The sequence below is a fragment of the Agelaius tricolor genome, unplaced genomic scaffold (genome assembly GCF_023055355.1).
Source record: "Agelaius tricolor isolate 1412-34295 unplaced genomic scaffold, bAgeTri1.0.p SCAF_3, whole genome shotgun sequence".
Classification (NCBI taxonomy): domain Eukaryota; kingdom Metazoa; phylum Chordata; class Aves; order Passeriformes; family Icteridae; genus Agelaius; species Agelaius tricolor.
In genome coordinates, this window is record NW_027269263.1 from 38548780 (window position 1) to 38837137 (window position 288358).

At 36.2% G+C, this 288358-nt stretch overlaps 1 protein-coding gene and 1 long non-coding RNA gene across 15 annotated transcripts; one reads left to right on the top strand and one right to left on the bottom strand.

Moving 5' to 3' along the window:
* Positions 1-34500: 34500 nt before the first annotated feature.
* SLC16A7 (solute carrier family 16 member 7) lies at positions 34501-114722 on the bottom strand. Of its 4 annotated transcripts, XM_071423535.1 has the most exons (6): positions 98013-98052; positions 92968-93213; positions 67991-68233; positions 46701-46844; positions 44344-45156; positions 34501-41973 (listed from the first exon to the last, which is right to left on the bottom strand). In XM_071423535.1, the coding sequence occupies exons 3-6, from the start codon at positions 68202-68204 to the stop codon at positions 41702-41704; spliced, it is 1443 nt and encodes a 480-aa protein (XP_071279636.1). In that variant the 5' UTR covers positions 68205-68233; positions 92968-93213; positions 98013-98052; the 3' UTR covers positions 34501-41701. The 4 variants fall into 4 exon arrangements, with proteins under 4 accessions (XP_071279636.1, XP_071279634.1, XP_071279635.1 ...); XM_071423533.1 differs by lacking the exons at positions 92968-93213; positions 98013-98052 and adding an exon at positions 114582-114722; XM_071423534.1 differs by lacking the exon at positions 92968-93213 and having other exon boundaries at positions 98013-98080.
* On the top strand, positions 114005-178277 carry LOC139588332 (uncharacterized). Of its 11 annotated transcripts, none has more exons than XR_011678635.1 (6): positions 114005-114567; positions 116226-116330; positions 118950-119167; positions 120464-158452; positions 163114-165146; positions 177723-178277. It is a non-coding gene; the product is annotated as an uncharacterized lncRNA (long non-coding RNA). The 11 variants fall into 11 exon arrangements; XR_011678634.1 differs by having other exon boundaries at positions 114515-114646; XR_011678628.1 differs by lacking the exon at positions 114005-114567 and having other exon boundaries at positions 114925-116330; positions 163114-163184; positions 163510-165146.
* Positions 178278-288358: the final 110081 nt, after the last annotated feature.

The window sequence follows — 288358 nt, forward strand, 5'->3', positions numbered from 1 at the left end:
ATGAAAAGACTTCACATTTGATATCATCCTGAAAACCTTCTCAGAACTTAAGAATTAAATTCATAAGGCAGATCATGAAAAAGAATTAGATGCATTTAAGAATCTTCATGGTATTAAAGAATGATGGGAAAGCTTCCATCAGACCTATGCTAATATTACAAAGTGGCATGCTACCTGTTTCTTTAAGTCTGCCTTGTAAAATTACTCTTCTCCTGAAATCACTATAGTTTAAGATCCATTTTGCCCATACTCACATGAGTAGGATTTTTGCCATCTGTAGGAACAAGAACAAAGTTGAATGTTAGCATGATCTAGGTCCCTCAGCAATGCCCATGTGCAAGATTTTGATATGCAAATACAGCTTCCTTCAGAGAAAATAGGTCCTTAATTTTTAATATATATTTAAATCCCATAAATCAAAGATTACCTTCATGCAGTATTTATGGGGAAAAACACCCAGCTGATGAATACACCATAACCTGAAGTTACAAAGTCAAGACCAGACTTCTGGTAGATCTGTTTTTAGTAAGACAGCTTACAGGACTTATTGAAGGGAAAAGTGCATTGTTTTCCAGTTCTGTCATACTAAGTGCCGGTCTAGGTGGTCTAATTGTTGTTTCCAGGGAAAAATCTATGAATGTGTTAATGTTATTGTGATTTGTGACTAATGTAGGCATGTGCTTAAGTGGTTTTCTGTACCAGGTTGTAAGTTTTAAAATTATTTTTGTTGCAAGTAGAAAGTTCCAGAGAGAAGGGAACACTATTTTGTGGATCAAAAAAAAAAAATCCTTACCAACAATGCATTTAGTTTTAGTTGTAGATAGTAAACCTTTGTAGGTAATAAACATCACTTTTAGAATTTATTCTAAAGACTGTTAATTATGGATTCAGTAGTGAGATGAAAATAATGAAAATATTTTTACTCAGATTACATAAAAATAAGTCTACAAACCTGGAAATTCTGCAGAGCAGCAAATTATACAACTGGAAATATGTCAGTAACTATACAGTGAATAAAAGAAAGGACCTGAAAGTGAAAATATCTTGCTTTTATTTGAATTTTATGGGTTTAAAAAAAAGTCATTAATCATTTTCTCTTGCAAATAGGAGCTGAGCTTCCTCCCCTGTAATTTATACCAAATTGTCCTCTGACATTTCATTTTGCTGTTATAAATTGTTTCAACTTTGAATAAAACATTTTTTATGCTTTGTGTATTGTAAATTAATTGCTTCTGTCAGATTAATAGCTCTTCTTGGGAATACAGGAAATTATGGTACACTTGACAGTGGTGTTTCAGTGCTCCCATGAAAACTGAAGGAAACTGATGCAAAAGAAAAACCCAAAACAATACAAGCCCTACTCCTCCCAGAACAAATGAAATAATAAGCAGAGCTTATTTCATCTCAGAAAGCTCCTGCAAGCATTGTCATATCAGATATTGGAGAGTACAGTACATTCACCCTTCAAGGAAAGGCATTTTAAAATTCATTTCAGTCATTGCTTGTAATTGAGTTTAACAGCTGAAAATCCTTCAGTTGACCTCCTGTCTATCTTTGTTTCTTCTTCTAATACAGTTACGCAGAGAGAAAAATGTCAACCCAAACAATGTGGAATGATAACAGTAAATATATATATATATATATAAACATATATATATATAAACATATATACCTGTATTTGTTGTATATGTACAAAAATTTCCATGTTGTATTGTTTTCATATACATATATAGGTACAACAAAGTTTATATTGTTAAATATAAATAAAAATTATATTTATATATATTTAAATAGATCAACCATATGCCTACACAGAGAATATTAAAACTGTCAAAGTCATCTGGTTTTGGAATGTTAAAACTGATGCAGGCAAATAATAGTAATTGCCTAAATTGTTTGGGTTTTTTCCATACACAAAGAAAATTTCAGAGCCACATGGTACAAAAAGTTCACATATGGAAACTAATTAAAATTCTGTCAAAACAAACCTATCATCTGGACTGAAGTGAGTGTGCAAGAAAATGGAACAACTCTGCTATAAAATTTGGCACAGTAAGTTGCTTTTATTTGAAAATACCTTGAAAGAATTTAGAAGTTGAAATATGCTTTTGAAAACACTCTTTTAAAGCTGGTATTCTTCTTACTCCCTACTATTCTTTCCACACTTTGAAGTTTCTAGCTATAAAATACTACAGCCTCATTAGAATAGTAACCTAACATCACAGGTTCATCTGGTTTAGACAAAAACTTATATTACCTTGTTCTACAGAAGAAAGATATGCAAGGAAGTAGAATATGGACAGCACAAACCAGATGAAAATGTCAATAGCAATTCTGTATTTGCTGTCCTTTACGGGAGAGCCTCCCAGAGGGTCCATCCCACTGCCCCATTAAACCTTTGGGAAAAGTACCAGGAATTATCAAATTGCCTAAATGGTTGGCAGCTCTACCTGTCTAAGTTTTTCTTAATTTATTTTGGTACAGTCCTTAATAGTATTGGTTTTGCACATACCAAATAATTTCATTTCAGCTGTGTCCCTGTCCTATCAGTATTTCTTCTTGAGATATGACCTGTGTATTTGACTAAGATAATAGCTAAACTATACACTTCTGAGGGAGGCACTTACAACTACACCACCTTTCAAAAATAAAACATGAGGAAAAAGCAGTTTTAATACTTTTTACAAATATATATTCTGAGACAGCGTGCAAATTACATTTCTGCTTATCTTTTTGCCTCCTTTCTTTCCCACCTAGAAGAAAGCCTAACTCTTAGTCATAAGGACAGACCAAATAAAGTTTGACTTCTCTCTACTGATGTTTTAATAATCTCTGATTACCTCAGATCTGTCCTACTGGACAAAAAAAGATTATCACCTAGGTTTTCTCTCTCTTCTACTCCAGTATTTCATCTAGCTCCATTTCTTATAAAACTACCCCCTCTCTAAATTATCTCCACCATAAAAGAATTTAATAACCTGAAATTTTTCTTTCACCAGTATTTCTCTCAGGGCCCTGACCAGACTCACCTGGAGCCTCCACCCACACCAGTCATGCCCGGAACTCTATTTAAACTCAGCTTGGGGCATACCAGAAATGTTGGAGGCTTCAGCTCAGCTATAACCTGGTTATAGACCTACTGATCCTGACCTACAAACTGCTTTCCTAGCTCTGCCTTGTCAAAACTTATCTGTTAGAAAATTGCTGTATCTCATCTTAGCCTTGTCCTGACTTGACCTCTGTGGCATTGAATTACTAGAGTTTAATTTGATTTATTATGACACATATATTTGTTTACAGACTGAAAATTATACCTTGCATTTGTAATCATCATTCTTAGTGCCCAAATGTTCCCAACATGCTCTATCTCCAAATTCCAAAACTGTACTAGTATTATAATTGTTTTATATGAGTAGGCCTGGAATAACCTAATTTCTGCAGTTCAAGGCAAACCTACTTCAGGGCTCAGCATGGCTTGCTATTTACATCAACAATGCTCTTTTCACTTCATTTTTATTGTTTCAATAGTGGTGGTCTCCAACACTTCACAGACAAAGCTTGGAGCTGCTTATCTAAAAAGTGCTTATGAGATGTATCTCTGGATAAACCAGAAAATCTGTTATCATACATATTTTGAATGGAAGCAGCTGCAGTATTATAATTTTGATTTTCATTAAATTTCAAAGATACCTCCTAGAACTGAGCCAGAAAGAGACAGAAAAGACTCAGAGGAAAACATACTCAAAATAAAAATATAAAACAATATAATGTGTAATAAACCAGTACTCAAGCGTCTAGAAACTGATTTTCTGATTAATATTATGATTTTTTATTAGCTTCCAATACTTTTTAAAAATTAGAACATTAAATGTAATATTCCATACCTCAATAATTTTCCATTTATAATCAGACTGCATTATGAACTATATGTTTCAATTTAAAAGAGAAAACTTTTTATGGTGTATTCTTAGGTAATTTGAAAGTTGTTTTGTCACAATTTGAGAAAATAATGGACATGTTAGGGTAGAATAAAAAATCTCTAGGTACATTTATTTTACTTGCAAGATGGAGAAGTAGAAGACAAACCTGTGAGAAGAACCAAGAATGCAGTCTCTCCTGGATTATGTAGGAGAGAATGACGTAGTAGGGCTAACTTCTAGTCCAGTCGAGGTCCAATTTATTCTTATGTAACTTTTGCAGGTTTATGTTTCTTTCATGTCAATAATGAGCACAGAATGGAAAGTTTTGGTTACTAATCTTTTTTAATTGTGCATTCTATGTGGGCAACTTCTGCATCATGGTTTATTTTCTGACTGAGTAGCAGAGTTAGGAATTTGGCTTCAGTTCCTGTAGAATAGTTGTACATACACTGTTTATGATTAAGTACTTTGGACATGGTTTAGGATAGAAGAAAATATATTTTCTTAAATAGTACTGACTTACGAATGGTGGCTGGAAATCAAATCAATAAGTGCATGTTTAGATTATTTCATATGCGAATTCTGAATGGTGGGTTTGTGTTTCCAACTGGTTTCTCTCTTCACATTTAGTTACTATTAAAAACATGGTGATATTTCATTTTTCTTCCTTGGTTGCAGGACTTTTGGACTCCCCATTAATGTTTTAAGTTCTTTTTGTGCTTAAAGACAAAACTTGTTTTTTGTGGTTAATATATAAAGCCTGACTATGCCTAGGAACTCTGGTCTAGAACAAACAAGATTAGTTGATCTGTACAGCCTACACTGAGTTTGAATATAGTCCACTGAGAAAACTGTGCATCCTGCTACCTTGTAAGATTTCTCGGATCCAGACTTTGTTCAGCAGTCGCACTGAAGCAGGACCAAAATAAATCATTGAACAGTCTCTAAGCCAACAGATATCATTAGACTTGGAGTTACAAGCTTAGACAGATGTCCTGAGACTGCAGTATGCATCCATCTGTAGTCAGTGAGAAAGAAGAAGAAAAATTTCACTTGTACCTCTACAGTGAATACAGATTGAATCCAAAAAGCCATGGCACTTCTGTCCACCTCTTTTGAGGAGCTCTGACATGCTTTATGCAGGGAACCTAGACTGTGTTTGCATATTTACAAGTGATATATGGATATTAATCCAGGAAGGCTATTTAGAAATCTACATCTCACAGACAGCAGTCATTCAGTACCACCCTCATATTCAGAAAGTGTGAAGAGGAAGGAGAGAAAGAAGACTTTATCCTTTCATTACTTTGTGGCTACAGAATATCAGCTGAAAGGTTTCAACAGCTGTCAGAGTTTTTCCTCCCTGAAAATTCTTACAAGAAATAAAAGCTCAAGTAACATTGGATTTCCAGTTCTACCAGTAATGGGAGCACTGGAAGACCTGCCAAGTCAGTATTTCCATGGCATTTTTATTTGGTTGCAGAACAAAGAAACTCAGAGTATAGGTACGCATATGAGATTAAATGTAGATTTTGTCCTTCAAATTACAATTTCAATGCCTTTCAATTTCACCCAATCAGCATTCCTTATTTTCAGAGCCTTTCATTATAACCTTCTTGTGACAGTTTCCTGACACCTCTTGCTGTCATCCACATTCAATCAAGATTCAAAGAGAGTGCTTGTAATTTATATTTTAATTTGATTCTTCTGAAAAATAACTCTGATTCTGTCTCTCTGAAGGGACTAGCACGTTAGGCGAAACACAAACAAGCAAACAAACAATAATTGGAACAACTAGTGAATTTGAATTTCTATCACTTTTATTTTGTTCTATTTGATTTTTTGCCCTCATTTACAGAGTCAGACAACATATCCATAAAATTTTACTCTCTACTCCTCATCAAAGTTATTGCTCCATTCATATGTTAAAAAAGCTTCAGAAAGCTTTCATATCTTTATAGCACACTGGATAAATTAACTAACACATTACAGTGAATATATTTATAATGAACTCTTCTTGTCTTGTTGCTATGAGTGTATCTGTCCAATAATTATGTTCTGCTCTCACTGGATTAATTACAAAATCACAGAATCACTAGGTTGGAAGAGACATTCAAGATTGCCAAGTACAAACCAGCCCTAACACCTCAACTAAACCATGGTACTGAGTGCCACATCCAGTTTAAATACATCCAGGGATGGTGACTCCACCACCTCCCAGGGCAGGCCATTCCAGTACCTTATCACCCTTTCTGTAAAAAGCTTCTTCCTAATATCCAACCTATATTTCCCTTGACACAGCTTGAGACTGTGTCCTCTGGTTCTGTCAGTTGCTGTCTGGTGAAAGAGACCAACCCCAGCTGACCACAGCCACCTTTCAGGGAGTTGTAGAGAGTGATAAGGTCACCCCTGAGTCTCCTTTTCTCCAGGCTGAACACCCCCAGCTCCCTCAATCGCTCCTCACAGGGTTTGTGTTCCCAGCCCCTCTCCAGCCTCGTTGCCTCCTCTGGACGCGCTCAAGCTCTCAACGTCCTTCCCAAACTGAGGGGCCAGAACTGGGCACAGCACTCGAGGTGTGGCCTCACCAGTGCTGAGTACAGGGGAAGGATGACCTCCCTGCTCCTGCTGGCCACACTATTCCTGATCCAGGCCAGGATGCCACTGGCCTTCTTGGCCACCAGGGCACACTGCTGGCTCATGTCCAGTTGGCTGTCACCAGTACCCCCAGGTCCCTTTCTGCCCGGGCACTGTCCAGCCACACCATCCCAGCCTGTAACACTGCACCCCACCCTTTTTGTGAATGGATGTCACACTGGCCAGCTTCCAGTCATCTGGAACCTCACCAGTGAACCAAGACTGTTGGTAAATGATGGAGAGTTAAAAGTAATTTAACTTTGATTTCCATAGCATTCATTCCAGTAAAGAGCATTTCTTTAATGTCTGTGGAAAATAAATATTAAAAATCTTGGAACTTGTCTAAATGATTAATTTATAATATCAAGGAATATTCCTAAGAGATTTTGGATTGCTCACCATAAAGTTTTTAATATTAAGAACTGAGGTTGATCCTGGACATACCTTGATGCTATAGTGGGCAAGGAGACTGAGCTGGAAAGAAGTCATTATATTGCATCTTGTGGCCATATTTTTCAGCTTTCATTGCACAGCAACAATTTTATATAAACTTGAAAAGAAAGAAGGTGTTCCTACAAATGTCTCTGGTAAATGTGCTGAATATTTAGAGAAAACAGACAACAGTTACATAGGTTTTTGGACTAATATAGTTGTACAGGAATGGCATGACAACCATTCCTAGTATTGAACACTGAATTTCTTTACAGATGTATGTTTTAGGGTTTTTTTCCCTTCTAGTAAACTTTTTTCAAATAAAATGAAATAAATTATATTGGGTTATAGGTTATTGGAACTTCTTTCTGAAATGTCCTAGGCTAGTTTTTTTTTATTTTGATAGTGTTAAACTAGAATTTTCTTCTGTGATCTCATGTGAGAGAACATAGACTGTGTTGATTGAAACAGAAATAGGCCTTATTTATCATGTTTATTTTATTGCTGCTTAATTGAAGGATGGAACATATAACACAGAAAGCATTAAATAAAATTTCTGATACAACCTTTTAGAATTGACACTCCAAGTTTACAGAACTACCTTTAAGAAGGAAGAAACTGGATAAGGAATGAAATTATTTCAGTGGTTTTTAGACTGACTCATCAGTATGAATTCTTACTGTTGCTGCAAATCATTCTGTTCTGGAGAGTTTAGGTCAATGGTTTGTCATTTCCCCATAAGGGCAGTAGTAGCAAACCTTTACATCTCATTTTACCAGTTTACCAGAGTGCAATTCACTTTTATTTCAAATTGCCTTGCTGCCTCTATTTATAACATTAACAATTCTCAAGTAGACCAGACAGGACTGTAGAAATTAAATGTAGCTCTGAAAACACTCAGGTGTTAGTTTTTTAATTTCATTTGTTTTCTCTGTGTCTGAGAGAGTAGACATTTGAATATATCATGGCCTTGCAATAAAAGAGGAACAATTTCTGAAGAGAAGTTTTAAGCAGAGCTGATGATCAGCTGAGGCAGCTGTCAGTTCTTGGAATGGGGAATAGAGAGAAGTTCTGAGCAACTGCTGAGATAAATAGAAAACAAAAAATGTTCACATATGTTAGAGTCAAGAAGAAAAGAGAAACATACTTTAAAAATAACAGTAGAAGAAAATAAACCTACTGATTTACCCAAATTCATTCATGACAGTCTAATTTCCCAAAATAACAATTCCTGATTCTTATATTGCTACTCAGGATTACAGTGGTGTCTATATACCATCCACTACGAAGATATTTCTAAACTCTGCTGTAATGAAGGGTCAAGACCTTTCAGTGAAAATGTTTGCAGACCTGACTCATTGCAATTTCATACAAATATTTACATATTTGTATGTATTTAGTAATTTATACAAGAATTCCCATATAGTGCTATAACAGATTTTGTGTGCCAATCCATTCCTCTCACGAGAAAAATCATGTTCTAGCTCAGTTTTTAAACTGATACAGAACTTGAAAATAGATTAGGTATGGAGATCTGCTCAGAAATCTCAGCAAGCAGACACATTATCTGCCTAAACAATGCCATCTGACATTCAAAATAAACCGATTTATCCTGAATATTCTTCCCCTAATCTTAATTTCCTTTTATTGTATGATAAATGTTTACACTAATATGCCCATACAACATGCCCATATATGCATGTCCAATGGGTTTTTTGGTTCCCAAGGACTTTGGTGTGAAGAAACCCTTGGATGACAGTTTGTGTTATTTTTATCACATTCATTCTGAACTGTCTGTCAGGCTTGGTTTGGATGACATCACCTATTTTGTCCTGTAAGCTTCAGGGCCAAAAAATTAAAAGAAACCTGAGAAAACTTTGACACTAAAGTCTAAGAATGAGGTGATTAGTATGTAGTAGCAGTGGGAAATCAGATCTCCCTGTGAGCTGCTGTTCAGGATCTTCACAAGTGTAACACTTAATTTAAATCCAGCCTTTAGTCTTGAAGCTTCAATACATTTTTTTAACTCTCTGATGCTACTGAATTGACTTAATGACAGTTTCATAATTTGCTCACTATTGTGAGTTTGCTCTCAAAATGATTAAGTAAGCAGTTACATGCAGTATTTTCTAAATTTGTCTTATTTTAAGAAAGAACCAGAATGCGTGTTACAGAACAGTTAGATTTCTTGATTCTTTCATTACTAAGAAAAGTTCTGCCTCAGATGTTGTATCACAAGGGCTTGAACTTATACTTACCACTTTTGAATCATAGGATCACACCTATTTTTGCAAAAACAGAGAGGAAAAAATAAAATAATTTTAAATAACACAGTTCTATTCCTTCTCTCTCCAGTAAAGAAAAATAGTAGCAAAAGATAAAAAAATAGAGGAAAAATTCCTAAGCAAAATCCTGTAGTATAAGTAAATGCATAAGTAAAAGTATGGTAGTTTAAGGAGCTGATGAGTGAAAATTGGTTAATTTTTCTTCATTTTAATCAAAATACACATGGTATGTTCTGATACAAATGCTTTGAGCTATTCTTGCAGCCTGACATATCCCAGCTTCCCCTGTACACCTTTTTTGCCAGTGTAACTCTTTTTTTTTTGCCTTGCGGTTTGCTGGTATTTGGGGGAAAATTGTGAGTTTGCTCTATAATATGAAAATATTGTTCTTCCAGTCCTAAGCAGGCAAAGACATGATCTAGTTTTTCTCTCTTATCTGAGGGCTCTAAGCAAGTACAACTCTGGAAAGTGTTAAGAGATTAAATTGTACTCTAGATCTGCAGTGAATGATAAATGACTGGTGAAATATGCTCATTTTAGTTCTTACACATAATTAAGCATTAATACCATCAAGGAAAGAGAATGTAAATAGATGTATATGCATTTCTGCACCTTACATGTATTCTCAAGGAACTCTTTTTAGATTACTGAGAAAAAGCAAGGTTCTACTAATGCTGTTATGTCAAGATTTGAAACAAAACCTAAAACTTTGGTTTTTTTCTCCTCTGACTCATGGAACCCTGGAACTGATAAATTCCAGCTGGGGAATATATTAGCATATGTAGTGCCTGCCAAAATTATTTCTGGGGCTTCATAATAAACCAGTCTTTTAAAATAAGTTCTTCATGTTTCATATTGAATGGTTTTACAAAAAGGGAAGATACACAGGAAAGTGGTACAATAATTAAAAAATGCTTGGGTTTTTTTAACCCTGACACATTTTTATCATCAATCTGTGTCATCATCTCTAAAATTAAGAAGCAAGATTAACTAATTAATATCATATATACAGGTAAGACAAAAGACAGTGCACAAAATTTTCAAGAGAAATTCCTTCCTCTCAATGCTACTAAATATTCAGTTTTTTAGGTACAGTAATAAAGCGGAAACAAAATATGTAGTAAATGGAAAAGTCAATTTGTTAATTTGAGACAAATTTGGTGCTTGATTTTAAAATGCAGAAGAAATTATGATACAGAGTTTTCATTGAAACTAATAACATTGCTCTCTTCCTAGAGATTTCATAATCTCTTCAAAGTTTAATAAACAGAATTGATGAAAGAGCTTCAGAAAAGCTCATCTTCTTTTAAAATTTCTAGATAACAAAAAATCATTGAAAAGTTGGAGTTTCCCCATGTTTGGTGGCTGAAACATTGGTATCTTTTATATTACTGACATCAGAAGTTAATCTGTAAGTTAGGAGGTTGCTGTAACAATATCTCCAGCCCACAGATATATTTTGGAGTTTTCCACATACTTATTCTGAACTATTGCCATAAATTATAAAATTCCAGTCAATCTGTATTTAAGAGATTGTACATTTGAATTTTTTTTTAAATTTTACAAAATGTCCTATAATAATCTCCTCTAAAAGTTTGTATGTGCAGCTTTTAAGAACTATAGACTAATAAAAGAAAAATCTTATGCTAAAAAAAAAATTGAAACTTTGTAGATCTTATTTGTTTTGCAGTATTCCCAAGTTTATGCCTGTTCAGTACTATTTTTAGCACACACAGGCAGAATAAGATGTAACAGCCATGAATTATTTAAAAGTCATACCTTGACAAGTGATGACAATTGAGCATGACAATTTTGGAGATTCTTATTTGTTAAGATTTCACCATAATCACTTCTCAGATTGCTTCCAAAATTCCTGTTGAATAATAGTTCGAAGTAGCTCAGCAAAAGTACTTTATTCTTTTAAACTGGAAAATTCCTCCCCAAACCATCTGGGCTGGCAGGTGTTCATCACCAGATCTAGGTTGCTAGAGACAAGATTTGCTTATACTAATTAGTCACGTAGCACAAAACTCCAATTTTGCTCATTTGAAACAACTTATGTCTGCAAGGGCATATTACCAGTAGCTGTAAAGCTCAAGGTGTAAGACCCAAGTTAATAATGTCAGAAATAGAGAAGACAGGGACTACTCATACATGTAAAGCCTTCCAGGTTTGCCCCTAGGTCTCTGACTCATGGAGAGCAGCTTATTATGAATGATGTGTTCGTGTTTGCCTCTGTGACACAGATGAAGTCACAAGGCCAGCTCAGTCATTCTGTTTAACTAAGAGAAATTAGGAGAGGATCTCCAAGTTGGAGCCATTGCCGTGTTGAATTTTTCTCCAGAGAACCTTCCTAAGGCTTTCAGTCTTGGGAGAGGAGAAGATGGGAAATACTATGCAGTTCTAATACTCAAGTTATGATTTTTTTATTATTTGTATTATAATGAAGCCCAGAAGATTAAGGTAAAGTTAATATAGAATTCAGTAGCCAACATTATAAACAGCAGTAGACTTGTAACAGAATTTTCCCTACTAGAGCTAAAATAACCAAAGGATAAAATTGAGACAATCCAAAATCAGCATAATTTGAGACAAATTCAGGCAGTATACTCTCCAACCCTGGCAGCATTCTAAGTAAAAGATGATTCCAATTTTGAATCAAAAACTACCCCACACACTTGCTCACAAATCTCCATATAACCATCTAGCCACTTAGTGACTGTAAACCACATCAAAATTCAAAGACACATTGGAGGAGGTACACAAGCACTGATTATCTTTCCACCCAGCTGAAGACCCTGAAAAAGGATTGAGCTCATTCTAAAGAACATTTGTCCAGGATTTCAGAGTCATGGTAATTTCATTCAAGTCTGTGACCACCAGAGGAGGCAGCATAATGAATAATGTAATTCAATGGTCCCAAAAACAACTCCTTATGCCTGTGTCCAGGTGTGCATACACCTATTTTTCTTTAATACAATAAGTGTAAAGGTTTCTAAGAGACTAGAATATAGCCCTATATATAGAGACTCTCTAACAGACTATATCCTCAAGCCACTGGTATATAGTTCAACACATTCTTCCTTATCAGATTTTTTCTTCCCCATAAATCTTACGGGGCTTGCAGAAGTGCCTTTGACAGGGAAAGGCAGATTGTCACAGTCTTACCCTTAACTGGCCAATACTGTAAGTATTGAGGAATTGAGTGCCCATTGAGTTGATTGAGTCCCCATTACCCTTACCTAATACCATTTTCTCTGGGTATTTTCAAACACTCAAAACAAAGTTATTTTTCTCTTTAATGCTTGTATGCATGTACTGACACCCAGCTTCCTAATGAGCAGCCTTTTTTCAACTGCCAAGGCATCAGAGATCGCCTCAGACACGTCCTTTGCCTACCCTTTTTCATTGTCTTGTTGTAGATGCTCCATGCTAAGCCTGCAAGAGTGCTGAATCCCTCTTTGAGGGTCCTGCTGGAGGACTGAGCCTCGTGTTGCTGAAATTAGGTCAGATTCAGTAGCAGCATCTGTATCTCCTAAGGTCATATATTCCAGGTATGTAATTAGTTCAAACAGCATAACAAAATACTTGTTTTGAAGTTAAAGTATTTTTTTTTCTCTTTCATTCATGTCATGTTGATTTTTTGTGTACTCAACACAACTTGCTTAGACCGACTCCAAGAAGGTGACTCCAGGGAGTTGTAGCTTCCCCAATGATTAATACTTGATTATATCTGTTCCAGAAAAAGCATGCATCTGGTTTAATTAGTATATAGGGGCTCAGATTATATTTTCCTTTCTCTTGATGGCACACAGCCACCTTGACAATAAAGCAATTAAAAAAATTACTGTATTTAATGTGACAGACCAGCTTATGATGAGCACAAAAATCTATTATATTTTTAATTCATAATGCTAGTAAGCAACAGACAGATTTCCACAGGACCAGGGATTTTTAGTGTGTAGTTTATGCAGCTTTTATGTTTTGTCCCCTGATTTGACTGCAGTTTGGTATTCATTCAAGATCCTACTGGGGACCATCTCCAACTCTGTCTAAATTGGCAAGTCATAAGGAAACAGAAGTGGATCCTCAAGAATGAATCACATGATGCTAAAGACTTGAAATCCATATGTGTTTTGGAGGTTGAGATAGGGCTGTTAGAAATGTTATATTTTATTTCACGAAATTCTAATATTTGACTGAGGGTGTAATTTTGAATGTCAGTACATTCATCAATTTTCATTGCCTCAAAATACTAAAAGGCTCAAAACTCCAGTTAATAATGACCAGTGAAACTACTGGAATTCTTGCAGAGCCTCTCTATTTCAGGTTGAAAAGAAATGGTTCCTCTTGTCTCCCAACCTTTTAAGTTTCCATAATAAAAAACTGTTGAAAATAATTTAAAAATAATCCCTACAGCAAAACTGTTGTGGCAAGAGATGCAGCCATGTAAAGTGTCCCACTCCATTGTTGAATGGCATAATTTTCCTGGTATTATTAAATTCTTATTCATTCATGCAGCTAACAAACTGAGAAACTGCTGATTCAAGGGAAATTTGATTATTTTATAGGCATCCTTCTTCAGCCAATTAAGGAGAAGCAAAATCTGGTGATGTCTTGATGTGGGGGACACAAAATCAGGCATTTAATTTTCTGGTAGCACAAAATTATAAATTGAGAAGGAAAAAAATATAAAAAATAAACCAAGTTTATCCTGACATTTTTTGCTGAACCAAGTACTCAATGTTTTTCTTTACAAGGTTAGTGAAATGTGAAAAACTGAATGGATATTGTGAGAAGTACATAAATTATTAGCTTCTTATTTTAACTTACCTGCAGTTGTAAGATTGATAGTTATCCCACTGGCATTGCAGCATACGCTTTTTGTTCTTTATTTTTGTTCACAGGAAAAAAAATTATCTGCACAGCACAGTACAAACACTGGTTTTGTCCCTCTATACCCGCCTCGGGTGGTCTAAAATGCATGAGTTACAACAGGACAAGGAAGTTAGTTTTCCAAGCCACTGAACAATCAATTAAAATGAGTAAGGAGGAGGAATATGAGTATCCTTTGCACACAAAGGTCTTTTGCTGGAGAGCATTTGCTCATCAAACAAAGAGTTCACCATGTAGTTGGATAATAAGATGATTTGAAAGACTGGACATGGCTCAACACGAATTCTGTATAACTGCACTCGTGCTGACACAAGGTAATGAGCTTCCTGACTAATCCAACCAAAGAGCTGATGCAAAGGAGAAATAGCACAAAGAGTTCTTTTCTCAGGAAGGGCAAAACTAGGAAGAAAAGAAGAAAAGGGGACATAGAAACAAGATAACACTATTTCTGATTTGTGCAATTATATGAAGGCTGTTGAATACTTTATCACACTGTCCTCCTGTGTTCTCATTAGCATCTTGTCTTCTAAGTGCAGGTCACTTAATTCCCAAATAATAATTTTAAAAACAATATTTGTAACTTTTAAACAAAGTTTTCATGTTAGAATGACCATCCTTACAATTTATTTTCAGAGATGTAAGTACCCATCACTGTAGGCACAAAAGGGCAAAGAAATACTGCCTTTTCTAATGTCCTCTTAGATGTCTTCAGGCAAACACCTTTTCTCTCTGTTAAATCAAAGCTAGATGTAGCCATGAGGCTGAGATGCTCTGTATGTCCAGAAATAACCTGTCCAGACAGCTGTCAGAAAAGGAACTAGAAAGAAAACCTTTTTTTTCCTTCTTCAGTAATGAATATATAACCTGGGGCTTATCTTTACTATCACTAATATAGGCCAAGACGGCATGTGTATGAAAATACACATACATAACCACCCAAGGCAGGAGGAAAGAGCAGGTGCTGAAATAGTTACAACCACAAGAAGGTTGACGAAGGTGGTGTGGTGGGTGTCACAAAGCTTCTGCTGGGCATAGAACACTGGTTTTGCATAACTAAAAAACTAATGGAATGAGAAGGGGAGACTGGAAAAAAAGAGTTCTGACCTAAAAGAAGGAAAGAGAGAGGAGAAGAAGAAAGGAAGAGAGGGAGAGGTAGAGAAAACTCTGCAAAATAACTAGAACATGAGCCTGAAAAATAAGCTAACAAAAAACATACCTTGGAATTTCAGATAATTTTATCAGAGAAAAATAATTTCATGGTAAATTAATGGAGAAGGTCATAAAAATAAATTGCTTTTTATTTATAGCCTTAATAGTACCTGGATACAATATGCTAAGCTCCTCAGCCACCAATTTATTGTGGCAATATTTTTATTTAGCATGATTTATTTCATGTTTGTCAAATGTTAAGGATGGGAATTCTTCTAATAACTCTCTCTAAAATATTATTTAGCTTTGGAATTGTAAGCACTCAAAATTTAAGAAAAGAGGACAGTTGTTTTCAGGTGTTTAAATCTGTGAGATCAACTCAGAGGTGGTTTTCTCCCCCTTGGTGTTAAATGGAAAAAATTGCCCTTATTTTTTCTAGATATTTAACCTTAATTTTCCTATGAAATTCCAGAAGCTTTTGAGGAGGCAAGTAAAAAATTAACATGAAAATATTAATACATTTTAATTACATTATATTATTACATTATAATTACATTTTAATATTTGTCATGGTGTTAAAATGTGAGGGAATCCACAAACAAACAAGGAAACCAAAACCTCAAACAACAAGATGATAAATGCAACAGAACTTGTTTTATTTTTACTAACACAATTTGCAGGACAGCTCTCTCAGTAGTTGTACTAGCTCTGTCCCTGGATAAGATTTTTAAAGGAGAAACCAACTTCAGTACAGTATATTTCATGAACAGGACGTGTCATTCATAGCGTCAGAAAATTCTTTTGTGTAGCAGATGTTCTCTAGATGCAAAGTCTCCAGAGAGATTCATTAGCAATTGAATTCATTAATAAATGAATTCCAGCTTTCATCTGCTTTAGTTCATGGATAGATATCAGTATTGCAACTTCCTGTGGAAATGAACAAGGAAACTTTGGCACCCTTTCATCTTTTCTATTTCTGTTTCCTCTTTCTATTTACACCTGGAACTGCTTAGAAAAAAATTACCCTAACCACAGACACTTAGATATATAATTGGCTAAGCTGGATGGAATGCTATTTTTTATATTCAGATTCAGCAAGCCTCGTACAAAGTTAGAAAAATCATATATGATTTTATCACCTTGTACTACAGAAATGTTTTTAATAAATAGAAAAAATAACCTCACTTATTCTGCAAACATGTACAACTTTTTTACAAAAAAACATTATCAAAATGTAAAAAAGAAACTCAAATGTAAATCTCAGGTATGCTTTCATAAATTATTTTCAGGACCAATGTTAGACATAAGCATAACCATCCAAGGTTATAGCTCTATGGACTTACAAAACATTTGATCTACATGCAAGAGAACTCCATAGCAAAATGTGTTCATTTCCCCCCACTCTTAAGTATAGTGTATTAAATTAAAAAAAAAAAACCACTAAATCTGTGGAAGAAAGATCTCTTAAAATATATAATTTTAGTTCTTTTTTTTATTTTTTAATACTTAACAGTTGGTTACACAATTACATATAAATGCAATTTGATCGAAATCAAAATGTTTTCTTGTGAAAGCCAGATTAATGTTTACAGAGGAAATTTTCTAATTTACCAGCAAATCTTCACAACAGATAGTAGACTTTCCTTGTATGCATACAAGTATTTCCAGTCTCTCCTAGAGAGTCACCTTCTCTCATTTTAAAAGTCATCAGAAGTGTCATCCCAAAGGCAGGTGAAGATTGAACGGGTTTCTTGACAGCAAGCATGTAGAGCACATTGCTTTGCATTAAAAAAAATCATAAATGCTCCCTATTACCCCAAATACAATTTTCTTCTTCAACTCCTAGGAGGTTTTGAAGATGATTCCATTCCTATAAATTTCAGAGATATGTCAAACTATAATTTTCCATAAATTAACTTTTTTTATTCAAGTTCAATACAGTGACTTTCAGAAACCTTTATCTTGGCATGATCTGTATCTCTTAAAATTCTGCAACAATTAATCAAGCTGCATTTAATCACATTTAACCACAAAAGTGCTTGTTCTTAATGAAATGAAGTTGCTGGAAAAAGAAAGTTGTACTATTTTACTATTATGACTTCTAATGTCAGCGGTTTTAAAATGGAATTAAAATTAAATTTCAACAAGTTTGACAATGCACATTGGCACACAGTGCAAGCATTGCTGCAGATTACCACATAATTCTGTTTTAGGAACTGGCATGTGATTCCTCTTTGGGACACACAGTAAAAGGCTAGCATTCACAAATATCTTCTCAGAATCTTTTGATATGGCTGTGGGAAATGATTAAGTTAAAAACACTTATCTCTCTCATTTTCCTTTGTAAACAAAGACAGCATGTAAACAAAGGCTTTCAGAGATTTAGTGAGATGTGTTGACTAATAGCATCATTAGTCCCTCACATTCCACATGCCTGGACTTGAAGAATATATTTATGATTATAAACATGCAGTCTCTTAGAGTAAAAATAAGTAAAGTTTACTCAACAGGGTAACTCAGTAGAGTTAGAGCACCATTGAATCACTGAGCAGTTGGCAAATTGACTCAAGAAAGTTTGACTTTCATAACTCTCTGTGACAATGGGAATTTCTGTGGGATTTTTTCCCATCACAGATTTTGTGACTATATTATCACACCCAAATCTGTACTGAGAAGTATGTTCATCTAATTCTAATTCATTCCAGTTCTGAAGGGTCCCATTAGGTAACATGACAAAAGATGACCCCCCCACACAAGAGAAACTTTACAGTTTGTGATGTTTAATTAAACTAATGAAGAAATGCAGGATGAATTTCATATAAACATTTAGCAATAAAGAAAAAAACCTTTTTTATGTTATTCATTGTAATTTTTGATATACAAACACTAGTAACGTAATACTGACCACAATTTTCTGCATTATTGAAAACCATACTTACTAACATAAAAATTTCATAATTTGTTTTGCATTGCTTTCAGCTTTAAAAGAAGCTTTAAGAAGGTGAATTGGAATTCTTGCATCCAATACCAGGTCATTATCTTAAAATAAACAAACAAACAAACAAAAAGAAAAAAGAAAGGATTATCCTGACTATTGTTTCTACTGGACATGTACATAATATTACTCATCATAGAAAAAGAGAAAAAATATTAATTAGGTGACTTACAAATGTCCAAAGTTACCACTGAAATTAAACTGCATACAGCAGCTGCTTACATGACAAGGTTTTTGGCAGATGCTTCTTGATATGGGAGTTCTGATGCATGCACCTGGACATGTGAAATTTACTTTTGCCAAAGCATCAGTGAATTCTAAAGACTGTAGTAATAACCCAAAGGTCACTTGAGTTTTACACTGATGCCTTTTCCTCATGTCTAATGATACTAACAGGAATCAGGCATTCATGAATAGAAGGCACAGGTCCTTGATACTATGCAGTCTACACACCATAGTGATTAGGCTCTCACAGAATTACCTATATATTTATTTCTTTACCCAGAAGGGTAATTCTTTACCTTGAAGGGAAAGTTCTAAAATTATATTTCTGTAATTTCTGTATTTCTTATAGAAAAAGGTTTAGTAGGCTGGATAGCCTCCTCAGAAAATAGTATGAAAAACTGCAGTTTAATTGTTAGACTACTGACTGTCTTCAATGTTACTAAGCACAAGTCCTCAAGTCCTTCTTCAGTTTGCTTTATGCTGCTATTGAATGAACCAACAACAGCAACAGCAACAACAACAGCAACAATAACAACATTACAGGCTGACCAAAATCTAAGAGTCCCTTTGGCAGACAAGGTTTAATAGAAAACCATAGAAATTTTTTCTCATCTATTGCCTAGGACAAGGATTCATCATCTCAGCAATTACACAGGAGAGAGCTAAAACATTCTTAGCCACTAGATAGTCTTTCTGCTGTAAGTTAAGGAACCTTAGTATGCAGAACTTTGAATCCTGGTTTCCCTTGGAATGCTGAACCAGGGTATCACTCTCATTAACAACCATTTAAGTAATATGAAAAGTACAAGCAAACCCCAAACTTCTTGTACCATTTCCATAAAACAAAAAAAACCCCAAAACAAAACAAAAACAAAAAGCAACAACAACAACAACAAAAAACAAAACAAAACAAAAAAAACAAAGAAGAAAACATCAACACTAAGGGAACTCCCAAAACCAAAACCCCAAAAAACCACAACAATAACCAAAAACCCCAAAAACCAAAGAAGAAAACATCGAAACTAAGGAAACTCCCAGAAACAAAACCCAAAGAAACCCACAGAAAACCCCAACAATAACAACAAAAAACACAAAAATCCAAAAACACAACAGATACATTCTAAGTAGCAGTACTCAGAATTTCAGGCTCCGGTTTCTAAGCAGTAGCTTTAACACTTGACATACAGTAGAGTAGCGCACAGTAACCTGATGAGTAGCTCAGAGTCTGATCTTCTGGAAAGGAAGAAGATTTTAAAGGCACAGTAACTGCCTGTTTAGCACCTAAGCAGTTAATTGGATCTTGTCTAAGAAGATATTTGCAGGATGATCTTCTAACATGTAACCATCACTGCTTTCGTGTAAGGGACAAAAACAGCAGAACAAAAAATTGGTACTACCTTAACTGATAGGTTGCTCAAGTTACTATCTTTTACTATTTTAAGAAAATTATTTTTCTTTTGTATTTCATTCAACACCAAGTGGAGATTATTTTATGCTTTGACTCAAAGAAAAAGTGTTATTTAATAACTGCCAGCACTAATTCCTGGATCATGCATATTTTCCTTGATAGTCTCCAGACTGAATGCCTTCACCTTTCCATTCGTCCACACATTAGTTACAAGATCTGACAGGATGGCAGTACACTGTCATATGGCTGCAGGGCACATAAATTAATATTTAACACCTACAAAAGAATTTATTTTGCATTGTAACAGTAAATTTTACAAATGCAAGTGAGATGATTCTGCAGACACTCCATAGTACAAAATGTGATAGAACTTGCCAATAATATCTCAAAGTGGAAAAACAGTCCTGAGGCCAGGGCAAGAGCTCCTGCCTCTGACTGGGACATTGAGATCTGCCCATCACAGCATTTCTGTGCTATTTCTGGGTCAAAAATTGGGTCTTTTAGCACCCCATGAGGTTAACATAAGCAGGGTCTGCAGAAGCACTCAAAGAATGGTAGCACAAAACCTCCATTTTTCTTCCATCCTCCAGACTGAGGGGAGTACAATTCCAGGTGATTCTGTAAAGGTTTAAGACTCTGTAAAGTTTTAGAACTCCCTTTTCTCCCAGATTTGAGATCTCATTATCATTCCACAAATCAATTTGGCTAACAAGTACAGATATATCTGTGCCTTACCCTTTACACACAGTCTTCTTAGATTAGTTAAAAGAAGAAATACAGTTTGTACATGTAATATTCTTTTCCTGTCTTCAAAGTAATTTTCTCAATCCCAGCAAACACAACTAGTGAGACTCCATTTCTCAAAGTAAATAAAGATTTTATGTTTTAGAGTGTACATGGATCCCTGCTGGGACAGAAAAGAGTGCTCCTAGAAACACTAACATTCTTTTTTGCCTCTATTTTATATTAGCTCATTCCTTGAATTGTCAGATAAGAACAGTTATTCACACATTTTTAGCTAGAACTTTTTTTTAAATAAACTTTTCAATTCTGGCATATACATACTTTAACTGTATGCCGTGATGTATTCTTCAAGTGTTTTATGTTCTTACTAACACTGAAAAGCAAAAGTATTCAGATTCCATTAAATATGTATATGTCATTAAATTGATCAAGAGTTTCAGTGTCTCATTAGAATAAACAATAATAATTAAGAAGAGAGAAAAGAACAGTTAAAAACTCCATAAAAGAAGTAAAAAGGAAAACAATCTTTGAATATAATTATAGACTTAAGGCTGAGCAAATAGGTGAGAAAAGATAAAGCATAAAGCAACAGCTGTTTTTGTATAACTGTAGTTCACTAAAATTAAAGCAATAACCTGATCTCTTTTTTAATAATTAGCTGAAAAAAAGGCATTTTGTACTAAAAGTATTTTTGTGTAGGAGATGTTGCTTAGAATTTTTTTGAGAACAACATGCAAGATAAAGTTCCATTATTCATACTAATCATAAACAAAGGTCATCTCTCAGTGGGTTATTTGGAAATACTTGTTTCTTTTTAAATAAATGGTATAGTTCATTCACATGTTATTCTGTAATAATTTCACATTTAATTCTTTCTGATTATTACAAAGAGAAAGGAAATTTTACTTTGTAAGCACATATTCCCTCAAGACATAAAAGGACTAATTTATTACTTATACTTTTTGTTTTGAATTGGATAAATTATGAGGGGTGATGCAAAGACCAGTGATGGAAAGCACTTTTCAACCGTTAATGTAGAGATTTGAGTTCAGTAAATGGATGCAGTTACCCTTGTTCTATTTTCTCTAACCCCTCAACCCTTGCCCACACTGCAGTTATATGTGCCAGTTTCAAGTGAGAAAAAAGAATTAGGAACAAGTGAAAACAAAAGGGTTTTTATTCTCTTTGAATTTGTAAAGGTGGCTGAAGTGAATTCTGTGATTTGTCTTTTATGATGCCCCATTCAAAAAAGAAAAGAAGAAAACATAAGCAACAAATAACCACAATACCTCCATACCCATAAAACATCACTTAATGCTGAGAAAATAATTTCAGTGGGACAGAGGTTCTAGAAAGAATTTTGCAGTGGAAGATGCATAAGAATAAACTGAGAAAAAAAAAATAGTGACTAGAAAAAAACCTTGCAACTAAATAATTAAAGATCTTGAGTCTGATTTAAAGATGTGTATATGAGTGAATTCCTGTATTGTTTTAGATTTGATTATTCTCTTATACTTGGTTCAGCAGAATATGACTCTTAACAATGACCAGGAGGAAACAACAATTACCATTACTTCTCTTTCACTTCTGAGATTCTGCAGTAAAAACCAGCACATACTTGTAGACTTTTAAAATGGAGTTCAAAAATACAGAAAAAAGAAGTGACAGGAAAACATGACTGGGAGATGAGGAAGAATCTTTGCAAACTGGAAAATATTGAAAAAGCCACACAGATTCTGGCCATTTCTTTAGTCTCAGAGACTAGATAGGGTGGCAAGCCATTTTGGTTTTCTTTCTGTTCCTCATCAAGGCTGACCCAATCTCACACTTCCTAATTACATCTCTTTTATCAGAAAACAAAAGTGCATCTTTGAAGTGAGACTCCAGGAGCCAATTAGGCAGATTAGTTTCAAAACACACAGGATGCAGCAGCTCTTATTTATTGACTCTTGAATAGTTGTGCTAATGGTTTTGTCTCTAAATCATCAATGTATTAGTCCACTTGCAGGTACTTTAGTTTATAAAAGTTATAGGAACTGGATTAGCTACCCCAGCCCAGCTGGAATATGTGGGCCGACTGTTGGGCTGTATCATCTGTTGCTCAGTTTAAAAAAAGAGGACAAAGTCAGTGAAGTGGAGTGTCAGCTCAAAGTCCAGGTGTAAATGTTCCTAACTGTGATTGCTTTAATTGGCTTTATCAACAGACATTTTCTCTGTAAACAATGTATTGTTTATCTAAGATAGAGCCAGCAACACTGCTAGAAAAGGTACATATTTTTCTCCTACTACATGGAAGTGATGAATGAATTCTAGCTTGATTTATTTCTTTCAAAGCTTTTTATTTCTGTATTTTGAATTTCCATATAATGTTATTTGTAAAAAGATAAGGAATCTACAGCCATCCCTTTCCCTGGTAGTTATGGACAATAGTAAGCTTGCTAACAAGCTTAATATTTCAGTTTAATCTTTAAACAGGAATAAATAAGTATATAATCATATCATACCATATCAGATCATATAATACATCAAATACCATATTTTCCTCTTGGCCTGATGAATATTAGTATTGAATCTAGTTAAGGTTAAGAAAAAACTAAGAACTGAAGCATGATGATCTTCAATAAATACAGAGGAATGTGAAAGTTACTACATCATTTCCATTGTTGCTAACACTATAGGGAAAAATACTACTTGACCAAATTTCTGTTATCACGTGCTGGTGATCACTGTACTATGAAATCCATTAGAGAGTTCAGGAAGACTGTTCTTTGCAAACCATCATCAGGGTCATGGTTCTGTGAAATATAAATTTATGAACGTCAGCCTCACCCAGCCCTACCCCAGGGCTAAACTGAGTTTGTAATACTCAATTCTACTGCTTGATAAATAAATAGGTCTTAACAGACTTTTTATTTTGATAACTTTGTTGATTTTTTTTTGTTGAGGACTCACAAAACCAATTTTTTTTATTTTTAATGAAATCTGAAAAGTCGGAAGAAAACTTAAATTTTGCAGAAAGAAAATTAGATAGGGTGATGGAAAGGGATAAGGACAGGGACATGGAGAGGCATAGGGACAGGGACAGGGACAGATGTTCCAGAGTCACAGTGTTCAGGAGGAGACAGACATCTTAAAAGTAAGTTACTTAGGGCTCTGAGGACAGCAGAAATCCTCTTCTAGAATCTATGACAACAAATAGAAAATTGACTTGATGTGTTAAATGGTTGAGATATCAAATACTAGCAGTATACTAATGGAGAGATATTTCCAAATAGTGTAAAACTAGTTCAGTTCCAGAATACACCCATATGCATCCATTAGGTTGATTGTTAATAGGGTTACAATGTCAGATCTATCATGTAGCCAATGCATTTCCAGTGAAAATGTTCAGTTTAGTTACAGAGCTCATGGGGATTAGAAGCTCCATTTATTTTGTTGGAATGCTTTCCACTATGACTTCAAACTTCATAAAACCTGTGCTGTAAACTTTCCTCTTCTTCTTGCTAGCTGGGTGTAATTATTATGTGGGAGAAAAAAATTTAAAAATAAATACATTTTACTTATGTTGTGCAGAATTGTAGTAATAGTGTTGATTTACATCAGCAAAGATCTGAGTTTTCAAATGCCATTACTTAATCAAGCTATGAATAAAGTTTTACTTGGATCTATTTTTACTTAAAATATGTGTTGATGTTTTCTGTATATATTCAATCACTTTCACAGTTTAGCATGTGACATATCAAATCCTCTCATTTTTTCCCAAATTATTTATGACAAATTGACAGCTCTTAGCACCAGGCTTGTAGTGCTTTATATGATGCATGACTTAAACAGTGAGCTCCTCAAATGGTCAAATATCAGTTGATATAGCTCTTTTATACAGCAGGAAATCTTATTCAATTCTGAGAGGGTGATCTTAACTATTACTTGCATTCTGTCAGCAATATTTTTTCTCCTCATAGTGTTGCATACAAGTACCTATGTTGAGTACAAATATCTTCCAGAAATAAGCCAAGGAACTTCATGGAAACTGCTTTGCCTCTGGAGTGGAAAGAAACTCTTACTAACTGAGAGTCACGACTATGACATTTTCCATAATGCTGTGGGAAAAACCATCATGATTTTTGGTTTAAAATTATTAAAATTATTAAAAACCATTACTTCCTTTGCACAGGTATTTACTGCTATACAATGGGCAGCACCCCAGAAGACCAGGTTAACAGAGAGGGTCAGAAAGTTGTACGTAGCCACAAAATTGAAAATTCTCATATCCTTACATAAAGAGTTGCTTCAGCACATTAACCTGGTCTTTGATAAGCCTTTTTTTTTTAATGCATACAATTGGCTGTACTTTAGTACACCTCTTGAAACTACTTTAAAAGATGTAGAGAGTCCCAACTGGACTTCTTACAAGAAGACTTGCATCACTCTTTAAAGATTTAAAACTAAATTTCTATACTCCTGAATTCAATTCTAAGCTGCAGTTTTGAAGTTTGAGAAGGCCAAAGGTGCCTTTCATTTCTTTTGTGAAAGTATGGATTTCATAAACAGAGCAGCAAGTATGCTTTTTGACTTTACACAACTTTGATTGCCAGAACATTTCAGGGCCATTTCTTTAATCTTCTGAGAAGATTCTCTTGATGACTCAGATTATAAAGATAGATCTCATATACTGATCTGTGCAAGCAGATGAAGTTTCTGACACTTTCATATATAATCTTCCTAACAGAAGAACTTAAGTAGATGAAATATAAAATAGACAGTTAATTATGAATATAGAAAAACTGCCTGAATTAAATGAGGATTGCTCCCTATGAGCAGAAAAGCTTTAGAAGTTGAAATATGAAACTTTTTTAATTATTAATATTTTAAATTGAAGGGAATCAAATTGAAATTCAGTTGAAAGTTACCTGGAGAGCTCCACAGAAATTGTATATTTAGTATAGCAGATTCTTATGAAACTTTGTGCATACATGCTAGGGAAAATTAAAGTGAAGAGATAAAAAGCTGTATTCAGAATGGAGACTTTAAATTATTTGATTGGGATGAGAATTTTTTGTGTTAGTGATGAGTGAACTTGACTGACTCTTTTTACCCTATTTTCTTTAAATGTAAAGAGATCAGGAAAATAACTCTGTAAAGTATTTGCTTTCTGAAGCAAATTAATTATTTTTTATGTTTGTGTTTATGATATATATATTTATACATACGTAATATTCCTGGGGATTAATTTAAAAATTGAAATTCTCTGCAGTCACGGTCAATTTCCAGAACTGCTACCTGCATAAGACCTGATAAATTTCAATGGTAAGATTCACCCAAAGAAATATATGCTGGTAGTTTCAAAGCTAGTCCTGACATCTTCAGCTGAGAGCCATCAATTCATTTAAATCAAGTTGCAATCAAGCAAAAAAAACTGTTGAACAACTCTGACACTTCCAGACATCTATAAAGACTCTTGGTTTTCATATGTATTCAGAAATTCAGTAAATCCAATGCTTTAGATGAACATCACAATAGGCATGTTCATTCTTGTTCTGTATTAAATCTTAACTGTAGAAGGCCACAAGCTGTATTCTTAAAGGTCTATTTGTTTCAACTCTTCTATAATGTAATTGAAATCATATTGTAAATAAAAAGTGGCATTCAGAATTGCACTACAGCAATGCATATATTCTGCATTTAACCTGTAAGTCTCTGTCATGTACTGCAACTGAAGGCAGGAGGCTAATTGTGATCTCCATTAGTTCATAAAATGTTTCAGAAACACTATTGTTAACTGAATCAGAGACCGTGACACTTTACACTTCGTAAATCAGACATTAACTAAGAGACAGACCTGATCATGTCCTCTGTGGATTGCACTCATTGTTTCCTTACTTCCTTCTTCCTTTTATTTGTGCTTTTGAAATCAAGGCTTTGGAGAACAACAGACTTGCTAATCTTGAGAGGACACTGTCATTTTCATTGTAGAGTTCCACCCGGCAGCTCATTTATGATTGTCCACAGCCACAGGCGCGTTGGAAAAGCTGAAGCAACCACAGCATGTGGCTCTAGAAGACCTCCCCACTTTCTCTGCTCACCTAACAGTCTTACTAACAAAGCTAGTTTTGAGTGCTGCTCATCAGTCCAAACTCCTCACACACATACACCCTGTTCAGAGCTGCTTTCAGGAAGATGCAAATAGCAAAAATAAATTATGGCTTTGAGAGCTATTTGCTCACTGATGTGGATACCCGGGCTTAAGGATAGCAGAACAGAGATGGTGTGGATGATACTTAAGCAGAGATAATCTGTTTCTCTATTTTAGGTAATCTATTTCTCTATCTTAAAGCAAGTGGCTACTGCGACATAAATATTTCACTGCGTGACTACAACATAATATGTAACAACCTGTCATGCAGAGGCAAAACCATATTGCAGTAAGAATACTAGTCAGCAGTAATTACATCTATTTTCAGTTGGAAACCATTTTGAGAGACACAAGAGTGCATTTAGAAAGTCCCTGTGAAAGAAAAATGTGAGAGAAGAACTAGCCAGGTAAAGACCAGCTTCTACATTCCACTTACCTGCTTTTAGCTTAGATATTATTCACATATTAATGGGAAAGCAGAGATTTTCCCCTTTGTTGCATCTTGTCTCGAGACTAGGAACTATGAAAAAGTAATATAGTAATAAACCCCATTAAAAAAAAAGAAAATGTGCATGAATAGAGAAATAGAGAAATGTCTTTAAATTTGTCTGGTTTTTTACAGAACCATGAAGATCTTTTCAGGCCAGAGGTGTTAGAAAGTTAGTAGCTGTGTTGTACATTTTCTTCAGGGATGTAGCAATTTCATGCTGAGAACTTATTGCCTGCAATTCTGTAACAGGGGAAGTGGTTCTTCAGCTGCTAAAAAGTGACATGGAAAACAGTATGTGTTCTCAGAACATAAAAATATTAGTGATCACTGATATTATCCCTTGAATTCATAGGTTTCACATTTCTTTACTGAGCCACGACTTCTTGTATACTTATAAAGGTAGGAAAATAGGCCTGGAAAGGAAATTTCCTGTAATAATTCATAGTACACACATGAAACAAAATTAAATTATCTTGCATTTTAAATTGTTTTTATTTATACTGGGATTCTATTCAAAAGTACAATTCTCTAAAGGTATAAGCTATCCTGTAAAGTACATATATAAAAGTCTTTTCAGGAGTGGAAGAGAGATCTATGGAGGTGTTCTTCTACGAATTTGTTACAGCTGAAACTTGTTTCTTGTTCCTTTCACCCAGCCTAAGGTAATTCCAGCATGTGACTACTAAGAATTTTCCCAGTCACTTGTGTTGGTCAAAAAATTTTTGACCAAGAATGTATTTTTCCATAAGGTGACCAAACACTTAGCAGAGAAACCCTCCTAGGTACAGGCACCCTTATGTGCAAGAATGTATTCGCAAAGACCTTTGATTGATTCATGTGAGCTTTTTCATGCTTTTGGTAAAATATATCAGAAACAGAATTCCCCAAATTAAAAACCTTACTTTTTCCCTGTCTATTTTGTTCATCCACACTTAAGCTTACAAATGCAAAATAAAGAACCATACAAACTATTTAGCCTGAAAGGTTTGTGATCATCCCTGGCAGGGTTTGGGGCAGAGTGAGGAAGAGTCTGGACTGTGTATAAAACAGATACTTCTTGATATAACCCAGTGAGACAAGCCCCTGACCTGAGCACCTTGCAGCACTGAAGCAAGGCATCGCTCAGCAGTGTATTGTGGATGCTTAGCTGTGTTCTGGAGAAAGTGCAAAAAGTGTGAGGCCAGCAATTTCCACTTCAGGCTCTACAGTCAGCTCTCTTGTCAGCACTCCGGGGAAGGTGAGGGAAAGGTTGGCCTGGATGCCTAGCAGTGACTGTTGCTTCAATAAACAGAAAACACATTGCTGAGTCTGAGGACACAGGTGTGGGAAAAAGTTATTAACAGATACTCAAACAGGGGTTCTAAATGGCTTCAGGGTGATTCATGCTTGTTGTTGATGCCCTTCACCAACTGAAGTACTTAAAACAGTTCTCTGGTTGTAAACTCCTGTTAGTGTCACTCTTAAGGACAATGAAGTATGTCACACCTTCAATACCTAGGACTACTGCTAGCAGTGCACTTGCAACCCTTTGCCAGATGCACTGAATCTCCAGGCTGCTGCTGCTGCTGCTGCTACAAAGACAGAACTTAAAAATGAGATTTTAATATGATTCCCTTGATTAATTTTAAGAGAAAAATCTTGCTTTAATAAACCTGAGTGGATTCCAGAATTAAGACCATTTAATGACACTGTTACTTGTGGGAATAACATTGCCAGAAAGATTAAGTCCCTTCGAAAATAATTGCTACTTTGAGGCAATTTCTCATTTTCAGTAACCTTTTGTATCCAGATGAAACTTTTATGCCTCTGGGTTTGTGGGTGGGAAGAAAAATACCTAGTTCTGTGAAGCAGTCATTTTCAATTAGCAGTGTGGCCTGGCAGCCAGGAGGGCCGACCGTGTCCTGGAGTACATCAGGCAGAGCACGGCCAGCTGAGCAAGTCCCGCCTTGCTCTGCACTGGGTGGCCTCACCTTGAATATTGTGGGCAGTTTTGGGTGCTAAGGATACAAAGCTATTGGAGAGTGCCCAAAGAAGGGCAACAAAGATGGTGAAGTGTCTGGGCAGGAAGCCTTGAGTAGAGGCTGAGGTCACTTGGTCTGTTCAGCCTGGAGAAGAGGAGACTGAGGGCAGAGCTCATTGCTGTCCACAACTTCCTCATGAGGGGAAGAGGAGGTGCAGGCACTGATCTCTTCTCTGTGGTGACCAGTGACAGGACCTAGGGAAATGGCCTGAAGTTGTCAGGGTATATTTGGGTTGGGTATTAAAAAAAGATTTTTTACCCAAAGGGTGTCTGGGCACTGGAACAGGCTCCCCAGGGAAATGGTCAAGGCACCAAGCCTGAAAAATCATTTGGACAACACTCTCAGGCACCTGGTATGGGATGTCTTCTCCAGGGCTGGAACTCAATGAGTTGAACTTGATGATCCTTGTGGGTCCCTTCATGAAATTGTACCTCAAACAAATGCAATAAATAAATAAATCCAATGTTAAAGTAAAAAAAAAAAAAAAAAAAAAATCACAAAAAACCCAAAAACTCTATGGATTTTATTAATATCCAACAACAAGGCCTTTTATTATTTCCAGAGGACATCAGCTGAGTGAAAAGAAATAGATTATCAATGCCAATCTATTTTTTTTTCCAATCTTTTAAAAGCTGTGGGTATTGTGACTTTTCAAAGCAATGAATTTGCTGTGAAACACTCAGGGAATTGGGAATCCCCAGGGGATTTTTGCTGTGCAAAAGAAATTTTTTTTGTACTAGCAATTATTTTCATTGGTGTTCCTTCACTTTGCATAAAATATTTGATGTTGGAAGACATATAGTCCAGATAGTAGAGTGTCACTATGCAAACTGAAATGAAGGATGGCTCATTTCTGTGGCAGGAAAAAATATGAGTAGGAGAGAAACTCAGTCCTGAATCCCCAGCAGCTTTAGAAGAGGGAATCATGAGGTCATTCATGTCAGGCAGAACTGAATCTGTCTCTCAATAGGTCTGATGAATAATGTGATCATTGCTAAACTCTGTTGTTTCATAAATTGAATCCAATTTTCCTTTTATGTCTATTTAGAAGGTTCAAAATGAAATTGAAAATCTTTGTTTTGTAATTAAGGCAAATAAGCACTTTTTCCGTGAGGGGAAAAAAACCTCTTCATTTCATCCTCAATCATTTTCCCCCAATTATTCAGTTCAATGATTGAACTGAAAAACTATGGTGCCTAACTGCTATTCATTTATCATTCAGGCCAAACTGGAATTGCTGTTATTAATCAAAGTATATTATGATGGTTGACAAAATGAATCACTGTTCCTCCAAAGTAAACTCTTTGTAAGTGAAAACTGATACATGTATGATATATCAAAATATGTTGCCATTTCTTTTGGTACCTAGCTACAGCTTTAGGGTTCTACAGGACCATTTCTGAAAATATTTATTTTGTGGAAAATACAAGCACAAACAAGTTAGTCATATCGGAACTAGATTATCTAAGATAAACGTTTTCTTTTAGTATTCAGTTAAAACTATTTCAAAAGTAAGCTTTGAGAGTTTTATTATGTTTTCATAACACATTTTCCTAAATATTTCACATTAATTTTGTGCTGAAAATTTAATGCCACATAAAAGTTTAATTAAATGCTTGTGCAGTTTGTAGGTCTTCATGAACTTTCATGAGGATGATAAAACAGAAACAGATTGTGCTGATGAACTTCTGCTTGTCTTAAATTAAGAAAGAAGTAAAGCAGCATTAGTAAATTTTCCATTTCAATTTCATAAACATTAGTGTTCAAATAGACTGTGCACATTTCCAGCTTATGAAAAAAGATTGGAAGGGAAAATAGGAACAGCAGTAAGAATTGACTTCAACTCTATATAGTTGATATACAAGGCATGAAAATTACTCTTCTGTCACAGATTTTATATATATATAAACATATATTGCTTGATTAACTATGTTTACACAATTTCCAGGGGTAAAAAATTATAATTAAGTTCTGAAAAAAAGAAACACATAAAAGAAAGAAAATGCATAGGTGTTTTTTTAATGAAACAAAATAAATCCCTGTATAGATATTACTCTTAAAAGCACTCAAATTAAAATTGACAATTTCCAGGCAATAAAATCTAATTTGATCTTAAATTGAAATAATATTTGTAGGATTTTAGGATGATAACTGCAAATGCTGAGCAGTATGTCCTCCAGGCATGCACTTTGATTAATTTTTTTCTTTTTGGAGACTTCACAATTTCCAAGAAATTTCTCAGAGGTCCTTTTTATCATATAAGGTACAAACTGTTGGAAAAGAAGTTTATTTTTGTGTTTTGTTGTTTTGGGTTTTTTGTTTGTTTGGATTTTTGTTGCTGTTGTTGTTGTTTGGGTTTTTTTCCTTACTGCTGTTGTTGGGAGATTTTACAACTGAGGCCGTTTGTGTATGGGTGTTCACTCCTCCTGTCACATCCCCAAAAACTCTCCTCCTCTCCCTGAGCAGCAGGGTCAGTGTGTACAAACCTGGCCTCAGCAGATGAGCCCGTGGGCTGTGGCCTCCCCCACCAAGAACCCAGGCAGAGATGATTTTCAGCACAGCTGCTGAGTTTGGCGTCCCTTGTGAATTCATTCTTCTCCCTCAGCATTCTTTACTTCTCCTTAGATCTGAGATATTTGGACAAAAGTGCCACCTTTATCTTATCTCAAGTTTCCATCAGAGTCCAAATTCCTGTCTGGAGCCATATTTAGGGAGGGGTGGCCTTCACTGGACAGTAGTCCCTACAGTGGACAAAGGTACTTTGATGATCTTAACAATGTTTAAAACATTAATCATTGATTCAGTCTCTAACATTTGCATGATCAGTATCAGTGACAAAGATAGGAGAAGAAAATATGAAAGAAGGGAAGTAACTTAATTACCTTCCAGACCCATTTACTCTAAATTCTGACTAAATCCCAGAAAAAAAAAAATCAACCGAGTATTAGTTTTGACAAATTACTTTAAATTCTCATATATTAATGTGAAATATTGATTTGAGATAATTTTCAAATAATAAATTAAATCTGTGATTATAAAATTTTAAACTGAATTCAAGACAGTACAGTCCCAGATGTTTTCAGATCCATCCAACTGATAAAAAAGTGGGTAAAATGTCCTAAAAATATAAATCTGACTCTGTGTTTCTGGATTTTGTCCAGGTGTATCATCTTTCTTTTATATCTTGTGAGAAAAAAAAGCAAAACTTTTTTTTTTAGGTCAAGAGTTCCTTTGTACAGAAAAAAACCAGCAAGACTGAGGCCTTATGCTAGTCAAAAAAAGAACAGAATCCTATTCTCACATATGAGATTTGAGGTGAGAACATCATTGTGTTATACAATAGGATGCCCTAAGAAGCTTCTATGACAAAATCAGGCTTTCAGCCAATGGATATATTTTAACTAAGACAGACTTACAGTTTGATGTCACCAGGCATGGGTAATTAGAAGTCACCTAATGAAACAGAACTACTTATTCAACCAATGGATCACAATCACCAATTATGTGACTCTTGTTAATACACTATATATATCACTTAATTTTCTTTGACTTATGATTCAGACATTATATTTAAAAAACAATGCTGGTACCTCTGATCTCTATCTGTAATGTAAGAAGATGAAGCAAGACATAATGTGCTATGGCAAATGCAGATGCTTGCCATCTTCTAGTCACCTGTGTCCTCTTCAGATTCCCAAGACTGTTGAAAGACAGTTGCTAGAAGTCTTGCAATGACATCAGACAGCACTTTGAGTATTCTCAGATTAATCCCATCAGGTCCCATAGACTTTTAGGAAGCCAGCTGGCATAGCAGATCCCACACAAATTCAGGGTTGACTGCAAGTTATAGATTAGGAACTTCAATGAATGAAAATGTTTTTAAGTCCTGATCAGAGGAATAAAACTGTGGAAGCTATTACTGTTGAGTTGCAATGGCAGTGCAATCTATTTACTCAACTTGGAATAACTAGCAGAGTTAAAAGGGCTCATTACTAGAATAAAATAACATTTGTCGGAAAACAGTAACAGCTTATATTGGAAATGGACTACAGTTTGAGGTCTCCATTTATCTTGCCACTACACTATAAAAATACAAAACCTCAGTTATAGGAATGATTGTTCTGATATCAGTATCTATTTCTCAGCAATGTATTTTAGTTATGCATTTAGATTCAGTGAGGCAACATATCCTTAGGCATGAAAGTGATATCAGCTGTGTCTTTGAGCAGGGTTAAATATCATATCTTGTTCATTGTTTCAAAAGGACAATTTTACTACTAGAATTTTTTAACTTTTTTTTTGTTCTTTTACTTGGTCAATGCCTGAAAATGGATTTTTATGATTATTAAAACAGATGTGCAACTATTACAAGGGTCCATAATCTAAACAAAATCTAAACATATTTCGGTAGCTGAATCAAAACTTCGGTATCATGAAGATTATATGTATAATTCTTTAAAAACAGATTTTACAGTTATTAGAAATATAACAACCATTTGCTTTGTTAAAGTTATTTCCTTCTTATTTGATAGTTCATTTTTTATATCTTTGCTTTCTAGTAGCCTTCTGTGCATCGATCTAAAAGATGTGTACATAATATGCAAAGATGCATCTTAATACTGTCTCTAACACCTCTCATAATACCTTAATTGTAATTATCCAATCACATTCTGTAAATAAAAATTTTAGTGGGGCAAGCAATTGTAGACTGAAGTCAATTTACAAAAACATAGGAACAGATAAAATTCAGAGGATACAAAGTAGGACTTATCTACAGTATTTCAAGACGTGGATAAATCTCTGTAGCAAAACAAGTATTGGTGATTAAGGAATAACATTCCATGTACATGGAATATAGGAATACCTCCAAGTCCAAGTAATGGGGAAAAGAAACCCTGGTGTCCAGATGGCATTTGAATTATGTATGAAAATAAATCCTAATGATGGTGAAATTAGGAATAGCAAGGGGTTGGTACAATGTTCTGTTACTAGTAGTAGCTTTTCTCCACAGGAAATCTTGAAGTTCTGTTTCTGTACGCAACAAGAAGTGATTTTGAGATCTTTGCTGCAACTGAATAGTGAATCAATCTAAATATCTATGAATATTTGCACACTGAAGGTGCAAATAATATACTATTAAGAAGACTAAGAAAATAGAATTTACATCCTTTCAGAAAAAATTTACATGGAAATTTTATTTTAATTTTTCTTTTTTTCTCCCAATTGCTTATTATACACAATTTTCATTGTAATTTCCCATAAATATATATGGACAAACTTGACATATTACACAGTAGTACAGGCCTGGAATAGAAGTTAATGAACAAAAATGCATTTAAATACAATTTAATGCAATGCATAAGCACTTTACAGGGTTAATATACATTATGAACAATGAATTTTGTCAGGTCAAAAAAAGGATTTGGCATCTAGAAAGTTATAATTCACTCATATCTCTTTGGAACATAAATAGCACCTCTAGCTAATAAATGATTGTCAAAAAAAAAAAAATCTAGCCAATATATTCAAGTAAAAACCATACAGTATTGCAAAATACAGAAAGGAAGAAACAACTTTATTAGTCAACAACAATGGTTACTGCATGTTTAATTATTGCATAGCAATACCAGGTTCTGTTGATAAACTGCAGATACGGTGAACTTTCCAAGTAGGCTGTAAGTGGAAAATGCAGCTGTAACACTCTTTGAGGAAGGGAATTTATGTAAATGACTTATGTACCACTCTGAAAAATCTCCCAGTAATTTTAAGGTAAAACTTTTTTAAAGAGTGAGAGCCAAATGTAGACTTTTCATGGGCTTGCCTACTTGCAGACAAATTAAAACCACCAAAACCTGTTAAAGGTATGATATGTTTTCAGTGTTTTTAATGACTAATGTTCTGGAGAATTTCACATATTAATCTAAGAGAAATATTGTTTGCAGAGGCTTGAGTATTCTCACTTTCCATACTTGTTACAAAAAATATCATGTCGACCACTATTTTGTATGAAGTGGTCATACATATCACATTAGCTGAAAACTCAGTGTATTGGTTGCAGTCTGTTCAGAGATCATTTAGTTAATATTTCCACAGCAATGATACCCCACCAACAAGTTCACCAACAATGTAGGTTTTGCCATCTACCTCAATGAACATCATCAGTGATCTTAGGCTGCTTTGAACTGAGTCATAGTTGGAAACCAGTGTTACATAATACTGCAGCTTTTTTAATTAATTTCTACTATAAATAATTTTAGCAGAAACTGAAAGATAGCATATGCTCTTACAAAAAAGCTTCAAATTTTTCTGCCATTTGTGGAAGTTTTTTATTTGCTTACAATTATGTTTCATTTATCAGGCACAATATGCAACTTACTCTAAAATATTATATATATTTTATATATACATAAATATATATAATATATATAAATTAGAGTTTTATATATAGGGGAATACATATATACACATACCACATCTGCATATATATTCCCTTATATATGTCCATATATACATTCACAGACGACATAAACCATTTTCTCTGGAAATAAGAAAAATGAAGGTTATAAACTGCTCAAAGAAGGCTTGAAAGGAAATAAATAATTTCCTTTGGGGTTAACAGACTTGTTTGGATATTTATTCAAATATATCCTCTGTATTTTATAATCTACATTCAGAGTGTATGGTGGGATTTTTTTTAAATTTATTTACATAGGCTATTAAAATAATACATGTTGTGCGTTAATTTAGGGACTGATTCATTAGGAATATTATGCAGGCATAGAAAATTTGCCAGCTGTAACAAATCCTGTGTTTACTGTGTTATATCTGATGGTCCTGAGATTTGGAATGGAGAAAATAAGGCTGAAATCTCCACTGAAGCCACATCACCTCCAATGTCTGGTAAAGCTCTTTGATTGGTATTTTCATTTTGGCTTTAGTGGACTATCTACTAGGTCCTAGAAGGCAAGAATAGTTTGAAGAATATCTTTGAAGGAACAATCATATCTGGTTTTCTAAAGAGCACATGAAGAATAATCATCATTCCTTGACCCCAATCTAATATTTTGTGACTACTTCCTTCAACTGCCCCATAAAAGGAAAAGCAAGCTAAAATTTGCTATTATTTCTAAACCAGAAACACATTTTATTTTTCATGGATGCAAAATGTCCTGTAATAATTTTATAAACTGTTTGGATATATTAACTTTGTTAATTTCCCTAACTCAGAAATTGCAAGAAAACAAAAAAGAATAATGGGCCAGCATCTCACAGAAAAATCATTAGACTTTCGATAGCTAAATGACACACTGAGTTTTTAAACCAGATCAGTGATGCAAAAACTTCACAGGTAAGGGTTAAGATTAAAGATATGTTAAGTGATACAAAGATGTGGACACAGATATGCCCTGCCTTGAAAACAGAAATGTAAGCAGCTTTAAATATTTGGGAGACTTTCTAATAGTCTGTACAGGTTTTACCATTATGCATTTTGTTAACTCTTCTTCCAGGGTTGTGCAAGTCTCCAAACTTCAACTGAGAGGTAGACGATGAGAAAAATTTGAACTGCAAAACTACAACATGCAAATTATGTTGAAATCACACAGCAATGCTTATGCAAATTCTCATCAAAAATGTGATAGTACATGCAAGCACTTTCATTATATATATATTTGCACAAATATCAGAAGTGCACCCACCCTCAAAAAATTCCAAACAGCCTTATTAAAACTGGTAAGCCATCTCTGAAAATAATTATTTTAAAATTCCCTTTATATTCCTCCCTGTGAGTAGAAAAATAGTAATCTATAGAGAAACTAACAAAAATGGCCTGATTCGATTTTGTTATAGGCAAAATTGTCGGTGTCATTTACAGCATGTTCATCTATAAAAGTGGTGACTGGCTTTGTTTAGTGAAATCCTGATAGCAGTCCAAAATCTGGCTGCATATAGTATCTTTAACTTATGTATCCCAGTAATATCTCTCCACTAATATTCACAACCAGACATGAAAGAAGGAAATGAAAAATGTTGCATTTGGCAACATAGAAAATGTGTCATTTCAGGAAAACAAACAAGAAATATTTAAGTATAAGTCACTGCATCCCCAGTCCAAATTTTTTGTTACATCAAAACAAAGTATGGGGTGGTGGAGGTGGGGAATGTTTAAAAGGAATGAGAATTCTCTGGGAGGAACAATCATGTACACATTGCCAAATGATTTTAAGCACAGTGGATGCTGATATGTAACATGACTATTAAAATTCATGTGAATTTTGCATTGATATGAATCAATGTCAGTGAAATTGGCTGCCATTCCCTTCAGCAGTAAGTAAAGCTGTACCTCCTCTCAATAAGGACAGTGTCACTTAAAAAAATCTATTTGAAGATGAAGTAAGATTTTCCCTAGCTCTGTCAAAGCAGTTCACAAAACACACTCCTGAAATAAAAGCATTGTCGTCTTTCATACAAAAAGATGCTTTTCTGAACTTCATGGAAATACAGAATTAACAACAATTGCAACCACAGTTCAATGGGGAGAGATGGGAGGGGTGAAATTTTGATACGTTCCTGAAATAGTACTGAGAATTATTAGTGAAGAGTCTTTCTCTGGAGTTGAAAAGGGCAATACAGGAGAATTCTCCAGCTAATAGAGTATATGATATAAAGAAACCCAAAAGAGAGAGAAGTATCTGGATGTGTATTTTAAAACAACTTAAAATTTAACCCTGATATGAAATTGGGGAAAATATTATTGATGCTATCCACCTTCCTACTACTTTTAAAATTTTCACATTATTTTTTCTAGAAGAGAAAAAGGGCAATCAGGCTTAGAAATACTGTAGCAGAGAAACTAAAAGAATGAAGTATACATGAGTATAAATGAAAACAAGACCAGTTACGGATTTGCTTGCACTGAGACTATAGATTCTTAGAGCGCATAAGAGACACGTGCTAGAAAGTTGGAGTAAATTTCTTCATCACTGATCAGGGGAATGTCTTAGTCCTGACCCTTCAGTGGTTCAAACTGAGGGTGAGGTAATTAAGAGAAACCAGAGCAATTCAGAGAAATTATGTATATACCCAGGTCTAATCTCAAAAGCAGAAATGTAGCAATGAAATGGTTTACAGTACAAATTACAGGTCAGTGCAAGTAGGAGTGATATTCAGGAGTTTGAAGGCAAGTTATACTCATTTCGCTGCTTGATGTTCAGAATAAAGTTGATTCAAGGCAATTTATTATTATCATTACTTTTAGAAATAAGAGCTACCTATACTAGGCAATTGCCCCTTTAGGACCTGTTATTTGGAAGACACAGGTTTTTAATTTGAGACAGTTTTTGCATAGACACAGTTCCAATTTTCTTCACTCATTTCTGGGTTTTAACTTCTTTAATATTCAGTAATATCAAGAGTATGCTGATGGGTTTTATTTCGTTGCCATTATTAAGAGAAAGAGTAATGAAAGAGGTGTAAGGAAATGTTTAACCTGGCTCTTCCTGCTTTATATCACTCTAGTTGCCTGCCACATCATTTTGCCTTATGGGATTAAAAACTGCACATTGGTGAGTGGTGGTAAAGCAGCTCTTGCACCACTATTAACTTTTAACATAATGGACCAGAGATGAAAAAGTAGCATCTCTGTAGAGTGTTTACAGAAATTTTTATTTCCTCTGAGATAGTGAGATAATTTTTGCTACTAGTGGTCAGATGTGTCTATGGCTCAAGGAACTTTGTTTTTCCCTTATTTCCTATGCCATGTTGTTTTGTATTCTGAGATCCTGCATAGAACAGGCAAGTTGCCTGCATATTTCCTGAGAGACTTTTTTTATCATCATTTTTCTGAATCCTTTATTTACTCAACAGCACCTTTTAACAGCCTTCAGTCAAAAGTTGACTCTTCTTGTATTCTACCTTTATTCTTAATCATGCTCCTTTATTGCAAATAGATAACAATAAGCACCTATAATTTTACCTCGGACATTTTGGTTCAGTTCCTGTATTAATCTCTTTTCAAATAATCTCTGCATTTCTATCAGTGGCTATTGAGAGCAGAGTGATATTCTTGATGACCACTCTTCAGCTAAAATTTCAGTTCATCTTTCATAATCCAGTATTTATAACTGATAATCCTCACTGTATGAAAGCTTAGTATTTGAAACTCATCCTTTCTGGCTATGGGCACACAAGGCCTTCACAGCTCCTGGAATTCACTCAGTATGTTTGTACAGCCATAAAGAGAGCAATGCTTCATGTCATGGGCTGCTGCAAGGCTAAGGTTTGGGTGGAGGTGCAATGTGTTTACTTCCTCTCTGAAGCTGGGGCTGGGGAGAGGAACTGTAATTTTACTGGGACTGAATCATTCCTCTTTACAAAGTACACAGCTTGAGTCTGAACATGCAACCCATATTTATCCCAAAACTCTGAAATGCACATATTTTGATTCTGATGCTCCTAAAAATTTATAGGGTTTGTTGGAGAAGTTTGGTTTTCCTGAATATAACTAGGCAAAAAGTAGGTATTAAATTCTGTACCATGATGAGAGTAGATTCATATTTCTCCCCAAAACAGTGATGAGAAAACTTAAAAAATCAGCATTATTGTGGAACTTTATAAAATGATAAACCAGTAAAACAGAAACAAGCACTATCCACATTTTTAGAAGAAAAATTAAAATATTTTTGAACATAATAATATTAAGAAATTACTTTCTTAAAAGCCCTCCCATATCTACTAGATTTTACTGTTGAGTTTTTAATTTTGTTATTGGCACTTCAAAGTGTGTTTATCACAGTTAGCTCTCTGTCCAATATATTTCCAACTTTTTGAGATTTAGAAGAGGACTAAAATGAAGAATTTTCTTTTCCTGGAATTGAGTGTAGGTGTATCCTGCATAAACAGTGCATAAATGTTTTATGAATCAGACCCTTAATTTTCACAATTTTTGAGGCATTCATAAGCATCCCTTCAAAATGAATAGCACCTTTCCTTACCTAGAAATAGAACAGAAATAATTTCACATATTATCTTCAGAAGCTTGCACTTTTAACTTTCAAAGCACTACTAAATGATTTGTGTAAAGTAAAATTGTAGGTTTATGCCTTGTTTTGTCTAAAGGAAGAGGAACAATTGTGTACATTTTAATTTATATGATGGTCTGCATGAAATTGTAGACACAAGACTAAACATCCTGCATAAAACTGGTGTGTCAATACAAAGCTTCCAGACTGGCATTGTCAAGGTGCCTTGCAGCATTTTTGCTCAAAGCAGCACTACAAAAAAAAGAAGTAGCTTTTCACTAAATTCCTGGGAAAGAGAAGTGGGAACTGGGAAGCTACCCATCTGCAAAGATCAGAAGTTAGATCTTAAATCTCCTCTCAAGACACCATCAAACAACTAACAACTTGTCAATAAAGCCAAGCATCGACTTTGAAGTCATTGTCATGAAACTCATTAAGGCCACAAAAGCCAAGGGTTAGTATCCTTTTAACATCAGCAGATTATGAATCTAGTCCCTTTAGGAAAATGGCTTCACAGTCTGATCCAGATCCTTCAGCTACAGAGGAATACATAGGCAAACAAAGTGATTGCCACTCTTGTTAGAAATGTAAAACTTGGGTTTATATCTTTTATGTACAGGCAGATTTTAGCTAGTTTGAATTAGCAAGGTGTGAACATACTTTGAATTCAAATGTATATGTTGAAGTACTATGTAATCAGCTATCACTGGAGGAAACTACTTCTGGAATATATTATAAATCAGCTTTTTATTGCATTTTAGAGGTGTGATCACCAATTATTTGTCTCCTACACTTAACTTTTATATCCATAATTGCTTATGCAGCCATATTTTTTATCTAGTGGGTGTACAAAAGAGAAGAATGTTTCAGTGTGCTACAGTCAGGTATTATGTCTCTTTTGAAACAAATCTTTGACTTTATGTTCTCTTTAATATTAATGGCAAGTAGAATTTGGACAGGTTATTTCAAAAGACTTTAACCACATCATAAAGATGAATGCAAGTATCTTCCCAAATAAGAGTAGGAGATACTCTTGCACTAGATAGACTTCTGAAACAAAACTGTTTGTCATTGGAAGGCTTTATAGCATGGTTTATCTGACTCTTGATTGTCCAGAGTCAAAATTCAATGGATTCATTTGCATTGAGTCACTACCTCTGTAATTGTAATTTTATATCTCTGAAACAAATACACTGTAGATAGTAATTTAGCTTTGAGTCTTGCCATAGGGCAAAAATCTGTTCCCATCCAATATTGTGACTGATCATTATTACCACAAAACCTGGCCTGTGTCCTGAAGACATATTCCTAATGGAAGTCATAAATGTTGCCTTCCTAGCTATATTTCAGATTAAATATTGGTTTCTCTTTCTGATGGATCTTCAGGAGCTTTATCAGCTCTGCTGGAAGCATCTTCATTCTCATTGTTTGTTAATGGTTCTGCTTCCTTTGGGTCAGCGTTCTTCTGTGCTTTCTGCTTCTCATCTTCTAACTTCTTTTCTTTTGCCAACAGCCTGTAGTTGATGGCATTGCCAATGAACAACCAGATACTGGCCACAGTCACAATCACTCCGCAGACAAAATACATGTACTTATATTCCCCAGTAACATCTACTAACCAACCTGAAATACAAAGATAAGAAGAGAGAAAAAGTGTATTTAGACTAGGATACTAAATAAAATGCACATGTTTCCCTTGGTAAAAATATCTATATATTTTTTTGTTTTGAAGTTGGAGCAGAAATGCATTTTCAACACGTTAAAGCTGTCTAACATAGATAGTGGAACTTGCAAAAAAGCCCCGTATTAATCGAGATAGCAACTGAAGACACTGACAATCATAAAATGTTGAAGAACAAAGTAAAGCTTAATGAATAATGACAGTTTTTCAGTTCTTTTATTTTCATTCTTTCATTACCTTATTATTTTATTCACCTCCTAATTGTGTTTTCCTATTGTTTGGAGTGACAGTCTGACACTCACTGAGGCTGCATAAAGACAATAGGATGAAGAGAAATCTGCCTTTTTAGGCTGCTGTCTCTGTGCATCAGCTGCCTGCTTTTCACTTTTACTTTACTCTGGTGAGAGATAGAAAGGCTTCTCCCTCCAGCCATCACACTCAACTGCTGAGTTTTAAACTCTGAGCCCTATACCTAAAACTTACATTCAGACCTCTGAGATTAAATTTCTTTATGACAAGGAGAGAAAAATATAACAGTTCTTCCAATTTATGAGAAATTTCTTCTAAATTTTCCCAATTCCCAAATTAACATCTCTATGTATCCAAGTATTTAGCTCTGAACTTTCCTACACTATAATTGAAACTCACAGGGTAAGCTGCACACTTCAATTTAGTATGCATTTAGATGCTTTTACTGGGCTAAAAGCATAATGCCAGCCTATTCACCTGATACATGTTTACAGGCCATGAAATTATTCCAGACTTTTTTTTTCACAAACCTAGTATTAGGACAAATTCAAATAGCACTGCAAGTGTACAACTCACTTATTAGTGTAAATAGTGCAATCTGTTGATTTTTATCAATGAGTAGTCTCATAAAAAATATTTAAAAACAAAATTCTGAATTAGCAATGCTTCAGCATACTATTTTAAAACATATGAACTAGTCAAAACTGGAGCTTAGCTTTTCCATATGTTCACCCCCTTTGTTGCCTCTGTTTAACAAGTTAGATCAATTATTCATGGTGTTATAGCACAAAAAAAATGCTTTCCAAAACTCCTGAAAAGTTTTTATACTGAAAAACAAATACCTGTGTAAGCTACTTCTCCATAAATATTGGATTTTATATCTTTTGAGTTGATACTGATTTCAGAACCTCACTGAAAAGGCTGGACTCCAGTGGTTAGAGGCTCAGACTCCCCACTAGGTGGCACAGAAAGAGTCTGTGTGAGGATATATTTTGCTCTACCTTAGCCAAAGTGGATTTGTATGTTAAATGATGAGAAAAATATGGAATGCTTTTAGACATATTAAAAATTTACTTGTATAAATATTAGTTTACTGAAGTGAGTGTAACTGTTTTGGCATATTCAGAATTGCACACAACAATGCTATTTTCATAGAAATACTGACAGTAATCTGAAGTATTTTGGTATATATAAATGCTTTTAGGCACACAATCTTGCTGACTTCTGAGGCAGTGCTAATGTGGGTACAGTGCTAATGTTCCTTAGGCTGGCAATCTCACTATCTTTATATTCGCATATTGTTGGGCTTATACTGCAACACACACACCAAGATACACACCAATGCTTCTCAATAAAATTAGAGCATCTATTTTTTAATCTCTTATATCATCAGAAATCTCAATAATATAAAGCTTACTATCAGCATTACTGAATACTGAGAAAATAGATAGCAAACAGAAAATACTTTCTGAAAATACTTTCTGAAAATACTGTTCATTTTTGCTGCTAGAAGCCCAAGTCTCATGAATAAAGTCCAGGTGATGCACCTAGGCTCCCTTTAAGCTCCCCTTACACCTGAAAAGAGAAGTTGGTGACGCTAACATCTTTCAGTCAGTTCACCCTCTGCATTGCCTTGCCCCATCTATTGGCTATAGAAACAGGCTAAAGGACTGGCTGTGAGCAGAGCTGGGGTGTGAAGTGATGCCAGGCTGCAATGCTCCACAGCACCCTGATGGAATCCCACCATGTGTGCACCCTGCCAAAAACGCTGAGCAGGCCTGTGTTTCTTCTGACACTTTCCTGTTAGTTTTTTCCTCTCTGGAAATGCCCATTCTCTCTGTTTAGATAAATTAAAGGTGTTTAAGCAAGTGTAAGTAAGCACTCTTGAGGCTGCCCCTAGGTTGGAGAAAAGTAACTGATGCAGTTATTTTTTACTATCAGGCTGTTACAGTACATTTCTAGTAAAAGGAAAACATTAAGAACAATGTTTATATTAATTCAACGTTACATTGCAAGATTATGCCGTAATGTCTGAAAAAAAATGGAAAGAAATAGATTCTTACCTCCTAGAGGAGGGCCTATGAGCACAGGGCAACATTCCACAATGGTGACCAGTCCCACCGCACTGGAAAATCTGGCAGCTCCAACAAGGTCCATCAAGGTCTCAAAAAGAACGCTGCTAACCATTCCAAATGCAAACCCAAAAAACACAGCATATATCACCAAGCCAGTGTAATTTTTTGCCAGAGGGCACAAGATATGACAGACTCCGTTGTACAAGACAGCAAAACTAAAAAAGTACTGAATCTTTGGCCGGATAAACCTGGAGTTTGCCACAAGTCCCATGGAAGGCCTAGCAAACATGTCTACAAAGGCTAAGATAGACAGCAAAAAAGCAGCAGAATATTCATCAATTCCCTTGTGCTTGGCATAAGGAGCCAAGAATACTATTGGAGCAAAGAAACCAATAAACATAATGACATTTCCTGACAAATATATCAGAAACCCTCTGTGTTTAAAAAGGGACAGATCTAGATACTTATTCATAGTTTGCCAACAAGACTTCTTGTTGTTTTTGTGCAAGGCAGAATCTCCTGTGCCTTTTTCAACATCTTTTTTCACAGGAGGGACTTTTTTTGGTCCAACAGGTCTCATAAGTGACCCAGCCACACAGCAGTTCAAAAGAAGTCCTCCCAGAATAAGAAAGCTTCCTTTCCAGCCAAAAGCATTAAAGAGGAATTGATTGAGAGGTGCCAATGTGCTCAGAAACACTGGACTTCCAGCCATTGCCAATCCATTAGCGATGGGACGCTTCTTATAGAAATACTTGCCAATCATGGTCAAGGCAGGCTGTAAGTTGAATGCTAAACCCAGACCTAAACAACACATAAAAGACAGTATTATTGCAGGTCATGCAGTGAAAATCACATCTCAGCTCTTTCAAGTAATTTTTAAAACGACCAGTATCCAACTCAGTGATTCTCAATATTGAAACCAACTAGCATCAGAAAATGAAATTCAGCCTCACTGATGTCTATGAGTGCTCATACCAAGACTGTGTCATGGTGGCATTTGGTCATCTTCCCCTGCAGTGCTGCATTGAAAGCCAAAACTCCTTTTTGTGTTTCAGCAATGATAGAAACAGGGGAATCACATACAGAAGAATGATGGTATCCGTGCCTTGACTCACCATTTTTTTATTTGCTAAACTATAATACAATTCTCTCCTGGCTCATTTAACAAAACTTATTAAATGTCACCTCAACTACAATGAATGTAGGGTTTATTTAAATGCATAAATCTCCTAATTTCCTATTTCCAACTCTAATTAATATACAACTTGTCTGCAAAACTGGAGGATAAAATAGCAAATTATTTTCCAGCACATTCAGCTCTCCTTCCCCAGGTCACTATTAAGGAGTTTTAAAGGACACATGTGGGAGCAGACCACCCACCCAGAGCAGTCGACTGTATAAACTGAACCCAAAGCTGATCCTCTAGGCCTTCTCTATGTATTAAGACATCTAAGCCATAAACTCTAATATGCCTCTGCTTGATGGTACAGGAGAGAAACTCTCTTCCTTCATAGGCCCATTCCCAGACTCTGACATTACTCTTTCAGTAGGCACCATGTTTAGGATGTCAAAAATAAGACTTTTAAGGATTAATCACTGAACAAAAACAGACTCCTTTAGTCTCAACATAAAGGAAGATGAGCCTGAATATACAGGTATTATCTCATTCATTTATTACCTGCAATATTTCACCTCTCCTTTCTTATTCTGAGAAGGGAAAAACCCCACAACGTTTAATAAGGAGATTCTTTAATTTACTGGCGTTACAATGAGTTTAAGTCATTACTTTAGGCGATATCTAGGCCTGTGATAGATGATTATGAATAATTTTATTTGGTGACTGACCCTGGGGGATTTTAAACAGAAAAATATTGAACTGAAAGTTGTTAGACTTTTCGGTGAGATTATGTGTTTGTAAAAAACCTACAGAAATCTGGTACAAGTTTTCACAATTCTACTAGAATTTGGCTAGCCTCTGCCATCCTGTTTGCAGTGCAACATGACTGAAAGCTAAAACAACAAATGTGAAATTGTACACAAATGACTGTAATAAGTGCTGTCATGAGCCAATCAATTTTTATACCACAATTATATGCAATGTGGAAAAGTACATACATACAGCATTTATTGAATAAATTCATCAGTTGTTTCTGGATTGTCCTAAGAAATAATTTAATATCATGCCAGTTAATTTAAAGGATTAGATGGCTGAAATTAACTGATTTTACTACCTTCTTGGATTGCATCTGTACACAGAGAATTCTTGATCAGTGAGGCTCATTTGTAGAACAATATTAGAAATAATTTGTTATAACATAAAATAACCTTTTAAACAGGACTCTTACCTCCAACCACACCAATACATATATACAACTCAAGGACACTATTGCAGAAAGAGGATGCAATCATTCCAAAAGAACAGAGGATACCCCCAGCTATCATCACAGGCCGGCTACCATACTTATTCACCAAAATGCTGCTTATGGGACCTGTTGGTAGAAAGAAAATGCAATTTCAGGTAACAGGTAACTCTATCTTTGTATTTACAACATATTGGAATGCTTTCCTCTTCTATCCCAGAAAATGTTAAACTGTTTCTGTACCAATATGTCTTACAAACACTCTGTGAATTTGCAGACACAAGACTGGATGTGGATATACTGCCTCCATGACAATATAAATATTGATTAGTTATGGAGATGGATAAAAAGATTAAAGACATCAGACAAGCAAGAGGGATTGTTACAGTTCACGAACAATCAATACCAAGATCGGTCAATGAAAGTTTTGAAAGTGCAAGGACTGAAGTATTTCAAGTATGAAACAGGTATCAAAACTCCACAGAGCAGGAGGATTCCCCAGGCAAGCAGACTAAAATTACTTAAAACTGCAGCATCTCCTGCACCCCTACTTAGAACCACACACAAGCTTAAAAATATTGTCAAATCAGAACATAAATCTCTGGCCCCTGAGGCTTGCTTTCCCTTGCCTTATCAAGAGAGGAGTGCTAATGCACAGTAAGATAACTATAGACTGTCTGGGAAAATCTAAAATGTAGTTTAGCATAAAAACCTATAAAATTTAAAAATATTGCTCTAGGTCCATTTTTCAGTTTCAACTGCAATTCACTTTATGGTATAATTACATCCATACTAACCAAACAGCTAGAGTGCAATTTAGCATGACATACATTATATGTTTTTGAACAACCATGGCTAGAATAGATGGTGTGCTACATATCAAGACTAAGAGGTTGTCAAAGCTCTTTAGGTAAACCTGCATAGCATCTGGTTGCACTATATTTGGTCCAAACCATTACAAACAGTCTTGCTTTTGCAATAACAGAAGTTATACAACACAAAATTTTTAAAAAATAAAGAAAGCACCCAAAAAACCCAACATCATAGAATGCAATGCATTTCAAACTCAAGACAGAGCAGGTACCTAGTACAAAATGGAATGCCTTGATTTGCATCTGAGTTCACTGCAAGTTATTCACTATACTGGAAACAATTTAAAGTCTCTGTTTTTATGAAAATCTAAAGGAAAAAATGCCAGAAACTTCATGAAGTGAAAAGCCAAATCAAATGAAATTTAAAAGTGTGCTTTCATAGGCAAAGTTATATTTTAGACTCCAATCTTTGAATTACCTTAAATGCATTAGAGAATTATTATTGATAGGCTGAAAATGTTAATTACTATTTGCATATACACAACAGAAGTCTTAAAAATATGCCAAATGATCAATTTTTACCTTACTTCCTTATGGAAATAAGCTTCTACAATAGAGTTGCCCTGTGCCTGCCTGTCTTTTCTAATAGCTCATTAATACAGAGATCAACTTGAAGTTAACTTGACTGGAAAGCAAAGATTTAAGTGATGTTTAGATCTTAGTTTGTGTATTTATTAAATAGCTTGAGTTCCAGGGAGTCTTAAGCATAACTATTTATTGAAGCCAGCAAACATCCACAGCATGGAATGGACAACCAAATAGACAACAGCCCAGGGACTTATTAAAAGACTAGAACACTTATGAAGCGCTAAAAGATTTAACTGAGAGCTTATATGACGACATAACTACCATTTCTTTATTTCCATTTGAAGGGAGCCACTAAGCAGAACTGTGACAAGCAAGGCTTTCCCCTTTGAGACCATATGAAGAAAGCAGTGAAACATGGAAGAACATGATTTTAGAGTTATGTTTGGAAAATTAATGGTTGGGCTTCTGTCTGAGTTAGAAAGCAAGCCCTTTTGAAATATGTAAACAATAGAATTTCTCTAAATAAAAAAAAAAGACCCTTTCAACTGGAAATCTCTTTTTAACTCAAAGCAAAAAGTTTCATCCCAGTATCAAATAATAGGTATAAGTTTGAAAATAAATAAATCTAAGGCAAGTAAAAAAAAAATCTAGTTGTTTTTATTGCTAAACACAGTAACAGTATTCATTTAAGACATATGAAAACAATTATTTTTAATTAAAAAAAAAAAAAAATTCCCAGTCCTTCTTCCTGTGATGACATGGAAGTATTTACAAAATTGAAAATGAAAAATTTGTTTAGTATTTGCTAACAGACAGTTCCTTACCAGGAACAGGAAAACTGCATCTCTGCTGATCTTCACTGTAGCAGTTAGGCTGGGACTTTAAGTTACAGCTTTCCAGATCAAAGCACGTAATGTTAGCTTCACCTACAAGACCTAATAGCTGAGCTCAAATATGGATGTATTAATTCAGATAGGTTGTCTGAGCCTGATTCCATACTTTCAAATGAGAAAAATTTGGAATGTATCATGAATTTAAAAACCCTTTAAATATAATACTCCCTTTGAGCTGTTTTCTTTCAGTTAATAATGTGTACTTACCACCACAGCTCCCTTAATTTGAGGTTTTCTTTATGTATATTCCAGTATTTTAATTTAAAATTTGTGCATGTGGGAAATATTAATTTTTGTACAAGCCAAAAAGTTAGTTTAAGCTCCCTAAATTGTCTAGGACACTCTTCCAATGTGATAAGTAGGTTAAACATTTCATTCTGACATCTGTGCTTACACTTTGTTATGAAATCTCATAAAATAATGCATTTTCATCCCTTAATATAGATGTTTCTACATAAATTCCAGCTGTTTTCCTGGCATCATATGTTTTATAGCCTTGTACAAATTTCATGTCACATCTACCGTCTTTTACAATTATTTAAGTAATACTCACATGCCAGCATTCCTTGTATATTCTTTCTTTTTAGACAAAGGAAGATTAAGCTGTTTAATTACTATTACACTGCCAAAACCTTGCTATACATTAATATATGTGAATGCACTAAAGGACTGCTGGATCTCTGAATCTACTTTCCCAAAGCCTGAAGTAACTGCACAACAGATGTTAAGTCAGGAGACCCACAAGAATATTTACCCTGGTCTCTCCCTTAACACCCACAAACCATCAGTCACAAAAGATTATATACTCCCTAAAGCAAATTTAAGACCATTATCATAATATGCTAACACTCTCACAGCTGTACTTTTCTTTTATATCTTTTTGTTTCAAGCAAAGGACCAGGCTGTGAGACAGCAACTGGAACCAGCACCACTGAAAAACAGTTTCAGGAAGGGCTGTGCTTTATAAGACAAGAAAAAATAGCTGCTTTTCACATTCTTTGTCATTATGCCAAGGGAAAAGTGGCAAAAGTCATTTCAGTTGTGTGAGCAGAGATGGGATCATGCATTTTGGAGCTGTTAATGATGTTTCATACAAAATCTCTAATACTGTGACACCTATGCTCTGTTTCACTGGCTCAAAAGAGCATTTACTTGCATTTGTGCACAGAGAAGTTGTGGATGCTAAGAGCACATTTAGATTAGATGTTATGAAGAAAATCTTCCCTGTGAGGCTGGTGAGGTCCTGGAAGGGGTTGCCTAGAGAATCTGTGGCTGCCCCACCCCTAAGTGTTCTAGGCCAGCTTGGATGTGGCTCTGAACAATCTGATCTACTGGCAGGTGTCCTGTCCATGGCAGGGGGCTTGGAGCTAAATCATACCATCAGTCATAGGTTGGCCTGGGTTGGAAGGGACTTTAAAGGCCATCTAGTTTCAAACCCTTTAAGGTCATTTGCAAAAAATGTCCCTCATTCCTTCTTGGAGGGTCCCTTCAGGTAGTAGAAGGCCACAATTAGGTTACCCCACAGCCCTCTCTTTTCCAGGCTGAACAATCCCAATTCTCTCAATCCTTCCTCACCGGAGAGATGCTCCATCCCTCTAATCATCTTGGTAGCCTCCTCTGGACTTGATCTAACAGGTGATTCTTCTTTCTGTGCTGGGGGTCTCACAGAGGGATGCAGCACTGCAGCTTGCAGAATATAGGGGCAGTACAGAGCAGAGCAGAGAGGAATCCCCTCCCTTGCCCTGCTGCCCACACTGCTTGGGATGCAGCCCAGGCCACGTTTGGCTCTCTGTGCTGGGAGTGCCCATGGCTGGGTCACGTCCAGCCTCTCCTCCCCCAGCATCCTGAGCCCCTCTCAGCAGGGCTGCTCTCCATCTGCCCATCCCCAGCCTGTGCTGATACCAGAATCACCTCTCTGCTCTCCACGTGCCTTAGCAGAGCTCCTAGGAGGAGCTGTTCCATTAGTTCTAGTTTGAGTTCTCACTGCTGTAATGCAGTGATATAATTAGAGCGCACTCTGTAATTTCTCTCGCATACTGCCAGTGCATTCATGCTTTCTATTTTGCTACCTCCATTAATTTTAGAATGGAACTAGAGATAAACTTTCCGGATAAAAAGGTAATTTTTTTAAACATATATTGACAATGTCATTACAGTGTTCACAGTGTCATCAACCCAAAGGCAACATGAAATGACTCAGTCTGAACAATATGACATTTATTTAAATGAAGTGAATTTCTGAAAGTTGAAAATAAATGTAGTAATATTTCAAATTGCACTAATGCTACATTGTAGATTGCATCCTGTCAAGTGGTTTAAACACATTTTCAGCCATCTGCTCTGCAGAGTCAATGCAGCTGTCTTTCCAGTCAAGGTTTATCTTTTATTTCTGTTTCCTACAAGGCTGGAAAAGCCCAAGGAGCCCCAAGAATTGATATTAGTATAAACTATTTGCTAAGATCAGTCCAAAATTTTCTCTTTTTTTTTTTTTTTTTTAATATGAAGTCCACCAATGAAAACTCATTCAATCACAAAGGCTTTAAGCAAGTTCTTAGTACTGCTAACGAAATCCTATCTCTGGTACTCAGAGGAAAAGCAACTCAAAATGCTTAAAACCTGTTAATTATCTTGGAAAATACTTTCAAAGTATGCTGTTTTTCTCAAGTAGGTCTAAGACCAAATATTATGCATTCTGTGACAGTTTAATCTCTCATTCAAAAGCCTTTTGCTAAATTATTTAGTATTCTTGGACAGGCTTTGACAGAAGAAAAATAAAAATATTAAAAAGTCATACAACTATTTTTGCATTATTTTTTATATTTGTATTCTTTATCATGTTTCTGGGAACGGTAACCTGCATTTCTGACATATCCCATGCGTTTGTGTAACAGTAATGAAGTAAATTAGTTCAAGAATCCTTGGAAAGTTTTCTCTGTAGTTCTCTGTGCATTTGGCAGCATTTTTTTTTTCCCTTTCATATAACATTTACAACTGGCTGCACTGATTCCATAAACCTAGATAACACAGTGACCTTGACAGAAAGCAATGAGAAAATATGCTCTTGCAGTAAATACCACCAAATAGAAATGTGTAACAATGAGTTAGGGCTGTTAGACTGTAAGATAGGAGAGCTCAGCAGCTAAAAGCTCAGCCTGCCAGGGAGGATGCAGTCAGCTGCTGAACCATCCATCACACTTGGCTCTCCACTTCCCCTGCTCTTAACTACATTCCCTCAGTGTCATTTCTCTGAACGCTCACATTCTCACTGGGGTCCTGAAGGAGCCTTGTAGTCCATCAAGCTTTTATCTTTTGATCCCTAATGAGCATTAATTTGACCTTCATCTATTCCTTGGAGGTTTATAAGGAATGCAGTAATTGTGTGTGTGGTAACACACAGGAGCCTGACTGATGGAAGAGTGCTCAACTCTGGCTTCTCCCTCACGGTTCCTCCTCCCAAAAGGCTACCCCTGCAAGTTTTGAAGTGAAGTGTTGAAGTCAGAAACACATATGTCTGACTCCAAATATAAGCTGCCTTTTCCTGAAATGTTCAGGAAAAACAAAATAAGTGATCAGTGGTGCTAGTACTTGCTCTGAATGTATTGCTTTTATGGAGGCATCACTTGATCTGCTTTGGTATTTGTGCTTTTCTAGTGATACATCAGACATGAATCAAGGGCTTTACATATTTTGATTAAAGCTCTTGTTTGGCTTTCAGGTTTTTTTCTTGTTTGTTAGGGAGCAAATGTGTATGGAGTTATGGACCATGTAATTTAGAAAATGTCTTCAAGTTAGCAAATTGCTTTATATCTATGAATTTTAAGAAGCTGGAAAAATGCCCAGTTTTTAATCAAGGAGTAGCCATGCTGATTATTATTTACATGGATACGTATCAATGCTTTATATTAATTATGTTTTGCATGCTCTGCTGCAGAATTTTTTTCATGAAAGGCTAAAACACTTGATCACAATGCAGAAGACTTTAAGATAAATTATGACATTTCTTTTTAAATGAGCAATACGAAACTTCATCATATTTATTAGGAAATTAGTGTAATTCTAAGAGCTACTGAACACTCACCAGATTTCAGAAACATATATGGTCACTGACTAAAAAGGCTCTGGCCCAAAATTAACTGCCAAATTTCATGTTGACACCTTGATCGTGAAAAGAAATAAGATGCAGAAAAATATTTCAGCATTCTTTAAAAGCTTCCTTATATTTGGTTTCCTGTTACCTTCAGTATCACTGAGTAGAGTGAAGCCCATGCATAGATATTTTCAAAAACTAGTCTTTCAACTTAGAAAAAGGTGATAAACAATAAAGAAGAAAGGAGGGAACAAGGTAACGATGAGATGGAACACAAGCACCTATAAGAGAGTTGTATTTAAACAGAGACCCTGTAGCACCAAGCACATTATTTTTCCAAAAACAGCCTGCATCCCTCTGTAAAGGGAAATAGCATCAGTGCATGATATGTGCATTGCAAGTAATCTTCTCAGAAAAATGTTCATTTCTTCACAGAAAACCAAAGCAACCAGCTTGTAAATTGAGAATGTAGTGTATCAACATGAACATTAGAAAATTCTGTGGCAAATAATGAGGTACTGGGAAAAATTAATGAAAGTTTTCTGCAGAAGACAATGAATTTTAAAGCTAAGTATTTAACAGCAATTAAGTCCTCAGGATATCATAGGCTTGCATGAATCTAAATTTAAAACAGCTTTTCTGACTCAAAAACTGTGTTGGGGATTTCATTTAAATAATATTACTGTTAAATGTACAGTGAACCTGTGCCATTAAAAGCTACTTGTTCTTCAAATGAAAAACCAAACAAGGACTTATTCACTATTCTATTATATCCCCTGGAAATACAGTAAAGATAATAATACTAATATATAAATATTAGTAAATATAACTATCTACAGCAGTATACACTGTACAAGATAATAATAAATTAAATTTCCATTTCTTTCAGGGATTCATTTGAAATTTCATGAGACAGAACTCAAATGTTCTCATGAAAATGTGTAGTGGGTTTTTTTTTAAGAGGTATCATCTTTGGAGTATTATCCTTCTGTCTCTGTACTTGGTTGAAATGACAGGCTAAGTTCAACTTGGTAATACCTGTGTTTGAGCATGTGAACTGAAAGTATCCCATTTCTGAATATTTAAAATAAATCCTAATAGGTTTAATTTGAGGGCACAAAGGGAAATTAGTACTACTCAGAAACTAGAGGTTTATTTATAGTGAAGCAGAATTTCTATCTAATAGTTTTTCTGTCTCAAAAATAATCTTATCAAAAAAACTGCTATGCCCAGATATGGAGACTACATACTCACACAAACACAAAACAAAAAAACCCCAGTGCTTTCTCTCATGTGATTGATGGACTCAATGATAAAAACTGATTGTTTTTTCCAGAGATAATAGAAGGTATTTATCCCATTTATAAGTATTTTTCACCTGAAACATTCTGAACTCACTCTTCACTTTCAAAGAACTCAAAAATTTCTAATTGAAGACTCAGTGTTTAGTACTTTTTGCCTTTCCAAAGCAGATTACATTTTTTAGCTATCAAACTTGTCTTTACAGCTTACTAACTGTGAACCAGATTGCCAAACAAGTTCTGTATATTCGGCTGTTCCAAAGGGGGAGGGTGATTTTCTGGAGATATAAATCTAAAACAAAAAGACAGAGGTTACACTATACCACTGTAAAAATTAGAATTATAGCAAATTGGAAAAAAGAGGTATATAGTTAATCTAAGAGATAACTGTTGGGAACTAAAAAAGAGCCAAGCCCCCACCCCCTAAAAAAAAAAAAAAAGCAAAAAAACAAACAAAAAAAACAAACTGAAAAGTTCATGCAAATATTTACTTTATTTCTTCATACAGATTTTTCATAAACCATGTTGTTGGGTAGTTACAAAGGCTTTCCTTTTTTTCTTTCTTTCTTCCTTCCTCCTTGAGGAATGGCTGCCTTTTCTAAAAATCTGTGAGTATGCACATGTGAACACAATAATTGTACATGTACATTACTCACCACCTTCTATTTATTATTCCCTATTATCATTCATTATTTTTATAACCCCTAAAAAATCCCTGGCTACTTTTCCTGGAAGCAGAATAATACTTTGTCAATTCTGCCCAGCAGAATTTTAGAGAGCAAAAAGTCATAACAATTACAATAGCCCAGGCTATTGAGTAGTTCTTGGGAATGTATTCTCTCCAACTCAAACCAATAAATTTTTCAGATAATGCATTTACACTGAAAGATCCAGCCAACTTCAGTTAAGATTAATATTGTCATTTGGACTTCTCTGTCTTCTACAAATTGCCCATCATATTAAAGTTCATACAATATCTCATTCTCATCCTGCACCCCATCCTACAGTTTATTTGTTTTCTTCCAAAATAATGTTATAACTAACTCAACTTAGAAATTATTCCTTATATACTGTTGCAGGCAATAATATGTAATTTCAGAGAAAGCACAAGACACTTGCTTCCTCTCAGTTGCTCCTTTATCATATTCCTTTCTGCTCTCAGTTTTGCACCGTATAATTAAACTTCAAATTGAAAATACTGAATTTATTACCTATGATGTGTCTCTGGACCTCTTACTGTGAATTATGGATTATAAGTGGATCATTAAATCTCATCTACATACTTAGAATAGATGTGATGAGAAGTATAAATTTGGATGTATGTATTTATAACTTGGAAGTGTCCACAGAAGTCATCATATTTAGGTCATTGTCAATAACATTGTAAGATTTTTTCCAAATACACTTAAAACATTAGTATCATCAGGCTTAAACTCTATTTTATAGGAAAAAAACCCCAAAACCTAAAGCATTATCATTTTAATTACAATTTTTTAACTAATATCCAGGAAAATGCATATGGCGTCTTTCAGTGCTAACATTTAGAAGCCCAAGTGTGTCAGTTTCCCAAACTCCTTTACAAACCATAAATTAGACCATAAATTAAACCATAATTTCTAAATAATTTGATACAATAATAAAATATTATATTTTGTAATAAAATTCATATTTAATTATACATCTTCCCAGCGTGCTGAGGGAATGGGAACATGGAGGGAAAAGGGAAAAGGGAAGAGTGAGAGGAAGAGAAAGGACAAATGAAACAGAAGGGAGAGGGGAATTTATCTGTGTTTTAAAGATACCACATGAAATGGGAACTAAGCATTCTCATTAGTTTTTGGCACCTATTAAGAGTGTAAGTGGAGACAGTGGTAGTGTATTAATGGGATCATACTAGTTCCCCACTATTTTTCAAAATACATTCAGTTGCCAATTAAAACTGAGACTCTCTGCGAAGCTTCATTTGCTTTGTTTTTTTTCACTGTTTTCAGACAGTGAAAAAATAGCACGTGCTTATATTGAGAAAAATCTGTTAAATTATAGAATTATATATAAAGTAAAAAACACTGACTATTTGTCCTCCTCGTCAAAAGGACTAAAAGCAATATAAACTGTTAAATGCCTAGAAACATGAAGAAAAAAAGATCAAAATTAGTTATTAGCCCAAAGTTATCAAAATATTATTATTAGCCAAAAGTTATCATAATAACAAATAACTCTTGATCAAAAACAGTAACAAGATTTACATGATGTGATGTTTTTAATTTTTTCAATGCATGTTCATTTCAACTATGCTCAAATTAGTAGCCTTTATTAAACCCTAAAAGTGGAAACTTCGAGGACAACTCAGTCAACATATATAAAATTCTGAAATTGTCCCAGCCCAACCACTCTATGAGCCTATGATTTCCAATTTGGTTAAATTTGAGACAACCTATTTTTAACTGCTTTCTAAAAATAATATTAAGTAAAATATTTACTGAATAATCAAAAATTTAAGAGTGGTTTCTAATATCTTATATTCTATTTTCCTTGCATCTCTCTAGCCTTTTATGGACAAATACATGTCTCAGAATAACTCTGTGCAATGAAGTTGATGGAGAAATTAGATACATTTCTTAAATCTTTACATCTGAGTAGATGTCAGTTTATCTTTGCATATTCCCATACCCACCTCACATATGTTTTCTCATCAGAGCTGAATTTGCTATTGAACTGTCACTTTTAGATTTCCATCTGCTTTAGAAAAAGCTTTACTTGGATGTGGTTTCAAATTTTTAAATTGTTCTCTGTGTAGAGTCACATGCCATTTATTTTGTGGACTCAATCAAAATTAGAATAAGTTATGACCAAGTTAGGAGTGAAAGAGTCAGGAAAAAATAGAAGAAAAAGCCTGGGACTTGGACAGTGGAAAAGAAATATATTATAAAGGAGTTGGACAAAGGCTGTTATGGCATTTGCATTTTGGCTGGACTAGAGAGGAAACAACATTCACAACATTCTCTACACAGTCTACATTGTTCTTTCCCTTGCAGCAGCAGAGGATGCACCTCCATAGACAAGATTTTCTGAAAGTGTACGGGTGGGAAAGTCTAGATCAGGTCTGCTTACATGAACAAGGAGTATTTGAGCTCTGCTTCAAAAGGCAACATGAAGGGGCTTGGTGACCTAGTCCCATCCTCCTGCACCTGAAGATAGTATTTGTGTGGCTTTTGAAAAAAGAGGGGTTTTTTACCTTCTGTGAAGAAATAAAACAACCTGCCACTGGCAGAAACCTTATTCTCCATCTAGTAATGTAAAGCAGCTTCCTTCTAATGACTGCGATGCATCATAAATTCAAAATAAATTAGTGCCCATTAAAATACAGGCTTTTCATCATTTGTATTACAGATACTGCTGGAGCATCATGCATTTCTGGAGCCACCTTTCCACTAAAGAATTATGTTGACATTCTTCAGCAAGAACATATTAAAATAATCCAATGAAATATACCTACTTCTGCAAAGATTTACCATGTGTGCCTGTGAGGAGAATATTACTGAGGTTTACTGAGGAAAGTAATATTTTCTTCCTACAAGAGGAACTATGTTTTTTTAGTAAGTTTTAATGCATCTTACTGGAAAGCGATTGGTCAGAACTTTGCCTGATCTAGGCAATGTGTATATCTGAACACCTTGTCAGGTAATTTTTTATAACATCAGGTGAAATAATCTGGAAGAAATTCCATAATACAAATTTGTTCTTGTCTTAACCCCATTTGCCACTTCAGCTCTGGCTCTCTGAGCATAGGGTCAAGTGCTTTGCACTCAGCTTACTGTTTACATTTGAGTAAGTAAATATGAAGAGCTTCTAAATCACAGTGGCAAATGTAACCTTGCACACTCTTTCCACAGGTATAAACTATGGTGCTGTGTAAAAGACAAGAGAATCACTCCCACATATATTATGTGGCATGCTAGTTGATTTTTAAGGAACAATACAGAAAATTCAAAAAGCATTGCATGAACCAACTTTATGCTTTAACATCAATTTTATTCCCAAGCTGAAATAAAAATTTCAAGCCTCAGAATTTTCAGTTAAATTAAAATTCTTCAAAAAATTCACTCTGAAATATTTCTACTGTGTTCTGCCATATAAATAAACAAATTAAAAATATAGCTGTGTGGCATTACCAGGAACTAATTCTTCCTCTTAGCTCAAAATAATTAAAAACATTTTTTCCAAGGTTATTAGGTATCATATTGCATATCATTACCAAACAGTCTTAGGAAACTTGCAACTCTACAGTTTCTTATTTTAGTATAAGCCAAAAGTGGTGTTTATTACTGTATATGCAGTCACTTAACACACACTGAACCTCTCTCTGAGAGGAACTGCCACATCTCATTCTGTGAGGTGTAGTCCCCTGAGTGATTGCTCATGTGAGGGGGCTCGAGCCCCTTAGAATCATCTCCAGTGTTGACTACATTCTTTTCCCATGTGAGAATCAAACAATTTCAGGTCACTACCTGGAAATGTTTTGTTACAGAATCTGTTGTTCCAATGAATAATCCTTACAGTCACAGTCCCTGATTCTTGATTTCTCAGAGAACTTTGCAGCATCAGGGCTCGATGGAATCCAATAAATTAAAATCCAAGTTAGGAGATTCATACTTGAGGTCAAATTGTACTGTGTCCTTAGATTTTTGTTTTCCATTTATGAAGCAGATATCAGCTTACTAACAAACAGGTCAGAAGTTGTATCCAATGATTACTTCAATAAAGTGAATACCACCAGCTTTACTCAAATCTTGTAATTCTTCAAAGCTAGTATTCTATATTTTATTTATATTTTATATGGGGGAAAAGATATTAATCATTTATGAATCATGTCTTTCTAAGGTGAATATAAATAAAAATGAGATTTAATGAATGCCTCTGAAATCATGAAAGTCATTGAAGGTACATTGTCAAGAAATCTTGATGTTGCAAACACACCTAACGATGAACATATTTGCATAAATATATAAACACGTTTAATGTTGACTTATTGACTTTAGGTAGGTGAAAAAAAATAATTTAACTTTGAACTTTATGAGATCACTAAGGTATTTAAAATGAAGCATTTCTCGCAGGATAAGCATCAATGCTCATACTCGGAATGGAGCCCCAGGCAGTTTTACATGTCTCTGATAAGAGAGTAACATCATCAATGAAGGTATTCCTTCTCTCCAGCTTTAAACACTTATGCTCCTTAATCAAATGTTTCATGGTACCCATTCTGGAGTCTTGGTTTCTTATGGATTGTATAGTTCCTCTAAAGACAGTCTTTAAGTTAAATATGGAGAAGTAAAACCTCCTGCACTTTGTTTATTTACTTGCTGCACTGAAAATTACAAATATTCTGACGAGGCAAGTAATAGCAGACTCATTCACTTTATTATGTACACTTAAAGCTCAGCAATGACACAAAAAGGAGATATTAATTTTGCAAGTTGGGTACATGCCAGTAATTCAAATAATTTAGACCAGCACTGCTCTAGAAGCTTTTCTGAGTGAAATTTTACTTCCAAGGACATAAGATTACTCCACCTCCTAGCGAAGGCTAAATAGGACATTTGCTGCCTTCTCTTGTGCCAGTCCAATCTTGAAAGCTTGTGCAGAGTTCTTGGGAAATCCTGCAAATTTGGAAGCAATATATGTGGGACAGAGAAGCTCATCCTTTTAAAAGAACTACAAATTTTACTCAGGCAAGTTCTGTTCCAGGAAGAGCAAAGGATTCCTCCATAGGAGAGCAGTATGAGTACGGTTTGCAGCATGACAAAGTTGGTGCTGCCAGCTGATACTGATAAGAGAAGTGTTTGGGGATCTTGTTACAAAGAGACTGAACTGTATTTAACCTTTAAATCATTCACAGAGCATAAGAAAATGTAACAGATCCACCGATTTCTATCAGCTTATAATCAGCCACAGAAGAATGTAAACCTAGACAATTATTAGACAAGCCAGTTGTGTTTTTTTCTTATCTGCTTATGGAAGAAAGGAAATTACAGGTATGAGGAAAGTCATTGCAAGGTAAGAGAAGATTTACAAGCTCAAAGGTACTGTTAAAATTACCAGGTATTTTAATAGGGCTAAAACGAATGCAACTGAGTCAGTGTCACTGGAACTTGGGAGAATTATAACCCATTCAACATACAAGAAGATTAAAGAAGAAATCAAACGTTAAACACAACAAGCTTAAAACCCCTAACAGTGGGTGTGTATCTCAAATAAGAATGTTTTTAAATTTCCAGGTCTCTAGGTAGCAAAATATAATGTATTAGTGCTGGGCAACAATCATGTAGGGCGTCATCAACTCAGATTTGTGGAGAATTTGAACTTTACCTCTAGATTCTTTTAGCACTCGAAAGCCAAAGAAGTCTTTGTATTTGATGTGTTTTGGACTTTTAGCTTCAGAAGGAATGAATTAGAAGTTCCCATCTTTATTGACTGACAACAGAAGATGTCTAGACAACTGGTCAGATATAGGTGCCTTTGCTGAAGAAGATGAAACACATGAATCCTGTTCATATTATCTCCAGCTACTATTGCAAAACAGCTGTAAGGATACCATTACTTTCTTCAAAGTTTTCTAAAAGTTAAACCTCTTAATGGTACGTGTTTCCAAGTATTACGCATAGAAAACCAAACGGGCACACATTCCCATCATCAGTGAGAAACTGTTAAAAGATGTGTTTGAACTATATGAGTAAATCAACATCTTATTTCACAATAGAGTTCCTGTTTTAATCACATTCTTTCATTTGGATGTCATGTCATAGTAGATATTCCCCCAGACAAAAATCAGGCAGAACTGCAAATACTTAACTGTCTCTTGACAATGAAAAAATACCTGCCAAAATTTGTGGAAAAGAAAGCTAAGATTTTCTTTGGCTTGTATGCACCAACAAAACATGTATTACCTACTAAAGCTGCATTCGTTTGCATTCTTGGAGGTACAGAATTTCAATAGAATATCACTATTAGATTAAAAGTTTTTTGACTCCTAAAAAATGCTTCATATGGTTTATACATTTAAACACATTTACCAGGTGGTCTTTGCAAAAATCTTCAAAATTAGTGAATCAATTTAAAGAGTACCTAATGTAATCATAAAAAAACATTCTAAACCATCACATTTTTTTATTTCTGCTGTTCCTCTGGCATCACCACAAGCCTGTCACAAAGTGTCTGGCACACTCACCTCTGCTAATGACTGCATAACTACATATCTTGAACCACAGTATGTCTCAGCTGTTGCCATTTGATACTGGCTTAGAATACCTTCTAAACATATCAGTACAACTCTGTTTTCCTTGAATATACTCTTCAAAATAAACAAGGGAATAGTTCTTAGACATTCCAAAACAATGGACCAGTAAAATTCTATAATAAGTTCTTTGTAAAGTGCTGGGTTTACTCTTTCATTTGAAGTGCTGGGTGACTACAATGGTATACACAGACTTTTCCTTCCCCACAGTTCTTCTCTGGTATCTGCATAAATGTCTCATGATTTCCAGTTGCGCTAGACCATTGTTCCATTACCTTTGAATTACCCAACACACATCACGAACACAGCCATTGTATGATCCACTGAAAAACTATATGGGAACTAATCCAACATTTGCAGTACTCACAAAATAAGCATTCTTTCCTCAAAGTTTTACAAGCTCAATGAACATATCAAAGGCCACAGTTTGTCCCTTGATACCTTTCTTAAACAAACCCAAAGTTTTAGCTCCTTAGAAAATGATGCATGTTATTTATTATTGTTAGACTTTGACCTATTAATTGAAACTAAGTGGAAATCAAAAAAGCATCATTTTTGCAGATAAAAAAGCTGTCAATATTTATTTACTTATTGAAATCCCTGTCTGTAAAACCAAATTAAGATCAAGACAAAGTCTTACAAAAGGAGAGTTATTAATTAATGTTCATTATGTAATCCACATTGCCTACTTTTATGTAAATGAGACCTGTTTTAGTAAAAGGCTCAAGTTAATTAAATTTAAGTTACCGCAAATATTTCTATAGAATCATGGAATTGTTAAAGTTGGAAAAGACCTCCAAGATCACCAAGTACAATCACTAACCCATCACTGCCATGTTCACCTCTAAAGCATGCCCCAGGTGATCATATGTATCAAACCATGACAAATACCCTATGGCTGGAACATCAAAAGAGGTTCATAGAAACACAGTGGGAACTCTGTATCATGTAATGTCTTTCTGACAATTACTCAAAATTAACACAAACATACAATAAAAGACAAAAAACTCCTTATTTCTTCCAGTGGAAGCATGTCCTTAGCTTTGAGACTGGCTTCCTAAGTGTATCCAGACCCAAGCAAAACCCTTTTTTCATGAAAACTTGACAAAATTGGATCCACAAAAGGCAATGAATATTTAGCAATTAGGTCTTATCTGTTCAGCAAAATGTAACAAGTTGCAGAGTAAAAAACCATCTTGTTCCTGTACATAAGGTGACAAACCTGTGTGAAAAGAAAATTTATAAAACCATCTAAAACAGATATGCTTTTGGGTTTTTTTTCACCTTTCTTCCCTTGACCATTTTAGAGTGTTTTCTAAACATCTAGGAAGACATCTCGGTTTAAAACATACATTCCTTCTGCAGAACGCTACCCTACAATGTCCAGTTTTACTAAAACTCAAAGCCTTGCAAGAAATACAAGACCTGGCTGTACTACCCTTCACAGGCTTTAGCATTCAGGTCTTGTTTTTTTAAGAACTGAACTAATGTATATTTATAATATTTTGTTACCCTTATCTCCATTTGCTAGTAAGAGTCAAAATGCTCTGTTCTTGTGAAACCTCATTACGACTCCTTTTCTTTTATCTGTGAGTCTCAAATTAACTTCACATAGATGCTTTTCATATATCTCAGGCTAAATGTGAAGTATTCCCTTATGCCCATGAGGAACTCAGAAAGTAAGTAAGTTCTGCTTTCAAGGGCACTCTAAATGAGGTTATTAAAATGCAACACTTTGCATATTCTGATGGGGAAAAACACTTGCCCCTGACAACAAAGGAGATAGGTCAATTCAAGAAAGCTTCTCAATCTCCATATTGATGGCCACTGAATTCCTTGTGCCTGTATTTGTAAAACCGAAATTAGAAAATGTTATCAGGAAGGAAGAAAAGTGTAGGAACCCAGGTTCTGCCCAAAAGTAAAAATCCATAACCATCTGTTGTTTGTGTTACATGGATTTCACAACTGTCATCTCCACCATGCACGCCATTTCATCTTCACAGCAATATCACCAAAACACCCACTGAGATAAAATCACAAATATTTTGAACATACCATATGATACGTTATTTTCCAAATTAATAATAGAGAAAGTCAAAATGAGGACTTGTCTATAGGCTACTTTTGTGTTGTCAGATGAAAAATCCTTCAAGGGTTTGCTATTGTTTGGAAACACTTAACTTCAGACTTGAATAACTTATGCAATACTGAAGAGAAAGGAAGATATTAAGTGCTACATTTTTAAAGAATAAGTGTGTTTTGAAAAATTATAATGGCCACTCCATACACTTATATAGCATCTTTATTCCAAAGCAGTCTAAAAATGTATTTTCAAGTATTTACTCAGAAACATTATCCAGAATTTAAATGAAACTTTTATGTTTTCTGAACTTCAGACCAGCAAGACTGCCCCACATTTCACAGCTGGGTATGGCTTGAAGGATTTACCAGCTCAAGCTAATCTTCACAACCCAATGTTACACCCAAAAAGTACTTTTTGAGAAAACAAACAAACAAACAAACAAACAAGCAAACAAAAGAAACAAAACCTGCAAACTGAAACTGTCCTTGGAAAAATGATAGAAAAAGAGTTAAGGACCAGCAAGTGAACAAACTGCTTTTTCCCTGAGGAAATCTAAAACTCAAGGTCAGTTCTGTCTGAAATCACCAGACCTGTCACATGGCTTTCATAGCTGCCACTGTGGCTCCTATCAAACCCACACTGAAAGCAATGAAAACATTTTTACTGGAAACAGATCGAGCTCTGATAAGAAGCTCCTTAATCACCTTTGGCTGATAACGCTGCACAAAGTGAGAGGTAAAGTTTTGAAAAAGAGAAGAATGAACTAAGAGAACTTGAGGTCAAATGTATTTGACCTTTTTCTTTAATTCCTTAATTTCTCTGTGTGTTGGAGCAGACATATTACTCTGTAAGTGTATGGATACATATATATTTTATATACATAGGAATACATACATGCATATGCATTTTATACACATATCTGTTCATACACATGCAGGAACACAGATTGTGCTGTCAGGATAACTCAACTAATTCCATTTTATCCCAGCTTCTGTCCTCCAGTAACAAAAGTCTGGTGGTCCCAATCTCAGTCCCTTGGGTGTAGGAATCCATCACAAAACCATCACCCTTAATTTAATGCAATTGACAGTCTCTGCTCAAGAGAGGCAGAAGAAGGAGTTACCATGGAGACTGAACGACTGCTCTTCTCCAGAGGATGCTTTTATCAAGCATGGCCTGAACAGTAGAGCATGTGCAATACTTGTAACCTTAATCACATCACTGGATCTTGCTTTTTGGGATGCCTTTTTAGTAAACTCTAACAGACATCAAAAGGTTGGGGGGGTGAGGGAAGAAGGAAGAGAGAGCTTAAGAAAACAAACAAGCCAACCCCCAAAACACAACAGAAAATAGTAAGAAACTGCATATTGTGCCAGATTGAGAGAGAAAATTAGTTTCATATTGATTTGATTTATCAGATTTGTCACCTCTGCCTGGTGCTTTCCTAACAGGGTGAATGCTGTGCTTGACCTATTTGCTGGAATTAACCAGGACTGCAGGAGACCATATGGATTGCCAGATGGTCTGCTATAATTTAATGCCATTTATTCTAAGTATGAAGTAAGTGATAAATATAATTAACATTCTTTTAGCTCCTTACTGGAGCTTTTTACTGAGGCATTGAAAGGTAAGTTAATACCTTGTTGCAGAAACACAGATGCCAGCTAATTACTGCAAGAGGCTGCAGCCTCCAAAGCAAAAAGTGTCTGCACAGAGTCTAACTTATTCACTGACCCCACTGTGATGATTAATAGGTTGAATGTTAAGCTGTAATGAGGATGACAGATCGTAGATGTTTTCAGGTTACCTTCATTAGTAGCATGATGAACAGTGTTCATTGCAGGTGCACATATCACACTTCCTAGTAAACAACGCACCTTGTACTTGTGGCCTGAACGTGTATTTCACATTACAGCACATCAAATGTGAAAGAAGAATCAAATCACCTTTAGATACTAAAAACAATGAAGTGATTTCCTTCAGAAATGTTTTTCCGGATTGCTATTTCATATTCTGCCAGTGATTGTCTAAATGGCCCAGTTATTAGGAAGTGGTCCTAGAGAAGCTTTGGCTTCAAAGAGTGTTTATATCAGGCAGGGTCGTCACTCTCAGCAATTTAAAACCAAGAGTCTGTAACAAGATATCTAAACAACTCTGCTTACTGTTCCTGTGCTGATAATCTTTGTAGTAAATGGGGTAGGTGTCAGCAGAATGAATAGCAAACAATTTTGTAGTTTTTAATGTCAATATAGAAGCGCAGTTAGTAACTGGTAATTAGAACAGTCAAAGAAGTACTAGAGAAAAGGCAGAAATACTTAATCTTTTGTATTTAATGGGAAAAGTTGTGCACATTGAACCTCACGGATAAAAATGACCACAGCGAAATGTCCTGGTGACCCTGGGTGAACTTTGACCTGACAGAAATGGCATAAATGAAATGCTACGCAGAGAACACAACATAGCAGCACCTGCACCATAGAGCAAACCTGCTTCACATTGTTAAAGGAGCTCAGGATCAGCAAGTCACAGCGTACAGAAAGCAGAAAAATTATCCAGCTTTTCAACACCTGTTATCTTCCCATACAGATGGGAAGATGGGTTCAACACTTGTTCAGAGGTTTCCACAGTTACACAGGTACAATCCATAGTGCAAGTACTGATGCACCCTTAAGAAAGTGCTCCATTAGAGGGGACTTGAATGTGAGGAGATATACCCTCTTTCACTCCACTCTTGAATGCTTCAAGTTATTTCTTCACCTGGTGAATTTTGGTGAATTCACTTGACTATTGTTGCTGGCTCTATAAAATCCTTTAAATTTCTCCACCGGCTTGTGAGGAACTCAGAATTTTCTATTAGTATACGAATAAAAATAGTATCAAAATATGTCAATAGCATACTTTTGTTGATACAGATACCATTTGTCAAGACATCTTCATAAGGTCTCTGTGACTGACAGAATTTGAAAAAAGATCCATTTTTCCATCCCATCAACTGAGGTGAAAAAGCTAATGCACCAGATGGTAGTCAGACAGGGAATAAGAGGTAGTTGGAGAGAGCAATCCAGATAGCCTGATCCTCTTTGTAGGCATGCTCCTTACTTCCCTGACTACTAAGTAAGGTAGGGCCATTAATGTGTCAGAGTTTAGGGAGAATGAAATAAGAGATAAAAAAACTACCATGCTGGAAATGACACTTTATTAACCCTTCAATAGATCATTTGCTGGACCTGACAACACTGTACTTCACTGTTACACAAACACCACTTCTGAAAAATACTGGAGCAACACTCTTCAGCGATTAAAGAGTTTCAGTATCAGTATGCTATCAGCACAGTGTTTTCAGTCTCTATGTCTGTACATTCACACATATGTACATATACATAAACACACGTTTGTAAATGTATGCATTTAATTGCTTCATCAGTGCAAATAGTCAGATGCTCCACGTGGTTATCTCTTAGCATTAAAAGAAAGGGAAATACCAGATCTGTTGCCTGAATTAACATGATTCACACCTTTGAACTGTCTAAGTGTTTTGCCTAAACAGCAGCTAGCACTCACCAATACTTAAAGGATAAAAAAATTCTGATAAAATGAAGAAACCATGCAGAATTTAACAAGTTAGTCTTTGGAGCTGATAGACACAAAGCCTGTCAAAGCAGATCTGACACTTAGTTCTTAAACATAGCTTTATACTTTAAAATACTTTTACATCTGTCTTGTTCTTTACTTGCTAGCTTGCAAGAAGAAAGGTATCAGAGAATTTATGTTCCCTGTTCAATCCCAAGAATAAGATTGTCTGCCTGTTAGCTGTCATACATATGGCATGTTTGAAACATCACTCTCAGGACAACTAAGGACCAGATGTAAACCCTTGTCTACAGAGGAATACCAGTGCCTCATGAATGAACCCTCGTTGCCATAATAATTTTCTGTGATTAAGCTTCATCATTGGGTATACTGAGAAATCTCACCAAGTCAGTGGAAACTGACCAAATTTACTCCTAGACCCAGAAGAAATTATTTGGGCAATGATTTGTTGGGAAGTTATACTCTTAAAAATTGTGAATTTAGGGAAAGATTGCAAAATATTTTTGTATTCAAATTACTTGAATCTTAGGTAGAGGAACAAAGAAAAGGCCCAAAGGGAAAAAATGCTTTAAGCCCACATGAAAAAAACAACCAAGCAAAGTTATTTACTAATTTCAGGAATGTCTTACCTCCTGCATACATGACAGCAAGCATTATTGATGATATCCAAGCTATCTCACTATATGATGTGTGGAAGATCTCTTGTATTTCTTTGAAGAACACTGTGATGGCTTTGGGGAAGGCATAGGAAAATCCAATGGAGATAAAAGCCCCAAAGACCACAACCCATCCCCAGCCTCCATCAGGAGGTGGGTAATCTGGCGCTCCTGTTGCAGGTGGCATTTTTGGTCTCTGTCTCTTCTCCAATTAGACTGAAAAAAAAAAGGAAAGAAACGGATTGTCAAATTTTTTTCATTTTTTCCATATCAAACTATGTTATTCAATAGTCATCTGCAGGGAACATAAAAACCCTTGGAGAAAAAGATCAATTGCCATCTTTCATGGGACCACAGAACAAGAGTACCTGATTTTAGAAGCAAAAGCTGTTTTGCAAAAAAACTTGTGGCAAGAATATTTCCAATAGCCTAGTCAATATGTTCCAACTGTTAAAAATCACTCATCTCAGTCACTGAAGTTGTATTTGCAATTAGTCACTTATTGCAAAGTGACTTGTTTGTGTGGGTTAATTTATGTAGCTCTACAATCTACACAGTGGAAAAGAAACAATTTGAAAAAAGTTACACCTAAATTATAACTAAATGCTATAAATAAGTGTTAGTGAGATTTATTGGTACCGCAGCAAAATCATCATCAACAACAGAGAGGAACAAATCGCGAACATCTGAAAAGCAGAGATCTAAGCAGAGATTTAAAATTCCCTCTGTATCCATAAAATAAATATGTAATATTAAAATTCCACTTTTTACTCTTAAGATTTTGATATTTTGATGTTGATATAACTTGCAGGAACAAGGTGGAGCTTGATGGTATTAATTTTGCTGTTTCCACATATTAGAAGACATCAGGAAGCTTTCCACAGTGCTTCTATAATTTTGAATTGATCTTAAGAGCTGCCACCAGAATGATAGTTTACAGAGGTTCTAAGAGGTGTAGCCAACACATTCAGGCAGCTCAAATCCACACAAAACTTCTGAGGCCTGAAATAAATTTCATATTGCTAACATCATCCTGATATCTAAAACCTTACTTTTTTACATTCTGCATTAACTTTTTTAGAAAATATGTAGTGGTGAAAATCTGTTTTTTATTTCTGAGATTTTTTCCACTAACAAATCCGGTTATTATTAAACACTGAACTGGAGGTTTTTTTCAACCTACACATACAGTATGAACTGCAAATTCTTCTTTCCTCCCCGTTTCTTTCTTGGGCATTTAGGCAACTTATTACTCTTGATTGGTCTCCTGCCATACTAGTATTGAAAACTGTTGATGATAACAGTGAGTAGGTTGCTGTTATGCTTATGATTACCAGCAAGCCTCTCCATGATTTCTTCTGTGCCACTTACAGCATATTCCAATTTCTCACAGTAAACTGCATTAGCAGTGGGAGTGAGATGATTACTTTAACAAAAATGAAAAAAACCCAACTGTGTCAGCTTATACTTATCTCTTGGGATAGTGCCTGGAGTACTTTTAGGGTAAATGCCATGTAGCACTGCATGCAATATATGCCACAAAACAAGCAAAATATTGTTTTTAGGATTACCTATTACTAGGCTAGCCCTGTGATAGAAACCCAGCGTACTTTTGATTCTCCAGTTCACTGAAGCTGACTGTAGACATCAGCTACAATCTCATATAGCTGGCACACCACTGGGGAAAGCTAAATCAATGACTAAAACATCAGGTTTTTAGGCAAAATTTTAAAAGCCCAGGTAGTTTGGCTTCTGCACCATATAACTGAGATTTCCTGCTGGCAGCAGTAGATATCTCTTGCTCTGTACACAGAGCATATAAATCTATTTATATGCATGTCCAGAAAGAACCTCTGGTATGTACTTTGTTTCTGGTTATCCCAGTCTCAGTTTAATGTTAGTTCACTGAGAAAGCTCAGAGAGGAAAACCTGGGCCTGTCACTAGAACAAGTTGGACAAACAGAAACAATTCTGGTTGCTGAGACTTAACTTTTTGAACACTGTTAAACACTACTTTCTTTCTGTGAATAAAGATCCATTAGAAGGAAGAGTATCTCAGAAAGCCCACTGTAACTTAGAGCACAAATAAAAATGATCAACTGCCTGTTCAAGAGCAGAAAAACTCAAATTTGCCATAAAAAAGCAGAATTCTATTTCTGAGTTGAGTGGAAGTAAAGAACAAGAGTTTGCCATCTATCCCATAAAAACTGTTGTTCTGCTCATCTGAGAAAACTTTTGGTTGTTTAATGAAAAAAGGTTAACTATTGTTTTCTTACACTTCAAAGGCTTGAGCATATTTGTTTTCATATTTAATATTCACATGACAACACTTCTATCGCTATTATGAATTTTTGGGATGGCAAACAACATCAACACATTGCTCTTCATAAAAATGGAAAGGGCTTATCAATTTACTGAGGAAGCACTCCTTTTCCTAAAAATTATACAAAAGCACTTTGAAAAATCACAGCCACCACATTAGCTAAAAGAATGCTGAAGTTTCCTGAATGTCACTAATAGTTTGGAGAGATCCCACTATATCCACCCCTTTAGGATAGAAGAACAGGCTCTGACAGTTCAGTGCTTTCCTCCCTTTAAGAACTTCACAGTAAATTACAGGAGCATTAAGGAGACAAGCAAAGGGGCATTGGCTGCTCCTGTGCCTTAGCCTAGAGGCAAGCTGGTGCAAAGGCCACTGCATGGTCCTGCCTGCCATCCTACAGTGGGCATCATGCTGTCACAAAGAAGAGCCTGGATCATAGTATCTCACACCTCCTGTTTATTCCACAAAGTAGAGCTAAGAATAGCTTCCCTGATATTCCTTTATGATCATCATGGCCAATATTAGCTCCAGTCAATGAAAGGGGAAGAGGAAAAAAATAACAAATACATGTTTGTACCAAGGTGAAAATAAGTGTTCATTTTCTCACAAACATTAAATCCAACATCTCACACATGCTCAGGACCTAAAGTGGTATTCTCCTGTAAAATCTGCATTTAATGTCCTGCTGCAATTCCTGAAACTGAATCCCTCCTAAAGAAGTCTAACCCATTAATATACCCAGCTCTAACCTAAGCCTAACTAGTAATATTTGAGTAATATAGGTAGTATTATGACAAGTGCAAAATCCATCAGCAACCAAAAAAACCCAGGATTTTACATTAGTAGACACAAATGTTGATAAAGGAAGAAGCAAAAGATGGAGGAATGAAGCAGTGATAATCAAAATGCCTTTTCAGAAACTCCTATAGGTTATTATGGGCTGTGAAGAATAAAAAGAAATATGGCAGAAATCCTAAAAACAAGCATGTGTGATGATGTTCACGTGAAGGACACAGTACCAGACCAAAATAAGAAAAAAAAAGAAACAGAACTTGAGTAAATAAAGATCACCACCAGTGTTCTTAGTCAGTCATATGAATTCTGTCATGTGCTTAAAGCTAGCAAGAGAGCATTGCTGGTACCTATGCCTTTATAGGCAAGCAGTGGGCAAGGAACACGGCCTGCCCCCTCCCAGGGAAACAGCAGGGGAATAGTGACTGGAGTGGGTCCTGAGTGAAGCCATCAATCTCACTTCTTGCTGTCAAATACACAGAGATTCCTCAGCCTTTACATGTCCTGAGTCAGATGTGCACAAGGATTTTCTCCTAAGCTCTTTCTAGTTCCCTGTATAAATCCCATCTATGCAAGCACTGAACAAGAATGCAGTTTACTGTGATAGGAGCTGCATGCATCTGCTGCCAAATAGTAGGAGAGAAACAAGAGGACACTTTTATAACATATGATAAGCAACATTTTTATTGCAATTTTCATCACATTTGAACTTAATTAGGAATATGAGAACTAGTGAATAAAAGAGAGAAAGAAGAAAAAGGAAGGAGGAGGAAGGGGAAAAGGATAGATGTGAAAGGAAGGAAAAAAGGGAGAAAGAAAAAAGGAAAAAAGTAGCAAGCAAGCAAGGTCAAACTAAGAGCAAATGCTACAAACAAATAATGTATCTTGATACCATGCATTGTAGACTTCAGTTGCAATCAACCTGTTCAAAGTGCTCATGTGCCTACCAATGCTTCATTAATATTCTGCAGTTGCCAGCTGCCAGAATCAGCTATCAATATAACAGCTTGTCAAAGACCCTTCTGAGAAGGGTTTATATTGTTCTCTTGTTTACTAAGACTCTGATTTTACTGGGAGTTTTAGTTTTGTTTTTCTACAAAGTTAAAGAAACTGTTTGTTTTACTGCTTGCATTTTGTCTGCCTTGTCCTTAATGTGCCCCATCACCACTTTACTCAGCAGCCACATGTCCCAGAGTATAAGAACTGGCATGTGAAAAATCTGTCCCCAGCTGCTGTTAGGATAGTAGAAATACTTTGCATTTGTGTACTGCCCTCCAGTTCCAGACAGTAAGCCAAGAATTGCAAAAAGCTTTGCAAACTTGAGCAAAATCAGTCTTATAACATCCCTGTGAGGTGACTGAGAAATATAATCCACTTTTAGATGTGGGAAACAAATATGATAACAGACTGAGTGACCTAAGAGTGACCTAAGTCTCATGTCCTAAGATCAGTGTCAGAGCTAGCATATAGACTAATGCCCAAATAAGATGTGAGTTATGATTGAGATTTTTAAATATGTGTGCATTTTAGAATCTCATTACGTAGCCAATGCAGATTATTTGCACTGCTTAATGCTAGAGCTAGGAGCTCAGGTGGGGTACAATGTTTGCTTTATAGGTTTGAATAGTCTGTTGCTCCAACTTACCCTTAACACATGTTAATTACACTGCTGTATTTGAAATAAATTACTTAGAAGCATAGAAGCATTACATAGAAGCATTAGAACATAGGGAGTTAAGAATTATACTCTTATCAAAGATCCTTGCTTAAATGCTGTAAGATTTTCCATTTTCATTAACCCCTCTTTAATGAATTCTAAGCAGGATTGCAGAATAGCAGGTAACATCTCATCAAATGGCATTGCCTCACCAACTTCTATGAGTTATTGTCACAATCTTGGGAACAATTTTGAGCCTTTGAAGAAAAATGTATCTTGTTAGTTTTGTGAGAAGGCTTTGCTCCTACTTGCGAGGTTGTTTTTTGGTTTATTTTTCTGAAGAAAGGGAAGATGTGCAAAAACTGTAAGGTAGCAACAAAGTCTGTTCTCTGCTTTTAGTTCTAACTACTCAGATCTGGAGGCAAAGTAGCTCCTAAGGAGCTCTGGTACCTAGCCTTAAAGAACAGGTTAATTATCCTGAAACGGGAAAATAGTCTCCTTTTTGTCTGTGTTCAGAGACTTAAGGGGTATGTGATAAATAAAACCCAGGGAGATGAAAGAAGCACTCATAGTCGGAACTCACAGCCTTTTTTCCACTAGGGCTTAATCTTCAGGACAAATATACCCTGTGTGAGACCAAGACTACTAAATTGTGCCCAGGCTAGACAGCATTTCAGAAAGATGTTGGGTTTTGTAAAGTTTCTCCTACAGGCTTGAATCTAAGGGTCATGTCTGTAAATGCTTTCCAGACTTCTATGTGACAATAAAATAACTCACATATAATATATTACATTAAATTGTACTTACAGGCCTAACATTAGAGTTTGCTACTCTTGCTAAAAGTCTAAGCAAAAATAATCCCAAAATCACCATTGTTACTTAAACCTATTTCACTTCGTTCTTAAAAATATATCTACAGGTATTTTAAGTCTAAATCACTAGCTTATTGAGAAACAAAAAATTTTGCTTTTTCTTGAAGAGCAGATGAAGGAATTAGTTCTAAATATCTGTATCCATGAAATAAATATGTAAATATTTGCAGTTCAGAATCAGTATTGTTGTGTACTTGTCATCCCACTAAATCAGTAACAAAACAAGTGCTTGAAGCAGTGTGGGAACATGAGAGCCCCTCACACATCCAAGGCAAACATGCCTTGAGATGCAAATCATTGTGCCAACTGTCTAGGAGGTTGGCAGAGGCAGGCTCCATGGAGGGAAGCAGAAAAGAGGGGAAAAGCTCATGCTGTAAGATAAAATTAAATGAAAAATCCCCATAACTTTCTTTCTTTTTAGGGTCTAGCATTTCAATGGACTGATTCTTAGGAACAGCATCAACTGGGCTGATGACTGGAGTTACAGCAAAAACTGTTTGCTGAGCTATACTAGGATAATCACAGATCTGAGCTCCCAATGGCTGTGGGAATATTCACAGAATATGCTGAGTTGGAAAGGATGATCAAGTCCAACTCTTAGCTCTGCACGAGACACCCCAAGAGTCACACCATGCACCTGAGATTTTTGTGCAAATACTACTTGAACTCTGTCAGGCTGGTGTTGTGACCACTTCCCTGGGGAGCCTGTTCCAGTGCCCAGCCACTTTCCATGTGAGGAACCATTTTCTAATATTCAACCTAAACTTCCCCTGACACAACTTCAGGCCCTTCCCTCTGTCTGTCACTGATCACCACAGAGAAGACATCAGTGTCTGCCCCTCCTCTTCCTCATGAGGAAGTTGTAGAGCACAAAGGTCCCTCCTCGGTCTCCTCTTCTCCAGGCTGGACAGAGACCAGGTGACCTTGGCCACTCCTCACACATCATCCCCTCAAAGCCCTTCACCATCTTTGTTACCTTCCTCTGGACACTCTCTAATAGCTTAATGTCTCTTTTATATTGTGGTGACCAAAATTGCACACAATAATCAAGCTGAAGCCACACCACTGCAGAGTGTATTTGAAGGTATTATTCAGTTTGACCAAGAAGAATTCCTTTCTTCCTCTTAGAAGACTCAAAATAGGATTACTGACACAGAAGTGAGTCCTGAAAGATACTACCCTATAAAAAGCAAAAACATATAAATTACACTGTTAGTGTAATTAAAATTCCATTTGCTCTACAGCCAAAAGTTATTATTAAGTCAGTAACTGAAGTGAGGTTTTTTACAGTACTGGAACCTACATCTGGGAAAATTATATTCTAAGTATACTGGAGTTATTACATTATTGAAATCAGATTTGGAGCATTGCTGAGTCAGTAGTGAGATGACTAACATAAACTTTCAAAACTAATATTAATGCAGTATTGATAATTAATTTGATTTTTGTTGCTGGGTTTGTTTTTTTAGTTGTTTTTTATTTTAAACTTCGTATTTTGTACTACTACATTCTCCTGGGACTCCATTATCTGCATTCACAGTCACAGTCATGAGTTGGACTTCTATTCATCATCTCTTGTGTTACTACATTTTTCCACTGTTTTTAAGGGAAACCTATATGACTGGCTTACTCTGGATGACTAAACATGTACATAGCTAGAGTTAAGTGAAATGAATTCCAACCAAAGTCATTGCAATTCTGTTCTAATTACTTCAAAAAGACAGTCAATAGAATAGCTAACCTAAAGAGGTTGTCACTCCGCCCAAATTGAAGTGCACTGAAATGAACTGTTGATGGCTAAATTGAAAATGCCAGTGATCCAGTCTGAAGAATTAATCAGATTTAACAATAAGTTGACTGAAGTTGATGAAAAATTCTGCAGACCTGAAAAAAACAAACCACCAAACTAATCAACTTTTCAAAAAAATCCAAACCAAAACTTTCTTCTGCCATTAAATAACTAGTTTTAATAAGCTCAGCTAAACCCTTTATAAGTCAAAGTCTTAGCTCCCTACACTACAAGAGTATTGATAAAGTTATTAATTAATTTCTAACCACTCTTAACTTCTAGCGCTTCTCCCTCATATTTAAGTATGGTGGTTACCAGGCTTGACAACTTACAGATGTTTGATATTTTAACTCTTTTTAGACCAATATTGAACAATATTGGTAACATTAGCCTTTCAACTACGTCAGCACACTCATCTTCTCTAAAACTCACACTGAATAAATGTTTTAAAAATAAGACTTCCCAGAATAACAGAAGTCATGTAAATTTGGAGCTATTTGTTTGATATGCATTTGAAGAATTCTGATGTTTGGAAGGATTGAGTTATAGATTCATGCAATTGTAATATTTTATAAATGGAAGAACTAAGGTTTTAAGTCAGTGTTAATGGAATTATCTGCACAGCTGTTGATCATTGCTTGAAAAATAAATAGCATAATCTTTCTAAAGCGGCAGATTTTCCATTATCAGTAATAATGGATATTCATTTTAATACCATTCTTTCAATACTAAGCTGCAGTAAAAAATATCAATCATGGGAAAAGCTAGCCTATTCTTAGGCTGCACCACTAGTTAACATTTTCAAAATCTAAATTTTTATCTTTTTACGTAAACATGTTATTTGGAAGTGGCAATATTGAATTCATTTATTGCTGAAGATAATGCTCACATTCATCTATGAGCTGAATATTTGGCATTAGGAAGATGCAATAGATTACAATTAAAATTCTGCTGATACTAAATTTTGTAAACTTTATAAAAGATACTCTGGGCTCTTGTGATCAGAATCTAACCCTGGGCTGTCTTCTCTGCTCCAGTATTATGGCCCAGTGTACTTTTTATGTATGTCCTATCACTCGTTTAAATCCCAGCCCAAAAGAATCATCTCTCACATACTGGGAAAATATTTTTCTTCTATCCTCGTGCAACACATGACTCCCATGGGTGGAAATAGTTACTAATGTTTAAGTCTCAGTGAAAACTACTTAGGTTATGTAATAGGAAGTAAACTGATCTGGATTCTGTTCCTGAGAGCATATGACAGGGAATATATAGCAGGCCAAGGCTGGAAACAACTCTGGACTGCAGAAGTTTATACAGGATTCATATTTCATTTATTCCTGCCAATGTGGAAACTGTTACCAGTTTAAGATATTTTTCTCTATTACTAATAAAATCGACAAATTTAGGAATGCTTCTGATGACATAGTCTTTTAGAAATGTGAACTAGGAAAGCTAATGAATTATAAATCCCTTTTTAGCAAAGCTACAGTTATCTTACTGTACTTTATAGAGAAATAAGTAAATAAGGCAAGAAGGAAAAGGGCAGAGTTATCAAAACTTACAATGAGGAAAAGACCTTTTAAAAGAAATTACCTGGGGACCACTGCATGTTGAAAAAAACAGCAAAACCTCTGCAATTCTGGGTATCCAGTATGAAAACCTCCCCAGAGCTTAGGTAATAAGGAAGAAACTGTTTAGTTAATATAGATTTTAAAAGTTGTGTGAGAGTAGAGGAAGTAAGCCATCTATTTGTCTGAAATAAAACTAAAAACATATAGATAATTGAAACTGCAAAATCCAATTGATTCAACTCTGCCTTTAAAAGCTTGATGTGTGAGCTCTTTCTGCCAGCAAGAGTTAAAATGGGAGCCACCGATTCAAAACACATTATAGCCAAAACGTAAATTAATCCAAAAGTCATTCTGGAATTACTAAAACATATTAGGTCATATATTAGGTTAGAAAACAGAAAGAGAGAAAGAGGGAAAGAAGAAACGAGAGAGAGAGAGAGAGGAAGAGAGAAAGAACAGATGAGCGAGAGAGAGAGAGAGAGAGAGAGAGAGAGAGAGAGAAAGAAAGAAAGAAAGAAAGAAAGAAAGAAAGAAAGAAAGAAAGGTTTTTCCCACTTATAGAATTGCGAAGAGATTAAACTTTTTATGCATTTAAAAAAAAAGCAGTTTTAGAACTAAATCAATGTGACTTTGCAAAACAAAGAGGAAGAATTTCAGAATGTCAACATTATTCTCACAGAGACAACCAAACAAAAGTTTTTTTCAAGTCAGAGGCACTAATTTTCATTAATTTTCATCTCATGACCAGTGATAGCCATGGCTCTGAAAAAGCAAAATTTGACAGCAAGTTATGCTCCCCTCTCCAACAGTTTCCAGTTCCTGGCAAACACATAATCACACAGTATCATGTCATTTATACTGACATGGTGCTTATGCTTGGGACCAACCAGGGGCCATACCTGAAGATGCACTTGCCATTTCTTAAGTGCAGAAATCAGATGCTAATAGCACCTTGAGGACTGTGCAGGGGACTTGAACTTCTCTAACCACCTACCATTACAGCTATGTCCAGCCCACTCAACTTTCTGTCTTTCTTATGCTGATATTTATGCTGGTAAGAGATCATAAAAGAAAGTCTATTCCTATTAAATAACCCACAACTTTGAGCAAACAGCTAAACAAATGGGGAGGCATACTTTTATATGGGACAGTGCAGTACTACACAGACACGCTTGCTATCTCTTGATGACTAAATGTGGCTAGTAGGAACAGAAGAGCTGTGTTAGCTCAGAATCCCATTGAGGGAACGTAGCTCTGTTTGAGTATCATGGCATGGTGCTATATAAAATAAGTACACGTATGATATTTATTTGTCCAGTCTGGAACATAATGATAAAAAATTCATTTGAAGTATGCACCAAAACTAACATAATTTAGGCAGTGGCAATGCTCTAACATAAACAAATACAGGGAAAGAGGAATTTGTGATTGTATTTGATTTCCATGGGAAGGAAGAGGATGTTTAATTACAAACTTACTATGTACTTTGTCCAAGTGTTAATGAGATGACCTGCTGGTGTATATACAAAACAACTTTAAAGACCAAGATGGTTTAATCAAATTCTGACACGTACTCCTCCATCCATTGTAAGAAATTGAGCATGGGGAGATCAAAAAACCTCTCTTGATTATTACAGAGGACACTTTTTTCTAACACAGAAAGTACACAACATCCAAAGTGTACAACATAATGCTGTACCTCTTAGAGAACAGTTCTATAATGCGACAGCAAAAACAATCTTCAATCAATTTCCGGCAAACTTTAGAACTTATCAACGGTTTTATGTAAATCTTATTGTTTATACATTATCACTTGTAACTTTTTTACTCTGCCACTTATTAAGTCCTCATAGAATACCCAGAATATATGCATGAAGCCCATGGTTCTGCTCTGGCACAGTGGCACTGAAATGTTTGATGCTTTGTCAATACACTCAAGGAGACGACCAACCAGTGAAGGATTTGTGAGAACTGCTAGACCTTCCTGAAAACCCTCCCATCTCATGCTGACATCAAGAATTTCTGAAAAATCTAGAAACCAAATTTTTCCCATTTTTTTGGTCCTATTTTCATTTTTGAGTCTCTATTTAATCCCAGCACTATGGATTTAAGTTAATACCATCTATTTTCCATTTCATTTATGATGAGGGAAAAAAAGCCTTCTGGAACATAAGCCTTTTTATCAGAACTTACCACCTATCTCAGCCTGGTATGAATGTGCTCCTTTCAAATGTTAAGGCGAGAGGAACTCTTTTTCTTACTAAGGACAATCCATAGGTCACTGCCTGGGTTGCAGACCCAAAAGGTAGACATGAAAACTGAAGCCCTGAAGTACCACAGCCTGTTAGTTATGGGATATGAACATGCTCATGCATTAGCTGTGTTTTAGCTGGCAAATGTCTCATGTCGCTTGACAGAGAATATGGGGTAGCACTGCTTCATTGCCCAAAAGCAACCTGATAAATCCACTACAAGATTCATTTTTGTTGAGTTATGCTAGACTCTTAACTGTGAAACTTTTCCCACATACCAAAGTGTTTTGATCTACATAACCCCTCTTTGCCAAAGCCATTCCTATGTAAACAGACTCACAAGCATCAGCTCTTAAATTTCTGCATCAACACAAGAAAAGCTTTGCACTTCAGATTATTTTTCTGCAAACTGAGATAACATAATACTCCTTATTAGTGAGAATCTAGAACAATAGAATTCAGACCCTCAAAATTTGACTATAATAGCTACATAGAAACTGTAGTAGAATTTACAAAAATATATAGCAAATGAGACAAGAAATATAAAGATCTCTGTGACATTTGCATCCTTGCAATTAGCAAAAGGGCACAAGAAAAATATTCACAGAAGGGACTAGTTAAGTCATATTTACCAGGAAGCTTAATAAATCAAGACTAAACCATATCCAGTGTAGGGCAACAAGCACATCAATCTAAGAAATGAGTCTGTTGTCCCTTTCAGGACAGACATTTAATCAGTTCAGGGGCAAAACACTGAGTTGTATTTTTCCTTGTAAAAAGCAGATACATGTACACATTTGGTTGTTCATGAACTCTGCTGAAGGCCCATGTACTCATAGGAGTTTAGACAAACTTTCTAAATGCAAAATTGTTTGCAACACATGTACAGCACACTCCATACACCTATTCATTTTGTCTTGATAACAAGACAAAGAAGTGGTAGTGGAGTTGTGTAAATCTCAAGGTTTTTCCTTGAAAAGCAATACAATGCTGGGATTCAGAGCCTGAGCATTACAGTCCCCTGAAGGCCACTTCCAGTCTTCAAGGCAGTAATATTCTTCCTTGTGTACAAAACAGCTCTGGAGTTCGTATGTTTTTTCTAAAGCCCTTAAAGACACATATTTGAATTATTTTCACTGAAGTCTTAAACTATTATCTACCTATGCATAGGTATGCATAGACTATGCATACACTTCCTATACGTAACCTTTCACATACAGCCCAACTGACTTCAAAGAGGAGTGAATGGATTTGAACTCCATTCATGTTTTATTTAGCTAGATCCTTTCCCAGTCAATAGCTGCAGATGAAACAGCCACCACCTCCTGGGATGACTGGGTTTAATTACGATTTTGTTCCTCTGCAGATTCTTCTCCAAACACGCTTTTCAATATTTCTCTTACTTCTCAAAATATTACTAGACACACTGTGAGGTGTTCCTGAGGGGAAGTTGTTCTTGTAATCTGATTCAAGCATAAAATCTATTTTCTATTCAATCCTAGCATTATTATTTCAGTTTCATTATATTTTTCAATTTGAACATTAAACATGGAATTTGGGTTTGTCCTTTTTCTTTTCTTCCCTTGAAGCTAAGCATTGTGAGATTCATCACTCAACAAAACGTTTATATAAAAAAAGAAACACTGATTAAAACAAACTCTGCTCTAATTGGCTCCAAATAAATCTGTATGGCTTTTATGTATAGAAGAAGCATGGGTTGTTTCTTTCCTTTTTCCCTAGTATAACTGACTGATTCAAAAATCATGTCTGTAGAATGCCACATGCATTTATTGCACCCTTTACATGATGAAAGAAGCATATGATGGAAAAACATATTTGAGTTGGGGGTTTGTGCGTGTGTATATCAGGAAATGCTACAAAGTATGTAGATGATAGTATCTATGGAATGACATTTCAATGCACAGAGTTTTTTATTTGGCCTTTGTAGGAAAAAAAGTGACTGGCCCCTGCATAATAAAGATGACTGTTGAAGATGCAGCACTGATAAATCTTGAATTTTTAGGAAGAAGGACAGTAATAGAATGTACAGATTGCCAGAGCAAGTATCAGAGAGGAAAAAGATGAAGTAAAGAGTGTTGTTTTCATCTTCAAAATGTGAATAAAGCTATAACTCCTCTGCAAAACAAAACAGGATTTTGAGATGGGAGCACATGAGACGTTATCTGGCTCTGGCTATTTGAGTATTTCAATTGGCTCTGCCCTCTATCTGTTCTGCATCAGACCCAAACCTGCTGTGTAGGGTTAGCTGAAGTCTTGAATACATTTCCAGTTCATATACATTAACAAAGTAGCTATTATTAGTACCCACAAGAGCTGAGAATATTTTAAATGGTACAATAACATAAAGTACTCTTTAATTTCCACCAATCAAAAGAAAAGCATAGCCTTTTTTAGCAGCATCCCTAAATAAGACTTTTTCATATGCCAGTTCATATGTTTTATATGCCAGTTCAGTTTCGTTAAAAGGAAAAAAAAATAGAAATGCAAAGATGATGCACAAATCTGAATGTAAGTGAATAAAATGTTTTCTAATACAGACTTCTTCATTCACATTTCTAGAAAAGACAGAGTGGGGATTCCATCAGTACAATAACAGAGCGGAAAAGCAATAACATGTAATGCAAAAATCTGATTTTGAATGATGGCAAACTTCTAAGTATTTTTGATACTTTTACACCCCACATTTGAACATGTAGGTAAGTGTTGGTTTATGGATGTTTAGGTATCTACCTCCTGCAAAATAAAGCATGAGCACTCACTGAAGTTTAAAAACAAAAAGCTCCCTTGAACTTCATTCGGATTTGACAATTAATTCTGATCTGGAAGGCTGTCCCACACAAACAAAGATAAAACCTTTTTAAAACAGAACAGGTACTCTAATAATTGAATTGTTCTTAGATATAAAATTAATAGATTGAAATTTTGCACTTAGAATATTTATACTCTTATACTGAATTTGTACTATTGGAAAAGCCAAACACAGAGCTACAACACAGTTCTTAAAAAGAATACTTGACCAAAACTGTGACCAGAAGCACTGAAAGGAAACATCAATACAAACCAAACAAACAACAGTCTTGTCATATAAAGTTGAATGCCTTCTGTGATTCAGGAAAAAATACATAATACAAAGCAGTTCCTTTGAGGCACGTAGGACAAAAAACACATGTAAAGCTTAAGCAATACTTTAGTAGATTTAAGGCTAAGATTAAGACTGAGTGATTACTCATTACTTAGTGCTAAGCAGATGTATTTCAGACCAGTGGCAGAATGATCTAATGTAAATTTTTCTTTATGAATGTTCCAGTTCATCCTAATTTCTTAAAATATCAAGAAAAAATATCCAGGAAGAATATACTACATCTTTCTGCATTTTTCATTGCTATGAATTACTTCTAAGTAAGTTTTGGAAAAGCTCATTTTCTGAGCCTTGAGTCACTCATGTTCACCATCTGCAACACTTTTATATCATTCTCTGAAATTCACTGTATTTTGGCTTTTGCATGAAGAACGTGTCCAAAGTTCATTGAAAAATATGTTAATGCAGACACTGTGGAATTAGTTAGTGGCTTGTTTATTTGGTGATTATAATAAAAACATATTTACAAGTTAACACAGTTTGAAAGAAATCTTTACAAACAGTATCTTCCTCTAAAAACCTAAGAGAGAGAAACAGGACAATATCCTCTGTCAATAATGATTATATAATATCAAAAAATCACTCAAAATTGTGAAAATTACTTAGCCATAGTAATGATGTTGACATAGGCTAAAAAAAAGGTTGTACTTAGGCTTCCCTCATAATCACATAAGGAAAAAAATAACTTACCATTACATAGTTCACATTCCCAATAAATGTAAAAGTCTTTATGATTAACCTATGCACACCTACACCTTACTTCAATAATTTTTTTTGTCTGTTAACAGAGCAAAGTGGTGGTTTATTAACTTTAATATATCCTACATACCTGGTCTGATGTGAAATAATGTGCTGTCACCCTGCCATGTGCTGCCAAATAACTACAAAATCATTGGTAATTGCCAATAAAGCATTTGAAATAAAGTGCTTATTTAAGCACAACAAAGATGGCTCTAAGGCATATTTGCATCATGGGACTGACTTAAAATGGCTCCCTAACAATTCCAGATGGAGTCTTTATCCCTATCAATCACAAAGAAAAAATGTACTTTATTAACAAAGCATTATCCAAAACAGAATTATTATCTCCATTCCAGGATATTACACTTCACAGAAGAATGTACAGGTAAATATAATTTAATATAATATTTAGTTGTAGATTTTTGTTTTATCTGGATATCAATGCTGAGGAGCTGAAAGTGAAAAGTATGCAGCCCTTCCGAATTACAATGTTTATTTTATAAATAGCCTAATGTACCCAGCACAGGACACACAGAGCAGAGAGATGTACTAAGTCTTTGAAAGTGTATGTCAGTTCTTTCTTTTTGTAACATATTTCCACTCCAGTATGAGTTGATTGGTTTGTACTAAGTTGATTGACACATTTAATTCCTCCTTTTTTGAAAATTCTTGCTTTTTTATGGATTCCACTGTATTTATTCTTTTATCTTAATGATTAATTTTTCATTATCTGTACTTGTGAGTGTACCAATAATATTAAGTACACACCTGAAAACGTTTAATTATATGCCTGACTTATAAGCACAATCTTCCAATCAAGGCAATTACTTGGGTTTCTGGTGACCTGGACCCATTCTCTCAGACTGCATCAAAATTTTCTTGTATTTTTGGGCAAGACTTTAATCTCTCAATTCCACAAGGAGCTTAATAATGTGCATATATCCATTAGTATTTCAAACAAAACATTTAGGCTCAAGACCTTTGCAAGGTTATTGTTACAGTTGTCTAACTCCTGTAGAGGAAAGACAGTCACTTCAGGAAAACCTAAAGTCTACATATCCACCCCCAGAGTGGCAATTTCTCCTGCTTAGAGTACATTTTGTTAGTACTTGTATTTTTAGCAGCCAAAGAACATGAGAGCATTTTCTTCAAAATAGAACAATTTTATCAAGATCAACTGACAACGTCATCCTGAATAGTCTCAGAATTCAAATTCTCTCCTGAAAGGGAACAAATGTTGTCTAGAATCTTCTTGCATAGAAAGAGAACTTAAACATTAAGAAATGTCCTAATTATTGTCCAAGTTCTAAAAAAAAGGAACTACCTGTGTCACTTAACAAAACCAAGTGTGACACACTATTTAACACATAACCTCTAAAATGTAGAACAGTCCAGACCTAAAAAATTACCTCATGTTGTTTATTTCATATACCCAATGGGAGCAAAACATCCAGCGTAATAAAAGCTGGGGCATTTCTGACCATGCTAGAAGCAGAACTTTAGCCCTATAAGCCAACTAGGAAAAGAAATTTATGAGCCCTCACTATTATACAGCAGTTCTTTGAGGTTCTGGCTACTAGAGTTTATATATATGCTTATTTTTATTATCATATACCAAGCTTACATATGAAACATACTCCTTTCTGTATCAAACTTTATTATAGTGAATTAAACGATGAGATCTGGTCAAACATATCTCCAATGCAAATAGCAAACAAGACCATTCTCTCCAACTATGAAAACCTCACAGTTTAAGCGCTTCTCCCTCTCTGTATGTGTGTGTGTGTGTATATTATTGGTGTTGTTACCTTTGTTCTGGCCATTAATATATTGTCTATCAGCTTCTTCTTTCCTCATTCAGTTTTCAGTGAGAGCCTATGTATTCTATTTAATGAAGGGTCCCAAACACTGTATTATTTTTGCCCTTTGAAGCTGCCTTTTGCACAGATCACTGTCACAACTTACTTAACCTATCTGCATTTTTAAAGCGTTTATCACTGTGGCACTGCCACCAGAGTGTTGTCAACAATTAAAAAACAGCAGGCAGGCTGTCTGCAGGTAGACAGGGGAATCTATGTGTTCAGAATACTGTAAGACCATGAAGTTTCTCTTGAACAATCAAGGGCAACATAAAAAAAATGTTCTGCATAAAACTTTCCAAAATGAGAGTAGTAGAGGAGAATCCCGAATTTCACATTTTTTATAATGTATTTATTTTCCCTTATTAATGAAAAAAACATCAGTGTTTTGTTTATACAAATAACCTACCTCAATGGAGAAAAGGTTATTTCAGAAACTTCTCTCTCTTCCAAAATGAAATGAGATACAAAAGAAAATTAAAATAAAATAAAATCTACAAAAAACATGCAAACTTCCTCCCCTGCAAAAAAAAAATCATTAAACTCCCATTTTTTAATGCAACTTTTTCTTTCCATTTAGTACACTCATTTAAGATTTATAAATGCATATACTTTGCAAGGTGAACAAGTCTGTTTTTAGCTGAAAAAGAGACAAAAAAATCATTAGAGCAAACATTTCAGATGAGAAGTTTCAGTGATATGTGAAAGCATTGCGGACTAAAGCTAATACTCCAGTTTTTTAAAAAATATTCCCCTTTGTCTTCAGTACAAAAATATTCCCCTTTGTCTTGGCGATATCAATGCCAATCATATTTTTAATTGCAAGCAAATGAAGCCTAGTAGTAGTGTTAATTTGTTGACTGTATGCTAGCAACAGTCCCTCTGCTGCTCATCCCACATTATTTTTCCTAGGCAAAGAAATACATATTCTTGATTATTCTGAATACAACAGATTCCATCTTCAGCAGGCCAAGTGGAAATCCAATATTCAAATCATTCTACTGGAAAAATATGACATCTTGATTTTGAAAATCTGGAATAAAAATGTAGCAAGAATCCTTTCTTTTTATATATTGCAAATGAAAGAAGCAATCTGTAAAAAAGTCCACTGTTCATCCTGAAATCTCCTGATTTACTGGAAAAATTGAAATCAATGCTGGCTTTGGTGTTACACATCACTTAGCTGAAACTATACATGCAAAGTCCACATATTGAGCATTAATCAAGTTATTGCCTGTTTGCATCTTGCACCATGAGCAAGTCCTTCCTTAAAAGACACACACAGAGAAAGAGGAGCAGATTAGTATTTTTCTGTGCCAAAGTAGAATTTACTCATTAAAAAAAAAAAAAAATTACCATGAAAAAACAGGAAAGCATTCAGAGAGATTAGCATTGCATACATAACATTTTTTGAAGACTTGGTTTCTTCATCACATTGATCTTATTTAAACAGTCTCCTATTTCTCCAATATTTTAGTATTTGTGTTCACAACTCAAGGATCTCTCAGGAGGCCTCAGCTGAGATTTGGCACCACAGCATAACAAGGTCACCTTTTAGTCTCATGACCAGAGCTTTTGGTTCACCCTCATTGACCCTGCCTGTACTATATTCTGAGTTAAGTCATGCAAGGAGGTGGAAAGGATTATGCAAGAAAATGTGGGCAGGCTCAGCAACATGTATAAGCTTATGCACTTCTTAGAAAAGAAGCACTCAACTCTCCCCTCCCAGCATGGTTTGCATATCTCCGTTTGCATTTCTTCAGTTGCCATTTTCTTTCTGTCCTTTTCTAGTCAAGCCAGATACAAATCCTGTGCTTTCACACAAAATTAAAGGCATCTTTCTTTTCTACTCTATGGCACAGTCACAGGTATTTTAGAGAACTATTTGTGGCTTGCTGGCACCCTGAAGCACTTTTTCCAATAGCCATTCTCACCTCAGCTGACCAGCACAGAACAACATGCCATTTCTGGAGAAGAACTGCCGCGCCAGAAAGCTTTCAACTGTGAAATCATTCAACAGATATAGGAAACAATATAGCCAACTGGGCAAAACTGCTGGGTTTTATTTGAAAAACTTTATAAACACAGAATTTCAAGGATATTTATTAGTTGATACTTTCTTCATCAAGTGGTGAAACACTAGATTTAGGTAATTTTTATTCTCTGTAACAGTTTTCTTACTCTTTAATTTGTTTCCTGGCATCCAGCATATACCTAGTTCCTTCTTTACAGTTATCAGATTTGTTATTTCTTGCTAGAAATACAGATGCATTGGCCTCTCCAAAACAGTGCTGGCCAACAGAGTAGCATGAGCACAGCCACAGCTATAATGAAGAAAGCACAGCAGCAAAGTTGTTTTTTACTTTGAACAATCAGATCCTGAACCAAATTAGGGAGGAATATCAAAAGGAGTTAATAACTAGGGCCAGAGGAGAGCAATATCTACCATAAACCTTTTTTCCTTCCCTTGATTTCAGAAGTCTTAAATATAGGGCAGGGGGACAAAGAGGGTAGCAAACCAACCAAAAAAATTATGTAAAAAAAACTTTTCACATGCTTTTCTTCAGATTCTTTTAATAGCAGTGTCCAACAATTAAACTTATATGAAACCTGGGCTGTGGACTTATTTTTTCGCCAATATGTCTGAGACAAAAGTTATATGAAACATTAATGTTGATGACAAAGTAGTTGAAAATAAAAATTGAATAAAATAGGTAAACAGAAAAAAATCAATATTATTTTAAAACCTGTTGAATGAATTCTCCAGTTTCATTCTCTGTTTGATGCATGTTTGTCTCATCTGTGCATGCAAATGTTAAAAGAAGCTTCTCTAGAAAGAATATCTTACAACTGTTTAGGTTTCAATGAGGACTCTGAAATTATTTTTTAAATCAACTAGTTGTTTAATGAATCCCAATTTCTAGTGTTCAACTCATGTCATGCCAAAGAAAAGACTTATTTTCAGAAACTGTAGAAAACACATACTGCAAACTAACATGGTATAATTAGGATGTAAGGTAATAGAAACATGATTCCATGTATGCAAGACACTGAACAAGTATTTCAAAATTACCTCTTAAATCAGAAATCATTAAGTAGCAATGATGCTCATTTCACTTTCCAATTTCAAAACTGAAATTTTCATTTTAAGCATATATATGAAACTTAATCTTGATAATGCAAATTAAGAATAGGATCAAAGTATTTACTATCCAACACATTGTTTTATATGTAGCAAAACAAATTTAAGCATGTCATGAAGTAATTTAAGCATGGTATGTAGTATTTTTTGAAACATGAGCAAAAAGGAAAATAAAGCACAGTGAGAAACATTGAAAATTATGTTAAAGGTATAAAAGCAAATCATAGCCAGACTTATTTTAGTTCTGTTCCACACAAACCCAGATATAACACTGGGTATAATCCTGCAAAACCCGCTGCAGGTCTTCAAGTACAAAATTGTTCGCTGCTAAGAATAATTAATGATCCATCAAAAATGGTGTGGGAGTAAATTTTATACTAACAGGAAACATGCTGAACCACCCTCAGTTGCCTGAATCCAGACAAATGAACCAAGGTATGCTGTACTACAGCATGGCTTAAGAACAATTTTCCTACTTGCATGGTATGCCTGGGACAAATACAGCCTGAGGTTTCCAACAACAGACATGTTATTGTGGCAACTGCAGAGGGTAATAAAAGAAACCTTGTGAAAACCACATGTGACAAAAGTTGAAAGGAAAGTCACAGTAAATAATTGCTTCCCTGAATGTGGGCTTACTGATATTCTTTTAATTACTTTCATGACTGCTTCTTATTCTCTAGATTACAATAATTCTACAATGAAATTGTTTTTATTAACAGGTATGCACATAATGTTAAATGCTGAAATGAGAAATTTGTAAAGCAAGCTTGAGGCTCGAAGAATGTAGTGACATTTGATTATTATATTATTAGTTCATTATCCTAATCAGTTCATTATCCTAATGGACTTCATCCACACTTACAGGGCATAGGTAAGAAAAAAAGTTGGTTCTCTATTCATAAATATGCTGAGATGATCAAAAACTGAAAAAAGTTATATATGCCTTTGAGATTTCCAAGACAAATTTTATCCTAATAACTGTTTTAACAGGTAAGGTATTTCTGATTTTTAATACAGAGATGTGGAAATTTGATGCAAGAGAAATCAAGGTGAAAATAAATCAATAAAGAACAGGAGACAAAAAAAATAAAATAAGTACAAAAAATTTTTGAGGAAATGTGCTGATGTAACAACAGGTTATTTGCCACAGCTTTGTGGCAATATTAATGTAATGCAAATAACTTTTATAACTTGTAGTGCTTTCAACATTTCTTCCTGACATCTCCTCCCAAAAATACTGTCTATAGAAATCTAGCACTTCTAACGCTGGACATACCTTTTCAGTTCTGAACAGGGAGAATCACGTTTGTACTGCTCATACTGTACAACAAAAGAAAAGATTAACAAGTGGCTAAGTGCCAGTACCTAGGCACTTCTAAATCAGGCTACAGGTTAAGAAAAATTCTCTTTCCAGTTCATTATAGAGTCAAACATACTTCAGAAATAATAATACTCACCATGAAAAAAGAAAGCAGTGCTTTCAAAGCAAGTTCAGACACTGTCCTCATAAGAAATGAGGAAGTATTAGAAGTAAGCCCTCATGTGAAAGAACAGCTCTCTCTTGCCTGGCATTTTGAGATGCCACAATGAGGTATCTCACAAACCAAGATCTGGCTCACTAGTTTAAAATTACCCTCAGATTCATCAGCAATGGTTTTGTGTGATGCCCTATTATATGTGGCCATCAGGATACACACATAAGGATAGTTGTTCATACAGAAAAATATGTTCAACTTCTTAAATGCTATGGGTAGCAGGGAAAGAAGAATGAGGACTTTATATGTAGCTAAAAAACTACATTTCCCATGTAACATAACAAAATTAATGCATACCTACTTTTCTGTGAACTTCAGCCTGAATTGCCCTTCAGCAACGTGCTAGAAATTAGATGTTCCCCAAGAACAGATATCAACTGTTACCTCAGGTTTTAGAAGTGATTTGGTGCCTCATCTGATATAGATGCAATAACTACTGAAGCTGCATTCCTGTCATTGTTCTGTTTCACTGTGGTATGTATAATGCTTGTATTTGGGAAGGACTTGTAATTTCTCTTCAAATCTTCTCTTTCAATCCTACAATACCTGCCAAATATGAGCCTTACAGCATGATTTGATTGCAGGGCTAGCACAGGGCTAGCAGCACATTTTTCCTCCGTTTGCATCAACTGCTTAAATTACAGAAATTTTATTTTAGAACTAATGGTATTCTCCAATATATAAAATGTTTCTGCTTTGTCAGTCTGTTTAATCAGCATTACACAAGAATACTGGGCACTTGAGCCTAAAATTATGTATATCTGCATGCCATTTTCTTTTACTTCTATCACACAACTAATTCAGCTGCACTATGTGGCCAGATGTTAGTGCACACTGTTGATCTACAGCATTCTTGCCAACTTAAAAATTAATATCATGGGATAGTTTTGAACAAATAAAATACTTACCAAGGGACAGAAAACAACCTGTTTTATGTGAAGTTTGCAATGCATCCCACAACACTTTTTTTTTATAGACTGTAATTAATTTCAATATTTTCATACATTACGGAAAGTTTTCCTCATAAGTCAGAGATAAAATATTAAACAAAGATTTCAAGCCATTTAACTTACAGAAGGAGACACCCAAAAGCCCAGACAGCCCAAAATGGTTGTTTTATTATATCCCTATTTTAGTACAGTAATGGTCTACTTGTCACTAGTGATTTAAAGTGTCTGTAATGCCATATTTGGTTAAAATACTCTTTAAAGATTCCCAATTCCATCAGATGGGAATTTCTCTTTTCCGTTTTCTTTATTTCTCTACTCAATATCTTAAAGTACCTCTTTGGTGGGCATGAAAGTGAATGAAACAAAAAATTGCTTCTTCCTCATACTATGCTTATTCTTCTGATTTGCATAAGGTACAATTTTATCCTGAAAAAATAAAATTTTTCAAGTTGACTTTTAGCCTTGAGTGCTTTTAGCAACAGGGAGAAGGATGATGGCTTTCCCTCTTGCAGCTTAAGGATTTCTGTATTGAAATAGCTAAACTTGGCTAATCATGCACCAAAAAAAGCTTTTCTTTTTAATCTTATAGTCCCATCCCTTTGTCCTAATCCAGAAAACACCAATAGGAAGGGATTTTTGGCTGCTTCTCATGGAGCCTTCTTCATGATATACATCACATAATTCATACCAATTACCTCCTCAGTTCTTTTGCCTTTCAACTGCATGTTTCAAGATTCCACCTGACTTTGTGTCTGCCATCACTCCCTTTAATCAAAAGAGCCAATCCTAAGGGGCTCAAAAAGACTTTCTTTCCCAGATCAAATGTCCTAGTTTTGCTTTTCTGCCTCCTTCTCTTGACCTAATGCACTCAGCACACACTGCTTGAGTGGCACACCACCATCTGGCACTCAGCTGAAGTTACAGTGACCTCAGACTGAAGTTATATGAACCTGCCATTTTGAGTTGAGATTAAGTTTCTCTTTTTCTGGTGCCCAAATTCAGATGCTTTCATTCAAGGCCTAGCCAGCAGCAGAGACATGAGTTACCTCCTAAGTTCTAGAAGTGCTGGCTGCAGTGCACAGCCTGCCAGGTGCTTCCCTTCTAACACATGCCCAGGCACCCAGGCTGCACCAGCAGATCTCCACCTCTGCCTTCTCAAGGAAGTGCACGCTGCAAAGCAAACACACAAGCCAAACCCACTATGTTATCTAAGGAGTATCAGGTTCTTTTGCAATATCACATATTGCAATCACATTTCTATCACACTCTTCTTTCACAAATACCTGGTGTTTACCGTCAACCAGGGAAAGCGCTTCAGCTTTAACGAATCTGACAGCAGTGAGGGGGGCTGGAAAAATAAATTAACACTTGATACAGCCACCACAAATAGATACCCAGAATAAAGTGAAATACATGAAAAACCTCCTCATACTCAATCTAAACATGATGTAATGACATCAGTCACATACTCTTGCTGCTCAGTGTCTGTGACATAGTAAAAACACAATGATGTAGAGAAGGATAGTAGGTGACAACTATGTGCTATTTCTCACAATACAAGCAATTTGACCTACTCAAATAAATGATAAGGCAAATTCTTTAATGATGCATGGTTTTAGGCAAAACTATGCAGATTGAATTATATTTCATTATACTTCCCTACATAAACATTGAACCTTGCCCAAAACCTAATGTGGGGTGGGGGGGGGGGAACCAAACAAAAAACTATTACCCTTTCCTTAGAAATCCAACTCCTCAAATAATCCTAACAACCACATCAACATTCCTTTCTCTCAAAACAAACATTAAAAGGGTGTTTTCATGGTATTTTATCCTGCTCCCACAGGTCTACATTTCAGAAGTCACTGCGAATTGCCCTTTTGCAGTCACTGTCAGAGCATTTCCTGATTATATTGCGAAATTAACCATTTTGAAAAAGGGAGAGTAATTATGATTTGCAAATGTGGGAGTAAGTCCTTAGAGACAGTGATGACTCTTGACACAAAGCAATAGTATATTTGATGAAATATAAAACAGTTTGTTAACTACCCAGGACTGTAAATGAATCGCTACCAAGAAAGCGCTGATTACTTCCAACAATATTCCCCAAAACAACAAACCTCAAAAAACAATCTCATTATCAAGTCCTAACAAGGCCTTTATTCTTCTCTCTAGGAAAAGACTCCTCAATGATTCAGTAACACAAACACACACTAAATATTTTTCTGGGTCAAAGCTAGAAAGCCCAACACACCCAAGGACTGAATTTTAGACAGGAAAGTGACTGTGAAGTGCACCTACCCCTTGTGATTCATGTTTGCAGCTCAGCTGCATGATGGCTCAAGAGCATAACTACTGCTGTCAGGCTGATCTCATGAAAAGGAGGGGTATGTACAGGACAGCTGGCCAGCAACAGATGGGAATATGCTGTTCCATCTCACAGGTTGGTAGACTTCCTGTTGCAGCACATGCTGTCCAGAAGGAATTCTAATTCTAATGCAGCACCGGTCTTCCAAAGGAGGCCTGGCTTTAAGCCACAGTCAAGTCCTAGAATTCAAAGAACTTCTTAAATTGTCTATCAACTCCTTAAACAGTTCAGTCATTTATAGTACAGATCTGTTGTTTGTGTTGAGAATTAATTAGTCAGTCCTTTTAAATCTTTTCGTGTGTTTGCTTTAAGGTGAAAGGTTTTATGAGCAGAACTTGATGTAACTGCTGACAGCCTAAAATTTTTTGGCCTTGAAGAAGAAAATTATTTAATTTTCTAATAACATGATAGATGCAAAAAGGTCATCATCAGCTGCAGTCACTACGAGGATTATTGCTTTTGCTCATTCTGCTTTATAGTAACATTAGTTTTGACCACCAATTGACTTCTAAAATAGTTAAGCTGCATGAAAATCAGACTGTTGTTATTGCAATTTACAAGGTAATTAATTTATCTTTCATTCATTCTCTTAACACCAAGAATTTAATTTTTTTTGATGTTCCAAATTAAATATTGCTTAAAAACAAAAAAGTTAAACTCATTTGAAAATTTAGAGAAACAGAAATTAAGAAACCAGTTCATTCTATCCTTCTGAGTGGAAAGAAATTAATAAATTAAACATTCATGCCACTTCTCATTATCAAGGTATCTGGAAACAACTGTAGGGAGCTCATTCCATTATGCAAACTCACCCTGACCCAACTAGTCATTGTGTGTAAATGTAAAGAATTATCATATCATCTCCTAAAAATAGAGCCATTGTTGTGGATAAGGTTATCTATACCATAAAAGACAGTATTCATTTGTAGTGCTACATTCAAACCAGCGGTTAACTTATGAGACACTAATATAAATTAATGGAAAAGCAGGTTAAAGGGGATTACAAAATAGAATTTGGTTGAGAAATATTGCTTTTTTGCATTATCAACTGTGGCACTGTGTACAAAGTGATACAAGTTCACAGGGTACAACAAGACACCTTGATTTCATACTTTGTAGATGATTAGAATTTCTATGCAAACAGTGCCTGTACAATTCTATACGTACACATAAGTGTTCAATAGCATAAGTTTTTCCTTCTCTCTTTTCAAAAGGCTTTCAAGTAAAAATTATAACATATTAACAGTGATGTATAAACTCAACTCTGTAGTAAATGCTTTTTAAGCACACAAATTTCAAATTAGAAAAATGGGTATGGTCTAATATTCATTAAGTACCATTTCTGTATTATGTATTTCCCTTCTTTTAAACTAAAATATCAGTTCACAGAAATACATATACAGTCTGACATTTTGAAATGCCTCCTGACTTCAAAGAATATCTGCCTAAGAACAATCATCAATGCTTTACAGTTTCTTCCTCATTCTCAACAAGTATTTCAGTATTCAAACTAAGGGAGAGATTCTTGTGAATACTTATACACAGCATTTTAGTACTTGAGCATATTCTTACTAGACCCCACAGCAATATATTTCACTGTGCTGAGCTTTAAAGAGGGTTTTGATGAAAAAGAGACATAACTTTGCATAATATGCTCTACAACAAAAAGCACCTGGATACTCTGAGTACTCACACTAATAAAATTAATATTTAGTCTGAATGTTTACAAATATGAAGCTTAAACAAATGCAGCAAGCTAGAATTGAGTTTAACACACTCTCTAAGCCACTAATTTGTCCTCAGCACAAACCAGAACATTGATATAGTTCTACTCAGAAAAATAAGTTGAACTTGCTGAATTAAATACTGCTAGTTTAATGTTTTCTCCTTTTCTGCAACCTCAGAGCCAATCCTTTTCCTTTTTTATGGTCTCTCCACTCTTAAATTTGAGATCTACAGAATACCAACAGTTTATCAACTGTCAAATATTTTTAAATTATTATTAAAATAATTAGAAAATTCTAACCTATTATTCTCTCTAATTTCTTCACACATCAGATATTATTATTTTTTTGCATCCATGAGCTAAAATATTAATGCAAATGACAAATCATGTATCAGAATTAAAAATTTAATGTAAAAGGACAAATATAAGTATACATGCATAATTTCCATAATTTCCATAATTCATATAATTGATGCACGTAGTATATATAGCTTTTCTATCAGCAGACATCATATACACTGACATTTTTGTGATTACTGCAATGCATTAGTTATGATCTACTCTTGCTAAACATATAATATTAATTTGCTGCACTATAATGAAAGAATAAAAATTTAAATGGATATCTGAAGATGGAGCTAGTGGAGTGTTTTGTCAGTTTAAGAATCTTTAGAACCAAACATCACAGATAGCAATTTTATCTGTGGTTGATGACCACTTCCATTTGTCATCTCCTAGAAATTGATTCCATCAGTTTTTGCTGTGAATCACCAGATGGCACTTCTCCCTACTCTTAAGAGTTACCCTCTGAGCATGTAGGAGTTAGATCTGGGACAAACATTTCCAGCTGAATTGAGATGCTGTTTAGATTTTGAGATCCTTACCAGTAAAGAAGCACTTGTCTTGTTTCAATCCCTCTCTTTAACTGAAAATATTCTTTCTCAAATTAGTTGCTGTAGACAAGCTATGTCTACAGAAGTAGAAAAAAAAAAGTAATAAACCCCCCACATACTTTTGTCAACACATATGCACTGCCCTGACCAGGGACATTTTTAAATCAATTCTTTCACATTCTCCACAAGACTATATTTAAAGCTGCACTTCTAGCTTAAATAAAATAATATTGACAAAACAAAATAAAAATGTGCTGAAAACTTTGTCCATTTCTAAGCAGCATTGTAATTTCACAGCTTCTATTCTGGCTATGTTCTTCAAATAATTTCTCTTGTTTCCACATGCATTCCACAGGAAGAAAAAGCATCAGAAAAGTATGCAGTCATGACAAGAACTCTCAGTGAAGTACAACCATGATTCATTATCATCACCTACTAATAGGATATCTCAGTGGAAGCACCATAAAGTAATGTTTAAACATCAGGCAGTGATTGTTTTATGCCTGTAACTACACTGCACACACATCTTTCACTCTCCTTCTTTCCTCTGTTACATGGGTCAAGCACAGTGCTTCCTTGACTCTGGGAGAAGAGACAGGCTGAATTTGGATTTCTTCCCCCCACTCAATTTCTTTCCTCCTTGTAGCTGTTTAACAGGACAGGGAGCTGTAAATAAATTTTGTGTGGAAACCTGCAAAACCCCAGGTTTTTAGGAGGAAAGTTAAAGCAAAAGGAATTTTCTTCATACTGAAACTTCACTAAGGTTGCATGCAGCATCATGAAAAGTCATTTGTTCAAGCACGACTCCTTTACACAAGGACTTGGGGACCTCTCTACTATTACCCTGCAGCAATACCTTTCTTGTTATCTCCTGGTTTTGCTAGCAGTCAAGGCAATATTTTTAGTGTTGGAGAGCTACAGTACATCAGTTATGTATGAGAGTGGAACTTTGAGAATATTCACTGAAATCTCAACCACGGGTAAAAACAAAATATTACTTCTTTTTCGATCTTCCAACTAATTTTTAGAAACATTTTATAATATTTCATGTAGATTTATTGAGAATTATATCATAAGCAAACACAAATGAAAAAATATAAAGCAAGGTATAAAATATCCATTGGAAGTGTCTGAAGACTCCATTGAGGAGTTTTGTCTTTTTTCCTTTTTAGAATTTGACCCACTTAAGTCCAGAGCCTTAGTGTGTGATAAGCCCCTACAATGCTTCTGACATCAGAAGAGTTGTGAAGATGACAGCCAAAACTCAAGCCTCTAAGCCACCAGCCTACCCTGGTGAAATCAAAGACAGCTTTAAACTCAGTTTTGAGCTCAGCAAACAAAGATTTAGACTTTAAGCTTTGATAACAGGGATGACAAAAACAGCCCCAAAAATCACCAGGTTATCTCTATGAAATAAACTCAGCAAATTTTTCTTCAAAATTATGTATAATCAGCCATTCTAAAGCTCATGGACTATTTGCAGAACTGTTTAGGTTGGTGGGAGATTTTAGAGTTGTTATAATAAAAAAAAAACTAATTGCAAATTACTTCTGCACTTGATTCTAAGGAATCTAATAATTTTTAAGCACCTATATATGAAATGAGGCATACAACACTGAGTTCTGACATTGCAAAAGACTGAAACAGAGTTACTTTGTGTCAGTAAAATACACCCCCACACTGTTTGCTTCATAGAAACCCCTCAACGTTTATTATAAAAATCTCTGGTGTTGGAGAAGTACTGTCTGTCTGAGTGCTCAGTGAGGATGAATAACCTTCATTCCAATCCTTGGTTTCATGCAGGGGGATTATGTTATTGCTTCCCTCCCAAATCCTTATGGAAATAAGATGTTTATCATGAAGACTTGTCCTGTAAGTAAAACTGATGTTGCATTGATAAATTAGGAGTTACTTCAAAACACATGGCATTAATTATCCCTATCTGACCTAAGCTGCACTGATGCTTCCCCTTCTTTTAATTTTCTCTTTAGAAACTCATCTTTGAAGTCTTTATTTTCTCAGAAATTTTGGCAACCTATATGAACAAATATGTCCATCAAATCCATAGAGTTTGGTTTTACTGGGAATTGTCAGCATTCAGTTGTTAATCCTTGTTATAAGCTTCCAGGAGTGGACAGAGTATAAGAATATTTTTTCTTTGAAGTGCTTCACACTGTTTTGTCAATACATGTTAGATAATGTTAAAAAGCCAACAGCAAATACTGTGCAACATGTGCTGGTGCACTGACTTGTCTTGCATTTAATTAGTCAATTAGTTTTGCATGGATTACCACAGTAATCTGAAACTACCTATTGCTACTAAATAAAGCTAAAAGGAAATAGAAAAACAGCACATTACCTGGCAGAGAGCTGCTGTCCAAGACAATAATCGGAACTTGAGATACTGACCCTTTGTTCAGTTTGAACATTTAAAGACTCTTTGGAGACCTGATTGGCTGATTATCACACATGATGTTTGGACAGTTTATTTTGTGTGACCAATGGCCAAACCAACAAGCATCTCAAATTACTGAGGTGCAAGAGGTTATGAGGAAGCTCAACAATCAGAACACAATCCCTCAGAAGGATACCTTTGGTTTATTAACATTCCATCACCTGTTTAGGGTTTCATTCACAGCTTCTTTGTCTGACATGAAGGATTTTTCCTTAACAACCTCTGTTCATTTTCAAAATTCTATTTTGGTGTTATATGTAGCCTCTTAAATGAGTGCTAATGTCTGGGGACACCTTAACATAGTTTGTGTTTAATGCTCTAGGAATTCAGCAATATATGGTGAGGCTGGTTGGGAAACTGCCTTTTATGACATACACTAAGATCAACATTAATATTATTTTGTTTAATGAATAAAAAGTGTAATAAAAATGCTCTAAAGATCATCAGTAAAAGCTTAAAAGGAAAATTAGAGGCACTTAATGCAACTATCATGTTGCAAAAATCCAATTTTTTCTCATTTGGACAAAATTGTCCAGCAATTAACAGTAAGTGTACAATTAACTTAGATGTTTTTAGACTGCTCAATTAACAGTGAAAGTATAAAATACTGCATAAGCCTTTATACAGTAATTAGAAACTTTGTATTAATAAGCAGTATTAGCCATGACAATATTTAAAAAGCTGTGTTTTGCTGGAGATAATGCAGAATTTGCTGTAGAGCTCCAAAAATTATTTTCCATTATTTCTTAAATTTTAAAAAAACCTCACTATTTTTGTATAGGAAAAAAATGAAATAATCTGTAGAACTGATGATAGAATAAATATATTACAAGGTAGGTTGTACTTAAGACCAGATCCTACCTTCACTTAAAAACTCTGAGCAAAATGCTTTTCAAAGTTCACATCAAAAGCCCTTTCTTTGCAAATGCAAAAATATTCTTAACTATATTGCTGGAAAATGAGGCAACAAGGTGTGCATGTCCTCACAATTGTTATTTTTTATCAGTCTCACACACCATACTTGCCTTGACCCAAAAAATGATGGAAAGGATGAAACTGCCTGGCCAAAAGAAACAGAAAAACAATGTGATGACTCAGGCTGGAAAAATATTAAAGCTTTTTCTTGTCCTAGATATTCACTAAGCAACAGATATTAAAACCTCAAAGCTCTTAGAAGTGCTTTGTTTGGGAATTTCTGGCTGCCTCTGGGACAGATTTTATGGGCAAACTGCTGTTACTTTCACTACCCACCACTTCAAATGTTCATAGGCAAGAAAGCAATTCTCAGAATAAATTTCTTAATCTATATGAAAATAATGACACTAATGACAATCTGCATTTCTGGGATGTGTGGCAATCTCACGTGAAAAGTGAAACAAGGTCTAGAATTACTTAAAGTTAACCCAATAGGAGACTTGCTTAAAGAAAAAGACCAGCCTAATCATGAGAAAATATTATCATTTAATTGATCTCTGTATTGTCAAAACTTTAATTTGAATCTGAAACAGTTCTTTTGGGAAGAATAAAACATACTGGAGATAACACAGTGGCAGTGATAGGTGAGCCTCTAATGCCAAACTGTGAGGAGGATACTTGCAAGGGTTGTTCATCTCATCACTGAGGACAACAGCAGGAAGGGAATGTGTTTGCTGACACAAGCACACAAGAAGGGGACAACAAAGGAAGTAAACATGGGTTGCTGAACTCTGACAAAGACCCTGCAGTGACAACAATACCACGTTTCCTATAATTGGAGTGAAGTAGGAAAGGAGGCATTGTTACTGCTGGACACCTTCTGTTACATTTTGACAGCTTGTGTTTAGTCCCGGGTGCAGCTTCTCACTTGTGTCAGCAAAGCTGCTCTCCCCCACTGTGCCCACAGGCCCTTCCTTCCACAGGATCCTTGTCCCTCCCCAGGCAGGGGAAGAGAAAATCACCGCTGGCCCCACGATTTCTGCTCCCGTGAGAACCAGCCACAAAGGATGGGTTAACAGCAGGCACCACTGCAGTGTCTCCAGGGATGCTGACCACAAAGGCCACATGAGCAAGCACAGCACAGCACACACTTGGCATCACCCTGGGGGACCACACCTGCCTTTTGTCCATTGACTTCAGACAGCAATAAGGACTCAAGTCTGTGCCAATCCTGCGGTTGAGCTTTTTAAATTCAGGGAACCAAGCACGAGGTAGAAGGTCAGAACTACCACTAAGGTGTACTTCTAAGTGACAGAGCTAATTGGCATGGGCATGCCAGTGGCAGACAGCTGACCTGCAGTCCACTGTCAGCTTGAACTTGACAAAAACAAAAGTTAATACAGTCTTGGACCATTGTCTGTATAAAAACATATCAATATCAAGAGGGCTATTACTCAACTCACCATATGAGACCCTATCCAGCAGTGTATTTTGTGAAGAATAATGCCAGTGGAATTTTACATCTACTACCAATCCAGCTACTCAAGAGCTCCTCTGAGAAGGGTGCCTAGAGCTGGCTCAGTTTTTGCACCTTGCTGCCCCTTCACTCATAGGCACATATTAAATGTAACTATTCCTCCCTGGAAGAGAGCCAGACACCAAAAAGAGAATTACTTTTGGGATCTTCAGGTTAAACCATTAAAATTGAAGTAAACTCATCATAACCATTTAGTCTGGCGGCTGATGTGAACTTCGGCTCAGGTATTCTACACACTAACATCTGCTTTACTACTTCTTTTTAGTGGCACATGAAAAGAAATAACCTTTACTGCATATGGTTGAGTGCTACCATTTATACTACAGCACAATTTTTCCTCCTGTCCCAATCCAAGCCTTCTTCAAAGAATGCCCTAAATTATCAGTGGCAATAAAACCTAAAGCTATAAAGCAGCTTGTTCTAATAATGGATGTTTGGTCATAAATTGTTTTCTTTTGGCGTGAATTTTTACTTTTTTTTTTTTATAACTCCCTGCAAAACCCAAGGTACTGGGTGATAATCTTCTTTTCTCCTACTAGCATATACTCAAGATTTACACATTTTAGAGAAGATTTAAGCTTGTGATACAGATCTGCAAGATATTCTTTGACTTACACATAATTTGATGTTTCTTCATTTAAGGGAGCAATCCATCAGAACAATATTTTGACATTAAGAGTGCTGACATCTGCATGTGATCTGGATATGGAGGTTTCACTTAAAATCAGTGGGCAGAAACAAAGTTCTGGGATAGCTCTCCCTGTCCTGTTTTAGACATGTAAGCTCTAACAAAACAAAATGTGGCCTACAAGTGCCTATATCTCTCCATTATTTAAAGTACATCTGGAAAAGTTTTCAATTATAGATGCATATCCTACTGAAGTCTGTGCTTGGATGAATCCAGCCCTATATATAAAGTTGTAATACAATTTTTTTGTATTGCAGTGGATTGAAAAAAAATGACCCAGTCCCTTCTTCCATTTCAGTATTTCTAAATCATAAGTATGTTGGGGGAGGTAGGACAAGGGTTACCCTGTTGGCTTATTTAGCTCTTACAAAATAAGAAAGTGAAAAATGTATGCTCTAGATTCTAAAAATGTTCTTTCCATCTTCTTTGAAACTGATCCACAGCTTACTAGCACGATGTTGAAATCTGAAATTCTGCAATCTTTTCTGTACTGTTGAGAAAAATATGTCCAGTTTAGCTGAGTATTGCAACTCTGAAAAGCATGTGCTGCAAGACCCAAATTGTGTCTCTGTGTTTGTAAAATGTGCAACTCAGGACTGTTGGTTCACAAATATTTTTGTGGTTGTCATGGCTTCATAGAAGACAATTTATGGAAGGTGCAGACAAACTATCTTGTGCTTTGCATACCACAGACAACTATCTTTTTGAAAGTAAATCTTCAAGTCAAGTCTTATGCAAAAAAGTGTAAGAAAGAGAATCACTGCCATATTAAGCAAAATAATGACAAATTTCATATGTGGAATTTTAAATGACAATTTACTCAATTAAGTCACTGGATAAAACAATTAAAACTTGAAAGAATGTTCAATGTTTTACACAACAACACAGAGGACAGCTTACCTCATGTAAAGGCTGGACTCTTGCCCAGATCCACAGAATTGGAGGGATCATTTTTAGAGCCAATTTGTGACTGCACTGATTAAATTGCTAACAAGACATCAATTTTTATAATGCATACACACTTTGTCTCATATTTTTGTGACATTTTGTGAGATTGTATTTCATAATATCTGAATATGTGGTATTCTACAATTCTATAAAAGTATTAAATACAATTTCTTCCAAATGTGAAATAGAGGCAGCAGAATAGATTTGATTCACAAATTTTGAGGCAACAAAACAGGCTGTCTGTGATGATGTAGATACCAAATATGCATCAGGGACTGCTCAAAAGTTAACAAAAAAACCCTAACTGTTTGCCCAAGATACTGCCAAACCTTTTTGAATAAGTCCAAGAATTCCATAGAAGATCCCTTTGCAGAACAAAAACAAAAGCAATGCTAATTTAAAAACTACTCTCTGTGAATTATTTGAAAAGCATTAAAATGCAGCCTGAACTTTTGTTGGCTTGGATAACTGCAGACACACAAGATCTTGAGTAATTAGACATGCCATAGGGTGTGCCAGTACACAAGTTTGAGTGTGTTAGGTATGAAGGAAATACAAATCTGAAAGGCATGTTGCACATCTCATTGCCCAACGTCCCAGCTTTTTGGTTGCTTCACAGCACCCTTTCAAATGAGCCAGACACACTGATGGGTTAAAAACCACCTGTGCACAAGTCACAAACACAGAGGTTAAAGAGAAATATCAGTGGTTTCCTTCTCACCCACCAGTACATTAATGCTCACTGCAATGGTACTGTAATGAAAACACACTCCCCCACCAGCCCCTTAACCTGCCAGCCCTCTCCACCTGCAGACACTGCCTCAGACTGCTCCACAGATTGCCCACTGCCCTCCCTCCACTCTTCCTCCCTAATCCCCCAGCTTCACCCCGCTGTCTCGCCACTCCTTGCTCTAACCGCTCTAGTAGCTCAAAAACATGCCAGCATACAAAGTCCAAGGTAAGGAAAAACTACTCCACAAATGACTTACAGCTTCTTCATCACAAAATTGGTACTTTAGGTTTCCCCTGGTTCCTTGATTTCCTTTCAGTTGTCCTCACTATCTTGTATTTAAATGTGTCTGTACGAATGCATAGATAATCGTACAAGAAATAAAAGAATACAATACCTTAGAAGTAACTTTTAAGGCTACTCTGTCAGGGCAGAGTTTTGCTGTGATTATTTGAATATTACTTTCTGCCTTAAATAAAGAAATTTAGACTTAGTCACTAACATTCTTACTTTTTTTAAATGCTGCAGTAGCTCATGAAGATCAAATATGTTCAACTCATTAATATATGATGGTAATTTTCCTCTTTTGGTCAGATCACTTAGGTGCTTATACAAATTCCATTTCTTTGTCTTTTATAAATTATTTGTGAGAGAGTGTATTTCTTAGAGTACAAAATCTTTTTTCTATTCAGATCAGATAATGTATGTGAGCCTATTCAGTGGAACTGAGTGTGTACATGAGGCTGAGTATTAGAAACTAAAGGGTGTTTTTCAGAGGGGAGAGGATGCTGTGAGGACATTGCAAAATAAAAGTGAAAAGGATAATGAGCTTGAATGCAATAGTACTATTGGCTTTACTAGCATCATAATTTTTAATGGCATGCATCTTTTGAAAGCCTGTACCTCTTACTTTTAACTTAGCAATCTTTGTCATTGCACAATTATAATGTTGAGCAAAAAATACTTGTTTCTCACCTGCAAGAAAATGCAAGATGTTCTCCAGCTTGAAAGTTTATGATTTATGTACAGATATATAAGTTGCTAAATATGTATTATATTTGTTGGAGGTTCACTCAGATTTTCATCTGGATTTGGACCCTGATTAAGAGAGGCATTTAAAACAAGTAAGCAGTAAGTGTAGTTATATGCTATAGTGGGAAAATTACAGTTGTACTTAGGTATGTATTACTAAAACAGACAAGCATAGTGATTAAAATATTCAGCAATTGAAAAGTAGTTTTGTTTATAGACAAGAAGGAGATACAACTCAAACTGATTAAAGGCTGTAATATAAGGTATTTCTACTTTGCCTTAAAGGTCAGCTATGCTGGCAGAAGTTTTCCCTCCGGCAGGATCAGCTCTTGACTGTAGCATCTACAAAGCTAAAGCAGGTTTATTTAGTAGGTAAAAATCCACGCAAATCCTGACAACTGAGGGTACTCAGAGGACAGAAACATTTTATGCAACTCCCAGCAGGCCTGAACACTGCAACAACAGTGTTTTTGTAACCCTAACCCTAACCTTTCCCTTATAGCTTGCTTTTCTTTTTTGCACTCTGGACTCATCAGTTTCTTCCAAACCACCCCAACTAGGTCTATTTGAGATAAATACAACATTCTTAATTGCCACAGGTGAAAGATGCAGATCACTGTACACTTTCACTGTAGCTCTACAGCAACAGGTTATTTTAGAGGTGGTGTCCTGGTAACCTTAACAGTAACACAAACCACCTCCCAAAGGCCAGCCCAATGTTCACAGCTCCATCTATTTTACTTATGCTGCAACATTTTAGGATTCAAATTAAAGGCAGTGCTTTGACAACCTCCACTTTTAGGCACAGTGTGCATTTTAGGTAGCTCATGCTGCCGTGGCTTTCCTCAAAAGCAGAATATTGCATTGCTGGACTGCCTGAGAATTAAAGCCCAGTAACCTGATAGTTTATATCATTCCCTCCTTCTTTCTCTACCTTCAACACCTTGTGTCTTTTCACTGCTATGAAAAGCCTTCCTACTCCTGCTTAAGGAATCACTGCAACACCCTCTGGATATTATCAGTTCTCTGAGAGATAAAAAAAAATAATTAGAAACCATCTTGAATATGCTTTTCTCTCTTTAGGACAAGAGTCTCTTTTGGTTCCTGTTTGCAGCCCATTTCTACCCTCAGCAGGGCCCAGATAAGCAGCTCTCCCAAATGAAGAAACAAAGAGGGATTCCCTCTGTCAAAATCACAGAAGCAGAATAAAATGCGCCTGGGAGCATGAGTTCAACCAAATATAAAAGGTTCTGTGCTCAGTGGGGTTTGGTTAAATAAATCAGGTCCAAACTTTTAGGAACACAAACACAAATCATTCCCTTCTCAATGGAGTAACAGAAACAAACACACCAAGTTAATGAACGCAGCAGGGATTGACCAAACAGTTCAAACTCCCCTTTGGAACAGTGCAAACAGCTAAGAAGCAAGCAGCCTTAGCCTCTTGGCACAGGAAAACAAAACATGCTCTGCTTTGGTTGGATGACTAAAAAATTCCTTGATTACAGGAGTCCTCTATTCTAAAATGAGGAACTAAATTTACTATTAAATGCTGACTAAAGATTCATCCATTCAGTTCTGACAGCTCACATGCCAAGTCAAAGTATTGGCACTGAAATGTCTCCTCCAAGCATTTGATTCTGTTGTTTTCATAGATGGTCCAAATTCTGCATCTCTTCACACTCCTGTACTGCCAACATCACCCATCAGGTACCCACTACTCCTTCTATGCACCTGGTCACAGAGGTTCCAAAGAGGTCAAAAGGATCATATGGAAAATACATACACATGTATATATGGTACTTATGGCTGCTTACTACAGGCTGTAAATACCATACTGCAACACTAGGACTTCCCAAAACATCAAAGTAATATAATTGCAGCCTTCCAGGGCTTTCTTCATTTCCCCACTTCACCTCCTAGTATGCAACATGTTGCATAGTTCTTCCTGTTTTCACATCACCTTGTGTATTTGTATATATATATATATATATGTAATTTTTACTACTGGAAAACTATCTACTCACTCATGTATATTCAGCTGCCATATTGAGAAGTAAATGCTTCCTTCAGACTACACCAGAATGCAAGATTTTCTGCAAATACAACAGCTATAACTGCTGTTCAAAGTACTTATAGGACAGGGTGTTCAAGATACAGTTATAACTTCTGCTTTCATCCAGTACATGTTCATTAGTAGAGGGAATTGATTAAAAAGTAGGATTTAAGCTTCAGTTATTAAGAGATAACAACCTACTTACCCACGATCCACTAACACAAAAATTAGAGAGCCTAATTTAGGTGGCTAATTTAGGTATCACAAGAGTAGAGTCCTGCATTAAAAAACTGTTGTATTTAGACATCTGGGATAAAACTGGTAAATGGGGGACAAGAAAAAAAATAAGGAAGAAATTTGCAACTACCTTATTAAAGTTAAAAACATATCCTGGATACTTAATAAAACATATAATTATGTGCAATTAAACTATCAATTTAAGTATAATGATTCCAAAGTAAGCTTGGATATGACAACTAGTACAGCTTTGCTAATTTTTCAGGAAATACATACATGAAAAAAAAAATCATGGCCTCATAGCTAAAGTACATTTTCATTGAGAACAATACAATTTAAGTCACTGTTTTACATATACAATATTTCAGCAATTCTGAAGTGTATCCAGAACTGCATGCTCATTACCCAATTAAGCAACAACATTTCATTAACACCTGTCTATGCTATTACACTCAAAAGAAGAATCTATTTTAATTGTGGAAAGGACAGGCTTCTGTATCCTATTATTATACTATTCATCAACAACAAAAACCTTCCTGTGGCCAACAATTAGAATAAAGAAATCATAAAAGCAAAGGGCAATATACTCTCTATTCCTTTCTCAAAAAAAAAAAAAAAAATAAAAATCAGAATACAACTAAAACCTGCTCTGACTGAAAACATGACATGTCATTCCACTTCTGCTAGGCTAAAGATATCTGTCTCTGTGAAACTCCTCAAAACACTATTTCCCCAGGTTAACGTGTTCTCCCATCCACTCTGTTTTCACCTTCTAATGTGTCATTCTTCCAAGGCTACATTTTTTTCTGGAGCCTAATAATGTCACTGGAAAGGAAGAATTAAAAGCCATAAGGATAAAGAATGCAAACATATGTAACTCTACATATAAAAATAGCATGGTAAAACATCAGTACTGGTAACTATGGAGGAGCGTCATCTGTATCCTATGAAAGGTGTCCTACAAGTGACAATTGCCACTGGCAGTTTAAGTTTTAGTGTGGAAAACCCAGTATCCTAGTAGGATGAGAAGAGTAGAACACTCACTTGCTACTGTATCTTGGTTTTCATTCTAATAAATGGGGAGAAGGACAAAGTTCTGACCAAAATAAAAACAGGAATGGCAGAGAAGGTGGACACATTAAAGAACTTATTTGGAAATAGAGACATCATTTTGGTAATCATTATGAGAAATAATTTCCATTGAACCTAATCAGGCAAGTCAAAGCAAGCAATCAAAAAGAGTACATAACGGAGTCTTAAGAATCAGTCAAAGAGTCTCTTCAACCATTACAGGGTGTAAACCATGAATAATTCCTTATAACCCAGTAGAACTGCACCACAGGAAGGGAGCTCCAGCAAGGACCTGGAGTCACAGAAAATGAGGAAATGCCAATCAAGCAACACTGACATATTAATTGACTGAGAGCAATCACCATGGTGCTTTTAGGTGTCATCTAAAAATGCCCTTCCTGGATTTCTCTACTTCATGTGATCTTGGTCTTTATATTCATTAGCTTAAAAATCACTTTAATTATTTTCATGAAGCTAAAACTGAAACAGATCACAGGCCATGCAAGGCACTCATAATGTTCTAGTATTATTTTGTATGAATGAGGAAATGAACTAAATTGAAATAATGCACCCCTATTTTCAGCATGACTACAAAAAAACATTTCTTTTTGAATAACTACATGAGAAAAAAACCCCTACCTTATGCCTCTAGCCAACATAATTGTATCTGCACATGAAAAAGAAAACAGGCTCTCTTTTTTCCTATTCTTCACAAATATAAAGCATACTTCACATTCAGTAAATACAGGCTATTATGGCATATTCTTTTCTACCTATATTCTTTATATATACAACCTAGAGGTCAAAAAATACAAAAGCTTTTTTCATTCCTTGCTAAAATATGTTGTTGTGGTTTCTAATCATGTGCTATTGAGTCCCCTGATTCACCTTTTGTAGTGTTGGTGAGAAGAAGGGAAAGAGGCTGCCTAATGGAAGATAAGGAGTTAGGATCCCTGTGTGATAAAATGAGCAGAGCTCTTACAAATTCCTCAGGGCAGAAAGGAATCCTTTAATTTAGTACTATGTACAAATTATTTTAAAGATGTGCATTCTAAAAAGGGGCTGGTAATAAGAAAATGGGCCCATTGCCACCTTCAGTTTCCAGGAGAGATTTCCTTCCATAGTCTATGCAGCTCTCTCCACCTGCTCTCAGATGCAACCCCCTTGCTCAGCCTCCTTGAATCTTTGTCCTAGGCACACTTTCTTCTGTCTTTGAAACCAGTCTTCAGTTCTATTTTGCAGTATATATCTCAAAAATTTTCATTTCTACCATCAGCAGGAGGCACTGCTGGGAACACAGGGTCCACAATCCAGATTCAGACCCAAAGCCATCCCCAGCAGAGCATGCAAAAGCAATTAAGTTCTAGAAAAGATCTGTTCAGTGGAAAGTATACTCAGCAAAGGCTGAATTATCAAGGAATTTAGCACATAAAATTCCAATTGTTAAGAAATCAGACACTTACATTACCAAGGGGAGTTGATTTGCATCATTAAGTTGTTCTTTTCTTGGCTTCTTTTGTGAACCTGCCCTGAGGGCCATATCAAAAATGCAAACCATAGGAGCTCAATCTAGTAATGACAACTCCTATGGCATTTTAATTCAATAGCACAGGTAACTGCTGAAATATCCCATATTTTTATCCAATTTCTATCTCTCAATAAGATCAGCAAAGAAAATCAGCTATGTCTCTCAGAGATTGTTAAAGCTGGTAGCTTGAATACAGTCTTGTATCACTTCAAAACTTTTCATCTTCACCACCAAGTATTTATATTGTTATTCCAGAGATTTGAAAAGAATACCACATACAACCTAATTTCTAATGTTTAAAAAACCACTTTAATACAAGTAATTACAAAAGCATATGCTGTAAGTAAGCATATGCTCATTTCTCTGTCTGAAATACTAATCAAATACATTGCAGTAGGAACTAGCTATGTTAAAAAAAATCAAATATGCATTTTGTATATATACTTTCACCATTTTTGTCAGCACAAAAAATGGGGATTTCTTTTTGGTTTCTTTCTTCAGATGTTTTTAGTACTTTAAAAGAAATACTTGTTCTCTGCATTTCTTGATTTCAGAACACACAAACTGAGAAGTAAAGCTCCATAGGTGATACTATGAAGTTACAACTCACACATGGATAAATTGAAATTTCATCTTTTTTTTCTCTTTTTTGCTTGTACCATGGACTCCAAGAGTGTTGAAGTGATGAATGGCAAGCAGGAATGTTAAAACCTTAACCTATTTCTATGGGGGGAAAAAATTAATTTCTATCTTTTGGGATGACGTACTGCTGTTTTGTGCCTGATTTTAATAATTTTGATTAAAACTGTGGACCATATGGAAGAGGCAATGTACCTCATTGCATTGTCATTACCACCACTGTAGTGACAGAAATGCTGAAGTTCTTTGATGCCAAGCACATCTTGAACATCATTACAACCCTGTGTGGTACGTGCTATCCCTGGGTGCCAAACTTGGGAATGTTGCCAATGGTTTGCTAATCCTGCATGATGGAAGGGCACTCCACAATGGTCACACCTGAAGATGCAGCAGGAGTCTGCTTGCAGGTATGGGAAGATGAGCTACTCTGAAGGACCAGAACTTTAAAAATATATAAATAAAAAAAAGCTATGAAATACTGCATTCTGAGTCGTCTTCTGTGCAACATGCTTTCTGAACCTTGATTATCACCTACATGAGTCTTCCACTGGAAAACCTTAAAGAAAGATAAAAGTGAAATAACTACCAAGCTTGCAGTCAAAAAAATTGGAAAGTGTTTTTTTGGGGGGATACAAAAATTCATGCTGAAAGACAATAAACACTTTTTAAACAATTTTGCACGTTTGGGCCATTCCAGTCTGCACAGTTTTATCCTTTGACTGTTTTTTGCAGAGTTTGATACGGTCTTTATCTTTCGTAACCATAAGAAAATAATGTCAAATCCACATATTCTCAAATATTCCAACTTCTACAATATTTGGACATCCTGTGGTTTGTTGACAGGTGACTTAAAAATACAAGTTTCCTACAGTATAAAATTCATAGCAAATTTTATATGATTTACACTATTATTCAAAGCACTGTTTTTTTGTTGGGTGGAACTGAAATACAATCAATAGTTAACATTCAATAATCATGAAACCAAGTTGAAAGAAAATGCATCAGCACTAATTAAGGAAAAAAAAAAACAAACCAAAACCAAAAACCTGGCTTAAGTTTGTTCTCTAGTGCTCCCTGCCTTTATGAATTAAAATTAATTCCATTTCTTAAGATCTTAAGTCTTACAACTACAAAGGAAAAGAGTATATTGTGATAAGGCTCAATTCTTTTCCATTAATTTCCTCCTTCACTTTTGGAAACCTTCTAAAGTGGCCTAGTCATGTTCATATCCTTTTGGAAATGCTTATTCGTTTTTATCAGCTCTTCATGGAAACCTCTTCATTTATATCAAGCTCTTCATATAAGTCATAAGACAGAAGAGCACTGTGTCCCAAAAATAAAAAGTACTAGCATGGAACTGGAAGCTTGACCTTGAAAACATATAAATAAAGGAACTACTTAAAGACAACACATGAACCAAAACTAAGATCAACAAAAGGATCTAATGATGATGAATCTGCCTCCTCACCATCACCACCCCCCCCGCCCCCCAAAAAATACTGTAAATTAAAAATCTTAAGATTGCAAAGATAAAAATCAACCGATAAAGACTGTGACTCTTTCTAGTTCATCAGCCACTGTGACCTAGTTAGATAACCCTTTGCTCTTCAATAGGAGTTTAAGAAGATTTTGATTGCTTGATCATAAGACCAAGAAAAATAAAAAGATATTGGATAGACTGTAAAGCCAAATAGAGCTGCACAGTCAGTTTGTCCAACATCTTTAAGCCACGGAATATTATCCTCTTACTCCTGTAGACAAATTCCTTTTGTTTGAATATTGCAAACATTTTTCCAAATGTTCCAAGATGCACAATAAAATTAGAGAAGTTGGCCCAACAGATCACAAATACATGCAAGTCAAGGAATGCAGGTCTGGACTGAGATGTGTATGTGGGACTCTGCCAGTTCCTCGTGTTCATTTGACACATAAAACAGTTGGTCAATGACATCATATTTTCCTATCCAACCTCCTCCTTGGTGCTGTGCAAACATTATGCCATATATATATATTACACAAACAGATACAGAAACTGCTAACCTTCTTATCAATGATTTATAGCTATGACCTAAAAATTCTAATAAAACTAAAGATAATCACATTTTTTGCAATTATACCAACCTTGAAACATAAAATTCATTTTACAACACAGATTATTAACATGGCCCAAGAACCTTCTTCTTGATTCTCACACAAGAAATTTGACAGCCTAAATTCTGGCAAATGGTGTTAAGGGATACAATTTAATTGAGAATTATATTCAGGCACTATCCTTGCTAAAGCAAACTTGTCCTCAAGAAAAATGCAACTCTTCAAAAGCATCATGTGATTCTGCAATAGAAAATAAAATCAGGTAAGTCATAGCCTCTTCTCTTGAAATAAAATGGGTCCAATAATAACCATATTTACTGGAAATAAAGCCACCTCCTCATTGCAAAAAGAGGACAAGATAATTTACTTAAGAAACAAAGATACAAGAGAGGACTTTTTTTTATTAAGAAAAAAGAAAAACACTAAGTGCCAGGGGGGAAAAAAATCAAGAAATAGAAGTATGATGTAGTGAACCACATCCAAGAAAAAAGAGTAATGAAAGAAAAACATTTTAAAAAACAATAGCTCGTGATTCAATAAATAGTTTTTTTCTCTCCCTTAACTTGCCTGCCCATAAATTTAGGCTGCCCAAAGATCTCCTGCCCTGATAAAACTTGGATTCTAGAATAAGAATTCTGCCATAGCAAGAGCTGAGTGAGCTTAAATACATTATACACTACAGAGAAATGACAGATGAAATTAGGTTAAAGAGCTGGAAGGAAGTTTTTTAAATATACTATAACAATGCATTTATTTACAATGGAAATTGCTGAAAAAGCATTCCTTCACTCCTTACTGCAGCTGCAGAGTCACAATATTTAACTACACTCTGGTTTCTTTTTGATATTTCCTTTTGTAATATTTCAAAGTCTCCTCCTTTACACATAAAATACTGTACAGATCAGTGTATCACAACACAATCCAAAGAGTTTTCCTATCTATAAAACATGCGAATTTGGTTTTCCACCATGCATAAAGATGTTCCATGAAGATCACAGTTCATATTAAGGCTATTCTACATCTCCATAATATAAATAAAATCAGGTTTTCTTCGCTATCAGAATTATTAAAAGCCTCAATAAAATAAAAACCATAACCTCCAGTCACCCCTCTGCCTATTCAAAATTATTTGAATTGAATGTTTTGCTTTGAAGCCACTTACATTGTAACCACTGCTGTAAACTAAGCTAGCTGGGCCCTTGAAGACACATGGAGTTACAGTTCTGTAATGAATTGCACAAATAATAACAAACATCTCAAGTATAATCTCTTCTCTGAATGGATTCCATCATGTAGGAGTTCAGCACTTAGGCTCAAGTACACTATTCAAAGTTAGTAGACAATAATGCAAGGAGAGAGGAGAGAGCCGATTTAAAAATAACAAGGGAATCACTTATGCATTATTCCCATATTTACTATTTGTACATAAAAGTATATCTCACTTTTATTGAATTATTTGTCAGTTTCCTCCTTCTTTTAAATATAAGTGTACATCCCTCTGTCTCAATGACTAACTTTTCTGTCATGATTCATGTAGACAGAGCTAAAGCTCTCGAGTTGTTGGCTCAGTTGGTGTGTGATAAAGTTCATGGCCCCATTCCTGCACTGGAAGCCACAAACACCTTTTCATTACTATTTGATCAGTAACTTGAGAACCACAGATGGGAACCACTATGGAAACATGAGCAATTATTATGGAGACCAACAAAATTAGAATGGACATCTTCATGAGGTACCAGCTTTCTTTAGCTTCTCTCTTTTTACCAAAACACCTTTCAACAGCAATTTCAGTAAGAGCCCTTTAATGAAAGCTCAGGCTGGCACTGGAAAATCCAGGTATCAAGGTATCGCAAACATTTTTCTGCTTTGTTTTGTTTTCTTATTGACCTCACTGGAAAAGCAATGGAGAATTTGTGTCAGTTCTGTGACCCTGCAGGACTGAAAGATAATGTGCTTTCACAGAAGTAGAAGGGGACACTAGTCTCTGAAACATGAACAGGGTAAGTTCTCAGACTCTCCTATGACTTACTGCCTTTTAGGGGCCACTTCAACAGCGATGAACCCTCAACAATTGCTCCCTGCCAGGGAGACTCTTCAGACCATTGCCTTCAAGGACTGTGTGCTAGCAAAGGTCAAGTAAAGAGAATTATGGAGGACTATTTTCGTGGCTCTGGTACTACTTACACCAGGACCTCTGTACACAACCATTAACTAAAGCCAACAGCGTTTCGAGATAACAACGCAAGAGTCGCGGAACTCGGAGCAGCCCAGAGCACGGAACAGCAGCTGGCACGGAGCAATAGTGGCTCCATCCAGATCCACCTTTTCCAAGGTCACCTCGCTCAGAGCTCCTTGCAGGCCCGTGTCTGATGACGGCAAGCGCGGCGGCACGGCTCGTGCTCCGCTGCTCTCCGCCCACATTTCCCGGCGGAGTGGCCGGGGCGGGGGCCGCGGACGGCGGCTCCGTTCGGGTGGGCGCGCTGGCAGGCTCGCCGCCCCGCGGGGATGCGCGCAGCGGCGCGGGGGCGGGATCGCGCCTCGCTCCCCCCAGAGCTGCGGCCTCAGCCCGGCCCCGCCGCCCGCCTTCCTCCCTGCCCCGCTGTCAGAGCCGCCCGCCCGCGTGGCAGCGGGGCACGGCGGGGCGTGCGGCGTCTCCCTGCGGTGCCTGCTTTGGTACTGGGGGTACAGCTGCGTCCCACGCGGTGTCCTTCCTTCCGTCCGTCCGTCCATCCATCCATCTATCCATCCATCCATCCATCCATCCATCCATCCATCCATCCATCCATCCCTGAGTGGGCGGCGGCTCCTGTGTGTGTGTGACTGACAGTGAGGCGCGCACAGCGCGGGGGCAGCCGCTCGCACGCAGCCCGCGGGGGCCACGCCGGCGCGCCCCGGCTGCGGCAGCCGCTTCTCCGTCCCCCGGAGCCCTCCCCGGTGGGGACAACCTCAGCGGCCTCGCTGCTCGTCCTCCTCCTCCTCCCTCCTGGCGGGTAGGTTACATTACCTGGTCTCTAGCTCGGACTGGATCTAATCCCGCGGCCGCCGCCGGCTCGTCTCCCGGCCGCGGGGGTGAGTGGGGGAATTAATTTATTTATTTTCCATGAGGTGTCCTCTGCAGCGGAGTAGCGGCGGGAGAGCCCGGGCCGGGCGGCAGGGAGGGAGGCCCGGGTGCTGCTGTCCCGGGGGTGCTGCCGGGGAGCGGCCGAGGCGTTCAGCACCGGCGCGGGGGGGCGGGGGCTGCGGAGGAGACGCCTCCCGGGCTGCCCAACCCGGCTCCGCGGGGCTGGCGGGGGCGCGGCGCCCGGCCCGGGGAGAAGGGGATGGAGACAGCGCCAGCGCGGGAGGTGGGACAGGACGGGATGTACTGGGCTGGGGCGGGCGGGCAGCGCCGGGCCCTGTGGCCCTGGGGCGGCCGTGAGCGCTGCCCGCCCTCCTGCCCGCCCCGCCGCACCCGGAGCCCCTCGCACGGAGCCGCGGGGACGGGAGGGCACCTCGCTTCTGGCAGCGAGAAACGTGTCCATCCCCCCCGTCCCACCCCGATCTCCTCCTCTTCTGCACTGAGGCTGCCAAGTATTTCACATTAAAGGCAGTTTGCGCTCTCTGGTCCACAGAAAGTCTAAAACACGCTGTATCAGTTTCCTCCTGCTCGGGGGAAAATAAAAAGTAAATTAACTGAATTCGTTTTGTGCTCAACGCAGGACCTTCGCCTTCTGAAACGGGAACTGAAATTTGGCTCGTCAGCATCGAGTTGCTGATGAAAATCTTGGTCACCTCAGCATTTGCCGGTTTTTGTCTCCTTAAGAAAAAAAAGTTATGAGAAGTGTTTTGTATGTATGATAAGCATATTTATGAAAGTGACCGCTAAATTATCCAGAAATCCTGTCCTTAAGGCTAAAAACCTGTAAGGAAATAAACATAATCATATAATTGCATAATTAAAACCTTTACCATAATACCTATTCTCGACTAAAGGTTGCACATTAAGTGCAGTACTTAAGTACTTTGACGAGAGTAATTATAGTTGTTGACATTGTGTTGTGAAATGTACAAAAAATGTTAATATCGTATTTAAAAAAACAAACAAAACAACTTGATTTCAAGCACTTTGTGCACTTAGTTAGAGCTTAATGATCAGGATCATATGGGCATGTTAGGAACTGAGACTGCCTGTGCATGGACAGGCAGTCCATGAGCTGTAGTTGGGAGTAATGTAGTTTCCTGAGCTGCCAGTAAAGGAAGGAAAGACTTGAACTTGTGCCGTTTATTTTTGTCTGTTTATTTTCCATTAATAACATTTGAATCTTTTAGCTAGAATCAGCCACAATTAACAAAAAGTTTTGAAAAATAATCTGGAAAAGAGCATATCACCCTTCAAAAAACCAGCATCATGAATGGTAATTACATGAAAGAATCCATCCACGGACAACTGCTGTCTGAAGCACAAATTAATAAAAATCAGGTTTCTTTGTCTACTTTTCTTAATAATTGATTTGCTTTTATGTGACAAGTGTTAGGAACTTTTCTATGTTTTAAACTGTAACCATTAAATCAGAAGACACAGACCTGGAAATCTCAGTAATGTAACATTTAAGCATTCCTTCATTCTTTAGGATGTTACTGTTATTATTTACATATCATCCATTTCCAGGCCAAGTTTTTCAGATTCAGGAGGGAATACTTTGTCACATGTCTGTAAAGCAGCCAGCTCTCTACAGTCTCTGGGCAGATTCTGGCACTGTACTCATAAGGAACAGTAAGTAGTTCACTGGTAGAGAGGGCAAACACTGTTCTTCCTGAAACAAACTGAGCAGCGTGGAGTCAATTTGTGACATTGCATAAGCTAAGTAGTACTTGATTTATGGATCTGAGTCCAGGGGCGTTTTTAGGAGCAAGCACTGCCAGGGCAGTGAGTAGAAGTCACAGTTGTGTTACTTAGGTAGCAACATCAGCCATCTCTTGTGCAAGTGTGTCAAAGGAGCCTGTGCCCAGCCCGCTCACAGTCACTGTCTGTCCTGGCAGCACTACAGGCTTTGGAAGACCAAGGACCCACAAGGGGCCCACTAAGCCTGTTGGAGGGGAGAACAGACACTAAGCCAGGACTCTTGGGCAGGCAAGCAAAGAAAGCTTGGGTACTGATGGCCATGGTCAAACTCTTCCAGGCAGGTCCACAACTACAGGGCAAAAAATGTGGAAATTAGGATGAAATTGGATGTAAAATATTTTGTTAAAAAAGCTTCCAGTGACGAAATCAAAGTTGTATTCTTGGTATTACAGCAGTCTAAAGCTGTCTTCCATATTCAAACACTTTTTATGCCCTGAAGAAAATTGTAGGCCATGTAGGACCTCAGACAGTTCCTGTAAAATGCAAAGCATATCCACAATGCCCTTTACAGTGAAACAGTAAAGCTTACATGCTGTTTTATATAATTTTAGGAAAGTAATATTCAAAGAGAGCTGAAAAATAAATACAGGAAGATAGAAATGGTACCTGGTTTTCATTGCATAATTCCATTTCCTCCACTGATATGCCCAACTAAAATAAATATATATTTATATAGATATAAATATATATTTTTAATTTATAAATTTATGCTAAATATCATACACAATAAATTTACACAGTGTAAAATTTATAATATTACACTTATATGTTGTAAAGTATATCACACAGACAGTATTTGCTGAAGTGCATAGTACATGCTGCATGTTGTATGTAACACAGTGCTACACACCGTGCAAGTTGATGTATTCTGTGCTTGTAAATAAATTTATATTTATATTATACTGCATATATTAACATCTATATAGATATAGCAGATTGTATTATCATATGTTAACCATTACAGCCATAAACATCTTCTGTATATATCTATGTGCCTCATGCAGCTTCTTTCAATACCTCTTTTCAGACCACTCTCTGTAGGAAGGGTGATCTTAATTGACTCAGTGTTGCTGTGTGCTGCATTGCATTTGGTGTTTTCTAGTGCAAGGCAGAGTCAGAACATAAGCTAGCTGCAGGTGTAACAGTGTGGGATTCTGGCCTACAGTTGGCACAAGTTCAGATACAGCATGCTATGTGGCTCCAGCTTGCTTAAAGGCACAAAAATACCATGAGCCTTCAGACTAGAAGTTGATGCATTCATTAATTTTTTACTTGGACTTTGATTGCAGTGATATCATGTTTTTAAGTGAATACACTCCTCTGTGAATGTGTGCAGAGTGAAGGCACTGAAGTGGTTTGGTTCTCAGTTGTAGATTGAAAAACCCTGTTGACATTCTGGATCTTTCCAGTCTTGGTGCACCTTTGCTGTAGGAAGTCTATTATTCAAATTAAAAATGTTTAATGAGTGATAGCAATTAAAAATTTCTGAGTGAATTTTAAGAAGCTACTAACAGTTCAGATCTCTGTGTGCATGTGCATGTGTCTGTGCATGGGAGTGTGGCATTCTATTTTTCAGTGAACTAATTGTTAAGAAGAAATTAAATCAACTGTTAAGAAGAAGTTAAATCAACTAATAAATGTACAACAAGAGTCACCTCTCTGGTTGTTAATTTTGTGTCCAGTTGATAGATAGATTTTTGTGAGGTTGCATGTTAAACATTATCCTGTTTTTGTTGTAACAGATTGAGGTTTTTTAGTGATATTAACATAAAAGACTTTTAAATGTTATTTTCTCACTAGAGAAAAAGAAAATGCTACAAATGTTGAATACCTGATGGTACTTTTTGTAAGTCTCTCCACTAACTGTCTGGAATAGTCCCTTTCCCCACATGCCACTTGTCAAACAGTTTTACCTGAATCCAGAATTTTTACAGGTCTCTTCTAAGCTCAGAACTTCTCTGCTACATTACAAGTTATGTCTTCTTGTCCCAGAGTCTGAATCTAAAGGGTGCATGTTTACGATCATGTGTTGTTCTGGCCTATGTCAGATTGCATTCTGACTATGTTCTATTTTTCCTGCACTGATTTTGGTTCCATAAATACACATCTCAAACTTCTCTCATGTCCATAAGCAGGCTGATGTGGTGTGTATATCCTGATACACATGATAATAACATGAGTATTATATTGGCAAATAATCTAGGCCACCTTCTGTAAGCTTTATATCAACTGCTAGTAATTGTCAGCCTGTGTCTCACTCCACCTTCATTCATACACACAGCAGAACATTTATGTCACTAGCAAAACTCTTAATCCTAGTCCTGTTAGTGAAAGAGATACGTGTACTTCTAGTTTTGTGATAAAATTCATATAAATATAACTAGAACATAGAATTCTATGATAATGTATAGCCAGAGCATATCTTTCCATTGAGGTTAGTTTTCTCTGTAACCATCAACCATGGCCCAACCAAATTGTTTTCTTTTGCAGCTCACGGTGACATAGAACACAGCACATTGTAACTACAGGAACAGACTCGACTGTGAAAGATCTCTATCATGCATCACAGAGAATTTGAGGCAGCTGGCAGTTATCAGCTGAAGCAGTTAGTCACTAGAACTGTACAAGATAAATAGATAATTGAAAAGCCATCTGGAAACCTGGGAGAGATAATAAGCCTCTCTTCTAGAAGTGAGGTAACAACTCAGGTAGGTCACAGATGAACTCAACTCCCAGATCAGGGCTTTGCCTAATAACACTGAAAACGCAGCAGCAGTTCATGCCTGTCAGTTCTGAAGTAGTATTGAAGTTGTTGTTGGGAAGGCAGTTTGGCATATTCAGTTATACAAATCATTATTGTGATGGAGTGAAAAAGGATTGTAGTGCTATAAAACAGGTGGCCGAAATCCCGGGAGCAACATGGCCCTTTGTTAAATTACAGTTTCCAGAATAGAAAACTAGTTGCACACGCTTTTTACCCTCCATGATACTTTGTTTATATTGCTGTGCAACTGGTAGTATTCCTGCCACACTGACCACGGCTGTCTGTGGGGCAAGTTACTTCTTTTTTGGTGAAATTTATATTTATATTAAGATAATGGAACTATCTTTGTTTTATTTACCATGAGCACAAAGGATAGAGGGGAAAGGCCAATGTCTATGAGTGAAAGAATGTGTTGATCTTAGTAGCTTCATTTTAAAAGAGTCCTAAACAGTCTTTCTGTTCAAGTCACTCTTATGATTCTCAAATCTCTGACTACAGAAAGTGTGAAATCTTGCATGAACATGCAAGGAAACTGATATCATTTGGTAACTCCTCTTGCTAGGTTCTGATCTCTTACAGAACTATATTGATTGTAGGGAAAGGACATGAGATATTTTTGTGAGAGTGGGCACAGAAAATAAGTTTTTGGCCTTTTCAAAAAAGAAAGTGGCATCTTTCCATTAGAGAAGTGCTCGAATTGATCCACTGACATCTGTCTATTTTGTTAAACCACTCAGGTGGATCACAGGAAATAACTGCTGCCAGTGTAATATTAATTATTGTGGAGGTGAACAAAACAAAACAAAAAAAACCCAAACAACCAACAAAACAACAAAAAAAAAAACCCAAAACAAAACAAAAAACAAAACAAAAAAAAAAAAAAAAGAAAAAGGGGAAGACTTCTGCTGCTCAATTTACTTTGAAAGAGGCTTTTAAAAATCTGTCTCCAAAAATTCTGTCTAAAAAATTCTGTGCATTTACACTGAAAGAGCATAGAGCAAAACACATGCTTTTGTGTTTTGTGTCATCAAACTTTTTTACTGTATTATTTGCTACAATTACAGTGGTAGTTACAGTATCAGTTGTTACACTACAGTAGCTAGGAAAGCCACATATTAAATTCTCAAAATCCTTTAACAAAAAATTTGCATGTGTCCATGTTCCTGGCTGCAGAAATAATGTAATTCATTTGAACAGTCTCTGTAAATCTTAAAAAGTAACTGCTGTTTTTATTTTTTAGGTGTTGTTCTAACATCTGTTTTACTAAGGTACTGGACATGAATTAGTTTTGCGCATATGTAAATTCCACTTCTATGTATTGACTGTTGAGGATGTTTTCCTTTCCTATCTCATTTTATGATTGCTAAAACAAAAAAAATGGCAAAGCTTTAAAGCTTATAAATGCATGAAAAATTTTAAATTACCACTTGCTGTTTTGAGGCCTGATTCATCTTTCCATTATAACCCTAGTGATAGACTTTGGTCAGTCTAGAGCCCTTTTTTATATCAGTTTCTCAGTTTAGATGCAAGTGTACAATTGTAAATTATCATAGAGTTGTAACACATGCCTAACTTCATTAGATTACAAAACTTCTTAGGTAGCAGGAGAATTTTCGTTCTGACTTATTTATTTTTATTTCCTTTTAAAAGAAGATGAAATGCCAAAAAATTGCTTTTTAGATAAAATTCCAAAATCTGCCTAAGTGTTTATTATATAAGAATGCAATATAGCAATAATTATAATCTAAAAAGATGTTGGCAACATGCTGTTGTAAACACTGCAAATAATACTTAGAATAACATGCAGAGTCAGAAGTAAGAAAGCATCACTCAAAAGGAAGCATCCTTATAATTAGGAAGAAACAGATCTATTCTACTTTTTTCTCTCTCTTATGAATCCTTTGAGTATTTCAGTCTTTTTCTGTGCTGTGATCCAGATTCAACGAGAAAAGTGCAGAATAAATAGTTCAGCTCAGGCTCACACTATATAACTGAAATTTAGGCTCTACTGTAGGAGGTCTGAACAGAGGAACTATTTGTGGTCAAGTTCGCTAATTGTGCACAAAGGGAGAGATCCTTCATTATCTGGTTGTGCTCAAATATTAAGTCAGCACTCTAAATCTTGGGGGATGAAGGTGTCTGTTTTATATAGGCACATGACTTAGATTAACTGTTCAGACAAACATCATGTCTGAGTGTTTCCAAAGCTCTTTGCTCTACCATCAGGAAAAAGGAAAAGGGTTCCCCCGAAAGGGTTCTGAATTTCATCATGAAGGCACTTAAACCCCTGCTTGTTTGAGAGCTGGCTGTCTAAGGAACCACATGTGAACCCTCCTGCAGCTATAATACTCTGAATAAAGCCCTTGAGTGTAGATAGGTTTGCAGAAATGTTAAGCACCAGTGAGCATACTCTGATGGGATCATATTCTGCACTCAAGGAAACATGACAGTCCAACTCCTGAAGAGGTTCACAGAACATAATGGATTTCTTGAATACCATGAGTACATCGTACTAATCTTCAGTACTTCACTTGTTATTCATTGTGATGAAAGCACTAGAGTATATGATCAAAATCATGCATGAAGAGCTTTCACTTCATGTCATTATGTCTTATTATTATAATCTTGGTTTACTTTGCAACTCAGTGCTGGGATAATCACATTTTTACAGAGTGGGTAAAACTTTAGAAATAGAAGTATGGTTGGAATACTAGTGCTTGGTATGCTTCAAAACTGTAAAAATCATCAGTATATAATGTATTTACTTTCTTTACTGATTAGGTCAAAAATGTTTGTCTACATTTTAGGGGACATTTAACAAATAAGTTCTTCTAACACACAATCAACACCAGGAGACTTTTGAAGAAGAAAAACCACAATATTTACGTGTGTGATTGTAAAGTGCACTATAAGGAAGCAGAAGTCAACTTTCCATTTGGGGAAGGTCTCAGATTGCTAACAAACACTGTTTTCCCAACAAATGGCAATGGCAATGTGTTTGCAGGTATTTGCATATGTCCTCTTACTTTTTGGTGACTTTCTTGTTCTTTAACAATAAAACCTGATGTATCTTCTGCTGGTGCCCCAGGACCACACTGTTTTGTTTTGTTTATTCCACAAAATCAGTAATAATAGTTTATTTTTTACCATTTACATTTTTTTGTCAGTCATTGTCTCATTGTCAGTAATGTCTTTGGATGCACAAGTCTGATACTGGATTGGTATTCAAATATCTACTTATCAAATAGCTTGAATTGTGCAACAATTTATTGTGGTCTAGGGTGAGACTTAGGTGCAGATTGAGACATCTTAGGCATCTATATAGAAGGGCTCAGGTGTACACCATATGTGTTAACTCTTGTTCTAGACAAGAGTCAATGCAATCTGTGGACACTTCTTGGTGCCTTGTCTGCTGATGAACTGCTTTGCAGATATTTCAGAGGGAACTGAGTTATTCTCTAAGCTCTACCTGAACACAGACAAAAATTATGGCATCATGTGAAATGTACTGTCAGTTTCTGTCTTGCAGTTCTCTACAGGATGAAATTCCCAGAAACTGGAAAAATACATTTAAAAATATATTTTTATATCACTAAGTTCCTGACAAAAATAGTGAAAAGAACTTTCCTGGGTTTCTCCCAAAGACAAATCAGGATTCTGTAAAATTGTTGGATCTTCGCTTGTCGTTTGCTGTGACTCGTGCACTTCATACAACAGTACCCAAAGCTATTGGCCAGGTAAAGCAATCTTGGGTATCTTATTCATGTGCTTGTGTTCTAAAAATGTGTATCAATGTACATCTTGGATCTCTCAGGCTTATTCAATGCATTTAAAATTTTAACAGGATTATTTGAATTGGTAACCTGAAATAATCTGACACTGCATCTATTGATGCACAAGATTATTCCAATTTTTGTGTCCAAATGTCTTACTTACCTTACAGTTCCATGTGAATAAAATTGTTTGCTTTAAACAGTTTTTTGTTTCCTTTGTAGTGATTCTGTCTACTGTGGAGTCATTCATCCCCTATCCTAGAGATTTTTGCTTCTTATAACATCAACACCACAGGGTTTTTTAGAGCATTGGGTTAATCTGAAGATCTCCAGCTAATATACTATGGAGTAAGTTGGAATCCAACCATAAAATAAAATCAGGAAGCAATAGCAAAAGACACAGTCCAAGCTATGGTCAAACTAAGGTTACAGTGTGGCTACTGCCTCAGCTACAGAGACAGAGCCTAGACAGCTGCAGAGCAGTGGCAGCCAGCCAGCATGCCTGAACAGATGAAGATGAGGCCAAGAGAAGGAGGACTTAAATCTCTGATATTAGTTGCTCTAATATAGAAAGAACAAGCTATATAAGAACCTTACATACCCAGAAAAGAATTAGAACAGCTAGTTGGAAACAAAGTCCTTGAAGTTCCTTGTGCAACTTTTCAAATAGAAATGATCATAGAAATACCATATATTTTTCCCATTCTCTTTATGATGAATATTATTTCTTTACGGGATAGTTGCAGACCCTGAAACAAAGATATGGCAGTTGAAAACTAGGCAATTAAATAGCTCAAAAAGGAAGAAAAGAAATGCAATTCAAAAAGATCTATGCAGAGAACCCATAGCTGTCTGCAACCCTCCCCATTACTCTGTGTAGGTAGTACTCAGGATTAGCTATGGAAACAAATGATGTCAGAACTAGTCCTCTAAACCTTTTCAATTTTCCAATATGAAAATATCCTGTAGAACTGTGGTGGGGTATTGGATATGAAACAAATAGTTTGGGAGGTTTTTTTTAATGTCAATAGAATATTTTTCATTAAATTTTATTTCATCTGTGCTGTATACTGTGTATATTCTTTCCCTATTAAATAAAAAAAATCTTTCCTGATAAGGACATCTTTTCTGAAAGCACTTCTTAAAATAGACTAGCTTGATGCTGTGGATAGAGCTTTGACATTGAAGAAAACCAGTGAGATGCAAACAAATTCTTGCAAGGCTGGAATTGATGCCTGTATACTTTAGAAATGGTTTGAGTCATTAGTAGATTATTAGGCTACACAGAGAACTGGATCTTTGAAAGAAGTCAGTGAATTAAGGGCAGACTTTACCCTGTAGCTCCCATTAGCCTGCACATTAACCATCTAGATCTACAGATATTTCTGTCCCATACAAATCACTGGAATAGTGGGTATAGGTTTTATACAAAATCATCATGGCCATAAAATGGAATGTAGGAACATTTTACCACTACTGCAGTTAGAATGGCCAAAAATAACCATACATTTGAATACAGCTTTGTCAGGATTTTTATTATCAAGAGCCCACCTATTCACAAATCTGGGGTAGCTGAATATCAGAGAATTAGGTTTTCTGGTATGGTTTGGTTTTATTTTTTCAGTAATAGTTCATAAAATCATTTAGTTCAGTAATAGTTTCATAAAATCATAAAATCATTTAACTGCTTTCATAGAAAAGTATAATTTGACAAATCTGATAGAAAATACACCTGCTCTTGGCTGAGGACAAAGGAATGGCTAAGAGGACCTGTCATCTCTGATTGCAAGCTACTCTTCCTGTCCTTTATCTTTCAAACAGTGATGAGTTGTGGTGATAGACATAGTGAAATATAGCAGCCCCTTCCAAAGGGCTTATAGTGTTCTGTGTGTGCAGCAAGGTCATAAGAAAGTTCAGCAAGGTCACAAACATTCCACATTAAAGAGTTTCATCATGGGGAGGAGCCTTTGCCAGCTGCGTTTGGAATTTCAGTTACTCTAGGTTTGATTCATAAAACCTAATGAAAGTTTCAAAGTAGTAGCTACATTGGAGCTAAGCATCTTGGCTTATTCTCAGTGATTAGAAATAGGTATCTGAAGGCCACAGTTAATTTCATCAAAAAGGTCTAAAATGGGTCAATGGAATTGTCTTCTGGAACTACCCATTTGTCTCTGTTGACTATAAAGATAAGCCAGTGTGTTGGCACAAGTATAAACAGCAGCAGTTTAAAAATCTAAAGGTAAATGAAATTTCTTTATTTCTGACTTTTCCCTCATTTGCACATTGCCATCCTTTTTGGTGTGAAAAGGAATCAGTGGACTCAAACCAGATTTATCACAATGCCTTTAGCTGAGTTTTGACTGCTCAATAGTTCATTATATCCACCCTGTGTCCTAACTTGTCACTGTTTTTTACCCAAAAACTTCAAATTTTGGGTGATACTTCTGAATTAGATAAGCACATTTTTCATTAAACTAAAAGAAAATAAAACCAAAAGCCATGCTATGCATGATAACTTATGAACTTCCAGGGTAATAGATTTCTACAGTCTTCAACATTGAACAGTGACAAAATGGAAAAGACAAGGTTTGCAATATCTTCCCTGATTTTATTTTAGATGCAATGAGAGAAATTTCAGCCTGGTCCTGTCTGCCCACCAATGTATGCACCTAAACATAAAGACAAAACTTTGTTGGTCACTTAAGTGCAGGTTGCTAAAGTACTCCAAAGTTGCTAACATACTCCATTTGAAAAGTGGGCTTTGAAAGGATCCTGTAGTGTGGATATAATACCAGTAGAAGCTAAAAAATAGCACAATTTTGCTTTACTTGTATTTTGTGTAAGTTATAAAGACTCTTCTTAGAGATGGTGTGAACCCCATAAAGCTTTGCAGGAGCAGGAATGTTTTATTCATTGACAAGCCCAAAGCTATGGCTGATGAACCCAGGCCAGCAATGCAGCTACTGCAGACCTGCCCCACCTGGCAGCTGAGCTGGGATATTCATGGAGAAGATTTTTGTTTTTTATGTGTGTAACATCTCTTTGTTGAGTGTGTTCAGATATGGCACAGGTAGAAATACTCAATGTTCAGCTATTTTCTGCTTTGATAGTAAATACTGGTGTTCAGTGAGTTTTTTCTCCCACATATGACAGCTATATTCTCAGTTTCTTATAGACTTCATAAAAAATTAGCTAACCAGAGTTACAGAAATACATTAAAAGAAGTAATATTCATTTAAAAACCCAGTCTTGTAGGGATATGGATCATTTAAAATTGTCAGATACAATAAGAGAATGACACCCAAAGGTTGTATAAGGCAAATTGGATGCATATATAATTAATTCAATTTCCATTCATTTCTCAATGAGAATTTTTAAAGGAGAGAAATTTGGGAAATTATAGTCATGCTTTGAGTAAACACAATGAGACTGATTTCTTGTTTATAAAGCAACACTCATGTTTTGTTATGCATATATGACTATACAGTTAATTTTGTGTCTTAGAAAAGTGTGTTATTTAGTACTTTTGTCATACATTTCTGACATTATCTTGAACAAAAGTGATGAAGATATTGTGGCTTAAAAACATTTTGAAAAGGCCACCCAAACAAACAGCTCACCCTCCAAAAAAAAAAATCAAAAAATTCTGATGGAGGAAATCTCTTTCTATATTGGAGTAATATTTGGGATAATTTATTGGTGTTTTTTTCTGAGTATTTCATTTTGCTATGGTATGGTAATTATTTTTATTGTGAATGAACTCAGAAGTGTTCACATTAGCAAATGAGTGCTTTTCTAAATCTTAATAATGAAAGATCAATAAGTGATTCTAAAATTACTTGTGACAGATCTCAGCAATAACAAAAGGATATAGTTTTCAGTTAATTTTGTTAATTTTTGTACTTCAGGGAATTTATGTCAGTCAATGACACTGAGTATATGTTATGGCTGTGTAAAGAATTGATTTTTTAATTTCGCTTCCAAATTAAGCAATAGAAATAATTTTTATTCTGAAAAACAAGTGTTTTGCAGTTGGGGTTTTATTTATCTACTTTAGTTCTGAGTGTAATGAAAAAAAAATCACCTAGTTTGAGACTAAAATGTCATGTGGCCTTGTATTAACAATTTTCTTGAAGCACAGGTAAGAAAAAACAAAGAAGAAGATGGACCAGATCCAGACAAAGCTGCTGGAGAAAGCCAAACCTTTCTTTCTGTTTGAGTGTTATCCATGTTCACTGTGCAACTTAGATTTAGTTTTCAGTTCAGCTTACAGGAATTAAATCTTAAACTTCTATGATCCTAAATGCCAAAATTGTGAATGGTTTTGAAAAGAGGACAATTCTACCAGAATTAAGAGAAGCCTCATCTCCTCTCTTCTCTGCATTATTGTCAAAATATCTATAGCCCCAGGAGAAATTAATAATTTAAACTATGAAATAAACTGTTTCACATTCCTATCCTCAGAAAGAGAACAAACCTGAGTTCAGGCAAGAACCATAAGAGGTTGGACGTGGAGTGCATGAAGGCTGGGAAATTTATGGGTATGATATCCACATGTTTGGGATACTCTGTTTTATATGAGATATCACTGAGTCAGAGAGAGAAATAGCTTGATAATATGTGGTTCAGAAAAACTTTCCATAACCACTGGATTTAAAAGCACTAATAAAATACAACAGAGTTAAAGCTAAAAATGCTCTCCCATTTCTGCTTTGTACCCTGAAGCTAACCTAGGATCTGTGAGAAAGCTGGGAATTGACTCATGTACTGCCATATTTTGTATGAATGTCAGGAGCAATGGATTAAACAGGCATAATGATAGTCCTGAATTTGTGTGTATGTAATGAAATTTTGAAAATTCTGGTAATGAGCACATTTGGGTTGCACTCACATCATTTTGAAGGGACTGAAAATGAATTTTGTGAAAGAATTTATATTTTGTAAAATTAACATCATCACCATCATCTCTACTCATATCACCTTATCTGAAACCAGCCTTAGCTGCAGTCCTTCAATGGATGAAGACAAAGCAGAAATAAAAGATACCATTGGGAACACTTAGCACAATAAAGGTGTTTGCTATGGGGTATGTTTCATTTTACATCATGTTACTAAATTACTGCAGTTACAGGAAAGAGGGCAAGAACTATTTCTAGTTTGTCAAATGCACCCAGTGTTGGATTTACAGAATAAATACATTTGACTTTAAGAATTGAAAAGCTTAAATGCAAATTCAGGGAAAAAAAAAAAAAAAGAAGATACTGATGCACAGCAGCAACTCCCTCTATGCCTATGCTTATGGGGCATAGTGACTTCCTTAACACTATTTGGACAGGTTTTGTTTTCTTTGTCATATATCTCAGTATTTTGTAGACTGAAGGAACATCAGTCAGAATTACATCAGATCATATTTCTTGTCATATTATTACTTTACCTCCTTAATACAAAAGTCTTCTTTGTCTTTGTCCCACCTTCACATATACACTTACACACAGAAAATTAGGAATAAATGAGTTTTCATAATCTGATGGCTTCCATTTGTGGATGAGATGAGAGGCTAAATTAAATCCAAATTAGTAAGAGGAAACAAGAGGCCATTTTAACCTATTAGTTCTATATAAACTTGTTTTTTTTTTTTTAAAGAAGGAACATGAATGAGGTGAACTATATTTGCTTAAACTCAAGTAACTCTTGATTATGCAGTTTTGAAGTTTCTAGGGAAGTCATGAAAGTGTCTTACTGAGAATCTAAAATTTCTTGGAGAGGAAGTGTGCATGCACAGTGCTATCAGAGGTGTATTTCTCTAAGTCTCAGAAAGAGGATTTCAAAGGGCATTTTTGGCAATCAAGTTTAATTTTCTGCTATTTATGACTATGTTGTTCAAATAATTTTTAAGATTGGACATCTACATTAAAATGAACTTTTCTTCCTGGAGTTCATCAATATTTTCTTGCCAAAACTCCTCACTGCAAATGGATGCATTTTAGAGCTTCTCTTATCTCATAAGTGTTATGATCTCTTTCTACTGAAATGGGATACAGCATTACCCACATCCAAGGTTTCTGCTTTCTCTCCTTACTCACATATTTATATTTAAGTTATTTTGACACTGCTTTAAAATTAAGCTCTGAATTAACTTTTTGAATATATGTCTTCTTTTTTTATTCCCTGTAGTTATTGACCTATTAGCTATGTATTGATGCAAGAAAGAATAAAACTTATTCATTCCAAGAACTCATGATATAAATTTAGGAGTGAAATATTTTCTTTAACTGCACTATGTAGTTAGATAAAGCTGTCCATTAAGAAGTGTATTAACACAAGTATTTTCATCAATCTATGAAGTTTGCCCTGGTTCTTAATTGAGGCCATTCACAACAGTAGGCAACCATTGATTTAACAGTAATCTTGGGGCATCTCATGCAGAGAACAATTTTTGAAATGCACCATAATAATTTTGCCAAAAGACAAATTGTTATCCTCTCCAAAGCTGATCATTTTTTGCATAATTTGCAGAGGCCAGGCAGATTCTCTCCCTGCTTTTTTCCCCTTCAATTTCCTACTCAAAAAAGAGTATAATTCTTAACTCCTTCAGCACCAAGTTCCCTACTCCCTACAGCTATTCTAATTCAGATAGTAGCCTTTATATTATTTTTATGGAACAATGTCTTTTGCTAAGACCTTTAAAAGTGATTTTCTGTGATTCACATATATTGAATTTTCAGTTCTATGCTTTCCATACCTGAAACTGATCAAAATGTTTCAGAAGATGCATACTCTTCTGCTATTCTAAATCTGGAGATGTCTGTATGTAATGAGACCATGTTTTTCTGTCTAGAGGTTTGTAGTAATGTATACGATTGCAAAATTATTTTGTCTTGAAAAATTTGAACTCTATTATGTTTTAGAAACCTAAAAACCATTTCCCAAAAGATCCAATCTAGACACTGCTTGCTGGACAGTCTCATGAGCTGGCAAGAGAGAGTTCAGTCTATGACAAGACACAAGTGCTTTCTTCAGAAACCGTTGCCTGAAAAATTGTGATTACTGGGGTGCATTCACTTGTCACACTACTTAGAGGTTGGAGCTTCCTGGTAGAAGGCATTATACATAGCTTTAAACTCTCTCTAGATAATTTATGCACATCTCATTTAGTGTAGGATTGAAACAAAATAATAATGTCAGCAACACTATGAAGCCTATCCAAAACTAACACTTTTAGCTGGGTGCTTTGGATATCACTGTGAGCCCCATCTAAGCTACAGTTTTACTGGGAGGCAGTTTACTTGCGATATGAAAGCTGCTGATTTAAGCTTGTTGGAGTTGGAGGGAAAGACATAATGCTCTGCAAGATCTTTGTACAGTGAGCTACATTCAAAGGGTAGCATCAGATGTGCCTTAAAAAAGTTGAGTCCTTCTTGATTGTTTATGTGTTTAGCCTAAGGGAAGAATTTAGCACCTGAATCCAAAATGCTCAGTGAAGTCTCTTTAGATGAAAAAAAAAAAAAAAAAAAGGAAAGCTTGATATAAACTTTATTTCCCTCCAGGCCCTCATACTAAGAATGTGGACCCATAAATAGTTAAACCTTGACAAGTTTAGTGACCTTCTGTATCAGTAGTAACGTTGATCTGCATCTTCACCCCTGCAACAACCGGTGATACGTCCTACTTGTAACAGCCAGGGAACTCTCTTCAGCTCTAAGGACAACTGACACAGACTGGCCACAGCCACATCATATTCTTAGCCTTGGGCTGTGCCTGGGACAGCATCCTTGGATCCAAACATATAGTAATGAATTTTCATTTTCTTTATATGTCAGTTAATATGTTTGAAATAATGAAAGAATGTTGAAGCTCAGAATGTTGTTTTCAGAGCTTGTTACTGAGGGCATCTGTTACAGGTTCTGAGGAGTCATAGACTAGACAGGGCTTGTGGGTGTATTCAAGGTGGAAGACTTGCTGGAATAGTGCTGGAGGTGATCGTAGGTAAGCAGGGGATTGCAGGGTGGAGAGAGCTTGGGGTGGGGGGATGGCCCTTGGTTCTTGCAATGCCAAGCATTTTCCAGAAAAGTAGGAGGGTACACATGAAAACCATGCCAGAGAGTATGTAAATTATTAAGCAGAATGAATGGCTGGGTTCAGGGTTTGAGCTTGCTCTCCATTCCTACTTTATTCAGCAGTGTAGACATAGACAAATGAGATAAGGTTTTACTGCTGGGGTCATTTTCCCCTAATCCAAAAAATGTTCAAACATGAGTAGGCAAGGAGATAGAAACAGATAATGTCAGGCTGGCTTCAATAACAGGGAGTGGGCAAAGGTTGCACAAAAGGCTTGTTTTTCCCCTTCACAGCTGAAGTAAACTATTCTTTTACCCTCTACTACACATACGTGTTTAGCAGATTTTTTTAGAATTGGAATGCTGCAGGGACACCAGAGGTGAAATGGAAATTAGAAGAGGAAACCAGACAACAGAGGTGCAAAGAAAGAACTATGAATGTTTTATAAACCCAGAACTACAGAAGTGAGTAAAGAGAAGATTTAAACAGGACTTTCATAAATACAACAGATTGCAATGACATCTTCATCCTAGGCCCACAATAGATCTTTGGAAGGACTATTGATGTCACTCCTATGGTATCACATTTTTTCAAGGTATTTGTTTTAAATAGCAGTTCCAAGTAATAAATTAGTCTAGAGATATGTCAGTAAAACAGAACAGCTTCTTGAATTTTAGAGAGGAACTGATACAACTTTGGACAACCCTGGTATCCAAATCTGTTTCTCTTAAAAATTATTAAAGTTTCATCTTTTGAAACATTTTGAGACAGAATGTATATAAAATACAATATAATAAGAAATACACAGACACATTCAAAATATAAACGTGGAAATATTGCCATTTATTTAATTCTTTATAGATTTTTTATATTATCACAATTCTAAATGATAATTTTGTAGTTTTCAAATTTACTCACATTCCTACATTAGTATCATTTGTGAGTCTTTGGCTGAAAATTACTGTAGTCAATTTTTTAAGAGCAAAAGAAACAACAAGAAATTTTGCAGTTGACAGGTTTCTGAAACTAATAATATGATACATAAAGAAAAATTCTAATTGTATTAATTTCAATTAATTATAATTATATTACAATTTAGTTGTAGTAGTGTTTTTAAAATACAGAACAGTGTTGTTGCTTCTTGAAAAAAAATCTCTTTTATTGTAATTTTCCTCACAAAACCCCATGCTGATGGTTTTGTGATGCATATATTTAAAGAAATGTTAAATCACTCTTTAAAACATTGTAGGTGGCCATCGCGTTACACACTTACACTATTTATTTCAATAAGACAAATTTAATGCTGTGACTACATCCTCAACCAAGTGCATGGACTGCAGTAGAAATGTGGATCTGTAAAGGGCTGAACTGGCATTCTCCACACAGTGCTTTTACCTTTCAGTTTCAGTATGATTTTTGAGACTTAGAATGAGAGGTACTTCACAGAATAATGGCCTGAAGTGAAGAAGAGCTGAACAAGTCTTTTGTCATTGAAAAGTAAATCATCAGCCCGCTGGTTTTAGAATCTCATGGACATGGCTTTATAGTGTCTCTCTGAGAAATATTATTTCTAATTTTTCAAGGGGATAAGCAAATCTGTAAGAAATGTTTGCAGAGAAATCAAGATCCCAGGTTGGGAGGGAGGGATAAGCTATAACTGTAACACACTTGATTCCTTTGATGATCCCCCACTATAACTCTCTCTTACTTCTGGCAGGAGCACTAACCTATTATTTTTTAGTGCATTGACAGCCATATAAAGCTGCAAAGGTACTGAATCAAGTACATTATTTACTAGCAAAGATGACAGTGAGGAAAGCTTGAATGACAGCTCTAAGCTCTGCATTACCATCTAAAGATGAAGATCTGAGAACAAATCTGTCATAAGGGCTTTGTACCATAAGGACTTCTCTTTCAGAACAAAGCCCAAAGGGCTGCAATTACGTAGTGATGAGAAAGCCACATCTCTTTCCTTACTAGGAGAAAAAGATGCTCTATTGCACCTTCCAATGGCCAGTTACAAGCACAAATCCCAATAAACTTGACTTAAGTAGACTGTGTATATTCTGTTATAAAAGGTTTTTAAAATGTCTTGCTTAAAAACATCTCTAATCTGCATAGATGATGATCAGCCTTAGCCACGCAGTCAAGTAATTTATTAAGAGTATGGATTTTGTCCAGATTCTGCTTGCTACTCTTATGTGAGTTGCTGTCTTGGAGACTCTAAATCCTGAGGAAACTAAATTAATTTTCTCAACTGTCTACAGTTCTCTACCTCATTCAACAGCCACAAATATCGACCCTATGTGCTATAAAACCATCTTTTTTAAATTTTATATGAAAGAAATCCATCGTGGAACTAAAAGTTTGCTGCCAGAGTTGGTTTTATTTTGTTTTTGTTTGGCTTATGTGGTATTTTCAGATAGCAAGAGAGGCTGCCCTGTACTATAATCATGCACTCTCTACAGGTGGGATTATTTGACAGTGAAACTGGGAAAATCTTTCTCTGTCCTTGCATCTAAAAGGCAGGGAACATGTTCAGATGAAGTATACAAATATGATTGTGGATGAAGCAAAATGCACTGATAAGGACTGGAAGGAGTTGCTGTAAGCTTTGGTGATGACATTTGCTTTGCATTAATTCTCTTCACCAAGGAAAGGACGCACCTTGTACAACAGATTGATTCAGGATGTTTGGGAGACTGTGAATCCCTCGTCAAGACAAGTGTGAATCATTTTTGTGAGAGAGGAATAAAAAGGAGAGGAACAGCTCAACATCAGAGAAATGTTTCTCTGAGAGGCAGAGAGCCACATTCAATGTTGTCCTCCTCTGTGTTATTTAGAGCAGAAATTAAAATGCTGGTCTCATTCTGCATTTAAGAGCAGAAATCTCATTTTGAGAAACAACAATGAAGTGAAATTGGCATTATGTATAATTGCGTAAATAAGCCTGGTTATGCAGTAGCTGTATTTTATTTAAGTAATTGCCATATTTCCAAGTTACTGGGAATGAATATCTGAATGCAGATATTTTCCATGATGACATAAATGTTTCATGCCTAATTTTCAAGTAGTTGTAGTAAAATAACTGGCATTTTTCCTGCTGATGTGTCTGGATTCTTGTAGCATTCTTTTGTTAGCTGGTAAATCAGCTGAACGATCCATCACACATCACAGGTTTTTCCATGGTTTATGGTCATACCCAAGGAAAGCATTTTAGTGGATGTCTATCAGTAAAAAAAGGAGTGGCCATTTGACTTCAGAAATGTAAAGCAAATCTTTTGTTTGTTTCTTCAGTAAGATAACTGCATTCTACAAATACCCTTGATTCTTGTCTCAGAGAGAATAAATTTACCATTATCTTCTAGATCTTTCTTATTTTGTAATTTAAATTTGAATTTCATTTTTAAGGAAAAAGTGTACAGGATCAGTAACAGATGAACCCACATTTTTTGAATAAATTTTGAAAACTATAAAAACAGTAATTTATATCCAAGAAGTGCCTGATTTTTCTGATTAACAAGTAATAATATCAATTCGCAAGGTTGTAATTTTTATCACTATAAACTATATCAATGAAATAATTATATATTGTAAAATTGGTGAAAAAAATATGTAAAGCTTCATATTAAGCTCTATATTTTATGGTATGGCTTTTTATCAGTATATTTTGTAATATGGTAATGGAGTTTGGTAATCACAAAAATGGCATTATGCCAGATGGGTAATTAAAGAAACAAACAAAACCAAACAAAAAGAAAAGACAAACCAAACAAACAAACAAAAATCAAACCAAGGGACAGGTGCTTGGATAGAAACATCTATGAAATGAATGTTTACATAGTATTGAATTTGAATAAACAATTCAAAGCCATTTTTTAAAATTTTTGTTTGTGAAGTATTTCCACACAATAAAAGCTCACACTTGTAGGTGAATGAATGTTGAAAAACCGCAGATGAAATTCAAGACTGATAATAGAAAGAAAGAAAACCCAATCTTAGCTATCGATACAATCGCGTGCATCAGTGTAATTGTTTCCACATGAAAAGAGGTCTAGGGAGGGTTTTGTGGTCAATTCCTGATCTGAGTTTGGTACAGAGCAAAGCAGGGAACATAAATATACTAATGTGTAAAAGTGGTATGCGCAGATAGCAACTATTTTGTTAATTTCTGAAAATGCAAACACATAAATACAATACAAACACATAAAATCTCCAAAAATGTAATAAGCATGGAGAAGGGTGTATGGCATTGCTGCTTAGGACAAGTGGAAAGTCAAATGAGAGATTTTTTGTGTTTCAAATTCTGATTGCTTTCCCTTCAGATATGTTATTTCTAGAGCATGTGCTTGTCATGTTTTTATCAAAAGGACAAATGTTTTTATCAAAAGGACAAATAAATTTTATCAAAGGACAAAGAATTTATATTCTAGGATGCTCTTTAGGATTGTATGCATTTTTTTCTAAAAAATTCTTTGAAAACTAGACACTAAATTTAGTCTTAGCTATCCACCTTAGCTATGCCATCTAATCAACAGGGAAAAATAGACGCTACAGAAAAGATTCAGCTCACCTTAATGTGGTGATCCAAAATTGCTCCAGTGAGTTGTCCTTGAGGTGTCTAGTATCATCCATCAGTTCTAAAGATGGTTTAGAGAGTGTCTAACTCAGCCACAGTAATGTGCTACTGGTATTTCTGCCATACCTGTTTCTGCAACCTCTTTGCCCTACAGCACTGTCCTGAAGAAATCCTCTATAATCCACTTCACTTCTGAGATAGCTAACTTGTCACAGTCTGTTGGCCATTATTTTATCATGCAGGTCTTTAACTGAGGAGTAATCAACTAGTTAGCAGTTTATAAAAGAAAAGCCCGAAAAAGCCACATAACAATCAGCTGGGGATACTGATTGAAAAAAAATTCTTCTAGTGTGAGCACTAACAAGGAGGGAGGAGAGCTGGCGTGCTGTATCACTGCCTGCCTCTCGGCAGCATACACTTATTGCAAAGCTCCTGCTGGTCCAAGAGTAGCTAGTAATTACAGAAGAAAGCAAATTTTTGGTGGAGTGTGATGATTGAGTGGAATGGGAACACATGAAATACTAATAATATCTAATAGCTAATATCTAATAACAGGTCGTGAGTTAGTGAAATAGATTTTAAATTTCCTTGCAGATCATGCTGCTTTTCCTACCCTTGAAAAAATCAGAATGCTTAAATCTGACGACAAGGAATTTTTTGTAAAGATGTAATTAAGGTTCAAAGCCAGTTGTAGCCAAAATATTGCAGGGTATATGTTTATAGGAATTTTCTGCATGATTTTATCAGTTAAGGCTGTAGTATTTCCAGTTTTATTGTTACCTGAGAAATCCATTTCCAGTATAGTTTGCTCATGACAGTGCTCACCCATTGTAAGCACATAAGATTTGTCCTTCAGACACTGCATAACCTTCCTGTCAGTTTTTGGGATGATTTAATAAAATCATTGCTGACTTTAGCATGCTTAATGGTCTGGAAAATTTTTGTATTAACAATTTGCATATTCCTAATGAAAACACTGTGAGGTATTTCACTGTCAGCTGTTTGCCAGTCAGAAATATCACCTTGCAACATTTGGACAGAAAAGTGGTTTTTTTTTTCCATGTGCCCTTATTATATGGGTTTTTTCTTGCTATTTTTTGTTTAGCATTGAGGCTGATGTAAAATGAGGTGCATAAATAAGCCTTTTCTTGTGTGTTTTTGCATAAAGCAGTAAGGTGGCAAACTTGAACCTTCTATGTTTAGTAGCACAAGTCCAACTTAAAAATACAGGAGTTTGATGTGCTTCAGTGAAAGCATACTCATATATTAGAGGAGAAAAATAAATGTATCAGGATTAAGTGCAGATTTAGATACAGAAGACTATTCAGAAGAGTTAATGAATATTATCCTTTTATTCTTAAGCACTGAATGTAAGAGTGTTTTTATTCCAGGCCATTATTATTGTCTGCGTCCAACATGAACTGTGGAAAATGTACAGTGATGTGCTTTTTATAAAAGAAAAGTTAAGTTTGTGTTAGAATTAGAAATATGAAATATGTAGTAATTTCACTCTTGGAGTGTCCCTGTTGATATGGTAACTATTATATTTAGTTTTTATTAAGTAGGAAAGATTATCTTTCAACTTAACAAATGTCTTACACTTTACTTTTTAATGAGACAAAATGCCTTCCACAGCAAATTTGGTTGTAAGTTTTGTCAGTAGAATCCTGTCCTATTTAACATTGTTCTTTCTGGAACTTCTCTGTCTTGAGGTTATTACAGAATGCTATAGTTTTGGGTGGGGGGGGAGATTTGTGACATTATTAGTACTGTGTCAGTACTAATCAGTCAGTACTAATATGACATCAACACTGGAGTTAGAGAAAGCAAAAAAAAGAAAATTTTTTTTCTCTTCCAAGAAGCTAGAGCACTGTCATGAATTCAGAACTAAAATTTGGGCACTCAGCAGAACAAGATCATTCTGAGCGAACAGTTTATTACCAAGTTCAAATCAATCAAAATAATTTGAAATAACAAACAATCCAGATTTTTCCTTATGGAAATGTTTTTCTTTTCAAAGGTGAGACCTTTTCATGCTCTATTTACTAATATTTTTTTTAATCTTACGGGCTCTTTTCTCAAATTAATACCCAAAACATGAGAAAACTCTACAAGCAGAAAAGGTCTGTCTTCACATTCCAGTTGCAATTAATTTTCCACATAGATATAGATAATAACTAAAGAAGAGAATTCACCTTCACTGTGGTTCTTCACAGGGGTGAGTTTTAGTTGCGGAGCACTTAATTTCCTTCTCCCTAGCAAGAATTTATATGTCATTTATATGAAGAGAAGCAACTACATGGAGATATTGATGTTTTAGACAATCACCTGGCATGTACAAAGGGCAGGTGAGTTCAGAAAAGTCTCCACATTATCAGTAAATATCAGACAGGTTCTTAAATCTAAGGATCCCTTTCCAGGCTGATTATTGAGAACCTCCCAATGCTCAGTACTTTGTCAACAGTCCACCATATGCCTGGGTGGCATAGCTTATGCTGAGTTTCTTCATCTTCTAAGTTCAGGATACTTAAAACTTTGCTGGGATCTTTATTTTCTTAACTTTTTTAGGAGTTTTCTCTGGAAACCTGACAGTCCCACTTCTTTTTCAAGCATTTTTTTCAATACCCATCTAACCTATGTATGGTCACCACTCTTCAACTTCCTATCATGCAAATGAGCCTAAAATACCCATTGACAAACCAGACTGATGTAAATCAGTTTTCTCCCAGGTCCTATGTTAAACAGACAATTACCCTGACTTGAATTAAGCTAACATTAATTGAACTCTAATAATTTCCTTCTGTCCTTGACGGATTGCTCCATCTCTGCAGCATACTGAAATACACGTGCTTCACAGCATGGCCATGAACAAAAGTTGGTTGGTAGGTGTTTTCTTCTCCTTCCAAGGAAAACGACAGGCAAGGAAGAAGCATAATTTGAAATGCCTTTCTTCAGAAGGAAGTTTCCAGCTCTAGTCTTGAGTTAAAGAGCTAGTTAAACAGCTGAGACATGGAGTCTGCCTGCTGTCTTCGGGTGTGGGTGTGGGGGTACCTGTACCTGTTACAAAAGAACAGTGCCTGCTTTGAAAACCTTTAATTCTGTCACATATTTCCTAAACTGGGCACACAGTTTCTATAAGAAATAATAGCTGTCTTTAAAATACTCAGTTGCCTAGCTTTTGATAAACTACAACATCAATTTTTCCTCTGCTTTTCTGAAAATTATTATTAGCAAAACTGAAAGCGAAAAATGAGTCTGTGACAAATAAGGTCAGACTTGCTCCTAAATATAATTTGCTCTTAGCATGCTGGTATTACTGTTATGTCTATTATGACATTTCTATGAATAAACAGTTCATATTATAAAAAGATCTATTTCCATTCCAAGTGATACTTTTTCATTTTTTCCCTAGAAATATTCAACCAGAACATGATTTACAGGTATTACCTAGTTTTTATGTTGCAGGGTCTTTTTTTCTGTTATATATTTACATGCACACATTCATACATATATAAGCATACATATATTCATAAATACTTTTCTACGGTTTTGAATCTGCCAATTTGAATTATGAAATCATATGACTGCTGCAAACAGACCAAGCAGTTATTGTTGCATCAAAAAAGACTCAATATACAAAGTTATGAAGATTATAAGAACATTTCTTTGCAGTGAAAAATTACTGTTTCAAATATTAAGTTGCGGTGACAAGGTCCCCTTTGCAATGTAGCTTTAGATACTCCTTTAATCTTTCATCATCTCACCATTCTATGAATCTCTGTCAAAAAAAGAATGCAGTAAATTTTTAGGTAACTCTGGAATCACTATGTGTAGAGCTCAGAAGCAGACCAAAGGAGAGATACAGAAGTAAAAGAGAAAGGAAATCCTTATGTTCCTTCCACATATGAGACTCTAGGAAGCATATGCTTGAATGAGTAAGAAAAATCATGCTGCAGTGATTAGACATCAGTGTTATTTTAGAGCAGCTACTGCAGATGAACAGAAGTTCTGTAAACAACAAGACAGGCAAGCACTTCAAGCAGGCAGGTACAACCACAGAGGAAAAACTGTGCCTCACAGAATATTTAGCCTTTTGCCATCATGAAAGTCATTCTTCTGTTTTCCAGTTCTGGATGATGAAAGGGCCATATTCTTATAGAGATTACATAGAACTGCAAAATTTCTAAGCAATTGAGTTTTGTGTCTACATGCTCTTATACAGAAATACATCCATTCTTCTAAAAAGGTTTGGTGGCTTTTTCTTTCATAGGAAAATATTGCATTTAACAGGATAAACATTACATGTTTATACAGGTGAATAAATATTTTACAGGGCAAATAATAAATAAGATTTCCATTCAGATGATCTGGAATAGTTGGAAGACATTTACATTTACATAGCATCCTCCCTCTTAGTGAGTGGGAGGGATTGTAATAGTGTCAATTTACTGCTGATAAAGCTGGATTCTTTGACAGAACTCCATATGCTCTATTAAGAGCATAAGTACAGAGAAAAAAGTCACTACAGAGAAACATGTTTTAGCATATGAAGTTTTCTTTTGTGCTTTGTTTGTTTGTTTGTTTGGGGGTTTTTGGTGTGGGTTTTTGGTTTTTGGTTTTTGTTTTTTTTAGTGGGTTGCTTGTTGGGGGTTTTTCCCTTACAGAAATTTCTTAGCAATAGGAAGAGTAACTCTGATGCTAATGAGGATTTCTATACTGGCAACAGAAAATATAGTGGAGTCAGTGTCTGTTTCCATCATGAGTTTCCTAGGGGACCAGTATGAAATTAACCTAGTTAGCAGCCACAGCCACTGCATAGCAGGCTCCCCTAAAATTCCCTTTTCAATAAATGCAGCCTCATCTCTTGGCAATATCACTGGGTTCCATAGGAGATATGAAAGCCAAATGCACTGGGGATTTTGTTGTTGAAATAATTTTTATCAAAATATTGTTACTGTTATTATTATTGTCTCTCATAAGTGAAGACTAGGCCATCTTTCAAGTAGCAAAGTATTGTAAACCATCTCACATTCTATGCATTTTCATGGTATAATTTAAAATTAAGAATTATATCAAGAGTTTCACCTAGAATAAATTTTTTAATTTCTTTTTTTGTTCTTAATTTCTGTCCTCAGACAAAAGGAAATAATAGAGTTAACACTGAGTTTCCCACTGGATTATTGCAGTATCCTTTTAAAGTATAAGAAGGATGTTAGAGCTCAGAAAGGCACCACAAATCTTTTCTATGTAGATATCATAGTGTAACATATTTTGAGGTATCAACTTATTTAAATTCCAGTTTGGGTAACCAGATTCAGAATAACAAATTTCCCTGTGTTTTGACAGAGAATTTCAAGGCTGTCTGTGAGGTGAAGTGTGGGTCTCCTGCTGACAGTGCTGGAGACTACCAGGACTTCATTAAATACAGTATCTGTAGAAAAACAGGCACGTTTAGAGATGGTATCTACAAGAATGGCTCAACAGGGAAAGGTTTGAGTTACACAATGATCAAGGCCATCAGGATTAGCAGGATAACAAGGTGCAAAGAGAAATGTGGTTTGCTGGGTTTTTTGAATTGAAGAATTCTTTCAAGAAACTCAAAGTATTGCAGTAAGTCATTCATAAATCAACATTTACAATCAACTGCCTAATCTAGACAAAGGAGGAAATCAGAAAACAAGGCTGTCAAAATGTGGGTATCACAGTAATTGAAGGACATGACCAATTTGATTTTTTGAACATCATACTTTCAACTGAAATATGCTCCTTGATCCTGGGTAGTAGAACTTTAATTAATTAAAATTCTACTATGTTTGACTACTATTAATCCAATAATAGTGAAATATTGATGGCATCTCTGCCATTATAATCCAGCTTTATAAACTGAGGGGAAGTGTCATTAAAGTTTACAACTTGGCAGTTTCTAATTCACAGTTGAATAGTCTGCTTGAAAAAATCTGGGGAATAAAAAAGCTAAACTTGCAAGCTTTTGAAATGCATCTAAAACCATTACATCATGTTGCTTGGGGCTTCCATATAGAGATTTCTGTGTTAATCAGGAAAAAATGTGATTAATTTCCAGAAATAGTGTGAAAGTTGTTGCAATGGTCAGTTTGTGTGAGCACAGTTTGCATTATTTACAAACTATGGCTTGGTCCAAGTTGAATTTCATCATTATGAAAGATAATGATGGATAAATTTTGGCCCAAGGTTTTGAAAATTAATCTCTTTTTTACTTGATAACACAGTTATTAGTAAAAATATTAAAAACATCCTCAACATAGTAGAAAAGGCTAAGCTGACAAGATAGGAATGAAAGAGACTGGCCAAAGGTTGCATGTGGATTTGAGTGACAAGAGTAATAGAAGTTTCAGCATTTTGTCAGGTCAGAACCTTTGGCAGCATGAAGGCCACTTATCCCTTCAGTCTTGCACTAGCTGCAGCTTCTTAATCACTTACAGTTCCTGTACATCAGTGCTTTTCATACACCCTTCTGAAAAAAAAACCAAAAAACGTGGTGGATAAAGAGAAGCATTATGAATAAAGCAAGGATATTTGACAAGCTTATTTTTATATTTTTCCCTGGGTTCCTTGCATCGTTTAATGGCTAGAGGAATAATTCATCTGATATTTTATGAGAAATTTAGTATAATTACTATTTTTTTTTTATTTTTCTGTTTTTACATCTAAATGTGATTACACATGACTGATGATCTATTTTCTAGGACCATGGGAAATATGCCACAGAGCATCCAGAAAGAGACTTTCTCCCCTGAAGTCATTTTGATAGATTCACGTGCATGATGCAGTATCATGCAGGAATAACCAAGTGTGTTTTGAGAGACTCAGTTTGGTACCTGCTTATCTGAGCATTTTTTAACCCATACTAACATATCTTGTTGCTTAAGACCCTTGGACTTTCTCCTGCTTTGCACATCAAAGTACAAGGTTTCACATGTTATTCTCAGTTGTATTTTGACCAAAAAATTCAGGTGGGGGCATTTTAGCACTGAGGTCCACAATTTAAGAAAATACTGTTTTACAAAGGTTTCAGGTAGTATTTTTCTGACTATTTTTGCAGGTTTCAGTTTATGCAAAAAATGTGCTTGCAGTACTTTAAAAATTAAAAGATGACCCCTGAAACAAACTGATAAGAGCTGATTGTGAGACAGATGATCTAGACAAGACTGTAAAATACTTCCAAGGGTACTGCTCTAATGTCTGTATCAGAGACCCCTTGACTTCAAGAAAAAAAAAACATTTCACAAATGGGGTCTTTTCTTTTGGACAAACTGTGAAATCTCATGGCTTTTCTATCTGATATTCTTAGTACAAAAGATAGGTTACCACTGTCTGGGGATTTGGATAGAGTTTATGTATTATAAGTTAATCCTTGTCCATATTTTCCCTGAAACTTTTAATTAATGTTTATATAATCTATGACACGGGAATAAAGTTGATTTCTGTCACACATCCCTTCTGGTACTATCCAAATTTCCCATTACTGTACATCTGGATCTTTTAAGCATGCAGATGCAATAATAAGATGAGCATAAATCATTATGAAATTTATCAATAGTAGTATTGGGTAATGACTGAAATCGTCTGCTCATAGGTAAATTTGTGGTGAGATTTCCCAATGGAAAGATTTTTCTGAATGGTGGAAAGAATGGCAGCAGTTACCTAACCACATTTCTGTTGCAGATGGATTTACAGGATGGTGCAACTTTATTAAACAGGTGACATGTTTGTCATTTAAAAGGGCACTCAATTCAACGCAGACATTCTCTGACAAAAGAAAGTTTTTCATTAAATTTGAGTTAAGTGTGCCCATGTATTTGTGCCCTATCTAAGAATTATGGTCAGTGAAATGTAACATTTTAAAATCAGCAAATTCCAAATCGTAGGACATGGAGTTGTTAATCCACCACCTCTGAGCAATGTCTTTAGAAGTGCACAGTAATACAGACTCACATGTAGTCTTAGCTAACAAGGTTGGTTTGAGAACAAACAGAATGATATCTAATAATTTTTTTTACCTTTTCAGAGGTAAAGGTGTGGCTAAATGAACCACAGTGGGATGAAGCTATCCTCAACAGCTGTATCAGTGGGCTACAACTAGGAAGTAACCCCAAATAAGCAATTCTTTACAATCCCTTTATAGATTTCCATAAATTAAGTTGATTTTCTGCTGGATTTTTTACTCTCACAACACTGAAAGATCTATGTCAAGAGATGGCTTGATTTTTTGCACTGATACTGGATTAAGACACACATACATATCTCTTTCCTTGAAGAAAGGCAGTACAGGCTCAGACCCAGATCTCCTTACACTGCCAAGCTTCTCCAACTAATCCCTTCACCATTCAATATCCCTGCACTTAGCACAGTGAATCCAGCTGAAATTCATGTGGATTTTTGCCAGCAAGGGAGGAAGAATACAGTCAAAATTTCACTCTCATATTTTAGCATTCTGTTTCTAGATATTCACAAATTTAAGTTGCATATGCATCAACTCCTTGTTTCCTGGCTTCCAGTTATCTGAAAGTCACTGGATTAAACATTCTGGGAAGGAACACGACTGTACTGGTATTTTAGATCCTGGTAAAAGACATTTTTGTCAGACATTTGTTATGTACCACACGCTTCAGATCCAAACAAACACGATTTTATTGCATGCCAAGGTAACTTGCCAAGAAATGTTTTACAGAGAGTGTGGAAAATAGGGAGGAGGGATTATGTAGCTGTTAGGAGCTGCTGTAAATTCTTGAGGTCATGAAAAAGTTTGTGGAATACAGCAAAGTAAAAAGAATTCACAGGACTCAGTAAGAAAAATAAGGTAAGGTCAGAAGATATGTTCTTGATTTAAAGCCCTGGAGTTGGGATCTGAAGTAGATAACAGACAAAAAGGGTTTCTCTGTAGTGCTTGCTGCTGGCAGTGATTATAGGTGTCCTGGGACTAAGCAGTAGGAAACAGAGACATTGTGAATACCAGAGGGAACAGGATCAAGAACAGAATCTGCAAGAATTTCAGCAGACAGTTTAGCCCAAAAGTAAAATATAGTTTAATGGATTTCTTTTGAACTGGGGGGTGTCTGTGGCATTGTTTTGTATAGGAAAAATAACAGCTTTGTTCTCTGTTTGTCCTAGAAATCTGGGACTTGGATGAGAAAAACACTACCAAACCACCAGTCACCCAGCAAAATATGAAAAGAGACTATGGTAACTCATCAAGGATCCAGTAGGGCCCATGGAAGCAAAACCAGAATAATTGTTAGAGAAAATGCATCATTCATCTCTGGAGCAGCTACACTCATGCAATGACATTGTACAAGAGATGATTACTGATGAGGTGATAAAAGGCAGTAGGAAGCCATGAATAAATATATCCAAGGAAAGTCACAAACACATGATTCATCAAAAAGGAGTATCTTTAGAAACATTTCACTGTTCAAACTGTTATGCAAGGTTTCCTTTAGGAAAAAATTTCTAAGCATGAAATCAAATCAGTTCCTTGTTCCTTTTTCTTAACAAAATAATGCTCTGATTTTTACTTCGGAAGGAGACTCGGTAGTAAAAAACCCAAAAAACCCAAAAAACCAAAACTAAGCTGTTTTTTTTAAAAAAAAAATCCAACTATGAATTTGCTTAAATTTCAAAACTTTATAACATTATGAAAATGAAATGGCAGATTGCCACATAGTTTGGATCATAAGATACAAGGTAGGTATTTTCATGCTGCAGGATAATTACAAATAAATCTTCAGTTATCTACAGAGACAGCTACTGAAATTACACAACTATAATTAACAATAAGTAATAAATTATAAAGATAAATAGTTGAGAATGGCTCTAGCTGATAAAACTTTTGGCTGTAAGAAAGAGAGAAGAAAGGGAAAATAGAAAACAAAGCCCACAGATGTTTAAATATTAATTTGAGTTCAGACAAAATCTTCAGCGTTCTAGATCTCATCCAATAACCCTCTAAATAAAATTTTGTCTCCACAGAGTTTTAGAAGTTCATGGTGGATAATAGTGTGAATCTGAAAAAGTAATAAAATCCACCAATATCAGATGTTTTAATACTGTCTTTTTTACTGTAGCACAGAGACTGCATGTGAATACAATATTTGTACATCTGTAGTTAGGGGCCGACTGTAGAGCTAGATTGGTGTTGTGGGTGTTTAACTGTGTGATTGGAATAGTGGTGCTACACAGAAAAACTATTACCAACTTCTGGTGCCTGGGGGTACTCAGGATTTCTGGATTGTGACATAATTTCTGATCTGGATAATGCTGTGTACCACAGTATGAAGACCTCTGTCTCAGGTGAACTCATGAAGTTTGCATCCTCAACAACTTATGTCTTCAAAATAAAGTTTTCACTACATAGTCTATGTGTTTATCCTTTCTTATGTAAAGTATCCTTCCCATACTATAATTCATTTTAGTAGGCCATTATTATCAGTATTTAAATGACACCTTCCTCACTTCACAAGAAAAGGATGTCAGATTATTCCTGGGATCTTTTATGTCTTAAAGAATGGCTACTCATCAAATGAACTTTACCCAAAATATAAAAAAAAAATCTATTTTTCTTGTTTGTAACATTATCTCTCATTTAAATTCTGAATGAAGCAAAAACACACTCAGAATAGTATGCACCCTCTAAAAACTCATGACTTTACAGTATCCATTGCTAATGTGAATAATGCTAATCCACAAAGTAATGGATACTTTGTGCTTGTGCTTTGTGTTGCATGTCAAGCTTGAAGTTTTATTTGTTCTTTACTTTTTTTAAATCTGAGATAACTCCTTAATAGCATTTTTCAGTGTTGACAATAAAGAAAAATATAGTCTATTTATTTTTAGATAACAGGGACTAGTCCAAAGTTTCCTATAAGAATAAATAATCTTTGAATTCATATTATCTTTAGTTATTGTTCTATTTAGAAAGTTTAGCTACTGCTTAAGCTTCAGTAAGTATTCAACAGATATGACTTACTATAAAGTCATTAATAAATAATTTTCCTAACCATTAGCAAGTAGGAGCAGAAGGAAGTGGGTTTTGTCATCACACATTTTATGAAATATTTCTGTCATGGGTTCTAAATTATGTAAACAGCTGCTTAAAAATATTCATTTTTCCCATTAAGATCTTTGTTTATTCTATATCTATGTTACAATAGCACCTAAGGAATAAGAACATAATATTAAAACTAGGGAGTATCCTTAAACTCTGAAATAGTACATTTTATTACTTAAAACCAAAACCAAAATCAAAAACAAAAAACAAAAGAAAACTGAACAATTAAACATTTATTGGTTGTAATTTCAAAATCTTTTAACAATGACAAGTACTATTTATTATTCATTTCAAAGAAAGAATCCTAAAGGTCTTAAATCATGGAAGAAAAAGCAGAAACTAAAATCCAAGCACCTACTGATCTTAGATTACTTTTCACAATTACCCACAGAGTAGCAGTTTTTAGAATTGAGTGTATCTTCATGGACAATTGGGTGATAACAGCTGCTAAAATAAAATGGATTATGGTTGTATAGGGATTTGTAAATAATCAACAGTACTATAAAGAGAGTTAGTCTCAGCAAACTGAGACTCATTGCTGGCACCTCCAGGGAAAGCGTGAATGCCAAGAGAATGTGCAAGTTGCTCCTTTAAATTAGCTTTTCCCTGTGTAGTGTGGGAGTTATATCTAGAGGTTATCAAAGATTAGGTGATCCATTTGGTCTGGTTGTGCATCATGTGTGATCAGAATCAAATAACCAAAATAAAATGGAACCAGCAGTGCATTAAAGAGGGGAATAGAAAGCCCAGACTATGTGGTGAATCTCATTTATCTGTTTTGAACAATGAAGGCTTTCTTCTGAAAAGCCCTTTCAGGAAATGAAGGACTTGACAAAGTCAGGGATCTATGTTTTAGCACTTATCTACATTAGAGCAAACTCTTAATCAAGATGTGCTACACCATAATGAAACTGAGCTTGCATACACTGTAGACTGTAGTTAGTCAGCCTCATCATGCTGAGGAACTCAGCCTGTTCAGGCAACAGATGTATTAAAGGCAAAAATCTTTTGGAAATATCATCTTGTCAGTAATCACTCATTGTCAGAATATTAACTATAATGAATATGAACTGGTCACACCTGTTTTCAAAGCAATACATAGGTTTTAAAATGTAATCTATCTCAGCATCCCCCACTCTTACCCACTCTTTTCTCATATATGACAGCCACTATTTATCCTTTGGGCAAGGAGCTGTAAGAAGAGAGAAGCATGGACTCTACTGACTTTTCTTGCACACTGCTTTTTGTGCCCTGAAAGAAAATAAACCCAACATGTTCTAGATTCTAATTCCTTATCTACATAGCAGTTTGTGCATGTATATTAATTTAGGCAAGTTTTCTAGCTGTTTCCAGCTATTCTAGCCTGGTGAGGGGTGCTATGGGTAAGTCATTCATAGAATCATGGAATAGCCATGGAATATCCACTAGTATCATTAAATTTGAACTCCTGGCCCTGCAGAGGACCACCCTAAGATTCACACCATGTGCCTGAGAGTGTTGTCCATCTGTTTGTTGAACTCTGGCAGCCTCAGTACTGTAACCTCTTCCCTGGGGAGCCTGTTTGAGTGCCAAACCACCGTCTGGGCAAAGAGCCTTTTTAAATATCTGATCTAACTGCCCCTTCCATCCCCACCCCTCTACCCAGTGCAGCTTCAAGCCATTCCCTTGGGTCCTATCCTGATCAGCAGAGAGAAGATTAGCAGTGTCTAATGCATTAGCAGTGCCTAATCCTCCTTGAGAGGGGTGTTCATGACTACAATGTAAATTAATCTCCAGGGGTCTGCTGAAGGAAATGTGAAATGCCAGAAGTGGAGATGCAAGAGAAGGTGTCAGAAACATAAGTGGAAGTGGAACAAAAACCAATACTTTGGCATGAAAATGAAAATAATTAGATAACTAAGTTTTTTTCCAAAATTAACAATTAACATGTAAAGCTTTTTGACTCAATATCTCTGTCCACTCATGGCAGCTTACTGTGCTTCTTTTCTCTGGAGTGCTCTTCAAGGTAACTTTACTTGTATTTTGACTAAATCAAATAAGTAACAGGCATCTTAAACATCTAAGACAGCCCACAATAATTTTATTTATCTTTTAGTGTTTTAAATAACATTTTTTTTTCAAAATTCCTTAAAACATTCCAGCATGTCTACTCATTTATTACAGACTGACAATTACTGAAGAGAATGTTTTAAAGACTGTAAAACTGGCCACTCAAAAATTTGATGAATGTCATTTCTGTTTATCTGTTTAACCTTATTTAGATTACATGTGGATTTTGAGATAGTGTTTATGATAAAATTACTGTCCAGTTTTCTGCCTTTCCAATGAAAACAGCATGCTGTGCAAAGGCTCCAGTACATACTGATAAAGCAATAATAGTGATAAAGTGATAAATAGTGATAAAACAATAGTTTAAATTCCATATTAAGTAAAGGGAGGGAGAAATACATCTGCAGAAAAGGTCTAGCTTACTGAGGTGGGGTCTAATATTGTAGATAAGCTTATTTAATTCCTGTTTTCTGATCTTAGACTGTATGTCCCATCTGCACCATGGTGCTGGTTTATTGGTTTTTTTGTTTGTTTTATTGATTGTTTTTTAACCTCAACTGTTCATGGAATTAATGTGTGAGAAAGACTTTTACATTTATATGGGTTACATTACTTTTTTCCTACTATCTTTGTCATTGAATAGGGCCTCAAAAACTGCAGAGTTAGCAGAAGGCATGCAGCAGAACTGGGAGTTACACGCTGGAAGCTATGAAATCAGTTTTCCTTCAGACACACTTTGAATTTTCTTTTCTTTTTTTGTTTTTTTTCTCTCTCAAACACAGAACATTTAGCCTTCCCAGAGAAGGGTCCAGTCTTAAACTAGGTATCTACATCCAGTTTTCAGGAATTAAAGAAAAATAGGAAATAGGAGTAGGAGATAATAGGAAGTGTCCAATGTTTTGATTGTCTTGCTATTTAGTCCATCTAAGGAAATAATTATTGATGCCCATATGAGATGAAGCACAGGATTCATGACCTTCATAACAGATTTAAGATTTCCTGGGTCAATAGGCTCTTCAACCCTTTTCTTAAATTTCAGCCATTCTCACTATTCCTGTGGCCATAAAAGAGAAAATAGAAGAGAAAGTCAGACTGTAGTGGTTTATTTGGATACTCAGCTGGGAGTGACATGATTCTGCCTATTAAGCATGATAGGCTACTGCAGTGCCAGCTGAGATGTACTTAAGTTCTCACAGAATCACAGAATAAAATGAGTTGGAAGGGACCAGCAAGGATCATCGAGTCCACCTTCTGGGCCTGCACAGCACCATCCCCAAGAGTTTAGTGGAACCCCACACTTACCTACAAGACGGTGAAATGCCCCTCTTCTTCATGAAAGGAGGAGCAGCAGCAGAAAGCAACAATTTTACAGGCAGAGACTACTCAAGAAAGATACATTTCCAAAATTGAACATTACATTTAGCATACATAGATGCTGGGAAGTGATCTTTTGCTCTGTCTGAAGACACAGTAGGTAAGGTGAGGAGTAACCCTGGTCTCAACCAACATGCAAAGATTCAGAATGGCAACCTGGAGAATTGTTCCTACTTTGGGTGATTTTAGCTAGATGTGAAGATAAATCAGATATTGATAAGATTTGATAATTATTTGGGAACATTAAATACTAATGCCATGAGATTAAGCACATGTGTTTTGGTTGTGGTTTTAGGTAATTTTTGTGGGGGGTGTGTTTTGGATTTTGTGTTTCTTTTAAAAAGCTGCTGTACTGGAGGACAAAAAAATCCTTAGAGAGACAAAAATATCTTTCCAAGACACCATTAATAGAAGAGGTAATGTATCAGCAGATTATGAAACAGAGGAGAGAATGTAATTTTCCTGGAATACATGTAATAAAAATAGTGCCATGCTCAAAAGAAATCACTCGATAATTTTGGTAGATCTGTGGCATCTAGTATTCTAGGAAGTTCAGTAGCTAGATTTTACTGGGAGGAGATGGTTGCATAGAATTTGTCCAACTATGGTAAAAAATATAACCCCCTAGGCACTGAAGAAGAGATTTTGTGGCAAAGAAATATATGTGCAATATTCTGTATTGATTGAGAATTTTTTTCTCTGAAAAGAAATTTGTTTTGCTTTGAGAACTGTGGCTTTGCTGACTTACATTTGGATTTAGCTTTGTACTTGAAGTACAGTCCCAAATAATATAGTTGAAGCTGTTCAGATTATTAAGGTATAACACAGAGGACAGTATAAGATGAAACAATATGGGAACATAATTAAACACTCTGGTAAATTCTAAAATAACTTAATGTAGCAGATTTAAAACACAACAACAAAAACTAAATAAAGCATATAATTAGGAAGAAGTGTCTGGTGGGATGTGTCAAAAGAGTAGAATTGATTCCTCTATAGAAAGAAAATTATGTCCAAAAATTTCTGGAAAGATATGTTTTGGGAAAAGTTTTTACCTATTCAGTTGCTTTATTAAGGGCCTTTCTTAATAAGTAAAAGTTCGGAACGGGGAAGAGATTTCATCAAAACAAGGAGCTTGTCGTTCTTACACAATTCCAGCAGAAGACAGCTGTCCTGACATTCAGGCACAGTAAGTGCCAGACAAAGCTGTCACCTGATGCTTGTAAGTGGGGCCTCAGGGCAACTTGCATATGGTTTCCAAACCATGGACTGACTGAGCAGTGGTGTGCCAAAACAGAAAAAGGATTTCTAGCTTTACTGCATGCAAGGAGGAATGTATATTGCTTCTTTTTCCTGTGGGACACCAGTTTTAATAGAAAAGGTTCGTGAGTTTTGAAAGATGACTGCAAAGAAGAAGTTAAAAAAGGCTTCTGACTTTTAGAAACTTTCAGTTTCAGTGATACGATTTACAAACAGAGATGGAAGAGGAAAAGACTTTGTGGGAAGAGGAAGCTTGTTTAAAGCATGAGATAGAAATGAGGTAAGAAGACATGAAGATGTGATACTGGAGCTGGGTGAGCCGGTTCAGAAAAAAGGTGTGACAAGTCCTCTCTCAGAGGATATGGTGTGTCACTGCAGAAGCCACAACATAAAATCAAGCTGCCGAAGATCGTGATGGTTATTAATATCTTGCCCTTATAACAGCTTTGAAGCAGATATTTCTGACACAGATTATACTGTGTTTAAGAAAAACAGACTTTATTCTGTGTTGATTTCTGGTTGTAATTTTCTACATATGGTAGTGCCAGAAACACAAATGTAAAACACAGACTAGGGTCAGCTAAGTTTGTGGTTAAATTACAGAGTAGTATCCTTCAATCTGATCCTTTCACCTGTTCCAGTGTTCAAATCAAATCAGAAATCAGATCTTAAACCCTTTAGCCAACAGTAACACTGCTATGTGGTATTGTAAATACTATAGAAGATTGGGTGGGGAATGCTGTATAGATATATAAGCATATATCAGGAAGGGGGATAAAGATAGGCAGAGATAGTTAGGCCCAATATATAAATACTATTAACACCACAGAACTGAGTTTATGTGCATGTTATGGAAATTCAAATAAAACATAAGAATAGGGGCAAAAAAATAGGAAATTTTGAGGAATTTTGCCTTATTATGGGGAGGTGGTAGATAAGCAACAGCAGCTGTATAAATATTGGAAAATATTTTCAGAGCTTTCATCAAGAGAAGACAGGAAAGAGGTGGACCCTGTATGCCTGTCTTCTAGAAAAGAAAAAGCTAGAGAGTGAGAAGGATCAAAGGATGTGCCAAGGTACAAGACACAGAGCAAATATGTAGTAATGTGCATTGTCTCTTTGTAAAGGGTTGTTGAAGGGCAAGTAATGTGTAACTTAGTGTTGCAAGGCAACACCTCTGGAACATTCTTGTAAAACTGGTTTGGCGTCTGTACACAAGGAGAGCCAATTTGGATACAAGGACAGCTGCAGACCTTTCCTCTTCCTTCTCAGATCTTAGAAAAATATTTGTAGCTTGCTTGATAAATAACAGAGATTTGCCTTAGAAATTAATCCAGAAATTTTGCTACTTACAGAAAAGCTGCACGTTCAGGGCTGGCTCCTGTATCTGTGAAGGTCACCGAAGGCTGTTGTGCTCACTGCAGCTCCTGCCCTGCTGAGGTGGATGGTGTTTCTGTCAGGGGAACCAAGATGTGTCTGCTGTGTGACAAGGTCTTGTCTTGGATATGTACTGGGGAAAATGAGAACTTGGAGTGAGCAATGGGGTACACCATCCCTTCAGGGCCAGTGCTTTGTCAGAGACATTAACAAAGTTAGAGACATTAACACTTAACAACATTACTTTCCCCTGGAGGCTGCCCAGTTTCTTACTGCTTAGTCTAATCCTTAATTTTTGGTTCAGTTCTAATGAACCTAATCTGACAGCACCTGTATAATTTCTTCTGTTTCATTACCAAATGTACTCTTCTCTGCTTAGCAGCTCCATTCCCTGAAGCCCTTCTAATTGCCAGTCATTTTTTTCCTTGTTTTCTTTATCTCACTAGGGATATTTTTCAGTCTCTGAAAGATCTGTACCACAATCTGCTCTATCATTCATTTATTTGTTCCCATTTTTCCTCTATGAGCCTAGACTTGGATCTTGTCTCCTCTTTAGGTCAATGCTTAGACATTCTCCTCCATATTTCTTGCAGGCTGGAGAAGCAGGGTGTACCACAGCCTCTGAAGAGACAGATTCCCTTTTATTTTTTCTAATTCTAGCATCTGTGCAATCCCACTCCTACTTTCTTGATGGTGAAATTTGCTAAATGGAAAATCTGACTTTTCATTTAGTGATTCCATCACTTTAGTTTACATTTAGGTTATATGAGCCCATTGCTGAGCCCATGACACTGCAGAAGCTATGAGAGAACATATGGTCTAGAAGCACTCTGAAGGTATGAAGGGGCTGAGCACAGTAAGCTGCCCCACAGATCTGGGGCCTTCAGAGGCTGGTCTGAAGCTGTGATAAATTCAAATGTGCTAGGAATCTTTGTTTCCTCTGGAAAGTTATTATTAACCCCACTATAGGTTATAGAATTCTATAGGCTCTGTCAAGGCACCGAGAGCACTAAGTTGCCCTGTCCACCCCCAGCTGGGGCCTTTCCCCCACACCCTGCCCAGGACTCCCTATTTCAGCTCAGGCTGGCAGTCCTGATTTAAGGTATGACACAGCTGGACCTGTGTTACGACCATCTTCTGGGTCTTGTCTCCTGGCTGGTTCCCCTATACAGGCTCCAGCCCTAGAGTTTCCTAGCTCATCACTTCTTTGCCTGTGACTGTCTGAAGGCTCTATTATCAACCCTAACACAGAGCAGAACAACTACTGGGAGCGATGTGACTTTTGGCTTCTCAGCCCTGAGGGAGCAGCCATCCCTTGCTGAGCCCTGACACCCATTTGCCTAGTCAGAAGGTCAAAAGGAAAAGTCATATCTCAAATGTCAGTGTTAAAACAGAGCAATGATACTAAAAGTGTACAGAATTATCTCAAGTTATCCTTCCTTCCGGCAGAGCTTCCCAGTGTGCAGCTCCATGGCAGCTTTAACATCATGAGGAAGTTATTTACAGAAGGCACTGTAGGTGGGAAAAAGAAAATTCCATCCGTTCAAAAAGCTGGCGCTTATGCAGCTCCTCTGTGTGCTAGATATCTCTGGTAGGTGTTTGTCTTCATGGCAGGTTTCTGTTTAATGTTGTACTACTTCCTGCAGTGCACTCACTCTTTCAGCCCTGCACTTTACTTTACTGACCTTGATTATGCACCCTTTTTGTGGGTGACAAGTGCAGGCTTTAAAAAACCCCACATCATTGTAATTCTTAATTCCCTAGCCAGTTCAAGATCCTTACTCTTGCAGAAAGTGTTTGAGACTAGTATGAGACTTGGATTTGCCTGAAAAACTAATGAAGCATTTGTACCTTTGGCTTGTGGGCCTTTTATTTAATTTCAATCCTCCCTCACAGCTTGGATCATGGAGCTGGAGCCAAGGGAGCAATGGGCATGCCTTCAAATTGTAATTTGCCTTCAGCTGTAGCTTTTCCCAGCTCATGAATGCAGTCCCTGAGTGTCACTGCTGAAGTGCTCCCATTCATGCTGTGTCTAGCAGCACTTATGGCACACTGGTATAGGCACCTCTCTCTGTCTAGGAATGTGTACACTACAGTTTTGTACAAAAGCTTTTACACTGGGTAGCTGTGGATTGTCTGAGGGGCTGGATGATGTCATAGCTAAAGACACTTTTCTTCCTTCCAGTTGCAAAACCTTCATTCAGCACCCTTCTTACTGTTTCTGATTCTTGTCATCTTCCTCTCTTCCTTCATCATTGTTTTGTCTGCTTATTATGGGTAGGAGGCTATTAGTTCATTCCTTATAAATGATGAATTTTCAAAGGAGAGATATTTTGGATTCCATTTCTGCTATGGTTTACCTAATTTGCTATTTGTATCATCTAATCTTTCCAATCATATGATTCTACTGCATGTCTGATCATATGACTGGATTAGTTTACAAAACTGGGATCCTTTTCTCCTTTTTCTCCTTGAACACAAGAATGGTAGTGTGCAACATTTAGTTTTCATCTAGTGAATAAGACTTTTACTTAAAAATTGGTTTGGTTTTCTTTTCCCCTTTGCCTTGCATTTTTCTCCCCAAGCTTTCAAGCAGAAGTAGCATCAGCTGTTGAAGCATTACTTCTCTTTTCACACTTTTTTCTCTTTATAATTAAAGTTGGTTTGAACATTCAGTATTTATACCTGAATTTCACTTTCTAATTTGGGATTGCATGTCAGTTGGAATGATCTCAGGGGAATGATTTCACCAATGAAGATCTCACCCAATATAAAACATACCTGATATGTATTAGGAGGGAGTGGTATTAGCAGATGTGAAATACTTTCGGACAGTAAGATACATCTTTGCTATGTGCTTATGAATGATCACACTGGATTTCAGGGCAGCAGAAGACTTATCAATTTGGGGAGGGGGAGCTACAGATATTGTTTAGTGTCTTTGTTTTATTTTGCATTTTATTTTATTGACAATCAGTTTTACCCACAAGAATGATAGAAGAGCCATTAAGCCATTACAGTTAGAAATTCCACCAGTTCATAAAGGATTCTTCCCATGTGAATGGAGTCCTACTCAACATTCTTGCTGTGCATAAATTCAGAGTACCTAATTTTTTAGGATAAGGATGTTGAATACATCTGAAGACAAATATGGTTACATGAATATTTGTAATCTGTTGGGTATGAAACTAAAATGTGCTTTCATGACTGTGGCTTATTACAGCATCTTTAGTATGGCAGGTAGCAAGGTGTAAAGCATGTTATTCACCCTCCTTCCCTGTTAATTCCATTCAGCCCACTGCAACAGAACACATAGACTAGGAAATAATGTGGTAGTGGTGCCTCAAAGAACCTCAGCAGATCCTAGGGATGGTAGATTTTAGAGAGATTGGGAACTTCAAACTTCCCTAGATTACTAAGATAAAGCCAGTTACTAGCATTGACATTTGACCTGCTAAAAACATGTCTATCTCAAAACATTTTTCATCATTTCTTATATTTACTTTCTGAATGACTTGGTTTTTCACAGTGCATTTCCAACAGCACCTGTATCGAGTAACTGGGAAGGTTTAACCTATGTACATTAGAGATAGGTGACTCCAGGCTTTTATATTTGCAGAGGAGAAAGGATTTAAAAGCAGTTGCCTGCATCCAGTTTCCTAGTTGTTTTTCCAATATTTATTCTCATAGCATTACCTCCTGCTATTTCAATTTACACTGCCAGTTCTAGCAATTTCTGTTTCCCTGTAAAACTCCTGTAAAGCCCATTTCTTTGCCACATAAATAGAGCATTTATGAAGCTGAATGTCTACTGTGGTAGTAGCTGTTCATATTTGATTTTGTCTGAATATCAGAGCAAGCTCATACTGAGCAAGGTGGGTGGGTGAATCTACCCTGTGTATTTGTAATGGTTTGCAAATACAGGCATATTCTTTTTCATTTACTGAGCAGGCTTTTTTTTTTTTATTTTTTTAATGAGATGCAGAAGAGAAGCTGCTGTTCTCATAACACTCTGGAACAGCAACACAAACTCAAAGAACTGATTTATGCCCGATTTCTACTAAGTCACGCAAATTGGAAAGCTTCAAAAGCCTTAGCAATCTGATGCAAATAGTAAGATTATTATTGGAAACTGATTTCCATGTGTGTATGTTGTATGCATGCCTTCAGACAATGCACAGATCTCTACAAGCAAACAGAAGTTGCATGCATTTACTAATGACTAAGGACAGCCTTGTTTTCAAAGAGAAAGTAAAGAAATCTTTTTGCCACAAATTGGCAAGAGTGGAGGTAAAAAGAAGAAAAGACTAATTGATCATTTACTGTATGATGTATTCATGAATTTTCAGAAAAGAATCAAAAGAACATATCTAACAAACCCTGAATACAAGATAGGATTCAAACTGACTGTTGTGATTTAACCCCAGCCAGCAACCAAGCACGGACAGTTGCTCAGAAGGGAGAGAGAATTAGAGCAGTAAAAGTGAGAAAACTCGTGGGTTGAGATAAAGGCAATTTAATAGGTAAAGCAAAAGACATGAGCACAAGCAGAGCAAAATAAGGAATTTTTCCACCACTTCCCACGAGCAGGCAAGTGTTCATCAGGAAAGCAGGGGTCCATCATGTGTAACAGTTAGTTGGATAAACAAAGGCCAACACTCTGAACATTGCCCCCTTCTTCCTTCTTTCCCCAGCTTCATATGCTGAGCATGAAACCACATGTTGTGGGATATCCCTGGGGTCAGCTGGCATCAGCTGTCCTGTCTGTGTCAGCTTCTCAGGACTCCCAGCCCACCCTGTGCTGGAGTGGAGTGAGAAACAGGAAAGGCCTTGACTCTGCATAACACTGCTCAGCAATACAAAGGCATCTGTGTTATCCACATTTTCCAGCACAAATCCAAGACAGCCCCATATCCAGCTACTGTGGAAAAAAAAAGTAGTTCTATCACAGCTAAAACCAGCACAATGGCCTAGAAATTAGTGTTCAAAGTACATTTTATGTTGCTGAGGTAACCAGGGTTCTTCATTCTGGAGAAGTCTCAGAGCAGACCTTACTGCTCTCTATGGTGATTGATGCTGTCAGAGCAGACCTTACTGCTCTCTATGGTGATTGATGCAGGTATCTCAGGGTGCAGCTCCATTGTGAGCTGCAGGTTGAGCTCTAGGGGCCTGAGACAAGAGGCCATGAACACCTGAGCCTCTGCATAAAAAAGGGACCTGTGGCCTGAGCAGGTGACCAGACAACAGCAGGAGCTGTATAAAAACCCAGAGATTCCTTTGTTTGATTGATCCTGATCTTGCTTCTTGCTCTAGCAGACCCCACACTGTCATTCTTTCCCCTGGCCCATGTAATGTCTTGCCTATAACAGTTTAAAACTCTGGCTATTCACATACACTACATACAGTGCAATCCTTACTTTGTTGTAAGAATATTGTAAAATTAGCATAAAAATATAACTACACTGCATCACTACTCATACTGCAACTATATTTTTATTCTGGGTTTATAGTCAAGACTAAAGTGCACCTAGAAAAAATATTGCATTCTAAGAAGGGTCATCTGTAGAATCAAGGAAAGAGGAAAGGAGAAGTGTGTTTTGGAAAGCTACTCACTGATCCACAAAGAAATGGGATAAGCTCTTCTAAGGGACATGTAGATGCAAATCAGAAAAGGTAAGTAGTCAAGACTTCAAGAGGAAGTCTTCACTGTGATTAGAGGCTTTGCTCACACTGCTAAATAAAACAGTATAACCTTGTGGAATCAAGCACTAGTGTGTGGCTTCATATACAATTTCTTTGTTAGCACAATGACTAAATGGCAAGATTTTGAATGAAATAGAAACATTTCAGAAACTTGGTAGCTTTGCTTCTCCCTCCTTTTGAAAGGAGAGTGTTTAAGCAGGTGAACATTAACTAGAGCATAATGGCACATGTTGACTTCAGGGTGAGAAATTTCTCCCATCCTCTTTTACTTTCTTTTGTAGATGTAATCGCAGGCCTCAGAAAGGGAACAGAGCATGGATAATCCCATGACAGCATTGTTATATTGAGAAATGGATAGTAAAGTGTAGTCATTCACAGTAAAGTGTTGATTAAAAATCTGATTCCAAGCTTATTCTGCATTTTAGCACTCCCATGAAATTCCATGCGGGCTTTAGAGGTGCCTTCTCTGCAGTCCCTAAGGGGAACAAACAGCTGCTTTCCCTTATAGTGCATGACTCCTGAAGACTAATGGGATTTGCTAACAGGAGAAAAATAATTTGCACCTGTCTATGCCATCTTCAGAGCATCTGGTCAATTTAAACCAATTTACATCGATATTCAAAAAGGGTGAATATTGATGTAATATTACACTTTGAAATTGGTCTATTCATTATTTATAATGGATGTTGCTATGAGTCAGTTTCTTTATGGACTGGCTAGAAGGAGGTTTACTTTTTTCTGTGGACCAACAGTAGTGTGAGAATTCTGGATTTTGCTACAGATGCTCATGAAGAACACACTTTCCCACTGTAAAAAAAGCTGCTGATAAATGAATGAAATGCAAATCCTGGTTCTAAATCATTTTTGTGCATACAATTTTTAATTGGGACACAAAATAGTCCTGAAATATTTTATGAAGTTAAGTTTCAAACAATATACAAACACAACATTTCAATAGTTTGTCTTCGATTTCTCACAACTCTGCCAGTTTCTAAACATTTGGAATGAAACTTTTCATCTGAGAGCTTTGTCTTAGCCTAAATTTCACAGGAAATCATCAGTAAACAGCCCATGGCCATTTTCTAGTACAAGGCTGAAAAAAATGCATTTTCTTTTTAAGTTAAAAACAAGTAAAAGAATTACAGTGGTGTTGCTGTCAAGCTTTAGTAACTCAATGTGGAAAAAGTGACTTGACATTTGGCACCAGAGCAGGGCTGCATTTTGAGTGTACCATTTACCAGCAAGTATCTGTGAAACCTACTGGCATAAATTGAATCTGTAGGGCAGATCAATATGCTGGATGAAAAGTCAGTGATATGTTCTATGAAGTGTGTATTATGTCCAAGAGCAGAGGCTGTGTCATGGATGAGTTGCCAATCATTTCTTCAATGCTCTTGAACATGAGGACTGTGTCTAATGATTCTTTGATTTTTATTTGGTTTACTTTTTTACATCAGAAGACACATACATCACGAGATAGAAAAGTCAAGTGCAGAAAAGTTAGGAAATAATAGGTTTTTTGTTTAATTACAGCATTAACAAAATACATATATATTAGGAGGGTATTTTGTTTTGTGTGCTTACAGTGTTTTGTTTTTGTGGGATATTTCTTTCATTCAGTGCTCCTGGTAAGCCTGGTGAACCATCAGGATGATTCAGAACCCTAACACACAGAGTCACTACTAAACTTAGAAGATATATAGTGGCAAGACAGGGCACAGGAAAAGTATTTCATGGTGATTGCCTTGGAACTATAGTGTGATTTTAGGCAAGTCATTGAAACTATGTTTTTTTAGTTGTGATCCCTGTAAGTATCTAGACTTAATCAAGACCAAGTCTGGACTTCCACTGAGGCTCACAGAGATCCATGAGATCTTCTTCAAAGCACCCTTCTGACTTCCTGACAATTTCACAGACAAAACTGCAAACAATGAACCTGACATTAAGTCTTGACTTACTCATTAGCTCTTTGTCTAGTTGCTTGTTCACTTTGAGCCAAGAGTAGGAAACAATACACTGAAAAATGGAATCCCACAGAGGTGTCTTGTCTTGAGCAGGATCATTACATAGATAAGTTTATTGAATGTACTTCCAGTAGGAGACTCACTCTGGAATTTCCCAACTCACCAGGCCTTAATTTTACAACTCTTGAATTTTATGAGCATTGTGAAACTCAGAAGTAGCGTGGAGCTTTATAATCCAAAGGTAAAATATACTCAAGAGAATAGTTTTATAATAGATTACGTTTTATAGAACAACACTATTTTCCTAGGTTTTTTGGAAGATTTGTTGGGTTTTTTCTTTTCAAAAGTAGGAGAATTATCACCTTCTTTTTTTCACCCTATACTTGTTTTCTCATTTAAGTCTGGACACCATGTGGGATCTCCTTTTTTCATTTGTTTGGTGCCATTCACAGTTGGTCGTTCTGATCCTTTCTCCTTCCAAAAACTTTCAACTACCCAACAGTTGTAGTATTCATTTTCCAATTGAAAGGTCACAGCTTCTGCTCTGCAGTGTTAAACAATGTCATTGTAGAAGAATGTCAAGAGAAGGCCAGTGAAGAGAAGGTGAAAATAGTGGAGACAGGAAGATGAGGAAACTGGTGTCTGCCACAGACTGGGGCCTTCTCAGTGTGCCTGGAAACTAATGGAACAGTGACAGGCTGTGAAGAACTGCAGTCTTGGGCAGTCCCCCCATTTCCCTAAAGATTGCTGATTCTGTAAAAAGACTTAGCTTAAAGTGCACTGGCCTTCCTACCTGCTGACCTTGTCTCCCTTTGTGTAAACAGCTGTTTTGTTGCTTGTTATTTATCTGCATGTCAACTGATTCTAACTTGCTTTGAATTTTTCCATTACTAGTTAGAAAGTGTACGCACTGAAGCATAAGGTGAAATCTCTTTTTTGGCAGTTACTTGGACACATTCAATAGTTCTCCTTAGTTGTTCACTATATAAGCATGATCATCCCATTATGAAGAGCCCTGGCAGGTTACAATAGGTACTGACTCTTATTCATGCCTGCCAAGCCTGTTCACTCAGCAGCAGGTGACATTTCCAAGAGAGTCTGAACAAGTCTCACTGTTAGGCAGCATCTTGCTGGTTCTCTCATTATAGCAAGACCTGATTTCCTTCATTCAAATATGCAAGTACTGGCAATAACTTCAGACTTTCTAAACTGGCTTTCAAGCCCAAGTAGAATTGGTTAGATTGCTTAAATAAAAAACAATTTTTAAAAATCCCCAAACAAACAAACAACCCTCCCCCCCAAAAAAAAACCCCACCAAAATACCACCAAAAATCCCCCCTCCAAACAAACAAAATCCCCCTTCAACTAATTAAAATACAGGACTTACTTTTTCATTTGTGGGTTTTCATGGTGGGCTCAGGAGTTTGGATACTCTTGTGAACACACTTCTGTGAAATACTGTATCCCACTTTTTTCATAGTCTTGAGACTGACTGTGAGGCATTAGCCTTTTTCACTTTTTAATGTTCTATTCAAATTCTATTCAAATATCTATTTGCAAATAGCTAGATGCTAAAGTAACTGGAAATACATAAGCTTCTCATAATATTCAATCCACAAATTTTTGCAAAGAATAAAAAATAGCAGACCATTTATCTGAAGGCTGTCCAAAATTTTTAATTTATTTTCTTGATGTTTTGCATGTGTATCTAGAAATTAGTGACCAATTGTTTATAAAAAAATATGGTATTTTGAAGACATTCAATTTTTAAAATTAATTTTCTTTTTTGTGACCAGGCTATGGTTATGCAGATATTCATAAACATGTATGGAAATAAAATTCAATGCTTTTCTTTCCCAGATTATTTCAGAATTCATTCATTTCTACTTCTCCTTTTGCTTACACCATAATGGTCCTCTGTTTACTATTAGGTCATAGAAATTATTTAAAAGGAATTAACTGGCCAAGATATCTACAGCCAGAATATTCGTCTTTCTTTTTGTCATACCCACTTATATTCCCAGTAACCTGAGAAGGATGACATTTTCAGCTGTATTGCTAATAAAGGTTATATCTTTGCTTGGTCTTCTTTGATTTATGTAGTTCCTTGCTTTGCTTTCTGAACAGAGAAAAGAATACCAAACTTTAAATTAATGGTTTGAGTTTTAATTTGAATTACTTTCTGATATGATACATTAATTCTCATCACCCACTGTGGTGTCATAAGTCTTCAGAACTGATTCAGGTGAAGCTAGGCAGTCTTATACCTTGCTGAGGTCTGGTGCTATAGCATTAAATAATTGTTTTCACCTGCTTTGCAATCTGAAGACACTTTAATTTTTCTGCTGGCAGGAAATGATGAAGGCAGGAATGCACTCAAAACTTTAAGTTCCTTGTAATTAAGATGTATTGGTACTGCTGAGCAAATCTCTCTATACACTATCGGTTTTGGACATATTTCTATTGCACTGCTATTCATTTTTCCCCTGCAACACCGTGGCTGATGACGGTACAATGATTCCTTGCAGATTTTTATTTGGTATAGCTGAAACCTATGTGGCCTACATTTGTTCTTAAGACAGATTTCTATACAAAGGTGGTAGAGAATAGTTTGAAAATGGATAGTAAGGTTCTGTATTGTATCACACACAATATTATATTTTTCAGAACAAATTACTACTACTTCACCATCTTGGCATACCTTTCAGTAGAAACTTTGGAAGAACTGTAATGTGCAGGTATGAAACAATGCATGGGACTCAATTACACTCAGTATAAACTAAAACACTGATACTTACGATCTTCTGAGTCACATTTGCTCAAAAAAATATATTGAAATGAGCAAAAACTTAACATGGCAAGGTTATTTCTTTATGAATATCTTATTGGCACTCAGAAATCTGATCTAAAATATCTCATTATCTCTATTCATAGAATAGTTTATGAACTTGTTTACCACAGAGAATGAAGAGGTTTCTTGTAAAATTTGTCCTAATTTAAGTGAATGCTAGTGATGAAAAATTAAATTATATTTACTACAAAATCCTCCTTCTTTCCTCACAGGTTTTATAAAAATGAAAGCAGCTGGGAAAAGAAAATAAATTGACACGCAGCATGCAAAAAACTGCAATATAAACCAATTTCTGGAACACAACAGTTTTCCCAGATATTTACAGTTTAAACTTCATTGCTAGGTACTCCTTGGAATGTCAATGGTCCCACAATCTCAAAAGGAGCTCCTGCTTTAGGTTGGGTTTTGCCAAGATACAAGTACTATGATTCACTTGTTCGTATTTCCAGGGAGCTGTTTAAATTCTCAACAGTCCTCCAACGATTTAAAAGTACTTAATATCTTTAATAAGAAAATTCAATATGTGACTCAGCTTTTAAACTGTGAGCATACCATTCACTTGAGGGAAACTTGAATTTTGCTAAAAGAAAATAGAAGATTTAGATAAATGTTAAATACTTTCAGTGCCACCTATTGGCTGATAATTTTTTTCAAATGAGTATCAGCTTCATAATTGTGGACAAAATGAGGTAGGGTTACTTATAGCAATATTTCTCATTTGTACTGAAGATAAAACCAGCATCAGAATCTATAATCATATTTGAAGACATTATTTCATCTCAAAGAATTTAGTCTTACAATTTTTTTTTCTTTTTAGAAAACAACAAATCTTGTGGGATGCTTCAGACATTATGATGTTATCAAACTTCTAAGGCATTTAGAGAATAAGTATGGTGGTGGGAGACATAAGAAGAGTTCAGGAATAGATTAAAACTTGCATTTTCAGCCTGAAAATGGAGCTTTATTTGTCTGAACATATCATCTAATCAGTATGGCCAAAATTAACTTTTCTGTAACGCTTCAAGCCAAAGATACTCAACTTCAAGCCAAAGATACTCTTCACTAGATCTCAGATTCCATTTCAGGAATATGCTGAGTTCTGTGGCATCTCTCAGCATTTAGGCATGTCCTTAACTTGCCTAAATGCATTAACATTCATAATTTCATCAGGAACATGAGGAATATCATTCAATTGGAATTACACCCATGGTTAAAAGTAACCTCATTATTGTTATCTGGAGCAAAGTTTGCCATTTTGCATGACTGAGGTTTACATATGTAATAATTTTTAAAATGTGTATGTTTCTTGTCTCTCCTAATGACTTGAGTTTAGGATTTCAGGTAAGATATCCAAAGGCTGTGTTCATACAAGGGAGGTTTATTTGTTACATACATAGTTATGAAGCTTGGTATTTCTTTGAAAAAGTGATAATTGAAGATTGCAATTATTTCTTGGTTCTAGGAATTCCACCTTTAAGTATGATTTATACAATTTCCTCAGTATTCTGAGGGGTTTTGTCTGCCTCTTGGATAAATTATGTCAGAGTAAAGTGATGAAATTTTGGCTCATAATTTCAAAGAACTGAACTGCTTTGAAAATTGGTCTTGATCATGGTGCCCTGTGTCAGACTTAGTATTCCACACAGCTCTTTGTTCATATTTGCTGAAACTTTTTTAAGAAGAGTCAGCTTATCTCTTTGATAACCTAGATATTTTAGATCAGCTGCCTGGGAAAAGAGCAGAGCTACACCTGTGGCCAGAGGGTCCAACCACTGCAAGCTGACAATGGCCAGTTCTTCCTGGGAGAGGGAATTTATCTAACTACCTGAGAGTTTGCAGCCTACTTAAGGTGAGCCTTTAAGTTCCTTCTGTAGTCTAAGACAATGCCTCCAGGTTGGCAACTTGGAGAGAAATCCTTGTTATAGGACAATGAACCCAAACAGTAAAGTATTTTTACAAGGTGCCTGTCCTGTATCAGGGGCTATACAGGGAATGCAGGTGACCTTAAATTTAACGCTAAAACTTTTTTAGGAGGCTGACATTTTGAAATTAATCTTACTCTTTCTGTCAAACTTTTTAACTCTGAACAGGTCCTTTGTGAGCATTTTCAATTGTCTCAGTTTTTTAGAAAAAAACCCCCACAAATTGTCAGGTCTAGGTTACAAAACTAATCTTGGGATAATGTCCCCAGCTGGGGGCAGGCAGGGCAGGACCTTTCTGGCTGGGGTCCCACAGATCATGGAACTGGCCCTGGCTGTTGAGTTCACCCTGTCTGGCCCACGGGCAGTCTCCACCATTCCTGTCCTCATAGTGCACTGACACTGTCAACATTTTGGCATTGATTTAATCTGTCCTTTCAGGTCTTTGCTACTCCTGGCATTAATTTTTTGCTTCTCCTTATGCCCTCTCTGAATCAGACTGCCCTTTTTTGGCACTGAAATGCAGCTAAGCAGCCTGAAGGCTATGAACTTTTGGCCACAGACTCAGAAGCCATGACAGAGGCTGAGTCAACAAAATGACTCAAGGCCTGAAATACATTTGAAAAAAGAAAAAATAATCTGTCCCATAGGATTTTAAATAAATTAGGTTTTAACGAATGACAACAAATCCTCAGCCAAAGCAGAAAAACCCCAGCATAGGAGCAGATGTTTTTTTCAGGCTAATATGGTGAAAATAACATAAACTCCAGTGCTGAACTATATCCATTGGTGAGGGAAGAATAGAAAAGTGCAATAATTATTTAATGACAGAAAAAATGTCTTACTCAGGGTTCCTCTGAATCCCAGCTTACTACACTGGTAATTTAATTCCCATTTCCAAACCTGATACTATATAGGCTGAACCAGGAATGACCCTTAGCTGTAGAAGATTATTTCCTGGCTAGGGGCAAAATCATGTGAGAGCATCTAATCTTGCCAAATGTGAGGACTAGGAAAATAAGTATGGAAGCTGATTTTCAATACTTCTGGTGTTAGAAGCTTTACATGAGTCACAAGATTTTGGTACTGTCATATGCAAACAAAATTTACATTTTAACTAGTCCTCTGGATAAAACTAAATGTGGACTTGGAATGCTATTTTCTAACAGAAAAAAATCCACTCAACATAGCTTTTTTTTTGATTAATGTTTAGATTCTTAATAGATTAATTTATTTAACTTAATTGGTCTCTAATATCCATAACAGTACAATTTTTCACATTAAATTTTCAAGCACATATATATCTGTGAATAAATCTTTTTTGAGAGTAGCCTCTGGCATCATTCTCACTTTGGTATTTCCCTTTTCCAAATGAATAGAAATCATGTAAAACTTACCTTTCAGGTGAGTTCTTTATAATTTTTGAATGTTTATATCGTTTGACTTAGAAAATCGTTCCTCCTGTCCTATATTCAAATAATTTTTAATAATTTTCTAAGTGAAAAACTTGTCATTACTAGGATTAATCTCAGCTGATGACAGTTGAGACTGCACAATTAAATACACTGCACAATTAAATACACTGCTCAGTACACTTCACAATTTAATACACTGCACAATTAAATTGTCACTAAAAAATACCCTTTTAACAGGGGTCATGATATTTCTTGGGTCATGACACTTGTTCAAGTATTATGGAGTTCAAAATAAATTATCTCCATATGTTATTAACTATGTTCATGTCAAAGACATAGGTCTCAACTGTGTTGATTTAAAATTTCTATTAAAAATGTCTAGTAGAGTCAGTCCCTTGAGAGCACAGTAGCAGTATAACTTCAGCACTAATCTGCTGTCACCAAGACTGTCCAAACAAAGTGGTTCTGGGTTTTGTCTCACTACCAAGTATGTAGGTACAGTTCCCTCTTTGTTAAAGATCTCTCAAACAACCAGTGTGCTGCTTGGATATAAAGTAATGAAAATTGAGTCTGACTCTTTTATACACACCAAACTGTTAATTCTTTGTTCTCCCTGCAGTTATTCAAAAAGATTATTGCTAAAAAATTAGGCTCAACTGCAATGGAATGTCATGAGGGAAAAAAAGAAAATGGTGGGTTTATATTGTTGAAGATTCATATCTATGGAATAACCTTGAGCCTTATGATTCCATGCATTTTAGGTCTCAGTTGTCTCTCCTTTACAAAAACTATGATTTTGCATCAGGTACTTGTTCTGTATCCAGAACAATGTCATAGAATCATAGAATGTCACTGAATAGCCTGGGTTGGAAAGGACTTTAAAGATTATTCAGTTACAGCCCCCTTGCCATAGATGCCATTAATAAACAGCCTATCACTATTTATTAATTATTAGAGAAAATTATTTTTGTATTGGCTCCTAAATGTTTTATAAGAGATTAGTTGGAATTCCAAGTCTCCAGAAATTGGAAAGTGCATAAAAAGCGGACTAGACTTATCTTGAGAGGGTTATTTTAGTTTTTTTTTAGTATTTTAAAAAATAACTAGATTATGGGGTTTAGGTGAAAATGTTAAAACATTATTTCTGTTTTAAGCCAGCTGAAAGCAAACTCTTTGTTGACAAGTCAAATAATTTATTTGTTTTAGCTTAAGACATTGTAGTCCAGAATTATATTCCCTGGATACCGTTAATGGGACGTTGTTGTATCATTAATTGCATCCTGAAAAGAGATGAGAAAAAGAAGAATCCCAGTTATTTTTCATAGGACAGCTAATAACAAAGTTTCATGGTATCTAAAAAATGTTTACTACAATTTTAAAATTATGTTAGGAAAAAATTCAAATGCACAACTGTTTCTGGACAGCTTGATTTTTATGTTCCACAGCTGTGTCGCTTCTATTTTTGTTGACAGATTTATGTTGTAGAATTTCAAAATGCAGAAGATTCCAAGCTGAGTGGATCAAATCTGATGATGCATTCTGAGAATGGTACAGTTCTCCTAATTCTTGTCTAAAAGCCTTCTCAGTCATCTTCTGAGTACCATCAGAGTGACTAGATTCCTGTTACTGCCGAAGCATCAGGTTGCTTAGTGTTTGTACCTCATAGTGTCACTAGGATAATGTACCATTTCATGTAGCCACCAGTCTTTAAAGTAGGAATTTTTTGGTTATTTTAATAGTAGCATGTTTTTCTGTGAAAGATTAATAATACTTACTGTTCTAAAGTCTAAACCCTTGGAGCAACTTAGACTGGCAACTGGTTTAGTCAATTAACTTCCAGGATCATTTCCACTGTGATAGTATTCTTATGGGACTTGACTTTCTTTAAGTCTGATTCTGGACAGAAAAAGGATAATTTATTTTATTAATTTGTACGACACAGATTACCCCTGAAAATTCTCACAATCAGTGCCTTGTTGATGGAAATATACTCTTCTTGGGACTTTTTTAAAAATATATCTTGATGTATTGATTTAGCAGCTGAAAAGGGCACAAAAAGTCAGTGCAAGGAAAAGAAATAAGTATGTATTAAGCACAAATGTGGTTTCTACCTCAATACATGCATCATATTTTCAATGTTTTTCAGTGTTTTCCATGTAACCCTCTAACATTGTCCTGTCATTAATTCAAAGAAACCCAGAGCCAACAGCTTCAAGACAAATAGCAGTATCATTGCATAAGACCAACCACATATAACTAAATTTTTGCTGCCTTAAAGTCAAATATCTCATCTAAACTTCTCAATGGTTCTCACCACTCTGTGCTCATGTGGAGAGCAGTACAGCCAGAGTTTGAGTGAACTCACACCTGGAAATACCTTTTTGCCAGTCTCTATTTGTGTTTGCCTATTATTTGGGGTTAGGTGAGATGGGGTGCCTTTCCCTCACCTTCTCTACTGTCCCTTCAAGGTTATTTAAATGCAGTGAGTATAGGAGAAATGCATGTGCCCATCTTTTTTAATCACATATTTTGTGAGTAAACATTTCACAGTTCTATCTTTTTCTGATATTAGTCATTATTTCCATTTTTTTGTTACTATCCTTAAAATCACTAATATTTTTAATGTTTTCAATTGAAAAAATTCCTTCTAATATTGTAAATCAGAACCTTATTTCACTGTAAAGGTGAAAGAAATGCGCACACTGCTACAAATTCACATTTTTATCAAATAATTGAAAATAAAATAATATTTTCTTAATCTAATTATAGCAAAAAGATAATTACTGTTCTTTTTTAATTGATAATTCAATCCCTTTTAGACTAATTCCTCTACCTAAATAGATGCACAATGACATGTTTGGGAATAAGTCTTTTATACTGGAGCCAGTGATGGAGCTTTTACAGTGAAAGCTGTGATGATTAGTGAAGTACAGCTTGATTCTTTCCAAATTTTGCAATGTCTTGTAAAATAAAGGAAGATTTATTTTATATTTACACATATGCTTTGTAATTATTTAATCAACCAAGTCAAAATTTTACAAATAAAAAACATTTGTCATTTCATTATGCATTGTTTGAGGCTGAAAAGACATTTGATTACCATAATTGAGTAATGAATATTAGCTACAGTGATAATCAAATTAACACAGAGCAGTAATACAGCATCTTTTCATAGTCCTTTTCCAAATGATATAATCCATGTACAAGCTGCACATGAATAATAGGCTAAGGTTAAACAAAGAAGCCTTTAATGATCAGCAATGGTGAAGTCAAGAGCTTTCTTCCAGATATATGTCTCAAAGAGGAATAGACCTCTTTTACTTAGAGGCTAAACATTAGGTTAAGTGAATATTAAATATTTCTTGTCTCAGTCCTCTGCAGTCCCTAAAAAAAATTTTTTTTAAAGGTTTATAAGCTTAACTTGTCCACTACCATTCCACATGGTGTTCTACAGAATCTTTTCACATACTCAGGAGATGCTTTCCAGAGGTGTGATTAGTGTTGAAGTGTGCCTGGCCTTGTACACAAATGTGAAAGATACAGTTATGCCAATCTGCCACTTTGCATTAGAAAAAGATGGCTTGCCTATAATGGTGTTTGTTGCTCTATTTTCAGATGTCCATTTTTTTTCTCTTTTTATTTCTGATTAAATTGCAGTATCAAAATGCCCCATTAAGGAATTCCATTGAAATGAACCAATATAAATTTTTCTCTTTCCAAGATCTTTCTGTAAGAAGCTTGTATATTTTATGCATTTTTAAATAATGAGTAAAAGTGTAGCAATAACATTAATAATTTTTATTATCCAGAAACACATTTTCTGATAATGCTCTGTCCCTTCCACTACTGTTCGAAACAGATAAAATGTTTCTTCCATTATAGATGAGATCATGAATCCACTGCAGAAAGTGGGAATGTTGTGACCTTCACTTAGGCAGGCATTTCAAAAGGAGGTTGTTGAAGTAAAATTTTATGCAGGCTGAGTCTTAATTGAGGGAGCTGAGTGAGGTTTAATTCCAGAAATCTGGATAATGCATAGGGAATAATTTTAATATTCGAAGTTCCAATACCAATGATTTGAATATTTGTGGTGTTTGAAGGATACAATGAAATTGTACTCCTATTATTTGTTTTATACCACATGGCTATGACTATGGAGAAATACTTTTCATTAAGTCTTGTTTTCATGTTAGCAGTATCTCTTTTCTTATTAATTTTAGTGAAGAAATATAACATGCATAACCATTTTTCATATATAAAGCTGGAGCACTTATTTCTATAAGAGACACTGTATTAGATAGTCTGTGGTACAAATAAGCCATATTAGAGCAGTCTAGGTAATTGTAATCTTTTGCTGAATTTATGCAAACACCCTACACAGAATGAGAAGAGAGAAGGCCATTTATTGTCTCCAATACTTCTTTTGACCCTTTTCCATTTCAGAAGTGGCATAATCTTGGACTTAATCTCACTGACCAAGGTATTTAAATCCATTGGACTTTAGGGCTGACAAAAATCCTAGGGAGACGCAGTATCTTCAAAATACCAATGTAAAATAAAGGACAAGATTTCAGGGTTTTCCACTGTGAAACTGAATCAGCCATTAAAGAAAAAGAATACATCTATGTCCTCTGAGCTAGGTACATTCAAATATTGCTATTTTCACTAGTCTAGTTTTTGGGAAGCAGGTAAAAAGGTAGATGTCAATTTATTTCCTCCAAATGATTTAAGTAATAACCTACTTGTTTTAATGTATCCAAACACCTCCAGACAATAGATAGTAATACATTATTGATACTTGGTAATGTTCCAGAACACCTTAAAATGCATCAACCATTTCAATTTGTGAAAACATTTTCTGCCTATTTGGCCACCTTGGTGTAAATTTAATTGTGAAAACCATTAATTCCTATATGGGGTTGCTCTTGATATGTATTTTCACTTTAATTTCAGAAAGGCAGAAAAAAAAGGCTTTAGTTTTTTTAAGAACTTAGAGCAGTGGCAGATAATCTGTAATTTGAAAGAAGAATATTTGGATGGAAAAAAAGTGGTAAAATGTTGCCCTTACTTTTCTGATTCCAGTTTAGGATTTGGGGTATTTTTGGTGGTATTCAGAATGAAAATACGCACTTTCTGGCAGTAGGTGTTATGCTATACTGAACTGCTTGTAAAAGTGTAATTAAGGAGGAATTTGAAGAAGAAGAAGCTCCTCAAGCTGATTCTCAATGCTAATAATTGAAGAAGATAATGAAAAGTTTCCAAGAGTGTAGGTATATGTTTGTGCTCTTAATAATTCTTGGTGTACTTGCTCATATTGTTGTATTTGAGGAAATATTTGTCAGAAGTCACTTACACTATGCTAGGTTTAACATCATTTTGCAGTTTTGTCACTGAATCTTAAATAAGTTTAAAAAATAAAATGTTGGCTTGCTCTGTATCTTGCCTATTGCACACTATTGTTGCATACATATTGAGGAATGTAGCTTCATAATTGACAGATCTTTCCTGACTGCTTAATGAAATCTTTCTCTCAAATTCCCAAAGTAAATAATGATTCTTGTGATGCACACACACAGGTGAACTTTTGTCATGGATATTAGAAGGTAGTACAGAATTTATGGTTTATCTGTCACAGTCCTTTCAATACAGCACTTCCTCCCTGAAGGATCTTTTAATCAGACTAATTCAGCTCTGCTCATACCTGCTGTCCAATACATTATAACTCCCCTTGACAGAGGTGTGTGTTCTAATGCCAAAACTTGGTCATCTTCCTTTTCTGTTCAGTAATTGAAACCTGACACACTTTACATGCCTTCAATGCCCTTAACCGTTGTTTTAATTCTATGCAATGATTGGGTCATTCAAGATATATCTTTTTACAAGGCTATATCTTTTTATATCTTTTATTTTAAAATAAATTTAAATATCTTACAATACACAGTATCTTTCCAAAACACTTGAGATTAATGAAGGATCTTAGCCTGACAGTTTTGGTTATTTGATCTTTGGTTATATGAGGTATCAGAAATTTCTGTGTGCACCAAGGTACTGACAGTGCCCTGGCAAGTCCCCCCTGTGGCCTTTACCCATTCAGCATCTTCTCTGACTTGAGGGCTGCATCAGTCTCAGGCTCTTGCCCTTCTTGGTCCTTCCTGAGTTACGTGGTAGGTTTGCTGCCCCTGGCCCTGCCATTCAGGCAGAGATTTGTCAATGCATCTCCTCTGTGCTGCATGGTAGCTCTGACCTCTGAGGTGCTGGATGGAGACTTTCCTTTCCAACCCAAAGAAAGATGGGTGTATGCCCTGAAGAGGGCTTACAATTCAGAGCCCTGCAAGGGGGATCCACTTCTGAGGGGTAGTTATTAAGACTCAAGTCTCTTCTGAAGTTGTGGTGTTTTTCATTCTAGTATATATTGTGACTGTTCAGCAACTAATATTTTAGCTTGTTCTATTTCACTAGGACTCTCTTTCTGAACAATTCAGTATTCAGTGTGCTCTTCCAGTGAGTAAGGAGTGGAAATTGATTTCTATCCTGACTAAGAGTATTTCATCTCCTCACCACTACGTGCCCTAAAAGCTGCCAGCAGAAGTGGGTGGAGACGTATCTTTTTCTTGTGTAGCATTAAGCAAAAGAAGAAAAAATAGAACCTGTTTCATATACAACACTAAAATTATTTTTTGTGGGAAATTAACCTGAATATTAAATACTGGAATACACAGTTTTCCATTGAGAAAGTCTGTGAATTAGTTGTATAATTTCCAAGCTTAAGCTCTTCTCATTGTCCTTCAGCTTCTCTTTTCTTTGCAATATTATTTCACACTAAGCCATGAAAATGTTAAGAATCATGCATTGTTCTTACAGAAATTTTTCCCAAAGCCTACCAGTACTAGAGGAATATGAGAACTGTACATGCCTATTTCTCGCCTATAAAGATGAAATAATTGGGGCCATTATTCAGGTTTCTCTTCTCTTCCTTCTGAACACTGGTAATTTGGCAGTGTTTACACACATCATGACTTGAGTGCCAAAAAAGAATCTGTAGCTGTCACTGAATTCAACTGCTTTCACTGTGCTTCTACTTATAATGGATCACATGCAGAAAAGTAGAGGCAATGAGTTATGCTATTCATAGAGGGATTTAAAATACAAATATATTTGGCTACTTGCTGACCCTCCTTAGAACACTGTAATGATGAAGAAGAATTAAGAGAGGAACATCCCTCAGCAAAGTGAAAGACAGAAATGAGTGCCTTTCTATCACCAAGAGCCATGCTATTGTCCAGGAAGTTAGCTTATAAAATGGTTCCTTGAATAAAATAAGTACTTTTATCACCAATAATGCCTATGGATATTTTTTTTCACTGTCTTCTTACTGGCAAGGGAAAATCCTGCATCAGTATTTGACACCCAAATTTGTCCTAGTGTGAAGTAACTTCATACTGCAGGTCTAATAGCAGCCCCCCAAAGAAAATTTTTTTTCAAAATGCTACATAAGTTTTCAAAGATATCTTTTTTCTAGTGGCCACAAAGATGAAAGATAACCATGACCAGGCTACAAAATATTTAGGAATTTGTAGACCTGGAACTGAATGTCAGGAGAATACTATGAATTCAAATATAGGTATCATTAACCTAATTTCTATAATGCTGATATCTTTAGCCTTAAAAAACAAAGAACAGTTGTTTGTATATTTACGGTATTTTGATCCTGGATAACAGTGGGGGAAAAAAAGAAAGAAACAATTGTTTCCCAATATAAGAATATCACAAAATCTCTTTTAAAATAAGCTCTAGTTCTTAATACTCTGGAATAGGCATCACTGTCCTGTATGAAGTTAGCATTAGTTCTGAAGTTTGTTTTTTTAATGTGTCTATAAAATCAGCTAGAAATTTGACAGCTGTATGCACGCAAAATTATGTGAAATTCGATTATATAGGGGAATTGCTTCAAGCATGCTTTGACATATTTTTTCCTATGCCAAGCAGCATGTCATCAAAATTATATGTTATGATATAATTGTATCTATTTATGTTATATATCTATGAAATTTTCATATTGTAAAAGGTTTTTTTAGTGCATAAAATCACAGTAAGTCAAGAAATGGTTACTTCCCAAGAAATGAAAAGGGGTTCCTGGGGATTCAGAACTGCCTGAATTTTGGAAAGTTATTATTATCATAGCCTTTTCTCCAAAGTGGAACACCATTCATACAAATTATTTAGGTATGCTCATCTGAATGTGCCTTACTAAGAAAAAAGAATGGCTTATTATCATGTGTTCTGGTCTCCAGCAATATATGAGATCATACAACCAGAATTAAGGATCACACAAGTTTCTTAATTTTCTTCTTTCTCTTAAAAGACACAGGGTAAAATAAGGTCTTATGCAAGGTAGAATAAATTTACAGTTATATGAGTCGCATTATGTGGATGATATTTTGCAGATGGCCACAGAGTACACCTGTATCCATTAGAAAAATGCTGTGAAAAAAAGCTTATTTAGGGACAATAGAACACTTATACCACATAGGAAGTCATATTGGTTTAATGTGATATATTGCAGGTATATATTGTTTACTTCAAGACACAAGCAAGGACTCCATTGTCCTTGGTGCCACAGGGAGCACACATTTAGGAAGGACTTGTGGCAATCTTCTACAGAAATCTTCTAGAATTCTTGTCAACAAGAAAAATCCTACCAGTAGGACGCCGAGGGCAAGGAGAAGGTAGCTGAAGAAATCTTTCGGTGTCATCCTCAGTACCTTTCCCCTTCGGGTACCTTTTCCACGCGGTGGAGGTGTCCCCAAGTTGAGATCGAGTTGCCCTTCGTCCTCTGGTGGAGGTGGCAGTGGCACGGGTGGTGGAGGAGTCTCTGGTACCGGGGCAGCGGCCGCTCGTACCGCCAGGTCTGCGGTACGGCGTGTGTCCTCTGTTTTTCCCTCCGGTTTCTTTGGAGAGAACTGGGCATTTTGGAGTTGACTGGCTGCACCCCATTGGTTGTTTTGAGATCCAGGCGGGGTAAATCTGTTCCCAAGCAGGATTTTATGTGGCTGTGTTGCCACAGCCCCAGTTTGAACATGGCTGGAACATTTCCCAGATGAGAGGAAAAGAATGTCATAGCCAGAATTACGATCTGCCTAGCAGACACAAAAATAATTGTACACAAGTGTATACATGTGAGGCCTTTACTAGGTCCAGATTTTGTCTCAGTTATTTATATAAATGCCAGATCTATGGCCAGGCAGTGTTGGTGTCTGCTGGGTATTCCCCCCATCCCACTTAAAGTGCCATCTGCTGTTTCAGATATCTGCCAAGTATATGGATTAAGTCTGCTCTTTCCCATTTATGTCACGTTATTAATAATGGTAATGAATGTTTGCTAAATGATAGTTGCACAGACTGTAGTGGTAAAATTCATGGTCACACATTCTTGTCCTTTGTCTTATTTGTCTTATGAGTGCCAGAACTCTAGACATACTTTTCAATTCTCAAATATTTATTTCTCCTAATGATCCCTTCTAATGTCCCAACATATCATAGTGCTTTACAAAATATTACTCCCTGACTCTATGAACTGACTGCATGTACATACCCATGCATTTTCAACTAATGCAGGCAGTGAGTACAGAAATATAACAGGCTCCCCTGTAGTGTTCCCCTGTTTCACATATAATTTGAAGAAGTCCATCTTTTCACAATCCCAATGGTAAAGATAGAAAAGAGACCTTCTCCATAACTGCCCTGATGTCAAATTTTTTAAGCCATTGTGATAAACAGTGTGCAGCATGTTTTGGTATTTCAAAACATGATAAAATGCAATTAATTTAATTTTTAAAAGCCTCACACGAGGGTATTTTTCCCCCTTTCAGTAGATCTTCCTTTTAAATTCCTGAGGTCTGAAGACTCTTACATCTATAACATAAATGAAGGAAGTTTCAAAGGGACATTCCATGTGTAATTTTTTTTATATGCAATTCAGTTTCATTGTAACTTTGGATACTTATGACAGTTGCATGATATACACTTCACATATTTATGGTGATTATTTTTCCACTGAAATCTGGTATCAGACTTCTGTAATGGGACAGTGCAGAGTAATCAGAAGTAATCACATCTTTGCCATCAGAACTGTCTCTCCCAGTGTTCCCAAGTGTGTATAAAGAGCCATTTAATCACTAACTCTAATATGTTTTTTGGCAATTTCATTTTTTGTTTCACCTTGAGAGCTACAGTGAGGTCAACCTGCTTGAGTACAGCTTTATACTCTGCTATAATAACTTGAATATTTTTAAACCTACATACATATGAGGTCAGTGCAAACTGTAAATATGTCTGTTGTTGGACCAATACTCTTGATTTTGTCCTTGTTTTCTGACAGTTCTAGTAGCTTGTAATAAACTTTTGGATAGGATTTAGTAGCTAAAGCAGACTTAACTAAGACCAGGTCCCTAAAATAAAAACTACAGAAATGAAAAATGGTGGTCAACTTCTGCTTAGCCTTGGAGGTGTCACAGGTCCATGAAAGATTTTCTTTTCACATGCAGGACTTTGAAGTATTCAGGAAATTATCAGCAAGTTATCCAGCCATTTAGGGTTTTCCACAGTTTTACCTAGTGGGCTTTAATCTAGTAGCTCTTCCCAGGACATGTCTTATGCACTTCAAGATGGAAACATGGAATCATCTGAGTTGGAAAGGACCTTAAATATCAACCTTGACTTCTATGTTTAACCTCCTCCATTGCCTCCCCACCCTTACAGTAAAGATTTTTTCCTAATATTTAATCCAAATCTCTCCTCTTTTAGCTTAAAATTATTTCCTCTTTTCCTATCACAATCTGCCCTTGTAAAATGGCATGAGAGGACACTGCACAGATGGAGGGATATGCATTTGGCCAGACTATCTGAATTCACATTCCTTTTTTGACCTCATTCTGAATTGCCCTGTTTCACAGGAAACTACCTGTGAAAGAGGGGCTTTTGTTGAAAGCAAAATACTGAAAAATATCACCATATCCCAGAAGAGGAAACACGAGGCTAAAAATCATGATCTTCTTCCTTTTGCTCTTTTCCCTATGTTCCTGTTTTTCCAAGGCAGCACACCCTGGCAGAAGGTGGAGGAGGGAATGAACACCACAAAACAACCATGAGACAACGAGCGTTGGTGCAAAAGCCACGGAAGGCAGAAATCTAACTCTCTCTCACCAACTAAAAACCAGGCTGCAAGTGTGAGACCCCTACTGCCCTTGAGGAAAGGCTGTGCTTTTACCCTGGGATAATGAGAATTTTTCCATGTATTCAAGGGGGAGAATGAGGGTCAATGATTTGTCTTTGGCTTTCTTGTTGAGCAGCGCTCAGTGCCAGCTGCTGGTGATTGTATGCTGCTGGGTCCCCTCTCAATGCATGTCTGTTTTAAAATTTTTCCTAAGGCACCAGGAGTCCCTTCGGGATCTGCTGGGGGGAATAAATGCCTAATGTGGGACTCCAAATCACATCTTCAATCTGGCATTTTTCCTTTGAGTATTTTTTTGTAAGGGATGTTTACAAACTGGCACAATGACCTGACTTTCCTTTTCTCTTTTCTTTTAAACAAATAGAAACAATGTATGTGACTTATTAAAATTACAATAAAGTAAATAATAAAGGTGGTCTAGCTTTTGTCTGTCTGTTTCTCTACACACAAATATTTTTGGGTGCTGTTTTTCAGTGTATGACTTCTTTCAGACAGCTAAAGAATAATATAAAATAACTTAGTCTCCAAAGGGAAAAAAATACATATATTGTACTTAATCCTGAACCTTTAAGATAGCTAAAAAATATATAAAATTGATTAGTGTCCAAATAAAAAATTATACACATATCATACTTAATTTGGAATCATTAAAAAGCATTAAAAATTTAGATTTAGAATATGGGTCTTGTTTTCTAATTTTGGATAATGACAATTCTAATTTTATAAGTGTGGTTCTCTGTGTAATATACGTATATATACATATGTCAAGTCACAGAATGTTGGTTTCTGAAGTAAATAGCAACACATTCTACTTTTTATTTCTCTCCACTTGAAACCTCTATTGACTTGCTGAGTGTCTTCTGTGTAAGACTTTATAATTGGAAGCAAGCTCCAACATTTGAAACTGCTCAGACTTGGATCTTAACTCAGGTGTATATCATATAGTTTATTTGGAAATTAATACTTTGTTACAAATATGTTTTTCACATCCCAGTGTGGGATGTTCATACTCTCAATTATTCCAACTGTTCAAATTAAGTTATTTATTATTAATATGTCTACAGTGAGGACATTGAATAAAGCATAAAGACATTTTTACTTTTGCATGCGAATATAGATCTTGTTTCTATGAAAGTATAATTCTACATATTATACTTAATTTGCAAGGTATAGCAGGAAGGATAACTTGATTCGCTCATTTGTCACCATCATAGTCATCCTAAGCAATAGTTAACTTATTCTAAGTATTTCTTGCATTAAAAAGAGATAAACTATGAAAGATAACTGTATATCTAATATTAAGGATATTGGTAATGTAAATACTTCAGAATGAAAGTCTTAATTACCTTTCAAACAGGCATACACAGAGGGGATGGTGAAGACATTTGTAACCAGTTGGCAAAACAGAGAAAACAAAAAGAGAGAAAACCATCTTATTTAGTCTGAAAAGGGAACAGAATTTTTTCATTTTATCATTGTGTCCACAGAGAGCTATTTCACAGCAGAGTTACAGAATTATATGCACTCAGACTTTTTAGATCCATCAGAGCCTGTGTTCCTGTATTCATTTTTGATAGCTAGGGTCTGACAGGAATATTCTCCATACTGACAGAGACCCTTCCTTTGACTACAGCTTTTCTTAATCTCCTTGTATGATCTTTGATGTAGTCCCAATGCATGTAAAAATGTAATCCACATGTTTTTAAGTTCTCCTCACAAAATTAGTACTACAAAACCAACTAATTCTATTTAATAAATTCTGAGAAATATAAACTTTACTTTTACAAAGGCATCATCATCCTTCAAACGAGTTTGAGAGAGCATTTCTCCTAGAGAAAGAAAGTGGTAAATGTGGCAGGTACTGTAGGGGTGGTGAAGCAAAAGTTATAGGCTTTCCTGCTGTCTTCATCTGGTCAGTTTTAAAATGGCAAATACTATCAAACACGTTTTCCATCAAACCTTAGCAGCTGTGCAACAATGAATACAGAAAGGCACACCTGCCATGTTTTTCATCAGCCGGCTTGGCTCTTGGCTCCCACCTGGAAATATGGCACAAATTCTTGCCCTTGAAAACAAGTCACACTTAGTGCTATTGTGGGCCCTATCCACCAGACAAGTCCATCCATGCATATGGCTCTAACAAGCTGGTACCTAAAAGCAGCAACCCAGAAAGAAAATCACAGAAAATCATTTAACTCATCAGATATAGCTTTCACTGTCACATGTATTAAGGTAGAATATTCCCACAAATTATTTCAATGTCTCTACCAGTGTATCCCTTCTGCTAGCCTTTCTCTTTTAATTTCCTCTTCTCAGCATCAGTTTGACAAATGTTTGGTGGGTCCCTTCTGTGCCAATGAGTCATTCACTGCAGAATTACTCTGCTTCTGTTTGCTTTCAACTGGGCTCCACTCCAGATACATGGAAATATGTTCCTTTGATGCAATTATAATTTGATTTTCTGGATACCTTACTGAACTATTGGCCATTTGTTTTCTCCTGATTTTGGGATAAATCCACCTCATAGCTAAGTTAACCAACAAGAATTTCTCAAGCCTAATGGTGAGACAATAAGGTTCAGCATAATAAAAGAGAAGCAGATGCTACTTCTGCAATGCTCATACTTTGCGGGCGCACTGGCTAAATATGATCAGACTCAGTCCTCTTCCAGCTTCCCACTGCCAGCCCAGAAAGTACCAAGTGTGTTTCACCCCCTTATCAGTTGCAGAATAGATGAAATACAGTCTGTATATCTAGCTTTGTGAATGAATCTTTTTCACAGGTTCGGGTATAAAGTTCACATAAGACCTTTAGAAGTTTTAGGGTAAGCCACATTACCAGTCAGTGTAAGCCCTTCTTTGATGAGTTCTCCTTAACATGGAAAATTAATACCAGGGTTCATAATTTATTAAACAGGAAATTATTTTTAAAAATTGCCAGTTTTTGAAGGTTTTCAAATAGGCCACAAAGATCAATTTTATTTATTAGTCATGGTCATTGTTTTAAAATCCTAGTTTACTTTTTCTAGGCCTTTTCCAGTCTTCAGAATTTTGAAATTAAATGTTACTAATCAGTTTAAAGCTCATCTTGTTGCCTTACTCTGAAAAATTATAATTTTAATTTTTTTTGCTTTAATTGTTAGCACAACATAGAGTATGTTCCACTTGCTTTTGGAAAGGTGATGGCAGGAGTCCATTGTTGGATGTCCAGTAAAATTTTGTTTCAGAATACCAGTGCACCTTTCTAATTAATCTCCAAATTCTGTATTTATCTATTTATCATGTGTTGCTTTAATTTACAAGCTGGTTTTAGTTGGAAAAACCTATATTTTTTTTTTTCTGGAGAAAATTAAGCTAGAATATATTCTCACATTGTAATTTACTATCCTTCCTTTTTTTCCTTGCATAATACATTTGAATGATGTAGACAAGTCAAGGAAATAAATAAGAAGCCCAAGAGTGTGAGTATTTATGTTGACAATTTTCTTCCTGAAAAAGACAGAAGAAAGGACAATGCTGGGCAACCTGTTTCATTCTCCTCTTCAATTCTTTGGGTTTTTTGTACCATCCTTTGGCTCTCCCTCAACAGCTCCAGCTCTCAGGCAACTTTTGCAATTGCATATGGCTCTGGTGTTTGTGTAGTTCTTTCTATATGCATAACAGATAGAGAAACAGATAAAATGCAGCAAGGGTTAGTCCCTTTTACCTCTGTTCTATTATGATACAAAGCTAGCTGAATCACAGGAAATTGTGCTGGGTTTATAAAATCAGAAGTATATTTTCTACGTGAATTCATGCAAACGATTCACAACAGAAAGTGAAACAAAGTAGTTTGACTTTCCCTTCTCAGAATGGCTTTTTTTTTCCCTTTCCATAAAATGCTTTAGCATGTTTTACCTTAATTTTAGATCTAGCAAGATCTTACCATCAGATACAAAAATATACCTAAATTGTGGCTCCAGGACTGAACATGACCTTCACAACTGCTCCCCACTCTTGCCTTTCTTCCTCACACTCTGCTTGGGAAAGAATTCTAGATAGATGGGCTGGAAGACAGTTTCTGTGCCTGCCAAAATATTCCCTGACTGGAGTGATCAGAAGACCAGGACAGGGCAATGTACTGTGAGGCACTGCTGCCTGTGCAGGTGTTGCCACCACCTTTCTTTAATCAGATGTATTCAGTACACCCTTTGCCCCTGCTCACTGTCTGTTCTCCATACTATACACACATTGGGATTTATTTCCTGTGGTGTAGAAGCCATGTGAAAATAGGCATGGAAATGGTCATGACATCCATTCCTTCATCGGCCTAATAACGATTTGGATGATCGGGTTGTTGTACCTGGACCAGATCATTCTTGAGTTTGAACAGTATGGAAATAGAAATGTTCTTGAACTTTTCTCTCAAATTAGTATTTTTTAAAGCAAGGACTTATTTGGTCTTTTTTACTGTGATCATCCATTGGTAAATGGCCTGACTGTTCAATTCATGCAGTGTTTGATTCACTGAGTCTCAATCAATGCAAGAAAAGTTTGTCAATTCAATGAATTAAGTGGACTAGTTCTTAGTCAGCTATATTCAGTGATACTTTAAAAGTTAATATATTGGGCAGATCTACTATTGAACTTTAAATATTATTTTTTAGTGTAACTTCATATCTCACATGATTCCCTTCTATAAGAGGATAATGATTGTGTGTTGTGTCACAGTTTTTTTATGTAAACTGTAACATTCATTTAAAAACAGTAAAAGGTAATCGCCAATAAGTCCTCTGCTGTGATCTGCCTTGAACACTTGTTTGGAAATCATTTTCTAATAAAATACACAGAATTTTTTGCCTTAATCAGATTTTTCTCAATGTAAAAGATGATCCTTAAAATTCTATATCTGAAAAGTGTATATAAATGGCTCTTAATCTTTTTGCCCCACTGCATACCATAGTGAAATTAGGAAAAAAAGTGAAAAAATACTCAGCCAGTTTGTTTTTCTTTTTATAAAGCTGATGAGAGATGCTGACTTCTAAAGGATGTGTTCCAGGAGTTGTGCCAGGGAAGCAGCTAGATGATGTGAGTGATAATGATACAAAGACATGGAAGGAAGAACAGATAATGGAAAAAAATGAAAACAATCAAGGGAAAGAATTTGATTATGGCACTGCTTGTGTCAGTTGTACAAAAGGAAATAACTGGTCTAAGAAGAAACACTTATGAGCTGAAATGAAATGTGGATTTGAAGGCCAAGATACCCTGTTTATTATTAGTTTTACTGTTTCAAAGTGACAGCAGCTGTTCTAAGTTAGCAGCATTTGTTACTACAGAGCTACAGTATTGTTGTTTTACAGCTTCTGGTTCCCTTCAACACAGACCATTTTCCTAGCTGTGTAAATATTCATTAGCAAAACTCAGCCCTCTCCATTTTCCTTCTTACCCTAAAAAGACTCAAAAGGAAACCAAAGACTATAACTACTTCAGCCCTTAGGATGAAAATTAGTTTGGTTTTCATTCAATTAAGCAGTTTAAATGATAGCTACTATGAACAGTTCTCTTCTCCAGCAACAAACGACAGCACATAAACAAACAATGCATTTACTGCAGAGACAGATGAAAGGTCACATCACCTTTTAAACAGAAGTATTGGATACAAATTGTGCAGTCAATTAATGGGTTGGTTTTCTCTTAGTAATTCTGAAGCAATAATCAGAATAAAAATGGCAATAACATTATGGCAAATGCAGCCTCTACAAGAAAAAAAAAACTATAAATTTTTTCTACTTAACATTCTTGAAGTATTTAATATCTGCTTATGAAGAAACGTGTGTCTTACAGAATTAAGATACTCCAGGGAAACGTTTTTCACCAGTAAAGAATCAATGTTATCCCTCATTACTGTACAATAAAATCAGCTCACAGCATCACTCTACAGGAAGAAAGTACTGTTGTCTTGTTTTATAGGGAAAAAATTTAAACTATTTGGCCAAGATCACACAGACAGTCTGCAGCAGTACCCAGAATTCTTGGATCCTGATGTAATATGTTGCTCTGACTTTTCCCAAGTCAAAAAAAGAAAAAAACAAAAATCAAAACAATGCCAAAGAATCCTAAAGCTTATGCAGTGGCGGTAGGACCACGAGTAGCTAGTTGATTTTTCAATTCCATTTGAATCAAGATTACAAATAAATCTGCCTCTAAAATCTATAAACAACTTAAAGGCTGGTTTATAGTTTCTCTTCTGCCATTCTGTTGTATATCAAGGGACATTACAGATACTCATTGCCTGAACATTTTAACTGTTTAGTAAGTTTTTCCGTGCACAATTTAATTCTGTATGCAATTTTTAGAGTTAGAAGCCTAAAGACTCATAAAACTCCCGACCATATGTTCCCTTAATCTTCAACTTTTAGTACAAAATTCAAAGTATGCATTTTAAAAATATCTATAGACTCCTAAACAAATGTTGTTGCTAAGTTATGAATAGGCCATGAAAACATTGTTAAAACTGTCTAACATTTTCATTGCAATAGAGAAAGAGCAGTAAAAGAGCAGAAGTGAAGAAAAGAGAAATCTACTTTCCTTCACTTATGCACCACTAATTTTCCCCTTTTCACACCATTAGGTGCTAGAATTATATAATATTTCATAAAATAAATAGCCTAAAACTTAATCAGGTCAACTGATTAAATTGATTAACTTAATTGATTCCCTTAACTGATTAAGGGAATCAACTACTAAAATCTAAAAGCAGTAAGAGGTTTGATAATTATTGAAGCTTTCTTACTTTTCTTCTTTATTGATCCATTCCCTGGTACAACGTTCTATGCCACTGACATGTTCATTTCGTAAATTCAATGTCCAAAGCACTTAAAGCTTTGAAAGATAATGCAGTTTTATACATATATATATATATATATATATAACAAAAGAATTGTTCAGAACATATTCTAGCTTACATCATCTGTATTTTCTGAGATTCTGTTTATTTTCTATGTGTATTTTTCTCAAAGTAACCCATGTAGCAATGAGGTATGGTGTTGGAAAGTCTTTCATACTAAGTTGACTGAGACAACCCCCATCCCCTTCTCTCTGTGTCTCTGGGAGGAGGAGGTACAGCCTGGGAAGGACAGAGGGGTGGGGGAAGTTGTTTTTAATAATTATACTATATTTCCAAGATAAATTACAGCAAACTGGATGATCCCAGAAGGAGTGTTATGATAAAGTAGAAGGAAGAAAAGGCAACATTTTCAACAAATAACAATGTCACAGACACATTTTATGAAAAACTCTTTTCATTAGGATTTTTTCTCCTGAGAAGCTGAGAGGCCTCAGGAACAAAATGTAAACAATAATTACCTGCTGCTGTGGAATGCAACAGGTGGATCTTTGATTGGTCCATGTGGGTTGTTTTTAATTAATGGTGAATCACAGCCCAGCTGTCTCAGACTCTCTGAGAGTCACGAGCTTTTGTTATCATTCTTTTCCTTTCCGTTCAAGCCTTCTCATGAAATCCTTTCCTCTATTCTTTTAGTATAGTTTTAATATATAATTTTCTTTTAATATAATATATATCATAAAATAATAAACCAGCTTTCTGAAACATGGAGTCAACATTCTTGTCTCTTCCTTCATCCTGGGACCCCTGTGAACACCACCACATGACAATACCTTCTTTTTACTGTTGTTCTTTCACTGTTTCACTGTTCTATTTTTTCTCAATAATCTTAGGTTTCTGTGGTGCTTCTAAACATTTTTATGCAAAGGTAATGTGGTTTTAAATGACCATAATTTATAACTGTGTCCTGGTTTAGGGCAAAGTTTGGGAGGAAACCCCTGAAGCGGTCTCTCTAGAAATGAAATTTCAGCATAAAGGCATGAAGTTTTAATATTAGACTTCTATCCGCAGGACTATTTTTAACTGCAATCCATACTAATCTGTTAATTTTGGCTGTTTTCAATGGCCGAATCTTTTCTAGAAATTATAACTTTTGTAGGGATTCCAGCTTGTATTTTTCTTCAAAACATGGGAAAGATGTTCTAAAGAAATAAAAGATCAACTAAGAAATTAATGCCTGCTAAAAATCAAATCTCTCCAAAAATAAACAAATGAAGAATATTTACTTAGAAAAACTAATTAGAAACTTTTGATATTTAGGTATTCACAGAGTGTGTTTGAAATTAACTACAGAATGACAACATGGCCAATGATTTCCTTAAACATAAGCATGGTTAAAATGAGTTCCAATATGCTTTTTATCATAGAGTGATATCTTTATATTTCTGTGGTACCTTTGCTTTCTGAGTAAACAGGATAAAATCTGCTCAGCTCCACTGAGTAATGCACATTTTAACTTCATTGAAAGCATTTCAAATATGCATTGATGGTCACCAAAAACCACCTAAATATTCACTGTTTTGAATAATCAGTATGAAATATAGCTGAGGTTCTTGAAATCTCCTGATGTATTCTCAAACCCCCTTTTCCTTCATGCACAGCTTCTGGCTGACAGCTGCTACTACTATCAATCAAAAACCTCAGAGAAACACCCACACAAGTGTAGCCCATGGGAGAGACAACAAAGACGAACTTTACAGTCTGTTTGCTTTTTTGTTGTCTCTTTCCCAATGACAATTTTTAAGAGGGTTCATGACAGACTGAACTTTTGGGCTTATCTGTAAGTAACCCAGCCACATGAAGTCTTCTTTTTGGAGCAAATGCACTATTTTTCTGTATTCCATGGAAATTATAAGTAACCTGACTCAGATCGCAAAACTAAGCACCCCATTTCCTGTCTTTTTTTTTTTTTCTTGAGCAAATGATGCAAAAAATATGTTGGTGGTCTTTTTAATTTTTTTCCTTTGCTCTTTAAATACTAGTTGGGGTACTCATTACAATTTCCCAGTTACTGTGCTAATTAACAGGAAAAACTGTGACAAGTCTATGTCAAAGACTGACCGCAATTGAAATTGTACTGCAGTTTATTTCTGTCATAAAAATTAGAGGAGAAAGAGTTATATTTTTCTTCTTTTAGTGCAGAAATCTATTTGAACATCACTTATAGTTAAAATAACATTTTATCATGGCCGTATAAAGGTTCATAAGCTTTTCAACCATCTCAGATACTGCTGTAGAAATCAAACCTAGTAGAAATGTCTGTGAAAAAAAACCCAAACCGTTGTGAATATACTTCTTTTATTTAAGAAGCAAGAAAGTGTGACTGCATTTGTGCCCCCTCCATATAGCTGCCAGAGACTAATTAATGGCTGGTGAGAGAGCTTAATGAAATGTAGCCACACTACTGTTTCTCCTCAGAACAGCATTTTTCTTTTCATAACCACATTAAATTTACTCTTGTTCACTGCAAACACAGGTCTGTGTTTGTAGTGAACAAGAGTAAATTTAATGTTGTTTTTTTAAAGTTATGACTTTAAAGTGTTTTTTTTAAAGTTATGACTCCCTTGTGATCCCAGAAAAAATACCTAATGGATAAAAAGACAAGAAGGTAAAAAATTTTAGAGTATTTTAGATTTTTTTGTGTTCCTGAAATTATCATTGTAGCAAAGATGCTTTGAGTGACTGTTTCACATAGCACTGTGGGTAGTATGAAAGCAGTCAAGGAGAAAATTCTCAACTTCAAAATTCTCTTGTACAATTATTTTGCTGGGTGACAGAATTAAAGTAGAATATTAGAAGAGGTTTGCAGGGACACTCAACTTAACTTCAGGATTGTGGCAACTTAACTTCAGGATAATGCATCTTTGTGGTTACCTTGGACACTTGGTGTGGTGCATTGGCTCTATTTTCTCTATTCTCTGAGATGTGAAATATGGATTTTGTAATATCTAAGCTCTGGTCATTGTTCATGTCTTGCTGTTCACTAGTTTGTTCAGACTACTTCATAGTCTGAGCCTAACATCCCTAATATCCCTAATATCCCTAATATCCCTAACATCCCTAACATCCCTTACTACTGTTTCATTTCTAGCATTGTCAGGAAATTTTGATTATAGTTAAAATTCTGTCAATGAAAAAGATTATTTTTCAGCAAATTTCAGACTTTATAGCCATCCAAATAGCCAAAATTACCCCTTATGAATGAAAGAGAGCACTCCTTGGAGACTGAATGCAACACTGAAAATGCCTAGCCTGGTAATTACCTCCTACTTCATTTGAGAATTCTTGAATTACCCTACTCTAAGGACCTCCTGGAAAAGTTTTTTTAAAAAACAGCTAAATGTTGAGAACATCACTATCATTGTAAAAACAACATCAGTCCTTATATTAGCGTTTTTATGAATAATTAAACCCTCAAGTCAAGTTTGTTGGAGAATTGTATGGTTTGTTTCCTGGAAGATACTATGCCACTTCCCTTATGGGGAACTTATTGTTTTTAGTCATGAAGAATTTTGAGTAGTCTTCATGAGATTGATTAGTTCCTCCAGATCTTGTCATGAAGTTCAGCAGGTCTGCACTGACCAGAAGGGGAAATGCCACCAGGATAATTCACATGGACAGGCTCTGGCCACCTCCATGAGGAGCCAAGCATCAAGGTACTAACTGCAGACAGAGACAATCCAGCTCTGTCACTGACTGGTGACCTCTGTGTTCAACAGTGCAGACGTGATGTAGTGCCTGGAAAGAGGTGTTCCCCGGCCAAATCAAAATTTGGGAATCAGCTAGCAGCATCTGCTCAAACACAGCCCCTCACACTGCTTTGGTTCTGCAGTGTCTCTCACTGAATTCTCTTTCCCTGAGCCTATTCCAGCTCCTGGATGTTATAACTGGAAATGAGTCACTTCAATTACTTCCCTGTCCTTAGAAGAGAAAACCATGGGGGCAATTTTGACTAAGATAATACATCTGGAGGGGCACAATGTCAATTTATATTTTTATTCAAGATTCAGTATTACAGTTGAAGTTAAAACCTCTAAGTAAATCCAATATTTTGGATTTCTGTAATATATTTGATGACTTATACATAGCCCAGTATCAATCTCAGATAAGGAGGGCTTATTTTTACTTTTTGAAGTCTGTATGAACCGAAAGCTTGTGAGAGAACAAGAGGGGAAAAACTTCATGACACTTATCAGATGACAGACTGTCCATTTGGCATTCTGCCTGGAAACTTGCAAACTCAATTAAATGCACATATGGTCCATAGCAGGTAAAATCAGTCTTTGCCAACACACATTCCTCTTACAGGACTTCCAAACTGTACCCACGCTAGATAGCTTTTTCCACATAGATGATTTTTTCCACTTCTCCAGCAGCATCAGCTCAGCATATTGTCTTCTCTGCCCTGGAAGGATACAGGGAAGAATGCCAAGATGAACATCAGTTTGAACTCCACAGGGGTGATTTTTCTATTGAGGAGTTTTGTTGAGGAAGACAGGTATGTAGATACCTAGATTTAATGAGCAGTGCCAGTAGAATTAATAAATCTTCTCAATACTCCCTGAAGCAGCTGCTCTATTTTGAAATAATGAGCATATGGTTTCATCATATTTCATTGGTTTGATCCCCTTCAGCTAAAGAAATATTCCAAGGGAATGCAAACAACTTACAGAATTTCTGCATATTTCTCACTCTTTTTATTTTTCCTGGCTAAATGGAAAGCTGACTAGCATGTAAAAGGAAGAGCCAGAGGCAGAATTCAAATTCCTTAATAGGGGTTGTGTGAGGGGTGATGGGGCCTCCAACAATAACGAGGACTTGTGTGTGCCTTGAAGCTGCAGTGCTGGGAGGTTTCCTCAGAGGTTTTGTTTCTGTGAAAGAAACTGAGGGAAACAAGCTCAAGCTGGACTAACACAACCTATAAGCTGTATTCTATCTTTAAAATTTCTCTTTAGAGACAGAGAATGGGCAAGGAGGAGGCTGAGAAAACATCAAAGCAGCTTGTTGATCTAAAATATTAAAAACCTATAGAAAGAAAGAAAGTTATGAGTTAATTTTCAGCTGTTTACAAGAAAAAAACTTTCAAAGTACAGCAAAACCTGTTTTACTTTCTTAATTGCTAGAGCCGTTTCCTTGCCCAGCTGTTTAGAGGGAAACTGTGTTCAATATTTTGTCCACTGTGCATCCTGCTGCCAACATTAGAAAACCAGGATCTGAAGTGAGAGTCATTTGCAATTTTTTTAATAAGATCCTCCTAGAAACTGATTTCGAGCAGCTACAAGGCCATAGACTACCTTTTTAAAGGAGTCAGAATAAATCAGGAAAATTTACATATGTTTTCCTAAGGTAACCAGATAGTCTTGTCACCTCTGGTGTCCGGAGGGCAGGAGCCATTCCTGGAAAGTTTGGTGACTGAGAAGGAGGTACCATGTTCTTTATATCAGCTGTGGGGAAGAGGTACATTCTGCTTCTGGTTTCTTCCTTATTAATTTCCATTATATTATTCTGCAATAAACAGATTAGTATGTTCTACTATTTAGCCTCTCTTATATACATATACATATACATATATATATATGCATAGTTATACTGTATACATTACAGTTTATGTAACAGCAAATCATGTAGTAACAGTCAATGAGATTCTGTTTCTTTACCTGAAATAGGGATATAATATTGCTGAAAGTACTTCAGTTTTCCATTTTTATTTAAATAAAATCTGGTTTTAAGAATCCCTTTGAGACTTAAAGTCATTTTCCCATTTTGGCATCTGAAGAATAAAGAAAAAGAGAAGAAAGAAATGAAGAAAAAAATCCTTCTGTTTTTAATGCATCAGGAGCTTTCTCACCTACTTTAAACACCTACTGTTTTATTGGGTAATTATTGAAATTGTGAAACCAAAGCAAAGAGATTCACTTCCAGATCTTTGCCACATTTGAACCAATTATGTCCAATTGTAGATTCAGACCTAGAAACTACAAGACCAAAAGGAAACCCATGGTGGTATTTTTCACATACAAGAATTCTATGCCTCTTAGGATAAGGACTATACTTCAATTTATTTCCACCAGAAATTGAAGTGGTCTGTGTTTTGATGGATTGTAAATTGATACTAGGATCAGTAAAAACCATCTTTTTCTCTATTAGAACAAGCAAAATAAGCTTGGACATCACAAAAAGTGAAACAAACCATCTTTAGAAACCAAATTAATCTCCCCTGCCCATAAAATGTATGAGAAATATTACATTTGCTACCAAACTCAATTGAAAAATTTATTTCAGCCTCTGTGGTCCTGCAGAAGTTGTGGTGGGTGATGTCTGCTGCTTATGTCTGACATGCAAGTGGCAGGGAGGCAGATGAACGCAGCACCTCTCTTTTTGTGACATAATCCATACACTATTAATTTTTGTTGTTGCTGCTGCTCCAAAGCTGTGGAACAGATGCTATTTTGAACTGAAAATCACCATTCTGATATGAGCAGACGCAAACTCTGAACTACCCAGTCAACTAATTAATTCAGCATAATTTAATAAAGGGTGGTAATTACTCAGTTTTCCCCATCTTGTTCCCCTCCCTGCTAATGATAACATTATCAGACTTAGACAGGGGGTTGTGAGAGTGTGTGTGTGGAGGGAGATAATTTACAATGGAAGAGTATGAGTAAGCAGATGAAGCAGCAAATATTTCAATCCAGGAACAGCCTTCTAAAATCTTCTAATTTCCTATACTGGGGGAACTGCAAATTCGCAGTGTTAAGCAGAATAATAGTGACAATGCAGTTGTTAAAAGAGGTAGAGGGAAAGCAGATAAAAGAGGTTAATCTTCATGCATTTATTTATCAGATTTCATTTTTATTGAAATTTTGGTTAGCAGTTTTCTGTCCTCAAAATGTATTTGTGGACAGAAATGGAAAAACCTCCTCCACAGGCTTTTTTCTTTCTCCCTTGTTACGTCTGAATGGACAACGATGTCCCATCATAATCAGCAAGATCAATCTGGGAAGCAGAAATAGTTCCTTTAGGCATTCTTCAATAATCCCACCATATGGTGCAAGATTTTCCTCATTCCAAGGAAGGTGCCAAAAGGTGTTGCAAGCATCAATACACTAATCCTAACTTCTGAAATCTCATCCTGGCACATTAATACTCTCTTGCATCTTACAAAACATCTCAGAGGACTCCAAGCACACCTGTATATCCTCTGTCCAAATAATAAAATATTTAAATCATTATAATCTGGTCACATTTTCAGTCTTTTAATTCAATCTGAACTTTAAAAAAAAAATATATATACTCTTAAAGTAAAAAGATGCTGAGTAACAGCAAGTTATGCTGTAACTGCACTGCTGGAAGAAAAAAAATTAGGAGGTTTTTCTGAATTTATAAACTTCACCTTAAAAAATTCAAAAATCCATTTAAATTCCATATTCATTCAGTTATTTTCCTAGAATTTGGATTGAATTAGATTAGATTAGATTAGATTACCTCTTTCTATAATTTCTGTACTATTGTTTCTACTGAAAATTCTTCTGAATTTTTAGCATCATTTGGAGCCTAAATGTCTCATTGAGGAAAGAGTTTGAAATAAGAATAATGAATTGAAATAATTTATTACTAATTCATAGAATTTTTCAAGTAATACTTTCTATTGATAAACATGATAGAGTATTGCTTAACTGGTAAATTTAAATTTAAGAAATAATGTGTAAAACTTTGTGTTTTCTTAAGATATTCACAGATATAAAAGAAATATTTTCTGACTGCTAAATATACTTAAGGTCCTTTGAATTGGGAGTCTATAAACTCTTATAGACTAACCTCTCACATTCAGCCTGACTCTGAAGGACTTTACTGCCTACTCAGGGAGGAACAAGGACACTATAAAGGATAGGTCAGAGTGAGCAAACACTGTATTTTTTTGAGGCTTTGTCTCCCAGATTTCTTATTTGTATTTGTCTTGAGCCCACTCTTCCCTTTATGCATTAGATTGTCATAAAAGAATTGTTTTAGATACGAAAATTCTTTTCTATGTTTTGTTTATCTGTTTATACTTGGCAGACTGATCTGAGGTAAAGTCTGTAAAGCCTCCTTTTTTTTGATCTCCTTAATTTTAGAAGATAAGACAGTGATGGTCATGATGCAGCAAATCCAGATTGGCTGCTACATACCTGATTTAAAAGAGAGAGAAGACATATTCCCCATCATAGGAAGGACAGGGACTTGTGGGAATGAGTCCAGAGCAGAGCCACAAAGATGATCAGAAGGCTGGAGCACCTCTCAATGAAGACAGGCTGAGAGAGTTGGGGTTGTTCAACCTGGAGAAGAGGAAATTTCAGGGAGGCCTTACAGCACCTTCCAACACCTAAAGAGGGCTGACAGGTGGTACAGTTTGCTCAGAAATGGTGTGGATGCCCCATCCCTGGAAAGGTTGAAGGTACGTTGGGTGGAATTTTGAGCAACCTGGACTAGTGGAAGGTGTATCTGACAATGGAACTAGATGAGAGTCAGAGTCTTTATCTCAGTCTGTGGCAAAACGACTGGGGGCCCTGTGGACAGGTAATTGGGGATACGATTAGAGAAGACTGAAGAGTTATATTAGCCTTTTAACAGGAGTTATAACAGTACAGAAATTTTTGGATAAATCTCAGTTGCTGCCCCCTGGATGGAATGCTGTTGGCATGACTTGAAACCTGGTCCATGATGGTGCTCCACACACACACACACACACACAAACACACACCTCCCAAGGGGGATGGAATGGAGGGTGGAGCAGTGGGGAGACACTGCAGCCAGGGTCTGCAGAAATCCTTGCAGGAAAGGGAACTCAGTACTTTGCAGCTGATAAAGCACATACCAGGAAGATAAAGGAATATGTCCTACTGCTGAGCCAGCAACTGTGGTGAAATCCCTCTTAGATGAACTTGCTTCATTAAACCTAATAATAATAATGATATGAAAGCATACCTCCATCCAAAGTTACCCACCTCCAAGGTACGACCACCCCTCACTGGACATGTGCTCTACATTCATTTTGACTTTAAAAGTGAAGTGAGAGAATTTTACACACATCAGTAACAAAGGTATGCGTGACTAGAGTCACTCAAGCTCCACTTAAACACAAAGAAATAGTATAAAATAGACCAAGAATGGTGAAAAGCTGGGGAAGACTCCATTGTAACTGCTGGAATCAGTTGATGGGCTGAGCCTGTCTTCTCCCCCATAGGGTCAGCTATTGGGTAACAATCATACTCTGTGAACTTTGAATATTTTCCTGAGGATTACAGTTTCTTTGTGTATTCCTTCAAGTATATTTTTGCAGTCAGACACTATTACTGACAACCTTTGAACCTTAACCTGTCATAATGTTATATTAGTAAGAGTTTTATTCCTTAACTTGTTAGTGTGAGTCCTTTGCAGACACTGGCAGTCACTAGCAGCAGGTAACACACTAATAAAGAGAAGAACCTGCTGAGGGGTCTCCCTTACACTGGTGATGTGTTTCCCTGAGTCAGTGGACTATCCTCCTATCCAGCAGGACTTCTTAGTGAAGGACTCCCCTAACAAGATGCTGACAGTCTAGTTGGGCACAAGGGTCTTGACTTACCTGGGACACTTACAGACAAATTAAACACAAGGAGCAAAGTAAAACTCCCCACACTAAGGGTTGAGGAAGCCTCCCCTTTCCACATGACACAGTCTTTATGGATGCAATGGTAAAGCAAAGAGCACTGGACTAAGCAAAGAGATATTCATGCACTTACAGGTATAAACATGAGAAATAAAAATGTAAATCACCTCACAATTCAGCAAGAACCTGGGAAGAGAGCAGATTAAAGCTTCTGATAGCAGAATTAGGACAGTTTAATCCAAAATGCAAAGTTCTTAAAAACACTTCAGTTTCACCAGAAGGTTTCACTTTTCATTGGGTAGTCATTAGAAACAGGACAGCAGAAGTGTGCATACCATAGTGATCTCAATCAAAAGGAAGACTGAAAGGAGAGATACCCTGTGAGGTTTGAAACCAACCAAATAATCCTGGCTGCAGATGATGAATAGCTCCTTAAAAATGACTAATGCCAGTTTCCAATGACTTGGCTAATGGGAACTGAGTATACTCACAAAGGAAAATGTGACAATTCCCTTAAATCTTAGTAGGAATTAAATTCATGGAGTGTTGAGGTGCCTCTCCTGTCAGCAAGTGGGAAAGCCCACGACTGGGCTTGGGCTGCGGCTTTCTTTTCATTGCAAGGGACACTCAGGCCTGTCTGGCAGCACATATATCCTGAATTATGAACACCTGCTCAGTAACACTCAAGTATGCTCAAGCAGAGACTCTTGACAGAGAAGCCTGTCTGAGATCCCTTACAAATAAAACCTAACTGAAAGTACGGTAGCCCCACGTCACAATCACATACCTTTAGGAAAAAAAATTTAAATTAATATGTCTCTTTTTTTAGTGTAACATTGTCATGACTATTACACAGCACAGTCTGATTCTATTGGCTGCAAGCAGAGCCTCTAATATTCCATCTTGTGACAGAACCATTCTGGTATATATTAAATATTATGTGCATCTGTCATATGGTATACAGACAAAAGCAGGAACAAAAAGTTGCATTTCAGAAAGACTTTAGGGCTTCAAGTCATTCTCATGACTTTTGTATGAGATCTAAAGGGGTGTGTGTGTATGTGTGTGTGTGGTACGTGTAGAAAATCTAAAATATTTTTGTAAAAAATATTTTAAAATATCTTGGATCCACTGAAACAGTGAAAAAAGGCAAATTTTTATAATTTTAAAATAAAAAGAAATATTTTTAAAATAAAAGATTTAAATAAATTTAAAATAAAATAAAATAAATTAAATTTTTTATCATGAAAATGTGAAAATAGAAAGTTTTGAAATTATCAGAACTCTTCCCCTTCTTGTGTCTTTTTAGGAAAGAATGTATTGGGGAAGTAGAAACATTGACATCACAATTTACTATTGAAATGTTTGACAAGAAGTCAAGATGCAGTGTGAAGATTTATTTGGTTTGGTTTGTCTGCCAATACCAAATGAAAAATAGAGAAATGCAACTGCAGTACTTAACTATATTAATTAACTTAGACTTCTCATTTTTAAAGTCCATAGATGCATCTCTGTGGTAGGCATCCATGCTTTTACACAGACCCAGTGCTTTCCTTCTGATTAATTTCTGATTTCCTTCTTATTAATTTCCAGTAACGTCAATCGTGCATTGTATGGTCACAGGGTTCCTTCCTCTCAGGTCACTGACCTAAGCCTTCACTGAAAAAAAGCTGTCACTGCTAACATGCGTTAGTAATTAATGTACATTTCTTAATTTCTTCCTTAGTAGTTTTTGTACTCTCTTGCTCTCATTAAGTAAATTGGCACTTTAAAGTAAGAAATGCTAATTTTAAACAATATTAATCTACAAGAGCAATACAAAATAAAGCAATAAAACAGCACCAATAGCAAGAAGAAATAGAGATAACATTCATGCAGTCAGAATCTTTTAGGGTATAGAATTGTTATAATGGCTCAAACCTACTACCACAGCTCTGTTATACCTCTAAAGTATAGTCTATATATACCTCTAAAGTAGTGTCTGTTAGGTAAGACACTTATTAATAGAAATAAATAATAATATTGTGACCCAAAAAGCTTTAAAGGCAGATGAAATGTCTGTAGATTGAAGTAGAGCTTTCATAAACTGAATTCTGGAGCCAGAATTATACTTCATTTTATTGCAGTGAATCTGGGATGGTTTCCTTATAAAATTGCAGACATAAAATACAATACAAGTTGTTTCATGGGTACCAATTAATATGAGCTATGTTGATACTTATTTGATAACTCTGAATGAGCAATAAAACATGTTTCAATGAAACAAAGCATCACTATTTCATAAAAAGATTCTGGATAGTGAAAAGCCTCTCATCACAAAGCAAAAACTGTATTAAAGTAATCAATAGAGGGCCATCTCTCATATATTCGTGAAGTAAGTCCTGAGAAACTTTATTCAGTCCACAGCAGTCAGCCTTACATGGCTAAATCTTTGCATGACTTGGAAGGTGGATATGTTTTGCAGGAAACGTGTTGCATTTGGTTTGTAGCAGTTTGTTGCTCATTTTGAATAGGAAAATGTTACAGAAGAAAATCATTCACTCTAATACTAAGAGTGGCTTTGATAGCACATAATGGTTATGAATGTTAGTGCTTATGGATAACACAGCAGGAAAATACATGGAATCTGGTCATAAAAGCTATCAGAAGATGACAGACTTCCTAGTTCTGCTGTTTGGTTTGTCTCTTCATATCAATTACCATTATAATTCTTACCCATCTATCCTCCTATGTTCTGATTTACACCCAACTGCTAAATATAGTCTCTACTGTACTCATGAATTACCAGTTAGCCTTTTTTTGACACAAAGCTACTTAATATGGATATTATAGCAATGTTATAATATGAAGGCTTATATTAAAAATAAATAAAACTTAAAATATATTGCACCACTGAGACCCTAGGTGCTGTGTGATTCATTGAGCAGATGCTTTCAAAAGCGGCACTATACATTTTTCTGCTGTGTTTGAGAAGATTTTTACTGTGATCTTTGCATTCCATACTGCTTTATTGTGCTTAATTATCTTCTATGTCTTCTGCCCTTGGAGGTAGATGAGTGGCAGTTCTTCAGTTCTTGAAATGGAGGATGCCACGTGCATTTCATCTCATTTACTCAAAGCATAGAAGGAGGAAAAAAAGTTGCTATGGACTTCAAACACCTGCCAGTGACAAATTACTTCAGATCCCCTTTGGAGCTATTAATAACCATGGCTGCAATTTCAGCTCTTCCCAAGTGAGGGGAAGCATTTTAAATGAACTAGTGCAGTGGGTGGTGAGAAACTCCTTGACGCACCTCATGCATTTTTCATCATTATTTTATGCAATTATTTGCCAAGAAAGAGTGCAACAGCAAAGACTCCCTTTCAATTCCTTCAACTCCACCTGATTACATTTTAATTTTCTAATCTGTTATTCTAGGTTACATATATATATATATATATATATATATATTTATATGTTACAGTTTTTCTGTAGGTTTTGAGCTCCTGATCTGGAGATTAAAATTGTAATAACAGTCACAAAGTCACCCTGGGCTTCTGGGGCGAGGAGGGGAAATTTGTGTTGTCCCTCTTGATATGACTCAAAACTGTTGGCAGACAGAAGCTTAGTTTCAGACTACTGCATGAAAACAGTTTCAAAAAACTCAAGGAGTCCTGGACAATCTTCCTAACTTTATCTAGCATTTTGTTCTTTTCAAAGTTCAGTTTGCACTTGAGGCTACAGAGAAAACGGCCAAAGAAGCCAAAGTGATTGCTGGCAAACAAAAGTGAATTTAGGCCTGAGTCTCTCTGGCAGTCAACAGATATTGTTTAGATGGTCTCTGTAGGTTTACTGCTGCTAGTTTGTTTATTAAAAATAGCAATAGTTTTTAGTCTGGTCCATACAGCTTGTCAGCAGTCATTAAGTACCTTACTTAAAGTAAAGAATAGGATTAGCAAGAGTCATATTAACAGACATAACTTCTGAAAACAGAAGTTATCATTCCCTTGCTTAAAACCTTATCAGTTAGCTTTATGAGGCAGCTTCCATGACTGTGGTACTTCAGAGCTCTTCCTGAGGCAAAAACTGCTGCAACTGCAATGGTAATTTTATTTAGTTATGGAAAGAATTGGAAAACGTTCAGCTGCAGCCAACAAAAATTTCAGCTTAATGCTGAGAAAGCATCAAGCTGGCTTACTGGGTTATTCAGAAAGATCATGGAAAGTCACTTCCACAGGTGGTGTTTATGTGAGAAGAACTAACTCCTAGAAGAGTGGAAGTGGTTAGTCCTGGGAGTTGTGAGATATATGAATGTTTCATTTTTATAGAAGTTGTGTATTCATTTCAGGAGTAGAATACTGAGGCTGATACCACAATAGAAACAAGCCATTTTGGAACAAGGCTACACCTTGTAAAGCCTAAAGGGAATATAATTTCTGTCAGTGAACATCCATGACCAAAACTATCATCCAAATCAACTGCTGTCCTTAGTACAAGATTAGCTATATTTGCTAGGCATGATTCAGAAGAGATTTATTATGTCATCTTATATAACTTGTGATATCCAGGATGTGTGCACAAAGCAAACAGATATAATAATGATAATCCAGCTTAAGACTTCTGGAACAGCAGCTGGCAGACAGCTGAGGTGCTTTATGGGGGACGAAATGACAAGAACAACCTGTGCTAAAGTCAAAGCTCTCACCCAATACGTGTCGCTGTTTGACTGTGAAAGTTTCTTGATCTCTGAACAATGATTGTCCATGGATTTCTCATGTCCACGATTTCTCAGTGCTTGGTGGCTCACTTTCTAGTCCTACTTATGCTCAGTTAGGATTCAGAAGAGATGCTTCTCCCCCAAAGTCTCATAACTGCACATTTTAACATGCACATACTAATTTTTAGTGATCTGCAATTGAATTCACTTGTGAGTGCAAGAACTAAGTTAATTTTCTCACTTAGCCTGCAAGAACTTCTGTCTACTCTTTTTCAAGTGCTAGATAAGACTGAGGAAGGTAAGTCAAGCAGCAGGTTTAGCTTTACAGGTCCTAGCTTAGAAAATCTGGATCTTTCCCTTGCAACAAAGCAAAGTCACCATACTTGAGATTCTTCAGTCAATCAACCCCAACTATTCACTTTCAGCTGCTGAGTGTCCATACCCAGTATCTTTTCTGCACACTTTAAAAACATGCTCAGTTTGATGTAATTTATGTTTGCATCACTGACATGTTCTTTAAATTGTAGTAAAGAATATGAGACACAGTTAAGGAACATACTCTGCTTCAAATTTCTTGGTGGAGTTGCAATATTTTTAGGATGGAAAAGGGATGGGAAATAATAAGGCAAACAGCACATTTTAAAAAAGTCCTTGAGCTGCTCAAGGGAAACCCATAGGTTGTGTCCCTGCAGAAGAAACAACCATTTTTCTTCAGAAGTGCATGATGGAAAGTACTGAGGGTTTGGGCTGTGGTAGGTCTTAAATCTTCCTTAGACACTAACCTTCACATTCAGATTCAGTCAAAAGTTTGTCTAACAGTAACAGCACAATGACCTAAGCTTTTGTGCACTAGAAAGAAGTCTTTTGTTTACTTTGTTTCCTTTCTTATTTATGTCCTCTGCCTTCTTAGCAACTGAATATTCTGCCACATACATTTTCATTTTGTGTTATAATATGAACAGGAACATAATTGAATCATGAGTGACACAGAAATTATCAACCAGCATCAAAAAACTTTCATTTACCTTATTGAGCATTTAATGTTACGGAGCTTAGTCTAAAGAGTTTAAGGACTTTCAAGAGTATAAAGGGTATCTACAGTGTTTAGTCATGAAGGAGAATCATCCATTTTCATTGCAGAAGTAATTAATTTGAAACGAGTTTTGGAGTTTACATTTGTGTATCATCGAAATAAGGCAGCAATAGCATGGTGTGAGATCTCTCTGTTGAATCAAAAGTTTCAGTCCCAAATCACAAAAAATAGCAGGGAACAGTGGGAGAATATTTCCTTGGAAATGTGAAAGTAAGAATCAAGACCTCCCTGAAAAGTGCAAAGATGAGAGTCAGTAGGAAATAATGTGGAAATTTTTATGATTCTGGAGTTACATACTAAGTGTCAAGAACAGAAGTGAAAGATCCAAGAAGTTATAGAAGTCATAATAGAAGTTATATTACGATAAAAATATCCACTTAAATACACTTAAGGAGTATACCAGTCTGCTTCAATCATTGGTGGAGGTACTTCTTTTGAATATGGCAGAGTAAATCTCAGAGCTGGGAAAAAAAGGCAATAGAGGAACAAAGACATTGAAGAGCAGAAATATGGTGGTATCTTTATATCTTTATATGAAGACAGAGATACTCATTTTCTAAAGAGTGATTCAATCCACTCATCTTAAATGCTTGCATAAGGTATTTAGTTACTGTTGCATCTGCCCATCACTGTGGACCAAAGACCCTAGATGAAGGAGTTGAAAAAATACATCATTTTTAGATGGCAAAATGTCAAATAGTAAAAAAACTCCAAACCCTGAAAAAGGTGCTATGCACTACACCCTCTGCATATGTAATCAGTTGCTTTTATGAAAATGGGTAGTTGTAGTTTATATAGTAGTTGCTTGTTTGAAGATGGGTAGCTGTAGTTTTTCATTAGGATAAGATCATACATTGCTTGGTAGGTTAAATGCAACCAGACTCCTCATGCAGGGCTGGAGAATATCTACTAGCAGCAGGAAAGTAAGATGAAAGAACTGGGATGAAAGACTACACATAGAGAAAAAGGAAATTATTTAAAAAAATATAAATTAATTATAAAAGATTCTTGAGGTACTTTTAAAGCATGATGCATTTTTTTCCATGAGACACCTATAACATAATACCTAGTGTTTCCTTATGCATTTATTTCCATTTATTCTCTGATTGTAAAGATTCACCAGTCAGCAGGTGCTCACTTAAAAGTGCAAAGAAGTAGGATTGTGTAATGACTGATATATTTTGCTTTGATGTACATGAAGTAGGAAAAATCAATGAAAAATAAAACCAAAATCTAGTTTAGAATATAAAAAATTCTGCATGAGTCATCTAACCTAATTTAGATTCTTTTTAGTGTCTGAATTTCCAGATGGAATGATGAATATTGAGATACTGTAATACTGTTCCTTTCAGTAAAGTATCTGAAAGACAGAAATATATGAAAGTAACACTTAATCATTGAACAACAGTGCAATGCAACAGAATAAATTTTTTTACCGTGCTTTTACTACTGAGTAATAGACATAAGTCTATTTCCAAAATGCTTGCAAGGAAAAGAAAAGAAAAAACAGAGATGCTGGAAGTTCTGCAAGATTCAGACTCTGCATGTTGTGTGTGTGACCTCATGTCTCTCACAAAACTGAGACAATAACAAAATACACATTTGTTCTAGCCATAGAACACTAAGAGGTGTTCAGAATAAGTTTTCAGAATGCAAAAGCTTGTTTCAAAAAGAAAATTAATAATCAGAAGTCATTATGGGTTAGATTTGTGTTGGATATTAGGAAAAAGGACAGCCTATGCTGTAACAATAATTAAAAACTGGAATAGGGTTTAACATAACTCCCTATGCTCAGGGAGAAGCATAGTAAATATCCATGGGGAGCACATATCTGTGGAGGGTTTTCTCATCTTGTTTTCTAAAAATAGGTTATGCAAGGTTCTTTAAAGAGTGGTTTGAACACAAAAAACAAAAAAAGCTCCTTCTCTTGGCAAGCAGTTGAACTAGATTGACCTCAAGGTCTTGCAGTGAGTTCTATATTAAGCAGTTATAGGAAATACAGAGTACTTGTTAGTACAGAACTGAAAAATGGTGCTAAACAAGGTGGCAATTAACACACACATAGTTATTTCTATGTTGATGTTGAATAAATTTCATGTCATTCAATGTGAGCACAGAGATATAAATGTATGCTTGGCTACAGGGAAAATAGAAACTCCCACTATTTGTTAGAAAATATTACAAGAAATATTATTTCTCAGAAAAATATCAAAATACTTTGTGCATTCTGATTTTAAAAGGTACATTTGGTGCAGCAGACTTTTATTGTTGGCCATTTACTTTTTACCTACCCGAATGAATATCTTCATTTATGCACCAGAGAAAACCAGAGAGAAATGTTGTCTAGGAAGCAAACTCAGAATTACATAGTCATAGAGCTGAGTGACAGCCAGGCAAAAAGATGCCATGGGGACCTTGAGTTTGATGGAAGCCTTCCTCGGCTCTGATGTTGCAGATTCACTTACAAGCCTTGGCATTGCAGAGGCTGGACATTTAATCTGTGTGTTTTCACAATAGGTGTGAAGACAATGATAAATTAAATGTTCTTGTGTTCATGACGGCGTGGTTTCAGCTGGGGTATAGTTAGTTTTCTTCCCAGCAGCTGCTATAGTGCCATGTTTTGGATTTAGGGTGAGAATAATATTGATAACACTCTAATGCTTTAGTTACTGAGCAGTTTTTTAACTAACTTGAGGGACTTTTCAGCATCTCATGCTGCCCTGCTGGCAAGTAGACTGGGGAGCACAAGAAGCTGGGAGGGGGCACTGCTGGGACAGCTGACCCCAAATGCCCAAAGGGATATTTATATAGCATCATGCTGAAAAATGAAACTGGGTGGAGTTGAGTGGTAGTGGAAGGGTATGGGATGGGCATCTCACTGCTTTGTGACTGACTCAACCTACAAGTTTTATCATTTTGCTGATTCTTTCCCCTGGCCCAGTGAGTGAACAGCTGCATGGTATTTAGCTGTATGCTGGGACACAAGAAGACCAGGAAAATGTCATTTACAGATGGATTTACTTTCCACCTTGCCAGGATTTTACCCCATAGATGTCCAGCTTCATCTGGAATGTTGTCTTCGTTCTCTTTCATCTAGTGTAAGAAGCCTAACGTAAAATTGTAGTAATATATTTTTAATTAGCAGAAAAAAAGAGAGAAAGTGGACTTTATATGAAGTTGGCTTGGAAATAATTATGAAAACTTTTTCTTCCAAAACAGCATGTTTAACAGAATTCATTATAATTTAATGAAAATTAAATTTTGTTTATTACATTGCTGAATTTTTTGTTATTATTGCAGTCTATACCAATTTTGTTTCCTTAAGTCTGTCAAGAATTCCATGTACCATTGAAAGCAAAAGCTAGTACCTATGTCTTCTAATCTGAGATAAAATGTCATTTATTTTAATTAACAGAGTTGTCTCCATCACTTGCCAGTGAGTCTGTAGCTTTTTTAGGCTTGTTTCTCAGTAAGGCCTTATAAGCACTCACAGCATGGTTATACATGGATATCTTCTCAGGCTCCAGCTTCAGTTCAGAAAGCATTAAGACAGTACTGTGAGTGAGATTCCTGAAAGTGCTCCTCACACCAATATAACTGGTAATTTCTCACAGTATGAGTAATTGTACTTCATCAGCTATTGCCTTGTTGCACACACTGAAATGCCAAAGCTTTTATTTCTTTCCCTCTCACAAGAGTCAACAGCAAGTGTCAAGAAAAGAAAACAGAGTGTCAGCAAGGGGATGATGGCAACACAAAAAGGTACTATTAGCAAATGTACAAACGTGCAGCTGTTAATATTAGAGGTGCAGTGAAGCCCAAAGACTGACTGGATTGCTGTGTTCTGCAGCACAGAAGTGAAGAGGTGACTCATAAGGCATGACCAGCCCTGCTCTGTAACAGAGGAGTCTTTACATTTTCAGATAACAACCAAGTTTACTAAACAAGCAAGAAGGTGAAACTGAGGGAAATTTTCATTTCATTTTTCAAATCCTCATTTACTATGCACTATAACTGGAATAGACCCAAGAAGATCTTTGTTGAATTATGAACACAGATACAGATATTTCAAGACATTTTCCAGATTCAGTCCACTGGAAATCTTTTGGTGTCCTCTCATGTTTTTTTACATAAAGATTATACCAAGTTCTTCATGAGATGGTGTCCTGCTGTATGCTTTGTGAGAGCATTTCGTAACCTGATGATATGGTTCAACCACTTGAACATCTCAGAAACTTTTCAAATATCATTCTGTGTAATTCTGCCTGATTTTTAATACCTTCCAGGATTTATTGGACTGTGAAAAAGCTCACAAATAACCACTCTTGTGCAATGTTTCTTCTTCTCATGTGCTAAAGAGACCAAGTACAGCAAACTGAAGACATTAATCATCTGGAAAGGTAAGAAACAGATTTTAGCCCAGCACTGGAAATTATGAGATCTGGGTTATATAACCCTTGACAAATTGTGTTTCTGTTGACAAAACAGAGACTTAACTGCTTTTTTCAAGGTGGTAAAACAGAAACAAGAGCATACAGCTAATCTATCACCTGCTTATTTTCACAAATGATAATCAGCCGAAAGGATTTGAGTTTACTTTCTGAAAAATCAAGGCACTTCCCCTCAAGATAATACAAAAAATATTAAGGTATTTGGTCATGGAAATCATACTGTAAGTGAACAGAACAGGCTGGGGCAGGATTAGCAATAGGGACTCAGCTGCAACTCCAAGTACTCCCTCTTCTCAGAAGTCAAATTTTACCCAGGAATCTTGCAGACATCCACTCCTGTCTCAACAGAATGGATGTGAGCAGGGAAGCATTGGGCTGAAGCACTGGAACCAGATGTAGGGCATGGTTATGGCACAGAGGTGGTGCCTGCATATAAATGAAACCAAAGAAATGCAATGGAGGTAAAAGACATGTGTGTATCTCAGTCTCATCCTAAGAGTGAGGAATGAAACATTATGCTTCAAACCAAGCAAGTTTAGGGGTTATTTTGCTCTGTTAATTTGGTTGATTGATTTTTTTTTACTGCTCCATAGTAAGTTGTGATGATGACTCAAAATTGGAAACCTTCATGGAAGTCCAAATTAATAATATTCTTATTCAAAAAAGGAAAATTATTATGATACCCATATGACCTCAGTAATAATTTGGTCTTGTTTAGAAGTACAGACTTTGGAAAAAGCACTAAATTGCCAAAATAATTCCCATATCCTTTTCAGAATATAAACAAAGCATGTTTCTATACTGACAATGGTGTAGGCAGACAATCAACAGGGTTGGCACCTTTTAAATAGAATCACTAATGCTTTTTGTGTGGCAGTGATGTTGCAGCCTTATTGGAATTGCAAAGATGAAGAAGGGCAGGAGAGGTGAACAAAGTGATAAGGGATTTTAAATGATCCCTTTGTGCAATATGCAAACTCCTCTTTACTTTACTGTATTCGTTAGGTCTGGCTGAATTACTTGCGGTGAATAATTTATGTCACTACTTTTGGATTTTTTTTCTACCAAATGGATTATTTCAAGGTCTCTACATGAAGTGGAATCGTGCCTGATTACTACTTTGGTAACTTTATTTCATATTCACAAATTATTTCAATTAACACCAAATTATTTGCAACCATATCTTCATGTGAGTTTGACAAACCAACAGTAGAGAGTGTTTTCAAAATAATAAAAACTTTTAATGTATAAATAAATGCTTTTTAAAACATACTTTTAATTTTAAAAAACACCTATAAATGAATCAGCAATAAGATTTTTTTATTGCCCTTCAGGGAATGCAGGAGAAATGGTAAATATAGTGCAGGTTGCTTTGGAACTCCCTGTCTTCACACTTAATTTGGGATTCAAAAATAAGGTTTTCTGCCGATTGTGCAGATTGCATAGAGAAGAACATGCAGGCAGAATTTAGAGCTGCATCTCAAATGGTCCACATGACAGACAATTTCTGGGGCTTTAAAACTGGTATGATTACAGAGAAGTCATTGTTAGAGGAGCAAGGATTATTCCTCCATGGGTGATTTGAATCCAGAAGGCAAGACAGAAACAAAGCACTTGTACCCAGGTGTCCCTTATCTCCTTCCTTCAAACATAAGAGCTGCTGGCATTACAGTCCTGACACAATTTGTCTTCTGCAGGAACTACACAAAATTAGTATTCTGCTTAGCATCAGCTTCTCCGGGGTATCCTGAAAGAGGGGAATGGGAATCCACTGAGGTCCAAAATGTGGAGACCTTTTGACTTAACAGCCTCACTTATTTCCAGGCAAAGCTCTCCCCACTCCCCCCACAGCCTATACAAGCTAAAATAAAGTGTCCTAGCTCTAGTTTTTCACTCTGCAACTTTGATTCTGTGAGTGGATATGAATTCAGAACACTTTATGGTCCTATATGGATAACTAAACCTCTCTATCTGCTCTTATTTTATGTAAATATCAGTATCTTAAGAAACAATTTACTGATCACATAGGAACTGAAAGAAATTGCTCTTCAGCAATGATGTTGACTCTGCAGTGACATGAATTGCAAAAGTGGGTACTCTAAAAGTGCAAAAAGACGTCTTTGACTAAATCCAGAAAGCTGATTTTTAAACTGGAATGGCAGCATTTTATAAAATTACACTTTATTATTATCATTCTACTCTGAAATATTTGGAATTCTTGAGCTGTTTTGATTCTTTTACTGAAAAGATGATTAGAATTTTAGATTTGACAGATCAATTCTAATAATTCAGAACTGACAGAATTTGTATTTAATACTTGTATTTTTAATTTTTTATTTAGTTTTCCTGAGTGAATTGTACATAGCAGATGATTAATATATTTTAACAGGGGTTTTAAGAGAAAGGTAATAAAAACTTCTTAGAGGTAGGAGTGTGATAAAATGCCTCATAGTTCTATGCATCCTTTATTGAAGTGATTTGATCCTTTCTCCCTATTTCTAATAATATTCTCCATCAGACGTAGAGTTTAAAAAATAATCTATTAGTTGTATTTCTTTGGGCAAAAGTGAATTTCAATTGGATCATATTTCACAACTAACTTGATTAGCTTCAGAGAACAATGCCTTTGGAAGCTTTGTCTGAGGCTTTGTCCAAAGGACACTACCCAAAGACCTAATTCTGTTATTAAATGGTTTTGTTGTTAGCATTTTTAAATGAAGGCTGCCCTCATTTTGTTTTGTTCTTAATTTAGATAGTTCACTAGATAAGAATGTGCTACACGCACATAGAAGCAGGAAACATATTCATTAAACAATTTCAAGAAATTGTGTCCTGGCTGGCTTGGTATTGTTTTGCTGGGAAGGAACCCTAGACCATAGGTCTGAAATAAATCTATGTTTATCACAGTGCTTTAAATGCCCATAGATTTCTATTGTTATGGTAGCAAAAACAAGCTACCATATTTAGTGGTTTTATGATTAAAGAGAGCAGAACTGAGAATAAAATATCCATATTTCATTGTTGTCTTTAAGACAAACAAGGCTTTCTGCAACTAGTTGTGGTGTGTGATGGAGATGATAACATGTTAAGCCTAGATTTTTTAAATAAGTGAAGGTAGTTTGGCTGCACAGGGATGGTCAGTCTGTGTGGGACCTGCTGTAAGACTGGACCTTACTTTTTATGTCTTATGACAAGATTTCATATATCTTGTCTTCATGGTATTTGCCAGTCTTTCCTGTTTTCGTACTCACAGAATCACAATATCACAGAATCATCAAGATTGAAAGTGATCTTCAATCACATAGTCCAATCATCAATCCAGCACCACCATAATCAGCCCTAAACCATATCCACATCCAGATGCCTCCTGAACATTGCCAGAGATGGTGACTCCACCACCTCCCTGGGTAATTTATTCCAATGCCTAAAGTCTCAGTGAAAAACATTTTTTTACTATCTAATCTTAATGTTTCCTGGTGCAACTTAGGGCCATTTCCTCTCGTGCTTTAACTTCACGCCACAAAAGAGGCTGACCCCTGCCTTAACACAACCTCCTCTTTATGTCTTTCTAATACAACTAAAATTTCTCAGGGGAAACAATGGCAGGACCATGACCAGTTGTTTACAGCCAACTACCTTGCTCCCAAGTAGACATACACTAATGAAGTATTACTATTAGAGAAAAATCTCATGAGGTTTTCTACTTTTTCTCTTTGGGTACTGTTGGTTGGTCTTACATGCTCACTGGTATCTATGTTCAAGTTTATATTGGCCTTGATTTTTTTAGATACTGCCTTGCAGTACTTTGCTCATATGAGTGGATTTGAGGATGTTTTGGAAAGGCCACCAGTTTTAACATCACCAAGATTTGTTAAGCGACTTTTAGAAAGCCTTTCTCAGGAATAAGGACAAGATTAAATTTTGTTTCTATAATTTGGATGTGCACAGAAATTACAAAGTTGAGTTCCCATAACTCTTGTGTTCCTTACTGGCTTTGAATTATGACATCACATACTACATGTGTCTGTCTGACTGTAAAGCTTCTTTCTCTCTCTCCATGCTCCTCTTTATTCAGACTGCAGCTCTCACCACTCTTGGATATCACATGAGAGTATCCAGCAGTGGGTGCTTGGGAACAGAAGAAGAGTAGGAAAAATGCACTAGTCCCTGCACATTCAGTGATAATTTGAGTATTAGGTGGTGATAAGGGCTACAGTCATCTTCAGGAGTACTGTAAGTACTTGCAATCTAATGATTTTTAATGCATTTCATTTTTGAAGAGCCTTTTACAATTGGCATCACTGTATCCTGTGAATTTAATAATATTGAATTTAATACTGAGGATTTCTCAGTTCTTCCTCTCCTGGAAAGACATTAATGTTCTTTTATATCTTTTTCATAACACTCCAGTTTTACCTACAGCCCATAAGTCCTGATCTATTCAGTTATTGTACAGAAGTAGTTTTATACCTCCTGTCATCCTTTTCCTCCTTCTCTGTGTTGTTCTTGGTCCTGCTACTTTTCCTTGACAGAGATGTGATCAAAATAATCCACGTAGCATCCAAGATGTGGACTTTCTCAAAATTGGATTGTAATTTTTGCCTAATTTTCGTGATCTCTCACTACCATTTCAGCACCAGATACATGTTTGTAAACTCTTGAACAATTAGAAGATGAACAATCCACAGTTACTCCAAAATCTCTTCCCTAAACAGCAGGAACAAGTTTGGTGTCCCTCAGGGTATAATGAGCTGGCAGAATAGTTTTCCTACATAAGTTTTTTTGTATTTCTTCACATTTCCATCAGAGAAATTAAATGGTAGGGTAGTAAGCCCTTCTGTTAATATCATTACTTTATTCATTGTATACCTCCCTTGTATGCCTGACCAGCAGATTCACTGACTTTGATTGCAAATCTGTCCTAAGATGCAATAAATTTACTTCTCTTGTTACATTCATTCCTAAATTCTACTGGGTTTTTTTCATTTGTTCCCCATCACTAACAAAGCTTAACCTTCTCTTTTTTTTATCAGTGTATATCCCCTGCAGCACCTTTCTCCCTCTGAGCTGAACTGGTTTATTGCTTGTAGCTTTGCATCTTGTTTGCTGCTTTGTCAATTTGCCGGGGGCTTCTCAAACTTATTACAGCATTTTAATAAATGCCATCTGCTTTTCTGTACTATATGATGAAAGATACAGATCTTTCCAGTGCATCTGCCATCAGTTCTGACTTTCAAAAATGATACTTTCTCTTAAGAATGTAGAATTATATTTTCACTGCTATTTCCTGCAGTGACTTGAATCTAGATTTACCTCATTTAACTTCAGAGACCTACCTGAGGTGTGTGTAATAAGAACACAGTTGTCTTTGGTTCATTGTGGAATCAATGCAGCGAAAGTATGCATAAGATGATTCACTCCATGCAAGGGTTGGCTCAGAAATCTCAGAAATACCTGTCTTTCCCTAGCTGAGACTAATATGCAGAACCTCAAAGACTTGTGCTGGTAATTTAGATACTCCAATTGCATGCTGATGTTAAATGAATTAATCCCAGGCTGTAGTATTTTAAAATGTGAATTCTTCAGAGCCAAAAACTATTGAAAATAGAAGTCTTCAATAAAGAAATAGAACAAAACTAAAGGGGAAAAAAGTAAAGAAAAATGAATAAAGTAGAAAAAAAGGTTATTAAATGTCCTATTTTATAAAATCAGAAAAGGTATAAAATATTCTCAGAATTATCTTGACAAAGATCAATCATTGTTTTTGTTAGCAGCTTCTACAACAGTTGTTATGGCTGGTAGTTCCACATAAGACAAATACATGTGAGTATAAATTTAGTTCACATGGAAAAAAGACCATAAAAATAAAGATCAAGTGCTACTTAAATGATCTTTACAAAGAAGAGGAATAATTACTGTGCCATATTCTTCCCCTACTAGAAGCCACCAATCTCACCTGGCCTTGACTCCAGAAGAGAAAAATAAAGGGCAATTGGGAGAGAACAGGTTTTCTATAACAGTTTCTTCAACAAACAGAAAATTAGGTATTTCTGCTGGATGGAATAATAGGGATTTTTCTATTTGAAGTACAGATGAATGCCCTGTAAGGTGTTTGTTGATGCATAACTGTACTTAAGAAATTATTCAAAAGACTGCCATGACCTGTAACAAGAGCTGTATACACTATGATACAGATTGGAGAACATTCCCAGCCACACACTATCTGAGCCTGTGCCAGGATAACCTTTTTAGCTTAGCTGAGGACTGCCCACAGGACTATGGCACTTAAGGGATGACTGTTGCAGTCTGGAACAAAAATGTCTGGAAACATCATAAATGAAACCTAATTTTCTGTAAAATATTTTTTCTCTGTTTTGAGTTCTCTGTGCACACTTGAGATTAAAGGGGATAATAAATAGGCTGTCCTTGCATTAAAGCAAAATGGGATTTCATTAAATAAGTTTTCCTACCTTTTATATAAAACCCTTTTGCTGACCTACTACAGAATTCAGTAATTACTGACCAAAAGGAGCCTAGCCCCTCATTACAGAAGATAACCTGATACCTCTACTGTTGTTATCATTCTCTGATGAGGGCAAGGGCTGCACAGAGCCCCTGAAACCATCTTTACCTCAATTCTGAAACATGAGATACCTAACGTAGAAGAGCAAGTCCTCTAGACCTCTTCTTCATTCAGCAGTTGCTCTCTGGAGTTGCCAATCTTCATTCTTTCATCAGGTTAGAAGTTTAAGGTGGTTATAGTCAGAAGATTGCATAGATTAAGTTTATGGAGCAAAAATGCTCTTTCCTTTTGAAATGAAATGTTTCTGGAAATGCTTTGCTTCTATGGATGTAAATAATCACAATGTTTGAACTTGAGGTTTGTCCCACCTAATTCTTACCTGAGTGCACAAAGGAGCAGAAGGCCAGTGGGGTTGGTAAGTGTTCTATGTTTGTTCTCTGTGGTGGTTAATGTAACAAGGACATAAATGTGAAGACAGAAAATGTGTTGATCCACTAGAAAATATATAGGATCTTCTATTACCTTTATATTAGAGAAATCATAAGATGGAGAAACATACAGAAACTCAAGAAAAAGCTGTCCACTCATCCACTCAGTATTAAAATGTGGAGGAACAGGAGCATTTCAGCAGACCTTTGAAAAGACAGAGACAAAAGAGGATAAAGAGGAGATAGAGAGCTTACTGTTGAATATAATCTAGTGTTTAAAGTTCTGAAAAGAGCTATTCTCTTTTAAAAAAATCTCTACTGAATGTACCAAAAAATAAGTTAGCCAGATGCTAGCTTCACTGTACAACAGTCTTTTTATACTGGCAGCACTAGAAATAATTGGTATCTTCATTGCATCAGGCAAATTGGCTCTATTGAATAGTCAGATACAAAAATGTGTGGGAATCTGTTGTCAGGGAGAATCTTCAACCATTGTGCTTTATAATAGCAAAGAACCGGATGGTGCAAAATGATTCTTGCCCAGATTTGAGTGATTTGGCATGGATGAGACTAGGCAGAAGGGAAGGAGGTAAATTTCTTTCTCATTTCTGAGAGCATCTCTCAGATATTAAGGAGGGAGGCAGAATCCTTGAGCTCCAGAGACTTTAGACCTTGCTAAAGTATATTCAGCAGAGAATTCAGAGGCTGTTTCAGCAATACGTGTGAGCATAAACTCAAACTGTCATAATCTGTAAGAGAACTGGACTCAGGTGAGACAATACAATTAGAAACATATGCTTGGTTTTAAACATGCAGGCACATTTTGTAGCTGGGAATAGCTGTTGCTATGACTGTTTTAAATATCTAAGCACAGGAAAGGACAAGAGACCTCCATAATATATGTGACAATAATAAAACTACAGCCTTAATGGAATTTTCTTATTTTTATTTATTTAATTAAGGGTGTGAGATTAAGAATAAAAGCCATTTTAACATTTATTGCCTATAATATGTTTTACACGTTTTCTTCTGGTCATTGCTCACTAATAAATTTTAACATAGATGCTTAATTTTATAAAGAGTTCAATCCTAATTGTGTCAGCTGTCCAAACCATCTCATAGGAGTAGTCTTATGTCTAAGAGTATTTAGCCTGACCTCTAACAAGCTCTAGAGAAGAGAGGCATGCCCTCTCCTCTCTAGAGCTAGTTAGAGGTCAGGCTGAATATTCTTAAAAAAAACTACACTGGGCAGCAGGAAACTAAACCTAGGCATTGCTTTATGGGTGACACACCCCAGTGCAGGAGTCACAGGACACCTGTGGCCACATACTGAAAATGTTTCTGTTGCCTAGGGAGAGCCATGTGAAGCTTAGTCCCATGTACATGCAGACACCACATATATTTAATAGGGAGAAAAATTCCAGCCACTGGGCCTGATTCAGGTACCAATACAGACTCCTAGAATAATTTGAAATGTCCGGGGCTCTCCTGCTTAGCATTGCTGCTATTTTATATGGACTTGGGTCTCCTGTGTCATAAGTGTCAGCTGTACATGAACATATCTGATAGTTTACATTTTGATGACACTACATGCTCATATTTCAAAAATTACTGTATCTGAATCAAGCACAATTATCTTTCCAGTGATTCCAGATTCATTCAGAATTGACCAGTTAGTAACTAGAGATAGAAATGTCCATTTGCCTTTAACACAGGAGATATTTTGAGAAAAAAAAAAAAGTTTGCTTTGCTGTTAAGTTGCTGTTCTATGTGTTAATAAAGGTCTACGCCTTCAAAATTGTTGTTAAAAACTCAGGACACTTGTCAGTTTGTCCAAAACCAGAAAATAAGGAAAGACTTATGAACTTCATAAATCCCTAGCATTTAGTATTCTCAGGCAATAGCAACACCAGCTGACACTTCACTGATGAATTGTCATGGGAAAGGTCCTGATTTTAACAACTTACACAATGATATCCTACTGGAAATTACAGTTTCATTACACTTGGAATAACCTGTATGGATATAATAGGATAATATTTCTTTGGGGGAAAAGAAATTACGTGATTACCTCGACTTTCCTATAGTGGAAATGTTTTAAAGATATTTTGCTATCTAGTCCTTGTTTACATTCAGGCAGTTCTGAATGGTATTTTATATTTAAATTATTTTGTTTCATAGTCTATAAATGAAATAATATTTCATGTACATGACATTTAACATTAGAAAATTGGTTTTGTCGACATGCAGGGTTTTCAGAAGTCCAAGTTCAGTCTTCTGGGTGACTGAAGGAAGTGATCTTTTAACTGATAATTTCAAAAATTTTGCTTTTGTAATAATTTGTAAGGAAGAACTACCTGAAATGCTAGACTTCCCCTTTAGAACATTAGATCTGGTTGAAATGTGAAACTGTGGTCTCCAGGCTGCTGAATAGCCATGAGTGCTGTGTCCTTACTACTGCAAGTAAAGCAAGGAGCAAGAGAGGGGAACCGTGTCACTGTTATGTTACCTACTAATTGTCAGTCCCCTCATCCAGCTCTGGATCTAAACCAAATTCACTGCCACAGTTTTGGAGAGAGAAGGGGAATGCTGAAAAGCTTGAAGTTTTGTAAAAAATAAAGAAAAGCAATATACTGTCATCCTCACTAACATCCTCATAACTGTATTGTTCATTCTACTCATATGTTTTTATTGAAAACATATACACCAGAAATGAATCTCATTTCTCATTCCTTTTCTTTCTAAGAGTGGCTTTCAGAAGTGCAGAACATTTTAATTAGCAGCTTCTAATACATCTAAGATCTATTATGTCAGGCTTGGAAGAAATTGATCCTTTCACAGTGAGAGCATTACAGAGAATTCCAAAGTCCTTTTTTAAGTCCATGTGATCTGTGCTGAGATGTATTCACTGGGAAATACCTTTCATCACACAACAGGGAATTTCATGCTAGTATATTAATGTTAAGAATACATTTTTTGTAATTTTTTCCACAAGGCTTTTGGTAAGAATTTATATGCACTGTCACATTCTAGGGTGTCTGTGTGTACGTTCCATGGCATGTAGAATAATGATAGCAGAAACCTGAAGTACAGCATAAATGTCAGCACACTCCTTCAACTATCTCAAAGAACCACTTCAGCTTCTTAATGTGTCAACTTAAAAGTAGCTGCCTTACATCTACTGTATTCCCCTACAATAGAGAGGCATCCACTCTGTATTGCTGCTATTTTAGAAAACAGCTTACACTGACAACAATTCTGTTTTCCTTTAGAAAATCCTTGAAACAAAATGGTCATATCTGTTGCTTTCTTGTCTAAAATAAGTATCTGTCATTTACACTACACCAGACCCTTAGAGAGTGCTTTTCAAAAGGTAATAACTATTTTTTGCAGCACTCAGTGCATTAGGATTTGCTCATTTGTCAGCTGGGTAACTGAAGATGTAAGGAGGATAACCGACTTAGTCAAGGCTGCACATGAAGTTCATGACAGCAATAGGTATAGAGCTCAAATCTTTTCTTTTCATTGCTCTGTTGAATGCTTTTCCACTTTGTGAATAGAAGACCATTTGCTCAGTTTTTTCTCAGAACTGAGAAAATTGTTCATCAATGAGAAGAAATAAGCAGGGATTTTTTCTTTTACATACAGAAACTGCCTCAAATTTTTAAAATTATTGTCCAATTGGACAGCAGTCAAAATTGATTTGCTATTGCTTTAGGGATGATTTTTCACCTACTGAAGATTAGGTGACAAACTCCAGTAATTTGTCCAAAAAGGGAGTTCCTGAGGTTTAGGAAGGGAAATCAGATTTTCCAAAGATAAAAACTCTCCTTGCCAATACACAATGGCTTGCTTCAATCAGGAAATATAATCCTACTTTTTTTACACAATCCATAAAAAAGAGTGGGATTTTATTATATTCATTTCATACTCCCCTCTGTAAGATACAACTGAGGACTTTATCTTCAACAAAGATGCATAACTGCATGAACAGTGAATCATCTGGTCAAATGTAATCACCTGGGTAGTAGCTTACAATGCTCATACATTAGAACTGACCAGTTCAGATGGGGCAATCCAGACTGAGACTTAGTTTACTGAGGTGAGTGTTGCCAACGTTGCATTCTGTTCCATGCAGAAATTTAGGACCATTTATTATTCTCAGCGTAGCTGAACCATGCAGATAAGAAGAAGATTTTTCCTTTCTTCTTATGGACATCAAATAAAATATCCTGAACTCCAGTAGCAGAGAGATTATGGGGGGAAAATGGAAAAAAGGTGTAATTTTCTTCAGTTCTGTGACTCTAACTGAGGCCAAAAAACAGACTAAAACCAGAAGAGTGGTGCTATGCCCGTGAGGTGCTATGCCCATAAGGCTGATGGGAAGTAAACTCTATTTGTAGAATTTACTTATGTTTTAGTATTAAGAAATTTATATTTTTTTATTATTATTAAATTAATAATAAGGTCAGAACACAGAGGTGCATCTGTGATCAGATCACTTCACTTGCATTTCATTTATCTGCCCTACTGGCAGGAGAAGGTATTATTAGAAACAATCTTAAGAACAGCCACTGGCACATTTTCCCCCAAATGTATTTACTATTGTCTGGAAAAATATGAGGAAGCAAGGGTAAAACAATGCCTGTGAGCTTCCTTACAGTTAATACCATGGATTGTTTCCTGTCACTAAACCCAACTGTGCCTTGGTCTTGTTTTGTTTAATAGGGCAGACTTAGCCTAAAATTCTAAATTCACCTTTCTTAAGTATTATGATCTGTGAAGTCAATACCCATGGTTTTGGCCCAATATGATTTGTATGTTGCTTTTCTTTAGATTATTTACTTATAGCAATCTTTCTATTTTTCATTTCCATATGATACCCATGGCAGAAAAAATTTCTATACAACAGTACTGACAAGGTTGATACTTGCCTTTAGATTATAAGATTGCATTAATTCTGAAAGACAGCACAATTTGATCTTATTTTTCTCCCTCAAAAGAAGTTTCTTCCTTTCTTCTCACCTGTGTCAATATATCTGTTGATTTCTTATGCCATCCACATCTGTGTAAATTCACAGTTCCATAAATCAGGATGCAAATGTAGGCTGAACAGCCCTACTGTGTAGGTGTGAATAGGTCACTGGGGCCATAATTAACAATAGACCTGTTGATGTTGATGGTTATTTACTGTGCCATTGTTAATTGTGTCAGAAGACTCCAAAGATCAGTTTGTTATCTAGAATTCCTGACTAAATTTGGCAAAGAGTAGTGGAAAGGCCAAACTTATATGAATTTTCTCTCACACAACAATTATCATTTTTTTTAAAGGACACGTTTGATGCACTGAGAAAATTTTAAGATATATTTCACATTTGTGTTCATTACTCAAAAATGTTAACTGATGGAAAAATCCATTTACACTATTTCAACAAGCAAACATTTCCCCTGCCAAGTCCTAGTCCCCATACACAGTTACATTTAAGTAAAAATTTTTTAAAGAAATTACATTTTTTCTAAAACAACTCTGGTATGTGCATTTTCTAGTGAAAATTTTTCTAAGTAGTAACTCTGGGTATTACAGGCAGTAAATGTCACAGATTTTATATATATACTAATGCAGTTCTGTTATGCAGAAGAAAGCTATCTATGCAGTGAACTGCACTAGTCACAGCCTGCCAGCATGTCAATCAAAATGATTATTCCCCTCTGTTTAGCACTTGTGATACCACATCCATTCTGCATCCCATTTTGGAATCACTTGTGCAAAGACTGAAAGCTGGACCAAGTCCAGAAAAGGACCCTTAGGGACAGTTTAGAGAGCTGAAGAACTTGAAAACCAAAGAGACACTGAGAAAAATGAGTTTATTCATTCTGAAGACAAGAAGGTTTATAGGGCTGAAAGACTGTTTTCACTTATCTAATGCAGGACTGTGGAGAAGGAGGAGCTAGACTCAGAGGTGCCCAGCAAATGCACAGAAGTAGAGATGCAAGTTGAAGAAAGAGAAATTCACACTGGCTGTAAGGAAAAAGTCACAGTGATGGTAGTAAAAGCATAGAACAGGGGCCCAAAGGGCAACCCCATCCACAGAGATATTGAAAACTTGATTGTGCAAGTTTGACTGACTTGGAAAGTTTGATTGACCTGGAAGTCATATGTGGCAGCAGTTCTCTGGTCATAGTGAGAAAATCCAGACTTTCTCAGGATTTTCCCAGAGAGCTGTGAGAAGCTATGAGAAAGCTCAGAGAAAAGAATTAAAATAATTCTTGTCTCCATTTGCTGCACCTGTTGTTGTGCACGTGTAGAATGTGTTATGGAGATTGTTTACCAAAGGGTGATTTCTTAATTAGACACTGGTGATAGTGTTTTGATTGATTGACCAATTAGGTCAAAGCTGCATCAGACTCTTTGTAAGGGTTAGGGGTTTCTTAACAGTATAGTATAGTATGATTTAGTACAGTTTAATAAAGCAATTAATCAGCCTCCTGCAGTCATGTAATCAATGCTCATTATTACCCAGCTGGGGAGCTGCAGAGTCATATTCTCTGAGAAGTGTAAGGGTTCTGCCTCATATTATATGCAAACTGGTTCTGATCATTTGAGGCAAACCCCAAACTGCTCAGCATTGCTACAGCCTCTTGCTTTCCAAATTGCAGTGCCTTACTTGCTGCCAAAGACAACTTCATATTCTCCTGAGGTAAAACAGATGTATCTGTACTTTGCATCCTAAATTTCTGATGGAGGCTGCTGTTAGAACTGATGCAGTCTCAGCAACAGATTTGTTTTACCATGCAACTGCAAAGAAAGGGACATGTATATTGACTCAAGGGATTTCCTGTGACATGTCAAAGGCATTTTCATTTATCTGCAGAATACAGCAAGTGGCAGTGTATGAGGATTAATATATATTTCAGGATGGTACATTTCCTCTTTCCTGTGTTTTGACCAAATGTTGCCTTTAAGCATCCTGGAATAGAATCCCTGGGGACAACAATGTAATAAATAAGGGATTACACAGAGGTATTCAGAAGTCTGAATAGTGCTGCAGGTACCTGAACCTTTGTTAGTGATACTAATGTTTTTGTTTACTCGTTGTGTCTGCATCTCTTATAAGCTGTTATTTGTAAGAGTTCTAGAATGCAATTTTCTCTTAAGTAGCTTCTTCAGTACTTGTATAAAATCCCTATTGCTGATCACTGATAAATCCCAAGAAAGTCCCTAGAGAAGTCACCTTTCATTTGGGAGTATTCTGTGGGGCTTTTGTAGTTCCCAGGCCTCAAGGGATGGTGGCTCATCCCCACTCTTTACTTGGTAGACTCAGGATGCCAAAACAGCATCAATCAGTCTGACTGAGACAGGAGACACTTTTGTTTTATGTAAAAAAGAGTCAGGATAAATAAAAGGAAATAGAATGGATAAACACAGTACAAAGAGACAAAAAGTGGAAGATGTATAGAAGGAGGCTTTCTAGAAGAGCTTCCTAGATAATACAAGGAGTAGAAAAACAAAAAAGACTGAGAGGAAAATGAGTGAAGAAATTATGTTCTGCACTTGGGAATCAATGTACCATTTGCAGCTTGAGAAGCCTGGAAGGCAAAGAGTCTTCTGTGCCTTACATGCTAGCCTGAAGATATATTATTCTATTCTCCCATTCAATGTCAAATGTCTCTTGGAAACCTAAATAGATTACGTCTACCACTTCAGCCCTATCTGCTCCCTGCATTCTCCTTTTGATAAGACAGAGATTTATATTCTTATTCTTCTCTGATAGGTGCATCAATCTCTGCTGTCAGGTTGTCTGTCCAAATAACAAACCTGCATATCACACAACTGTTTTAAATGTAATGTTGATAGATGTTGTTTATGTGCACTTGGCATCAACTTACAGTCACTTCCCTGCATATTGCAACCTTCTCAAGAAACCCATATTTGCTATCTTTTCAATGTTTTCACCATTAAGAATTAATTATGGCCATAGAGTCATTACTTGGGACATTTCTAGGAATTCTGTGCTTCTATGTCATTAGATTGACACCCTAAATTGCTAGCAGTACCCAGTGTTTCCCAAAATATAGTTTGCATTTTGGGGACAGAAAAGCTGTCAGCACTGAACAAAGCTGAATGTTTCTATTGAAATCTCTGGTCTGATAAAGCATTGAGAAGTGTTCTGCCTCTGTGACTTCTGCTGCTTTCCAGCACTCACCCACACCCTCTGAAAATCCTTCAGAGACCTTGTGCTGAGTCAGCTCGAGGTGACAGCTCCCTGCTCCTCCCTCCTGCCTACAGCATGCACCTACTCCCACCTTTCATCTCCTCCCATGTAAATTATTTGTCCAGATACCATCTCTTTCTTCCAATTCATACCCTCTTCTGCCTTTTTTTCCCCCCCATGGAAGCAGTGAACAGCAACTAGACGCTGACCAAAGTAGCTGGTCTTAGCTGGTTCAGTCAATAGTAAAATCCTGTCCTTCCAGTGTATTGGTTCAGTTCCTGCTCTCATGGACCTACAGCAGGGAAATGGCCCAAAATGACAAAAGCCAAGTTATGATCTCTCTTGACTGTTGCTGCACTGCTCCTTACTTAAGGCATACAGAAATATGCTTATAAACATTTAGAAATAAAGTCAGAACATTTTTCTATGCAACTAATGAATTATTTACTAACACTGCACCATTATTAAAACTCTTAGATTTTTATTTTGAAAAGGTTATTCTCCTACACATTTGCATTCCTAATTCACCTCCCTCATAACTCAGAGGGAAGTGATTTCACACACTGCTCAGCACACTGCATAGGAACTGTTAATTTCTTGTGTAAACTACAGACACCTTCATCTTTTTTTCAGTTTCAGGTCTCTTGAAATGCTCAGTTTGCAAAACTGGTTTTCACTAGTAATCTGTCATTATAAAGTCCCTGAAGGTCTGTTGTAATGCACTGTTTGTGAGTTTGCTGTTTTCCTCCATACCCTCATATATCCTTACAACATCTATAGATGCTCAGTGTATATCACATACAACAGTATATGCCACATGTTATTCATGGCATTTTAAATTCCTTTTGCCTCAAGTATTTCAGAATTCTTAAATTAAAGGTCACAGTCCTGTGGGATCAATATTTTTTATGTGATTACAAGTCCATATAACTTCCTTTAAAAGTATTTGAACAGCATTTATGAATATTATATCTTATTGATATCTACTAAATAGGTAATATTTTTCCCTACTGATATCCCAGGGAAGTCAGTAGAAAACTTATAAGGTCACAGTGAATCTTTACACCAAATTTAAAAAGCAATGGCATAATCATTAAAATTATTTAACAGTGGCAATGACAGAATGAAGATAGCCTCAATTCTAATGTAAACAGAATCAAGCAAAGGAAGTACTATGCATGTTTCTTGTACAAAATCTTGCTAATTTTTCCAGTAATAGCAATATACCTGTTTCTAGGAGAATGAAATTAAATTTTTGCTAAAGGGATCTGATGAAAGAATTCTGCCTATTGCAGTAATACAACCATTACAAGGACTTCTTATCAGTCTGAACAATGAACTCATAAACATTATAATAGTGAACATGACTGGAAAACTTCCAATTAAAAATATTAATTAATGGCACAGCATCTGCATCAATTGAGACAGCCACAATACACAGAACACCATCATACAATTTCAGAAAGCTTCAACCCACACAGAGTAACAGCACTCCTCTTCAGAAGGCTGCAAGTGTCTGCCCTTCTTGTTCTTCAGCCCAACCTTTTATACCCCTCACGTTCATGCATTGCCCCTGTGAGCCCTCTGTTCCCCTTGGTGGTTGGTCAGTGCCCCTGGGCACTCCATGGCTCATGGCTGTCAGTGCTGCTCACCTGCTGCTCACAGCTGTGCCCACTGGGGATGAGGCTCAGCCACAGCCCCACTCCCAATTACCACAAACTGTGTGCCTGCAAATTTATTCAAGACAACAAGTAAGACCATCAGGAGAATTGTTTCAAACTTTAGTCAATGATATTTTACTTTTGCAAGGTTTGGGTGCAAAATCAAAATGCTAAATCACGAATGTAAAATGGAATCTTGGAAAATGTCCATTTTAAATTAAAAATTCAGTTTTGAAACTTTATATTTCATTCTATCTCATTCCTTTCCATTTCATTAATTTAAATATCAAATTAAATAACTCAAGTGTTATTAGAAAATCCAGTAGATCAAAACTAGCCCCTTTCTGAATACAGTTTCAATTTCAGCTATACATTTCAAATGCAGCAATCAGATAATTTTTATTGCATACTGAATATGCAATAAATACATTTTTGAGGACATGATGCTTACAATGAATATCTTATGTCACTTTTCCTTAAGATTAAAAAAATCAGCAGTCCTGTTAATTTTTTTAATTTTAAAGTTAAATATGACCACAATTTTGAGGAATAAAATCCTCAATTCCTGAAATAAAGGGTTTTTTGAAGAAGATTTTAAAGCATGTAATATGTAGATACCCAATCACAATGAATTTCAGGATACTTGACAATTTTTTTGTAAATTAGATAAGAATTTAGCAACATAACAGTAGTATGTTGGATAACACAGAATTGTGTTTTGGTACCATGTTACAGATTGTTATATTGTATTATTGTACTTCTGAAAGACTCTAGTTTCTTTTAAATTCTTTGGCTGATATTGAACATTTAGTTTTTTCTTCCTCTTCCTTGATGCATTTATGATTACAAAATCTAGTCAGAGAGATCAAAGAGTTGATTCTAAAGGTTAAACACATTATTATTTAAACAATGACCATGGGGTCTAATAAAAGAAGGAGACTGATCCAGCAAACAGTTTGGTAAAGTAACAAATAATCTCATTCCAAGAATAACAAAATAAAATAAGAAAACACCCAAAATCAACCTATCCAACAAACAGAAGCAGCATACAAGTCTAAATGTTACTATGAGTTTAACCCGTTTCTGGAAAGGGTAATGGAAGGAAGCTATTTCATTGATAACTTGAGTCAAATAACTCAAGAATAATTCTTATGCCAAGTCCTCATCTAGTGGATGTTATGGTTGTGTTTTCTTCATGAAAATTTGGGAAGGATTGTTCATACTAGTATCACAGTAAGTTTCACTGAGTGAGGTTCTACTGAACTGTCCTGTCTACTGAACAGGGCAAATACATGTATTTTGAGAAAATTCATTCACTTGGTTGACTTGATCAATCTTATTCCAGGAATTGTAGTTTTATGTCTCTTTGTTTCAGCTGTAAAGCAAAGGCTCGTGCAATGTGAACTACCTGCTATCAATCAAGGAGTTCACTTCTTCAGTGACTGTGCTTCTTTGAAGTGCTGGGAGAAACAGAAATATTTATCATGTTCTCAAGGTGGTCTCTGAACCTTTCAATCTTATATCTCGATTACAGCCAATACCTCTTTCGTCAGCCCTTTCATAGATTGTGAAATCAGCAGTTTAAAAAGACATTCTCAGCACAGGAAGCACAGAGGAAGCAGGACACATAATCAATCTTCAGACTCCCATGGAACCTGCTAACAGGTTGTTATTTCTGTAGTCATCCTAAGGATTAGAATGCTTGGTAAAACATCCTCACCATCTCTCTCTCTCTGCCTTTCATTCCATGTACTTTAGCCCTTTTCCCTCTCTCTGATATATTGCTACATGTTGCCTGTATTTTATTTTTAATTATTGTTGTAAAATATCCATTACTACATTTTTTTCACTCAGCCAAGCACATTCTACAGTGAGATCACAGCTACTTGTAACAGTTGAAAGATACATTCAGCATGTTATCTTCGGAAATAAAGAAAACCAAAATGGTGTGTTTTTTTGCTGTTTTGGAAATTGAGCCAGAAAGAAAATAGCAACAAGGTGGCTGTTATAGCTGTCATTAAGTATATGTGGAAGGCAAGGATCATGCTATCACAGAACTAAGTTAATATTATCTCCTCATGCTAGTGATACCTTGTTCATTGATGAGTAGAAACTGATATTTACTGTGCAGTGTTTCAATTCCACCAGCATCTTACCCGCTCCTGAATGCATGATTTGATTTACAAGTATTGTTCTACTTTCTTACACTGTGCTCTCCCTTTGCTTTTTGTTGCTTTCAGCCATTTCCCTCAGCTCCTGTAATAACCTTGATCTCTTCCAATCACTTCGTTAGGCTCCTCCGGTAGCCATCCTCATAGCGAGCTCTTGACAGCACTCATCAATTCTGGATGTTCCAATTAATTGAGCCAGTACCAATCTCCTGGCTGCCTCTGCTAGCTCCTTCTGCCAATACTTCAAAACCTCCAGCAAAGCAATACTCTAGGATGGCAATAGCTCAGTGACCTCAACACAGTGAGACTAGGCTGGTAGCTTAAGCAGAAATTTTAGCCAGAAATATCCTGTCATGTTCCCCTGCTCCAAATTCAATTTTCAGCTCTGTTTCTAGGGATGTGTAATAAAATGGAAATCCCAAAAGATTACTGAATTAGTCATTTTTTTGATTTTTTTTTCCCCCCTTACTGTTAGTAGGGGTATGTTGTTTCCTAGACTGATGAGCTCATTAGGTAGTGAATTCAGAGGCCTTAAAAACAATGGGCAGTCCTTTCCAGTTGTATTCTACTCATGCATTTGGTATCAACATATGTGTGTGTGTGTATGTGTGTGTGCGTGTGCATGCATGCGTCTCTGGGGTGACCTGAAACATCTAAGCACACAAAGTGAATTGTTCCAGCCAAATATTTAATTGTGAACTATTATCTATGTAACAAGCAAAATTAATATGTGCATGTTTTTATGAAAATTAAAGTGAAATAAAAAGGAAGAAACACTCTTTGCTGTAAGCTTTTCCACTGGAGTCTATATTTGCTAGTAAGTACTTTAAAATTATTACTTGTATACTTCCACTTTAATTTAGTATTTTTTACACTTTCAACCATATAAAATAATTTGTGCTGTGGCCCAATGCAAACACAAATTAATCCACTCTTCTTCTGCAGCTGTTTAGTAAGATGTTCCAAGGTTTAATTCAAAGCAGATACCTCTAATTAGAAAAATATTAAACCTTAAAGTCATTGAACACTGAACTCAGTTATTAGGAGGCTAAATGCATAGTGCAAAAACCTGCTTCTACAGCAGAGAAAGATATTAAGATATTGAAGTGAATGCAGATAAATACTTTTTTTTTTTTACAGAAAGAAAGAGCATTCTTATCTAAACTACTCTGTTACAGTCTTTGGTGCTATCACAGAATTGGCTCACCTTGAATCCACACACACATTTATAGTTACATGAAGTATCATAACCAAACCCTTCTTTCTACCTACCTAGCTTGTAAAACTGAATTTGGTGGAAATATTCATCCTCAAATTCAAAGATCAGGGATGCAAGATCTGATCACATCTTTGTATATTGTCAGAGCATTTTTATGGATGTTATTCTCATTATGCTGAGAATCGAGTAATTTTTATGTTTGGGCTTAATCCTAACCAATCTACCTAGGATATTTCACTTTCAATAGAGCAAGTGGGAGCAGTGTAAGTTTGTCTAAAAGAAGAATTAGAGTTTTAATGAAAATACTTGATCAGAAAGATTTCTATATCTTTTATTTGCTTTTTTTTCTTTCTTCTTGCTAGCAAGGAGAATTGTTATGTAAGGAAATATTGTGCAACTGAGTATGGTGCATTTGGCATTTGAATAGGGAACAGCATTTTTGCTGCATGTGATGGCTGTCTTACTGTAAAATGTGCTGTTTCCCTAGAGGAGTCTGGATCTCACAAACAATGTGTTTGAGTGCCTTTTATGTAGTTTATAAGTTATTGTCAGTGAAGGAATGATCCAATTACTAAGTGATTAATCACAGGTTCCATCAGGTCTCAAATTGTGTAATGAAAGTTTATGGAATAAAAGAGTATTTAATGCATATGTCTGCACCTAATGAGTAATAACCACCTGGGAATGAGAACTACATTTAAAAAAAAGAACAACAGGGCAGCAGCACAAAGTACTAATCACTTGACTAATCTCTGTTGTCACTGAGAAACATACCTTTGCCAGACAATCATAATTATAATGAAATTAAAATTAATTAATATATTATTGTCAACAAACAGCAAAGAAAATATTCAATATTTCCATCCTAACCAGTTTTTTGGCATTTCAGCAGCATACAGAAGTAAAGTTTGCTATACAGAATTTAATTCTGAGATACGAGGCATAAGAAAATATGCATAATTTCAAACAAAGATTTAAAATGTTAAAATGCTAATTTTTAGGGAAACCTAATTAGCATGCCAAGTGAAATATTTTATTTTGTAAAAACCCATTGTGAATATTCAACACAAAATCCTTTGAATAAAATACAAAGTAGCAGAGTCCATGGAGCTGGCTAAAGCATTATAGATCCATCAGATAAATGCTTGTTCTGGCATGGCTTCAGTAAACCAATGAAAAGAAAGTATTACTTAGTTTGGAAGTCTGCCTTTGTGGTCCTGTCAGTAATTATCTTCCACAGATGCTATATGGCAGAAAAGACAATAAGCTAATGGACTTGAAGATTTCTCAAATTATGTAATTACTGAAAAGCTGGTGGCTCTGTCTTTATTTATATTTCTTCTCTGGCTTATTTCCAAACAATAAAAATCAGTAGACTGATTTATCTGTGTTCTGCACTCACAGCTAAACAATACAGACAGCTATTCTACCAAAACTTCCACCACAGAGAGCCCTACTGTCCTTCAAAGTACCAAACTTTTGTTGTGCTTGACCTTCAGATGGTAACCACCAACAGATTTCTAAAAGTGTTTTTCTAAAAGAATTAGATGATGAGTAAAAGGTGGCTTTGCACTTGCTTGCTGAATAACAGCAGAAATAAAAGTTTTGCTGAATTTATTCTGACAGCCTAGATAATGGTGTCATAAACAGGGAAACTTCTCAGTCAGAGCAAAAAACCTGACTTTTCATGTTGATGGTATATGGACCTCTTTTCACTTTTCATCTATCTCATTTTTAGAGGGACAGTAGATAAGTGTATCAAGGCAGTTCTTCTAGACTTCTCAGGATTTATTCAAATCTAATCAAGTTATTTCTTAAGATTTTTACTGGTTGGTAAACTGGTAGAGAAACACATTGGATGGTTAGTAGTGATGTCAGAACCCAAACCTTAAGTTTGGGTCTGTCAGATTCTCTTCGTTCCAGAGATCTAGCTAAATTTTTAATTTGGTGCAGGGAGACCTTGTTAGTTTTACTGAGTTTTGTTTCACTTACTGTTGAAAAAAAATTACTTGCTTGTCAGTCCCAATTTGTTTCAATTTGATTCACTACCACCTCTAACTTAAATGAAACTGAGAAGGTGCATCAAGAGAAAGCAAAAGTGCTGGAGGACTTAAATAGCATTTGAATGAGTTCTGTGAAAGTCACTCTAGACAAGACAGAGGTAACACCCTTTTTCTGATGACTGAGGAGGAGTTATTTCTCCTATTTCTCCTGAAAAAACCTGTGTACAGTTGAGGACTGTATTAATGAATATTTAGATGAGGTACAAGTCATGCCAGTATTTCTGTTGCATGGGCTGATCTGAATTAACCTGAACATAAAGGGTAAGCATTCCTCCTTTACATAGTGAACTGTAAGGCTGAATCTTTTGAATATCAGCTTTAGTTTATTGATATATAATTTTTCTTAACCAACATCTGAAAATCAAGAGGAAAACAGAGCTGATCAAAAATGCAGATGGTTGCTTCATTTACAGTATGCACTAAACCCATATTCCACAGACTAGGCTGGTTTTCAGTTGCTTTCTGGGAACACATATACTCTGCAAGGGTGTTTTCATTCACAGTGTGACAGAACTTGATCTTGTAGAAAATTAGGGCTTGTTAAAAACTCTTTATGTTACAAAATTTTCTTCCTTAAATCTTTTCTATTTTTTTTCTCTGGGAAAGTTTTAGAGCCTTCTTTAGATGAGAAAATTTTCATTGGGTTAGAGAGACAATGTCTCATACTGAGACATTGAAAGAGAAGAATAATTATATTTTGGGAGAAATCATTGACGATAGGTATTAGCTATGTTATTAATTTTTGTAAGGTGTTTTGAACTTTGGTAAGAATTTAATATAATGGGTTGGAGTGCAAGAATGTTTTCTTAATGTGGTGAATTAAATAGACTTAGCCTCTTTCTTCCTGCCTTACAGCTTCTGCCTTCACACAGATTGAGTATCTTTCACAAAATTTTAACATGAAACTATCATGCTGTGATCTGATTCTGGTGTGTCTGTGTCCCATGTGGTACAGATAACCCAGGCAGTGGATGGACACAGGATTTGTGTTTCTCATGCAGTTTCCCATTGTTTTGTGTCTGTGGTCATATAGGTAGAATTAATATCTAATTACATGATTTATTTAGATCATGTTATCATGCAATATAAAAATTGAAATCATATACCCAGTCCAAGGCTCCTTTAAAGAAAAAGTTAATATGGCAAGATCAATTGAAATAGTTTTTCAGCATTTTGTTGCCTTAACTTTCAGAAAGATAGCAAGACAGAGAATGGAAGAAAGGGGAAACTCTGTGACTTGAACCTCAAAGTAATGTCACTTAAAAGCTTCTGTTTTCAGGAGCTGTATGAACTGAAAAAGCATTCCAGAATGTGGATGGTACCTCAGAAAGTTATTTGAAGTTCTTCTCTTGACTGTCAGGGAAAGTAGAAGCAGAGAGAAACAGAGTATAATTTTAGTCCCAAAGAAAACATTTCATTCCCCCTTTGTTATTGAATATTAGAATTGCACAAACTGATTCAGATAATTTTAATTAATTTCCCCCAGGCAGGATTTTGGGTGGTGACTCCAAACTTACCTGATATTAAAAGAGGAATTTGCCAGTGAAATTAAGTCTAAGTGTGCAAGTTACAGCAGCCTTGAGACAGAAGCAAATTCCACACTGGTAAATAATGTAAATTTATAAACCTGTTTATTCTGGCTTAGTGGAAAAGTACATTGATATTTCCCTTGATAAATATTTGAAGCACTCATCATCTTTTAAAATCATCTTTACAAAAAGCAAAAAAAGAAAATAACATAATTTGTACTCACTTTCTTTTCTGCATTTTTGAAAAGAGTAATATTTTTTGCAGCAGAAGGCTACAGCACCTTGGGTGTGGAACCCTGTGATTGTCTAAAGCAGGCTAAAGATCTGCAGAACAGACTCTGTAACGTGAACTTCCTCATTCAGCACAGGTAGGCAGTAAATACAGGGCTACAATGCTACTTCTCTGTTTTCTCTTCAGATCTGAATGATTTTCATTGTGTTTTAATTACCAACATAACTTATGTAAATTTTGTATGTGAAAATTCATCTTTTTCCTTTCCCTTTTTTTTCCCCAGTTATTCCTCATATGATTATGTGGTTTATGAAAGAAAATGTCTCTGTACAGAAATAGGTTGCTGTATTTTCATCTCTAGAGTAGGAGACAGTTTGTGCTGAAGGAAATCTGGAAATATTGCCCTTAAAGGATTACAGAACAGCATCATTCCGGCTCATGAAATGTAGTGCGTATTAATAAATATGCAAATTGAGTTCTACTTCATGTTTAGTGATCATATGCCTGTGTTAACAACAAAAAAAAAAAGTGGTTTTTAAAATATTTTTCAAATACGGCTCTTCTGACCTAAGCTATAGATAGCTAGAAAGGTGGCTGCATTCTTCATTCAAACTTCAAAGAAATGGTATTCAGGACTCCAACTGATCCAATAAATAACAAAAAAAAAAAAAAATCATCCACATTCCTCCAAAGAGCACTTTAGAAATAAAAAGGAAAACAATCCTATAATAGCAATAACAACAACCACTAAAATAGCAATAATAACAGTAATAGTAATAATCCTACCTAAACCCCAGCAAAATGCACTGTGAAAATCCAGCAATGCAAATAGCACTCTTTTACATTGTGGCAAATAACACAGGTGAATGCTTTGTGAAGGTGCAACATTATCAGTTGTACTAAAGTACATACAGTATACATCTATAAAAATCTGCTCCTGTCTCACCAGTCTGAAGCAATCTCCTCTTCCTAAAATAGACATCAATCAATCAATCAATCAATCAACAACATCACCTAAAAGCAAAACACTGTAAAAACAAAAGACTTTTTGCATATAACCAACATCAAATATTGACAAACTAAGAGGAAAGGTGAGTTCAGATTTTACCTTTGGTCAATGTCCTTCATTTAATCCAGTTCTGTGACTTGTCTTTGGTGGAGAAATTAGGTCTAAAAAAACAGTATTCAAACTCTTTTGGAAAATATCAAAGCCAAATCTATAAATCTACCCTTGAAACTGACTGATAAATGTTGTGGATGAAATAACAGGGCTACAAAGTACATATTTTAGAAGAAAGCATCCCTCAGGTAGATGTAATTTTTGAAGGGTTTTGAGGTACACAACCTAATGAAGGGTAAGACGTGCGAATGATGGAGTCAAGAGTAAGAGGTTGAAACCTTGGCAAGCTGGGTGGTAAATGTTTTTAGAGTTTCAACCTGAGTTCTGGACAACAAACAACCAGACTATACAGCATCAGCTAGTCTGGAAAAAACCTACAGCTCACCCCAGACAAGGAAGCTCTAATAGCTTCTGCTATTTCTTCTTTTTGTTTCCCTTATTTCTGCAAATCAGTTTTCAAATGTACTGAATCTTCACTCTCTACTTTTCTCTTAATATATGAAACATGTCTAGGAATATTCTGGGCACAAAGAGCAGCTGGCATAATATAAGCTATGTTTATGTAAAACAGAGTTTCCAAAGTGGGGTTGGCAAAACTTCCTTTTGAGGATGATACCTGAGACCTCACAAGTTCTGAATCATGCCCAGTTTTGTCTGGAGAGTGTTAGCTGGCCTGAGCCCAAGGCAAATCAGGGACCAATCTCACAGTCAGTTGAATAGACTTTCAGTCCTGGTAGCTTGTAAAGCTCCTGAATGCTCTTCAGCTTTCTTGTCTGTCACATGCAGGGCTTCATAGTGAGGGCAATTTTCCTCCCTAAGCTAGTGCTGGAAAAAAATAATTTTTATACACTTATACAGTTACTTGAAATTTGCTATGCTGGGTTAAAATATTGGAGTTCCTACATGCCAACATTTTTTTGTAAGAGGCTTCAATCTGATCCTGAGTATGAGGCACCATTCTTGTGTCTGCATTGCAATAAAAATAAAAATATTTCAATAAAAATTTCAATTTAAAAATAAAGTGACTATGCTCCCATTTGTTTGATTTTAGGGTGTAGTTACCTGAATAAATGTTTACCCTGAGCTATCACGCTATCATCAAATAAAGGTACATATGTGCAGGTGTAAAGGTACTTTACACCTATGCAGTTGTTAGCAAGTATAGGTTTCTGTATGCATAATTAAAGGTCCTAAATTATGTGATTAAGTATCTCAGTCACAGCACAATCTTGTGCTGACCAGAGATATTGCCTCTGCTTAATAAGACACATGCAAACCTGTCCCTTTTCACCTAAATTCATATTTATCCTGTGTCCATTCAAACAGCCCGACTTTGTTTCACTGCTTCTGTCCTAACTGCCAGAGTTTAACACTGTGCCATTGTCCTAAATAACATATATCAGGGAAAAAGTTCACAGGCACAGACAGCAAAGAGACAAGAAACTAACATCACTAACTCCAGCTTTTAAAAACAACACATAATAAGCACATAGTAAGATCTGCATTTCTCTTGGCCAACATACCAAGCAGCTTCAACTTGTAGACCTAATTGGACTAAGCAACAAATCATACAATATTTAATTACTCATTCAATGAAAATATTTTATTTTCCTGATTATACACATAGATATGAAGAAGGAAAAATCCCAATGAAGTTACTTTCATTATGAAAAGAATTGTTTTCAAAGAGAATGATTTCCTTGAATCATCAGTAGAACTTTAGTTTTTATGCCAGAATTACTCAGCCTGAGACTGACTGCTTAAGAAACTAATTTTATTTTTTTCTATTAATAGGCAGATGCAAAATGTTTTTAAAACAATCACTTTGGACTAATTAAATGGAATATTGGACTCACTTCATAATATCACTCTGCAAATTTTCTTTAATAGAACTTCCTCTCCTGTTCCAAAATGGCCAATTAGATAAGAGTGACAGCTGTTGGGGTGGCAGAAGCCAGTACCAAACTGATGATAAAAATAATGACTTTTCTTCTCTAAAAAAGACACATTTTCACATAGTGTGGTGGAAAAGATGCAACAAATCAACTTCTAGTGGCAGACTGGCATTTTTTAGCCTTTTCAAACACTTGCTTTAGTTTTGCTAATTGCATCTAGGGACCCAGAAAAGGTAGACACAGAAAAAAATGGACATACCTGCCAGTATAGTTCTCAATTTAACTTGCAACCTATTCCTAGAGTAAGAGGGGAAGGGAAGGGAAGGGAAGGGAAGGGAAGGGAAGGGAAGGGAAGGGAAGGGAAGGGAAGGGAAGGGAAGGGAAGGGAAGGGAAGGGAAGGGAAGGGAAGGGAAGGGAAGGGAAGGGGGCTGCCAGCGCTGGCTCCATTCAGCCTGATGCCAGCTAGCACCCCCAGATCTCTTTGTGCAGTGCTGAAAAAGGACTGAAAAACAGTGGAAAAAAGGAATTTTTTGGTCTTGACATACACATAAGATAAGATATACTTCAGTGATTAGCAGCCCCATGTAATAGTTTCAAAGCAAGTTGTGTGTCTAACCATGTTGTTCAGTCTCCCTGTGGGCAGTGGGGACCATGCCCGTGCTTCTGTCACGATGCAGTCCCATTGCTCACCCTACTTTGGAGCTGAGTCTCAGTTCACAATTTTCTGGTTCCTCTGTCAAATCCTTGGAAAACTGAGCTAGATATTCACCCTGCTAGAGATTTTGTTGACAGTGCCCAGTTTGAAATTTCTTTACATTTTAAGATTTTTTTTACACAGTTTGACATTTTTGTTTCAGCCAAAAAATAGCTATTAACTCCTTGTTTGAACATGCATTTTTCAATGACTAAATAAATTCTTTCCAACTCTATCCACTATCTGACATTTTTTGCCCCCATGCTTAGAGGTATTAATACTGTTTTGAAGGCCTGCATAATGAAATAGCTATGTGTGACTGAAACAGAGAGACTGCTGATACAAGTCAGAAATAAAATCATTACAATGCCTCCTAAGGCATTGGCTTATATTTTAACAACATCTTCACTTTAACATTCTCCTCCTCTGCATTATCATAGTACTTCACTGGTATTCCAGCAGATAGAGGAAATCAGGAGGTGACATTTTCCACATCATTTTAACATACACATATGCATCACTTAAGATACATCTATGTGAAGCAAAGAAGGATACTAGAAACAGTAGATTAAGGCATTCATCTCACAGGTGACTGCCCACACAACTTGCTGAACAGCTCATACTCTGACAATGAAGCACATTTAGAAACACATTTATTTATTATGAACAGGTGTGATTTGGAGAAAAAAACCTCCTTATGATCAAAGGAATAATTGTGGCAAGTATGTGGATTGCCTTTCAGTTTGTTTATAAATGTTGAGCTACTGAAAAACTTAATTAATAAAGTATAAAGCAAGCTCTGTCATGACACTTTAAAGAATCTATTTTACAGTTTGGTTAGATTTTCAGAATAAGTTAATGTCTGGCTTCACTATTTTAAGGATTAATGATTGATCCCACTTTTTCTTTTTTTAATGCAAATGGCTCTTTTGTAATTATAGTCTTTTAGCCTTTCTGGCCTTCATCATATTGTAATTTATATTACTCCTTTGCTTTAGAAAACAAGTCAATTTTACATTTGGGAACTGAACAAAGGGAAAATTATCTAGGTGCTCCTTTGGCAATATTGCACTCTAATTTTTCTTCAGCTTTAAAATTTATTGCACAGTTATATCCATGAGCAATGAGTCTTAATATTATCTTGACAAGCTTATTTTTACATTTTCAAAGTCCAAGGGAGTAGAGAAGATCCCCATGGCAGGTGTTCTACCTTGGACCTTTTAAATAGACAAAGACACTAAAAAGGACAACTCACATCTGTCCAACATTTCTGTTAGTGTCACACTGTTCTACTTTTGAAGAAGGAAACTTGCAAAGGTCTTTTTATTGTTTCAAACTAGTGGCTGCTTATACCCAAATGAAATTTTCACAGCATTAGTATGTCTCTGTTGGCTAAATGCATCTTCTTTAATCTGAATAAAGACATTTCTTCCCTGTTTCAGATCAATGGGGAAATTTAACATTTCCAATCAGCTTATTAGATGTTATGCAACATTTATGCCTTCTTTCTCTAAGAATTGTTATGTATGTTTTTCAGAGTAAGAACTATGAGGCAACGGATCAGTCATCCAAAACAAAGTCAAAAGACTAGCAAAAATCTGGCAAATTTGCTGATAAGAGAAATATCTTGTGTATGAATAAACTCCAAGACAGGTGTTTGAAGAACACTGACATCTACTAATGAAGTCTAAAAAAGGTGAAAGAAAAACTGGGGTTTAGGTCTTCAAAAATTCATTGCTGACTGCATATCCACTCTTCCAGTATTTTAAAAAAGCCTTGCATTACCTTAAATGCAACTTAAACCGTTTCTCGAACTTTTAGAAATCTTCAGCTTTGGAAACTGTTGCTGGGTCTCTAAAAGCACTGTCTAACTCTTCACATCCTTTGGTCCCAGGAGAGGTGTTTACATCATTACCATGTGCTGCAACAGTTAGAAAATGGGATAGCTTTTACCATCATCATGTATACTCCACATAATTGGGGCTTAATCAGAAAGGTCCCAAGGGTAGCATAATGGTACTTAATTAGGATACTAGTGTCATCAGGCAAAGCTTGCTCTGTAATTAAAGCACAGAACTATGCAAATCACTTCATCTCTCTCTCCTTCTCTTTTTCAGAAGCGAACGGTACTTTTTATATGGGCAGATAGTGATAGGACAAAGGGCAAATGGTTTTAAACTGAAGGAAGGTAGGTTTAGATTAGATGCTTAGGAAGGAAATTTTTACTCAGAGAGTGATGAAGCACTGGAACAGGCTGCCAAGGGAAACTGTGGATACCCATGTTAGATGGGGCCCTAAGTAACCTGACCTAGGGAATGATGTCCTTGACCACAGCAGGATTGGAACTTGGTGATCTTTAAGGTTTCCTCAAGCCATTCCATGATTCTATGAGTCTATGATTATAATAAGGAAAGGATCAACCATCCATTCCTGTCTTTGGCTTCAGAAGTAACTTCTTATGTTAGTAAGAGAAATAAGAAATATGAAGTTTTAACAATCTTCCTGTGTAGTATACCCAGGGTTAGTATTCATTTAGCTAGGCTAAGTTCTGTATTCATCTAGCAGCCTAGCTACAACCCATCAAATCTAGATTCATTTTGATCTCTGGGGTCTCTGGATAGTCAGTGTCCTATTTATCCTTGATGGTGGGACATACAAGTAGCCTCTTTAAGAGAGTTTAAGAAGTAAGATTGTCTCTGCTGCACTATATATCTCAAAAAAAATCTTGAAAGTTGAGGATCAAACATCTGTTCCAGTTAACATCTGTCAGAAGTGTCCTGTTAATGAAGAATTTGGGGAGGAAAAGAAAGAAGAATTATAGTATGCATTTTTCCAAGAACAATGAATGCAAGACTGTATGTGAGGGGGTGTTTATGATTTACATATTCGTGGCAGAGTGCCTGTGTAAGAATAAACATTGCAAAGAGAAGGAGTAGACTGTCAATGTGTTGTGAACAGTTGTCCTCTCTAAACTAAAAGAGTTTATACCTAGCCCCTGGGAAAGGCAAGATCCCATACATTTTCTTCTGCTGAATATTTTGCTAAATAGGAACAATGATATCTTGCTACTCAATAAAAGAACTTTTCTCCCGATAAGAACACTTGATAATAACAAGTGCCATGCACACACTTTCTAGACCTTAAATTCTCTACTCTTTTTCTAGTTATTTTATTCTGAAGGCAATTTATGATTAACCTATTTTATAAAACCCAAAACCCTTGTCAGTATGTGCTGCTCATTACAGACTCATTCTCCCAGTACCACTGGTTGCCTGAGGATGGCAATGCATAACCTCTCATAATTATCTGTTTATAGCTGGGCTGAAAGTCTTTTTCTCATGGTGTAATTTACAGAGTGGCAGCCTCCCATCTTCCCTGCTTTGAGCAACAGTGCCAACAGCAAGTTTTACACAACAATCCTTGTGGCTGGAATGTGCTTGTATGGAGAACATCACAGGAACAACTCTTCATTGCCAAAAATTCATAATGCAGCTTCAACAGATTCTATTCTGGGAAGAAATCAGTCCCCAAGATATATTAGCCAATGGAGAAGAGGATAAAATTCTGGAAGATGAGTGTGGTTGCATAAATAATTCCCTATTTCCAAAGAATCAAGTGATGCAACTTGGCACCCAAAAAAAGATGAATTTTTTTTTTTGCTGGAGAGTTTTTTTTGGTTCACAAGATGGGTGTGGGGAAATTTTTGTACACAGATATAAATATTTCTCATATCTATTTCCAGTACAGCCCAGTGAACTTGCTGTTGGGAAAGATATTGAAAGTCTCTTAGATGTAAATCTTCCTAAGAAATTTTTTATATGATGAATCTTTCCATAGAAAAAATATTTTATGTTAATATTATCTGAGCTCTAGGTGAGACTGCCCAGTAGATTTAAAGACATGCTTTAGTTCAGGAGTCGCTGTGCTGACAACTTCACCTTTCTTCCAGTTCTTCCCTAAGCCAAACAGCAGAACATCAATAGTTTTTAAAGTTCACTCAGTTAATTTTTTAGTTTATGGTGTGATATCCAGCTTTGATATAAGTCACTGAATTTCTGAAGGTACAAAAGTAGTAATTCATAATGAGTATTAATTGCAAGCAAGAGTAAACTGCAAAAAAAATTGCTCTTATAATCTCATTATATGTTAGAAAATTTTGTGCTCTAAGGCCTCTGATTTAAAATGTGGATGAAGTGCCTTACGTAATTTGCAAACTCACAGCTCTAAGCAATATGTAAAGACATTTTTTATGGTATTAATTGCGATTATCTTTAAATAACTTCTTAATTTCAAACTTTTATACAAATACTTATTAATTTGACATGATAGGATGAAAGTTAGCTTTTGCCAATTTTTAGATTTGTCCCTGGGAGTGCATACTGTCTTGACTGTTGGCTGTCATGAATGTGATTGTTGGATGCCCAATTAGTATCCATATAAATCAATGGCTACACTCACACACCAAAAAGTCCATCCTCACTAGGAAACAGAGAAGCTGGAAAGCCTGGCTATGTTACCAGGAATTCCTGTACAGGGAGATTTCTTGGAGTGAAAATCATCTCAAGCATTGTAAATATCTCTGAAAAATTTCAGGGGGTGAATGTGCATTTGCATTTCAAGTTATTTTCAGAAAGAGGAGGGAGAGATGAATGAAAGGACCATGATTGCCCACAAAAGAAAGGTACTTTATAAATGACCAAATACTTTATAAATCATCGCTGCATGCTGATCTTGGATGTCTCATGTCCTTATGCAATTTTTAATGCCAGAACAGTTATTACTATATATTTCATTGTCTCAGATCTAAAGATTTTGGAGTATTTTAATTTTCACATGCCAAGTTATTTTTGCGTAATTTTAAAATGCATAAATAATTCATTGCAGAGGTGACATAATGAGGGTATCACTGATGACATGAAGATGCTGCATAAATATGATTAAAGGTTTATCAAACTATAGAAGTGTCAGCTGTACTTGGTAGAAGCGCTAGACAGTTTGTGACAGGCCTTTAAAAAAAAGACCACAAAACTATAGATTTCTTTCTCCATAGATTTTTCACAACTAAATAGAAAAATTGTGTGAGAAACAGGCGCTGTTTGGTATGATGTGCACCAGGGGAGAAAATGTGAATTAACAAATAACTAATTTAATTTCTATTTTAATTCATAATAAATAACACCAACATCCCATGACTATTCTTTTTGTGCTAATAGTTATTTATCTGAATGGCATTTCTGAACATCAATATAATCTCCACAAGAACAATGAAATCTAAAAGCATACAAGAATAAATTAAGGTATTTTTACGAATGAAAACTCACTTAGAAAATTGTTGCATTTCTTTTGTTTCCAGAGAATTTCTCTTTCCTGCTTTAAACTGTTTTGGCAGCCTGTGGACACTTACCAGGAAGTTGGAATGTCAACTGCCTCTGGTCATCTGTTTTGGGGGTACAGTTTTTAGCTTGCCTGGTTCTGATGGTGCCAAACAAAATTGTACAGTTTAATCCAAATATTGCCTTCCCTATTAAATGCCAAAGTGTGTCTGTGCTCCTGCAAGAAAACCATTGGAATGGACTGCTCAGAGAGGTGATGGAGCTGTGGTTCCCCAAGGTGTTCAAGAAACAGCTGGATGTGACACTTAGTGCAGTGGTTTAATTGACAAGGGGTGATCAGTCAAAGGTAAACTCAATGACTAAAGAGGTCTTTTCCAACCTAAAGGATTCTGTGATTTTTCCTAGGATCTGTGACTGATAAAATGCAGAGCTGAGACCATAATATTTCACGTCACAGTCACCACATATCTTTCATCTTAAAATAAGGATAATGGAATTGAAATTAAAGTGCTTACATTTAAGTTGTAAACATGCAACCAGATTTAAATGAAACAAAATATAATGTGTAGTGGAGATAATGGGATAATGTACCTAATGATCACTTAATGGTTAGGCAAGCATGATTAATTTAGTCTACACATAGCTCAATTAACACATAAAAAATATCTATGAACAACATTTACTGTCACTTGTCTATCTCCTCCTTCTAGAGAATATTTTATTAATGTCAACAGCTAAAGGAAAATAATGGCTCATTATTCTTCTGCAAGCACTGATTCAGGGATTCCTGTGAAACAAAGGGCTCATTTGTCTGTATCTTAACCAGGTTAGGTTTTCTCTTAGCATGCTTTTTTTGTTTAGTCTGCCCTCATGAACTGTCCAAATATTTTCACTTCAAAAAGTGATTGTTGTCGGTTAGTCGGCGGGATCTCTTGCTAAGGAGAGTTCTGGTGCAGAAGATTCTCCCGGTCAACATTTTTCCTGGAACTTTAGACTGAAAATTAAGAAAATTAATTTCAGGACAGTCATATTTACATTTTCTCTAATATTAAATACAGACTGGTGCTATTTCAAAATATTATAACCAAAAATTTATTTCATTAAAATTAGACAATGAGTTTTCTATGCTACTTTGAGGAGAGCTATTTGGAGAAAGGAAAAAAAAATCACATTGCAGCCAAGGACAAGTGTTACTATTGCTGGCAGCTATGTTATTTCTGAAACATCGGGATAGGACTGATATATACAGTTCAGACAATAATATATATATATATTTTAGTCAATAGAGTAAAACACAACTTTCTCCTCTGGTAACCATATAAGTCTCTTTAGCTTTCTGTAACTTCTGTGACAGCCAAGTGAAATAGCATCAGGGTGAAAGCTAAGATAAAAATCCATCTGGATTCAGTCATTTATAAATCCAGTAAGCAGGAACAGCTTTGATAAAAAGAGCCACATTCCTACTGTCAACATTTTCTATTCTTCTACCATGAGCAAAGCTGAAGCTTATGAAATCTCTTGCTGTTTGTAATGCAGTCTGCCTTCTCTAAAGGGGAAAAAGAAAAGAATAAAGAGTTCACAAATTATTCTGTTTGATATGTTTTTCTAAAAATACTTTTTCTGCCCCAAGATAGATTGGCAAAGGATAATACAAGACAAGGATTGTTTGTATTTCTTTGCTTTAATACTGTACTCGGTCTCCAGAAACAGCGGAGCCTGTGGACGTAGCTGAATATTTGCAGGCAGTGCAGCACCAAAGACCAGCCTTGCTCCCTCTCAGTCAGCAGAGATCTCTTCAATGTCACCAACAGGAAATTAATCAGATGCCATGTGTACTGCAGTGAAAGGCAAGTAAAAGGGACCATTAAAAATCTGCTGCTTCTTGAATCTATACTACCAGCTAGAACGGTCTCAATTTGAGGTAAATTTTTTTTAAAATTAAAATAATTTTAAAAAATTTTTAGAACTTTAAATGTATTAATAATATTAATAACCTCTAAGTAGGCTGAAGGGAATTGCCAGGTATCCACTTACAGCACATGTAGATGGAAGGCTTGAACTTCTCTTGTAGATGTTGATATGGGTTAGATAAATGGACAGTGAGGTGGATTGGACATGCCTGAGCAGCTGGTCCCAAACAGAACAGATCAGCAGCACCGAGTCCAGCTGCAGACAGGCACTGCTGGGGTATCATAGGGGCTGCTATGGAGGCCAGTATTAAAACCTGTTCATTAACTATATGGATGGTGGGACAGCATGGACCTTCAGGCAGTTTGCAGATGATATAAAATCAGAAAGAGAGATTGCTGCACCAGATTGGTGTGCTGTCATTCAGAGTAACCTGGACAAGTTGGAGAATTGGGTAGTCAGGAGTTTTATGAAGTTCAACTAGAGAAACAATCAAGTCCTGAACCTGGGAGAGATAACTCCAGGCATAGTACAGGCCCAGGGACAAACAGCTGGGAAACAGCTTGGAAATGTCACTCTGGCCTTCCCCCCAACACTCATTGTTCTGTCCTCTTTTAGCCAGCTTAAACCACTGAAAAATAAGCTGGTGTATTGATTGATCTGAAAAGAGAATGTGTTTTTTAGAGTTAATTTTAATCTAGATACAGCTCCTTCTTTAGCCAGCCCAAAACCTACTACAAGGGAAATTACACTGACAGGCAAAAGGAATAAAGACGGAACAGGTGGGATCAGAAACTTGTGTTGCATCTAAGTGACCATGTAATTATAGACTGAACATGCATGCCACCTGTCAGAGAAAAATTTTGCACATCACTTGCAAAAAAGGTATTATTCTTTCACACAAATTATAACATCATGAAATTGTCTTTTCCACAGAATTCTTGACACTGCTTCTTAGTCAGATATTTCTTCAGTGCTAAGTTTTTCACTAAAGGGTGATTTGAAATAGCTTTTAGTTTTTCTAAAACAGAATGTCCTATGTCCTGGATTTATTTCTAGGCACATAAATAAAATGGGACCATAATATTAAAATACATCCATCTTCAGCTTGTCTTGTTTCCAGAGACAGCAAGTCAAAGTCCTAATCAGAGCAAGCAATAGTTGGGTTTCCACTGAAGGTAAATTACTGTCTGAATTTGTGCAAACAGAAACACAAATAAAAGATTATCCCAAGAGACGTGAGCATTCCAGTGAGGATGGAAAAATATACAGGGTGCATATAGTAAGAATAAAGAGCCTGGTGTTTGTGTTTAGAAGTTAAAATGTATTATAAAAATATGCTGGAAAGAGTGCAGTATATATATACCCTAAGAGTGAAGTATATGTACCCTAACTTAAGGAACCAAAATTATATATTTAAGTTTAATTTAGTCATTGTACTTTCCTGTCCTATCCCATGAAGAGAAGTAAGATTATAGAGAGAGCAGTTGATCTCAATCCATGGTGATTGCCTAAGCAGTCAGAGAATTTATGCTCTGGAAGTACCTATTTGCCATGTAACATGCCATGTAACAGGTTTTTAATGTCTCATTGTCATTCACTGGTTCCAAGTTTATTTTCACAAGGAATAGCTAAACCAACCATAGAACATCTCTGCACATATAAGGGCAGCAGGAGGGAAATAGAAAACAAAAGGCAAATTTAGACAGTAGATGCCTTTTCCATTGCAGCTCCTGGGATATGGAGGAGTTTGGTACTGCAGTTTTGCAGTTCATTTCAAAAGTAAAAAAAAAAACCAAACCAGCAGAGTCCATTGTTATTAACAGGCAGCAGTTCTGAAGGCAATGATTAGAGTTTCCACTGAAATGCATTCAATAAGGTCTTCTGGTTTTTTATGCATCTCCCATGAGGAAACCATATCTATGCTGAAAGGTTTTCTGAAATCTAGACAACAATCAACACAAGCCAGTAAAATGACACTCCATGTCATCAAACATGCAGTGAAAGTTACAATACTGAGATCATCAAGTAAATCAAGCCTTACCCAGTGCAATCCATAAAATTAATCAGGCACAACCTACCCCATACAGCTTAGAGCAATCTTCATTGCAAAGGTTTTAAAAAATAAACAAATTTGAGCCATTAAATATGTAACTATATGCTTGTATCAGTTTAATAGCATAGTTTTAAATGAAGTTTTAAACTCTTCATACAGTTTCATTTTCCCAAACATCATTGAAGAAGTGAGGAAAGATGACCATCCACTATGTAAAATTCCACTTTACCTTTTACCTTTCCTTAGGTTATGTATTAAAATCAGCTTTTGAAGGGTTGCTGTGAAGTAGCCCTCTGATTACTTCTGAAAATGGCTCAGAATGATTTATCATCTCTAGAAATATTGAACAAATCTTGATTTGAAGATCAGATCCCAAGAAAATGGAGACAACGTGTTCAAATAGTAAAGCTGGACAATGCCATTTTCATTTGCATGAACATTCCAAAAAGAGATGTTCCTCTTCCTTACAGTTCTCAGTGGCTGCTGCAGACTAAGTCCCTGCATGTGGAGGAGGCTGCTATTCTGCCCCACCTTCCTAGTTCTACACTTCCTTCCAACACTGCAACAAAAGTATGCTGGCTGCCACTGGAACTGTGACTGTCCTGTCATTGTGTAAATTTCTTAATAGAGGAAGTTTGGAAAGGCTGGATATTTGTTAATCACTCATCCAGTATGGCAGATGAAAGGATGGAGTGGAGGTAGTCAGTGGAAGGGAAGGAGAAGTGTTGTGAGTGCTGAGAAAGTCAAGTATGTGTCTGTCCATCCATCACAGCTGCTAATAATGCTGGGCCACATTGTCCCTATGCTGCCACCTATTCATGCGAGCTAATTATTCATTGGCTATTTGTTTTCACTATCAGCTGGAAAGTTACACAACCAATAGACAACAGCATCATGTAATCAAGTAATAATCAGTCCCTCAGGTAAAATTATCATTGTATGAAATTATCCTGCCATTACTTTTTAATAGGCTGCCTAATTAAGGCAATATATCTTAATACATTGAATCCTTGTTGAGCCACAAAATAATTGATACATTGAATCCTTGTTGAGTGCAAAATAATATCTCTGTAAGAAAAATGTAGAGGTTACTAAGGATTATTTTGAGGCCGGTGAAGCTGTTTCTGACAGCTCCCAAATGAGCTCTAATATATTTCATAGCCATTATTAAATTGGCATCATATGCCGTGAGATTCCTATTTGCTAATAATTTCTACATGCTTGCCTTTTTACAACAGTGGTTCTTAATAGATAATGAAAGTTAGAAAGAGGTAATAGAACATATTGCAAGGTCTAGAGAAACTTAAACTTCTCTCAACAAAACAGCAGTTGTGAGAGCTCATAATGGAAAACAACAGGACATGGGGATCTGACTGACAAATCACTTTTAGCACCTAGAAAGTTTCAGATGCATATTACTTTGTCAATAAACCAAGTTTTATATAGACTTAGCTAATAGTCAGAAGTGTTTATGACATGTTATGACAGTACTTTGAAGCCAAAGACTCCTTCTCATAATGAAACAATTTGAAAAAATGGATTCCAGTACAAAAAAATCTTCGGATGGGAGTCACATAGTTGTGCACCCTGGCTGACTGAGCATCTTCTGTGTACATTTATACATTACTTACCATTCCAGTGGTGCTTCTGAAGAAATGTCACAAATTCTATCCAATTATGAGAGGAAAACATAAAAATGTTATATTCTGTACCAAAAAGGTAAGGAATGAGAACTATGAAATAAAATTGATCCAAACAAATATAAGAAATGTGAAGTTAAGTTCAATTATTTTAGCACATATCTATAATTAGGTAGGCAAAAGTCCTGTGTTGTTATAGATCCATGCTCTTCTAATTTATTTCTTGTGTGTCATTTCCCTACACTCCAGTAAGTAATATAACACAGCACCTGAAATGGGTGAGCTCTCTCTTTTCCAGAGAGTATATTCCCCAGGTGAATTGATCCCTGAAGAGAAGTTATACCAAAGCCTTCTTCAGCATCTTCTAGAAATGAGTATGTAGATGCAGCATTTAACTTTGGAGCCAACATAGCAAAGCAAACAAACAATGAAACCAAAAAACAACAACAAAAAAAAAAAAAAAGAAAATGAAATTTAGATTACATAGTCCAATTTAGAAAATCACTGTTCATATACTGAATTGAGCATCATTCATAGCAAACCATAAAATTGGTTTTCTTGGCCGGATTTTGCAGGGGACATCCCATGCTACTAAACAAAGTCCTTGCAAGTAAGTGAAATACTACAAATTGCAACAAATAAATATCTCCTGCAGCTTTACACAATTTTCAAGTCAATGTAGGTCTGGTCCAAGGTAAGTTCAGATGCATTTAACCTATCATAGGGTAAATGGAAACAGCAGGAGGAGTTTAAAAAAGTTGGTCCTTATATTAGATAAGTATAGCAACAGCACATGTAGGGATCTGGATTGCAGCAACAGCCCTGTAAGAGCTATTTGAAACCTGCATGGCAGTCAGACAGTGAGATCAAAACTGTAATCAGTTGCACAGGAGAGGAAGGAAAAGAGAGCAGATATTTTCCTCAGTGTATTTTTCTTGGTGATTCTTACTTAGTGATAGGATTTTAAAGCTACTCTGTGAACTTTCCTTTTCTAGTTACTGAAGGCTACCAAAAAGTAATGGAAAAAAATATTTTCTTGGTCTCAAAAATGAATTACTTACTTTTAGGGTCTCTGTACTGAATGAAAATTGAGCAGTTATCCTTTGAAGCTCATGACTTAATTCTTTTAGATCTCTTTCACTTTGAAAAAGATTTAAAGTGAAAATAATTTAATCCAGTGATTAATTGATTTTAAATGAAAAAAAACCAAAAAACTATCAAGATTATATTTACTTAAAATAATCTGGCCAAATAGATATGCTTAATAATCAACATCATCTCTCCAGGAATTCAGTTCTGACTGAGACTTCAGGTGTCTGCTAGTGGGCAGCACTAACACACCTGAAACTGATAGCTGACCTGGAAAATTTGAAAAGCCAGGAATGGAGTATGAAAAATATACTTATTTTACATATTAATTTTTCATATTTATCAATATTATTATGATAAGATTAGTAAAAGTTTACAGTTTGTAGGAAAGGAAAAGTAAGAGTGAAATCTTTGAAGGAAATGTTTTTACTGCAGATCCATCAAATGGGGTGGGGAGGAGAGGGGAGGAAGGGTGGGATGATCTGTAGCTGAAAAATATATCCTCTTCTGATGGTTATTAAAGATACTGTGTGAGGAATTCACTTAGGATAGGTAAGGATAGATAATATAGCTACACATTTGTTTAGAAATATCTTGAAAAGTAACAAAATCTGTTATTTAATACACACATGAAAAAAATCAGGCATATTTAGGAAAGCATTGCCTATGAGCCTTGCGAGGTGTCAGCAGGCAGGAGGGAGGGTTTACCTAAAAAATTATCTCAGTCTAAGTGGCAGTCTATTGCCTGAGAGCTGTCTGCTTATTTTCCATATTCAAGGTGTAAATAGACATCTTTACATGCTGGTGGTGGCTGTACAGAGTACAAGGTACATCAACATCACTGAGAGCCCTACAATATTTATTTCTGGTTTCCCATTCCCAATGTGTTCATTGTGGCTTGCTTGAAGAATTGGCTCTTTTGTTCCTAAAATTTTCTAATGCTTATTATGGGGGAAAAATAGCAAAAGGATATCTAATTCTATTTCATAAAAAATGATACTTTCTTTACACAGTTCAAGTATTCAAGCAGATTTAGATAGACTACAGCAAAAGCTGAATTTCTGCCCTTGCTGTCTGTGGTCTGTACAGTAGCAGTGACATGAACATCATGAAACTCACTGAACCATTGGTCTAATGGGAATTGTGGGAGGGGGGTTTACCATTTATGAACTTCTTCTCTTGAGAGCTGGGAGTACAAAAAGGGAAAAAAAAAAAGGTGAATAAAACAGACTGTCAGTGTTCATCTTATGTAAACTTCTTTATTCCTGTTCTTTGGTCCTGACTGTCAAAGCACAGCAGTTGTCAAGGAAAGGAACATTTTATTTTGTTACGCTTATATCTTGGACACTTCAAATGAAAGCTGGAACCACTGGATTGTGTGAGAAGCAGCTGAAGCCTGTTCAGCTGTGGAACTGGGTAGAAATTTTCCAGAGAGTAACTTTCTGTCTGAAAACACTGATGGTAATTTCTGCAAGTTTTACACAAAAGCAGGTCCCAGGCCTGCTGTAGTGTGTTTTTATACTTTGTAATACTTTGAAGTAGTTTTGTTTTGTATCCCCATATTTTTCCCAAATGGTTTATCCCAGACTGTACTCCCCTCCCTTTACCTGTGTTATCCCTCTCCCTGGATGAGATCATCCCCAAACCCCCACCCTGGCTCTCTGTCAATCACTCAGCATCCCATCCCCTCCATCCAGAAGTTTCGGTCCAAGTCGTCGAGTGATCAGCCAGAGGCCAGGGGTCAGCCCCCCAAGCCTTGCCCCATACGCTGTCCTAAATGTCTATCCCCCAGTACCCATCCCTTAGGGTCACTTATTGGTTGGTAAAATGTTATCTACTTTTGGTTTCCACCTCCCTTTAAATGTAACTTTGGAACATCTCCCGGGCCTCTCGGCAGGAAGCCCCCTGAGGTGCGGGAGCTCCTTTGGGACATCTAATAAAACCTTGGATTGACCCCTGCTAAGAGTCGGCCCTTTCTCTTCTACCGATGTCTCTGGTGTCTCTTGTGCTGCACAGGGGCCCAGCCCAGGTGCCCTCAGCACCCTCGGGGCACAGACAGTGTCTCCCTGCCAGCCCAGGTGCCCTCAGCACCCTCGGGGCACACACAGACAGTGTCTCCCTGCTGCCAGCCCAGGTGCCCTCAGTACCCTCGGGGCACACACAGACAGTGTCTCCCTGCTGCCAGCCCAGGTGCCCTCAGTACCCTCGGGGCACACACAGACAGTGTCTCCCTGCTGCCAGCCCAGGTGCCCTCAGCACCCTCGGGGCACACACAGACAGTGTCTCCCCGCTGTCGGCCGTGTCGGGGCTGCCCTCCCCGGTGTCTGCCGACTCAGGACTGGCCCAGGGTTCTTGAGAGGCTCGCAGAGGGACCGAGACACAGGCCCACCAGCAAAGTCTGAGGCTCTTGTCTCGCACGTGGTAAAGAACACCCAAGTTCAGTACATTACATGTCTTAATGCAGGAAAGTGCTGAAATACAGAAGACTAGGTTTGTGTACAAAGGGAAATACCACCATTCCTTTCCCTCTGCTGATGTAATTTCTTATTGTAGTAATAAGTATTCACAGGATGAGGGACAAATCAGTTTTGGAATCTGTATTATCTGTGGAAGGAAGAAAAAATGGAGACCATATAGAAATTATACTGAGGTTGGGTTAAGAAGATATAAGTGTTAACTATAGCAAATTTAATATGGCAAGGAAATTGAGACCCTTTGAAGAATGTCACTATTTCTGTAAAAATTGTCAAAAATTAAATTTTTGTCTGTTGCATAACAAAGCTGTGGTAGGTTCATGAACATATTTTTTACCTGTTAGCCTATAAACCAAGAGGTCATTTTAATTTTACTGACCCATTATTTCCATACTTTTAGCTCTGTTTTTCCTTAGGAGCTGATAATCATGATGCTGATGAGAGCAAATGTACAAGAAAAAATATTTTTAATGTTTTCACTTATGTTTTTTTTTAAATGTTACATTTTGATTTTTAAATGATTAAATCAACTCTTTAGCACCAGAATAAATGGTGCTTAAAGGTTACTTTTCTTAAACCACTGTGATTTGTTGAGCTGTAACTTAGGCCATACTGTCAGTTCTTGAGTTTTTCACATAAAAGTAACTCAATGCCTGCTAAATGAAAATAGAGCATAATTCATCAGAAGGAAGTGGCCTCTGGGAAAATATTATTCATATTTCACCATTTGTCCTACCATTACTTGTCTCATTAAAGGTGAAGAAAATAAATCTCATCTTTCCATTTTCCTATCATACTACTCAGAAATAAGGCATGCAATATTCTATTTTGTCTCAGAAAAGTAATTTCATTTTTCTTCCATGTTTGAAAACATTTTTTGAATACAGAATAATTTCAGGTGAAAACTTAGAATAAAAATAATATTCCTTTTTTAAATCACAGAATTTTTTTGAAATTTCAGCTTGCATTCCAGTGTCCTGATTCCTGAAGTACTGTAAAATTCAATTGTTTGGTTGAGGAATCATATAAACTAAAGTTAAAATTACAGTTCATAATACACAGAAATAAAATGGACTTGCAGAAGAGATACAAAAGATGAAATTATTTCAGTCTTTCTGTAGGCCCTAACCTAACCACTAAGGAACACGGAGAGGTTTACCCCCTTACTTTTGGTTTGTATATTCAAGGAAGAGCCAAGATGTTTTACTGTCAAGAGAATGTATTTAAGTGGAGAAAGTTTCTAGAAAAGTTTCACTGTGGGAGAAAGAAAACTACTTTTTTTCTATTTCTGGCTAGCTCCTGAAAGACTCAGCAAGACATCAAAGTGGCAGGGTCCCACCACACTCAGTGACCAGGTGGTTTAGCTCCCAGAGGTAAGAGAGCACTGAGCCTGCTCCTCCATCCCTCGGTGCTCCTCCAGAGGCAGACCTGCTTGGCTGTTCTTCCATTTTTGCTCTTTTTATTTTCTACTGGTCTTCTGTTTATACTGCAAAGTTAATTGCTAAAACTGAAAAATAAAAAAAAAACCTTTTGCAGGTAGTTTGCAATTCTTAATCAGAAAATCACTGTATAAGAAGAAATGAAGCTGGAGTCCTTTAGAGGCTTAATTAAAATTAATTAAATAAGTTGTTTCTTTTATTATTTTTGATAATCATAGAGGAAGATTTTCAGAAGACATTCTTCTAATTACTAACAGCACAAAATACTAACAAAATCTAGTATGACCAAAATCTAGACCTCAATGAAAAGAGGTCTAGACAGTCTATTAAGGGAAATAAAGACTCTGGAGAAAAAATGCGAGGCTAGCCATTAAGAGACAGTTGTTTTTAAATCCATTGCATGTATGGATATGTACTTCTAAACTTGGAAAAGAAAGATGATATATTCCTACCATATAATGATGGAATTTCTTAACCTTAAGTAATCCTCAGGAAAGTAAGATGGTATCTACGCTGAATGTCTCAATTTCAGGTAACTTGTACTTGAAGACCAAAGAGTTGTCTGAAGAAATAATCAACTCACTGGTAATTTTTAATTACCTAAAGTACTTGGGATTTCCAAAGACTGTAAATCCACTGAAGTTACAGCAGAGTTGATAAATGCCAGTGGGGTGATTTCAGAGTTCCCACAGGCTATATCTGCCTTTTCATCGATCCACAGAGATGATAGGAAAATCAACAAAACTTTTTATTTTATATATGACTGCTCAACAAACATTTTAATAATGCTCATAAACAGAATTTTAAAGAGAAGAGACATTGAAAAGAGCAAAGAAAATTGCTTTCATTCTTTGATGAGATACATTTTTTTTCAATTACAGAGGCTAATAAACATAGTTAAGAAGTGGCAGATTTTGTATGCCAGTAGTGTGACATTCTGTTTAAAAGAGTACATCATACAATCACAGTAAGGTGTAAATGAATGAACAATTGGCAGAGAGAAATTGTCAGTGGTACATCAGCTTTATATGAATGCTTCCTTGTAGGTATTTCTGGGATTGACTTTGTCCTATGAATTGAATTCAACATCTTTATTAATGAAAGTAAATCAAATATGAAATCACAGACAATGAAGTACACAGGTAAGAAGGAAGGCTTAAGGGATAAATGAGAATGAAAAAATTGTATGATCTAGTTACTTTATGGTTGACAAGTCATTCCTGCAAAATACTTTAAAAATATCAGTTAATATGGAAAAGATAACATAAGCCTTCCTGGCTTTTAAACCTATTGGAGTGAAGGTCCACAAAGGTGATCAGAGGGTTGGAGCACCTCCCCTATGAAGACAGGCTCACAGAGTTGGGGTTGTTCAGCCTGGAGAAAAGAAGGCTTAGAGACACCTTAGAACATCTTCTGATAGATAAAGAGAAGAGAGATGGAGAGATGGAGAGAAATGAGATGGAGAGAAATGGTGTCCAAGGACATCTAGTGATAGGAGAATGGCTTTAAACTGAAGAAGAGTAGATTTAGATTGGATATGAGGAAGAAAGTCTTTATGGTAAGATTGGTGAGGCACTGGAGCAGGTTGCCTGGAGCAGTTGGGGGTGTCCCACCCCAGGAATGTTCAAGGCTAGGCTGGATGGGGCTCTGAACAACCTGGTGCAGTGAATGGCATCCCTGCCCATGTCAGGGGGGTTGGAACTAGATGATCTTTAAGGTCCCTTTCAACCCATTCTATAATTCTATGATTCTTTGGGCTCTAGGTTAGGATTCTCTTTTAGTCAGCAAAACGTGCTAAAATGATTCTGTAGGATACATGTCTATATAGGGAAGCACAATATCTCTGCAACACAATAGTGCTTAGACCAACATTAAAATACTCTATGCATTCTATAAAGATATTGTGTTTACATTTATTAAAGTAATATTTATAAAAACAAGCACCTATTCATGTATATACATATATATGTTTATTAAATAAATTACTCTTTTAGCTGTCATGCATAATTAATAAATCAAAAGAAACTACATAGTGCTAAAGAAAATTCTACTATGGTGGACTGATGTATAAGAACAGGTGCTGTGTTGAAATTGAATCAAGACATGCTTAAATGAGAAGCAAAGCATTATTTCTTAACAGAGAGAACAATTTTTCCACTGAATGAAAATATCAAGTACAATTTTTACACATCTTCAGATCAAGACCAAATGTCTTTTGAAAAGAGTTACTTTAGTTAAGTGGCAGTTAGTGGAGTTTGATACAGGCAAAATGCAACATTCTGATACATGTGATGTCAGACTAGATGATCTAATGCCATAACTCAAATGGAAAAAATAAAAACTCATATGACACAGAGGTGATTTTGATAAAATCCGCTGTATATCTATGTGTATATATAAAATCTCAAAAGATTCATACAGCTAACTATAACAAAACCACACACTGAAAATGGATTCAATGTTCTCACTGACTAAACTAATAAAAAAAACAAGGCACGGCCCTAAGAATCGACATGATAGATTGCTTAATTACCAGCACACCTGCTGTCATGGTTTAGCTGTTACAGTGTACTTAAAACAGTGCCAGGCACAGTTCAACAGGATTTTGTGACAGACACTGTTTCCAAAAGGGCGTTATGACTGCAGCCACATTGTTTCCATGAAAAATTGTCTTGGTGGGAAGTTAGCCATGTCCTGTCATTTGGCCTCTGGGTTTTTTAGTAGCATAACCCAGCCTTGTTTATAATTTTATCTGAAACTCAGAGTTGAATGGGAAAAAGTGATTGTTCACCAATGGTCTCATTAATTGCAGGCTCCAATGTCCATGCCTGCAGTAATGTCCCCTCCAGATGATCACATTAAGCATTTTACATCTTCTAGGTAATTGACCAAGTTTAGTCAAATTGGACAAATCAGAGCTGCTGCTCTCACCTTTGGATCTGCTCTCATGAAAGACAGTAAATCTCATGTTTTTTTCTTATATAGTCCTGAATCCTGAATGAGGGAAAACTCAGACCACAGAAGTGCTCTACAGATTTTGTTCTCAGGTTTTTACAGGAGGCACCCCTGGAGGTCATTTCCACATGCACGCTGTGAAGGTGTCAGGGAGGAGGCTACAGAACAAAACTGATTTTTTTCTTCTCCCTCCTCACTTTTATCCAATAACCCTGAGTTTAGATTAGAGATGGATTTGAAACACTTGTTTGCCTGGGTGTAATTTCAGCCCAAACCCCCTTCCTCTGACACCATGACCTAACAATCAGTGGGATGAATTTTTGCTCCCGTCTCTTGGAGCTGCATACCTGCATGTGCAGTACTCATCCTGCATATTAACTTGCCCAGGAATGCACAAACTTCCATGGTATCTTGCAAAGCTGGGCATGGGAAAGACTTGACAAAAACCTTCAGGGCAATTGTTCTGGTCTCACCCAGGATAGAGCTAATTTTCCTTTTAGTAACTGGTACAGTTCTGTGTTTTGGATTTAGCATGAAGATAATGTTGATAACACATTGATGTTTTAATTGTTTCTAATTAGTGCTTACCCTAAGTAAGGATTTTTTAATTTCCCATGCTCTGCCAGTGAGAATGTGCACAAGAAGGAATGAGGGTGCATAAACAAGACAGAATTGGCAGAAGGGTTATTCCATACCACAGAACATCAATCTCAGAATATAAAATGGGAGGAATAGGCAGGGAGGGGTGATCACTGCTCAAAGACAGGCTGGGCACAGCCAGTGGGTGGTGGGGAGTTGGACTGTGCAACCATCCAGTACTTCCTTTGTGTTTTATTCTTCTCTTCCTCCTTTTCATTACAACTGTTATTTTTATCATTATTATTATTATTGTTGTTGTATTTTATTTTGTTTCAATTATTAAACTATTCTTAACCCACAAGATTTACTGTATTTTTCTGATCCTCCTCCTCAGGGAGGGGTTGAAGAAGAGAATGACCAAGTGGTTGTGTGGTGCTTAGTTGCTGCCTGGGGTTAGACCACAACAGCAATGTTTCCTGAGGGACCTGTGTATGACAGGTCTCTCATTCCCACCTCTCAGCATTGGGTAAAAAAGTGAAAATTGTTTTTGCCTTGTTTCACATTGAGTTACAGTTTTCTGGTTTCTTAGAGAGCTCTTTTCAGTTTCGTTGGACTAATAACAATAGTTTTGCATAACAAAAGAGAACATAAAATTAATTTATACCTGATAATGGTTAGCTGCCAATCCTGGATGATAATGAAAAAATCAAAACATGTTACTTCTACATTTTAGTGCAAGTTCATTTTCTCTCTATCTGTGAAGTAAATTGAGTGAAGCAGATAATAATTTAGACAACCTTGAAAACTCAAATAATATTTTGGAATAGGATGAAATGTTTAAAAATTGAGTTTTATAGATGATGCTGTGGGAGAGTGTAACACCTTATCAAGAAAATCTTAAAAATAAAGCACATTAATATATGTTGAGAAAATAATTCTTGGTTAAGAACTAGTAGCAGATGGAAACATTTATTCACCTGAAGGCATCACACATTCATTCTTGGAGACACAGATGCTACTCAGACTGACGGGATGTATATTAGACCTAAATTAATAAAAATATATTTAAACATTACTTTTTTTCACCTGTTTAAAAATGTGCTGTTGATTTTAAAATCATGACCCTAGTTGAGAGATTTGAAAAAACTGACTAAAAATATTGCAGCTTTGCACTATGCTTGGTTTTGGTTAGCAGAGGCAAAGCATGGAGGTGAGTGATCAAACTGAGACAGAGACAGCTGAAGTGGCAGATCTGTGAGCACAGATTGACAAGAAAGATGGGGATTTTAATCTGTTCTTGCTGTGCAGCAAAGGGGATAGAAGTTCTCAACTGCCCATAAGCAGTTGTGAAGATACTTAAGGCTGCAAACTAATTGTTCTTTTGCCTTATTGGGGAAGGAGAAGGAAGGAGAAATTTCTCTTCTTTGGCCAAGGACCTGTGGTCCCAATTATACATGGCTAGGCTTACATACAGAACACCTCAACACAAAGCAAACCACCAACCAAAAATTAATTTAGCTATGACCCAGGTTTAATACTCCCCCAATTCTTTCACCTCTGAGACATTAGTGTATCTAATAATAATTTCCAGCCTAACAATGGGCATCAATGAACAGCAGCTTTTGTCTTTATGAGGATACTTTGATTACATCTTTGTTTTCTTTATGTGAAACAAGAGCAGAGTATCACTTATTGTGCTGGCACAGTTGCAGTTAACTGAAACCCATTATAGAATTGCAAGTCATTATGTTTAACTTCCTTCTGAAAATAGATGGAGCATTTTGAATTGTATGTAGAGAATAATTCTTCTCATACATCTCAGGATTATAGGAAATCTATATAATTCATTATTTAAGACTTTTTTATTATACAAATCCATGTATTTTCTTGTTAAGATAAAGTTTATACTGCCTTTGGAATATCAGAGAGTGAAATGGTAAAGAAAGCCCTTAAAGATAAATGCATCATTAAGACAAAACCAAACAGAAATCCCTTTGTTTTTGGAATGATGCCATGAGCTTGCTATGATGGCTATTTCTTGGAACACTGTAATATCTACAAGATTGTACATATAATATTACAGGATCTAGAGACATTTAGTAATCTTTTTTTTAATCAATATGTCTTTAAAAAAAGAGCGATGAGGATACTGTTTATACTGTTTTAGGTATTGACATCAAGGAGGGGTAATGTATTCACAATGCAGGAAAAAGAAGTGTGCTTTCACAGTATATGGGACACATTTTCCCTAAGAGAAAAGACAAATTTAATTATCCTGTAACTGGACAGTTGCATTTTGTCTCACTTGGCTTAATAGATAAAGGCAAGGAAAGTTATGCCTTCACAGTACTCAAGAAATGAAAAACAATTTAAGGATGCTGAAGAGGTATCTGCATCTGTTCATGTAAGGTAGTTTTGAAGCTTCAAACACAAGAAAATTTAGTAAACAGACATCCAAGCAAGTTTCACACAAGCTATCTTGCAGCCAGAAGCAGCACAGCCATGTGCATGCAGCCTCACTGCTGCTCACTGCTGCTCTCAGCCACTTGCTGCACACATCAGAGCAATGTGCTACTGAACTCAGCCCTGTGGGGCTGCAAACATGGAGCAGTCTACTCTGTGTGCATCTGTGCATCAACACAAGCTTTACTTCCTGGAAGATATCACCAAATGGAAAACCTGGCATGTTTGGAAGGCTTGACTGTTGGGGAGTGCTGACTGAAAACCATGACAGACTACTCTCTCAATAAATAAGCAATATAATTGTCTTTACAATACAAAAGCCATTCCTGGTTTAAGAATGAATATGCAAAATAGTCAGGAATAAAATTAGGTTAAAAATTAGGACAATATTTCTCACTATCAGAGCAGTGGGAATTAGAAGCCATCTCTCTGCAGTGATGGGTAACAGTAGTTACCAGCTTCCCTCTTCTGTCTTTTATTGGACTTCACAGAAGTAGCTGCTCTGATGGAGACTACTTCCCAGAGATTCTAGCATTTGTTATTTTTAAGGCAGAATGAGAGGCAAATGGGGAAAAAGCATTAAATGGATCTTTTCTTCTTTATGAAACTAGTTATAAATAGGATGCACTTATTTCTTCTGTTGTTTCTTTTCTGAGTAGACGTAATTTTCCAATACCTGCCTGCCAGAAAAGGAGGAAAACTCCCCAGTCAGGCATCAGACTCACTAGGTGTCAGTGTGGGACAGTGGGTGCAACAACAGCTGGAAAGCAAACTTCTTTCTTTGAATCACAAAAGATTAACATGGACAATATAATAATAATAGATGTTGTTCTCATGAAGCAGAATCACTTCAGTCCTTCTCTACACAAACTCTCCTCAAAACTTCCCATTTGTGTTTCACAATGAAAACAGACTGCAACAAAACCTCAACAACCTTATAGCCTTTAAAATAAAGGTGCAAAAAGCCTCTGGAATCTTGGGTGCATTGTATCTTCTGTCAGGGACAGCATGAAATATCCAAAGTAGCTAAAATTTAAAGAAATTTCTTGGCATAAAAATGCAACAAAAAAATGAAAAAGCAACGGAATATCTTAGCTGCAATATTTTATCACTTTAATTCATTCTAGTGCTATTTCCTAAAGTATTTAGAAAAATGCCTACACTTAGATTGAGGTGGCCATCAGAGTAGCAGGTCTGTATGAACCAAAACTTCCCTGACTGCATGAATGCGCAATATTGTTTTATTTTCACTGAATACTTCAGTGGACCGTGGAAAATAACAAACAGAATAAAATAGATTTAGTGCACAAGTAGAAAAAGCCTGAAAAAATCACAGGAGCAAGATTTGTAATAAAGATCCATTCTACTAAATTCTGGATAGTCTATTGATATCTTAAATTGTGAGACAATGTTGACCACAAGTTATGGTTTTGAGATATATATCAAATCACTGCAAATTACTGTACTTTAACAGCAGTTCAGTAGGAACAGAAAAGATACATCTTAGATAGGTTTGAGAGATTATCTTCTCTGAGCTGGTTGCTCCCAAGCTTGGTGTTATAAAAGCAGAGGCTATGTCATGCAGTAAAGATAAGCGTGGTTTCAGACTGCAGGTATGATGTCTGCAGATGGAGAGGAGAAAGGAACAGGAACTCTCTCAGGAACAAGCTGGGCCAGTGGGGTGCAGGTGCTATGGTCTCCTAGGGAGCATTCTGCTGAGTGCATTTAGTATAGCTATAATAAAGGTAAGGTTTAGATTCTGCTTCATTGCATTCCTGGGTAAGGAACATTTTACTTCACACAGACTCGCTGCTATCATAGCATAAAATTTAGACTGCTGTTTTAAATGGTCCTGCTTTTCATAAGCATGCTAGTGATTGTGTGCAGGATTGGGTTCTTCCAAGCATATATAAATATTTACAGAAATATGTCTTTATCTCACAAAAAAGTTTAGATGATTGATTTTTCATATAAATAGACCTATTTTAATCACATCTGGACATATTTGCAAAATCGGGAATTAAAAATACATCTGCTGAGAATCACTTTCTGAATTTCTTGGCAGTCATTCACTGTTAAAATATTTTCTTTACATGGAATTTACTAATGTTACTCTTTACAGCTTACCATTTCACTGGCAGTTTTTTCCAGACAGGCTTCCTGCTAGCAGAGGAGGAGAAACAGGTAAAAGCTCACTGTAGAATATTCAATGACTATTTTATTGTGACTGCACTCAGCAACAGGCTTAATGCAGAAAATTTGAATCAACTTCATTGTAGGGAAGTTTAAGCAATTAAATAAAAACTAATTATTCATAACTCAGAACTTGGAGTTTCTCACACATGTCCACATTATCGTATCTGTGTCAAACTTTTTTATTTTACTTCCAATTTTATTCAGAGACAACAAAAGCAATTCCCCAATTGTTTCCACTTTGTGGCTTGAGAAAAGATTTTGACTGTGATGTTCTTTTTGCTTGCCAGCGATATGCTATTCCACATTCAAGTCTCTTTGAGGAGACATTGATTTAATAATTAAAAATCAGCATTTTTACTACATTATGATAATCATTTGTCTAGGAAACCTGATTTTTAATGTGCCTTTGAATGGAGAAAAATGTCTTTTGCTAGATTCAGACTGAAGATTGAGATATTGCAAGTATGCATATGAAGAAATAATTCTTGGAGAACAGTCTTTTCCCATTGGATATTTCAACTGCTAGATGCAAAGCAAGATAGGATACTGCTTTCTTCAGTTTTTTTCTAAGTGGACACATTCTGAACAAACACATTTACTGTATACTTGCATTTCATAACTGAGATGTTCAACCATGTAACTTCTAAATATTTTGATATATAAAATTCATATATAGAAATATATTAGTGCATTTGGACGAGGGAAACAAGGCTGGTGAGGGGAACACAAGCTAGGGGAGGGATCTGGGGTTGTCCAGCCTGGAGGAAAGGAGACTTAGAGGTGACCTTATCACTCTCTACAACTCCCTGAAAGGTGGTTGTAGTCAGCTGGGGGTCAGTCTCTCTCTCCAAGCAGCAACTGACAGAACCAGAGGACACAGTCTCAAGCTACACCAAGAAAAATATAGGTTGGATATTAGGAAAAAGTTTTTTAAGGATAGAGTGATAAAGTACTGGAATGGCCTGCCTGGGGAGGTGGTGGAGTCACCATCCCTGGATGTGTTTAAGCAAAGGCTGGATATGGCACTCGGTGCCATGGTTTAGTTGAGGTGTTAGCACATGGGTTGGACTTGATCTTGAAGGTCTCTTCCAACCTTGTGATTCTGTGTGATTCTGTGTGTGATTTACAAATGTAGATTGTTTACATAAAGGTGACATTGTGAGAGTATGATCTACACCCAGCTATGAGATTCTGGGTTTATTCCATGTTGTTTATATACTAAGACACATAATTTTGCAAGTTAATGATTTCTGTAATCAATGAGAGATGACGATTCAGCTGTTTAGGTCTCTTCCTCACCATCTGGAAAACATTCTGCTTCATAGGATCATCCCTGAGTATCATTACTGTTTTAAATCTTAGGATATTCTCTCTCCTTCCCTTCCTATAGCAAATTTTGAGTTTCAGTTTTGACTTCACTTTGGGCAACCAACAGGCTCAGGACTCTGTGCTATGCAGGGGTCAGCAGAATGGATGCCTCAACAGGCTGTCTGGCCTGCTCTGATTTCAACAGCATTTTTTCATGCGTGCTTTCTGCAGATGACTCTTACCTTTAGCAAACATAGGAAGATAATATGTTCTTTAATTCTCTTAGACAGTGTGATCAGGGGCTGTCCCACATCTGTGCATGTTATCAAATGTGTCCAAAAGATTTGATTTGTCTGAACCTGCCTGTATAAATAACCTGATGACAATTCTTAACTGAGCAGTATGGGTTAGAATTCTCAGTAAGGTGGGATATATTTGTGTCTAAGAACTTCTAGAATTTGGATAGCAGCTCAGCAATGGCAATTACACATTTCAACTCCAGAAATATATCCACAAGCTGAAGGCATAGCTAATATTCAGCAACATTCCTCATTTATACTCATTTTGTCTGGAAGAGTTATTGTTTCTGTCTGCTCATGGCCCAGTTCTTCATGTCTATGTTTATCTCAATATAGATTCATTTTAAAACTGAGTGTACTGATGCACTTTAAACTCTATTGTAAGGGTTGGCTAGAAGGATTCTATTAATATTGCCAACCCAAAGTCATGAGTCAGATCACCAAATCTTTAAAACTGTGGAAATAAAACCCATAGTTTTCATTTATTTTGCTTGATTCTAGAGTCATAGGAAGTCTCTGTAATTTTCACAAATTCTGTAAAATCACATAACTTAGGAAGCTGAGACTTTAGGGAAACTTTTCCCAGGCTTGGATATCCCAGTGAGAGACAGCGACACTGATGCCTCTGCAGTTCCAGTACAGTTACTTAAATTGCATGATTTACTTCACCTGGTGAGAGAGCAAATTAACACTTCTGAATTTAAAAGCACGTATTAGAGATTCTACCTGTGCACACATCAAGTCAGCTTTTGCTGGGCAAAAAAAAAAAAAAATCTTATATCACATGAAACAAGTGATAACATATCATGCTGGCTATCCAGTCTGAAGGAAGTCTTAATAAAAAGGTCAGAGTATATAAAAAGATCATAGTAATACAAATCAAAGCAGGCAAGTAAAGACCCTACATGATCTTTTTTTCAGAGAAGGCAGGGGAAAAGAGATAAGTAAAAGCACATTGAAAAGTGCTGTATTTCAACTAAATTTTTAACTTCAGGGTATTTACATTATACTTTTCGATCAAGAACCAGAATACAGATGGATATACATAATGAATGAAAATAAGAATTATTTGGGAGTGAGATATTTTTTGTCTATTGAAGACCTTAATATTCCTTCCACCAAAGCAGAAGAACATTACATATTATGTGAAATGCATTGAGAATTCTGACATCTGCAAATCTGATTACAGTTTAGCTATAATGTGATGAATACAGACGTGCAGAATGGGTATCATACATGGAAAAAGTCTTAGAAGAACTGTCCTATAGATTGAAATATTGAGTTACATTGAGAAGACATTGATATAATTAATTGTATGAAAATCTACAATTATAAATGTCAAATTTTTTTTTCATTATCTATGCACAAAAATATTTTCATGATTTAACTTTAAAATCTATTAAGAGACCCATGTGAGCTCACTGTCAGAAAAATTACCTTTCTTCCTGAATAAATTGAAAGTAAAGTTACTAACATTTAATTTTATATAAATTCCTATAATTGTAATAATGAAGAATTCCAACACAAATATTTGTCTTTGTAGATTTGACTTTTTGATTAGCAGCCAGGCAGACTCTACAAAAACTTGTGATCAGGCTATTTATACAGGCAGATTCAGACAAATCAAATCTTTTGGGCACATTTGATAACATGCACAAATGTGGGACAGCACATGATCACACTGTCTAAGAGAATTAATGAACACATTTTCATAGGGAGTTTAGAAGAACTGGTTTCCTTTATGGTATGACTCTGGAGTGGCTACCCACAGGACCACACAAATCATGATATTGCTCATTTTCAAGCAAAATTCACCCTAAAACAAGGCTCTGGGTTAGATTTCTTAAGAAATGTTTGGGAAAACTGTTCTCATTATAAAATTAAGGTAATTCTAATTATTTTTCATGTTTGATATACTGGATATATTTGTCAAATATTCCATAAATATGAATTTTGACTTGCCAATTTTGTATAAAAATGTTTCCCAAATGGTAAAAGACAAAAGAAAAACAGGACCTATTACAGACTAATCAATATTTTAGCTTGCAGCTTTTGATTTTTTTAATATAACAGTGGTCCTGTCTTGAAGAACACCTGTGCTAATGGCATTGTAGATACCACATCATTGCCTCTCAAGAATTTCTCTATCAGATGTGCTTAGTTTAGAAATAAAATGGGGTGTTTATGTTTGGTTTATTTTTTGTTTTGTTCTACTGTTTGTTTGGAGTTTTTTCTGACTGCTTTCCCTGCATTTCCTAGAATCCAGCAAGACTTTTCAGGGTGGTTTTCACCTCACTTATCAGTGCTTGTTATCAATGTTGCGCAAAGCAAATGAGGTCCTAGCAACGTCTGTGCAACACTGACTTCCAAATCAAGCTGTCTGTGGATGGCACCATCAGCCTATTGCCCTCAGCAGAATTGCAGAGGTGTGTGCAGATGAAAGCTATTAAACAGGTCTGTTGATGACATACATGATGGAACTAAATTTGCAGCTTAGTGTTTCCTAGCTGTGCTGGCTCTGCAGGAGAGAAAGCTTATTTATATTACTGGCACAGGCAATTATTACAGAATGCATGGAGAAAGGAGATTTGCTGAATAAAACAGTGTTATTTGGAAGGAGGAAGGGTTCAAAGCAGAGCTGCACTTTATGGTCTTTTGTACTGACATTCTGTAATCACAATAGGTTTTCTTCTGACATGGTGGAACAGGGGCAGATGTCAACAAGAAAAATTGCTACAAATGAGAACTTTGTAACCTTGGAGAGAGGTAATAAAATGTTATGACTTTCTCATTGGCTGCCTCTACTGAAAAGAAGTATATAAGTCAGTTATAGATGACCTTGTTTTGGAGTGATCCTTACAGTCATGATACTCCAATTCTTATTTCAAAAGATATTTCAAAATCTTTTTAATGAGATTCTTAAGCTTTTTCTGCCATCATTTATTTGATCCTTCAAATTTATGCATTTTGTTGTTGCTTGGTATGTTCCCTTGTAGAGAGGGAACTATTATGGTAACTTGCAATATGCCAATTAATTTTTTCCCCTTGGGAAATTCTTGAGAACATTTTGTATACTCACAATGTCAAAAAACCAGCCCAAACCAAAATCCCCACCCTCTTATTTAATTAGAAAAAGGGAAGAAAACACCAAAAAATACAAAAACCTTGAAAGTATTTTGCTTTAACATTAATATGACATTCTAATAAAGATTTGGGGTTAGTCTTTTTCTTCCTGAATCAATCTCTCCCTTTTCAGCTAAAACTTTACCCTAGAGTCTTCTCCATGAAATTTATTCAACATTTAGGTCCATTCAACCTTCTCTCATATATTTGGAAATGTACAGTATGCAGCTGTAATTATGCCTAGGAGAAAAGCCATCAAAAGAACAGAGTGATATTTGAAATACCTAGATGAAAATAAACTGGGCTGAACCCCTCACTTCAGCATCTAACTGCATACATTCCCATGGTGCGTAGACACTTAAATGCGTAAAACTTAATGGAAGTTCCCCACTAGCTTTGACATTTTCAGACTGATAAAAAGTAATTTTTAATCAAACCACTCTACTTAAAACCAATGTTGCAATATAATTTTCAAACATCCTTGTACAAAGAAAAATTATTGCTTCGAAATCCTTTCCACAGAACAATATATCTGATATTAAGCAAGTTTACAAAACAAACTACCCTAAACTTAGTACAAAAGCAATCTGAGGAATCACTGAATCATCTCTGTTGATCTCTAATACATAAAATGTAATGAGATAACCTGGCTTTATTTCACTCCCTGTTTGCTAACTACTTGGTCTAGCACACAAACATGCATCTGTAGGCTGTTACTCTGTCATCTTGAGACTTTCCATTACTTCACTAATTTCTGAAAGATTTTGTTTATTAATATAAAAGCAGAGAGCAGCAAACAACATCCTAGAAAGGAGTCCCACCTCTCACTGCAGCACACAGCTACTGCTGTTTTTTATGAGGGCAGCATGTTCAAGATGTCTTCATGTGAAAATGAGCAAAAGCCAATACCTTTGGTTCCTGAAGACTTTCAGGATTACCATTGTTCTAGGATATTTAAAATAAAACACGTGGTTTGCATACTTGCTTATAATCTCTTTTATTGTCTTGCCAGAAGAGCAGGATTTTTTTCTCCTTGTTGAGGATCACTACAAAGTAGAATTATAATCCAGTCTTATTTTTACTACACTTACCTACATTCTAATTGTTTTCCTGCAAAGCTGTCATAGTATCATCTTTTTCCACCCCCAAAAACTGCATGTATTCTGAAAGAACTCCACAGATAAATGCATGAGATCTTCTCCTGAGGTGCATAGATGAAACTCAGGGGTCTCTCACCGAAGAAGCCCCACAGCTGACCAGGCCAGACCAATGCCTATGCCAGATAATGAATCTCCTGTGCAGCTTTAGGAGCACTGCATGGCATGATGGGAGTGGTGTTTATCTGACTGTATTTATGCTGCACCTGAAACATTATTTCAGCCTAGAAAACAAAACCCTTATTACATCTATTACTTTAATCAAAGGCCTAATTGATCTCTCTTCTGTGCAAGCCTGATGGATTAGGTAGAGGCAAGCATACATGTTCCCTGCCCAGTAGCATGGTCCCTGCACTTAGCATAGAATAATCACTTAATTTTTAAGCCTTAGCCAGTGACAAGGGTAGAAACCACATGGCCTATGGCTGTGCTTAAGCTGCTTTCTGGATTATATCATTATAAATGGTTGCTTAAATGCATCTTTATTTCTTCATTCTCCTCTGCTCTGTTGCTTTTTTCTGTTATTCACCATCCACCTTACCCACTCACATATACACAGAGGCCACTATTTCTATTATGGACTCGTAAAGAACAGACTTTTATTTCATAAGTTTCCTAATCATTATATTGGATTCTACATGATTAAATGTGAGACTAACATTGTATTTACTGCATTAAAGTTAATAATCCTTCAACCTACCAGATATGACACATCCAAAGTTGAGCTAATTCTCTGTCTCATTAAGCAGTGTAGGGAATATTATAACCATCTCACACTTGTCTTTCCTTTTAAAATTTTACAATTGGAAAACCCACACTTATACGGTGAATTAATACTCTAAAAAATTTATCTAAGCTCAGTTATCGTTCACAGGTGTCTGCATTGAAGTCTAGGAAGTAGTTTCTCAGTGGATTATCATGTTAATGATGTTGTTCTCATTACACCTTGCAGGAGAATAATTTTTTAAAATTTGATTGAGGATTATAACTTAGAAAACACAACTTAATGTTTCATTCCTGCTTCTTTAAATAACAAGCAAAATGAATACTGCTGCCCTGCTAGCTGTCCCTCCATAGTACGTGTGTGTTTGTGTGTGTGTGTGTGTGTGTGTAAATGTGAGGAGATAACCTGAAATATTAAATTCTGTTCATTCCTATTTATAACTATATTTTATGTCTGCTTAAACATTTCATATTGAAAGCCTTTCAATGTAAAATTGGGATTTTGAACAAACCAATTTTGTTTTTTTAGCAAAAACTCTGTACATTCCATAGAAAACTACTTTTGTTTTATTTCATTTTCCTTAAAGACCAGAGGTCTGAAAACCAAATATTTTGATTTGGCTGTGTTCCTGTAAAGGTACATAAAAGCCCAACAGGGGTTCTTTTTTTTTTCTCTGCTAGGGGCTGGATTCCCAGTCAAAACACTAGTATAGTATGTTACAGCCAAAAGTCATCAGGAGCAGAGACTGTGGTATTTCATAGGAAGATACTGACCAAATGCAGATTCAGATTAATGAAAGTGTGTTCCTTCATCCCAGTTATAAGTCACATGGACCATGAGCAGTACTTATTGTTTTTTACCAAAAAGGAAATGAGGATGAGTTATTAAGCAAAAAAGCTAAACAATTTTTAAACTATTCTGAAAAAAATATATGTCTAGAGAATAGGCAATTAAACCTATACTTAAACCCATATGTTTGCTCTAGAAACCATAATGACCAGTAAAGTCTCAGCCAACCTGAGGCCTCCAAAGTTAAATTCCATTGTGCAAGCAGCTCTGAGAGTGCTCATTCAATTTTATTGATAAAATGCATCATGTGAAGAAGACTAAGAGATACAGACAAAATATAGGAAGAAGAAACATATATTGGTTTGATTGTTCAATTTTTTTTGATCTACCCACCAAAATGCATATCACAGAGGACACTGCATAAGTTAGAATGAAATTGAAATAGTAGTCTGTATGATAAAGTGCATCTGCAGTGCATGAATCTTCTCTTAAAAATGGCCAGTGTTTTCTGGTCAAAAGATGGACACAAAAGCAATCTGTGCAGCAGTGCAAAGTCATTGTGCTGAGCTACATTTGTTACATGAAATGTAATAAACCATTTACAAGTACATAGCATTCTATAGCTCTGCACAAAGAATAAGTCTCCATGAAGTCAATATGATTTTAAGTGAGGAACCAAAGAAAAAGACAATATGGTTTTAAGTGAGGAACCAAAGAAAAAGAGTCTTTTGTTTGTCAGGAAGTTATGTGGGTAAAGGTAATAAAATTAACTTTTAAGTGTTTGTAGTGGACTCTGTTATGCTCCTGTGCTGGCTAAAATCAATACCCACATATGCTCTCATCTGTGCAAAAGTGAAACCATCAACTTCTGATTGTAGCAGCTGGGAGGTGCAGGACTAGAGTTGTGCAATGATAGCTGGTTAAAAATGTTCTTGTAAAGTGGTTTTCTTCAGCAAAGGAGTTGATTCATAAAAATTTGGGGGGTTTTCCCCTAGAGCATACAAAATTCTGTGAAATATTTATTCAAGATATTTTGGATACAGGATAAGAAACTTCAGAGAATGACCTTGAATACTTAATAGACCAATCACTAAAACATTTTTGTTTGATGTTAATTTTGATCAAAGTCCCTGAACTTTCTGTTAGCTTATGTGACAGAACCTTCCTCCCACCCCACCCTCCCCACTGCCAAGGGAGTTCAGAGGAGCACTGCAGCTGGGGAAACCCCCAATACCCCCTTGTTCTCCTGGAGTTTCACAGGAGCCACCACCCCATCAAAATCTCATCCCCACAGCCCCAAAGACACGAGGGGACCGCAGTGTCCCAGTGAGAGACAAGAGACCCCACCCCAGCCAGCCGCTCTGCCGGTGGTACACAGTCAGGCTCACTGCCAGCCGGACCCGCAGGCATCATCGTGTTACTGCCGCATCTTCTGTTTCTGTCAAGCAACTTTATCCCAGTGAGTGTTCCTGTCACAGGGCTGCTGACTCTTCCTTGGAACAAAAATGTGTACATTTCCTACATTTGCAAGCTAATAAGCCTGTTTGCTGCAGTGAGTGTTTAGACCCTAAGGCTCAAACATTTACCACTTAATTGTGATATTTTCTTTGTCTTGTTGTCTCAATATAGAGCCTATTTTTGGCACATTGCTGGTTCTTGAGACCTGGCAATTAGATTGTAATTCCTGAAATATTAGACAGCCTTGATTCATTTTAATGGCTCCTACTTTAAGACAAATACATTTATTTTAAGCATTGCAAGTTATTCTCTCCTTATTCTGTGGAAGAGAACAAATTTTCATTTTCATCTTCTTCTTCAATAGAAACCTTCAATGCCTTGAAATCTACTTTCATTCAATCAGGGTACAGAAGTTTATAAAAGCCAAGATTCATCCCACACACAGCTAATTGCTTGAACATTGTTGAAGCCTTGTTGCTCTGGCAACTACTGCCTATATGGAAATGATCTTCAACTTGTGATCCAAGGAACCCCTGTATCCATGGTCAGCTCTTGAAAGGTCTGGCAACTAGAGAAAAATAAGTTTATTGTCTGAAGGTTTAAATAAAATGGAACTCAGTTCACATCTATATTGAAGGAACCATGATAGTAGGTGCAAAAAAGGGTGGGCGAGGAACAAAAAAAGGTTTCACCATCAATCATGGAGGGCAGATAAAAACGGCAGTTCAGCCCACCATCTGAATCACTATCTGGAGGCATCTGTTACTTTCCATCAATGATTAAGGGAACTTTGTGTGAGCAGGCTTCTGATGCATATCTTAAATTAGCATCTTAAGTTAGGTGGGCTGAACAATGTTCTGCACTTCTATGGGGACTTCATGGTTGTGGTGGTTTGACAGGAAATATGTTTTCTGGGATGCTGTGGTTAGGCCAATGGGTGCTCAGATTTTAATATTGGCACCTAATGTGGCCATTGGGACATTGGATCGCCTCTGAGAACACAGGGTTAAAGCAGGGCTCTCCCCTGGAGGCTCTCTTAGGTTCTGGTCAGGGAAAGGGTCAGAGCTTCCCTGCCCAGCTGCAGGCTGGGCGGGGCAGGGGCAGCCATGCGGCCGGGTGAGGTAGGCCCAGGGGCAGCCATGGGGCCGGGTGAGGTAGGCCCAGGGGCAGCCATGGGGCCGGGTGAGGTAGGCCAGGCCCTGGACAGAAGGGAGGGGAAGGCCCCTGCAGGATGGAAGGGTGGAGGAGCACTGAGAGGCATCGGGCAGCCACCCCCTGCCCCCCCAGGAGAGACAGAGAGAGAGCCTGTGCCTGTGTTTGTGCCACCTTGAAATTTAATAGTGGCCAGCCGAGGAGGAGAAGGGGGGGTGCGAGAAGGTGCCCGGCTGGGCAGCTGTGGGAGTTCTGGACAGACAGAGCCTCAGATTTTTAACCCTTTTCTTGGATGATGGAAACCTTACAAATGCTAATCCTCCTGGAGCTGAATGAGAAGAGAGATAGAGATGAGAGGAAATGGGCCACGAGAGAAATAGAGAAGAACTCAGGTGGAAGAGATGATGGAGTGGCTTTTGCTGGACTCTTTTTGTATAGCCATGGACAGAGCCATGTTCCTTGTGATACAGAGACTGCATTCTAGGGGGAGGCAGTGCCTCAGGACCAAGAGGGTTCAGTGTGGGTACCCCTCGGCCCCAGGGGGTGAAAAATATGGGGGGGACAGGTGTCCCAAGGAAGAGACTGTGGGGACAGGTGTCCCAAAGGAGAGACTGTGCCTTTTTGGAGTGGGACAGAGCATCCTTAAAAGTCGACCCTAGAAGCAGCTCTGGTCCGCGTTCAGTGGTGAGAGCGCTGGACATGAAAGGAAGAGGTCACCATTGGCACAAGAAGGACTCCTTCTCCTCTTGATGAACTGAGGATTGAGTATTCTGAATGGTGGTGCCGGACCAAGAGTCAATGATTTGGGGGACGTATTGTATTGGGAATTTGGTGGGGAGGAGGAGGAGATGTATTTGTGAAGTTTTCATTTTCCTTGTGTGTTTCTTTTTTTTTCCCTTTCCCTTGTAGTTTAGTTAATAATTATTTTTTTTTCCTAAGTGGGAGCCTGCTTTGCTTATTCCTGGTCACATCTCACAGCAGAAACCAGGGAGAGAGTATTCTCATGGGGGCACTGGCATTGTGCCAGTGTCAAACCATGACAGTGGTATTCCATAACTAACTCAGAAAAAAACCCCACAGTCTCTTAAAATACTTTCCACAACTAAAAAGGGCTTTGCCTTAAATTTTTGTTATATTCTTCAAAGGTAAACAAGATAAATGTACAGTGTATCTGAAATCTCCAAATAGCTTGATTCTCCTATTTGTGTTACAGGGAGTAAAAGAAAAAAGCTCATTTCAACTTTATTTTCCAGAATCAATTTGCTTTGGGAGATACTTTCATAAGGCATTATTGTAAACGTCTCATTCATTCTCTCCAGCAGTGATCAGTAGCTGGATTGTGATGCAGCCCAAGAGTAAGGAATGTAGGTAACACCAATATAGGGCAGATGTTATTTCCAGCACTGAGAACCATTTTTATGACTTCTATCTGTCATTTTATGACATATTTACTACCCAAAATAATTAATAAGATGACTGTAATAATATTATTTTTGAATAGTTCTAATTTGTTTGATGTAGACAATACTTTTTGAGGCCCATTACCATGAAACAAATAAAGAATACCACACTATCTTAATGACTCTTAAGAAAAGTATGCCTGTAACAGGTTGTTTAAAACTTTGTCTTTCTTTTAAACAATTACCCAAATTAGTATACTGAGCAATAAACAAACTCTGAAAATCCTAAAATGAAAGACAGTTACAGAAAATAGCAAATCAAAATAGGCTTTGTGAAACATAACCTCTTGTTAAAGAAAATATTATTTGTATAAAGTATCATTTAGAAAGTATTATTTCCACCAACAGTGAGTCTCATAGGGATAGGTGTTTCACAAAGCAATTTTTATATTACAAGGGTTAGTAAAACTGTTATGAGTTGTCTTCCATAAATCCAGTGCACAGGTCAAGTTTCTCATACCTTTTGCATACATTCATTTCCGAGTCCTCACCTGGAAATTTTATGTGAATGAACACAAAATCCATTTGAGGTGTTTGGACTTGGGATCTCAAAATCGTTAGTCCCTTTTGAAAACCTTGGCCCTGGATTTTTCATTAATGAATCAGCATTTGGATATAAACGTATAAACACATTCCACTCCAAAAAAGAAGCCAAATTTGCATGTTACAGATGTATGACTAGTCACAGCAAGAAATTTGGAAGAAATTGCCTTCTTCATTGCAATGTGCATGACAGCTGTCTCTACATTCATTTTCTTTGATGTGCTTCTTCTCTGCTAAACAGAATATTTTTGTTCTTGGAAAAGTTTACAGACTCTTTCAATCCGACAGCTGAAGACATTTTTTTCTTTCTTGGCTGCAACAGCAAAGCTCTCGTTATCCTGTTTTATATAGGTTGCTGCCTTTTTCATAAAAGTAAAGGAGAAAGGGTAATAAAAGTTTTTTGTGAAATGAAGACAGACATGTTGTTAGTTGACTCTTCTTTTGTAATATTTTACTTTATATCTGCTATATGAAGTGCTACCATTTGATTTGCTAATTCTTATATTTCTGCATATCCCCTTGAATGCGTGCAGGTGCAAAGTTTTTCCAAATAACCCTTTAATCTGACAAGATGAAAGAAGAACCTTCACAGCAAGTAAATTCATCTAGCTGACATTTTTGTTTTACCTAGGCATGTCTAAATCTGATTTTGACTTCACAGCATCATGCAACACAAGTGAGTAGGGATGGAGCACAAGTATGATCCAGCCCTGGCCAAGACTGTGAGTGAGCTAATACCATGTAAACTGTACATCTGAAGAGCAGATGCGGCACTATCTAGACTCACAAATAAAAAATTAGTTTTTGTTTTTTTCAGAATCCATTTTTGGAGCTGTCAAAAGGCATGATTTTCTCAATCTAAATAGCCTTTTCCAAAACATTAACAAAACTAAGGATTCCTTGTAGCCTTGGTTTTCATACAGTTGTCAAATTATTTTGGAAATAAAGGAGAACAGTGTATCGTGTTTCACCATAATGAAGTGTGTGTTGCTACCGGGAAGAAACTTGAGAGTGGTATAATTACAACCTAACACATTTCTTCCCTGATTTTACATAATTTTCATTAGTGATAGTCTTCCTAAGAATTGTTTAAATATAGAAAAAAGCCCAAAACTGTAAGAGCTCTGAGTAGCAATAAAACTGGAATACTCTCCACTTTTATGTCTCTGTGAAGTATATCTGGCTGAACTGGACATAAGGAGTTTTTAAACTAGAGATTAAAGCATCTCTGAGAATCTCATCTGGTGCGGGCAAAAAACTGAAGGAATGCAAAGACCTCTCGATATTTATACATCCAAAAATATGTGAATAAATATGAGAGAATAAATATTTTATAACTTTCTTTTACTTGTCTTTTTTTTTTGTGCTTGACAAGTGTGACATGTAATAACTAAATTGAGCTGAGTTTTACCACGAGAGGGCAGGAATGCTCATCAAACAGGTTTGCCACTAGCTGTTTCACCACTTCTCTGCCAGGAGGGTGACCCAATGTGCTTTCTCTTTGTTGGTATTTAGTATCTGAGCGTGCACCCCAAGCACTTAACAACACGACAAAATGCTTTGACCCCACAGACTGACCTGTCATTAGCACGGCTGATTAATCCCCCGGCATGGTGGTGGGGCTCAGGGGCATGGCTGAACTGCAGCTGTGCAAGGCTCAGAGCAAAACTGGAACTCCTCACTCTGGGCTGGCAGAGGGAAACAGCTGCACCAGGGCATCCACCAGGCTTGCCAAGGCAGGCTGAATGGTAGGTTGAGGTGAATCAATGCCTTTCCTCCTTGTAGTGTGCAACAGGAACAAGAAGGAAGATCTTTAGAGACATTATTATTATTATTATTATTATTATTATTATTATTATTATTATTATTAACAACAATAATAATAATAATAAATATTGGCAGCACTGGCTTAGTCATGAACATTATTTAAGCTTTTCCGTAAGGTAGACTAATTTTGATTGGACTGTAACTGTAGCCAGATCTGAACAGTAGAACACTGTACTGGACAGGATACTGTAGAAAAGTTCCAGACTATTATTAAAGTGAAACAGATTTGTGTGGAAAGTCCTGGGTAACTCATAAACAATTTATAAACTGAAGCATTTAGCATAGCTTGATTAAAGGCTTAAATTCTTGTAACTGTTTGCCAACAAAATACAGTGTTTCACTGTTTCCAAAAACATGTTTTGGAAAAAAAACCTACTGTGAGGCCACTCAGAGTTGTAAGATTTTAATCAGCTGAAATTAAGCTCAGTAATTTACATGGAAATATCCTCTCTTTTCCTTGTTTTGCTGTCATGCTAAGTAGTTTCCTCTTTCAAATGGCAAAATTTTTCACCATGAAGCAAATAGTTGTGGAGTTGTGACAGTGACTGGATAAACAATATTCAATAGGAACAAAGATAAATAAATGAAAATGTAACCTTACTCTAGTCATAGCAATAGCCTTACTCAAATAATAAGAAAAAAAGATTTATAGAAGCTATTTTCCATTACTTATGGCAATTGAATTATGTTTTCACCAAGTTACCATACCCTCCTCCAGAAAAAGAGTGTTCAACAAAATTATCAGTTGCTTAAAGATTCTTTGTTACTTCGGTCATTGGGTTAAAGAGGGTTTTCCTCAGCCTTAAAACAGAAAAGGGCATTGCCTTCCTATTGTGTGGCTTGGCTCTCTCCTATAAGCAGCTCTTGATTTACACTTAGAGGTTTGTATACCTGTTAGGAGCTCTATATCCTCAGTGTCATTTTACAAATCCCTGCTCCCAGAGGTTTTCAGGAGTCATGCTGCTACTGGGGCCAGTAGGTAGAAAAGTAGGAAACACTAAAAGATCTCCTCATTTGATGATTTGGGATTTATTTCTTTGGGCTTTTAAATAACCAAAAATCTAACTGTGTGTCTCTTTTCAAAGGTCTGGCAACATGCAAGAGTGTTTCAGCCCAGACTAAGCAACAGAATGCCACCTGGATTTTTGCTGAAAAAGGAAAGGGTGTAACTGGATAGCAAGCAATATTATGGAAATAGGAAAATGGCATAAGGCTAAAAAAAACCTATTTTGTTCATTTTTAAGATTAACAGTCAATCCAGGTGAGAACTTCTCCAGAAGCTATGCAATCCCTGTGCAGATGGACCATCCCATAACTTTTTCTAGTCAGAAACTATGAAGAATGTTCTTGAAGATGTCCAGTATTCATCTGCAAGAGAATATTACCTCTGACCTTTTAGAGGAATGACGCACAGAGTGTCTTGCCCAGTGCTTCATAAATGGAGAGCCTGTGTCATGCTTTGGTTAAACAACAGAAGGAATTACTTTACTTTACTTTCCTTTCTATTGTATTTGCTATAACATAAGAATGTAACAGGTGGAGAGCCCAGGTCTGTGTGAATCTTATGGTTTCACTGCTTTAGTTCTTACTAAGGATATATAGCAAAGAAACGGCAAAAGAAAATTTACGTTTTTGTTCTTTACTTTCTTTTTGTTTTGTTCCCAGGTTATACTGCAAAAGGAAATGAGAATAGGATGATATTTGTTCTGGCATTTCCTTTTCTGTTACCTTTGGAACAATGACATTTTGGACAAATTTATAAGCTTGTCTTTGAACCCTGTTTCACGTAATGAATCTACTCACCTGTACATCCTCTCTGGATGTAGAAATTTCTCTTTGATTTGTTGCTCAGTGTCTTTCCCATTAAGTGTGATTCTAAGGAGATCAAGTAGGATTTCAGTGGATGAAAACTCCAGCAGACAATCACCAGGCAATACCTTAGACAAGGAGCAGAGCCTACAAAATACTGTCATATCAGACAGGGCCACATATGGCAAAAGTTATTAAAATTTTCACTTGCTATTAGAGAGATTAGGTGTTTTAGAGAAATTTTTGTGACAGGAGTTCCTACTCAAAATTAGTGTCTACAGGAGCCTCACCCCTACACTCTTGCTAATCTTGTAGTGTGCAAAAGCACTCTGTGAGATTAAGAAAATTCAATATTTTCTATGAAGAGTGCTGATCCTATAAGAGAAATTAGACTTCCTAAAATTGTAGCTATTTAACAGAAAAAATAAAGTACAGGAAGTATCTGTAGAATGTTAAAGTCTAGCACTTTCAGGTGCTAGAAGTAGCTTAGATGCAGGCTTTTTATCTCACGTGGAAAGGTCTGGGCTAGTGCAGCTCATGGGGATACTTATCAAGTGGTAGATTTAGGAAGGCTTTTAAATCCACAGATGCAGAGATGTACATTAACTTCCTCTCAGCTTCCTAGCAAAGAAAAGCCTGAGCAAGCACCTCTGTTAGGAAGCTGCAACTCATGATCGTGATCCATTTAAAATAACTTGAGCTGAAACATCGTTGAGGAAGATGCTATTTAATCCTGCCCTCTGCTGTACAGGTGCTCAGGAGTGCCCAGAGCAGGGGAGGGAGCGCCCAGTCCAAAACATTTACAGCTTTTATCAACCTACAACAAAGTGTTTTGTTTTCCTTTTGGTTTCATTTTTTACTTTAATGCATGTAACTGTAGTTTTGAAAGAATTACCTTGTTCTAAAACTTGGATTTATTATTGAATTGATTCTTTAATAAACAAATGCATTTCTAAAAATATTAGCTTCTCACATCTAATCTCAGATTGAAGCTTTCAGATCAAAATGTTTAGCAATACATTAATTTCCTATATTATCTCACTGGTTTTCAATAATTTGCTTGCTTTTCTGAATCAAATTTGAGCTGATGTGTTTCAAAAACTTATGATCCACCATAATTTTCAGACCTTGTTTTTAAATAATTCAACTTTGCTGACAGGAAATTTTTTTCTTTTTGCATTATAGTGTACCTATCTACTCATCTAGAATTATGAGACCTTTTAATGACTTTGGACTCAATGGTTTTAAAGAGAATGCTATGTATCTAGAAATAAGCATTTGTGAATATACAGGTACAAAGTGGATGTTCTCTATTTACTTCCCTGGTATATTTTAAGAAAGAGATTTACAAGGTCTAGTTTTCTTTTACAAAAAGTGTGGAAATTTTTCCCTGTGATATCCTACACATTTTTCTGTCTGTAACTTCTATTTATTTTATTTTAATTTTTTATTGGATAGTTTGCATGGAATTTACAGTCCTTCATTCCCAACATCCATTTTAAGAGTCGAACTTCTCTTTCTCTTCGGACACCATGGCATGTTATGTGCCCATGAAATTACTGATGGGAAAAGGAGCTGGTACAAGTTGGATGGTGAGAGTGATCAGACAGAAGGGAACAGAAGTGTGATACAAGCAGACTCTTCAGCTTTGGAAACTATAAATTGTTAGACTGGGTCACATATCTCATAAACTGTAATGTGAGACTACATTTCTGTCTAGAAATCACCCCTCTGACAACACATAGACATGCAAATAATTCTAGATACTCTACATTGACTTTCCTGCCTTTAATTATTCAAGGAACTTCAGTTTTTCTCATTCTGATACATTTTTTTGAAATTGATTTTATTACAGCTCTCCACTTAGCAATCTGCTCCTCAAACTCTTTCTGTTTTGCCCTATTATGGTTTTAAATTTAAGTTGCTTCAAAAGGCTATTTTTAAAAAAATTAGTTCTAAAAGTTTTTTGCCTCTTCTGCTTGGCCATACTGGCTCTTTTTGGTTGATCCTTTTAGAGGCATGAGAACTGAACCAAAATTTCTAATGAGCTGGAGACTTGAACCAGTCTCCTTCTTGGTTGCACTTTAATCAGTGGAATATTTCCATGAAAAGAAATCATCATCTTCACATCACTAGGTAACAAAAACTACAAAACCATCAGAGAGTTTGATACAAAACAATGGTTAACTAATTGAAGTCCAGTGTTAATTTTTGTTTGCTTATTTCTTCCTTCCTAAAAAGTCACAGCATTTTTTGCACATTTCTACCTACAAGACTCGGTCTTTTGTTTGTTTCAGAACAAACTACATGAAATCTGTCTAAAAGCCACAAAGTCACTTGAAAGGTTTATAAAAGTTGTAAAGAGCATTTTAGGAACACAAATAATTTTGTGTAAAAAAATCCTTTTTATTATATTTAAGGGGATGTGTGTACATCCTTCAATAAAATTTTTAGAGAATTTCAGGAAACACTATTTTTGTATAACATACAAAAATATTTAATGAGATCTGAGTACTGCCTTTTCCAGTTATCCCAGACTAACCAGTTTCTGAGAATGGAAACTGCAAGAGTTGCTCTTTCTCCCCAGCTGTTTGGGTTTCTTTTTCTGACGGGTTTCTAGTTTAGGACCACACACAGGATTGTGAAGAGGTCAGCATGATGGAGATTGTAGTATTTCCAGGATGGAATGCCAGACATTTAATAAAGACATGTTAAAAAAATTTGAACTATGTTTTACAGATTAGCAATAAAAAATACCTTTTTTTTTCATAAAAACTCAAGTTCCTCAGTGCTTTATTGGAAATACCTGAGCTTTTCACTACTTTTAAAATCTTCTCAGTTTTAAAAGCAAGTCATATATTTCAGCATATGTAATGTAAAATGTGTGCCAAATGTTTTCAGAATGAGTCATGGCAACATTAAAGAGACTACATCCAGAAATATGATCTGGAAACAATTCTCTTCAAATGATGTCTGTTCCCGAAAGAATAACCTCCATATACACCCTGTTTTTCCTACTGAGAACCTCACATACACAGAGCTATGGATTCTGTAGTTTAGCCTTATTTTCTCTGCCTGTATAGTAAGTCTACAGGTCAGACTGTTTAATCAAGCAATGAAATTAATCTAGTTATGAGTGAAGTCTGAAGCATTTTTTTTCATTTGAACATGCAGTTTGGAAAGGAGGAATATCCAAGTTTTTCTCAGCTTCTGTGATAATATTCAGCTTCAGACCACATGAAATATTCAAGTGCTATTATCTCACTTAACAGATACTTGGGACTGTAGATATTTGCAAATCCCTTTCCAAACAGGCAGTCACAGAAACACAGCTATCATGAGGCCTGGGTCAAGAAAGGTGATGATATTTTTAAGTGAGACTTGGAATTTAAGAACCTAAAACTGAGTTCTTGAAAGCTCCTGCTTAATCTTTGGAGGTGCCCAGACTCTATCAGCACCTCATTTCTCATTCCTGCGTTTCCTCAGATGCCTGAATTTTAGGTCTGCAAAGCCTAAAGAGTAAATCACTGTTGACATGACTGACAACAGCTTGGCTTCTGTCTCATTTTAAGTCTCATCAACAGCAGCAAGCTTGGTTCCCCTGTTCATTTCCACTGTGTACCTCAACTTCAAAGGCATTCTCTCAGCAAACTCGCCAGCATTAAAGGGGGAATGCAGGAGAGAGGTTAGGCTTGTAGCTGAGTAGAACAAGAAGCTTTTAATGAGACACTAAACCCTCTTTGGCTGTGGGCCTACACAGTTCACCATCAGCACTGCAGGATCTGTGATAATGCAAGAAGCTGACTCCTATTTTCTTCCCCTTGGGTAAATTCTCTAATCACATAACTATGATTGCAGTTGCCTACAGGCTTGTCTTTTGAGTGAAAGGCTGTAGAGAGCTGGGAAGAAATATTACGTCCATTTTTCAGTACTGAACTGGAAGAATGAATGAAAGAATCAGCAAAGAATAACAGAATTCACAGATAAAAAATACAGTAGAGAGGTTTATGTGACAAGGAAATTCAGAGATTACGAAAAACTTCATGGTAGAAACTATGTGGAAGAACTGAAGGCTGTGGAAGTCTCTGTAAGGTGCTTCTGTGTTTTTGAGAATGGCAGGAATATTGCAGATTCTGAGCTGAATACCCAAGTTTAACTCCTGCACTCTTTATCTTCTGAATAAAAAAACAGTGGCTTCTTCCTGCTGTGTGCTATGTTAAACATTTTGGAAATTTATGGATAAATATGAAGTTTACAATCTATGTATTAATTTCTTTTCTTAAATTTTTCTTACAGACCTAAAATCAAAAATCAAAATCAAAATTGGGCTACAAAGGTCAGGACCAATACATTAATTAAATTTATATATTGAATAAAAAATTGATTGATTGATTGATTGATTGACTGATTTCTCTGAAGGCATTTAAAACCAGACAATCATTCTCAAGAGTTTTAATGAAGCCAGAAAGTGTGTTTCTAAACAAATGTGGCACCACATGGCTGCAGGAGACTGCAATACCTTAATACACTTGAGCAATGCTCATGTTATCTTACTAAACTGACCAAAAGAAAAAAGACTGTGAAGTCCTAACATTGGACCCCCTGCTCCATACACAGTCCTGTGCAGTAACAAGAGCTATTTGGAGGGGGAACCATTTGATGCTGTACCTTTGTCTCACAAGCTGTGCAAGTCTTTGGCATGGGAGGAGGTTTTGCTGAGTGTTGAGGAAGAGCAAAGAGGCTCAGAAGCTCAACAATGCAGTACCTGTGCAGACAAAAGGCCTCCTGAGGAGACACATCTGGAGAATCAGTAGAAACCTCAACAGATTCCAAGGCTTTTTTAATGTCTCTCCATCACAAAGCCAAAAGATGCCCTGAGGCAAACATGATGCCTTAAGTTTTAGCTTTCATATTTTCCAGATTCTGCACTGCATTAGTATACAACTCTGAATTTCATACAAAGTGTTAGCAAGTTCTCTTCACAGTTTAGTTTGACAAAACAATTCTTTTCCAGCCTGAGAACCAAGGACACTGTTGCCCCTTTGGGCCCAAAAAGTGTAAACAGTGAATTGAGGAGAGAAAACTGGGAGGATGGGACTTCATAACCTGAAGCTGTAATTGGGCAATTAACCCCAATACATAAATGGACCAAAACTTATAAAAGTGTGAAAAGGTGTGACCTGTCATCCATCTTGGGTGTAGCAACGGCCAGGCTCTTGTACTGCCCAGGGTGTGTCCTTTAAAGGCTTTTCAATAATTACCTACTTTATTCCTTTAACATTGTCTAGCTGCTGTTCCAGGTAGCACCTCAAAGCATCAAACTTAGAGTCAGGAAGAAAAAAATAAAATTTATAAAAGGAAAAGTTTAGTCCAGGGAAGCTGCATCATGCTTTGGCAGACATGCTCACCTCAGTGCCCACATTTTTTGAGGGATATACTCTGGTTTTGCTCTGCACCAGGAACATCTGGAAAAGAGCCACCTCCTTTTGACCTGTCGTGCATGCTGTGACTGTGGTTCTCTGGTCACTAGCACAACAAAAAGTCCCAGCAAAAGCCCCCTGGTTTCCTTTGTGTTCCTGCTGGAATATATCACACAAGCACATATACATATGCACACAGTTTCACAGAATCTGTCAGAAAAATCTACTTAAAAGATCATAATTACCATTAATTATCTCTTCCTGCTCATCTAAAAACTGTAGAAAAATCACATCCTCTGTACCCACACATATAAACTATTTAAATGGCTTAGAACCAGTTTGTTCTGGTTCTGTGTGTAAGATGTGTGCTGCTCTTGCAATACTGGTAAGTTATCTGATGTTGTGTTTTCCACTGTTAGGATGCTATAACGCTGGAGCTCTTATACTGATAAAATATTCTTCATCTCTAACAGCAACTTCTCTCAAGTGCCTCTTCCCCCTTCTCCCCAGTGAAATCCAGATTTGTTCCTTCTCCAATGAATTTACTTGAGAGCAGTTAACATTTCCAGTAATGTAAATCCCAAATAACATATTTTTCTCACAACCCCAAGGTAAGCACTTCCCAAAAGCAGTTGGGGAAATGCATTTTTAGGATATTCAGTATAAGTGAAAATCGATTACACTATAACTGTGCCTAAGCTGTGTGCTGTAGACTCCTGTTGCTTTGGCTAAGATGCAAAGCAAGCAGAGATGTGCCCACTCCTGACCAAAAGCTTTGTTGAGAAAAGCCCCAACACAGACATCTCTGCCTCAGCAAAGCTGCATTTTTACAGGGATAGCTCATTTACTGGGGGGATGGTGGGACTTTATAAATTCCATATTTGCCTTCAGCATTGCATATTGCATTGCATACAGAGATGCTTCAGTAAACAAATTATGAACACTGTGCTGAAATATTTTTAGAGAGAGCTTGTGTTAGAAGGCTTGCTGTGCTCAGTCACACTGGCCTACTTAGAGGAGCACAGCTCTGTAGTTCCTGTGTGCAGGTGCTGAAAGTTGTCACATCGATGCTTATGTGCACCAAAATCACGGAGGCGTGGATCTTCAAAAACACTTCAGAGCTCATCTCCTTCTTTAAGTGCCTCTGTTCAAGAGACAGTAATATTTTCAAAGTGATCAGCCAGCTGCAAGTGAAGCTGGCAGGTGCCAGTTTGCTGGGGGTAAGTTTGTGCAGGCCCAACCAAAGCAAGGCAACACTGCTCCTTGTTGTAAATCTCTTTGCCTGACACTGCATCTAATTTGCATCTCTTAGCAGCAGTATGATGTTAGCACACTCCCCTCTTCTCACACTCCAGTTCGTTATTTCTGCCCTTGAATTGCTCTTTAAAGTGTGCTGGCACAGCTGTGTGAGTACTGAACTGAACCTGGAAACAGGACAAACAAAAATTAATCTTTTCAGCAATCTTCCCTTCTTCTTTCTTCCTTTTCTTTGCTTTTCTCTTTCCTTTTTTCCTTTTCCTTTCATTTTTTGACCCTTCTTTCCTCCCCACTGTCTCCTTCTCTTCCTAAATTTATTTCCTTTTCTTCATTTACATAATTCCTTTCCCTTCTTTTGTAAGATCAGTTCATCAGTGTAGTTTTGTTTATAATCAAAACATTTTTAATTTACCACAGTGGTGCTAGGCTGTGATAAGAATGCTTATGCCAGTTTAAGAAACAGTTGTGCTGAACCATACTTAACAAAGTGAAACCAGTCATATCCTGTGTATATTACAATATTCACCTCCTGTAAATTCAAACATCAACTCCATATTTTAACAGCACTTATTCATTTGTCTGCAGTGACCTCTGCTGTAGTCCTTGAAAGGTTGATGCTTTTGAAAGCTTCAGCCTAGAATACTTTTAAAATTCTTACTCTTTAGCAGTTATCTTGGTATAGAAAAACAGCCTAGACATGCCCACATGGCTTTGGGCTCCACCCCCTTATGCTTACTAAAAAAAATAACCCTTGATTCATTTATTCAAACCAGGACAGCATTATAGAAATTACTGAGCAAACTGCTCAAAAACATTGAATAAATTTTTCTTACAAAGCTTCCAAGTGGTTGTGTACTTATAATATGTCCGTATAGCTGGTGACACTATTTGTTTTCCCCTGATGTGCATCTATAATCCATGTTTTAACACATTTTGATGTTAATGGCTGAAAAAGGCATGGTAAAATCTTCCTTCTTTACATTTTATTCTACATCTGTATTGAAATTTCTAGTATATATATATTTATACACATACACACACAAATATATATATATATATATATACACATACACACACATATATATTAGACAAAGGTAATTTGCACTTCCAAATCATTTAATTGGTATATTTAGTCAGTCTTTATCTCATTGTTGTGTACCTGAACATGTGGGCTTGTTCCTGAAATTGGAGATACTTTTCGCACTTTCCTTCTGTCACATCCATTTCACTTCTACTGATCCTGTAAATTCACACTCCAGAAGCTTACCAACATGTAGCTCATCTCTGATTTGATAATGATTGTACTGCTCAGGGATGCAGAGTCCTAATACTTTTTTGTTTAGACAAGAAAATTAATCTAATATCAAGTAGAATCACTACTGTCTATTGTTTTCCTTCTGAATACATATAGGCTTTCAAGTGGTGACAAAGACATGTATTGACTTCTGTTTCTACTAAGCTAATTTAAACCTTACTAAGGTCAAGATTTTAAGCATTGATTAATGCAATAACATTCAGCATGCAGTGTGCTCTTCAGCAACTAGAATGAGTTCAGAGAATTGCTTGAAATTGGTGATATAGATGCTCTCAATGAGTTGAATATTTCCAATTACCCTTTCATTTTGAAAATCATTCTACTGGTTTACTTTGGCTGCATAACTAGCTACATTGAACATAATTTTTTATTCAATCGAGTGATTTTTAATGTTTTCCCATCATAAAGAATGGAAATGCCACTGAATGTCTTTGTCAAGAGAAGCTGAATTGCAGTATCTTGCCTTTCTGGAAGAAATGCATCCTGTTTCTCTGATTTTTGGCCAGGTTGTCACAGAAATACCTTATCTCAGCTATTCCTTTCTTTTTTCACTTTTAGCACAGAATATAGAAAAGACTTCCTGACTTCAATTTTGAGGCATTCTACTTGATATTAAATACACTTAGATTTACACTACTGAATGTATCAGAACAAACTTCCCACATATCAGCATTTTATTCATCTTTGAGCAACTGGTTAAGTCTCAGCTAATACCAGCAGAACACCAGACAGCACCTGGATACTGATTTTATATCAATGTGCCGTGACAGGTCCACGGCACAGAAGTTGAACTTTCACCTGTGGTGTGTGACAAGTCCTTTTCAAATGAAACAAACAAACACCAGCTGGGTGATTCTTATCACAGTAGAAAACATTTTAGAGGAAAAATTAAGAAAGACTTCAAGTATAGTTATAACTTTTATAATTGCTGTGGTTAAATAAATTTACAACTAGTGATTTATGCCTCAGTAAATCACTTACTGATCCTTCTAAAGATCAAATTTACCCAAGAAAGACATCATTTGTGAAATCTGCATCCTGCAATTGTTTCCTGCTATTCAGATGGCTAAGAAGTCCAGGCTGACACAGAAATGCTTCTGACCTGGGATATATCTGTTTTGCAAGAAGAAATTTCTATTCTTACAACTGTTCCTTGAAGCTTCCTGAGATATTATTTAATATGTCTTGCAGCTTAATCTGATTTATTTGGGCTGAAATCCGTATAAACAACTACATTAGGTCAATACTTTTGAGAGACTTTTTTACTTAGGCATATAGAGACAAGACAAGGGATAATAATTTTCAACTGAAAGTTGGTAGGTTTAGATTGGATGTACAGAAGAAATTTTTTATGGTGAAGATGATAAGGAACAAGAACAAGTTGGCCAGAGAGGCCATGGATGCTTCATCCCTGGGAATGTTCAAGGCCAGGTTGGATGGGACTTTGAGCAACCTGGTCTGGTGGAAGGTGTCCCTGTCAAAGGCAGCTGGGTGAAACTTGATAATTTTTACAGTCCCTTCAAACCCAACCCATTCTATGATTCTACAATTCTATTTCATGGGGTGTACTTTGACATAGGGAAAAACGTTTAGCCAAATATCTGTAATTGCCTGGGATTTATTTTTTTATTTATATCAGTAAGAGAGTGATGTTTTATATTAAGCAGATAACTTACAGACACTTTTTTTTGCTTAAAAAACAAATCAACCTGATAGTTTAGTAAAATCCATAAATCAAAGAGATTGGTTTTGGTCTGTATGCTTAATTGCACCTTTTTTTTCCTCCCTCTTTCTTTTAGTTTGCTCTGAGTTCTGTTTTTGTGTTTTACTTTGAGTGTTAAATTTAAGCAGTAGTGAAAACTACACAGCGGTGGTTATGTTCCCCAGGTTTTGAATTTAAATATGCTCCATGATGATTTGTGTTAATATAATTCAAAATCATGTCTCTTCAGAAATAAGTTTTTGTTCAGATTAACTCAGCAGGCACATAAAGCAGTTTTTTAACCTTGTTGATACTTCAGATTTCTAATAAAAAAGCCAAATAAGTTTAAAATTTTATTTAAATCTTTGCTTGATTTTATCAAAATAAATATTTTTAGAACCTATAATCTTAGGAAAAATGAAAAAATTCACATTTCATGATCCTAGCAATAGGAAAAGTAGTCTCCAAAACATTTCTACTCAGAAGGATATCCTGAAGGCTTATATATTATCTTCCTCTCAAAAAGAGTAAGCTAAGTTCAGTCCAGGTTAAGACATTGCTCTTGTTTGCTCAGATGCAACCTACCGGGTATCAAAGTTCCATAAATGAGAGCAGGTTTTGGTCAGGGCTTTGTGATATCCTTTGTGGGTGGAATTTTTTTATTCAGACATGTTTATAGGGATTGGAGAACCAACATGAGTGCTTGACTTCAACGAAAGTGTGCTGTACAAATTCCAACTTTACTAGATCTTTATTAGATTTATCAAAGCAATAGTGTAAATGATTTTGACTAAAAAATTGACTAGTTTTAGATCCCATATTAGTAGTACAGCTGAGTGAAACTCTCTTTTCAAAATTATCTCTTTGTCAGGCGAAAGAAGAAAAAAGAAGATTTTGAGGGACTAGAAATTATACTGAATTGGTGGAAAATAGTGATTGTCAAAACAACAGTTTAATTTTGAAATAATACTTCAGCACTGCAGAAATATCTTGATTTGAGCAAGATATTTTATAAGAGTAAAGGAAATAGATTCACAACACTGCTGCAGGTCCTATACCACAGAGGGCAGTGATTACAATAACCACCTAGGAGGTGGGAGATCAGCACTCAGATTCATCTGAAATAGAGGTTGATTCCAGAACATGGATTTAAAAGAATGCTTTTTATCTCCCCTGTGTGTTTTAAATAGCAAGCAAATGCAGTACTTGATGCAGAGTAGGAGAGCATCAATAAAAAGCAAATGATCTCAGAATACCAGCACTCAGAATATTGGTAGGGCCATTGGCTTGGGAATTTGGTTTTTAAATTTCACATTAAATGTAAAGACAGAATGCCCACATACCAGCTAAGTATGCCAACCAGTCCTTTTGTCATAAGTGTTACCAGGGAGGAAAAAAGGTCAGGCTACCAGATGCCTGATCTTCCATCACCATCCCAACTTCCATCTCTGCACTGCTCCTTTACAGTTGCCAATCACACACTCCTCAATAGTTTATGGTGCTCCAGCTTCTCACTCACTCCTCTACCATTAAAAAGTACCAAAATTGGAAAAGGGAACAGGATTATAGGTGTGTCAGGATGTATTTCTGCTCTTCTGTTACTGACATGAGCATATCTATATCATGCATCTTGGCATAAGGGTGCGGCACCAACACGTAATTCAGTGCAGAGCCACCACCCATGCAGAAAGGAAGGAAGAAAGGCTCTCTTCTGCATGCCTTCATGTTTGTTTTCATGGAATCATGGAATGGTTTGGGTTGGAACTGACCTTAAAGACAGTTCTTCTCCCCTTCCTTCCCTTCTAAATTGTCCTGCGCTGTACTTTCAACTTTGGTTCATAATTTAAGATTATAATACTGTAGACTCATAAACTATTGATAAACAAAGCTTTATTCTTTACTTGGTGCACTCCTAGAACAAAGGTGTTCCACTTACATGAACACTCTCATGAGTACATTCCATAAACATGGCCAATCAGAAATTGGGAAAGGGGCAGGCTAAGAAGTGAAGCAGGACAGGTGAAGTATTTTAGTTCTACAAAAACATGAAATAACCTCATAGTTGCACTTCAACTTCATTGCTGTAGCATGGTGGAAAGGAAAGGAGAGGGAGTATTTAGAAGGTTCCTCTTGCCTGTGCATACAGTTTATAAATAGGTGTGCTACAGATACACATGTAAAAAAGAAAAGTTCTAATCCATTAACTCAGATACACAAGGGTTGTAATGTAGTACCACAAGGATCCTATATCTTTTCCAAAGCCATATTTTTTAGACTGATGTCTCTATTCCCTTGCACAGCACATGTGCTCACTGTGTGCCTTAGACACTAAACCTTATCACCTTAAGGATATATGAAACACTTCCTCAGTGTCTAAGCAGAAGGGGACTTCATTTTCAGTAGGAGGAAACAGCGTTCTTTCCAGACAAGTCACTGAATGACTTCATTCATGCATGTAATTCATCTGACTCAGCCTAGATAGCCATGTCTGTGTTCATTGCTCTATTGCCTTCTACAGTCAAAGGGCATAAACTGATACTGAATCAGTATTCTGGTGTGGGCTCTTCAACCCCAGATCCTTATGTCAATTGAGATTTAAGAATTTTTATCTTTACTAAAAATACATGTCTGAACCACTCAGACCAATTTAAGATTACAGGTAGAAGGCTGTTACTGTAATCAAACCATCAGATTAAAACCAAGCTCCTTGGAGTGGTGTATTTGTACAGTGTTAGTCTGTGGCCACTTAGATTGCTACATTTTTGGTGTGTAGATTCTCCTCGAATCTCACCATCTGTTAGGCTGTAAAGCTATTTGCTCTTCAAGCAAATTAGACACTTGAGAGGATTTACACTATAAAAAGAATTTTTTTTTTTCCCAATAAAAGTCATGTCTTCCTAATAGTGATGAAAACCAAATAGGGGTATATTTATCACCAAGGGCTAACAGTTGGAAAAAAACCCTCTCACTCTTTATTTGTTTTATAATTTCTCTCAAGGCAAAGCAACTTCAATATCTCTGTAAAGGCCTTTCTCTGTCATATATACCCACAGGATCTTCGTTTCATCTTCATGGCTCCTCTTGTGGCTTTACTCATATATCTGATGCCTCTTTTCCAAGTACTTACAAACTACCAATAAAAATTTGGATTATGAATTATCTCACCTCTTGATAAGTATCTCTGTTTTGGGTGGAGGCTGTTCTTGTTTCAGTCACCAGATTCCATAAAGTAATGAATGTATACCTTGTGTAAACTGAGAGCTGATGGCTATGCTCAATAATTCCAATAGATGTTCAAACCATAAGAAAACAAATATATGTGTTGAATAATGGGGAAACATTTTTAGTAGGAAGCATGTGAATACATGTGAATTCCTCTACTTTAACTGTTTAATATTGTAGAAATTAAGGCATTTAAGCAACAGTTCCAGTAAGTCACCTGTGAAAACTATAAGGTTGAATTCTGGCTACGTAGCGAATCCAGTTAAATAGAAAATGAGTCTGGTCTGTTGGTGATGAAAGCTTCCTGAATATTGGGCTGTGTTAGCAAAATCATAGCCAGCAAACTGGGGGAAGTGATTACTTCTCTCCATCCAGCATTCATGATGCCACAACTGGAATATTGTTCCCTCTGTACAACAGAGAACAAAGACCTGGAGAAAACCCATCACAGGGGCACCAAAATGATGGAAGGGGGAAATTCATATCATGTCAGGAAAGGATGAAAATTCTGGGTTTGTTCAGCTTGGAGAAAAGGCTAATGAAGGATCAGTTTTAGTCTTCACCTATGAAAAAGGGGCTATGTAGACAATGAAGGTGAATTTTTAGTAGAGGTATACAGTGAAAGAGGGGATATAGTGGTCACAAGCTGCAGCAAGGGAAACTAAATCTAACTGCAAAGAGCAGTGACTGTGAGGGTAGCCAAGCACAGGGATAGGTGCCCAGGGAAGCAGTAGAAGACCCAGTCTTGGAAATAACTCAATACTTGACCAGGCAAGGCCCTGAGAAATCTTACCTTACCTTGAAGTTACCCCTGCTTTGAGTAGAGGTCTAAATTAGACAATCATCTTTGGTGACTTCTGGTCTGTATTACCCAGTGGTTCAAAGCAAAATGCTTGTCAAAAATGAGGAAATCTATAGAGAGAAAAGAAAACGTAGTTTTAAGCAGGAGGAAGCACAGCACTAATACATGAAAAAAAAATAAATAAAGTTGGCATTTTGACAATATTGTTTTTTTCTTTGTTCCTGTCCTTCATTAAGCATATGACACGGTTTAGACCTAGCTGGAAACTAAGCACCACACAGCCACTCACTCAACAACCCTCTCTCCTCCCAACCCCTAGTTAAATGGGGAAGGAAATCAAAGTAAAACTTGTATGCTAAGAAGAGTTTATTAATTGAAAATAAAATAAAATAAAATACAATAATAATGTTAAAATATAATGACAATAAAAATGAAAAAACAAGTGATCCCCACTGCAACTGCTCACTACCCACTAACCAATGCCAAAACCCCCTTCCCAAGTCCAGATCAGGTAACTCCTCCCAGTTTATATACTGGGCATGGCATTCTATGGTGTGGAATATCCCTTTGGTCAGTTCCCTTTGGGTCACCTGCCCCAGCTATGCTCACTCCCAGTCTCCTTTGTGCACCTCCTCACTGGCAGAGCATGAGACAAGAAAAAAAGTTGTTGAATTAGGATAAACATGACTTAACAAAAAATCAAAACTAAAATTTACCAACACCATCCTCACTCCAAATCCAAAAGCACAGCACTGTAACAGCTACTGAGAAGAAATTAACTCTACAATAGCTGAAACCAGGACAGGTCATCCCAAAGATTGCAATCTATGTATTAGCCATGTTTTAAGCCCTACTGACAGTAATAAAAGTACTACAGTTTTATCACTGCATAAATAAGCTTTTCAACAAAGAATGAGAAAAATCCCTCTCATCAAAGCAGTGTGAGAATCCAATAGGCACCCTCAAAATTTGAGATCAACAAATTATGAAGATTTCCAAGACAATTTATGCTAAAGACGTTCCATTTTCACTTAGTGGGAGTAATGGGAGTGAGGACAGTTGTTTTTTTTCTTAGTCGTCTTGCAAGGAGCTTACACTTGGTTTTTCATTGAACATTTACCTTTCTTTCTTTGATATCTGTTTTGCCTTTATTTTCTATGAAGCATGTTATTTGACTTTTAATTGATGTATCAAAAACATGCAAGGTTAGTGACATATTCAATTACTGTGAAATTATTATTATTTAATACAATATAAAGAGGCTCATGAATCCTTTATTTCCTTTTAATTATTTCTGATCCTCCCATTCCTTTATCAGCTTGAATCAGATTTATCAACTTCACTCTAGAAATGAACAAAGCAGCAGTACATCTTAGAGATTAATGTAATTAATAAAAATAAGTGATGTTAACATTTTTACCTAGTAAACCACAGTGGACCTTATTGAAGCCCCATCCTAACTAATATTTAACACAATATTTTGATAAATTTCAAAGCCTCTAGATGTTTAGAAGTATTATAGATCCAAAAAGACTAGGTTTCTGGAAATGACTAATCCTATTTTACCACTGAAAGGGGTAAATATTTGATGCATTTATTATTTAATCATAATTTTCCTTTGTTTCTTTCTTATTTATTGTTTCCCCAGATTATGTCAGCTACGTATACATATATTTACTGCCTTTTAGAGCATGACTTCCTAAAAATCATCTTACCTTTTTAGATATAAAATTTTCACTCTCCAGAAATCCAGAAGAGTAGGTGCTCCTGGGTAGTGATGCCTGCAGCAGACTTTCTGAAGGTAACAGGGATGTGGTGGCTGTGAGCCATGCTGCAGCAGGGTCAGTCAGCTGGAACAGACCAGGCACTGAGCACCTCGAGGAGCAGATGAACTGACCTTGCAGCTTTTATCACCAAAGAACTTTGAGATTAGTGGCAAAAGTTGCACATCTTTTGTAAAGTCCACGAGGTTTTAAAAAACCACTGTAAAAAGCCTCTCACTGAAAATGAGAGGCTTTTTAAAAGTGTGGTGAAAATTCTGAAACTCAGTAAGCTGCCCTGGGTACAATAGAAATCCAACCTGAGAGACTGCTATATTTTTTTTTTTTTTTTTGTGAATGTAGAGTGCTTTCTAAGAGATAATTGATTGATTTAAAAATTAAATAAAACACATTGTCAAACTTCAGTTGACTCACCTCTTTGAAGAGTTAAACTTCACACAGTTCCCCTGCTCTCTCTATGGCAGGGGTAACAAAAGAAGGACTTGCTGCTTCAATTGGAGTTACTCAGATAGAAAGATCTGAGAAAAGAAGTCAACAGGGAGCCTTCCACAGGAACCATCTCATGCTATCCTGTCCTGCCTGCAGACTGTGAATGTCAAAAAATTGGTTTTGGCTGGATACTGTTTAAACACTGAAGCAGGCAGAGAGAAATATTTGGATTTCTTAAGCTAAAACTTTCTTATGCTTTGCAATTTGTAAACACCATAATTTCTG

Bases quoted from the DNA above. Each gene is read 5' to 3' on its own strand.
- SLC16A7 (XM_071423533.1), bottom strand. From the start codon at position 68,204: ATGCCACCTGCAACAGGAGCGCCAGATTACCCACCTCCTGATGGAGGC. The intron at 46,845-67,990 runs GTAAGACATTCC...TTCTACCAACAG, and splicing joins TGCTGTCATGTATGCAGGAG to GTCCCATAAGCAGCATTTTG. The intron at 45,157-46,700 runs GTAAGAGTCCTG...TGTGTTGTTTAG, and splicing joins ATGTATTGGTGTGGTTGGAG to GTCTGGGTTTAGCATTCAAC.